Raw genomic sequence first — 243,567 nt, forward strand, 5'->3', positions numbered from 1 at the left:
CTGTTTCTTAGAACACTCTTAAAGAGAAAAACATCACTCTTTAGAGCATCTCTCGGTTTCACTGCTGATTTATGGACTAATTATACGAATGAAATGTGTGATGAAATATCTTATAGCAAGATAGGTGCAATTAAAAAAAAACCTGAAGAATATAAGTCAGAATGAGGTTATATGTAACCAAACCAGGTTATGTTTTGCAAGGGGTAAACCATCCTATGTACAGGCGGTGGAAAATTTTAAACTCTTGACAGGACATTTTCTGTGGCCATTCCAAAAATAGAAAAAGGCAGCTGGGAAGAAGACCCACAGGTTTTAATGAGGCTTATCAGCCACTAAAAACACTCCTGGAATCCCAGGATTGAGTGCTCCCCACCTGTTGAACAAGAAAAGAGAACATGTGAGCATTTGGTTACAAATCCTAGTGCATGAACAGAAGGTCCACATAATATTATCAGGGGGCAAAAGCAGCTGGAACTGTGCGACAGAAAAACTGACAGAAAGAAATGAGAGTGATGGTGAAGAGGTAGCTGGTTTTGGAAATATAAGTGATTGCATATGTCAAGCATGAATTGAAAAATTTGTGCAAAGCAAACATATAAACTGATGTAACATATGTCGACAATTATTTTACATATATAAGTGGTTCTGGTATAACTATTACATATGTATTTTATATAACTAATATATGTATTTATATAGTGTACACTATATAAATAGCTCTTGTATAAACTCTAATAACCTCTGTTATTCACAGACATTGTCTTGTTTAATTCTCATGAAAACCTGAGCTGTATTAGCATCATAGGGATGAGGAAAGGTGAAGTGGCTTGCTCTCAGTCACAGGTTGGAGGGTGGTAGAGCTGGCACTGGAAACTCACCTTCTGAATCCAGAACATATTCCTCTTCTACTACACAGTGTGGTTGCTCAAAGCGGTTAGATGTGGGAATTCCCTGGAGGTCCAGTGGTTAGGACTCAGCACTTCCACTGCAGGGGGTACGGGTTCGATCCCTGGTGGGGGAACTAACATCTGTGGTGCAGCCAGAAAAAAAAAAAAAAAGTATTTAGGTGCTCTTTCGAAAGAACACTGGGATGTGGATTTCTGAATAAAAAGAATATGAGTGACTAAGTGAGAAATAGTTGGATTTTGCTGAATTCAGGATCCCTCTCTTCCCCCAAGCTCTCTAGTCACCATTTTTTTTTTTTTAACTGAAGTATAGTTCTAGTCACCTTTTAACCTGCACACACCAGTGATAAAGGAAGTGTATATCTCTGGATGTTCATATGCAGCTCTCTGCCCTTGACCTCTGGTCAATAACTTTAACCCCGAGTTCAGGCCAAAATGAAGAAGCAATTTATTAGTTCTCCATTTTGAAATGTAGTTAGAGTTTACATGCAGTTAATATTATAAAACTTTGCATTTGTCCTGTGAACAGTTTACTTTTAGCACAAATATTTGCTATTAGTCGAATATAAACAATTTATATTTGTGATTCTTGTCAGAAGTAGTAATATCAATTATGCACTGAAAATTTTGTGTTCGTGAGGCAGACTATCAAAGATTTATAGGCGCTTGGATATTAGGACAAAGGGGAAAAGTGAGTAACATTCTTGAGAAAGGACAAAAACCAAAAACCACCCCGTCTCCCATAATATGTTCCCATAGAGATTATAGAATTTTCAGGGACAATTCTGAGTTGAGTGGGAATAGAAAGCATAGAATAATTCCTAGACCTCTCCTGTTCAGCCTCACCCTATTAAAAATAATGTATGACACACACACACACACACACACACACGAAATAACCATTAGGACATTGGATATTAACTGACATAATTTCATGATGGTTCTGTATTAGATGTCGAAAATGGGTTTTGCTAAACAACCTTAACCTAAGGTGGATACTCTGGAATCTGGGAGAATTTATTTTTAAATCACCTCTTAAATTCCTCCCACAAAAAGCAACCATGACCTTCAACAAAAGCATTTTCATTGACTTGTTTACAGAAGATAATATCAGTTTTAAAAATACATTTAATACAAACTTACACCAATAAATGTCTTTTGGTATCTGGAAAGCTGACCTAGTGATATTAACAGAAACGTAGATTAGATTCCTGAAATAAATTTTTGGTTCCATCAGCGACTCCTTGTGCATGCTTAAGCAAGTTATTTAATCTCTTAGTATCTTAGTTTCTCCACCTATAAAATGAGGGTAATAATATTTGCTATTAGATAATGTCAGCAAAGCATTTGGAGAAGTCAGATGAAAGGTGCCAGAAGTATTTTGTTGTCTGAGGCATGATCTCATACTGTCTGAAAAAATGGACTTTACCAGGGTTGCTGATTATTCCAGCGCCTTATTTCCAAACTTTTCTTGTTCAATTGCCTTTTGGCCTTATTCATTTCTATTTATACTCTTTATGTATTTTAACTTCCTTGTTCTGTTTGTGTTGTTTTGAGGAGAGTTGATGCTTTGAGGAAACCATGATTTAATTTGTCTTATGTTTGGTTTGTTCATTTATTTAAACTCATATGCTTCTGTTTAAGATTTGAAACAAATGAAAAGTCACTTAAACAACCTTCTAATTATAGGAGACAGCTATAGCTATGAGAGTGATATTAGCCTTACCTATCTATCCCTCTTATTTGCATTATTTATATTTTATTTCATTATAAAAGTTAATTTTTAGCATGCACAGATGCATATTCCTCCCTGCACACTCTGTGAAAGATTTAAGGCAGATGTTGAGACTGCTGTAAATTTTGATGTTTGTGTCCCTTTTCTAGAGGAATGAGATAACATGCTATAAGGGCAAAAGATTAGTTACTTAGAACTAAATCTGAGCTAAACCTACAGTCCAATCAGCTAACACACACTGATCTCAAGACAAATGTTAAGGGTAGAAGGGCTACTTCAGTAATAACCCACATGACTCAAAGAGCAGAGCTGCTGATTCAATAACAGTGAAAACTTAGAGGTGAAGTCAGAAGTAGGAGGTTGGCTACATTTCCTGAACATGAAAGTACTTCATTCCCTGTGTCTGTCAACCTGCTTATCCAAGGCTAATAAAAATATGTCAGAGAAGCAAACCTTTGGTCTTTGGAACCTACCAGTTAACAACAGAAAATCTAATCCTTTGGGACTATTTCCAAAGGGAAAGATTTTACTGGAATTTGCTCACTAAGGATGTTGTATTTCAAGTGGCAAGTATTACATCACTCAAACCCAGCTTGAGTCATCTGTTGAACAATGGACAGATTATTGGCTACAAGAGATAAAGACTCTTTCAGAGGCAACATCAAATACTTTGGGCTTTACAGTATTTTCAGATATTATAACCTTTGTCAATTTTATAGTCAGCATTGACAGAGATTTAACTCAACCTACCTCTAGTTCAACCTACATTCAAATTTTGGAAATCAGAACCACAGTAGGCCTTTGTTGTTAGAAAGATATTCTTCCTAATAGAGTTTCAAATGTTTTTACCAGGTTTTATCTCTATAGAGAAGCATAAATTTCATCAGATAATGAAGTGATCTTATAGGTCGTGCACTATGTTTCCTTAACTTACATCCATCATATGTTATGGTTTATAAGATATGGTTTAATATCATTTTCACTTCTTAAGAAGTAGATATTATTATAGGATAGAATGTAGCATGATGGTTAAAAATGTAGGATCTGGATCAGACGATCTGTGTTCAAATTCTATCTCCACCGGTTACTAATAGTATAGCTTTGTATCTTTGTTTCCTTATCTATAACAGTCAGATAGTAGCAGTATTTACTTCAAAGGATTATGAAAATTAAATGAGATACTACTATATGTACGGTGCCTATCATAAGTATGTGCTTGGCACATATTTAGTGCTCAATAAACATTAGTTATTCATTCCATTTATATACTACACTAAGCTTAGAGTGTGACACAGGTGGGGGTCTCTGAGAAGCAGACTATGAAACAAAGCTTAGTGTGCTGGATGTTTACTAGGGAATGCACTGGGTATGAGCACCTGTGGAAGGGAGGAGAAGGAAGCAGGATGTCACACTATGATACAGGTGCTGTAGCCTCAGCCAACCTCATGCGGAAGCTCTGGAGTACAAATGGCCTGTCCAAATTGCATTGTGTTGGGCTGAGAAGGCTGAGCCTCTATATTCCGTCAATCAGCCATTGGATGTACACCCCCTACCCCCGTGGCATGACGTTGGGTAAAGTGACTCTCTGCAGCTGAAGCAATCCATGAAGTGGCTGATGGTGAAGGCTGTCCATTAACCGTATTCCCAGCAGCTGGCACAACAAATTCTTCCTCTAAGAGGGTCTAAGTGGCACATCTCTGTGTTTAACACAAGGTGGTCTGTGCAGCACTTGGAAAATAATCTCAACAAATTACAGTTGCTTGAATAAAAATGAGGTCTTTAAGGCTGAGCGTAGGACAGTGAAGCTACATAAGAATAAGCCATGGAAATATGAAAGAGCTATCCACATGTGATGGAAATCTTTTTTGTTCTTTATAAGTTCCCAGATTTTTGGAAAGGGTGGATTCTGGTAACTGGAAGCCCTTTGTTTAATGAACATTGTGATGGATTGGGGTTTGTGATGGAGGTGTAAACTGGGAGAAAGCCCAGGTACTCTGTAGAATAAGGGTCACTTAGGAGGCAGAAATATAAGCCAGCCACAGTTGATGCCACACAGATGGGGAGAGGAGAATCCTTGGTAAGAATTTAGATGAACAAAAGTGGCTAACATTGTACCCTTTGATGTGCTCAGCACTTTTTAAGTGCTTTGTATGTATAACTGACTTAATCCTCATAACACCACTAAGGTAGTAGTTATGTTATTTCCCCCATTTTAGAGATGAGGAAATTGAGGCGTAGAGAAGTAATTTGCCCATGTCACTCAGTGAGAAAAGTGTTGGAGCTGGGATCGTAGGGCCTGTGCTCTTATCATCCTTTCCCAACTGTTTATGTGAAATTACCAATGCTTTTGAGGCAACTGGACTCTTCCTTAGGAATTCCAAGAAGTGCTGTTTTGCATCAAGGCTGAGGGCAGGCAAAACAAAGCCTCCATGGTATACAGGGACAGCTAACACGTAGGCTATGTGTAGGTATTTCGTAAAAGATAAACTGTGAGTCAACACTGCAGGCCTCCAGTTACAAAAGCATGATGTCAATGTATGCAAATATGAGTCAACAGGTGTGTGTCTCACTCCACTCAAAATTCTTTAGACCCTGGGTGTGTTCAATATTGAATTCCACAAAGCTGAGCAAGGAGGAAAGAAAACGGCTTAAAGGAAAATCACAAATAAGAACCTACAAAGTTGGCATACAACTCGATATCAAGAAACGAACCCAATCAAAAAATCAGAAGACCTAAATAGACATTTCTCCAAAGAAGACATACAGATGGCAACAGGCACGAAAAGATGCTCAACATCACTCATTATTAGAGAAATGCAAATCAAAACTACAATGAGGTATCGCCTCACACCAGTCAGGATGGGCATCAGCAAAAATCTACAAATAATAAATGCTGGAGAGGGTGTGGAGAAAAGGGAACCCTCCTACACTGTTGGTGGGAATGTAAATTGGTGCAGCCACTATGAAGAACAATATGGAGGTTCCTTAAAAAACTAAAAATAGAGCTACAGTATGATCCAGCAATCCCACCACTCCTGGGCGTATATCCGGAAAAGACAAAAACTCTAATCTGAAAAGATACATACACCCCAATGTTCATAACAGCACTATTTACAATAGCTAAGACATGGAAACAACCCAAACGTCCATCAGCAGATGAATGGATAAAAAAGATGTGGTATATATACACATATACTATATATATATATCCTATATATAATTATATATATATATCCTATATATAGGATATATATCCTATCCTATATATATAATATTTATATAATATAAATATTATATATACTATACTATATATAATAGTAATATAATATACTATATATAATATATATAGTATAAGGTATATATATATCCTATATATAATAATAGGAGATTAGCCATAAAAAAGTATCAAATATCCTTTCATGCAACATGCATGGACCTAGAGATTATCATACTAAGTGAAGTAAGTCAGACAGAAAAAGACAAATATCATGTGATATCATTTATATGTGGAATCTAAAAAATAATCTAAAACCTTATTTACACAACAGAAACAGATTCACAGACAGAGAAAACAAACTTAGGGTTACCAAGGGGGAAAGGAGGGGAGGAGGGATAAATTAGGAGTATGGGATATACACCATTATATATGAAAGAGACAAAAAACAAGGAACAAAAAACTGTAAAGCACAGGGAACTATATTCAATATCTTGTAATAACTTATAGTGGAAGAGAATCTGAAAAGGAATATATATATACCTATACATCTATATATATCTGAATCACTTCACTGTACACCTGAAATGAACACAATATTGTAAATCAACTATAGTTCAATTGAAAAAAAGATTCTACAATGTTGGAAAAATACTCCAACCTGTACAGAGCCTGAATAGATTGGGGAGAAACATCATATATGGGGTTCTAGAGACTCTCTACATAGTGGTAAGAATAGATGTTTTAAACACAGCCTGGGTTCAAATCTCTGCTTCACCACTTTTTACTTGGGTATTCTTGGGTGTCATTTTATCTTTCTGTGCTTCAGTTTCCTGTCTATAATGTTGGGATAATATTACCACCTCACAGGATTATTGTGAGAATTAAATCAGTTAATACATGTAAAGAAGTTGAAACAGTGTTTGGGGCATTAATAAGCACTCAATAAATAGTAACAAAAACTAGAAAATGGTGAGGGACAACTTAATACATATTCAAAGGTCTCGATATAGATCTTTTCCATCTTCATGGTATACAAAGTAGGAGGAAGTCCATTTAAACTACGAAACTGAGAGTAGATTAAAAAAATTGCTCATCAAAAAATGCACATAACTACTATGAGTAAATATTCTCTTATGGGCTATATAGAACGGAGCAGTTTCTCTTCTTGAGTTTAGTCTAAGAATGGTGCTCTCTAAAAGTGGGAAGAAAGGGATTTCCCTGGTGGTCCAGTGGTTAGGACTTCGCCTTCCAAAGCAGGAGGTGCGGTTCCGATCCCTGGCTGGGGAGCTAGGATCCCAATGCCTTGTGGCCAAAAAACCAGGACATAAAACAGAAGCAAGGGACTTCCCTGGTGATGCAGTGGTTAAGAATCTGCCTGCCAATGCAGGGGACATGGGTTTGAGCCCTCGTCTGGGAAGATCCTACGTGTCATGGAGCAACTAAGCCCGTGCACCACAACTACTGAGCCTGCGCTCTAGAGCCCGCGTGCCACAACTACTGAAGCCCACGCGCCTAGAGCCTGTGCTCCGCAACAAGAGAAGCCACAGCAATGAGAAGCCCACGCACCGCAACAAAGAGTAGCCCCCGCTCGCCGCGACTAGAGAAAACCTGCTCGCAGCAATGAAGACCCAACGCAACAACAAAAAAAGACACAAGGGGAAGTTGCTGAGGCATAGCAAGCCAGAAGTAGAGAGGCAGAGGGAATGGCTGTGAGGTCTCCGTCCAGAGCAGTCCTCACAGTTCCCATACTTTCCTGTCTTGGAGTCTCAGATGTATATTCTTACAATACCCACCTCACCCTTCCTTTCCTCTTTTGCTGATTAGACAGGGTTTTTATTTACAATCAAATAATTCCTGACTAAATATGTGAGTCTCTACTTCAAACTGCTAAAAGTCAACAGAAAGACATTCAGAGATAAGAATTTAGTTTACCACTGTGTGCTTAGTATTTGGGGAGAGAAGATAGATGAGCTAAATAGATTGAGGAGGTATTTTTAGTAGTACAGCGCTTTGAAGAGTCCTCTATGAGGTATTTTCTCTATAACATTACATTCGATTACCAGACCTTGTCATTTCTACGTCTCAAATATTTTTCTTATCCATCTTCTCTCCACATCCATAGCCATCTCTTATCTGGACTGTAATTACCCTCAGGCAACATGAAAAGATGTAAGGAAACTTCCTAGCTCTTTTAAGAAAACTCAAATTCCTAATCTTACTGTGGAAAGACCTTAAGGCCTCCCAGTTTTCTTTCTTAACATTCACCTTCCCCTCGGGGACCTCTCACTAATGATCCTTGCTTCCATCAGAAAAGGGCCAGGTTTCCCTTCTGAGACTGGTCCCCTTCCTCTTTCCTGAAATTATTCATAGCCCTACTGAATCCAGGTTGAAATAGTTTATATAAAAAAGATTTAGAAAAAAAAGGCTCAGTAATAACAGAAAAAAAGCAAAATACTGAGAAAGATGCGACTTACCTATTTTTGCTAACCACACAGGGCTTGCAATTTTTATTTAACAAATATTTGAGCACTTTATGTGATTACCACTGTACGTAGATTGATCACACTCTCCTGCTCTCAAGAGGCATATGGTGATCCAGCAATCCCACTCCTGGGCATATACTCAGACAAAACTCTAGTTTGAAAAGACACATGCACCCCTATGTTCATAGTAGCACTATTTACAGTGGAATATTACTCAGCCATAAAAAAGAACAAAATAATGTCATTTGTAGCAACATGGATGGACCTAGGATTATCATACTAAGTGAAGTAAGTCAGAAATACAAATATCATATGATATCACTTATATGTGGAATCTAAAATGTGACACAAATGAACCTATCTATGAAACAGAAACATACAAAGATAACAGACTTGTGGTTGCCAAGGTGGGGGGGGAGGGGAGGGATGGAGTGGGAGTTTGGGATTAGCAGATGCAAACTATTTTATGTAGGATGGGTAAACAACAAGGCCTTACTGTACAGCACAGGGAACTATATTTAATAGCTTGTAATAAACCAAAATGGAAAATAACATGAAAAAGAATATATATAACTGAATCACTTTGCTGTACAGCAGAAATTAACACAACACTGTAAATCAACTATACTAATAAAATTTTTTTTAAAAAAGAGGCATATGGTTGTGGGAGTGTGCTAAGTGCTGTGACAGGGGTAATACAGGATGAACAAGCGTGTAAAGAAGAGGCACCTGCACCAGTATTTCAGGGTAGGGAATTAGGTTAGGTTCAGTAAAGTTCTGTCTGAAAAAAAATAAAGCATTCAGAACAAATAAGAATTAGCAGAGCGTGAGGCTGGGAAAAGGGAGAAGGCAAGATATGAAAAATATTCCAGAGGAGTCCAAGAGTGTGCAAAAGACAAGATTTTAATTTGTAAATTGCAAGAGGTTTCTCCCTGTTCATACTCAGGTGATGGGCTATATTTCCCCTACCATCCAGAAGAACCTGCAAGCCCACCAGGACTTCTCTGAATCCAGGCCAAAGATAGGTTTCAGGCAGGACTTTCCTCTTTTTCCAAGTCAATGGTCGTCAATGGAAGACTTAGTTTGGTTTCCCAGACCCAGGACTCACACCTTCATCCCAGGTGGCTAATGCCAGTAGAATCTTCATACCATAAGATTTGACTCTGTGGCCTTGATAAGGACAATGTAGAAGAATAGTCCACTGTTTTTTTTGCAATCGATGAGAAATGCTTCCTCATATTGACAACACAAAGGCCGCTTTCAGAAGACCTAAGGTCACTGGCAAATTGGGCTTTATATCTTTAGTGTAGGTATTAACTATGCAAACCTTTTCTAAGTTTCACTTCTCTTCGTAGAATGAAAATCAGGTTTATTTCCTATCATTGAGGACTGGAGGTTTAGAAAACCTCCTTAAGAGTAATATAAGTAAGTCATTAAGAGAAGGGAAGCAGATTAAGTTTTTAGAAATTTGTAAGGTCAGTTTTGCACTGTGGTTTTCCCTGGGCCAATGTTGTCACCCAAAGTCACAATGTGCCTAATTCCTGGAGGCCCAAGTTCCTATTTTCAAGCCGATGATTTATTAAATTTTCCCCTCCAAACGGATTATGGTAACATGAACAAAACAAAATGTTTTAGGCATCAATGATATAAAATACAGATGTCCGTGAGCATGCACTTTCAATGGGGGCAAAACACTCTTATTCTTCAGGTATATAAAGCATAAAAATATGCAGTCCATAAACAGATGTAGAGCATATATGCAGTATTAAAATTTCATGGGAGTAGATGATTAGAAAACAAAAATCTAAAAAGGTTCTTCAGAGAGGTGAGAATGAAAAATTTGAGAAACATGGTGTGGATTCTTTTGCCAAGTGGGGAATACCTAAACTAATTCCATTTTAGTGATAATTCAAAATCCCTGGATGAAACAGAAAATCACACTGATTATATTTCCTACCAGTGTACTTGTGAGTGGCTGCAATTCTTTGTTTGGCCTTTGTTTCTCCTAGCAGAAGTCACTAAAATTGGTCAAGTGTAAAGAAAACTCTAGGAATAATTTCTTTTAAAGGTATATGAATCATTAAGTTTATGACACACAAGAGTACAAACCAAGAAAGTAAATTTATTTAAATTACTAAAATAGCTTTTAAAGTCATTTACAGATCAGCTGCTACAATTATTTTTCCTGATATAAGTAATATTAATTACTTTAAAGTTATTTTGGTCAATGAAACATTTAAAAAAACATGTTTCTCCATATAATATATATAGGTATAAAATAAGTCTTTTCAAAAACTCTTGTTTTAGAATCCTCTATAAATCAGAATATTTGACTTCTGACAGTCAGGAACAAATTACAATAAGGGGTATAAATTTATGAATACTGGTAGTCCTAGTGGGAAGAAACGAGACTGTACTCTACCACCAGTCATGGGATCCTTAAAAGGTAAATGATGAAGCCACTGACAGGCTCTAGTATTCTAAAAACAATATTTTCATTTAAAGGTTTGTAGACAATAAAAAAATAAAGTGGATCCAGAATTTTAAGCTTCTAAGAAAACCAAAGCAGTTGACGGATGAGAAAGCTGTTAGTGATGCTAAGTTAAAACTGAAATTCTATAGTAGTACAGTAATGTACAGTAGTACATTTTAACATTCTTCATATATGGTAAACTTCACTTTCTTTTTCGCTTGAGGCACTCTTAGTAGAATTTATCACGTGCATTGTAAATCTTTATTCTTGTTACAAGAGTGTCATTAAAGGACTCAGAATGCAACAAGTAGACATGCAGAAAATCAAATCCTTCTTCAACAGCCCAGGAGAGCTGGTTAACAAATGGTTTACCAATTCCTGAAATTGTATTTCTTAACAAAACTTTCAGGACATGACCAAAATAAATGGCCCTGAACTTACCCATTCTTAAGAGCCAAGTGAACAAATATACTAAACCTCGTCATATACATGCTTCAAAATCTCTGGGAGGAACAAAAATTTCTTAAAGGAAAAAAAAGGACATGTGAGAAACAAGTCCCAACAGAATTCACTGAGAATGCAGTTCATATAACTATGTTTGACTAACCCTAAGCCTCAGTGGCTTTCTTTTTGGCCACGTGGGGCGGCTTGCAGGATCTTAGTTCCCTGACCAGGGATCAAACCTGGGCCCTCGGCATTGAAAGTGTGGAGTCCTAACCACTGGACCGCCAGGGAATTCCCTCAGTGGCTTATTTTAACATTTCACCTTGAAGACTTTTTCCCCCCTTTCTCTCCCCGTTCCACAACTTTTCCCATGTCTCCTTCTCCTTGCCCTCCAAAATCAAAGGAAAAAACCAAAAACCAAAAATCCCAAACACACACTCGGATGGTCTTTCATTATTTTTGTTCCTATAAGCAGAAGCTGACTACAGAATTCACATCTAAACGATGTAGAAGAGGACAAAAGGGAAAACCCACAGTTATGTTCAGGGAGCTGTCTTACTAATAACTCGACGAACTGTGAAAAAAATCTAAGTTAAAAAATTGGGTGGATTCACAGGAAGGAGCCTAATCCCTCCCACTGGTCATACCATAGCAATAATGATTCAACCCAGAATCTAAGCAGATCCTCTATGGGACTGCATATAATTTACAGTCCTCAGATATCATTAACACAGATCTCAATGGAAACAAGGAAACAGTTCTCTCAAAAAACAGATAATTAGGTTGAATAAACGATTTAGATATTCCACGTTTACTTAAGAACTTAACCTCCTTTAAAAAGAAACCAGTTCTTTCAAAAAGAGCTCTGGATCCTGTCTATGGTTAGAAAGTTTGAAAAATTCTCAGAACTTGAGACATGATTTTCTCTTCTGTCTCCTCTTATAAGCAGATGCCCCTTTTCAGGTCATTTTCTGGTTGTACTGGCAGGACTAAGTGAGAAATACGGCTCCAGAGCCCACTCAATTTGTCTGGGTCCATATGTTTGTAGGAGTTGGGTGTATCAGAGTTGGTGAACTTGAGTTTGAGGAAATCCCTCACTTTTTCTTCAATTTCCTTTAGGCCTAGACTGGTTCCAAGTGTCTCCTCCTCTAACAAGACAGTTAGGACTAAGGCTACATCTTTGAAGGCTGCATTTTCATGATCACAATACTTATAGAAGATCAAAGTAGAGCCTGCAGGCAGTGACTCAAAGCGGTGGACCACAGCTGCATTCTGGCCATTTCGGAATCCGTTGCTCAGTTCCTCATCTACCTCTTGTTTGACAACATCACTGTCTTGAGTTGCTTTGCCCGTCCCATCAATCCGGATTGCAGGAACACTTTGGAAGGAAGAATAGGCATCGGCAATTTGTTCACTCAGACACTTGAGTGCTTCTTCAGCATCTCGGGCAGCAGTGAGCAGCAAGATAGCAGGCTGAGGCCGAGGGTGGGAGCTATTAAGATGTTTTTCCAGGAATGTTAGGCTCCTTTTCCACAGCTTCTCATCTTGACCTTGGTACTTATTCATAAGTTGTTTCATCTGGTTCTGGAACTCTTGAACAGCAGTGGTTTCTGCTTCAGGAGTACGAGTGTACAAAAAACACCCAATGAGAAGACCAGCTATCAGAACAAGGGGCCACCACCACTTCACCTTGACAAAAGATGCACTTTGGGGTTGTCCAGTCACTTCTGCTCAGGAAAAAAAGAAATGATAGACACAAATATTATTTTCTTAGATTCAAGAGCAAGTGACTTTTAAAGCCAATATTAATCTTTATAAACATTAGATAAGAGAGGAAGGAATTTAAAGAAGGGAGCTGATAATTTACTTTCTTAAAGAAATAATTTAGCACATGTGTTTTAAGTTACTTGTATGAGTATGCACATGTCTCTTCAATGTCAAAATGATAAAGAGACTTAGAGGAAAAAGTAGAATTTAAGTATATGTAATGGCATGTGCAAGTCAGAAAGAATACAATTTATAAAGCAAAACTATTATTACTACTGCTAATATTTGGGAGGTAAACAATATTAAAAGACACTTTACAAAATAGTTTTAAATTTAGAAACTAACATGGATTATTATCCAAGGTGGAATGTTTATGTATATAAAGGAATAAAGAAAAGGATGCATTATAAGTGAAATCTTCCATATAATAGCTAGCTGTCCCTTTAATTGCACTGATGCCTATCTTTTGCTGTATGCAAGTTAACACTGGTAAAACTTAGTTTGCAACTCATTCCTAATTATTACTGGCAATGATGATATGAATTTACATTTACCTAGTGCTTTTCAGTTTAAGCACTTTCTCATATACCACATCATTTAATAATTTAATATGACAGCAACAGTATTTTTACACTTCCTATTTATTGACTGCTTTAGACTAATAATTGTACCATGGACCCTCTAGAGCAACAGTTCTCAAAGTGTGACTGGTTGGGGTATCTCAAGATCTCTTCAAGGGGGTCCTTGAGGTTAAAACTATTCTCCCGACACTAAGACCTTATTTGCCTTTTTCCACCATATTGACATCTGCACTGATGGTGTAAAAAGCCATGGTAGGAAAAATAACTGATACTTTAGATGAATCACAGGGCAGTAGCACCAAACTAGGACTGTCTTTGTATTCTTCATGGCCATGTATTCCAGGTTATCAGTTTCACTTAAGGACATCCTTCATGAGGCATTTAAAAGAATTTATCTTATTAGAACTCAACCTTGAGTAGAAATCTTAACACTCTATGTGAAGAAATGGGACATATATATAAAGCACTTCTGCTACATAGAACAGTATATGGCTGTCTCAAAGAAAAGAACTTTGTGCAACTGAGTTGTGAGCTGAAATAGTGCTTTTTTCATAGAATTTTTACTTGAAAAGACAAGTGACAAACTAGTTAGTCAGACTTTCATATTTGGGACACTTTTTCTGGAAAACAAACAATGTGAGCCTGTTGTTTTCAAGAAAACAACTGACTGGGACTTCCCTGGTGGCTCAGCGGTTAAGAATCCGCCTGCCAATGCAGGGGACGCGGGTTCAATCCCTGGTCTGGGAAGATCCCACACGCCACGGAGCAACTAAGCCCGTGTGCCACAACTACTGAGCCTGCGCTCTAGAGCCCGTGAGCCACAACTACTGAAGCCTGAGCACCCAGAGCCCATTCTCTGCAACAAAGAGAAGCCACCGCAATGAGAAGCCTGTGCACTGCAATGAAGAGTAGCTCCCGCTCACCACAACTAGAGAAAGCCTGTGCGCAGCAAAGAAGACCCAATGCAGCCAAAAATAAATTAATAAATAAATTAAAAAAAACCCAAAATCGCCAATATATTGTAACAGTTTGAATACAGAAGCAGAATGAAACTCCAGCTCCATTTTATTAAGCCAGGCATTAGAGATCAGAGAAAATACAAAGCAATCTACCACTCTCCTTACTAAATTATTTAAAAATAACTAACAAACATTAAAATTTTTTTTTACAATTTTAATCTCTAGGTAAATATGGACAGATATAACTCATATATATATTTTTAAGTCTCTTTTTAAAAAAGGTCTCTGGGGTTCTTATTAATTTTGCTAGTGGAAAGTGGTATTGAGACCAAAGAATCTGAGAATCACTGTTACTTTCTTAGTACTCTTTCAAGATAATAAAAAGGCTTAGAGAACTAAAGAAACTTGCCCCAAGGCTATACAGAAGGTAAGTGGTCCAAACTAATTCAAATTCAGGTCTGTGAACTCTAAAAAACTATGGTATTCCCATTATGTCATGCTATGTGCATCTTTCTTTTGACAACAAGGTTCACTTGGTTAACAGTATTAGTTGCTTTACTTGTTAACTTTCACTTTTGGTCTTATGGATAATAAAGTAAAGGGGAAAGCCAGATGTTTTTTCACACAGTTTGTCCTTAAAGACTTTTACTGCTGGTAAAATATATACTTTTTCTTTTGAAGTACTTAAAATATCATTCTTCAAATAGCATGAAGTTCTTTGGTGTCAAAAAAATTAAAAAATCATTATGTTCACCAATTTTAGAGACTCGTTTAATGAAAGCTGAATAGACAAACTTACGTTGGCTGGAGGCTGATGGAGATTGGTTTCCAAGCTCTGATTTCTGAACACCGTCATCTAATGATAGAAGTAATAAAGACTATCAATTTATGTTTCATAATTTCAGTATTTCCAACAGAAAAAGAGAATACAAATTTCACCAAGAGAAAATAAGGCAGAGATCTGTCAGAAACAGAAGAAAAAGCAGAAGATTCAAGTGTCTATTAGATTGACAGCTGCTTGAGACACAAGATTGGTTTCTTTCATAATTAATGTAATGGTCGAGTACAAAGCATACTCTTAACACATTAGTTTTGTGAGAAAGCCTTGAAGAACTTGACCCAAATTATTTAATGGGAGTGGTGAAACTTCTGGGACAAAGTTAAGAGGACAAAGAAAATAAGCACAACTATAATAAAAGGAAACAAATAATACCATCTGAAAAACTGCTATATATCGAACCCATGCCTGGTGATGATGCTGTAAAGAGGGAAAGAAGGACAAAATATGATTATGGATTACTGAGCTCTCTGGATAAGGGGTTTTAAGGTAAAACTCAATCTTAATCTTCACTAATTTCTACCTCAATCTGATTCAAATACGTCCTCTGGTGCTTCTGACCATTTCAAATATCAGTAATATTTTAGAAATTACACTGAAAAACTTTTCACCATTTCTGGTAATAGACAAGTAATTGTTTTAGCTTTGTGGTTAAACAACAGATTTCAAAAATAATTTTCCCACAACTCCATCAAATCTCTATTTCCATCATACTTTAGAAAACAAATGAAAAGCTCTTTCCTTTTCCTCTCCGTCCTCCTTGGCATAGCCATCTAAGAGAGAGGAAATGGAACGACAGGGTTCAGGAAGCGAAGAGGCTGAGTTACTCATCTGTATGATCTACATTACCAATACTGTCATCTAGCACTTGCCTGGAGTTTTATAACTTTATGTGTATAAGTGATCTTCCTAGTATTTATCAACAGTTTTCATTTGAGAAACACTGGACTAAACTGGAGGAATAAAATTAGCATTGCTGATTTATTTATTTTATATATATTTTTACAGAAATAGCCTTATTTCTGGTCATATGACAAAAAACCTCAAATGAAACAAAATGACATCAACCTTAACTCTAAAGGCATATTGTTTTGCAATTACTAGGTTAGTCTAGGAAATGGCATCATTTAGAAGCTTCAAAGTTAGGTAACCAAAGTTAAAACTGTCTTACTAAAAAAAAAAAATTTCCATCAGATAATGTTTATCTTAAATACCTCATTCCATGGTTGCAAAGATCAAATGATATAATATATGAAAATGCTGTGAAGTGCATGATGATATTAATAATGGAGAATAGCTAAATAACAGTTATTATGAAACATATGTAACATTCATATAACTCATAAGAACATAAAATTAAGAAAACAAAATTAACACAAACAAAATTAAGAAAAACTCCCATTTACAATAGCATCAGAAGAATAAAATATTTAGGAATAAGAGTAACCAAGGAGGTAAAAGCATTATACACTGAAACCTCTAAAACACTGATGAAAGGAATTAAAGCAGACACAAGTAAATGGAAAGACATCCCATGGTCATGGAATGGAGAATTAATATTCTTAAAATGTCCATACTACCGAAAGCAATCTACAGGTTCAGTGCAATCTGCATCAAAATTCCAATGGCATTTTTTACAGAAACAGAAAACAATCCTAAAATTCATATGGAACCACAAAAGACCCCAAATTTGAAAGGACAAAACAACTTTGAGTAAGAAGAACAAAACTGGAGGCATCACACTTTCTGATTTCAAAATATATCACAAAGCTAGAATAATCAAAACATTATGATACTGCCATAAATACAGACATATAGACCAATGGAAGAGAATAGAAAGTCAGAAATAAACCCATGAAGATATAGTCAACTGATCCTCAACAAGGGTGTCAAGACTACACAATAGCAAAAGGATAGTCTCTTCAGTAAATGGTACTGGGGAAACTGGATATCCACATACAAAGAATGAAATTGGACCCTTACACCACACACAAAAATCGACTCAAAATGGATGAAAGACTTAAATTAGGAATTGAAACAATAAAACTCCCAGAAGAAACATGGGGAAAAAGCTTCTTGAAGTTGGCCTTGACAATGATTTCTTGGATATAACAACAAAAGCATGGACAACAAAAGTAAAAATAGACCATGGGATTACATCAAACTTAAAAAGCACATGACTTATGTGATCAAAATCACAATGAGAAATCACCTCACATTATCAAATGTATTGTGGCTATTATCGAAAAAACAAAAGTGCAAGGTATGTGGAGAGGATGTGGAGGAAAGAGAATCCCTGTACACTGTTGGTGGGAATATAAATTGGTGCAGTCACTATGGAAAAGAATTATGGAGGTTCCCCAAAAGGTTAAAAATGGACTACCATATGATCCGGCAATCCCACTTTTGGATATATATCCAAAGGAACAGAAATTACGACCTTGGAGAGATATCTGCACACCCATGTTCATTGCAGTAATATTCACAATAGCCGAAACAGGGAAGCAAACTAAATGTCCATTGACAAATTAATGGATAAAGAAAATGTGATGTATTTATACATATACATGTATTCACACACATACACACACAATGGAATTATTATTCAGCTTTAAAAAAGAAGGAAATCTTGCCACTCTGGACAACATGGAGAACATTATCCTAATGAAATAAGTCAGATACAGATATGCAAATGCTTCATACTATCATTTATGTGAGGAACCTAGTCAAATTCATAGAAACAGGTGGTTTCCAGGGCCTGGGGGAGGGGGAAATCAGGAGATATCAGTCAAAGGGTACACAGTTTCAGTTAAATGAGATGAAAAAATCCTAGAAATCTACTGTAGAGCATAGTACCTATATTTATTGTCCTATATATTAAAAATTTGCTACGAGGGTAGATCTTAAGTGTTCTTATCACACACATAATAATAAATAAAGAGGGTGGGAGAAAACTTTTGGAGGTGATGGATACGTTCACGGCATAGACTATGGTGATGGTTTCACAGGTATATACTTATCTCCAAACTCATCAAGTTGTATACAGTAAATACGTAAGCTGTATACATTAAATGCATGTCAATCACAGATGAATTGATAAAGAAGATGTGGTATATATATAATCAATGGAATATTAACCATAAAAGTGGATGAAATAATGCCATTTGCAGCAACACAGATGGACCTAGAGATTATCATACTAAGCGAAGTAAGTCAGAGAAAGACAAATACCATATGACATCACTCATATGTGGATTCTAAAATATGACATAAATGAACATATCTATGAAACAGAAACAGACTCACAGACACAGAGAACACACTTGTGGTTGCCAAGAAGGTGGGGGTAGGGGAGGAATGGACTGGGAGTTTGGGATTAGCAGATGCAAACTATTATATATAGGATGGATAAACAACAAGGTCCTATTGTATAGTACAGGGAACTATATTCAATATGCTGTGACAACCCATAATGGAAAAGAATATGAAAAGTAATATATATATGAATAACTGAATCGCTTTGCCATACAGCAGAAATTAACACAACATTGTAAGTCAACTATACTTTAACAAAATATTTTAAAAACCAAAATGAATGTATGTCAATCATACTTCAATAGTTTAACCTACAGTTAAAGAGTATGTGAAACAATTTAGAAAATAAATCCATCAAGATAATGTTTATCTTGAATACTTTAATCCATGGTTGCAAAGATCAAATGAGACAATACATAAAATGTTAAGTGCTCTTCTATGATGATTTTAATGATATAGAATAGATAAGTAACAGTTATTATATACCATATGAAACATTTATATAATTTGAAGAACTCAAACTTAGTAGGGTATATATACTGCTGAGGCAACACACTAAAAGGTAAACTTTATCCTCATTAAAAATATTTTTAGAGACAGTAATAAAAATTCCGTTAAAAAAGATCTTTTTAAAAAGATAAAGCTCAGAGTTTTTCTAGTATGAAGAGTATGGTAACAATCAATCACTCTATAAAGTCAAAAGCAGAGGGCATGAATCTTTCATAGTTATTACTACTGATTATTACACAATATATTGTTAACAATAAATAAGCATTAATTATTTATGTGGTACATTTAGACTTAAAAAATTGTGTTCACATATATAATAAGCTCATTAGAATAACCTAGTTATAGGCACTATTGTCCCAACTTTAAAGTTAAGAAAATTGAGGTTCACAAAGTTTAAGAGACTTTACCAAGATGACTCAATTAGTAGAAGATCTGGGACTGGAACCCAATAGCTCTAACTCCAAACTCTCCTCTTTTCTCTACACCACTTTTAGAGACAGGTTCCAAAGCATGTATATTAATGAAGCACAGACTCAGAGGCCTGACTGTTTTATCATCTGGGACACAGCAAAAGTATAGACAGTGGTTCTATCTTTCCCCAAAGATCTGGATACCTGCAGAAACCTGAACTGGGACCTGTCTACCCAGAGAACTGGTACTAACATAGGGTGATAATGATCTGAAATCCAGGTTCTAGAACACCTAAATCTAAAAATGAATTTTTTTTTCTCACTGAAGCAGGCAGAAGTGTATAGTTAAGACAATAAGATATGAAACTTGGAATGCCAAGGAAAAGTTTTTTTCAAATGATGTTAGATTGAAGAGAAATCTATAAGGCTGTTTGGAAATCACTGCAATCTTCTACTCTGACTGAAAATTCTTTCTTCCTGCAATCGTCTACTCTGATTGAAAATTCTTTCTTCTTATCTTAAAGTCCTTCTGTGGTCAAAAATCTAAAAAATTTTGTTACCTGAACCCGAATGTGCAAATTTCTGCTATATAGTTTCTCTTTAACTCTGGAAGTTCTGTATATATGGTAGATGTCTATCAACCAGTATACAACTATTTAAGCCATAACAAATATACGAACTTAAGACAAAATAGGAATACAGAGAAAATACTATAAATAAGCTATCAATTTAGCAACCATAAAGATCTATTTCTACATTCCAGCTAGACCTTCAATATAATGATTTTCCCTTCTGCATTGCATTTGTACAGTGTCTTAACAGAGGACAATGCAAACATTTTTTGACAACAATATGTACTACACTTCACTTTTCTGGAAGTAATTTATCTGCTATTAGTTACCCAGAATATATAGTTAAGAACTAATAACATCATAAAACTCTGAGCTTTTCATAGTATATACACTTAAACTCGTGCAGTTTTGCTTCCAAGAGTAATTCTTAGATCTTCAGAATGTTTTAATTTTTGATATTGGCTATAACCATAATCTTAAAAAGCTGAATTAATATTTGGTTTCCTAACTATAATAGGTCAAGAAGAACAAATTTTAAGAGGAAATGGTCTTCTAATAGCAAGTATATACAGCAATAAGAAATGACAGCCAGGGAATTCCCTGGCGGTCCAGTGGTTAGGACTCTGCGCGCTCACTGCTGAGGGCCCTGGTTCGATCCCTGGCTGGGGAACTAAGATCCCACAAGCTGCGAAGCATGGCCAAAAAAAAATAACAGCCAACAATAAGGCGAGGGCAAATGTTATTTCAGTTTTAGACAGCTGAAGAACTCACTTACGTGTACGGTAATACTTCACTGCTGGGGAAAAAATGAATTGCAACCATTACTACTTTACTGATAGAAAAACAAAGCCACAGAGGTTATCTTGTCCAATTACAGTTAGTTATTTTGTGAGCAAGAGCTATATGATGGGGATTTTTATATTATCTAAATAAAAGTAAGGGACACCTGATGACCTCAAGACCTACTGTGGCTACAGGAATAAGGAAGGGATAGAGGTTAAAGGTCACTTAAGGCATGGCATGGATTTTTTTATACAGTCAAGGTTTAATGTGGACACACTGCTATAGAAATTATGATAGACACTGAATTCAAAGTATGTTTTATCGCACCTATTTATTTCTTCAATATTTCTTAAATTCTATGACATTTAATCCATCCTAAACCCAAACATGAAAATACAATTTGAGGATTTCAGCATTTATAACTTAAAATAATGGGTATGCAAAGCTGCTCTAAGTGGTTATTTATATAACGGTAAACAACTGTTAAAAATAAAAACAGGCACTATCAAAAGATTAGAATTTCATTTTCATGTGCAGATTGTACTGCTGCTAGACAGAACTGACAATTTGTCAAGTACAGACCTATCATCCACTGGTTTTCTCACACCATGATTCTATATTCTACACCCAGTCCATCTCCTGCCAGTCCAAGTAGATGGAAATAACTAAACTAGCAATCATAAATGTCCTTTATTAATGAGATCACAAGCAACCTAAATGCTTATCTGATGAACTAAACAGTTTAATATGTTAAATAGTCAAAAAAACAGCAAATAAACTTAAAATTACTTCAATAACAGGTAGCAATTTTAAAATTTCTTCAATAACAGGTAGAGATTTATCAACTTACTTTGCATCCTAGTCCTTATTCTTGTGGTTTTTTCAACCCATTCCTGAGGATTTTTTTGATATCCCGAGCCTGAGACAGATATATATATCAAGATATCGTTTCACATACTTTGAAAATGTATACTATACCTCAGTGTTATAAGGTAAATTTATCAGAAAGGCAAAACAAATTTGGCGAGGGAAACAACCAAAGCAATAGGTTCAAAAGTAAAAGATAATGTCAAAGGATCACATCAGTGCGGATGAGTTACTTCCCACAGCAAAAAAGGCAGCAAATAAATACATAATCCCCTAATAGACAAAACTATGTACAAGTCCTTTGCTATGGTCTATGACTGCATTTATTAACACTTGAACTTCATTAACACTTTGGTGTTAATTAAGAAGAAAAAGGTTAACCATTTACTTTTGTAAATAAATTATTTTCAGTAAAGTAGTCCTAAACACATTTCTACATCACAGAGTACCAATATTACATATAGTATCAATCTGTGGTGGATTAAAAGGCAAAGAGGGTAAAATGACTTTGAATTCTATTCAAATTTTTGTTGGCTAGTAAGACTGGGTTGATTGATAAAAGAATAGACAACCAACCACTTACTTAGCACTAATGGTTGCTTATCAAAAGCTGTGAAGTCGGGACCTGAAACAGAAAACAGAGATAAGGTCATAGAAAATAAAGAATGGAAATAAAAACAATGAAGATGTTGCATAAACATTTTACTTGTTTACTACTGACACCAAAAACAAAAACAATCAAAACTTTCTTTCATCAGTCCCAAACATATACAATATATATGTATTTTCCCTTTTCTAAACTTCAAAATGTTCAGGAATTAGATAATAAGAAGCCAGCTTTAAGAGCAACGCCATCAAAATAAAAGCTAAATGTACTGAATGCTTACCAGGTACCAAGTATAATTTTATCAACTCTCACACTTTATGTGGTAGATACTATTATTCCTATTTTACAAATAAGTAAACTGAAATTGATAATTTTCTCCAAGATTACATATGTAAAAGGTAGTAGGACTGAGATATAAACCCAGGCAGTTCATATATAACGGTATATACTATATAAGCAAATTTGTGAACACTGCAAAGCAGTTATGCAGTGCAAGATGCTACTTCATGTTTTGGGATGGTATTTAAGGACAACTATAAAATGATACAATGGGATAATTAGAAAATGTTATTACAAACAATTATAACATGGTAAATTTGCAAATCTGCCCTGAAGAAACAAGTTACTTCTAGCTACTGATACAAGTACCAGTATAAATTTATGTTCGACTTATTTTCTGACTAAAAATGCAGTATGTGCTGGCTGTAACAGAAATACACCATTCTAGAAATGCATAACCTAAAAATTCATTAATATCTATTAAGTGCCTATTACATGCAAAACATTGTAGGAAAACCGTGGTGAATAAGACAGATAGATGTATATTCCAGATTTGTTTTCAGTCTACACTAACAAAGAACTTTTTAAAAAACTAGACACACTTTTTTGTATTGTCTTTCACTGACTCTGTGAAGTAACTTTTTAAAAACACCTTTGCTTTAGGGCTGCATCTTAGAATCAGTGATATGACACAGTTTAACTGGATGGTTTTCTTTCTCAGTAATACATAAAAGCAATGGCATTTTAGATTCAAGGAAATATATACCTAATTGTATACAAACAACTCATTTTCCATAACTGAAAAGTATACCATTGCATAAGTATAGCATAATTAATATAGGGACACACATTTCAGAGCTTCCAAAGATCAAAGATTTAGAATAACAAAGGGCAAACATATAAGATAATCCAGAGAGTAATTTTCCATAAATGACTGATTTCTGTTTCACCTGCTTTTGTTTGTCTCAGTTTTAATTCCAAACCCAGAACCTACTAAAAACTAAAAAAAAAAAATATATATATATATATACACACATGTATAAAGTGGAATTCTATGAACACAGTGATTAGAAAACAGATTTCCAAAGACTTTTTCTTTAAAAATAGTCTCATATTTTTAAAATGGTATTGTGGAAGGAAAAAAAAGTTCTTGAAGATTTTACATTCCAGGATATTTCTGGTTGACTAATAATTAATTTGAATTCTGGGACTTGATTTAAAAATGGAAAAAGAAAAAACAGTGTAATTTCTGCTTAACCTAAGAGATACATATCCATTGTAGATAATCTGCAAACTATAGAAAAAAAGTAAACGAAAAATGTCAACAATTCTACCATCCTGAACAAACACTGTTAGCATTTTAGCATACTACTTCCCATTCTTTTCATGTGTGTTACATTTTCTCAGTATTTTATTATGAAAATTTTCAAAGCTGTAAGCTGGGCTGTAAGACTTTTATATACACACCAACTAACTTACCATTAACTTTTTACTTTACCTGATTTACCACTTATTTATTCATCCTTCCAAACTTTCGCAACACAGTTTAAATCATACCATATAAGTAGGTTCAAACTACTACAATCAACAAATTTATATTGCAAATGAGGACATTCAACAAATCAAAGAAGGCAGTAGTTTTTTTTTTTTTTTTTTTAACCCGGTACGCGGGCCTCTCACTGTTGTGGCCTCTCCCGTTGCGGAGCACAGGCTCCGGACACGCAGGCTCAGTGGCCATGGCTCACAGGCCCAGCCGCTCCGCGGCATATGGGATCTTCCCAGATCGGGGCACAAACCCGTGTCCCCTGCATCGGCAGGCAGACTCTCAACCTCTGCGCCACCAGGGAAGCCCTGTTTTTTTTTTAAATTCAAAATCAAGGTTGGGTACAGAGGTGATTAACTCAAGAAGCAAATTCAAGATGCAAGATGAGGGTTTTTTTAGCATTCACTATACCTCTTTTTCAACATTTTACATTAAACTGCAAAAGAAGATCTTCAAAAATAAGAATAGCATTTGACCACACCCACAGGTAGACTTTTAAGAGTAAAAATCATGGTTTTACTTACTTTGTGATGACTGCCAAAATGATTCTGGATATTGACTTGATGATCTGGTGGTTTGGTCTAAAAACAAAAAAGAAATATAGTATACTATAAAGCATATTTAACTTTCTAAGTGCACATTTAACCAGAGAATGATGAATAATCAAAAGAGCAAGAATATTCAGATAAACCCCAGGGAATTCAACACTTGAATGTATAATTTATTTTAAAAAATAGTTTCTAAAGGGTCAAGTTATGTCTAAAAAATTAATTATCTGTCTTTTCTTTTTAAAGAGAAAAAAGATATAGGGCATGGCATGAGATAGATAGATAATAAAGATAATAAAGATAATGAAACCTTTGAGCTGGGGAAAATCTTGAAAGTTTACAATAATGGATCTTCTGGAAATCATTACTATCCATTTTGTCTTAAATTCCTCTTGCAAGTGGTCGATATGTTATGTATTTTAGCCTTCCCTTCTTAAAAATCTTAATTTTTTTTCATTTAAAAGTGGAATTTATAACAAAGTATGTCTAAAAGCAGTCAGACTGCTATCTTGGAGGCAAAAGCATTTGACACAACCAGGTGGTGGTTAAGTATTTTTGTTGGTGTACTCCTCTAACTAAAAAAATTTTGAGCATCTATCTTCAAAATATATTTTTAATATTATATACAAGCATTACTAAAATAATATATTAACTAATGTGTTGTATATATTATAAAACAAACTAAAATAGACATTTTAAATGGATGAAATAAAAGATGTATATAACTAAATTCTAATATTTTCCTCCTGCACTCCAGTGGACCTTCTAGTACCTCTTTGGTAATAACTGGCCCAGAAGACAATCTAGAAAGATCAGTATTCTTCTGAATATGCCTCACATCTTTGTTCTTTAGCTAGAGTTTTCTTCTGTATGGGGTATGCATGCTTCAATAAGAATTTATTTGAATTCAAAAGGGATCACAGAGCCTGGGGTTTATGTAGCATCAAAGAGCCACACTGGTAGCAATGGCATCAAGCTACTGGCTATATGATTCATGACTTAATTAGTCTCTAATTTTTAGAGCTGTATGTATGCATATATGAAAACTAACAACACTCAGTTTGAGTGTTTACTATGTGCTAGGTACTCTCTAAGTAATTAAATCTCACAACAACCCAGATGAGGGAACTGAGGAACAGAGAAGTTAAGCAACTGCCTGAGGGCACAAACCTAGGAGTGGAAGAGTGAAATCCAGTGAAACTCCAGAGCCCAAGATCTTAACCACTAGGCTACAGTGTTGCATATCTCCTTTGGGATTTCTGTATCAAGAAAGAATGGTGAGGGACTTCCCTGGTGGTCCAGTGGTTAAGACTCTGAGCTCCCAATGCAGGGGGCCCGGGCTCGATCCCTGGTCAGGGAACTAGATCCCGCATGCTGCAACTGAAGATCCCACATGCGGCAATAAAGATCCTGTGTACTGCAACTAAGACCTGGCATAACCAAATAAATAAATAAATATTTTAAAAAACACAAAGAAAGAATGGGGAAAAATAAGGAAGGGTGGGAAATATGTAGAATAAATGCCCATAAACCAGCTTCTGAGCTTATTTTTAAAATGGAATGATTTAGGAAAACATAGGAATTACAGAAATTCTCAAAAGGTGGTGAGGGGTAAGTAGAGACTTACTCTATAATGGAACTAAAATATAAAATTATTTATTATTTCCACTGTTTACAAATTTAATCAGCACCCTCATAAGTCTCAAGTTGGTATTTTTTTCTCTTCAGTCAGTTCTTTCCTTGAATAAACTTAAACATCAATTCACAGGAACAATCAGAAATTGTTATTGCTAACTGGATGTGAATTTGAACAATTCAGAGATAACAGGAGTAATCTAAGTTTATTAGAACTTCCTAAAAGCTAACTAATACTCCTGATAGTGTAGTGAGTCAATGCCAGTGTGATCAGTTTCTCTATAAACATTTTTTTTTAATTTTTAATTTAATTTTTAATTATTTATTTTTGGTTGTATTGGGTCTTTGTTGCTGCACGTGGGCTTTCTCTAGTTGTGGCGAGCGGGGGCTACTCTGTGTTGTGGTGCACAGGTTTCTCACTGCAGTGGCTTCTCTTGTTGCAGAGCATGGGCTCTAGGTGCGCGGGCTTCAGTAGTTGTGGCATGTGGGCTCAGTAGTTGTGGCTCGCGGACTTAGCTGCTCTGCGGCATGTGGGATCTTCCCGGAGCAGGGCTCAAACCAGTGTCCCCTGCATTGGCAGGCAGATTCTTAACCACTGTGCCACCAGGGAAGTCCCTCTATTAAATTTTTTAAAAAATCACAAATAACTCTTCTTTTGAGCACAAAAATATCTTATGTTCCATAAACAACAAAGCAAGATAAAAGTGATTTGTTTTAATGTAATGTTACATTACATGTAATGTAATGTAATGATTTGTTTTAATGTAATGTAGATATTACATTACTAATCAGATGTATACATGGAATCAGTAATTTTTTTTTTTTTTTTTTTTTGCGGTACGCGGGCCTCTCACCGCTGTGGCCTCTCCCGTCGCGGAGCACAGGCTCCGGACCCGCAGGCTCAGCGACCATGGCTCACAGGTGCAGCCGCTCCGCGGCATGTGGGATCTTCCCGGACCGGGGCACGAACCCGCGTCCCCTGCATTGGCAGGCGGACTCTCAACCACTGCGCCACCAGGGAAGCCCGGAATCAGTAATTTTAAAAAATGTTTAAAAGCACACAACTTTTTAAAAAGTAGTTTTAATAAACACTTTAAAAAAGCAAATTCACAGAATACCTTTATACTTTAACTAAAAATACAGCTCCTAAGATAAGAGTCATATGCACATAAAGCAATGTTACCTCCAGACTCAACAGAATCCCCGGATCTGACCTTAACAACCGTAACATCACTGTCAGAACTGTCTTGATCATTTTCCTCCGTTTCCCCTAAAAAGAAAGAAAAATATACCAGTATAGTCTTTATTCTAAGGCTCTAAAGATCTGGATTAAAAAATAAAAACAAGTAATTCAACATTAAAATGAAGCCTTTTAAATAATCGGATATAGAATTGCTATTTATTATGCTTACTATCCTGAGTCACAAAGGTCTAAATAAGCTAAAATTGAGCTCATTTATTTTATTTTCTCTGAGGTAAATAATTATATCCGAAACGAATATTCAATAAGATTATATTCTGAGGCTTTAATGTAGAGTTGACAAGTAAACAAATGAACATTAAATAGAAGAAAAGTTTTAACTTATGGGGAGGAAAAGTACATATAGTTAGTGTATAAATTCAGACAAGATTAGTATATGCATGCATATGTGTTTGCATATATGTGTGTGTGTTTGCAAACAGGGTGTGTGGATACATACACCCGTACACAAACATTTCAGTATGCAGGTGACTAATCTCAGATTATGGTGAACTTAAAAATGGACTAAATTTTACCGTACTATTCAAACATAGACTGGTTATGAGAATTTGAAAACTGATTATTTGAATACCATAATCAAAGGCCAGCACATGCCAGAAACAGAAAATATTAGCTTTGCTTAAATTAACTCAAACAGACAAAAGATGCTTAAAATGCACAGGAAGGGGGCTTCCCTGGTGGCGCAGTGGTTGAGAGTCCGCCTGCCAATGCAGGGAACACGGGTTCGTGCCCCGGTCCGGGAAGATCCCACATGTCGAGGAACGGCTGGGCCTGTGAGCCATGAGTCGCTGAGCCTGCGGGTCCGGAGCCTGTGCTCCGCAACGGGAGAGGCCACAACAGTGAGAGGCCCTCGTACCAAAAAAAAAAAAAAAAAAAAAAAAAATGCACAGAAAGGCTACCATTCTATCCTATTTTACCTTCCATTTAACAGTTCAGATAATCATGAATTTTTTTTTCCAAAAAGACACTATTTTCTGCTCTCTCTCTTAAGTACTTAGCAAAATTGCTTCTAATCTTAACAAAAAGATTTAGAATACATTGCATGATATTTTAAGAGAAAATACCTTCTTCTGAGAAATTGATCTTCTGTTGGACACTGGTGGCTTCTAGAAGAGAGAAGCATACATGCTGTATGTAACATCATAAGCCAAAGCTCAGGAATAAATAAGAGCATTTAATTTAGGGAAGTGAACATTACATCACACCAATTAAACTTTTTTTGTTAAATTATAAAAAAAAGAATCAATTAATTCCCTTTACATTATTTCAGGAATAAGTCTGCTACAAACTAGAATCAGAAAGAGTTTACTGTTCCTTCACCCAGAGGTCTGTTTGTATTATAAAATGTAACCTTTGTTTGCAGAAAACATGAAACTCCATGTTGATAAATACAGTCCCTATAGGTTTACTGTATTCTTATTCTCATATCTGCTAGATTCCCTATACTCTTTTGAAAAGCCAACCACACCAGTAGAGTTGAAAAACCAGTTCTTTAATGAATCAGTGCATCCAAAGAGGATGTAAGAAAGGTAAAGAAACTCTCCTAGTTCCAGCAGGTCCACATACACCACTATTTCTAAGAGCCAGAGAATCTGGACAAAGATAAACGAGCAAAATGTGTCAAACAAATGCAGTATTTTTACATCGGCTATTCTGACTTTTATTTTTGTATTTTTGGCTGTGCCCCGCAGTTTATGGTACCTTAGTTCCCCGACCAGGGATTGAACCCAGACCCTTGGCAGTGGAAGCGCAGAGTCCTAACCACTGGACCGCCAGGGAATTCTGTGATTTTTTTTTTTTTTAATAAAGGAAGATATACCCAAATGCAAGCATTGCACAATTGGGCTAAAATACTGCTGAATGATCATATGAGAAGTAGTATGTTCCACAAAGCTGAAAACTTGTGTTTGCTTTCAGATTTTCTTCTATTGATTTTAACCCCCATTTGCTTTACAAAAGAAAAAAAAAACTGTACTGTAGAAAGCAACTACCAAAACATTATATGGTGAATTTGGAAATACTTTTTAAAAATCCGTTTAATTAGATGGTATAATACTAGTCAAACTACTCTTAATAGTGGCAAGTGCAAATCAGTATTTGCCAACATTTCTGCTATAAAACTAATTAACCCTGAGAAAATTGCTAGTAATACTATGCTACTCTTTCCTTAGAAAGACTGTCTTTTCAGTTTATCTTTTTCCTCCAAGCAGAAAAATGGAAAGTCAAACTTGTCTTAGTGCTATTCCCTTAAAATTTGTTAATATTTCCATTCACATAAAAAGGTATTGTTCCCTTTTTGAAGTTTTGTTTTCTAAGTGCATAACTATTACAGTATTTCTTTTTTGGACAGCTGTTTTGCTTTATTCATTTATACAACTATTCACATAGCATGCAAAAAAAATTTTTTCTTAAGAGTCAATGGTCATGTCTTAGTTATTATTTTAATAATAGTAAGTCCTTAATATTTTCATGTTGCTAGTTAGTTTTCAAAAAACTTCATGTCTGTTTTCTGATTCCCATAATGTCATAAGGGAATACTATCACAGAGGTAAGGCTCAAAGATACTAAGTGACTTGTCTAAGGGTGTCAGGACTAACAAGTGACAAAAAAGGACTTGAATACAGACTCTTCTGATTCCTAGTCTACTACCCTTCTACCACTGCATCAATTTTGTTCATAATGGCACATAGTAAGCACTCAGTAATTTGTTTAAATTTATTTTTAAATTCATTTTTAAAATTCATTTTTAAAAGCAGTTTAAGATTCATGAAACTGAGGGGGAGAGAGATTTCCCATATGCTCCCTGTGCCCAGACATGCATAGTCTTCCCCATTACCAACATTCCTATCAGAGTGATACATTTGTCACAACTGATGAACCTATACAGACACATCGTAATCACCCAAAGACCATAATTTACATAACAGCTCAATCTTGATGTTGTACCTTCTATGGGTTTAGACAAATGTATAATGACATGTATCCACTATTATGATATCAGAGTATTTTCACTGTCCTAGAAATCTTCTGTGCTCTACCTATATTCATTGCTCCCCCATCTCCCACCCCCACCCCAAACCCTTGGCAATCACTGATCTTTTTATTGTCTCACGAGTTTTGCCTTTTCCAGGATATCATATAATTGGAATCATACAGTATGTAGCCTCTTCAGATTGGCTTCTTTCACTTAGTAAGATTCACTTAAGGTTCCTCCATGTCTCTTCATGGCTTGATAGCTCTTAACACAATAATATCCCATTGTCTGGATGTTTATTTATCCACTCACCCATGGAAGGACATCTTGGTTGTTTCCAAGTTTTGGCAATTATGAATAAAGCTGCCATATGTGTGTGTAGGTTTGTGTGTGGACATAAGTTTTCAACCCTTTTGGGTAAATATCAAGGAATGTGATTGCTGGACTGTATGGTAAGAGTATGTTTAGTTTTGTAAGAAACTGTAAAACAAACTTCAAAGTGGTTGGACCATCTTACGTTCCCAACAGCAATGAATAGGATTTCCTGTTGCTTCACATCCACATAAGCATTTGGTGTTGTTAGTGTAGGTATGTAGTGGTATCTCGTTTTCAATTGCATTTCCCTGATGACATAAAATGTAGAGCAACTTTTCAAACGTTTATTTGCCACCTGTATATCTTCTTTGGTGAGGTGTCTATTACGGACTTCAACCCATTTTTAAATCAAGTTGTTTTCTTATTGTTGAGTTTTAAGAGTTCTTTGTATATTTTGGATAATAGTCCTTTCTCAAATAAGTCATTTGCAAATATTTGCTCACAATCTGTGGCTTGCCTTCTCATTCCCTTGACATTGTCTTTTGCTGAGCAGAAGTTATAATTCTAACAAAGTTCGGCTTATCAGTTATTTCTTTCATGGATAATGCCTTTGGTTTATACCTAAAAAGGCATCACCATACCCAAGGTCATCTAGATTTTTCTCCTATGTAATCTTCTAGGAGTTTTATAGTTTTGTGTTTACATTTAGGTCTATGATCTATTTTGAGTTAATTTTTGTGAAAGGTGTTAAGGTCTGTGTTCAGATTCTTTTTTTTTTTTTTGCATGTGAATGTCCAGTTGTCCCAGTACCATTTGTTGAAAAGACTCTCTGTTCCATTGCACTGCCTTTGCTCCTTTGTCAAAGATCAGTTGACTATATGTGGGTCTACTTACGGGCTCTTTACTCTGTTCCAATGATCTACTTGTCTATTCTTTTTTTTTTTATTATTATTTTTTATTTTTTTTGTGGTACGCAGGCCTCTCACTGCTGTGGCCTCTCCCGTTGCGGAGCACAGGCTCCGGACGCGCAGGCTCAGCGGCCATGGCTCACGGGCTCAGCCGCTCCACGGCATGTGGGATCTTCCTGGACCGGGGAACGAACCCGCGTCCCCTGCATCGGCAGGCGGACTCTCAACCACTGCGCCACCAGGGAAGCCCCTTGTCTATTCTTTTGACAATTGAGACAATACATTGTCTCAATTACTGTAGCTTTAGGTTTAGTTTAGCCTGAGGCTGAGTACTGTCCTACTTTATTCTTCCAATATTGAGTTAGCTATTCCGGGTCTTTTGTTTCTCCATACAAACTTTAGGACTAATTTGTTGATATCTATGAATTAACTTGCTGGGATTTTGACTGGTGTTGCACTGAATCTACAGATTAAGTTGGGAAGAAATGACACCTTGACAATATTGAATCCTCCTATCCATAAACATGGAATATCTCCCCATTTATTTAGCAGTTCTTTGATTTCATTCATCAAAGTTTCGTAGTTTTTTTCATATAGACCTTGTACATGTTTTGTTAGATTTATATCTAAGTATTACATGTTGGGGTATGCTAATGGTAATTATATTGTGCTTTTATTTTCAAGTATCTCTTGTTCACTACTGGTATATAAGACAGCGCTTGACTTTTGTATATTAACCTTGTATCCTACAACTTTGCATAACTGCATAAGTTCCAGAAGGTTTTTTTGTCCATTCTCTTGGATTTTCTACGTAGACAATCATGTCATCTGTGAATAAAGACAGTTTTATTTCTTCCTTCCCAATCTGTATACCTTTTATTTCCTTTGTCTTATTGCATTAGCTAGACCTTCCAGCACAATATTGAAAACTGGTGAGCAAGGACATCCTTGCCTTGTACCTGATGTTAGTACAAAAGCTTCCAGTTTCTTACCATTATTACACGTTAGCTGTAGTTTCTGTAGACAGTCTTTATCAAGCTGACAAAGTTTATCTCTATTCCTAACTGAGGATTTTTATAATGAATGGGTGTTGGACTCTATCAAATGTTGTTTTCTGCATCTATTGATATGATCATATGATTTTTCCTTAGTCTGTTGATGTGTTGGATTATATGAATTGATTTTCAAATGTTAAACCAGCCTTGCACACCTGAGATAAATCCTATTTGGTTGTAGTGTATTAATTCTTTTCGTACTTTTAAAATTTTGATTTACTAACATTTTGTTGAAGGTTTTTGCATCTGTGTTCATGAGAAATATTTTTTAAACATCTTTAAAAAAATTTAAGTAACATTGATCTGTAAGTTTCATGTGTACAGCATTTTATTTCTACTTCTATATACCCTACAATGTGCTCACAACCACGGACTTATTTTTTGGGACTTCCCTGGTGGCACAGTGGTTAAGAACCCGCCTGCCAATGCAGGGGACACGGGTTCGATCCCTGCTCCGGGAAGATCCCACATGCAGTGGAGCAACTAAGCCCGTGTGCCACAACTACTGAGCCTGTGCTCTAGAGCCCGTGAGCCACAACTACTGAGCCTGTGTGCCACAAGTACTGAAGCCCATGCACCACAATGAAGAGTAGCCCCCACTTGCTGCAACTAGAGAAAGCTCGTGCGCAGCAACGAAGACCCAATGCAGCCAAACATAGATAATAAACAAATAAATTTATTTAAAAAACCCTTATTTTCCATCCATCACGCAGTTGATCCCCTCTACCCATTTTCCCTTCCCCACCGTCCCTTTCCCTCAGATAACCACTACTTTGTTCTATCTACATGTTTGTTTTTGTTTGGTATGTTCACTTATTTTTAAATGTTTATTAGTTTTTTTACATTCCCCATATGAATGAAATCATATGTATGTCTTCCTCTGTCTGACTTAGCTCACTTAGCATAATGCCCTCAAGGTCCATCCACACTGTCACAAATAGCAAAATTTCATCTTTTTTTATGGCTGGGTAGTATTCCATTTTATACATATACCACATCTTTATCCATTCAACTGTTCATGGGCACTTGGGTTGTTTCTGTACCTTGGCTACTGTAAATAATGCTTGTGATGATTATGGGGGAGGGTGGTGCTGCAGATATCTCTTCAGATTAGTATCTTCAAATTCCTTGGATAAATGCCGAGAAGTAGGATAGCTGGATCATATGGTAGTTCTATTCTTAACTTTCTGAGGAATCTCTAAATAGTCTTCCATAGTGACTGTACCAACTTACATTCCTAACAACAATGTATGAGGGTGTCCCTTTTCTCCATATCCTTGCCAACACTTGTTATTTCTTGCCTTTTTGAGAATTCTAACAGGTGTGAGGTGATATCTCACTGTGGTTTTGATTTGCATTTCCCTAATAATCAGTGATGTTGAACATTTTTTTCATGTGCCAGTTAGCCATCTGTATGTCTTCTTAGGAAAACTGTCTATACAGCTCCTATGCACATTTTTTTTTTTTTTTTTGGCGGTATGTGGGCCTCTCACTGTTGTGGTCTCTCCCGTTGCGGAGCACAGGCTCCAGATGCACAGGCTCACCGGCCATGGCTCACAGGCCCAGCTCTCCGCGGCATGTGGGATCTTCCCGGACCGGGGCACGAACCCGTGTCCCCTGCATCGGTAGGTGGACCCTCAACCACTGCGCCACCAGAGAAGCCCCTATGCCCAATTTTTAATCAGGTTGTTTGGGGTTTTTTGTTTTTGACTTGTATGAGTTCTTCATATATTTTGGATATTAACCCCATATTTGATATGTCATTTGCAAATACTCTCTCCCATTCAGTAGGTTGTCTTTTCATTCTATTGATGGTTTCCTTTGCTACAGAAGCTTTTTAGCTTGATATAATCTCACTTGTTAAATTTTGCTTGTGTTTCCCCTGCATGAGGAGATGTATCTAGGAAGATATTGCAAAGACTGATGTCACAGAGTATATTGTCTCTGCTTCTTCTAGAAGTGTACGCTTTCATCTTATATTCAAATATTTAGTCCATTTTGAGTTAGTTTTTGTGTATGGTTTGGTCTAGTTTCATTTTTCTGCATTTGGCTGTCTAGTTTTCCCAATACCATTAATTGAAGAGACTATCCTTTTCCCATTTTATGTTCATTGCTCCTTTGTCATAAATTAATATCCATATGTGTGTGGGCTTATTTCTGGGTTCTCAACTGTGTTCCATTGATCTATGTATGTTTTCCTGCCATAGCAACCATGCTGTTTCTATGTCTTTGTAGTATAGTTTGGAATCAGGGAGTGTGATACCTCCAGCTTTGTTCTTTTTTCTCAGGACTGCTTTGTCTACTTGGGGACTTTTGTGGTTCTACATAAGTTTTAAAATTTTTTGTTCTTTTCTGTGAAAAATGTTTTTGGGATTTTGATAGGGATTGCACTGAATCTGTAGTTTGCTTTAGGTAATAAGTACATTTTGACAATGTTAATTCTTCCAATCCATGAGCACAGAATATCTTGCCATTTATTTGTGTCTTCTTCAATTCAACAGTGTCTTGTATTTTTCAATGTACATGTCTTTTACCTCCATGATTAAATTTACTTCCACGTATATTATTATTTTTATTGTAATCGTAAGTGACATTGCTGGCTTTCTTTCTTTTTAACATTCTTACTGGAGTATAATTGCTTTACAATGGTGTGTTAGTTTCTGCTTTATGACAAAGTGAATCAGCTATACATATATCTCCATATCTACTACTTCTTGCGTCTCCCTCCCACCCTCCCTATCCCACCCACCTAGGTAGTCACAAAGCACTGAGCTGATCTCCCCATGCTATGCACATTGTTTCCTTAGTCACTCTGCAGCATGTGGGATGCTCTTGGACCACGGCTCAAACCCGTGTCCCCTGCATTGGCAGGCAGATTCTTAACCACTGCATCACCAGAGAAATCCCCAGATTTTTATATATTGATTTGATATCCTGCAACTTTACTGTATTCATTTATTATTTCTACTTCTTCCTTTCCAATTTGGATGCATTTCATTTCTTTTTTCTTATCTAATTGCTCTGGCTAGGACTTCCAATACTATATTGAATAGGAGTGGTAAGAGTGCACATCCTTGTTTTATTCCTGATCTTAGAGGGATAGCTTTCAATTTTTCACCATGGAGTATCATGTTGTCGTGGGTTTATCATATATGGCTTTTATTATGTTGAGGTGTGTCCCTACTATTCCAAATTTAGAATTTTTATCATAAATCAGTATTGAATCTTGTTAAATGCTTTCTCTGCATCTACTGAGATGATCTTATGGCTTTTGTCCTTCATTTTATTAAGGTGGTGTATCACAATGATTGATTTTATAATGTTGAACCATCCTTGAATGAAATAACTCCCACTTGATCATGGTGTAGGATCTTTTCAATATATTGTTGAATTCAGTTTGCTAATATTTTGTTCAGGATTTTTGCATTTATGTTCATAAGAAATACTAGACTGTAATTTTTTGTTGTTGTTATCATCCTCTGGTTTTGGTATCATGGTGACATTGGCCTCTTAACACATTATTGACCAGGGGATTTCTGCAGAAACTAACTCCTGTGGCATCTCTGGTCAATAATGTGTTACAGTGAGATAGGAAGTATTCCTTTCTTTTCAGTTTTATGGAACAGTTTGAGAAGGATAGGTATTAAATCTTCATCGAATGTTTGGTAGAATTCACCTGTGAAGCCATGTGGCCCTGGACTTTTGTTTTTTGGGAGTTGTCTTATTACTGTTTCAATCTCTGTACAAGTGATCAGTCTATTCAGATTTTCTATTTCTTCCTGATTCAGTCTTGGAAGGTTGTATGATTCTAAGATATTGTCCATTTCTTCTAGACTGTGCAATTTGTTGGTGTATAGCTGTTAAAAATACTCTCTTATAATCCTTTGTATTTCTGTGGTATCGTTTTTTTTCCCTCTCTTGCTTCTAATTTTATTTATCAGAGCCTTGTTGCTTTTCTCCTTAGTGAATCTAGCTAACAGTTTGTCAATTTTGTTTATCTTTCCAAAGAACTACCTCTTATTTTCATTGATCTTTTCTACTGTCTTTTTAGTTTCTTATTTATTTCTGCTCTGATCTTTACTTTTTCCTTAATAATACTAACTTTGGGGTTCGTTTGTTCTACTTTTTCTACTTTCTTTAGGTGTAAGGTAAGATTGTTTAAGATTTTTCCTTTTTCTTGAGGTAGACCTTATTGATACAAACTTCCCTCCTTGTAAAGCAACCATACTCCAATAAAAATTAATTAAAAAAAAGAAGACATGGATGTACTCTGTAATGACCCATATGGGAAAAGAAACTTAAAAAAAAAAGTGGATATGTGTATAACAGATTCAATTTGCTGTAAACCTGAATCTAAAACAACACTGTAAATCAACTATACTCCAATAAAAATAATTTAAAAAAAAGAAAAAAAATGACAGGACGAGGGGAAGATGGCAGAAGAGTAAGACGCGGAGATCACCTTCCTCCCCACAGATACACCAGAAATACATCTACATGTGGAACAACTCCTACAGAACACCTACTGAACGCTGGCAGAAGACCTCAGACCTCCCAAAAGGCAAGAAACTCCCCACGTACCTGGGTAGGGCAAAAGAAAAAACAGAGACAAAAGAATAGGGACGGGACCAGCACCAGTGGGAGGGAGCTGTGAAGGAGGAAACGTTTCCACACACTAGGAAGCCCCTTCGTGGGCGGAGACTGCGGGAGGCGGAGGGGGAAGCTTCGGAGCCGCGGAGGAGAGCACAGCAACAGGGGTGCGGAGGGCAAAGCGGAGAGATTCCCACACAGAGGATCGGTGGCGACCGGCACTCACCAGTCGAGAGGCTTGCCTGCTCACCCGGGGCGGGCGGGGCTGGGAGCTGAGGCTCGGGCTTCGGTCGGAGCGCAGGGAGAGGACTGGGGTTGGCGGCGTGAACACAGCCTTAAGGGGCTAGTGCACCACGGCTAGCCGGGAGGGAGTCCGGCGAAAAGTCTGGACCTGCCGAAGAGGCAAGAGACTTCTTCCCTCTTTGTTTCCTGGTGCACGAGGAGAGGGGATTAAGAGCGCCGCTTAAAGGAGCTCCAGAGACGGGCACGAGCCGCGGCTAAAAGCGCGGACCCCAGAGACGGGCATGAGACGCCAAGGCTGCTGCAGCTGCCACCAAGATGCCTGTGTGCGAGCACAGGTCACTATCCCCAGCCCGCTTCCGGGGAGCCTGTGCAGCCTGCCAGTGCCAGGGTCCCGGGATCCAGGGAGAACTCCCCGGGAGAATGCACGGCGTGCCTCTGGCTGGTGCAACGTCACGCTGGCCTCTGCCGCCGCAGGCTCGTCCCGCACTCCGTAACCCTCCCTCCCACCGGCCTGACTAAGCCAGAGTCCCCGAAGCAGCTGCTCCTTTAACCCTGTCCTGTCTAAGCGAAAAACAGACGCACTCCCGCAACCTACACGCAGAGGCGGGGCCAAATCCAAAGCTGAGACCTGGGAGCTGTGAGAACAAAGAAGAGAAAGGGAAATCTCTCCCATCGGCCTCAGAAGCATCGGATTAAAGCTCCACAATCAACTTGATGTACCCTGCATCTGTGGAATACCTGAGTAGACAACGAATCATCCCAAATTGAGGAGGTAGACTTGAGAGCAAGATTTATGCTTTTTTCCCCTTTTCCGCTTTTTGTGAGTGTGTATGTGTATGCTTCTGTGTGAGATTTTGTCTGTATAGCTTTGCTTCCACCATTTGTCCTAGGGTTCTATCCGTCCATTTTTTTTCTTAATAATTATTTTATATTTTAATAACTATTTTTTATCTTACTTTATTTTATCTTTTTTCCTTTCTTTCTTTCTTTCTTCCTTTCCCTCCTTCCCTCACTTCTTTCTTTCCTTTCTTTCTTTTCCTCCCTTTTATTCTGAGCTGTGTGGATGAAAGGCTCTTGGTGCTGCAGCCAGGAGTCAGTGCTGTGCCTCTGAGGTGGGAGAGTTAACCTCAGGACACTGGTCCACAAGAGACCTCCCAGCTCCACATAATATCAAACGGTGAAAATCTCCCAGAGATCTCCATCTCAACACCAGCACCCAGCTTCACTCAATGACCAGCAAGCTACAGTGCTGGACACCCTATGCCAAACAACTAGCAAGACAGGAAAAAAATCCCACCCATAAGCAGAGAGGCTGCCTAAAATCATAATAAGTCCACAGACACCCCAAAACACACCAGCAGATGTGGACCTGCCCACCAGAAAGACAAGATCCAGCCTCATCCACAAGAACACAGGCACTACTCCCCTCCACCAGGAAGCCTACACAACCCAATGAACCAACTTTCGCCACTGGGGACAGACACCAAAAACAACGGGAACTACGAACCTGCAGCCTGCAAGAAGGAGACCCAAAACACAGTAAGATAAGCAAAATGAGAAGACAGAAAAACACACAGCAGATGAAGGAGCAAGGTAAAAACCCACCAGACCTAACAAATGTAGAGGAAATAGGCAGTCTACCTGAAAAAGAATTCAGAATAATGATAGTAAAGATGATCCAAAATCTTGGAAATAGAATAGAAAAAATGCAAGAAACATTTAACAAGGACGTAGAAGAACTAAAGATGAAACAAGAAACGATGAACAACACAATAAATGAAATTAAAAATACTCTAGAAGGGATCAATAGCAGAATAACTGAGGCAGAAGAACGGATAAGTGACCTGGAAGATAAAATAGTGGAAATAACTACTGCAGAGCAGAATAAGGAAAAAAGAATGAAAATAACTGAGGACAGTCTCAGAGACCTCTGGGACAACATTAAACGCACCAACATTCGAATTATAGGGGTTCCAGAAGAAGAAGAGAAAAAGAAAGGGACTGAGAAGATATTTGAAGAGATTATAGTTGAAAACTTCCCTAATATGGGAAAGGAAATAGTTAATCAAGTCCAGGAAGCACAGAGAGTCCCATACAGGATAAATCCAAGGAGAAACATGCCAAGACACATATTAATCAAACTGTCAAAAATTAAATACAAAGAAAACATATTAAAAGCAGCAAGGGAAAAACAACAAAAAACACACAAGGGAATCCCCATAAGGTTAACAGCTGATCTTTCAGCAGAAACTCTGCAAGCCAGAAGGGAGTGGCAGGACATATTTAAAGTGATGAAGGAGAAAAACCTGCAACCAAGATTACTCTACCCAGCAAGGAACTCACTCAGATTTGATGGAGAAATTAAAACCTTTACAGACAAGCAAAAGCTGAGAGAGTTCAGCACCACCAAACCAGCTTTACAAAAAATGCTAAAGGAACTTCTCCAGGCAAGAAACACAAGAGAAGGAAAAGATCTACAATAACGAACCAAAAAAAATTAAGAAAATGGGAATAGGAACATACATATCGATAATTACCTTAAATGTAAATGGACTAAATGCTCCCACCAAAAGACACAGATTGGCTGAATGGATACAAAAACAAGACCCATATATGCTGTCTACAAGAGACCCACTTCAGACCTAGAGACACATACAGACTGAAAGTAAGGGGATGGAAAAAGATATTCCATGCAAATGGAAACCAAAAGAAAGCTGGAGTAGCAATTCTCATATCAGACAAAATAGACTTTAAAATAAAGACTATTAGAAGAGACAAAAAGGACACTACATAATGATCAAGGGATCAGTCCAAGAAGAAGATGTAACAATTGTAAATATTTATGCACCCAACATAGGAGCACCTCAATACATAAGGCAAATACTAACAGCCATAAAAGGGGAAATCGACATTAACACATTCATAGTAGGGGACTTTAACACCCCACTTTCACCAATGGACAGATCATCCAAAATGAAAATAAATAAGGAAACACAAGCTTTAAATGATACATTAAACAAGATGGACTTAACATATATTTATAGGACTTTCCATCCAAAAACAACAGAATACACATTTTTCTCAAGTGCTCATGGAACATTCTCCAGGATAGATCATATCTTGGGTCACAAATCAAGCCTTGGTAAATTTAAGAAAATTGAAATTGTATCAAGTATCTTTTGCAACCACAACGCTATGAGACTAGATACCAATTACAGGAAAAGATCTGTAAAAAATACAAACACATGGAGGCTAAACAATACACTACTTAATAACGAAGTGATGACTGAAGAAATCAAAGAGGAAATCAAAAAATACCTAGAAACAAATGACAATGGAGACACGACGACCGAAAACCTATGGGATGCAGCAAAAGCAGTTCTAAGAGGGAAGTTTATAGCAATACAATCCTACGTCAAGAAACAAGAAACATCTCAAATAACCTAACCTTACACCTAAAGCAATTACAGAAAGAACAAAAAAAACCCAAAGTTAGCAGAAGGAAAGAACGCATAAAGATCAGATCAGAAATAAATGAAAAAGAAATGAAGAAAACAATAGCAAAGATCAATAAAACTAAAAGCTGGTTCTTTGAGAAGATAAACAAAATTGATAAACCATTAGCCAACTTATCAAGAAAAAAAGGGAGAACACTCATATCTTTTCATTTCATTAGAAATGAAAAAGGAGAAGTAACAACTGACACTCCAGAAATACAAAAGATCATGAGAGATTACTACAAGCAACTCTATGCCAATAAAATGGACAACCTGGAAGAAATGGACAAATTCTTAGAAATGTGCAACCTGCCAAGACTAAATCAGGAAGAAATAGAAAATATGAACAGACCAATCACAAGCACTGAAATTGAAACTGATTAACAATCTTCCAACAAACAAAAGCCCAGGACCAGATGGCTTCACAGGCAAATTCTACCAAACATTTAGAGAAGAGCTAACATCTATCCTTCTCAAACTCTTCCAAAATATAGCAGATGGAGGAACACTCCCAAACTCATTCTACGAGGCCACCATCACCTTGATACCAAAACCAGATAAGGATGTCACAAAGAAAGAAAACTACAGGCCAATATCACTGATGAACATAGATGCAAAAATCCTCAACAAAATACTAGCAAACAGAATCCAACAGCACATTAAAAGGATCATACACCATGATCAAGTGGGGTTTATCCCAGGAAAGCAAGGATTCTTCAATATATGCAAATCAATCAACGTGATACACCATATTAACAAATTAAAGGAGAAAAACCATATGATCATCTCAATAGATGCAGAGAAAGCTTTCGACAAAATTCAAAACCCATTTATGATAAAAATCCTCCACAAAGTAGGCATAGAGGGAACTTTCCTCAACATAATAAAGGCCATATATGACAAACCCACAGCCAACATCGTCCTCAATGGTGAAAAACTGAAAGCATTTCCACTAAGATCAGGAACAAGACAAGGTTGCCCACTCTCACCAGTCTTATTCAACATAGTTTTGGAAGTTTTAGCCACAGCAATCAGAGAAGAAAAGGAAATAAAAGGAATCCAAATTGGAAAAGAAGAAGTAAAGCTGTCACTGTTTGCAGATGACATGATAGTATACACAGAGAATCCTAAAGATGCTACTAGAAAACTACGAGAGCTAATCAATGAATTTGGTAAAGTAGCAGGATACAAAATTAATGCAGAGAAATCTCTGGCATTCCTATACACTAATGGTGAAAAATCTGAAAGTGAAATCAAGAAACCACTCCCATTTACCATTGCAACAAAAAGAATAAAATATCTTGGAATAAACCTACCTAAGGAGACAAAAGACCTGTATCCAGAAAACTATAAGACACTGATGAAAGAAATTAAAGATGATACAAACAGATGGAGAGATATACCATGTTCTTGGATTGGAAGAATCAACATTGTGAAAATGACCCTACTAACCAAAGCAATCTACAGATTCAATGCAATCCCTATCAAACTACCACTGGCATTTTTCACAGAACTAGAACAAAAAATTTCACAGTTTGTATGGAAACACAAAGGACCCCGAATAGCCAAAGCAATCTTGAGAACGAAAAACGAAGCTGGAGGAATCAGGCTCCCTGACTTCATACTATACTACAGAGCTACAGTAATCAAGACAGTATGGTACTGGCACAAAAACGGAAAGATAGATCAATGGAACAGGATAGAAAGCCCGGAGATAAACCCACACACATATGGTCACCTTATCTTTGATAAAGGAGGCAGGAATGTACAGTGGAACAAGGACAGCCTCTTCAATAAGTGGTGGTGGGAAAACTGGACAGGTACATGTAAAAGTATGAGATTACATCACTCCCTTTCACCATACACAAAAATAAGCTCAAAATGGATTAAAGACCTAAATGTAAGGCCAGAAACTATCAAACTCTTAGAAGAAAACATAGGCAGAACACTCTATGACATAAATTACAGCAAGGTCCTTTTTGACCCACCTCCTAGAGAAATGGAAATAAAAACAAAAATAAACAAATGGGACCTAATGAAACTTCAAAGCTTTTGCACAGCAAAGGAAATCATAAACAAGACCAAAAGACAACCCCCAGAATGGGAGAAAATATTTGCAAATGAAGCAACTGACAAAGGATTAATCTCTAAAATTTATAAGCAGCTCACATAGCTCAATAACAAAAAAACAAACAACCCAATCCCAAAATGGGCAGAAGATCTAAATAGACATTTCTGCAAAGAAGATATACAGACTGCCAACAAACACATGAAAGAACGCTCAACATCATTAATCATTAGAGAAATGCAAATCAAAACTACAATGAGATATCATCTCACACCAGTCAGAATGGCCATCATCAAAAAATCTAGAAACAATAAATGCTGGAGAGGGTGTGGAGAAAAGCGAACACTCTTGCACTGCTGGTGGGAATGTGAATTGGTACAGCCACTATGGAGAACAGTATGGAGGTTCCTTAAAAAACTACAAATAGAACTACCATATGACCCAGCAATCCCACTACTGGGCATATACCCTGAGAAAACCAGAATTCAAAAAGAGTCATGTACCAAAATGTTCATTGCAGCTCTGTTTACAATAGCCCGGAGATGGAAACAACCTAAGTGCCCATCATCGGATGAATGGATAAAGAAGATGTGGCACATATATACAATAGAATATTACTCAGCCATAAAAAGAAACGAATTTGAGCTATTTGTAATGACGTGGATGGACGAAGAGTCTGTCATACAGAGTGAAGTAAGTCAGAAAGAGAAAGACAAATACCATATGTTAACACATATATATGGAATTTAAGGAAAGAAAATGACATGAAGAACCTAGGGGTAAGACAGGAATAAAGATACAGATCTACTAGAGAATGGACTTGATGATATGGGGAGGGGGAAGGGTAAGCTGTGAGAAAGAAAGAGAGTGGCATGGACATATATACACTACGAAACGTAAAATAGATAGCTAGTGGGAAGCGGCCGCATAGCACAGGGAGATCAGCTCGGTGCTTTGTGACCACCTAGAGGGGTGGGATATGAAGGGTGGGGGGGAGGGAGACGCAGGAGAGAACAGATGTGGAAGCATATGTATGTGTGTGGCTGATTCACTTTGTTGTGAAGCGGAGAGGGACAAGCCATTGTGAAGCAATTGTACTCCAATAAAGATGTAAAGAAAAAAAACAAAAAAAATCTTCCCTCTTTTATTCCATCCCATAGATTTTGGTATATTGTATTTTCATTTACGTTTGTTTTCAAGTAATTTTTTATTTCTCCTTCAATTTCATTGATCCAATAGTTTTTCAGTTTCCATATATTTGTAATTTTTCTAGTTTTCTTCTTGTAAGTTGATTTCTAGTTTCATTCCATTGTGGTAAGAGAAGATGGCATATGACTTCAATCTTCTTAAATTTACGGAAACTTGTTTTGTGTCTAACATATCGTCTATCCTTGAGAAAGTTCCACGTTCCCTCGAGAAGAATGTATATTCTGCTGTGTTTGGATGGAACGTTCTTTAAAAATCTATCAAGTCCATCTGGTCTAATGTTTCATTTAAGGCCAGTGTTTCCTTGTTGACTTCCTGTCTGAATGATCTGTCTGTTATGTTATCACTGTTACGTCTTCTTGATAAATTGTCTCCTTTATTATTACATACTGTTCATTTTTGTCTGTTGTTACCTTTTTTGGCTTGGAGTCTACTTTTTCTGATATGAGTATGGCTATACCAGCTTTCTTTTGGCTGCTAGTTGCTTGATGTAACATCTTCCATCCTTTTACTTTTAGCCTATGTTTGTCTTTAGAGCTATGTCTTCTAGAGGAAACATATAGTTGTTTTTCAATCCATCCAGCCACTCTGTGTCTTTTGATTGGTGAGTGCAATTCATTTATATTTAGGGTGATTATTGATAGATAAGGACATAGTACTGCCATCATATCTTTTTTTTTCTAGTTGATCTATACCTTGTTTCTCCTAGTGCTTCTGTCTGGCATTTTTTTTTTTCTTCTTTTTAGATATGGACCATTTTTTTCAAGTCTTTACTGAATTTGTTACAATATTGCTTCTGTTTCATGTTTTGGTTTTTTGGCCATGAGGCACGTGGATCTTAGCTCCCCAATCAGGGATTGGACCCGCACCCCCTGCATTGGAAGGTGAAGTCTTAACCACTGGACCACCAGGGAAGTCCCCTGTCTGCCATTTTGGTTTGGTGGTTTTCTAAGATATTTTTCTCAGGCTCTTCTCGTTATGTTGTGTGTCTCTGCTCTATGTTAATGTTTGTGTTTACCCTGAGGTTTGTATAAAACACCTTAGTTAAAATAGTCCTTTTTCTACTGATATCTTCATTTACCTATACAAGTTCTGTCCTTTTCCCCTTTTATGTTTTTGTTGTCTTAAGTTATTCCTTTTTATATTGTGAGTTTGTTATCAAGGTGAGATAGTTATATTATTCTGCTTTTTTTCTCCCTTTAACCTTTATGTGATGATAGAGGGTTTAAAAAATCTGACAGACCGTTGCAATTTTCTAGTTCTATTTATCACCTTGCTCAAAGTTTTGTATATTTTGGCCACTTTGTTTCTGGTTGAAGAGCTCCTTTCAATAGAGCTTGCAAGGCAGGTTTAGTGTTGATGAACTCCTTCAGCTTTTGTCTGGGAAAGTCTTTTTCTCCTTTATATGTGAATGTTAACTTTGCTGGATAGAGTATTCTTGTGTGACAGTTCTTATCTTTCAGTATTTTGAGAATGTCATTCTACTCCTGGCCTGTAGGGTTTCTGCTGAGAAATCCACTGATAGCCTAATGGGGGGTTCCTTTGTATGTAGGTCACCATTATTTTTTCCCTGGCTGCCTTTAGAATACTGTTATTGAATTTTGAGAATTTTAATATTATGTCTTGGAGGAGGTCTTTTTGCATAGAGGTAATTAGGTGTTCTCTTAGCTTCATGGGTTTGTATATGCAGCTCCTTCCCTAGGTTTGGGAAATTCTCAGCTATTATTATTATTACTATTTTTTTTCGGTACGCGAGCCTCTCACTGCTGTGGCCTCTCCTGTTGCAGAGCACAGGCTCCGGACACACAGGCTCAGCGGCCATGGCTCACGGGCCCCACCGCTCCGTGGCATGTGGGATTTTCCCAGACCGGGACACTAACCCGTGTCCCCTGCATCGGCAGGCAGACTCTCAACCACTGCGCAACCAGGGAAGCCCAGCTATTATTTCTTTAAATAACCTCTCTGCTCCCTTCTCCTTCTGGGATACCCATTATCCTAACGTTGCCCTTCCTAAAAGAGTTGGACTTCTCTCATAGGATTTCCTCGTTTTTAAAACACCTTATTTCTCTTTCGTCTTCTACTTGTATCATTTCTAGATTTCTATTTAGAGGTCACTTCCCACCATCGGGGGAAGGGGAGAGGACAGAGGGGGCAGAGGGAGCTGGAGTCATGCAGGCAACTCTACCTTGTCTGTTGTAAGGTTTGCAGGCTCTGCCACTGTGAATAGGAGGTGGAGGGGGCTGTGGATGTGGGCACCTCAGCAGCTGTTGTGATGGGGTCCTAGGCCCCACTGCTGCTACCCACCAGTTACTTGTGGCCATGGGTGCTGGTGCAGTCAGTTGGCTCAAGTCATGCATGTAGCCTTTCTTGCAGTTACTGCGTTCTCTGAAGCTGTGGGCTCTGCTGTCCCATTAAGGGACTCAAATTGCAGGCCCCATCTCTACTGTTCCCTCAGTTCCACTTCCACTAAGTGTTAAAATTCACCCAGCTTTAGATGTACAGCTGTGTGGAATTCTCCAGCATCCTGTTGTTTTGGGCAGAGGCACCTTTGTTAAGTTGTGGATGTTTCACTGGTTGTACAGTGAAGGGGACAGGCAAAGGTAGATGCTTCACTCTGCTGTATTTCTGACATTGGTCTATAGTTTTTTCTCAGGATGTTTTCGTCTGGTTTAGGTATTAGCATAATGCTGGCCTCACAGAATGAGTTAGGAAGTAATTCCTCTGCTTCTATACTCCAAGAGATTGTAGAGAATTGGTATAATTTCTTCCTTAAATGTTTGACAGAATTCACTAGGAAACTCATCTGGGCCTGGTGCTTTCTGTTTTGGAAGGTTATTATTTATTGATTCAATTAACTTAAGAGATATAGATCTATTTGGATCACCTATTTCTTCTTGAGTGAGTTTTAGCAGATTATGTCTTTTGAGGAGTCAGTTCATTTCATCTAGGTTATCAAATCTGTGGCATAGAGTTGTTCATAATATTCCTGTGTTATTCTTTTAATTTCCATGGGATCTGTAGTGTCCCCTCTTTTATTCCTGACATCAGTAATTTGTGTCCCACTTTTTTTCCTCCCTTTTTTTTTTTCTTCTTTCCTTTTCTTTTTTTCTTAGTTAGCTCGGGTAGAGGCTTCACCTCTGAAGGATAGTTTTGCAAGGTACAGTATTCCAGGTTGGTGGGTTTTTTTCTTTGAACACTTTAAATCTTTCACTCCAATCTCTTCTTGCTTGCATGATTTCTGAGGAGATGTTAGACGTAATTCTGACCTTTATTCCTTTACAGGTCATGTGCTGTCTTCCTCTGACTTCTTTTGGGATTTTTTTCTTTATTTTTGACATTCTGTGGTTTAAAAAGGATATGCCTAAGTGTATTTTTATTTTTTGGCATTAATCCTGCTTGGTGTTTGTCAGCTTCCTGGATCTGAATTTAGTGTTTGACATTAATTTGGGAAATTCTCAGTCATTATTATTTCAAGCATTTCTTCTGTTCCTTTCTTCTCCTTCTATTATTCACATTATGCATGCATTATTACACCTTTTGTAGCTGTCACACAGTCTAGGATATTCTGTATTCCTCAGTCATTGTTCTCTTTGATTTTTGGTTTCAAGGATTCTATTTTTTTTAATTGAGATATAACTGATACTTAACATTGTGTTATGGGTAAGGTGTACAATGTGTTGATTTGATACATTTATATAGTGCAATATGATTGTCATCATAGCACTTACTAACACATCATGTCACATAATTATAATTTCTTTGAGGAGTCTGTTGATATATCCTGTAGAGATTCTTTCCTTAGCCGTGTCCAGTCCAATAAGCCCACCAAAAGCATTCTTCATTTCTGTTACAGTGCTTTTTTTTTTTTTTAACGTGCCAATTTTTATTTTATTTTATTTTATTATTTATTTATTTATTTATTTTTTGCGGTACGCGGGCCTCTCACTGTTGTGGCCTCTCCGGTGCGGAGCACAGGCTCCGGATGCGCAGGCTCAGCGGCCATGGCTCACGGGCCCAGCCACTCCGCGGCATGTGGGATCCTCCCGGACCAGGGCATGAACCCGCGTCCCCCGCATCGGCAGGCGGACTCCCAACCACTGCGCCACCAGGGAAGCCCTACAGTGCTTTTTTATCTGTAGCATTTCTTTTTGATTCTTTCTTAGGATTTCTATCTCTCGGCTGACACTGTTTTTCTGTTCTTGCATGCTGTCTACTTTATCCATTAGAGCCCTTAGCATATTAGTCATAGTTGTTTTAAATTCCTGGTCTGATAATTCTAACATCCCTGCCACGTCTGGTTGATGTTGCTGTATCTTTTCAAATTGTGTTTTTTGCATTTTGGCATGTTTCGTAATTTTTTTCTTGATAGCTGGACATGCTGTACTGGGTAAAAAGAACTGCTGTAAATAGATCTTTAGTAAGGTGGTGGTCAGGTATTGGGGAAGGGTAAGTATTCTATAGCTCTAGGTCTCTGTTTTTGGTTAAGCTTATGCCTCTGGACCGTGAACTTCAAAACAGTTCCTCACCTTTTTTCCCTTCCCTTTTAGGTGTGACAGGATGTTCAGAGTGGGCTGGCATTGCGTATTTCCCTTCCTTCAGGTCAGTCGGGCTTTAATAATAATAGAGTAGGTTAGGTTCCAGTTAACTAGATTTCCTTGAGGGCTTGCCTTGTTAAGAAGAACAGAATGCCCTTGCATATTTCAAAATGTTTCCTTTCTCCCTTTACCTTGCATAAGTACGAGGGGATTTTTTGCTGATATTCATTATGGGAGCCTGGCTGAGCTTCTGGAGGTAAATTTCACAATACAGTAGGGGCCCACCTTTGACTGGGTCCTCCTGGAATTTTTAACTCTTCAGACTTGTCCACACTGAGCCTCCAACAATTCACCAACTGCAGCTCAGATTTTCCTACCCAGCACTACCTCCTGCAGAGGCTTCTGCTTGTGAATCTTGGCTCCAGTAAGCCATGACTTCCTATGTTTGTCTGTTTCTCCAATCTTGGGGTCAGTGGTTTTACCTGTGTCATCTCCTCTGTTATGGATCTAAGAGTTGTTGATTTTTCAGTTGTCAGTTTTTGACTTGTTATTAGGCTGAAGTGGTGACTTCCAAGCTCCTTACACGTGGAACCAAAAAGTCTTCCGCAATAATTTTATTTATTTATTTATTTATTTATGGCTGCATGGGGTTTTCGTTGCTGCGTGCAGTCTTTCTCTAGTTGCAGCGACTGGGGGCTACTCTTCATTGCAGTGCGCAGGCTTCTCATCGTGGTGGCTTCTCTTGCGGAGCATGGGCTGTAGGTGCGCGAGCTTCAGTAGTTGTAGCAAACGGGCTCAGTAGTTACGGCACATGGGCTTAGTTGCTCGGCAGCATGTGGGATCTTCCCGGACCAGGGCTTGAACCCATGTCCCCTGCACTGGCAAGCAGAGTTTTAACAACTGCACCACCACCAGGGAAGTCCCTTCCTCAATAATTTTTTGAATAAATGAATGAATGATGGGAAAAGGCTGAGATGTGAATTCCTCCTAAAATGAGAGGTTCCAACAACACCTAAGTGTAAGTCATGTAATACAGCAGCTGGGCTAAAGTTACAATTATATTAGGGCATTACGTTTTATATAGTTTAAAATTTATTTGGTGTAGCAAACTTTCTTTAAGGCTGAACTGATTTTTGAGTCTGCGTTAATGGAAAGAAAAGTATGTTGAAGGTTTATATTCATTCACCCAACTATCAGAAAAAATAAATTATACAGTAATCCTTCCCTTTTTCATCCTGATACAATTTATTTCCATAATACTTTTGAAGTTCCAGGTCAATTTGTCTAGAGCCAATTAACTAATAATCAGTCCATATACCAGGTTGCCTAAAATTCAATCTCCTTTTTTTCTGTTTATGTTAGTGTTCTAATTAGCATGGGGGAGGATTTAAGAATTATTTTTTAACCAGCTTATAAAACAGAGTTCCCCATTTACTTTTAATACTTCTAATATGTTATTATCATATTTGAAGTATTTAATTTATTTTTGAACTCTTTAAAGACTTTTAATCTGTGTCTAAAAATCCTTTCTTTAGAATTCCATGTTCCTAACAGTAAATATTTATCAGCACTATACAAGACATAAACAATAACTTGTCAAGTTAGGCTATCTTGATAACATCACTAAGAACAAAAAACGGTATTATTTTGTGCCTTACAATCCAGTAATATTTTATGAATTAGACAGCTTAAATAATAATAACTCTTGTACATTTGACAAGTAATCATCACTGTAATAGGCTTTCGTCTTGACTGTATATACATTTTTAAACATGTTTCTCACTCTAGAAAATGAAACTCTAGAAACCCAAGTCTACCGATTTAGAATGTCATTCTGCAAATTATTTAACATAAAATATCTCAAAGAGCCACAGTTAATGTGAGTGTTGCCTCTAATGTAAAGGAGTTTCTCATATTGCCTGAACTCTAAAGGTAAAAAAGTGACATTCTATTACAAAACAATTACAAGTATTGGCGATATTTGTAATTCTCCTTCCCCATTTTGCCTGCTATTCATCCTTCAAAATTCAATTCAAATGCCATCTCCATAAAACCTTCCTGACCTCTTCCAGAGTAGGGAGCTTCTCTAGGCTACCATATATATATATATACCACTATTTTAATACTTAAAACAATTTTCATTTTTTTAACCCAAGCTGCAGAGAATGTACAGATAAATATTCAAATACAATCTCAAATACAATCTCATAGTGAATCAGCAGTATCTATGACTACATAGCTTTTAATTTCATTTCCCTCTTTTGTCATTCAGTTTCGTTTATTTTAAACTTCTTGGCTGCTACATGTGGAAGGTTAGAGCATTTAAAAAAATTTTTTTTAAAAAAGGTATTACTCTTCCCTACACTCATGCAGAAACTTTAAGAAATTAAAAACCCATTTGGAGCAATAATACCCTTAATCAAAAAAGTTATTAAATTATAAAAGCTGTGGCTTTTAGACAAATGGCAATAATTAAATGTGCTATTAAGGAGGTGTCACTTTTCTAACAACTTCAACCAATTAGGAAAAGGTACTTTCAGAAGTCCCAGGTCTTTATGTCTGCTGTAAACGTAGACCACTTACAACCACTTTCTCTGGTGGGTGGAGCATCCACTAACTGTATCACTTTCTGTTCACTTTCTTTTTCCTGGTCATCGTTTTTAAGAAAAACACAAAGTCCCAGGTATATTTCTACTATAGACTTTCCTATTCCTAGAGACTTATGGAATGTGTTCGTGTGAGTAGTGAAGGGTACTCAAGGAAATATAAACTTCACTTGTGTTGTGTGGGACAAAGACATGAAGATTCAGAAGTGACACTATCATGCCTTCTCAAAGAGAAGACTAGATAGAATACAGGAAAGTCACTGTGTCTCCTGTCTTTTGTGTTGTCAGGAAAACCTAGTGTGGAATGTTGCAATAAATCTATGTCCAGACAAGTATGGAACTCTCTGAATTTACTTAGAACAAACAAATGCTAATTTGGGTGATATGCTGTGTTTATTTCTGCCACTGATAAAATCAGGGGTTGGCAAACTTTCTCCATCAAGGGCCAAATAGTAAATATTTTAGGTTTCTCTAGCCACATATGGTCTCTGTCATACATACACACACACACACACACACACGTGTGTGTGAGTATAAAACGTAAAAATCTTTTCTTAGCTCACAGGCTGTACAAAAACAAGATTGCAGGTCAGATTTTACTCAGAGGCTGTAGTTGGTGGACCCCTGCTATAGATACCTTCAAGAAAGGTACCTTTTAAGACTATTCAGTGCCAATCATGTTTTGGAGAACAGAGTGGGGCTGCAAGAAAAAGAGAATAAAGAATAGTTTGGAAGTATCACTAGTGCTCAAGCTCCATGAATAGCCATTTTATATACTCCAAGATGTACTAGCATTACTACTAAAAAAAAAAAAAAAAAAAAGAGGGTGTCATTCCCTATACTGATCTCACAGAAATTCCCTTTAAGCTGGAAAGCACTTTTTTAAAGTTAGTTTTTATTATAAAGTACTTGTAGAAATGATTTCTAAATCTAGCATACAAAGAACATAAAAGTGCTAGATTATTTCAGCTCCAAGTTCTCTTCTAATTAAGATTCTGTGACTTAAAAAATTTTTTTTCTAAGTTTTTAAATAGAGCATTTGAGAAACTGGTGGGTGAAAGTACACATGATAAGTTGCGTACTACAAGGATCATTTTCAGTACCCAGACACTATAAGTGCTGAAGTCTCTAAAAAAAATTAGCCTGAGCTTAAGTGAAAGAAATTTAAAACAAGCTGCAACTATTTATAAAGAAAAATGAAGCTTCCCTCCTTTTGACTCATCTCCAAATTTAGAAAAGAATTGTAACCTAAGTCCAACCACAATCAATGTAAATTCACTTAAAGCCGCAGATCTTGGTAGCTCATGTCTTACACCAAGGCAAACACTGAAAAGAATATAAACCACTTCAACAAACATGGCAAAGAACACTGAACTTACCTTGAAAAAGTTCAAATTCACTTTCTAAATCAAGGAAAAACCTTAATTGGTAAATTGATATCCTTTTCTCCCAATAGTGTGAACTTGACTGCTAGTAAAAACTAAAATATATGTTCTTATATTTTCTTACATGAATTTAAACAATAATATAACAAAAGACATAATTTTAGAGAGAATAAAAACCCAGGTGATTAAGAAAGTTTATGGTCATAAGGACACTGCCCCTCAAGCTGAGATAATGAACAAAGTAATATTCTCAAGCCAGTGGCCAAATGAATGTACTCCTGTATTCTACTGATAATTAGACACCTCAAAGAGAACCTACAAGAATTAGAGATAAACAAACCTAATTCACTCATTTTAGTATTTCCATTTGTTTTATATGACGAATCTGCAAGAGAGATAGCAAGAAAATGATTAGAGCTGAAAAGGAAATGCATCATATGGTTCTTTACCACAGGTTCATCATCAAAACCTTAACAGATTTTTATCATTTATAACACTTAAAAGGACAGCCATCTATCAAAAAAAAAAAAATCAACCGAATTCTTTTTTAAAGGGAATGATTCAGGAGTAGAAACCTCATGTGAAGATAAATATGCTTCCTTTTTAGTTCCCATGATAAAGCACCCTTATGGGTCTGTAAACTCTAAAAATTAAGTAGAAGTAGACCTCTTGGAATGACATTACTAGTTTTCTTTCACAGTCATGAAATCAATTTAAGGGCAATACTCTTTTAAGGTTTTAGTCAAAAAGAAACGTAATTAAGGCAGGGAAAATTTATAGCCCTGAGCCACAAAGCCTCAGTCTTGAATTTTTTATTAGCATTATACTGGGAAGAATAAAAAGTCCCTGACCCTAATTTAAAACCATTTTGCTAACAAAAAGAATCATAGCAACATATAAGAAACAACCTCTTAAAAAGAATGAGGAAGTCCTTTATACACTTGTATAGAAAGATGTCTCAATATATTTTAAGTAAAAATAAATAAACAATAAGACAGTACAGAAAGGAGTATTTATTGGGCTAAAATTTGGGTTAAAAAAAGAGAGGAAAATATCATTTATACATGAATTTCCCTATATCTCCATAAAATACCTCTGGAAAAATACCTAAGAAACTGACAACATTAGTTGCCTCTGATGAGGAAACTGGGTAGGCAAAGGTCAGAAGGGGCAGGGAGACTTTTCATTGTATATTTATAGAAACTTTTGAATTTTGAACCATATGAATACATGTAGTACTCTATTTAAAAATATAAGAAAGTTGAACCAACAGACAAAACAGTCTCTTACCAGATCTTGAGCTTCTTAGAGGGGGTCTACACAGGCCGATTACAGGATCTTTACTCACCACTAATACAGGAAGAGAAAACATTAAAAATATATATAAAATGTCAAACATATTAGATTTATTATACAATCATCTATTTAGTCAGCCAAGTTTTTTCTGAGCTTTCCATTTTGCTAAGTATGGGAATACAATAGTGAACTAGAGAAAAGTTTCCTGCTATAAAAAATTTATGGACTTGATGGAAAATTTTGCAGTTTTTCTCACCAGACCATATTTGTATAACAAGAAAGGAATATCAAATAACACTCTTCTAAATTTCTCAATTAAGAACCAAAATCTGTACCATAGCACCAACTCAATTATCTACTCCATTTGTGGCATACCCTAATTGTGGATTATTTATGTCATATTTTAATTTGAGGGTTAACTTCCTGAGACTTAATACACTCCCTCCAATTATTTAACCTTGTGTGTGTTCAGGAAATGCAAACTCCAATTTTTAAAACAATGTTAATGTTAGCCAGGTTTCAGACTGTCTATGGTTCAATGGCATAGGGTTAATGAGGAAGCCAATCCCATTAAATAAAATATTAATGTTAGCCTAGAAATCCAAGGTGTGTTTCCTCAAACAGCCTCACACAACATAAAATAAAATGCAATCTACATCTAAATTTGGGTTATATTATGCTTTGTTTCATTTGTTTCTATAAAAAAGCAGTATGTTTGGCTCTGTATGAGAAGTGCAAAAACCACATTCCGAACCAGCTATCCCTGACCCCTGCCATTACACTGGCTGCCCATGTTTGTTTTCACAAAACTGACTTAATCCAATTTCCCTTTACAGTATCAAGAAGAGAAATCTCGAAGGGACACCCATTCATTTGTTCTAAAAATACTTACTGAGCATGATTTTGTACATCTTCAAGACAGAGATGTAGAGAAACAATTAAATTGACTTTGTGTAGCTCAAAAACACAGAACTAAGATCAAGAGAAAGTTACAGCAAAGTAGCTTTTAGTTCAATAGTAAAACGAAAAACAACCAAATTAAGTGTTGTCTCCAAAACAGAATGGAGAGTGAGGGAGTGATTTCCACATCATTGCAGATGATCAACAATGCACAGATACATGTTAGCAGAGGGACACCTACACTGATAGAAACTCTGAGTAGATGACTTCCCTAAATCTTCCAGTTCTAAGATTATTATCAGTTGTTAGAATTTCACATATCAGGTATTTAGAACTTACATAAGCAGCTTTAAAAAGAAATCTTGTACATGTCTGTTACTCTTATTATTACAACTACCTTCCTCTTTTTCTCCTCTGTATTCCCATCCTTTTCAGGTTTAATTAAAACCTAAAACTTAACTTACTCTATAGACATCAATTACTATTTCAGTCCCCATCTTTTCATTTGAGCTTTTCTTGTATGCTCTACCATATATATAGCCCTATGTAAGATACTTGAAGGAGACAGAGTAGCCCAGAGAGGTATTAGAGAATAAAATAACAAGTACCCTTCTTTAGTAGCAATCTCCTTCCTTTGTCTGCTGCTTTTGCTCACCACTGCACCCCCAGGCTCTAGAAAGGGGACTGGTATAAAGTAGGTGCTCAATAATATCTGGAGAATGGATGAATGCTGTAACTACAGGAGCCAAAGAATCAAATGTTGATGACAAAATAGAAGGTATTAAAAATATTTAACCATAATTATTTAGCCAGAAACCATAACTGTTAAAAATATTTAACTTTAGGAAAAGTAAATGAAATTTTCCTACTGTATTTTTAGATTATGAAATTAGTTTCATGAAAGGAATGAACCTGGCCATAGAAGAAGTTATATAGATATTGTGGACTGAACTGACTGAACAACCTAATGGCTATTTCAATGTGAAAATAATGCAATTCTGAAACTTCAAACATTAAGCAGAGTTTAAACCATATCCCTATTCTAAACTAATACAATCAACATTTTTTCACAACTTCAAAAACAGGATGACAAATGATGTAGTTGTCTTTATTAGGTTGTTTTAGAAAGTGGCCCCTTGCTTTAGGTCATTAGTTTCAAGGACATTTTTGGATAAAGTTCTCTCAGACCACACCACTGGCCCTATATACAATTATGGCACAACTCTGAATACCAAAGTTAAACTGAAAGTCTATGATTCTACAAGAAGGAAGGGACTATCTTTTTTCTTTTTTAATTGATGTATAGTCAATTTACAATGTTGTATTAAGTTTCTGGTGTATAGCAAAGTGATTCAGTTATATATATATATTCTTTTTCATATACTTTTCCATTACGGTTTCTTATAGGATACTGAATATAGTTCCCTGTGCTATACAGTAGGACTTTGTTGTTTATCTATTTTATATATAATAGTTTGTATCTGCCAATCCCAAACTCCTAATTTATCCTTCCTCCACCCCGCTTACCACTTTGGTAACCATAAATTTGTTTTCTAAGTCTGTGAATCTGTTTCTTTTTTGTAAATAAGTTCATTTGTATCATATTTTAGATTCCACATATAAGTGATATAATATTTGTCTTTCTCTGTCTGACTTCACTTAGTATGATAATCTCTAGGTCCTTCCATGTTGCTGCAAATGGCATTATTTCATTCTTTTTAATGGCTGAGTAGTATTCCATTGTGTGTTGTGTGTGTACACATATACATATACACATACCACTTCTTTATCCATTCAGCTGTTGATGGACATTTAGGTTGCTTCCATGTCTTAGCTACTGTAAACAGTGCTGCTATAAACATACGGGTGCATGTATCTTTTCGAATTAGAGTTTTCTCTGGATATGTGCCCAGGAGTGGGATTGCAGGATCATACGGCAACTCTATTTTTAGTTTTTTTAAGGAACCTCCAAACTGTTTTCCATAGTGACTGCACCAATTTACATTCCCTCAAACAAGGAAGGGCCTACCTTAAACTTGCACTTAAAGCAGTTTTCCATCAAAGTTGACTCCTGTTTAAATAATTCCTTTGCTAGAAAGACTTTATAATCATTCATTTAATGACTTCCCTAAACTCTTTCTCCTTTTATTAAGAGGAATGATACAGGAGCATGCCAAGTGCTAGATGCAGTATAATTTTTAAAAGCACCTTTTAGAGTAAGAGAACCCCGACTATCTCAAGTCTCCCAAAGATGCACATATCCTTATTTCTAGTTATATTGTAGCACAGTATGATATCGATATATTCCAGGTAATCTATGCATGAGTTCCATCGATCTATCATCTATACTGGGAAATGTTTTGTCTTTTCCGTTACCAACTATAGCATAAGCTTCTTGAGAAAAAAGAAATGCTTAAGCAAAATTTTATGAACTTCATATCTCCTGTAAAGTGCTGTGAGGAAAAAAACCCCACCTTATATCTGTATGTTTTACTGGGTACAAACTGACTTGGCAAGTACTATATCATTTTTGCAGTGGCCTTGTGAGTTAGGCTGGGTAAGTCATACAGATAAAGGCCTGAGGTTCAAGGTGAGTAGCTAATTCAACCAAGGTCCGGTGCTCTTTCCACAACATTATGCAGCCATGTACCTCAACAGCAGTCCTTAAATACAGGCCTAATGTGAACTCCAAAAGACTGTACGAGACATTGTATTTTATAATCGTTTTATAATGGTCTATAGGCTGGTGCTCAACAGTCTTCATTACATCAGTTTACTTAACTCCATAATTTTTATAAATTTACCGTAGATTTTAAAAATGAGAGGTTTTTGTTCCTCCCGGTATAAGGGACATGAATTAAATCTCCAGTAAATAAAATTTCAAGAATATGGTTTTTCCACATGGCCTAGAAGGACTTCCCTGGTGGCAGAGTGGTCAAGAATCTGCCTGGGGCTTCCCTGGTGGCGCAGTGGTTGAGAGTCTGCCTGCCGATGCAGGGGATACGGGTTCGTGCCCCGGTCTGGGAGGATCCCATGTGCTGCGGAGCGGCTGGGCCCGTGAGCCATGGCCGCTGAGCCTGCGTGTCCGAAGCCTGTGCTCCGCAACGGGAGAGGCCACAACAGTGAGAGGCCCGCGTACCGCAAAAAAAAAGAAAAGAATCTGCCTGCCAATGCAGGGGACACGGGTTCGAGCCCTGGTCCTGGAAGATCTCACATGCCACAGAGCAACTAAGCCCATGTGCCACAACTACTGAGCCTGTGCTCCAGAGCCCGCAAGCCACAACTACTGAGCCTGAGTGCCACAACTACTGAAGTCTGTGTGCCTAGAGCCCGTGCTCCGCAACAAGAGAAGCCACCACAATAAGAAGCCCATGCACTGCAACGAAGGGTAGCCCCTGCTCACCACAACTAGAGAAAGCCCACGCACAGTAATTAAGATCCAACGCAGCCAAAAATAAATAAACAAATCTTAAAAAAACAATGGCCTGGAAAATCTGTTTATAGCACCTATCACTCAAAGCATTTTCCTAAGGTAGTTTATAATCTTAATATAGTACCATAGGCTGTTCAAGGAATTAAGCATAAAGGGTGTGTTATTTGGAACTGAACTTGAACCAGATATTTATTCATTCTAAACTGAGAACAGAACAGTTTAAATTATAAGGAATAATCTTATTAGAAGCAATGGGTAAGGAAAGAAGTCAGGATTTGCGTTTAAAAATAAAAAGCCAGAGATGATCAGTTTCAATAGCTACAATCATTTATTGCTGTGGACTTTCCTAATATCAAAAAAAGCAAACTGAAAATAAATGGAACTAAAAACCAAAGGATGTTACGCGTTAATGACAACTTAATCCTTTCCCTTGCTTTTCAAAATAGTTTAAACAGGTTTTAAAACGTTAAGTAGACTATCAAATGTACCCTATTGTCATGTTACATTGATACTAAGATGCAAATATTTTTACACTTTAACATCTCTGAAAGTGGGATGTATCATAAAATCTAAGGCATATTACAGTTTAATTGGCAGCATTTCTTCCTCTTAGGTGGTACATAAAACAATGACAGTATATCTTACAACTGATGAGATCTTAGATTTGATGAAATATATTATCAAACTGAGATCGACCATATTGTGTCATGATTTTACAATGCAGACCATTTAATCCATTTTATTTTATTTATTTATTTTTGGCTGCATTGGGTCTTCATTGCTGCATGCGGGCTTTCTCTAGTTGTGCCGAGCTGGGCTACTCGCTGTTGCGGTGCGCGGGCTTCTCACTGCGGTGGCTTCTCTTGTTGTGGAGCACCAGCTCTAGGTGCGCGGGCTTCAGTAGCTGTGGCTCGCGGTCTCTAGAGCGCAGGCTCAGTAGTTGTGGCGCACGGGCTTAGTTGTTCCACGGCATGTGGGATCTTCCCGGACCAGGGCTCGAACCTGTGTCCCTGCGTTGGCAGGAGGATTCTTAACCACTGCGCCACCAGGGAAGCCCTTAATCCGTTTCAAATGGAAAGTAGTGTGACATATTCATTCATTCAACACTTAACAAGCTTTACTGAGTAGTAATTATTACACGGGACAGTGACAGTGAGGTACTTGGGGCAAATGAAAGGGCTTTGGAGAAGACAAACCTGGGTCTGAATTTGGCTCAGTTACAAGCAAGTAATCTTAGAGAAAAGTTAGCTACTCTGAGCTCCAGTTTTCTCACCAAAAAATGGGTACATCTATCCTGCATAGTTATGTGAATGAATTAACATACACCAAGTATATGGTATTTAGTAGGTACTCAGGTATGTGCCCTGTCTTTTCTTGACACGTCCTACTATTGCTTAATTCAATAAACAACCTATACAGAAGATTCACTGAAACCCTGAATGAGGTATGATCTGCGACCCTTGATAGACCAGGCTATCATCTATACATAAAAAAAGCAGCCACGTAAGGAAAACAATAAACTCACTCTTCTTACCTGGAGTCTGTGTCCTCCTGATAGTATTCTTTGAGACGGTTGGGCTTAAAACAGTTTGTGAAGGTGGTTCATCCTCTAAAGAAAAGATATGACAATTTTAGAATTCAGAATATGTGAACTGAGTAGAGATTATGTATATTAACAGCAATATATAAACAGAAATGCAAGTAATTCATCCCTTCAGAAATGTGTTATTAGGTTTACCAAAACTTAGGAATTTAACTAGCCAGAACTACTCTTTAAGACAATATAAAAATAAACTATTCACCAATGATGCTTTACAACAAAATTACATTACTTTAGAAAATTTAAAAGATGGGCTAAAGCAGAAGAATGAAAAACGTGTAGATCCTTATAGATTTACTAAAATAGAAGTATATCCTTTATGTGTTAAAAAAAATTAGCTTATACAACTGCACCAGCCTGTGTGGGAGAGTCAATACAATTTAACATACATATTTTTTGCCTTCTAAAGCAGTCTTCCAGATATTGGAGATACAGAATGAACATAAGCACGGAAGTATAACGTGGTCCTTCAAATACATAAATATATATGTAGGGTCTTTGTCTTCAGAAGTTGACAATCTTAAAAGAGAGATAAAACTAACATATATATGGGTTAAACTGTCTTGAATTGCTACTCCCAATACTAATTTACATTATCTTTAACATAGTTTCCAAAATCAACACATCTTCCAATGTGGCAGCACTTCGTGTTAGCTCGTAAATGTGCAGCCTATTACTCTGCTCTAAACTGAAAATCCACCTCCTCTTCATCATATCCATCAAAGGTCTATCACTAACTATGTAATTCCATTATGATTCAAATCCCCCGATTTTACCTCATAGGTGCCCTACGGGGAGCCAACATGAAACTTCATCTGTGACTCAGTGTTAGATAGGGGAGAGGGGGCAGGGTGGGAGAGGATGGATTAAGGGAGCCGATTCATCTGTGACTTTCCTAAAACTATACAATCACCTTGTCAGTATCCTTGCGGCCCATTCAGACGACAACTAATTAAAAGTCTTGCTTTGTTTGGCTACTACTTAACCATTGACGGTCCCCAACATGCGAATTTTCGCCAGAGACCACCACACTCTAGAAAGAGCGATCAGCTCAAGTTTATCAGGCACTGGGAAGCTTCAAGTTCAGGATAACTGCCTTACCCTATTTCGGTGTAAGTATTTGGGTGGGCCCTCAAATCAATTCATCAACTACACTTGTCCTCAAAACGGCCACTCACAAAATTCCCCTCCCTCTCTCCCCACCTGGGTAGTGATGGAAAAAGACTGGAAGGTTAGATGAGAACCAAAATTTTCAGCTAGGGACTTCTGGCCTCTGAGAGTTAAAAGAGGAAATGGAAGTGGCTTTGGTAGAAACATCCGCAGGACAAAGAGAACCGATACGAAACCCAGCCCGGAGTGATTCAGTGTCCCGCCTGCCGCCTAACTCGCCGTCCCAACGTGCAAGCCTGCAGAAAAGAGGCAATCCTGACACCCCTAAATTGATGCCTAAGGATGCACGCGGCTCCACGGCTCTGCTCAAGTAGCTCCGCACGACTGCCTTCCCTTCCAGTGCCCCCGCCCCTGCCGCTTTCCCGCCAGCGGTCGGGGCGGACCGGGCGTCGGGTCGCACGCCCATCCGGGCGGAGGAGCCCCGAGGGGGTGAGGTCCAGAAAAGCACACGCCCGGCCGAGGCGCACACGCCCTCTGCGCGCGCACGCTCGCGGCACTCCCTTCCTGGCTCGGGGCTGAGACTGTTAACCTCTGTCGGCCTCACCTTCGGATGAATGGGAGTCCCGTAATCCTCTCCTGGTCGTAACCGGAGACGGCTGCAGCGGAGGCGGCTCTGAGTGCTGCTGCTGCTGGAGGCGAGTAGCCCTTCGCGTCTTCATCTCGGCTTCCTGGAGTCGCGGCTGCCTCCGCTGCCGAGACCGAAGGTAATAGGAGCGTTCTCTCACTTCCTCTTTCGCCGAATCGGGCCGGAACTCTTCTAGCGGAATTTGTCTTCCCACCGGGGCCTTTTCTTTGGCCGCCCGGGGCTCGAAGTCGCCGTACACTTCGGGCGGCTCTTCTGAGAACCTCACTTCCCACCGGCCGTGGCGCGACGGCGTAGGAGATCTATACGCAGGCGCGTCGCTGCCGCCGCCATTTTGAGGGGCGAGCCGGGGCCTCGCCTCCCGTAGCGGAGCCCTGGGCGTGACGTACAGCCCCCATCCTTCCCTCCCCGGCTCCGCCCGCCACCCCTCGCCTGCCATAGTTGTTGACGTAGCTTGAGTCGATCGAGAAGGTGTTTTGGAGGGCCTGTAGAGTCTCCCGCCGTTGGTGGCGATGGTTTTTCGGGTGTTCGGCAGTGGTGTCGACGGTCAGGGAGGCAGTTGAGAGTCGCTGGGGCTGCCGCCTGCGTCGTCGCTGCTGTGCTGCAAACCCGCCTCTGGGCCCATCGTGTGTTCTGAGGGCTGTGAGAGAGGCAGTGCCTGTGCTGGGTCAGCTGCCGCGGGTCACTCCCGCCTCCTGGCTGAAGGCACCAAAGAGGAGGAGAAGAGGGAGGAGGACGTCGCTGTCCTTGGCCTTCAGGGAGGGAAGGAGGGGACGACGGAGAAGAGACCACTGGTTGGGCAGAGTGCCGGTACTCAGCCCGCTGCTCCTGGCAACTGTTGCCGGCACGCAGGAGACGTCCGGCTCGTCCCCCAGTACCGAGAACCTGGGAAAGGCGGAGTGGAGGGGAAGTTTCGGTCCTCACCCCCAGGCTGTTGCGCAGTTTTCCCGCAGCCTCTGATCGACTGCTGCCTCCGCCGTACCTTTCCGAGTGTTTCTTAGCAGGGGTTGATAAGAAAGATACTTTTGCAGGTGTCATCTTGGAGAAAATTTTAGTTTCAAGGTCCTTGGGAAGGCATTTAACCACTTTTTAAGTTTTAAGTCCCTCGTTGAGTGTACGAAATCGGATCTACAGGCATACTGGGGTGGATTAACATTTGCAAAATGTGCGCATAGCAAGCAGTCTTATTCCTGGTTTCGTATAAAAGCTCTAGTCCAGCAGCACTGTTCAGAAAGCTTGCTAGTGCTGTGTTATGGACAGTGAAAAATGAACAAATACTTTAATTAATGACGGCACTGTAATTTTCACTTGTGATCCATTATTTTTACTTTGATTCTGGGCATGACTTGATACACTGCATTTGATATAGGGTTTTCCTGCGTTTAGTTTACTGAATAAGAAAGCATGATAAAAGCCTATGTTCCACCTCTGTGTATCGTATTTGCAGATGTGGATAATCTGCAAATATCTAACCGAATTTAGACACACTGAAGGAATGTTAATTTAGTATAAAGTCTGAACAATTATTGAAAAAAGATTAATCTTGCCTTCAAATATACACACACTTCTTGGACGGCTTTCTATAATTGATTTTAGTGACTAGATTTAAAAAGTTGCAATTTGGATAGCAATTATAATGAACGAGTCTGAAAATTTTGAAGGTATTTGTTTATTCTTTCATGTATTTAAAATCACTTTAGAATGTTTTTGAGCAACTCATTTGTCCAAGCTGGGCACAGATTTCAATTTAATTAAATCTTAAGGTGTTCAATGTTTTCACTAATTGTCCAAAAATTTGGCCACAGACAAGAGGAATTACATGCTTTAGAGAATCACCTAGGTTTTTGCCTGTGAGGAGATTCATTTAGTTGAGCTTTTGTTTTTACTGTATACAATATAGACAAAGAAACTGAAGGAATAGCAACATGGGAGATGCTACTTTTTAAAAAAATCTTTTGTCTTAAGGGAAAATGAAAAGCATGTTCTCCCTCTTCAGCCTGAGTTAGATAGTATATTTGCAAGATTCGTGGGACTTAGTCTTTTCTGACAAAATGCTGAGAAGTGTTGATACTTGGTTAATACCTGGCTTTTATTTAACTAATGCTTTATGAGGTACCTACTATATTACTCATTATTAACATATAATAGTAAAAGTTCTGTAATGAAATTATTAAAGAATATAAAACTTTATAGTATTAATGTACAAAGTTCATATTATGAACAGTAATGCATATATTAAGAGCCTCTTTAAAACAGTTACCAGGACAGGTGACTATATGGAAACTTGGTTACAGATTGTAAAACTTAGTTTGGGGGGACATATTAAGAAAGAGAGGACAGGAGGTTCTATATATTATTGAATATTCAGTACATGTGTTATTTTGTAATTAAAAATGCTTGTAAGAGTTTAGGAATGGTTTTCAAAGAAACAGATCATGAGACGCTTGAAGTAAAATCAGAGGAACGGCAACTTTAATTTAGCATTAACACATATATTTGCTTAGGATTTTCCCTCTTTATCTAGGTAATAAGGATACATAATCCTAGCCCTGCCATACGTGCCTCCCACGCCTTAGCAACTTTACAAATACCAACTTTCATCACTAACTGAGAGGTAAAGGTAAACCCTTGTCAAACCAGATATTCTGCTGTAGCTGTTTTCCAAACTACAAGGGTGGCCGAAAAGAGGTGAGACAGAGACAGACTCATAGCTAATATTATAAGGGAATTGCTGGGCTGCCAATACCAAGAGAGGAAGCATGAGCTCCAGATGTTAAACAATTACTTTGGGAGTTTGAGATATGTAGAGGAATTCAGTGAATCAAAACAGAACAAGAGAAGAAATGATTACAACAAAGAATGTACTCATCAATTTAATTCATATATTTATTAAACACAGAATAGATGCTTAATAAATATATGAATTAAATTAATGAGTGTTCTTTACCCTGAGGGAATTTGCCATATACTAGGGAAGACAGATATACAAAAAATTATAATTCAGGTTAAATGACTGGCAATTTAAGGACCTAGGTATTAGGCCTAAGTCTAGAAATCTAATGTTCTTGACAATGGATTTCTAAATAAAGCATTTTTTTTTTTTTTTTTTTTTTTTTTTTTTGCGGTACGCGGGCCTCTCACTGTTGTGGCCTCTCCCGTTGCGGAGCACAGGCTCCGGACGCGCAGGCTCAGCGGCCATGGCTCACGGGCCCAGCCGCTCCGTGGCATGTGGGATCCTCCTGGACCGGGGCACAAACCCGTGTCCCCTGCATCGGCAGGCGGACTCTCAACCACTGCGCCACCAGGGAAACCCCAATAAGATAATTTTTGTACATGAGTTTTTTGTTTAGGGTAAGCAGAAATCCTGTTGTTTACTGAGAAAGCATTTATCAATTAATTGTACATAATATCCACACTTTTGATCAGAGAAATAACTTTGGGATTATATCTTAGTAGAAGGAGGAAACATTGTTATTTTTAATAAGGAAAAGATTGAAATATTAAATAAGAGGAAGTAAAGACAGTAGCTAGCTGCATTTATTCCCCATCCTCACAAGTGATAGAAAAAATACTTTAAAGACGGTTAATACAAATGAAAATGTCTAGAAATGAAGTGATTAGAATATAAGTCTTCCACTTATTCTTTGTTGAATTAGAAATTGCAGTCAATTAAACAGCGTCTAAGAATGTTCCCAAATCCCGTGTCTTCTGCCAAAAAAAGGATGGTTGAGAGGTGAAGACACCAAAAAATCAGTTACATGAAGAATCAGTAATCCAGTAAATTATTGAGCTAGTGCTATGTACTAGGCAAACCCTGTTCTAGGTGCTGGGGATACAGCAGTAAAAGAAGAGACCAGGGCTTCCCTGGTGGCGCAGCGGTTGGGAGTCCACCTGCCGATGCAGGGGACACGGGTTCGTGCCCTGGTCCAGGAGGATCCCACATGCCGCAGAGCGGCTAGGCCCATAAGCCATGGCCGCTGAGCCAGCATATCCGGAGCCTGTGCTCCGCAACGAGAGAGGCCACGACAGTGAGAGGCCCACATAACGCAAAAAAAAAAAAAAAAAAAAAAAGAAGAGACCAGAAGGCAACCCTCCCTGCCTTCTAGGCTTTTATATTCTATGGGAGTCAGATAAAAATCAAAGTAAGTACAATAGTGTGTTGGTCAGGAGTGTTATGGGGAAAAATCAGGAAAGGGGAAGTGAGATTTATGTGAGTAGATTTCTTCTATGTTGTATTGAATTGGTGCAGGTCAGGAACAGGACTTTTAGACTTACTTGACTTTGCCCTTAACCAATTATGTGTTCTTGCGTAAATTGCTTGCCATCTCTCAATTTTCATTTTTATAAAATTAATAGATTAAGATAATAGCTATTTTTTATTCATCATTTACTAATGTCGTTTAGTAGACACTGTTATGTAGATTAGCTCATTTACTCACAACCACCTTATGAGGTACTATGTATGTAGCGTTGTCTGCATTTGACAAGAGCAAACTCGGGCTTAGATTAAGCAACTCCTTTGAGGACATGCACCTCGTAATGGTAGAGGCCGGCTTCTAAGTCAAGTCTGACTGGTGCTTGCCAGTATCATTGGCTAGTACCTCTCACTGTGTTGGTTCCATTAGTTCCTCGAGCCTATGAACTTTAGGTCTTTATGAGGGTTTAGGGTCCTCCAGGGTCTTGCAGGGATGCCTGCCTCCGGGTCTGGTAGCAGCCTGAGAACGCGGGGAGGCTTGCGGTTCTGCCGCTGCACTCACCGCACCTCCAGCCTCCAGCTCGGCCGCTGGCCGCCTGCGGGGAGGAGGGGCCGGCACCTACCAGTCCCAGCATTCCGCGGGCGCCTACCCTCCCCGCGGAGGTCGCGGTCACGTGGGCAGGGACGGGACGACGTTCTGTTCCGCCGCGTCGGAGGGGTGCAGCTCAGCGTTGTGGAGCAGAAAGAACACTCTAAGGGCTCTCCTGACATTGACAGTCGACGATTTAAAACCCCGCTAGAATTTGTAAGTAAAATTTGTATACAACTTTTCCATGTTTTAATATTTGATCTGATACCTTCTTTTTAAATATCTTTCAGAAACGGTCCTTCCCCACCCCCACCTCCTTACCGCAAAAACCTTAAACGGAGCAGGTTGGAGGTATATTTTTGTTTTGGAGTGAAAAAAGAGAAACAGAATCATATAAACATTAAACAGAATAAGGTGGGAATAAATGTTTGGTTTGGACTTTGAGACGAGAAGCAGAATTCCTATAAGGTTCAAATGTAAACGGGAAATCTACCAGTGCAGGTGTTGATTACTCCCTTTACCTTCATGCTTAACAGGATCCCATCATTCGTCTTTTTAATCTTTATAAGATAGTGTCCGCGTTCCCCCGCCGCCGCCCCGCCATCCCTCACTTGCCACCCCTGCCTTTTAGCCTTTATGGTGCTAAAAAGAGAGAAGTTTTAGTAAGACCCTGCAATTACCAATTAATTACATATTATATATGTAGTCCCAATTGTATTTCATACCCGAGAAAGTTTACCCCTTTTTCCTTCCTTCAAAAAAGTTTACTCTCTACTTAATCAGTAGTGCTTAATTGTTAGACTTTATACACAGTTACAGAAATCAGTTAATCTGATTCAACACACTGTTTCAATTTTACCTGTCTTTAGGTTTTAAAACATTTTATTTTGGATCTATATGAGAGATCCTTTCCTTGTCTCTGTTAAGAATTAGGGCTGTGGCTGTTATCCGTATTTATCAGTTTTGTTTTTCAAGCACAGGATTACTATATAAATGGTCAGTGGGAAATAATCTAATTTAAAAAGGAACTTACTGGTAGAGGAACTAAAAATTTTCCTGGAATCCTTTGTGTGGATTAGAACGGTTTGAAAACTGACATTTGCTGTGAAAACTTTGGGAGTCTCTCCTGAGTACTGCTTATGCTGAATGCAGAGCCCAGAACTTGATTACCAGTTTTACTCTGGTTTATCGTAACCATAAGTGACTCAGTTCAGCTCTACTTCACTTGTTTTTCTTCCTAGTGTAGAGATAATACTAGCCTGAGAGCTTCTATAAGTAACAAATAAAGTAAGAAGAATTTAGCTAATTATTTGAGGATTATTGGGTATTTAAATAACGTATAGCGTCTTGTATGTAATTTATTTTTGCGTAGGCGGTAATTTTAAACTGTATACCATGGAAATCCACATTTCTCTGAAGTGCCACTTGAATTTCCTGAAGGAAAGTTTGCTGAGAGAAGCCTTGTCTGCTTTATGCTGTTTTTCATTTTTCATTTAGAATTTTAATTGTGTTAAAATTTCATTAATAGTCTATATTTTATAATGACTACTGTGTCCCACAAGAGATAAGTCAATATAGTGATTATACTTTATCGTAAGTTTTGCACAGCAAATCAAGCATTTGTGAATAAAGAAAGATGTCTCCAACATTGGTTATGAGCATAGACTTCGGAGTCAGAGCTGAGTTTGAATTCCTGTTCTGTCAATTTGTGGCTTGGGCAGGTTGCTTTATCTCTCTGAGCCCATTACCTCATCTTTAAAGTGGAGAGTCATAGGGTTATTTGGAATATTAAATGGGTTTAAGGACTCAATAAGTGGAAACAGTTATTACTAATTGGACTACTTTCTTCTTTACTAATGTTAAAGGAAGTGGCACATGGTTTTGATAATCAAAATAGAAAGGAAGAAAATTCACCAATTATTCCACTACCTGGACAAATCAAATTGTTTTTATTTTTATATACTCTTCTTTAGCTCTTGATCATGGGTGTACATAATGTAAATATAATAACATTTTTGCCAAAAGGCAAATTTAAAACATTAATTTGTAAACTTCTGAGGGTTTTGTTTTAATTATATAAATAGAGCTCTCTGGTTCTGCCTTTATTTTGATCTACTAGTGAAGAAACAGCAGAACTTTCCTTTAGCACAGTGTCCACTTGCTTTCCCCATTCCGAAAAATAAAACGTCTAGTTGCACTTTTACTTAACAGTTCAAATAATAATAAACACATCCTGAGACTTCTTTTGTGCCCCCATAGCGGTAAGTGCTGCACATTATCACTTTAACCCTCATAATGCTTCTTTCATCTGGGTAGTTATTCCATTTTGTGGTTAAGAAAACCAGGGAAATAGAGCAGAGTTCACCAAGTCAGGTGCTGGAGCAGTCATTCAGGCCTAGGCAGTCTGACTTTAGAGGACTGTGCTGGGAGGATTTCATATTTATAGATTCACTATATGGATGTTGAGTCATATATGTAGGCAGGAGATGGTCCTGCAGGCTGACTTAAACTTCTTTGTATAAGAGTAACAATATTTGTACTTTATAACTACCATGACCACCACATGTAAAAAAAATTTTGTAGGAAAACAAGAGTAGGGAAGTGTTCAGTGCCTTAACAGATGAGGCATTCACCTATAGTTTTATTAGTTGTGGCAGTAAAAATATAATTTATGCACAAGTTATTAAGAGTAAATTTTCCCTTTTTTTATTAGGGATAGATATAGTAAACATAGGGTTTATAGTGATGGAAAGCTAACTCTTCTTCATTAAAGCAGTGTTTCATGTTTCTTAAATTTTATAGTGAGCATCAGAATCATCTGGTGAGCCTGTTAAAACAAATTCCTGCACCAGACCCTCAAAGATTCTAGTCTGGTAGGTCTGGGGTGGGTCCCAAGAGTTTGCATTTCTAATAGGTTCCCAGGTGATGCTAATGATTTCCAGCTAATGAGTTTAGTAAGGAAACAAATAATAGTGGGGGTTGTCCAAATTGTTGACCCGATGGTGAAACCCCAGTAGCAATGAGCACCCAGCTCTTGTTTTTAAACACTATCCTCTGATAAAAGGAACTAGGATTTTTTTTTTTTTTTTTTTTTTTGAGCCGTACTTGATTCCAGGTCTGAGTCAGGGAAAATACAAGGTGAGCCTGGAACATCTTGTGGTGCTTGAAATTAAGTAAATGCTCAAAAAGGTTTGGGAGCTTGTTGAAAGGACACAGGAGGAACTTGAAGGAGCTTGATGGCCAAAGTTGGAACAACCTGAGTAATAAAATGAGTAATGGTACTACTGGATTTTAACCCATAGAATAAAGTAAAGTAAGTGGCCATGAGTCCATACTGACATAGTTGATAAATAAATAGAATTCAAGAAGGGACAGCTCTTTCTTAGAGAAGAATTCCAATGAGTAAACATGGTAAAAAGGAAACAAAATCACTATTAGACAAACAGCCGCGTAGTAATTATTGCAGATAAAATCTACCTATAATACTGGTAGGTGAAATTTTGAGGAAAATCAGGGTATTTGCATAGTCTCAAAATATCTCCCCAATATAATTATTAGCTACAAAGGAAAAATAGTAACTTGACAGTGGAGATACTGTGTTAACCAACTGATTGAGGTTAACATCACCAGTAATAAGACATACAGACATCATGACCCCAGTGATATGATGCACTTAGAAGGACTCAACATTATTTCTGTGGTATTATTCTTGCCAAAAATGCATAAACTCTTTATCTTTCTACTCACAAATTGAGGGACATTCTACAAAGTAACTGGCTAGTACTTTTCAAAAGTGTAAAGGTCACAAAGACCAGGGAAAGTCACAGATAATTAGAGACAGAAACTGTCACGGATTGGAGACTCAGGAGAATTGACAACTAAATGCAGTGGTGGATCCCAGATTGGACTATGGAACAGAAAAGGGACATTAGTGGAGAAACTGGTACAATTCGAGCAGTCTGTAGTTTAGTTAATTGACTTGTACCAATGTTAATTTCTTGGTTTTGTAACTGTATTTTATGAGTTGTTGACTTTAGGAGAAACTGGGTAAAGGGTATAAGGAACTCTCTGCACTATTTTTGCAACTTTTCTACAAGTTTAAAATTCGTTCAAAATAAAACATTTAATAACAATGTGCTGGCTTCCTGTAGATACTAAAGATGATTAGAGGAGTTGAGCTAAAACTGGGAATTAGTTATGCCACCCACTGTTGGAAATCGTAGCAAACTCTTTGATCTTTGTGTGTTGCTTTTTGCCTCTGCGTGGGTCAGCCTAAATGTGAAATGCAAATCGAGGGAGTAAGAAGGGTAAGAAGGAAAGGAAATTTTTTCTCTATCCTCAGAAAAAATTTATATCTGAACTGCTCCAGACATCCAGTCCCTATATAAGAAACAGTTCCCTAAGAAAGTAAGTGGAGTGCTTTTTGTTTCTAGTTTTTAGTACTTTCTCAACCTCCCCTTCAAAAATATGGAATAAGTACTATTTAGTGAAAACACTGGGAAATGAGTGGGAAATCTTGAAAATAATAATCCTGGCATATTATGACAATGGATATGGTGCAGAGGCGTGGGCAAGACTTAGATACTTAGTTTTCAACACAGACACAAATAGCTGATACAAGTATATAAATACCTAACCTTAGCACTAGGTCTCACTGTTGAAAACTGCATATTAACTTTAAAGGTTTGGCTGCTGGTGTTTTAAATTGAAACTGTAGATAGAATTTGAACCATGGACTTTTGTCCATTGGGGCAAAGTAGATTGAAGTGCACCAGTAAAATTTTAAACCAGTTGTTCCCCTTTATGGAATGCCAGCAATGCACACACACACCTGTTATGTTTGTCAGTTCCTTTTTTTTTTTGTTATTTTTATTTTTGGCTTCGCCGCAAGGCTTGTGGGATCTTAGTTCCCCAAGCAGGGATTGAACCCAGGTCCTCGACAGTGAGAGCTCGGAGTCCTAACCACTGGACTGCCAGGGAGTTCCCTGTTTCTCAACTCCTGGGTGACTCAAGATCATATTTTTTGTTTGGCTTATCTATTTTCGTAAGAGGGAACAGTGTGTGTGCTCAACAGTGTTGAAGATTGTGCCTTCTCTCTGTGATCTCAAGACTGCCAAATTAAAAGTAGTTCCTCACAAAACAGGCTGAAACCTTTTTTCAGGAGCATGTATTTTCATAATATATTTTAAGCAAAGAATTATTTTAGATTATGTGAATTTAAAAAGAAGAGTGATTCTTTTTTTTCATACTCCTTAATCTCCCAACATCTAAATTCAGAACTAGTTAATGAAATATGAAGCTCTTGAGATTTCACTTCGTGTGTGAAACTTATCAGAGAAGCTGTCTCATACAAAAAATAGTTTTGATTATTGAGTAGTGTTAGAATAAATTATTCCATGGGAGAAAATATTTAAAATGGAAATGCAAGAAAATTTAGAGCATTTATATTTTTTCTATGTGTCTGTTCTTTTGATTTTATATATCATATGAGGACTTGGCTGAGGCTGAAGTTTAAGTGATATATTTGCCTGGAGCAGTCATCCCAGTCCTGACTCAATCTGAAACTTATATTATCCTATCACTAAAAAGAACAAGAGGGACTTCCCTGCTGATGCAGTGGATAGGACTCCAAGCTCCCAATGCAGGGGGCCCAGGTTCGATCCCTGGTCAGGGAACCAGATACCACATGCATGCCACAACTAAGGAGCCCAGCTGTCACAACTAAGACCCATTGCAACCAAATAAATAAATATTCTAAATAAATAAATAAAAAGAACAAGAGAATTTTTGTTTATCAGAGGCAGATTTGAGCTAGCTTACTAACATCAATTCAGGAAATAGCGAAGAATGATACAGACTCAATATTTAGAGATGCTAATTATTTAATATGTATTAAGCTGCCATCATTAATAGTGTAAATTTCACTGGTTTGAATAGAACTGCATTTTCTATTTTGATGTTAAAGTGCTTATTTTCTAAATTTTCCTCTAATAAATCTACAGGATGAAACTTAAATATACTTTAGTTCTCATACACAAAAAGTCTGATCTGGGAAGTCCCTGTTGGTGCAGTGCTAAGGACTTGCCACTTTCACTGCCAAGGCCCAGGGTCAATTTCTGGTCGGGGAACTAAGATCCCACAAGCCACGCAACGCAGCCCAAAAAAAAAAAAAAAATCTGATAGAAAATATTTGTGAAAAAAAATTCAGAAAGTTCCAAAAAGCAAAACTTGAACTTGCTGTGCTCTGGCAGCTATTTACATAGCATTTACATTACATTAGGTATTATAAGTAATCTTGAGATGATTTAAAGTATACAGCAGGATGTGCATGGGTTATATGCAGATACTACGCCATTTTATGTAAGGGACTTGAGTGTCCCTCTGGTCCTTGCATTTTGGTATCTGTGGGTGGTCCTGGAATGAATCCCCCACTGATACTGAAAGATGACTGTATAGCATTTATGTGGTAGGGAAGCCCTTTAAATTTGTTTTTTGCCCACTGTTGTTGGCTGCAAGGTTCGCTTGAAGATAAGGACATTCCAACTTCTGTGGGCCTTCCTGAATTTCCTGTGATCTCTACAGGCAGTCTTTTTATATCTATCGAAAAGCTCTTAGCCTTTACCTAAAGCATTGGTTCCAATCTGGATTCCCTCGACATCTGGAAGCTCTGTAAGATTTTTCTCTCTGTATGTATAGTATTTGGCATTGGGCCTAGTACGTGGCAGTTTCCTCAGTAACTTAAACAATAATCAGTTGAGTAATGGTGGTTCCCAAGGTATTTTTTGCATTTCTACCAGCCTGGTGGTAATCATACATTTACCTCAGATCAACCACTTTTTTTTTTTTTTTTCCCCCAGATCAACCACTTTCGACTTAAGCTAATGGAGTTGAGGAAGGAAACAAATCCAGAGTAGCCGAAATCTCTCTGACTTTATGTTATAGGCATTTTGAATATTATCTGTAATTTAAAATATTGAAAATTTCTAAATCAGGGCTATTAACACTAGTTTTTTTCTTGTTTTTATTAGAAGTTCTGATTGGCAGACCTACATGTCTAATTAATAAAATGAGAAAACGAAGTTATTACAAGAATGGTAGTTGTTCAGGGATCCTTCCATATTGAGATCTGGGGAGGGGGGTGCCAGGAATAAAAATTGCCTTTGATGGTAAAATGATTAGGAACCATTCATGCCCAATGGTTCTGAACCATTCCTTTGGGAATCTAAAAGTGTGTACAGTTGACCTTTGAACAACACAGTTTGAATTGTGTGGGTCCACTTACATGCAGATTTTTTTCAACAATAAATATTTCAGTACTACACGGTCTGTGGTTGATTGAATCCGAGGATGCAGAACGATGGCTACAGAGGAACTGCATATACGAAGGGCTGACTGTAAGTTACATGCAGATTTTTGATTACTTGAAGGTTGGTACCCCTAACCCCCACGTTGTTCAAGGATCAGCTGTACTCTCTTTCCAGAAAAAAATGCACATGTGTACATAAAAAATTTTATATGTAATTTCAGGGGATTTAGGACTCCCTGAAATGTATCCTGGATTTTTTTGTGTGAAAGTGGAAAATTATGGGAGAGAGTTTCTCCCACCCCCACTTTAATATAATACACACAATTGAAGAGTATCCTGTAACTTTGCAAATAGCTTATGAAAGGGTTTTCTAAAACTCAACAGTCACTGCTTCAGAAAGGCAGTGTCTTATAGTGGTTAAGAGTACAGGCTCTGGAACCAATCTTCTTGAATTCAAATACTGATTTCTCTACAAAGACCTGTGTGGCTCTGGGCAAGTTGCTCAGCCTCTCTGTTTCTTTAACTATAGAGTGGATTATTGTAAGAATTACATGAGTTAATAGATGTAAAATGTATTACATGTATTAGAACAGATAGTGACGCTCAATAAGTATTAGCTATTATTATTAAGTATTATTATCTTGGGGACTTCCCTGGTGGTCCAGTGGTTAAGACTGCAATTCCACTGTAGGGGGCGCAGGTTCAATCCTTGATTGGGAACTAAGATCCCCATATGCTCCATGCGTGGCCAAAAAAAAAAAAAAAGTATTATTTCAGAGATGGAGTTTTTCTGTTGAATATCTGGCCAAGTGAAGTTCTTTTCCATTAGGTAGCCTAATGGAAAAATTAATTCCATTAATTAACATTAGGTAGGCCTCTTTTACCTTATTTCTTTTTTCTTTCCATAGAGATTTTTAAAAATTGAAGTATAGTTGATTTACAATATATTTTCTGTTACTTTATTTCCATGAAGAGATAGTTGCTTCCAATATTATGAGAAAAACAAAGATCCATGTCTTTCTGTAGGACTCCTGTTTTCCTCAGTCACCCACTTTGCCTCTGAGCAGAGTAACTGCTCCTGGTCTTCTTGTCCACAGGGTGAAAGTTGGTTTTGCCTATTAATCTCTTTTTCTAGCCCACTGCTATTTTCCACTCTTTTCTTTTTTTAATTATAAAATATTGAATAGAGATTGGGATTAACGTATACACACTACTATATATAAAATAGATAACTAATAAGAACCTACTGTATAGCACAGGGAACTAACTCTATTCAGTACTCTGTAATGATCTATTTAGGAAATGAATCTAACAAAGAGTGGATATATGTAGATGTATAACTGATCCACTTTGCTGTACACCTGAAACTAACACAACATCGTAAATCACCTGTACTCCAATAAAAATTAAAAGTTAAAGTAAAAATGAAGACAGAAGTAGAAAAAAATAAAATATTGAATAGAGATTATGTAAACTACTATGATGCATTCTTGTACCTCCAGCCATTCAAAGAAAAAATGTTTACAGTTATCTTTGAAATACTCTGTATGCCTTTCTCAACCCCATTCCCTTCCCTATCCCATCAAAGGTAATAGTTATCCTTGTACTTATCCTTTTCTTTTTAGCTTTATTGCATTTATTCCTAAGCAATATATTGAAACTTTATGTAAATGGAAACTATATAAGAGAGTGAGTATGTGTGTATTCTTCTGCTACTTGCTCTTTATATTTCAGCTCAATATTCTTGAGTTTCATCTATGTCTGTGTGGGACTATCTCAATTTTTTTAATCCATTCTACTGTCTTGGGCATTTTGGTTGTTATTTTGCTGTTATACAAAGAACTACCTTGAATATGTTTATTCATGTTTTTAAATAAACGTGTAATTTTCTCTAGGGTAGTTACCTGAGACTACTCTCAGGTAATTACTGAGTTACAGGAAGTGCACATCCTCAGCTTTACCTGATAATGCCAAATTAATTCCAAAAGTGGTTATACTAATTTATGCTCCTAGTGTTAGGGTATAAGGAGTCTCATTGTTTATTCATTCAAGAAATGTTTATTGGGTATGTACAGCAGTAAATAAAAACAAAACACCCTACTCTTGGAGTTTAGGTTTTAGTAGAGACAAATAGCTAAAATATTTAATATCAAAATGGTACATGTTTTATGGGAAAAAAAGTAAAGAAGAGAAGGGGATATTATCTTACTGCTGTCAGAGCCATATGGGGATTAGAGACTATAAGAGGATGAAGTATAACCAGGAAGCTCTGGGCTCCATGTGGTGATTGACATAAAAAGAGGTACAGGTGTGATGAGATTGGTTGGTCCTCAGGCTTTCAAGCAGATAATGGTAGTGAAGCTTGTGAGGCTGGGGGGGGGGTAGTTCGAGAATCTTGCCAGGAGTATTTTCAGGAAGGAATGAGTTAGGAGGCTGGTAATAGGTGATCTTATTCTGAGCATTTAGTGCTTTGGAGCCCTGTTTTGACTCCCCTCTTGCCCATTGTGGTTTGGAGGATGAGGGGAGGGGTGGTCTTGTCGGGAACATATGGAACACTAGATTGCTCTTGATTCAGGAATACTTGGAGCTCTAGTCTTGCTTAACTCTTGAAGATAGAGAAATGAAGGTTGGGGGAAGGCCATGCTTCATTCTGAGCATTTGGAGCTTAGGGAATGGAGCTTTAGCCAACAGAGATGTGGAGTTTGAGGGGAGGGTAGTCTTGCCTAGAGTATATAGAGCCCACATTGTCAAACTTGTTAATTTTTGCCGGTCTGGTGGATGTGAAATACAGTATCTTGTTGTGGTTTTAATTGAATTTCCCCTTTTCTTTCTAAAAACCCAAAATTCTATACCTTTTCAATGTCAGACTTAGTCATATAACTTTACTACTAACTTCTGTGATAAACCCCACAATCATGTGGGTTTTATTCATCATCTATTTGTTTCATGTACTAGACATCCAAGATTTCCCAGTTCAACAACTGAAACTTTTACTGTAGTGGCTCTTGACAGTAGACCCTCAGGGAAATCTGTTATACTCTATGTTGTCACCACAAAGGTCAGGAACCCTACTTTCTGTTCACTCTGCCTGAGGAGCTGAGTTGGTAATCTTCATGCATACTGTCACCTAACCTCAAAAAACACATCAGTGTATCTACACTGATTCTATCCCACCCCATCCGGGGCTCCCATCAGACTATTGACCCCAGGTTGCAGCACTGGCAGAGGCTGCTCTTCAGTTGTCTTTTAAAGTTGCCGTTTTAAAATCTGAGAATCACAGCTGCTATTGATAGTCTGTAAGGAAAATGCTTTGGCTGATCACAGCTAAGGGTTATAACTCCCTCTGCTTTTCAGGTTATATCTTTTTTTTTTTTTTTCGCGGTACATGGGCCTCTCATCGTTGTGACCTCTCCTGTTGTGGAGCACAGGCTCCGGATGCGCAGGCTCAGTGGCCATGGCTCACGGGCCCAGCTGCTCCGCGGCATGTGGGATCTTCGCGGACCGGGGCACAAACCCGTGTCCCCTGCATCGGCAGGCGGACTCTCAACCACTGCGCCACCAGGGAAGCCCCAGGCTATATCTTTATACAGTTTTAACACTCACATCTTCCCCAGTGTCCCTTAGTGCTCTCACAGGATCAGGCCTCAGAATTCACAAAAGAACACTGGAGAAAGGCAGACTATATATTGTGCTCTGGTGATCTGTGGCACTTCCTAGGTGCCTGTCTAGTTGTTCCATGCATCCTGCTCTACCCTACCTTGTTTACTTGTTACATTCAGTGTCATGAAGGAGTACAAAGATGATGAAAGCATCTGTAAATTCCAACTGATTTACTATATATTTTCCAAGAATAGCTCAGGACCGTGCCTTAATTGCCTTCTTAAACTTAAAATGCATATGAGCCTATAAAGGCAGATGTGGACAATGAGACGTGTCCCTTGTGTTTTCTTTTTCAGCCTTCAAAAGGATTTCATCCAACTTCCTATGGTTAGTTATTAAGAATATTATCTAATAATTTTGTAAGCTTTTCCCTGCATGGATTGAAGTCTGTTTTAGAAGGCTGTCACCATTGTTAATGTTATCCCACCCATTATGGGAGAACTATATATACGGCACCCATTTCACAGAAGAGAGACAAGAAATCTCAAAGTTTTACCACATTAACCATGATTATACAGACCTTATTATTCCCAAAGTTCCAAAGGAGTAGGAAAAAGAAATATATAGTCCTAAAATAAAGCTAATACAAACCTTAAATGAACCAAAATCCTCCCTGTTGCCCAATCAAGCATAAGAATAACTCCCAACAGATAAATTGGTTTGAACCCATATGAAGTTGTTATGGGGAAACCCATGAGACAATTCTCATCCAAATGCATGTTTCTAATAATATTGTGAGCAACTCAAAGCCCACATGAGTCGTCTGAAGTTTTATTATTTACAGGTATGTGAAGCATTCCCAGACCCTTCAACCAACTCAACAGCAGCTACTTCCCTGTGACTGGGTCCTGATTAAGGTCCTCCCAAGAAAGACTTCATTGGATCCACGCTCAAGAGGACTCTGCCAGGTTTTCCTGACCCCTCTACATCGCTATAAAGTGCCAAGGCCTTAAGACTTGGGTACGTGTATTACAACGGCAAGAGTGCCAGCGCCCACCAAAGACCCATTGGACCTGTCAGCTCCTCTGTTTCACCAAGCAGACATAATAACTTACCAGCAAAGCAGAGTAAGCCAGATGCCTCTGCATGATACCACCAGCTGATAACACACAAGAAAAAATAATTAACTTAGACTAGAACCCTATCTTTTCTTGAGAAGCTGGAATTTAAAGGAGCTATTCTGAGATCTGTGCTGTTAGTAAGTGACTGATAACATAGACTGGATCAGTCCCTGAGTTCAGAGACTGGGTTGCAAGTGAGTGAAAAATAGACAACGAAATCTTGAAGAATTGCACAGAGGTGCAAGCCACATTTTACCCTCTCCAAGTAATGGTGGTTGGACTGAGAAAGTGCTAAACCAAACCTGTAATAGGACTGGTTGTTTGGGTGTCTCTCTTTATCATTGTTGCCTCTTACAGTTACATTGCTTTCTGTGTTGTCTCTCTAGGTCCCAATGTTCTCAGATAATTCACATTGCCCTGACTGTGGACAGCAGTGGTTCCCTAGTTTAGAACTAGGCCACTGGTTGTACCAAACTGAACTGGTTGAGAATGAATGTTACCAAGTATTCTTAGACCGTATTAACAGAGCTGATTATTGCCCTGAGTGTTATCCTGATAATCCTGCTAATAGAAGCCTTGTTCTTCCTTGGTCTTTCCCACTTGAGTGGGCTCCCCAAAATCTTACCAGGTGGACCTTTGAAAAAGCTTGCCACCCATTTCTTCTGGGTCCTCCACTGGTTAGAAAAAGGATACATGACTCTAGAGTTGCTGGTTTTAACCCTGCATTACAGTTAATCCTGACCAGAACAGATAAAACCTTGAACAAAAAACTTGGCCAAAGCAAATAACTTCTGAAACAGTCAAAATCATGGAGACTCTAGAGGGTTTTGTACTAGTAGCCCAAGGAAGATGGAAAAATGACTCCTTTCTATATCTGATCCAGACTGTCACTACTCTGGGAAACTGCTTAAATTGTTGTTGGATCTGCTTCCAGGGTCTGTGCATCTCTTCTTCAGCATGAATTTAATCAGTATTCCAAGCCAGATTGTTCATCTAGAACCTGACTAATCCATATCTCCTATGTTTTGAAATTAGCTTACTCCTAAAAATCTCCACAGCCTAATTATTGACGTTATTATGACATGGTAGTCCTGGAGGAGAAGCCCCATACTGTGTGTACTTTCATTATATTCTAGTGAAAACTTTTCTGGGAAAGCATCCTTGTAGCTGAATTCTAGATTATTCCAGTAAAACAACTAAACATTTTAATAATAAACTATATTGTTCTAAATTCCACCTCTTAAATATTAATCAGTGATAATTATATATATATATATATAAAATTTATTCATATATAACCATTTATTCATCATTGGCTCTATTTAGCTCATCCTCAGTGTGGCTATGACGTTATCCATAACTGGTCACTGTCAGAGGAATCACATTCAGTCAGGCAGCACCTATATAGGCGACAATAAAAACATGCAGAAATGCCTCTGTCTACACCTCCTTGGCTCTACATAAGCAAGGACTATCCTGTCTTTGTGATGACTGAACTTAGAATGTCCTCCCCTGGCAATGGAAAAGTACCTGTCCTAGGAGATAGGTGACGAAAGGAGTTACCCAGCTTGACTGCATATATATTATGAACAGTTTAGGGGAAGCATTTTTCTTAGAACTAAGAAGGTCTTACCTGACATTGGCCTCATTCTGGCCTTCACTTGTTCATAAGAATCATGAAACTAGAGTTCAGGTTAAGAAACTTAGAAAACATCTCAGAGGCCACTGAACAATTTAAAAATTCCACTTAAGATTCTAGATAATCCAGTGCTTGTGTAGCAACTCAACAATGTTCTCAAGGCCCCAGGTTCTTGCTATCTTTCCCCTCTGGGATCTTTAGCATATTGGCTTTTTGTCCTCATAGTTCTCACCGAGTACAATGTAGCTTGTTGCTGCTCCAGACATTTCAGTCCCAGTCAAAGCCTGGAAGTAAGGAGCAAAAAGCTTTCTCCTTTCAAGTCTGTGTCTTTTATTTGGGAAGAAGATCTTTCTCAAAAGTCCCTCACAGATTTTTTCTTACATCCTTGATTCACAAAGGAACCTGGGAAACCTGGCAGAGGGGAATGGAGTTGCACTGCCTGGGTAGGACACATTGTCTCCCCTAATAAAATCAGGGCTCTTTTAGGAAGGAAGAAGTAAGGAATGAATGGCTGTTTGTATGCAACAAATCATGCCTGCCACATGTTAAAAAGTCACTTGTTAGTCTGCTTAAAGAATGTACCCCAGAGATCTGCCCTGTATCTGCCTTATGTCTGTCATGATGGAAGTTCTCTTCTGTTCTATTGCTGAATAAACTGTGTGGACTGCTAAATTGAGTGAAGACTAATTAGTTTATCATTTACCATTGGTTAAGAACTACACTATCCTAAAGCTCTTTCTAAAAAGTGAAAATTTACTTTGAGGTATTGCTTTTGAGTGTGGTGTTATGATCAATATTATTGTCTCCTAAACTTTTTCAGACACATACCAAAAAGCACTACATGTGTGCAATTTTAAATATCGGCAAAATAGAGAAAGGGTCTTTGTTTTAACCAATCTCATTCTTAAATAGTGAGGACATATTAAATGGATTTATACAATTGGTTTTCAAATCAGTGCCTGGGTGAGCTTGTCAGAAATGCAAATTTTCCGATCTTACAGAAATTTTTATTCCTTAGATTGCTTGTGGGGCCCAGGTAGCTACATTTTACAAATAGTGCCTCAGGAGATTCTTATGCAGGTACTCTATGAACTATACTTTGAGAAATACCATAGCAGCATATCCAGGGTATTTAGTTATCTGGCTTAAAAGAATAGGAAATGAGGGATTCCCTGGTGGCGCAGTGGTTGAGAGTCCACCTGCCAATGCAGGGGACACGGGTTCGTGCCCCGGTCTGGGAAGATCCCACATGCCGCGGAGCGGCTGGGCCCGTGAGCCATGGCCGCTGGGCCTGCGCGTCCGGAGCCTGTGCTCCGCAACGGGAGAGGCCACAACAGTGAGAGGCCCGCGTATCACAAAAAAAAAAAAGAATAGGAACTGAATACTCATAATACTGTAAGGTAGTGATAGTTATTGTACTTTGCCGGTGACATATAAAGAGGTTTCACATCAGAGTGAAGGTCACTGCTGATATTTCAGGTTGTAACTCAGTCATTTTTCTCAACTGTGAGGAGGGCTCTATTGTAGCCCTCCTCAAAAACAGTTCTGTGTGTTGTCATTATAAGGTATGTGAGTATATAGGCAAGAGAAAGGAATCAAAAATGCTAATTTTAATATTACATTAAGAAGGGTACTTTGCCTTCATACATGATTATCATTACATACCTGATATATGGTCAGCTCTCAGAACTAACATCATGGGGTAGAGTTCATAAAATTGAGCAAGGGAAAAAATTTAGAAAGCTTTGTAGCTTTTCAGCTTCGGTCTTTTTAAGTATGACTTTACTTGGCTTAAAATATTGCAGATTATTCTAAAATACTCTACTTCATAGTTATGAATAATGAATTTTAAAGTATAAGTGTATTCTTAAAATTCTCATGACAATTGATTCACTGTTTTGGATTATATGAGCCATAATAATCTATACTTCTGTACTGTAGGAGAGATGATAATTACTTACACGTAATGGTGGCCATTTCTAGACTTCTAGAACTACTCTCTGTTATTTTAATGCAGACCTAGGAGTGGAAGTTTAATGGAAACAGGCAACTGGAAAGTACCTACTAAAGCAGAGTCTGTCTTGAGTTGTGCGTGACTAAGTTAAGATTCATCTCTAAGTTGTAGGAGAAGGTAGCCCAGGCAGACAGGCACGCAAGAAAGAATTCCATGACATCCAAAGTGTATGTGGCAATCAGCAGAATACAGGTATCTGTAAAAGTGAGTTGAGCCATACCCCTTCTATCTCTTCAGTCTCCTCTGGCAGCCCTTGAGTCTCCATGGAAGCTTGGGAACACAGCTTGAAAACTACTTGTTATAGAGGAAAAATAATAGCTTTGGAGCCAGCTGACCTAGGTTTGTCTTCTGATTCTGGCACTATTAAATGACCTTGGGCATTTTAACCTTTCTGTATCCAGTTTCTTCATCTGTGAAATAGGTTATGTAGTAATACCTACCTCATACTGTTGTGAGGTTTAAATGTGGTAACATACGTCAATCATATGGCATGTAGTACGTCTTTAGGACTAGGAAGGGTATAAGAGAATGAGGCAGAAGTTAGAACTAGGGATGAGGGAGAGTCTTAGTTTTAGAACAGGGATTAAAGCCAATTGTTAGAACTTGATGCTGAATTGTTAAAAACTTCTTAAATCCTTCCTGGTGAAGAACAAGATTAATCTTGGGACTGAGGTCGATCCTGTAATTATGTATGTCAAATGGTCTTAGATGTAAAGATTAAGAGGCCTGGTGGGATGAATGACCCAAGGCAAATCATTGTCATATTTTTTAGGCCCATTTATAATCATAATTGTGGTAGATGTAGTTGCTACATGATTTATTATATCACTTGAGACTTTCACAACACCAAAATAAGCAATTTGAGAAGAGTTGAAGAATATGTGCAAATTTACCCAGGTCATATGTGCTAGAGTCACAATTCAAATATAGAATCAGGATGCCTTATAGTATGTTTATGATACATATATATATTTTTTACTAGTTGTGTGTTCTTGGGTAAGATTCTTAACATCTCTATATCTCAGTTTCCTTATCTGTAAAATAGAAGGAATATTAATAGTCCATACATCATAAGACTGAGGTTTCCAGGATGGAGTAGGTTGGGTGAGGTCCTACTGCTCTCCCAGCTCTGATTTTGTTCTCATGGGTAGCTTTTCTTTGTCCTATCTCTTCTCAACTGGATATGACAAAATGTATAGGAGGCTGTGGTTGAAGTGTGCCTCTGTAACATAAGTTCATTGTTTGTGGGCTCAGAGTTACCATTACAGGCCTTTCCTTTTTTTTTTTTCTTCTGAATTTTATTTTATTTATTTTTTTATACAGCATGTTCTTATTAGTTATCCATTTTATACATATTAGTGTATATATGTCAACCCAATCTCCCAATTCATCATACCACAGGCCTTTTCTTTTGATTTTTACTTTTCCTCACAGAAGCTAATATATTTTTATTTGATTACTCATTTAAAAAATATATTAACATCAATCATATAGAAAAGTGCAGGAAATAACATTCACCTATGTACCCAGGTCTAAAATACATTAACTTAGGAAAGATATCCCATGCTCTTGGATTGGAAAAATTAATATTGTTAACATGGCCATACTACCCAAAGCAATCTACAGATTTAATGCAATCCCTACCAAATTACCCATGACATTTTTCACAGAAATAGAACAAATAATCCTAAAATTTATATGGAACCATAAAAGACCCAGAATTGCCAAAGCAATCCTGAGGAAAAAGGGAAAAGTAGAAGGCATAAGCCTCCCAGACTTCAGATGATACTACAAAGCTACAGTAATCAAAATGGCATGGCATTGGCACAAAAACATATATGGATCAATGGAACAGAATAGAGAGCCCAGAAATAAACCCACACACCTATGGTCAATCTTCAACAAAGGAGGCAAGAATATACAATGGGAAAAAGACAGTCTCTTCAGCAAGTGGTGTTGGAAAAGTTGGACAGCCGCATGTAAATCAACGAAGTTAGGACACACCCTCATACCATACAGAAAAATAAACTCAAAATGGCTTAAAGCCTTAAACATAAGACATGACACCATAAAACTCCTAGAAGAGAACATAAGCAAAACATTCTGACATAAATCATACCAGTGTTTTCTTAGGTCAGTCTCCCAAGGCAATAGAAATTAAAACAAAAGTAAACAAATGGGACCTAATTAAATCTACAAGCTTTTGCACAGCAAAAGAAACCATAAACAAACCGAAAAGACAACCTACAGAATGGGAGAAAATATTTGCAAATGATGCGACTGACAAGGGCTTAATTTGCAGAATATACAAACAGCTCATACAACTCAACAACAAAAAAAAACTCAATTGAAAAATGGGCAGAAGACCTAAATAGGCATTTCTCCAAAGAAGACATGTAGATGGCCAAGAAGCACATGAAAAGCTGCTCAACATCACTAATTATTCGACAAATGCAAATCAAAACTACAATGAGGCACCACCTTACACCAGTCAGAATGGCCATCATTAAAAAGTTTACAAATTTTAACAAATGCTGGAGAGGGTGTGAAGAAAAGGGAACCCTCCTACATTGTTGGTGGGAACGTAAGTTTGTGCAGCCACTATGGAAAACAGTATGGAGGTTCATCAGAAAACCGAAAAAGAATTACCATATGGTCCAGCAATCCCACTCCAGGGCATATACCCAGACAAGACTATAATTCAAAAAGATAGGGAATTCCATGGCGGTCCAGTGGTTAGGACTCCGTGCTTTCACTGCCGAGGGCCCAGGTTCAATCCCTGGTCGGGGAACTAAGATCCTGCAAGGTGCATGGCATTGCAAAAACAAAAAGATACATGCACCCCTATGTTCATAGCAGCACTGTTCACAATAGCCACGACATGGAAACAACCTAAATGTCCATTGACAGATGAATAAAGAAGGTGTACCTATATACAACAGAATACTGCTCAGCCATAAAAAAGAATGAAATAATGCCATTTGCAGCAACATGGATGGAACTAGAGATTCTCATACTAAGTGAAGTAAGTCAGAAAAAAAAAGACAAATACCATATAATATCACTTATATGTGGAGTCTAAAATATGACACAAATGAACTTATGTACGAAACAAAGACTCACAGACATAGAGAACAGACTTGTGGTTGCCAAGGGGGAGGGAAGGTGGAGGGAGGGGTGGAGTGGAAGTTTGGGGTTAGCAGACGCAAACTATTATATACAGAATGGATAAACAACAAGGTCCTACTGTATAATACAGGGGACTATATTCAATATCCTGTGATAAACTATAATGGAAAAGAATATAAAAATGTATATATATGTATAACAAATCACTTTGCTGTACAGAAATTAACACAACTGTAAATCAACTATACTTCAATTTGAAAAAATAGATAAAATGCGCTAACATTTTGCCACATATACTTTTTTTTCTTTTTTTTAGAGGCTTTACAGGTACAGTTGAAACCGATTCTTGTTCTCATCCTATTCCTGTCCTTTCCTCCATAGAAGCAAGCATATATCCTTTCTGTTCATGTGTTTAAACAATGTACAGAGCAATAAAATAGTTGAACACTTTCAAAATTTTATTACTCAGTAACATTCATATATAAACATGTATTATGCATCAATCTGTAGAGATAACCTTACAACATTTAATTTTATGTGTTGGAGTCTGCTAAACTTGGTTGTATTACTGCAGTGCAAAGGTCATTCCATATACCAGACAATGAACACCTACCAGGCTGACAAAACATTACCACTGGTACATTGAGATGGAGCAGAAAAGGTGCATCTTAAAGACAGAGCACAGGGTAGCCACAACAGAAGAAGAGGCACTGAGGCAAATTTGTGTCCCTCTTCAGGGAGGTCTCAGGATATCGAAATAGTAGGCATCCCTCAGCCTACTATCTGTTGATTTTCTCCAGTTATGGAGAATGCAGCCTTACTACTTTAACCTGGCTCACGCCCTCATGGAGACAGTTAAAGCAAAACAATAAGTTTTGGTGCAGATTTCAGGGTCACAGAGAAGTGGAGATAACTACCAGTGATAAGGCTGTTTTCTTTAAGTGGAAAAATGAATCATAACCTCCATAAATGGGGCACTGAAAACCAACATTTCACAATTGAACTTGAAAGGGATTCACTTCATCAGTTCCTTTTTGCAAAAGATACCATCAAAGGTATTTTTTTTTTGGACATTCTTATGGAGTGGTTTTTCCTACAGCTGCAGAAAGTCTCCAACATGCCTATTTTCCATCAGCATGAGGCTCTGCCTCACTTCTATTACACAGTCCAGAGATTCCTAATGTATACATTTCCTGGTATTGATTGGACACTGTTGAAAAGATTGACCTGCCTCTGGAATAGTGGCCTCCAGATCTCCCAGATACCCCACCATGTGACTTTTTGTGAGGATGTGTCAAGAACCTCTGTGTTTGTACCACTTCTTCCTTGTAGCCTCGAGGGACTACGTTTTGGCTATGTACAACGATGTTACAAAGGGTCTGAGTGAAATGGGCTATAGGAATGATGTGTGCCTTGTGACAAGAAAGGTGTATATTGAACATTTGCAAGATTATTGAAATATCTCTCATGATTTCTTTGCAGACTGCTTATTGACCACAACCCCGTTTCCAAGTAATACGTTTTTTACAGCATTCAGTTGTTATTTGAAAAAAAGTTTTTTGAGGATATTCTACATGCAATAAAATGTACAGATTTTAAGTTTGGTGACAAACACTACCTCAATAAAAATATGAAGCACTTTCATTACTCCAGAAGGTTTTCTCATGCCCTTTTCCAGTCAGTAGTCCTTCCCCTAGGAACCTCTGATCTGTTTTCCATCACTGCAGACCATTGGCAATTCTAGAACTTCATATAAATGGAATCATTTGGCATATAATCTTGTGTGTGGCTTTTTTCGCTCATCACACTTTTTAGATTCATCCATGTTATGGTATGTATCAGTAGTTGGTTCATTTTTTTTTCATTCGTTCAATTTGTTTTAACATCTTTATTGCAGTATAATGGCTTTACAATGGTGTGTTAGTTTCTGCCTTATAACAAAGTGAATCAGTTATACATATACATATATCCCCACATCTCTTCCCTCTTGCATCTCCCTCCCTCCCACCCTCGCTATCCTACCCTTCTAGGTGGTCATAAAGTACTGAGCTGATCTCCCTGTGCTATGTGGCTGCTTCCCACTAACTATCTGTTTTACGTTTGGTAGTGTATATACGTCCATGCCACTCTCTCACTTTGTCCCAGCTTACCATTCCCTCTCCCTGTATCCTCAAGTCCATTCTCTAGTAGGTCTGTGTCTTTATTCCCGTCTTGCCCCTAGGTTCTTCATGAACATTTTTTTTTTTTTAGATTCCATATATATGTGTTAGCATATGGTATTTGTTTTTCTCTTTCTGACTTCACTCTGTATGACAGACTCTAGGTCCATCCACCTCACTACAAATAATTCAATTTTGTTTCTTTTTATGGCTGAGTAATATTCTATTGTATATATGTGCCACATCTTCTTTATCCATTCATCTGTTGATGGACACTTAGGTTGCTTCCATGTCCTGGCTATTGTAAATAGAGCTGCAATGAACATTTTGGTACATGACTCTTTTTGAATTCTGGTTTTCTCAGGGTATATGCCCAGTAGTGGGGTTGCTGTGTCATATGGTAGTTCTATTTTTAGTTTAAGGAACCTCCATACTGTTCTCCATAGTGGCTGTATCAACTTACATTCCCACCAACAGGGCAAGAGGGTTCCCTTTTCTCCACACCCTCTCCAGCATTTATTGTTTGTAGATGTTTTGATGATGGCCATTCTGACTGGTGTGAGATGAAATCTCATTGTAGTTTTGATTTGCATTTCTCTAATGATTAATGATGTTGAGCATCCTTTCATGTGTTTGTTGGCAATCTGTATATTGAGAAATGTCTATTTCTTTGGAGAAATGTCTATTTAGATCTTCTGCCCATTTTTGGATTCGGTTGTTTGTTTTTTTGATATTGAGCTGCGTGAGCTGCTTGTAAATTTTGGAAATTAATCCTTTGTCAGTTGCTTCATTTGCAAATATTTTCTTGCATTCTGAGGGTTGTCTTTTGGTCTTGTTTATGGTTTCCTTTGCTGTGCAAAAGCTTTGAAGTTTCATTAGGTGCCATTTGTTTATTTTTGTTTTTATTTCCATTTCTCTAGGAGGTGGGTCAAAAAGGATCTTGTGTGATTTATGTCAGAGTGTTCTGCCTGTGTTTTCCTCTAAGAGTTTGATAGTGTCTGGCCTTACATATAAGTCTTTAATCCATTTTGAGTTTAGTTTTGTGTATGGTGTTAGGGAGTGTTCTAATTTCATTCTTTTACATGTAGCTGTCCAGTTTTCCCAGCACCACTTATTGAAGAGGCTGTCTTTTCTCCACTGTATATTCTTGCCTCCTTTATCAAAGATAAGGTGACCATATGTGCATGGGTTTATCTCTGGGCTTTCTATCCTGTTCCATTGATCTATCTTTCTGTTTTTGTGCCAGTACCATACTGTCTTGATTACTGTAGCTTTGTAGTATAGTCTGAAGTCAGGGAGCCTGATTCCTCCAGCTCCGTTTTTCTTTCTCAAGATTGCTTTGGGTATTCGGGGTCTTCTGTGTTTCCATACAAATTGTGAAATTTTTTGTTCTAGTTCTGTGAAAAATGCCAGTGGTCGTTTGATAGGGATTGCATTGAATCTGTAGATTGCTTTGGGTAGTAGGGTCATTTTCACAGTGTTGATTCTTCCAATCCAAGAACATGGTATATCTCTCCATCTGTTTGTATCATCTTTAATTTCTTTCATCAGTGTCTTATAAGTTTCTGCATACAGGTCTTCTGTCTCCTTGGGTAGGTATATTCCTAGATATTTTATTCTTTTTGTTGCAGTGGTAAATGGGAGTGTTTTCTTGATTTCACTTTCAGATTTTTCATCATTAGTATATAGGAATGCCAGAGCTTTCTGTGTATTTTGTATCCTGCTACTTTACCAAATTCATTGATTAGCTCTAGTAGTTTTCTGGTAGCATCTTTAGGATTCTCTATGTATAGTATGTCATCTGCAAACAGTGACAGTTTTACTTCTTTTCCAATTTGGATTCCTTTTATTTCTTTTTATTCTCTGATTGCTGTGGCTAAAACTTCCAAAACTATGTTGAATAATAGTGGTGAGAGTGGGCAACCTTGTCTTGTTCTTGATCTTAGTGGAAATGGTTTCAGTTTTTCACCATTGAGGATGATGTTGGCTGTGGGTTTGTATCATATATGGCCTTTATTATGTTGAGGAAAGTTCTCTCTATGCCTACTTTCTGGAGGGATTTTATCATAAATGGGTGTTGAATTTTGTTGAAAGCTTTCTCTGCATCGATTGAGATGATCATATTGTTTTTCTCCTTCAATTTGTTAACATGGTGTATCACATTGATTGATTTGTGTATATTGAAGAATCCTTGCATTCCTGGGATAAACCCCACCTGATCATGGTGTATGATCCTTTTAATGTGCTGTTGGATTCTGTTTGCTAGTATTTTGTTGAGGATTTTTGCATCTATGTTCATCAGTGATATTGGCCTGTAGTTTTCTTTCTTTGTGACATCTTTGTCTGGTTTTGGTATCTGATGGTGGCCTCATAGAATGAGTTTGGGAGTGTTCCTCCCTCTGCTATATTTTGGAAGAGTTTGAGAAGGATAGATTGTTAGCTCTTCTCTAAATGTTTGATAGAATTCTCCTATGAAGCCATCTGGTCCTGGGCTTTTGTTTGTTAGAAGATTTTTAATCACAGTTTCAATTTCAGTGCTTGTGATTGGTCTGTTCATATTTTCTATTTCTTTCTGGTTCAGTCTCAGAAGGTTGTGCATTTCTAAGAAATTGTCCATTTTTTCCAGGTTGTCCATTTTATTAGCATATAGTTACTTGTTCAGTTATTTTTGAATCACTCTATATATTATTGTGTTTATTAAATTTTATATAAATGCTTTAATATTGTATCTTTATAAATTTTTGATATCTAACTCATTAATTTATATACAATATTATGTTTTAAGAATATACTACAATGGGCTTCCCTGGTGGCGCAGTGGTTGAGAGTCCATCTGCCGATGCAGGGGACACAGGTTCGTGCCCCGGTCTGGGAAGATCCCACATGCCGCGGAGCGGCTGGGCCTGTGAGCCATGGCCGCTGAGCCTGCGCATCCAGAGCCTGTGCTCTGCAACGGGAGAGGTCACAACAGTGAGAGGCCCGCGTACCACAAAAAAAAAAAAAAAAAAAAAAGAATATACTACAATTTAAAAATTCCACTTCCTTATTTATGGACATTTAAGATTTTCTCATTTTTCCTCATTTTAAACAATGCTGCTACAAACATCATTGGGCACTTGAGGAAAAGTTTCTCTAAGGTATATGTCTAAAAGAATTGCCGATTTATAGAATGTGTGTGTGTCTTAACTAGGTATTGCCATATTGCTCTCCAAAGCTATAACAGTTTACTTCATTGCCAGTAAAGATCTCTGTTATCTCCAAATCCTCACCAACATTTGGTATTGCCTGATTTAAAAATTTTTGCCAATCTGGTGGTTGTGAAATGGTATCTCATCATTAATTCATTTTGCATTTCCTTGACTAAGTTTCTTACCAATTCAGTAGACTTTTAGATGTCCTCTTTATTTAACTGCTTGTTCATCTCTTTTGCCCACTGCTTTTAAAATAGCATTATTTGTCTCTTACTGATTTGCAGTAGTCTTTATGTATTCTAGATATTAATCTCTTAATGATTATATGTGTCGCTGATATCTTTATAGTCAGTGAATTTATCTTTTAACCATGATTTTGATGATTTGTCTAGAGATTAACATTTTTAACGTCATCACATTTGTCAAAGTTCCCCTTATGGTTTGTATATTTTATATCTTGATCAAGAAAACCTTGAGATTATAAAGGTATTCCATGCTTTCATCCAAAAATTTCAAAGTTTTGCTCTTTACATTTAGGTCTCTTATCTGCAATTGATTTTTGTGGAGGTAGAAATCTAATTTTTTTCCCATTTGAAAAGTCATTTGTCCCAAAACTATTTATTCACTAATCCATTCTTTTTCTTTTGTCACTCAATTTCCTTTATTTATGTATGCATATATTTCTTGTCTCTCTATTCTGTGTAATCTGTCTCTTACACCAATGCCCTATTGTTTTTAACATCTTGATATATCTGGTAAAAATATCCCCCCTTCTTCAAAATTCTTTTTTCTTTCTTCAGAATTATCTTGACTCTTCTCAATCCTTTACTGCTCTTTGTGAATTTTAGGGTCAACTTGTTCATTCCATAAGAAACATATAACAATAAAAAAATTGTCTCAAGATTTTGTTTCAAATTGCAATGAATTTATAGATTAATTTGGAAAGAAGTGGCATTAAATGGCTTTGAGTCTTACCGTCTATATGTATTTCTCTATTTAGGTCCTTTTTATGTCCTTCAGTAAAGTTTTATACTTTTCTCCCTAAAAGTTCTTTTCTTAAAACAGTTTATTGAGGTATAATTTACATACCATAAACTTCACCCTACTCTAAAATTCTTGCATATGTGTTGTTAGATTTATTACTAGGTACCTTTTAGTTTTTATCATGAGGTACCTTACAGTTATTGTGAATAGCATCTTCGCTTTCTAAAATTTTTGTAACCGGACTTTATTTTTAAAGGATTGGGGACTTTTTATTTTCTATCACAAAATAGGATAGGAGGTAACCCTCATTGCAACATATGATGGTAATGAAAAGGAGATGTATAAGCCCAGTCCCAGGAGTCTGAAGCAGATAAAAGGGTGACAAGGAACCCTCCAAATCTGAGACTTGTTTCTAAGTGTTCACACCAGCAGAAAGGAGGCCTGTTTTTAACCCCTCCCTTCACATTCAGTTTATAGTTGACACCACTCTATTCGTACATTCAAGCATTCATTCACTTATTCATATTCTTTTCAATTAAAATATGGGGTTCTTGCTGTATACTAAGATCTGTGCTAGGCATTTGGGATTAAATTTTTTAACTTGTAAAATTAGATTTTATAAAAGAGTGTTGTGAGAAGGACACAAAAAAGGCTAGTTGACTAACCTCAACTAGGCTATCCCAAAAATGTAGCACTTTACAAAGCTCTTTCACACATATTTTATATTTAGTCATCATAGCAATCCTTAATCATTTTTATAGATAGTGAAGGTTAAGTAACTTTGAGTGGTATGGTTTTTGACAAAAAAATAAGATTTAACTATAAAATGACATGATTAAGTTTTTATTGCTTATAAATTGCCTCTGATTTTTATTCCTTTTATATACAGCTCATAATCATTTATTTTTTTGTGTTTCTTTACAGAAACATTTAATTAAAGGCTATAGAGTAAACATAATGACTTAAGATCATAATCATTTATATTTAGTCTTCTTTGAGCACTGTATAGAAGGGCATTGTATAAAGAGATACCTGTCTCCATATTTTACAAAAGAATACTGTGTGAAAACCACTAAGAAGGCAGTGACTAAACACAAAATGTGTATTTCCTCTTCCTAACACCAAGACAGCCATCTTAGTTTGTAGGTAGCTCGTGTGCATTGTTACTTGTTAATGATAAGTGAAAGCTTCTGATAGGCAAACTCTGAGAAATATATATGGGACAGAAATTGAAGACATAAAGGAAATCTGCAGTGATTAACTCAACAGTGACTTAAATTTTTACTCTTAGAATTACTTTTCATTTCAATTTTTAGTCTTAGAATTACTTTTCATTTAAGTTTCAAAGATGTTCTCTTCAAGATTCTGGTCACTTGGTCTTACTTTTTACATCCTTCCAGACACATTGGAATGTATTAGAAGGCTATGGCATCTATACAAGGTTAATAATCTGAAGCTTTTCTTCAGTTTGTAGTCTAGGATTTGGAATATGATCCTCATGAAAGCCAGAAAACACTTTCTCTTCACTAGAAAAGTTTCAGAGAGGAAATATTACTCAAACTAAACAGATTTAGTAAATAAAGCTGAAATTGGCATTTCTCCCATGTATGAATAAAAAAGTCATTTAATTTTTTTCATTTTATTTTAGTCCCTGTATATATGCCTTGTTTCCTGGGTCCACGGGAAGCATGAGCCTGTTGGGACTTGGGACAAGAAGAAAACAAGACATCTGCACAAGGAAAACCAGACACTAACAAAAAGTATCCCAAAGTCTGAAGAGATAAAACGCAAATATGACCGACAGAGCACTTAGGGATCCTCCAGAGGGTAAGACTAGTTTGTACAACACTAGGTTTGTGCTGTAGGAAACTAGGGCTGTGCTAGAGAGAAAGTCTCTGGTGACTAAAACTGAAGTTTGGAAGTAAAAAAGAAATTAACGTAATTGCTTAATTTGTTATGATTCCTATTCTTTGATATTTACTGAATTTTACCATAATACCAGACCCTAATTATGAAAAAGAGTTATATTTTAGAGACTCCCATAGTAGGAAGCTATAGTATTGGAAAAATTACAATGCATCTTAAAAAAAGATGGTAGACAGATCTTTAGAGTTAAATTTTTAAAAATCAAGTAAGCTATATGCTATATATTTGGAGGGGGATCTTTCAATTATAAGGAAAGATGAAATTTAAATTCTTCATCCTACTTATGTGTATGTGTCTATATATATATATGATATAAAATAGGCAAAATATGAAGTAGGTTTTTCAGAAGAGAAGGGTATATTTAAATATTTTATTAAGGATATTTTTAAATATATTAAAGTAGAACAGTATAATGAAGTCCCATGTACTCAAAATCTAACTTCAACTTTTACCTACATAATAGTACTCTTGCTGCCTGCCTTGGAATAGTTAAATGCAAACCCAAGACATTATATCATTTTATTTGTCAATACTTTAGTTTACATCTCTTAAAGATAGATTTAAAAAATAAAAAAAAGAACCAAAATAGCATTAGCACACCTAAAAAATAAATTAATAGTTATTCCATGCTGTCATCATATATACAGCCAGTATTCACATTTCCCCCATTGTCTCATACTTTTTTTTTTCTTCACTGTTGGGTTTTTAAATTCTTTTTTCTTTACATTTGGGCCACATACTGCATTTGATTGATACATCTTTTTGGTTGCTCTTTTTTTTTTTAAGCTTTATTATGGAAAATTTCAAACATATAAAAGTAGAGAGAGGAAATGAATCTCATGTACCCATCAAACAGCTTCATCTGCTGTCAACATATGGCTAATGTGGTTTCATTTATACTCCCTTACTTCTCCTTACCCCCATATCATTGAGTTGAAGCAAATTCTAGGTGTCACATAATTTTAGCCATAAATACTTGAAACTTATCTCTAAATAAGGATTTCTTTGTTAAAACACTATCACAATACCTTTATCATAAATAGAAGATGAACAATAATTCCTGAGTCTCATCAAATATCTGGTGTTCAAAGTTTTCTGATTATATCATAAATATTTCTTTAACAACTGGTTTGCAGGACAGTGAATCTAAACAGTGTGGTCCACACATTGTTGATGTATTCAAGTACCTCTTAATCAATAGGTTACTCCTTTTTTTTTCTTGCCATTTATTTTTATTTCCTGCTGTTATTAAATAAACAAAGTCTTTTGTCCCTTAGAATTTCCCTCATTATGGGTTTTGCTGATTACATTCCTGAGGCATAATTTAATGTATCCCTCTATCCCTGTGTTTCTTGGAAACTGGTAGTTAGCTCTAGAAGCTTGATCAGATTCAGATTCAGTTTGGCAAGAATACTTCATAAGTGGTATGGTGTACTTCCTATTGCATTGAATTCGAGAGGTTATAGTAATGTCTGGTTTTCCTTCTTTTTGTGGTGTTAAGATTGATCAGTGGGTTCAGCAGTTGTCAGTCTCACTCATCTCGTTCATAAAATTCCTCATTATCCTTTTGCATAATGGTTTTAGTTGCTGTTGATGATTATTGCCTAGGTCTGTTATTTCATTAGGGAAGAGGATGTATTTAATACTACCAAAAATTGGTTTGTCATTCAAAATAGTTTTACATTCATATTATTTGTTAGATTAACATGATAGTGAATTTGTTTAATCAGTCACCTTTAGTGAAAATCAAGAGAAGTAATGTTTAGGAAGAGTGCCTCATAAGCCATAAAAATCTATATAAATATTTTTATTAATCAGGGACCTTGTTAAAATACAAAAATATAGGGAAATTTTTTAAATAAAAATTACAAATTTTTATCTCAATAGACCCTCAAAAGGATTTGGAAAATGATCCATCAATAAATTGTCAGGCACAGGAGACTACAGTGACAGCAAGTCCCACTGAAGAAGCTCAGACCCCAAACCCTGCCTCTGGTCTTAACAAAGACCACCAAGAGGTAGAATCAGTTGGTCCAGGAAGTACAGATACAGATGATCAATCAGAAAGTCCAGATGAAACAGATGATAGGAAATATCCAAAGGATACAGAAGGTGAGAACAGCCAGAGTTTCCAGGGTGGAGAACAAGGGCATCCGCTCCCTTCAGAAAGTCTGGGTGAAGACCTCTTGGATCCAGAACCCAACTGTTCTCCAAGTGACAAAGTGGGAAGAACAGACGCACACTTAGTGAGCAGCTCTGCAGCCCTCCCTGAGCATGTGAGCGACAGACCCGGAGCTTTGCAGGAGCCACCTGTCCTTGACCCTCAGGATACCCAGAGTCCTGGGCATTCCAGTGCAGGGCTGGAGAGCCAGGACACACTGAGGAAGCGACTGCCGGCACCAGGTGAGAGAACCCCTGAGCTTGTCCTGTTTTGTACTGTTCTTTTCAGAGAACTTCTCTTTCCTTCATAGGATTAAGGCCTTTGCACCTTGCCCAAAGTCACATAAAGAGATATAACTGACTTGAGATTAGAATGAGGTTTCTCATATCCTAAACTAGCTCATTCCACTACATTAAGTTGCTTCCCACACATAAGCTGTGTTTTTTAACAGTTTTTATTTATTTGCTGTCTGTATTAATCCAGTATGATTTTTTTAAAGGCATGACTTTTAAAAAATTTACCTCTGGCTTTTTCCTTATTTCTAATGAGCATATCTTCACTTTCACTTTTTAAAATCTTTTACTTTGGGGGAAACTAAATGCTACATAAATCAAGAGATAGGTATATTTAAAAACCAACATCAGTGGTATAGGACCCTTAACTCGGTCATCTTTCAGTTTTATAGGACTTTAAGCAGATTAATTTTTCTATACCTGATTTTCCCCACTTGTATATTAAGGAGACCAGCATCGTATCATTCCTTACAAAGATAATAGTTGGAATGTGCAAAGTCCTTACACGGGAACTCAAGAGATGAGGATTCTAGTTGTGGCCCTACCACTTCCTAACTTGGGTGAACTTAGGCAAATCTCTCAACTTCCTGGTACTTCAGTTTCCTATTTGCAGACTGAAGAAGTAGGACAAGATGCTATCCAGCTGGTCTCTTCCAGCTTTTTTTACCTTCTGTGATTTTATGGATTTGGACTGTGTGGATTTGTATTTTATAAGTACTCTGAAAGCTCAGTCTGAAATGCCTATTTGCCAGAGCAAAGAAATATAAGCCATTCTGTTCATCAGGGACTTGACTAAGGGCTACAATTCCATGTTTCACCATAAGTCAATGTCTGATCTCAAATATATGTTTCATTAGTTAATATTAGAATAGTCTGTAACTTCAGGGAAGGCAAGGGCTAGGTCTCTCTCATTTATTGTGTTTCTGTGGCACTTGGCACAGAGAAGTGACTTTATGAATATTTGTTAAGTGAATGAATGGATATGATTTGTATGGACCATTATCTGCCATCAGAATTTCACCGGTATGCAGGGTCACTGAGTAGAGGAAGAAAATACTGTTTTAAAAATGCAGTTTATGTGTGGGAAGCAACATAATATAATGGAATGAGCTAATCTAGGAAATGAGGAACCTCATTCTAATCTCAGCTTGGCCATGTCTCTTTATGTGACCTTGGGCAAAGCCCTTAACATCCCTGGACCTTTTGTCACAATAGGTAAAGTAGGGGGCTACAGTAGGTGATCATTAAAGATCCTTTCAGTCCTTAAATTCTGTGACATGATATTTTAAAAACCCGTGTTTTGGTGTGATATAACTAAATGAACTATCGTTTATAGGTGAGGATGACTCTACTTCTTTATGTTAATAGAGTATGTTATTTGAGTTATTTCTCCAGTAAGGGTTATGGGCAGTAGTCAGCTTTCATTGTTATATGAGGTACTTGGCTGGGGTCAAGCACACATCTAGACTCTAGAGTGACTTAGCTCAGAGTCTACAAAATACCGCGCTCCTTTTCACCCACACATTTTATGATTGGTGTCTCACCCCACACCTACATTTTTATATAGTTCATAACTTTTCTTAACCTTGTATTCCTTGCTTTGTATACCTCGTTCACTGTTTCAAGCTTGCTTTTGTAAGCTATTTTGCAAAGGTAAGCTATTACTGTACAGTAATCTCTCCTGTCTCTAAACTTAATGTCTCTGTTATTAGTATATTAGGGGGTCTTCAGGAGCCTTTTGAGATGTGAACACTGGAATTAGAGCATCATTGCCCTGTGATGTTGAGTCTTGTGTACATTATTTCTTAAATCCCTTCTTAAATCACATGTTAGATACGTTTGGCTGCAATATTAGGATGCTTGTTTCTTTGTCCTTGATGTAAGAGCCAGTGAAGGATTGTGGGTGTAGCAACACTATCCTGAAGTGAATTTCACAGCATTTCATTTTATTCTAAGTAGAACAAAGGTAATGGTGAGCCACAGGAAGTTAGCTTTGTATAAAACAAAATTTTATAAAGTATGGAAATCCTGTCAGGTAATTCTTTGCTTCGGTAAGAGGTATAAAGGTATACACACTCTCATTAGTGTACTGTCTAAAAATAATGTTCCTTTTTTTTTTTTTTTCCCCAGAGGTTGAGAGACATCAACAAGAAACACAAAAATTGGAAGGAAACAAGGAGAATGTACAGGATACCATAAGGAAGATTAATAAAAAGGATTTTCGGAGCTATGGTAAGAACAAAACTAGTCTTACTGTAGTGATTCACATTCAGAAATTCTCAGAGAAGTACCTAGAAAACTAGCAGATTTAAATAGTTTTAACATTGTTTTAATATTTTTTTTTAATGTTTGATAGTAATATTAGAATAGAGCAATAGAGTTCTGGGGATTTTTCCCTTAGGGGTGGCAGCCAATATTTTGCCATCCTTAACAAAATGGGAATTCCCATCTGAGGAAGGGCTTTTCATAAACAAGAAACTAAAACTGTTCTTTTTTTAATTGAAGTAAAGTTGATTACAGTATTGTGTTAGTTTCAGGTGGACAGCAAAGTGATTCAGTTATATATGTATTTTTTTTCAGATTATTTTCCATTATAGGCTATTATAAGATATATGAATAGGGCTTCCCTGGTGGCGCAGTGGTTAAGAGTCCGCCTGCCCATGCAGGGGACACGGGTTCGTGCCCCGGTCCGGGAAGATCCTGGAAGATCCCACATGCCACAGGGCGGCTGGGCCCGTGAGCCATGGCTGCTGAGCCTGCGCGTCCGGAGCCTGTGCTCCGCAACGGGAGAGTCCACAACAGTGAGAGGCCCGCGTACCGAAAAAAAAAAAAAAAAAAAGAATATAGTTCCCTGTTAAAGCTGTCTTTTCAATGAAAAAGAAAGTATTAACTTCTCAAATGGCATTTTTACATTTTGACTGTTTAGGAAAAAATGGCCTATCTACAGGTAGGTAGTAGATACTTTTGAGATGGTAGAAGAATATACTGATAGTTCATTTCTAAATCACATCAGTAGCTATAGCAAAAAACATATAAACTTAGCTTTTACCTTTTAACAAAGATGTTGTTACCTTCAAATTTCTTCTTAAGAAATTAAAGAAAAAGTATTTCCAGTAGATTTCAACAGCTGAAAGTTTAAAGGACTTAGGCAAAAGAAACTCACCACAGGCCAGTAAAATCTGACAGCGTATCTGCCTTTTTTCAGTTTACCACAGGCTTTACTTCTGACTCACATTCTAATTTTGTCTTTTATTTTCTGTTTCTCTGATAGGCTCCATCTTTCTTGGCTTCCTGGTTCTGATTCTTGTTTTGCTAAGTTCTGTTAGTAGCTATTATTCCTGTCCGGCCCAGCAAGTGCCCAAAAATCCAGCTTTGGAGGCCTTCTTGGTTCATTTCAGCCATTTGAAGGATAAATTTCCAGGCCAGAGTTCCTTTCTGTGGCAGAGAGGACGTAAGTTTCTCCAGAAGCACCTCAATGCTTCACACCCCACTGAGCCAGCCACCATCATATTTACAGCAGCTCAAGAGGGAAGAGAGACCCTGAAGTGCCTCAGCCACCACGTTGCGGATGCCTACACATCTGCCCAGAAAGTCTCTGCCATTCAGATTGATGGAGCTGGAAAAACCTTTCAGGACAGTGATAAGGTCAAGGAGTCAGTTGACAAGAAGCTGAGCTCTGGATTTGAGAAGGGCCAGAAGGCTGCTGTGGTCCACCGCTTTGAATCCCTTCCTGCAGGCTCCACCTTGATCTTCTACAAGTATTGTGACCATGAGAACGCTGCCTTTAAAGATGTGGCCCTGGTCCTGACCATCCTACTGGAGGAGGAAACATTAGAAGCAAGTGTCAGCCCAAGGGAAACTGAAGAGAAAGTGCGAGATTTACTTTGGGCGAGGTTTACCAACTCTAACACTCCCAGCTCCTTCCGCCACATGGATTCAGACAAACTGAGTGGACTGTGGAGCCGTATTTCCCACCTGGTGCTGCCTGTCCAGCCAGTGAGGAGCATAGAAGAACAGGGCTGCTTTCTATAAGCTAAGCACAGAGTTGGTTATGTTCAGCATGGGTTTATTAAAAAGTCAGTTTAAAAGCCTTCCATTTATATGGAAGGAGGTTGACGAATGTGAGGAAATAGCCTGGAAAGCACAAATGAGCTTATTTGAGAAAAGAAATTTTCATTTTTTACTTTTTGTAAAATCTTTCTAATCTAAGCTTGACAAAGCTAAAAGTTGACCTGACTTTTTTTCCTTGCCTTTCAAGCAAATCAGGTATATATAACTGAGGAATGTTCTTCAATCCAAAAGTAGAGCAACAGAATCATTACATGGGAAGATAATCTTCTCAGTAACTACAGAGTGATTTTTGTTTTCTTGAGGCTCTAAGGAGCCTTTTGGATAGTATTTGGACTCAGATTAAAGCAATTACAATTATAAAACTGAAAATTAAAAAAAAATTTCTATCACATGTTAAATATTTTTAAAATTCATTTTAATAACCTAGTTGTGGGATTACATCTTATGCTTTTTTGCACTTTTGAATAGTATGAAAAAGGAAATAAGAATTCAAATACTTATTTACCTAAATACTATATGTAAGGCACTGTGTTTTTGTTCCGTTAATGAGCTCTGAGGGAAAAGCAGCTGTGCTCAAGAAGTGTTCTTAAAAATTGAAAACAATGGAGGAATTGTTTATAATCACTGCAAATGAAGAAATTCCAATTGGCTGTGTCTTCGCTTCAATTTTCTTGAATGATTTACAGCAGTGGTTTTCAGGCTGTCTACTGGCACCCCTCCCCTTTGTATCAAAGAAGTTCTTCTTTTTCCCATTTTATATATTGGGCTCCCCCCCCCCGTAAGATTTAATTGGATTTAATTGGAATAAAGAGTTCCACTAATAATGAAGTTTGAAAATCACTAATTAAGTGAAAAAGCATCTTGGAAGATAGGAAAAAAATGAAAATATTAAAACTCATGAGTAGGTTGAAAATAAAATACAGGTTTATCAAGAGACATGCTATTTATGAAGAATGAAGACTTACAGATGAATAGCAGAATGTATAAACTACTATTTACTAGCATATTTCTATGCTTTTGGTTAATCTCTGTTATCATTTCTGTCTCCCCTGAATGGAATTTTATAATTGTCTACAATGAGAGTTTGAGTGCTTTAAGCAGAACAGATTTTAATAACCAGTTGAATCATAGATTTTTATATAGGTACATTAGCATAACTTTACCATACTGTTTACTTATTATACAGTGATGGAACGTTTATCTAATGCAGTTCATTTCTTGGCCAGCTAGTTAGAAGTATGATTAGGTTAACAATTAGAAAAATGCAAGAGATGCTATACTTAGTGAGAGGAAGTGGAAATGGTAGATAGATTCTAAGAGGTTTTAACAGCTAGTATTAATTGTTGGACCATGTTCTGTGATTGTAAGAAAGCTTGAGAAAGATGTTTATGGAGACAGTGATTGTTGATTTGCATCTCAACCCCGAAGGCAGAACTTTAGTAAAATGATCTTGACCTAATGAAGGATTTGTCCCATTACATGGCATACCTAGGAACTATCACCATGAACCTGGAATATTTCAGTTAGGTTTTGGCCTCTGAAGTCATGTGACTAAATTATGGAAGGATTTTCGGAAACAGTAAGAAGATACAGGGGTCTTTGTTGATGCCTAAACAGAGAGCATAAAGACATGGGGGGAAGAATCTATTTGAAAGTGTTTGTCACAGGAAAAACAGATATGTTCTAACCAAGACCTGACATTGTGCTCAATTGAACGTAAAGCCATACCTAAAGGAACTGTTTTCATTTGGGACTTTGTGAAGGACTCTTCCGCTAGATTTGAGGAGAGACCTTCCTGAACAAAAAGTTAAAGCATAGTGAATATAATATCAATCCAATTTAAAATCAGTGGAAATTGAAGAAAAATCTATATGCCATATTCAATATTTTTTGATATTTCTGGATCTCAGATGCTAGCATTACATCACACAAAACCATTGGTGCCTTGTAGAACTGGTGCCTGCTGACCTGTGCTACCTCAGATTTATAAAGAACCAGTATGAAGTGTGCACATCTAATCTGTCAGTGACTCAGATCACAGCTGAGACAAAGATGGTTTCGTCATTCAGTTGAATATGGTTTTTCATCATTTCCTTTCAGTATAATTTAGAAAATATTTCCAAATGTCACAATTTTTTTTTTTACTGTTCAGCCTTTGTTAAAAAAACATGTCTCCTTCCATGTATAAGTGCAATCAACTGAAACTGTTGTCAGTTTTCTGTCCACTATTTCAAAAATCATTTTTAAAAGAAGCAGTATATTAGCTCTGTGTCCTCATGAATAAAATGATTATTCTTAAAGCATAAAACTTTATATTTTTTAAATGTACAAATAAAATCTATTATCTAATGTACCGTTAGGTTAATTTCTATTCAATTGTACCTATTTTTTTTACATTTTTCAAGTTTCTAAATTTTCTTTTGTGTGTCTAGTAGTTCATCTTTCATTACTATAATAGATAGTTTGCTTGTTTGACTTAGAACAATGACTTGTGGGCATTTGATACGATATATGATACCCAAACATCACCATTTAATTATTATCATAGAACAACTCTAATTATGTTATATATTAATATAAATCACTTCTTGAGTGATACCAGAGTTCTAGAACCAACTGGTAGAATTATAAACTGTCTCTCGACTTGAGTTTTTTCCCCTGTGGGGTAAATTTTAGGTTTCCCAGTTAGCTCCCAAGCAATGCTGTTGTTTCTACTTCTAATTTTTAAATCAATAAAGTAACTTAAATATATTTCATTTGAAAGCTGCCAAGCTTATGTGGTAAGGTTCAGCAGGCCTGTGACCCACCATCCTCCAGGTAATGACACAGTTGAACAGTGTTAGCAGCTGAGGTGGTTTTGACCCTTTCACAGTTTTTGTTTGTTTTCTACAGGAAACATAAGGAGCATTGATGATAAAATATAACAAATTCAGCATGTAAAAGTGATACTAATTCAGCAAGATGATCTTCTCTGGGACTATATTTGCATACATCTGACCAGTTTCTATGCAGCATAGTCAGGTGTCTAGTACTTCAAAAAGTAATGTTAAGCAGAAGATATAATCATTATAGCTGATTATCATTTATTGGGAATAAAGCTTATATCCATACACAGTTTATTTGTAGAGAAGTACTTTCAAATAGGAACATGATACCTTTTTTCTTTTATCATCTGAAAATAAAATCTAACAATTATAAAAATAAACCAAGACATCTTTGTAAAGCCCTCAATATGTCATTTTATAAAAGCGGTTTTAGTCTGCTTTTCATGTTGAATGTATGGTTAAATATTAATCTTTAATATTTTGTCCACCAATCTGAGCATAATATATTTCATTTTGAAATTTGTTGAAAAGTTAGTGGTTCTGTTTTCTCTTGTTTTTGTTTTTTTCAAAAATTAAAGTACCTTTAACACTATCACTTGTTCAATGGGAATGTTGATGTTTGTCTTTATATATGTATTGTGAATATTAATGATTATGAATCACTATCATAATCCATAGAAATATGATGAAATGATTATTCTAAAATATTTCTAAGGGTATCTATGAGATTATGAAATACTGAGGCTTATGAGTCACATGGGAAATACTTGCTATGAATAATATATTTGCAAAGAAGGTGTTACCAATTCTAGAGAGAACTAAAGATATCTGTGTAAAACAGTTTTTCCAGATGACTTTAAAATATGCCTTATTCCTATTATGTTAAGTTTTAGGTATTAGGTTGTAAAGTAGCTGATGATGTGGGCCTAAATTTGCCTCATTCAGACTGAGACTGGGCTACTGAAACTCACTTCCAACTAATACACGGCCCTATCAGTTCTGTATATGGCAGTGCTTCTCGATCTGTTTTTAAAAATATACAAACTAGTTAAGAGCACTAGCCTTATCCAAAGGGCCTGAGAACACCACCAGTATCCCCTAATCTGTAAATAATTGGTAAAGATATAAATAATTCAGTTTTCAATGCCTTTCCTTCCAGGATTATATGCTGTGTTTACTTCAGCTTGTTTTGATGTCTTTAAAAATCCATAGATTGGTTCCTATACTGGGAAATGATCTCCCACTTTTCCTCATTGAGGCTTCATAAACTAACTTTGCCCTTGGCTAAGAGCAGTTACCTGAACCAAAAAGAATATTTTTGGACTTGGGAAGCAGTGGGCTCAGTAGGTAGGGTAGAGCTGGCAAGAAGATGTGAAGGCCCGCGGCAGTTCCAGCCTTCCTTCTCCCTGTGCCCGCACTAGCCTCAGCCTTCTCAGCCCAAAGCTCCAGGCAGCTGCTTCTGGTTGAGCGGATTACAGGAGATTTAAATCTGTTTGCCATCCCTGTCATAAAAGAAACGGCACATTAACTTTCAAACAACTGCAATTTGCTTTTTTTTTTTTTAACCTAACAAAAAGAAACGGGCTTTGCCAGTATTAATGTCAAAATTCTTGGCATCCCCCTTCTTCCTTATGTAACCATGATTGTGTTTGCATTTGTTTCTTATAGATGTTGAAGAAAGTGCCTTATTCAAATTAGTTGTGTGGTTTTACGAAAAATACATCTCCTTGATTTTTCTCCATTGACTCATTCTTGATTATAGTTCCCCAAGTAGCAAGTTTATAGAAATGGGCATATGGTCATTAATGATGGGGAAGGACACTGCCCTCCTTTGGTAACAAGTTCAAGAGCTAAAGAATCCTGTGAGTGTCAGGAGGCACCAGGCCATCAGTTGCAGGCCTCATTTAGCATTCTTCCTTTGCTCTTTCTACTTAACGAGGTTTTCTTCAGTAGGAGAGAGGGAGGGCTTGTAAGTAGAGCTCTGGGAATTGCTCCTAACCTAGGTGTGCTGATTGGGAATGTGTTAATCTTAAGAGTGGACATTTTTCAGTTGTGTGTCGGGGGTGGGAGAGGACAGTGTGTTAAGAATTTCTGCGGTAAAATGTTGTCAAACCAGAGTTAGAGCGCAGAAGCACCTGAATATCCATCTCAGCCCCTCACCCACCCTTCTCCCAGCTTTCTGTCCCCACTGTTTGTACCCCACTAAAAACAACAGACCTATCGACATTTTATTGAACAATTTTCCACCAAATCTGAATTCAGTTTTGAAAATCTGATTTATTCCTGCAGTTTAGAAAAATAGGAACTCTTGGGAGTCAGCATGTCTTAAGTAAGAGCTTTCAGTGGAATGGGCTAAAGTCAAAGGACAAGATGAGCCTGAAGGCAAAGAACATAGGGTTTTCAGCAACGTGATTTTTTAATTCATAAACTCACAACTAGAGGATGTTAAGATACTTCTCCAAATACGTAGGAACAGACTTAAGCCTCAATACTGTGAAAACTGCTTAATAAGGAAGAGAGGTGCTATGAGTTATTTAGTTACTGTAGGAATTGTAATTTTAAATAGTGTACGATAAAAATGATGTCAAGTCTGAAGTTGCAGTCTGGGTCATGGAACGTTTGATGCAGAAGCTGACAATGGTTCTTTGCTTGACCAAACTTTAGTCAGCCTCCTGAATATTTTTCTAGGCCTATCTGTGTACTTCTTTGGAAAACACAGTTTTAGCAAGAATCCTGCTAAGTCAATTTAACTAGAACCCCACACCCTCAATATCCTACCTGGCTCCTCATCTTCCAGCATCCCCTAGGTGATGTCTGATCACTCTGGCCTGATAGGTCAGTTTAGCCAGAACCCCCGTTTCCTTGGTGTTTCCTCTTAGTTGTTTTCCATCCCTGCTCCTTGGTTATAAATTCCTCCTTGCCCAAGCTGTATTTGGAGTTGAACCCAATCTCTCCCCACTGTGACATCCCACTGCAGTGGTCCCTATACCTATAATGAGGGTCCTGAATCAAGTCTGCCTTACCATTTTTAACATGCGTCATTGGATATTTTTTTCTTTAACAAAGTAGCTTCATCAAGCTAAACTAGGGAATGATCTTAGCTACTGAGTGAAGTCCTTAGCTACTTAAGGAGATCCTGTTTCATATATGGGCAGGGCACACTTTACTGAAGAATCCACCCACATGATACATGAATTTAGGGCCTCCGGAGGCCCTAATCCACACAAACAGTACAAATGAGACACAAATCGTCTTTTTTGACCTGTAGCCTGACACTTTTTAGGATCCCTGATTTTCTAATATACAAACCAGTACTTAAGATGAACCGTCAACTCTGTAATGCCTTTTATTATTATATTACCTAAGATGCCATTTTAACATCTTTTTGTAACTCCAAACATGTAACAATAATAGAATAAATTCAAGGGAAATTGAAAGACACAGAGCCATCAATCATCACTAATCATTAGAGAAATGCAAATCAAAACTACAATGAGGTACCACCTCACACCAGTCAGAATGGCCGTCATTAAAAGTCGACAACAGGGCTTCCCTGGTGGCGCAGTGGTTGAGAGTCCGCCTGCCAATGCAGGGGACACGGGTTCGTGCCCCGGTCCGGGAGGATTCAACATGCCGCGGAGCGGCTGGGCCCGTGAGCCATGGCCGCTGGGCCTGCGCGTCCGGATCCTGTGCTCTGCAGTGGGAGGGGCCACAACGGTGAGACGCCCGCGTACCACAAAAAAAAAAAAAAAAGTCGACAACAAATGCTGGAGAGGGTGTGGAAAAAGGGAACCTTCTATACTGTTGGTGGGAATCTAAGTTGGTGCAGCCACTATGGAAAACAGTACGGAGGGTCCTCAGAAAACTAAAAATAGAATTACCATATGATCTTACAATCCCACTCCTGGGCATATACCCAGACAAAATTCTAATTTGAAAAGATACATGCACCCCTATGATCATAGCAGCACTATTCACAATAGCTAAGGCATGGAAACAACCTAAATGTCCATTGACAGATGAATGGATAAAGAAGATGTGGTATGTATATACAATGGAGTATTACTCAACCATAAAAAAGAATGAAATAATGCCATCTGCAGTAACATGGATGGACCTAGAGATTATCATACTAAGTGAAGAAAGTCAGAAAGACAAATACCATATGATATCACTTACATGTGGAATCTAAAATATGACACAAATGAACCTATCTACAAAACAGAAACAGACTCACAGGCATAGAGAACAGACTTGTGGTGGCCAAGGGGGTGAGGCAGGGAACGATTGGGAGTTTGGGATTAGCAGATGCAAACTATTATATATAGGATGGATAAACAACAAGGTCCTATTGTATAGCACAGGGGACTATATTTAATATCCTGTGATAGACCATAATGGAAAAGAATATGAAGAAGAATGTATATACGTATAACTGAATCAATTTGCTGTATAGCAGAAATTAACACATTGTAAATCAACTATACTTCAATAAAGTTAAAAAAAAAAAATAACACAAAGCCAAGAGATGCACCTTTAAGGATCAGAGACGGTACAAACAAAGTGCCGAGTGGGGCTAAAGCCATAGGCCTCCTGGGCCTGCATCCAGTCAGGCAGAGGCTCTGGTGTGCCCCATGTGAGGCACACCAGTTTGGTTATATAAGCAAGATGGCTGCTAGGCAAGCCCTGCAAAGTTAGTATTGTTATCCACAAAAAGTCAGTAATTCTTTGGTTTCAAGCAGCTTTTTAAAAAAACATCTTGTTTGAATGCCTCCTGTAAGTATGCTACAAGTTAGTTTCATAATTTCTTATATGCCATGTAGTTTGGCTGGAGAAAGATAATTTGAATATGCCCCACTGTCTTTGTGATTATAGCCAGTAATTTCATCACACGATGTGGGGCTATAATTACTTGTCAGACACATTACTGAACAGTGCAAACGTATGCTTCTGGTTACTAAATCACCATGTTGGTCTATTGTCAATGATATTGCACAACATTTTATCAATTTTTCATCCATTTGTTTATGAGTTTCACTGAGAAAGTAAGCTGTATGTAGAATATTCTCCAGGTAAAATCTAGATGAATGGCTTTTAGAAGAATGTCAGTACGCTTACAGGAAACTAACGAAGAAGTAACAAAAAAACTTTAGCGACTGCATTTGATTTGAAAATTTAAGTATACAGCAGCAGCCAGAATAAACAGGAGCCAGAGCTGGTGCCATTTTTTACATTATACTCTTGGTAGGTATAGGAAGAAAAATGATTCTCCCCCTTGTTTTAATTAAAAAATATCACCCCAAATAATCACTACAAGTGAACTCGAGGTAATAGTCTTTCTTCCTATAGAGTTGTCTTTAAACTTAATGCCTGAATTAGCAAATTTAAACAAAGAAGGAAAGTACCTTTGACAAGCGCCATCAGTTCAATGGTTATTATTTAGTGGTGAAAGTCTGGGGCATGATTACCAAGTGGTTAGCTATTCCAATTACAAAAGAAACAGCATAGATAAGGTGTATATTTCTTCAATCAGATTTTCACCATATTGCTTTCTGAGTGATCAGGAATTCTCAGAAATTTCTCAGAAAGCAAGAAAAGCAGAAGCACAGATGAATTCATCATCAGTCCAGCATGCTGTCAAAACCATTAGTGTTCTTTTCATATGACTAAATGTCCCTTTGTTTTATTAAATAATAATGAATATTATTTAATAAGGGTTGTTAGCATTTATATTGTACTTTTCTTCATACACTCTGTTCTTTATTATATCTGATTCATAAGTGTTCTTATACATAATTTTGGAATTATTTCCTCCCCATGATAGTTTGAGGTGGCAAAGTTGACTTTTTTTTTTTTTTTTTTTTTTTTTTTGCGGTACGCGTGCGGAGCACAGGCTCCGGACGCGCAGGCTCAGCGGCCATGGCTCACGGGCCCAGCCGCTCTGCGGCATGTGGGATCTTCCCGGACCGGGGCACGAACCCATGTCCCCTGCCTCGGCAGGCGGACTCTCAACCACTGCGCCACCAGGGGAGCCCTGACATCTTATTTTTAATGCATCTGTACAAGATTTGAAAAATTCCTAATAAGACTAAAAACGAAAGACTCATGACCTAAATGGAAATAAATACCTGTTACTGAGTCCAAGCTTGTACTGCTCACCGCACGACAGGCCAGTAAGTCGAGAGACGAGTTGATGGGGCAAAGAATAGCAACTTTATGCCGAAAGCCAGCAGGCCAAGAAGATGGTGAACCCGTGTCACAAAGGACCATCCTGCCTGAGTTAGAATTCAGGCTTCTTTTATACTAAAAGGGGAGGGAGCAGAGTCAAGCATTTCCTGGTTCCCATCAGCCTCTGGGAGGATGTGATAATTTCTTTCCTCCTGCAGTCATTCACAGGTGGGCCTGGTCAGGATGATTCCTGCGAAGCATTTTAGCTTAATGCTCATTACCTGGGAGGCAGGGTTCCCAGAGATGGGCCATTATGTATAATTTAAGCTTATAGGCAACATTCCTTTAGTGATTAACCTGTAATAGAATACGAAGGTTCTTCCCTATTACATACTTAAAAATTAAATACAGTGTTTAAAGATTATTTTGTTAACTAATAGCACCCCAAATAATCATAGGAAGATTAAAATTATGATATCTAATCTCTTATCTGCTTTGAATTATTTATTTTTCCAGGTTTATTGAGGTATAATTGGCAAATAAACTAATATATTTCAGGTGTACAACATGATGATTTGATATACGTATATTGTGAAATGATCACCACAGTCGTTAACATATTCATCAACTTACATAGTTACCCTTTTTTGTGGTGAGAACATAAGATTTACTCTCTTAGCAAATTTCAAGTATACAATACAGTATTAGCTGCAGTCACCATGCTGTACCTTAGATTTCCAGCACCTACAGCTGAAAGTTTTGACCAACATCTCCTTATTATTATTTACATTTTAATAAGTGGTGTTTATCTCAAAAAGAATGTAATGTTATTCTCCTAAATGTATCTTTCTTGATATTCATATCAACTGTCAATTTATTTCCCTATTAAGTGTTTTCAAGTTCATATTTTTTACATAAAATTAACAACTTTCACAAACGTAACTGATTCAGTATTTTACTCTTACAATGATAACTGTTTATTAAATTAAATGATAGATTTTTCAAACCTATCACATATGGTGATTTTAACTTTGAGTTACATTATAGACTTCGTTTACATATTTGAAAGTGAATATTCACATTTAACAAAAAGTCAGAGTGACCTACTTCACTGAATTACTGTAGCTGCTCAAACATCATTTACTGAGAATCTATCTTTCCCCCACTGATCTGAAGTGCCACTTTGTCACAAACTTAGTTCCCATATGTGTTTGTGCCTGTTTCTGAATTTTCTTTTCTGATCCATTGAGCTGGTCATTAGGCATAAACACCACAGTTTTAATTATTGGAGCTTTAATACTGGTGGTGGTTCATTTATTTATTTTTACGAAGTTCCTACCATTATTACTTATTTTTTCAAATGAACTTTAAAATCGCCTTGTCTAAAAAAGATTAGAGTTTTTCATGGGGATTGTATTACAATTTTTAATGATCTGGTGGGAAACTGGCATCTTCCTGACATTTACTCTGCATATCCAAGAAGCAAATAAACTGCTTAGTTTGGGTTGTCTTGTTTTTTTGATTACACCGTAGCTAGAAGAGGCTAGAAAATGTGCTTCTCAAATCTAAAAACCTACCGTACGCTGAAGTCCTTAGCTTTTGCGCTATAAAAGCATCAATTTTATTCACACTCAAATATAAGAGTGATCCCTCCGTCCCTCCCCACCCAACCCCCAATAGTGGGAGAGTTTATTCATCTTTGGAATCACTCAGTTCACTGAGGATCTTCACAGAAAACAATACTGCCTGTGCTGTTCGCTAACTACCATGGTTCTCTGTGAAAGGAAGCCCCTCTCCCATGGAATTGTGATTATTTTGCAAATAATGATGAATAACCGAAGTTCTATGAGAATATTTGTTCCTGGCCTAAGGCTGTAAATGCCCTCTTACCAAGGCTATTGGTGGTCTTTAAGTCTTCTCCTAGTACCCCCCCGCCATCCTGTAATGCTCTTTCTCCTCCCCTGACTTTGCTTTCTGTAATCTTAGGCATGAGGCTACCTTCAGTTCAGTGAATATTTCCCAAGTGCCCACCGTGTGCCGAGAACTGAACAGAACATTGGCTATCTCAATGACTTAGGAAAAATCAAAACTTTCACCTGGGGCTTCCCTGGTGGCGCAGTGGTTGTGGGTTCGCCTGCCGATGTGGGGGACATGGGTTCATGCCCCGGTCCGGGGAGATCCTGCATGCCGCGGAGTGGCTGGGCCCGTGAGTCATGGCCGGGCCCGTGAGTCATGGCCGCTGAGCCTGCGCGTCCGGAGCCTGTGCTCCGCAACGGGAAAATACTTTCACCTGGTTTGGGAGAATATTTTCTTCCACCCCCAAAGTTGGTAATCTTGAATAGGATCTTGCCTCTTCTATCTGTGGGAAGTATGACCAAGAATTTATATTTGGCAGAATGTCCTTCTTGCTGACAGTCACATACCCATAAACAACATGCTGTCCAAAGTCTGAAAGAAGGAGATTGATATTTGGGGGCTTAATAGCATCGTGGTTTCAAGAGGCTACAGGAGGGGTCACCAGCCCTGCATTAGAGATGATCGACCCCACCAGAGCCTGCAAATCACTCATTGCAGCAGACTGTCTTCCCAGTTGTGTTTTGGGGCTGGTTATTCCCTGACAGGGTTTCATCTGACAGCACCCAAACACAAAACACAGAAAGAAAATGCAAGTGTTCCTCTGAGGGGGTGACCCTATCAGGCCCAGTGGGAAGGTGACAGCTGCCCTTCAGAAAGGTCTTGAAGAGATATGATCTAACGGGGAGAGAAAACTGGGTGCAGAGCATGCACAGGTATGGTCCAGACAGCACTCAGTCCCCATAATTTGCCCCTCCCTACATCCTGGTTCCCTACATCCTGGTTCCCTACATCCTGGTGGGCAGCATCGAGCCTAAGTTTACAGCACACAGAACACTAAATAAAGACTAGTGGGGTGGCTTGTTCAAGTCCATGGATGGCCTTTTGCAGAGGAAGGATTTAAACTTCTAGATTTATGTTGTTTAGTGTTTTAAATAACTCTCCATACACCAACCCCACCTGGTAGCATCAGCTGTCAGGAATTTTCATAGTCATGTAGCAAAAACACACTATATTAAAAAGCAAAAATAGACAGTTTTTTGAGTTCACAGATATACTTGGGAAAAATGAGTAAATGACTTTTGCTTACCATTTTCACTCTGTTTTCTAATTCCCAGTGGTCTTGGGATCCCATGTTTTGTCTAAAGTTTAGAGCAGATGTCTATGGGAGGAGTAGAAATGCCCCTGTGGGAAAAAACACAACTAGGCATTGTAATTTAAAATTTGCTCTAGTTTGGGCTTCCCTGGTGGCGCAGTGGTTGAGAGTCCGCCTGCCGATGCAGGGGACACAGGTTCGTGCCCCGGTCCGGGAAGATCCCACATGCCGCAGAGCAGCTGGGCCCGTGAGCCATGGCTGCTGAGCCTGAGCGTCCGGAGCCTGTGCTCCACAACGGGAGAGGCCACAGCAGTGAGAGGCCCGCGTACCGCAAAAAAAAAAATTTGCTCTAGTTTAACATTCTTAAAATATTGAAAAGTGAGGTGAACGCTGGTTCCATTCATCAGGTGACGCTGCGGATAATCTGTGGGGGAAGGGAGGCTTGCTGAGCCGTGCCTGCCTGGTTTGATCATCCCCATCACGACTGCCCTGCCGAGGTCTACCAAATTCCACACTCCCCTCCTCCTCAAAGCTGCCGAGGGCTGGTTGTGACCTGGCCACCACCATTGCTGAGGCGATGAAATGACAGGGTTTGGCTCTGTCAGCCACGTGGGGAACAGACACAAACGCATGCATGACCAAGCCCTGTTCCATTTGGCCCAGAAGCTGTAAACATACTTTCTTGTAGAACCACAAAGCTGTAGCAAGTCCTGGATCCTCCATGTCCTTCTTGCCCTTCCTGGAAACACTCCTGGCTTTCCTAGTTTGGTACTTGTGGCTCCAGTGTCTAAGAAGCTGACACTCAAGGGGGAGTTATGACTCCCTTTTTATTTGTAAGTACCTCCCACCTAGATATTTTCTGTAGCTCAGTCCTTTTCTTCCCATTGGTAGAGAAGCAGCAGGGGCTTAAGTTTTCTGAGAATGAGAAGACAAATTCAAGCTCTTGCCCTTCAACATTTACCTGTGATTGACTCAATCATAGTTGCCAAGCACCGTCGGGTCATGCTCTGCCAGGGCTGGCTTTGCTCTGTAACGATCACCTTAGACTCCAAAGTTGTCTGGTTATCCCTCAAAACAGGACACTTTTTTCCCCTGTCAGATGGTTTCTAACGGCTGATGGAAGAAATTTTCTCATATTGAGGGATGTGGAAGTCATTCCAGCTTGTACGCGATTTGGCTTGAACTTTATGCCAACTAGGACAGTCTGTCTGTGGCCCATCACACATACATTGTACATCTGCCCTAACCATTAAAGAAGAGGGTGCACTGTGCAGAAGTAAAGAATGTCCGTTTTGAAGATAAAGATAAATGCCTCCCTTCCTGGGACATCAATGCTAGTACTCCTTTGATGATAAGGCTCCCTTCCCAGGCGCCAAGGCCATACTGACTCACTGTGTATTTGCTAATCTGTCTTTTTTGGAAAACTTGAAGGAATGTACCCCTGTCATGTTTGTTGTTCTTCGTCCTGATAAGATATAAAACTGTGCTGAAAACCATGCTTTCTGGAGGAATTCCTCAGAGCTACTGAGAGGCTGTCTCCAGGGCTCTAGTTCTCAGTTTGGCTTGAGTAAAACTCCCCTCTATTTTTAGATTGGTTATCGATTACTTGCGTTGACAGTGCATTGAGGTGGGGTTGACTATGTGACCTCTGACTGTCTTCTGGCCCTAGGACTCTGTGATCCTGACAGCTGAGATCGACTCTTAGAGTCTATCTTCTTTCTTCTTGTGTCTCTTTAATTCACCACATTATGTACCTTCACCTCCTCAAGGCCTTTAACCTAGCACATCCTCTGCATGTCTGTACCTGTCTCTGCTTGAATTTCAGTCTCTCTTCGTTGTCTACAAATTGCCTTGATCAATGGTTTCTTGTCTCAGTGACCTGAGACCCATCTGCAATGGATTGAATGCTTGTGTCTCCCCAAGATTTATGTATTGACATCCTACCCCACAATGTGATGGTATTAGAAGGTGGGGTCTTTGGGGGGGCAGTGATTAGGTCATGAGGGTGGAGCCCTCATGAATAGGATAGCGCCCTTATAAAAGAGGCCCCAGAGAGCTCTCTCGTCCCTTCCACCATATGAGGACACAGTGAGAAGATGGCCATCTATGAACTGGGAAGTGGGCCCTCACCAGACGTCATATTTGAAAATACCTAGATCTTGACTTCCCAGCCTCCAGAACTGTGAGAAATAAATGTTTGTTGCTTAAGGCACCTATCTATGGTCATTTGTCAGCCTGAGCTGACTTAGCAACTTCGCTCTTTCTAACATGAGGACAATGTCTGGCAGGAAAGAAGTGCTGAGGCTGGTATCAACTTCCTAAAGTAATGGTGCCACATCTGGCAGCCGCTGAACACTGCCCCTTCCTGTCTTTGACCATGCCAGTCTGAGGATAATCAGCTCCATCTTCTACCCTTTGAGTCTCCAGTCTCTGTTTTAGTCCAGGGCAAGTGAATACCTGGAGGGTTTAGTATTTTACCTGTGAAATATGTGTTAATTTTCCACCCTGGAGTATAAACCTCTTGAGGGCAGGGGTGGTACTTTTCAGTTATATTTCTCCAGCTCCTAGCACAATGTTTGTTACCTAGTGTTGCATCCCCAGCAAATGCTAGTTGAATGAACAGTTTTGCCTATGTTAGTCCTTCTCTCTCATGGCTGTTTTCCACAATTTGTGCCCTTTGGCCTTCCTGCCTAGCTCAGCTTGGGAGCACTTTGGTTCACCCTTAGAACTGGGCACATGGCTCAAAGCTGTGGACACGGCTGCAGAGGGAACCACTTGGGTCACCAAGGGAATGATGGTTTCTGGCCCCTGAACTTCATTTATAACTTTCTGCAACACATCAGTTCCTGAAAGTTACAAACGAGTCAGGTTTCTGACAACCAGGTTGTTTTGTCTTTACTGAAACGTTCTGACATCATTTGATTGGACTTTGAGAACCAATAGGCTCCTTACACTTTGGCTTTGAGTTTCATTGCCTAGAAGCTTCTAAAAAAAGGGGGCGTAAAATACCAAAATGAAATGATTGGAATAGCTGTATAGTCTAAATCCCTCATTTTACAGATGGGGAAACTGAGGGACTAAGTGACCATCTAAGGCCACGTGGTTATTAGTGCAAAACTGAGACCAGAGTCTAGATCCTGAGCCCTTGGATACTGCCTTCTCTACTGGAGAAAGCTAGCAAGTGAACTGGAGAAGCACAGTATTAAAAGAACCTACTGTGACGACAAAAACATAGCATGGCGGGGCGGTGAGGGTAAAAAAGTAGCTTTAGAATGTGTTTGAACTTAAGTTGTTACCAAATTTAAAGAAGTAAAACTTGCAGTTATAAGATTAAAAGTCCTGGAGATGTAATGTACAGCATGGTGACTATAGTTAACAGTACTGTATTAAAAAATATATAGATTGTATATGGGATAGTTGCTAAGAGAATAGATCTTAAAAGTCTCATCAAAAAACAACTGCAAATGTGTACCTATATGTGCTAATGGCCTTTAAACTTATTGTGGTGATCATCTTGCATTATATACAGATATTAAATTATGTTGCACACCTAAAATTAATACAATGTCATATGTCAACTGTATTTCAAATAAATAAATAAATCAGTCCACTGCTGAACCAATGCCACTGAATCATACACCTCGAAATGGTTAAAATTGTAAATTTTTGTTACAGATATTTCACCACAACAAAAAATATTCAAAAAAGAATTATCTGATAGGAACCTATGCTGGCTGACACTGTTTCTCCCTCTAGCCTTCTGCCTGCTGGCCTTGTGGGGAGAAGACTGCTTCCTACTTGCAGCACAGAAGCCTCTTTGCCTGTGGAGGGTCCCCAGGCAGAAGCTGTGACCCAGCCCCAGGGCCGGGAGGATCCAAATGCAGCAGCATCTCAGGAGACTCAGCCTCTCTTCAGTTAGGCTTCTGAGCACGGGCCTCAGCAGGCTTCCCCCCAAGGGCTCTGCTCACAGCTGGGTACGTACCTGCACGTGACTGCCGGGAAGGTACTCACTTATTCTCACAGTTTGGTATAATTTAACAGACAAAAAAACTTTTCAAAATGTAGAGTTACAAAGTCAAAATAATATAACCAGGCATACACTGAAAAGCTTTGTTTCTACCTTCATCTTATTGATTCCCCACTCCCTCCCAATAGGAAGCCATTTGTATTTGTTTTTTATGTATCCTTCCGATGTCCAACCTTTTATATTACCACTTTTTGACCTCATTGGAAATTCTCAATTCTTAAATTTTCTTTTTTGGGTTCCTGCTCATTTGTTGTCACCAGCTCAGGGCTCCTCCTCAGATGGGGGTACCGGGGCCACATATGGTGGGAAGGAGGCAAGAGGAGGGTGAGGGTCTGGTGAGACCCTCGGTGTCTATGCAGGGGCCTGGGCTTTGGGGTCTTCTGACCATGCTGGATTCCTTTGGTTGGGCCCTATATGTTTGGAGAAAGAATTCAGAGGATGTTGTGAGGAGGGTCAGGCCTCTGCTATAACTTCAGGATGTTTGATTAGACCCGGAACACAGATCTTCTCAGGGAATGATCTTTTGATAGAAACAAGGATGGAATTCCCAATGGGTAGAAAGAAAACCTCTGGCCCAAGGCAAAACGCAGCCCAGGAGGATATGCAGATATTGGGATGGGTTGGCGCGGATGTGGGACCTGGCTCGTACCTGCAGGCAGGCCAGCACACGAGCCCTGTGTGCCTCCAAGGCCTCAGGCGCCCATGGCCGGCGCTGGATGAGCTGTGTCATCTTCTGTTGAGACTTGGAGGGGAAGGTGATCTCAGATGCCCAATGTGATCCAGCCACCCGGCTTCTGGATGTTCACCCCTGTGAAGACTGGAACTGTCCTGCCCACTGGGTGGAGCAGGCCTGGGAGCCAGTGAGCTCGGGGAGAAGGCTGCCTCATCTACCTGCCAACTCCTGGCTGTGGCTGTGGTTCCTTGCTGGGGGTAGTGGTGGTGATGGTAGTGTGTGTGTAGGAAGGAGGTGAGGGGGATGACAGGATGGAGAAGAAGTTGGGAGCCAAGTACTTCCCTGGAGGCCTGGGCAGATTGTCCCCAAGAGACCAGCCACCCTTGGAAAAGGACATCCTGGGGAAGCAGGCTCACCTTGGACTGTGGGGGGCAGTTTGCTTGAGAAAGGGGGACTTCCGCCTTGATTAGGGCAGGGTGAATGTTCCTCTCCTAAGCTTCAGGAAGAGTTCACGGCTGCCCAACAAATGGGTTAAAAGGCAGAAAATATTATGCTTAAGAATATTCATGAAAAGTCTGTTATTCTTGAATGTATTTGAATTTGTTTGCTGGACAGTGCTTTCACAGACTGGGAGAACGCTGAGATTTTTCAGAGCCTGTGTGTGGTTGCTTTTGATGATCTTGCCTTTTAGAGATCAGAAGGGGGAGGTGCCATTCTCTACCTCCTTCCACCCTCACCCAGGACCCTGCCCTGCTCAGGAGTCCTGCCTGAGGAAGAGTTCGAGAGAACCCCCCCTGGGGGTTGAGTTGTGGCCTCCTCAGCTACACTGTTATTGTGGGGAACAGTAGGTTGTCTGGAGATGGCCTCTCCGTTTGGTTGGGCCCTATGTTCGAGAAGAGTTCAGAAGACTTTGTGAAGAGGTTCAGGCCTCTGTTTAACCTTGAGTTGTGTAATTAGATCCAGAACAAAACTCAGGATCAAAGTGTCAACATTATACTTACAGGTTCTCTTTCCTCCCATCTAAAAAGCACTGGGAGAGGCAGGTCCAGTTCTCCTCTGGTTTCCTAACTCTGTGAAGATGCAGATGGTGTCCTACAGAAGCACATTCCCATTCCTCCCAGCCAGACACTGGGACTCCCTCCCTCCTGCTCTTTCTCCCGCTCTCACCTCCCCACTAACACCTGGGAGCAGAGCAGCCAGATGTCTAGCAAGTTCTGAGTGAGGCTCAGCAGGGCCACGGATGGACAATCTGGGGAGTCCAGGTTCAAGAGGAGGAGCTGGATGTCCTCTGGAGCCCTTCTGACCTGACTTTCAAACCCAAGCCTTGAACTTGGAAACCAGTGAAATACGCACAGCGCCAAGCTGAGAGCTGAGCCGTTGTACGTATGAATATTCTCTCCCTCGTTCGTACAATTTACTGGGGCAAATGTGAGGCCAAAATTCAGTCCTAGGTTGATAGGACCCTTGGTCTCTCAAAGAGTCACAAGCAGTTATGAGGGAGTTTCCAAATGAAGGGAGAGGCAGTAATGGGCAGAGAGGTGGTCCTGGCAGCGTCTGGAACAGGCAGGGAGAAGTGGCGAGGGAGGAGAGGCTCTGGAAGGCTTGGGGGAGAGATGAAAAAGAGCCCCCAGGAGGCTTCCACCCTGATGCCTGAGCAATCCCAGCTGCCTCCACAGCTCAGACTTGAGTCCCCACCAAATCCTACTAACGACAATGGCTACCGTGTGCGCCAGGCTCACGTAATTTTCACAGCAATGGAATAAGGTAGGCATCGTGAGCCCAATTGTACAGATGAGGAAACTGAGACACAGAGAGGTCCAAAAAGTTCCCTAAAGTCACACGGTAAGTGGTGGAACCAGAGTTCAAAGTGAAGTCTAACACAAAACTCCACCCTCAGACCACCAGGACTAGATTGCGGGGATGTTAGGTCACAGGGAAAGAGGAGGCTTTGTGACCCAGCAGCTCTTCCTTCCCTGATTCCTGTGGTGCTCAGCACACCAGCTGTGGTGGGGGACGAGGGGCTGGACGGTGCTGTGTGCTGGGCACCCTGAGACACCCAGAGGCCTCCTCCGACTTTAGAGCGGGGACCTTGACCCGAATTACAGGTAGGACCCCAGGGGCCTGGACAGTGAGGGTGGAGTGGAGGCAGGCTGCTCCCCAGGGCTCCGCACCATTGACTGAGCTCCTTCCGCCTCAGGGACAGCCGTGGCTACCCTTCAATCCCCTTTCCCAACAAATGACACATCCTTCCTGGATGAAAGCGCCAACGGAGGCAAGGAAAGGGATGGGGGTGTCGGGTAGAGGACACGGTGTCGGGGTGGACATGGCAGAGGGAAGCAGGAAGGGAGAGGAAGCTGGTAGATCTCAGTGTTGAAAAAGGACATGCTGGGCGATGAGAAGGGGCTTTCACTCTTAAATCCATGCCCAGCTGCCCCTTCCCCAGGTAAAGAACGGAGGACCCTGTGGGATTTCTATGTCCAATTCCTCCTTTATTTTGACATTCACTTAGCTGTGACTCCAAGTTATCAAAGACGCAGGACAAGAAATCTGTAGCAGGAGCAGTGAAGTGGGGGTGGAGCGAAAAGGCGGAGAGAGCAGGGTGTCCCCTGCCTCTCCTCTTCCTGTTTAGGGTGCAGTTTGAAAAGTGTCCACATAGTGTCCCAGAGCACAGACTCGGCAGCTAAAAAGTACAGTGCGGTTGAGTGGGGTGAGCTTCCTCTTCCACAGGCAAGGCCCTTGTGGCTGCAGAGAGGCGGGCAGGCAACCTTGAGCCTGTGCCCTGAGCAACGTGCGGCTGTGTGGCGAGGGCCGCGGCCACCATCTCTCCAATGCCCCAAACTCAGATTTTGATATGTGGGTTGATTTAGGCTGGGAAAGCTCTAGGAGGAGACAGGATTGCACGAGATGCTTTTCACTCAGGGACCCCAACAGATCAGGGCCAAGAAGCAGGTGAGAGTTGACTGGGTCTTGATTTCTCCCAAGGCGGGTGGGACTGGAACTTCTGGGTGAGGAGGGGCAGCCCCTGCTGTGGTTGTGTGACCGTGGAATCCCAGGGCGGCAAGCAAGGCACTGGGGCTGGTCGTCAGGAAGCGGCGAGGATGCCCAGGCCCAGCAGCTAGTGTCAAGGGGGCGTGCTTAGCCCAGTAAGGGCTGGCAGTGGGATGGGCATGAAAAGCTGCCGTCCTCAGCTGGTCCCTCCCGGCTCTGAAACACAGCTCATTACCCCACCTAGAGCTGTCTCCTGGTAGCAGAGAAATGTTATCATTTGAGGTCACTCAGTGGGACGGTCAAACATGTCTGCTTTCCACTGATGATTAAAATGGTTTTGCCTGCGAACCCTGTGTTTTACTGTGGTCTTTCATGCATTAACACAAATCTCTGCACACAGGATCAGGCAGTTGGCAAGTGCATCCAGCCCCTGCCAGGACTGTGGCAAGAAGAGTGGTCTGGCTGGCTTCATGGAGCATTAAAGGGTCCTCAGAGTCCACCTGCGCAAGTCTCATTTCCCTGGAGGAAATGGAATCTCAGAGGAGATAAGAGACTGGTCCTAGAGCTCCTCTGATTCTCAACCCTGTGATCCTCGATTACAGGTTGAGATGCAAGGTGACAAGTGCCCAGAGCGATGCAAAAGGTGCGGCGAATTCTCTTCCCCTTCCCCAGCTTCACCCTCCCTGTCGCAAATGCAAAAATCAAGATTTCAGCAGAGGGGCCAGCTCCCTCCCTGCCCCACGCTCTGCAGCATTCGGTGACGCAAGAGAGTCTGGGGGTTCCTAATGCCCTTAGGAAGTGGGGGGACAGCCACCCCTCACTGCAGAGGCAACTGGGAAACTCATCAGATGCATTCACTCAAGCAGCATAAGGCCACAGCTGAGTTACAACTGGGAGTTGGACTGGGGCTAGAGTGACACAGCAATAAACAGGCCCCTGTCCTGTGACTGGGGGGTGGGTCAGCGGAGGGAGGGCAGCCAGCATGGAACCTGATTGCTAAGTCAAATCCCTCCCATCCTCAGAGCGAGGGCTGCCATCCGTGGTGAAACGAAGGGGTCCTGCTCTGTGGCCTCGTGGCTGATGCCCAGGGAGAACACCAGGTCTCTGGAGGGGCTTCCGTGGCTTCCACGCAGCAGCATTATCCCAGGGGAGACTCCGCAGGCTCTTCCTGTACCAGCCAGCTGGCTGCCGTGGGGATTGGCCGCCACCTTGATCGCCTTTCGCTCCTGCTGTCTGGAGTCAGATTTTTCTTTCTAGTTGGTACATCAGAGACCCTTCCGCCCTGCAGCTCCTGCAGGTGGCAAAGTCCTGGTGTGCACTGTTGGTGACAGGCCCGTGTGCACACACCTGGGAATGCACACGTCCTCGCAGGGCTGCATCCACGCACAGTGCTCAGCGTGGCGGACCAGGGCCCCGAGACCATCAGCAGGCTTTCCTTTGCTAAGCTACTCAAACTTTAGTAACAAAACTTGCAAAAGGTTCTCCAGCCAGGGCAGCTGGTTCCCGAGGCAGAGAAAGAGGATTTGTGGGGAGACATCCATTTTGGGTGCATTTCTCACAAATAACCTTATGCCACAGCCTTTAAAGTCCAGTCGACGTGTTCTGTGAAAACAGAGGCAGATGCAGATGTGATGTGTTTCAGGAAGCAATACCCGTGTTGGAACAGCTACAGGGAGTGCAGTCTCTAGAACAGGCGAAGTACAAAACTAGATTGTGAACTAGCTCTTGGATTCATTTCAGCAAGCAGGTCCGGAAGAGTCCCTTTAACCCCTTCCTCTCCCTTCTCGAGTTCTGCCAATGCCTCAGCTCTGGCCTCTCCCTTTGCCCTACACACCCCCCTTTCTCCTTCCATCCCCCAAGGACTCCGGAGACCCCCAGAGCCTTTGCTCAGCTTTCCTCTGTCCAGCAAAGCCAGGGGACTGAGGGAAGTGAGAGGGTGGTGGCAGTGCTGGCACTGGCCACAGGACAGTCCCAACAGAGAAACTGTCTAAGCTGCCAACGTGACCTGTCAGGCCGCCACCTGTGGACCGCGGGGCCAGGCCCTGCCCTGGTTCTTAATGCCCTCAATAGCCTGAATCCGGGTGAGCCCTCCACTGTGGGAAAAGGAAAGCCAGGAAAACTGAGACCGTCCCTGTGGGCCGTGCTGGGGGGTGTCGTCCGCTGTCCCCATTGCTCCTGCTGGGGCAGCAAGCGCTGGTGCGTGGCGGGGGTGGAAGGGGTTACACGTCTGTGCTAATAGCCCTTGGATTGGTGAAGGCCTCACGGCCAGAGCCTGGCCACGTCACCGGGTAACTCTGGGGCGCTGCCAGTTGGAGGCATGGGGGTCCCCCCTCCTTGTAGTATGTGGGAGCAAAGGAGAGCCTCTCGCCTCCGCCCCCGTTGGGCAGCATGTCAGCCGTCCGTATGTAAAAGGGAGAGCTGTATAGGGAGCAGGCTGTGCAGTGGCTGGCCGCCACCCCGCACGGCTGGCCGCAGGGCTCTCTGGTGGGAGGCGCCAGGCCGCCTCGGCCGTCCAGGGCCTGGGAGCTGCAGGCATTGCAGGTGGGGCCTCTGCGGTGTGCGGGCAGGTCGTGATCCTCCTCCTCCTCCTCGCGTGCATCCTCGGCTCTGCTCCTCTTGCAGCAGTAATACTGAGGGGAGAGTGGGGAGGGCTGCCTGAGGGCTGAATGCCCCCCTCTGGCTGCGCACAGGTGCCCACGGCCCTGCTCCGCTGAGGACCCCGCGCCAGGCGCTTGGTTGGCCCCGGAGAGAAAACTCAACACCAGAGGCCCACGGTCCACAGCGATGTCCTCCCAGCCCTGCAAGACCAGTTCCTTCCCTCTTCCTCCCCCTACTTCCTAGTGCATTGACTGCAGGCGGAGGCTGAGAGAGCGGGGAGGCAGAGAGGGAGGGACATACAGATCCTACTAAGCACAGGCTGGGGTGCGGGGAGCTGCTTTCAGAGTCTCCCCACATGGTGCCCTTCCCAGCACTCCAGAAATCTCAGACGCGCGGGAGACACAACACAGTGACCCGGTATTTTCCCAGCTCACTCTCTTGGGTGCCGAAGTGTGCAGGGCGTGAGGGGAACATAGCTCCCTTCTGACAGCCCCCCAACTCCCAGCCCCCTTGACTTACGCCTCCCACATTCCACGGCTTTGGGCTTTGTCACGCCCGCAGTGGGCCTCCAGGTTCTGCCCCCATGTTGGGGACGTGGTTTGCTGGTGGCCTCTGGCCACAGGCCCAGGGGACTGACCTGGAGCCTACAGTAGCACAGGACGGCGATGATGCAGAGGAGAATGACCGTAGCTAGGATTCCGCCAGTGATCACAACCGTTCCCGCTGTCATCCGCCCGACGCCCCATCAAACTCTGCAAAGACGTGTGCGGAAAGGTGAGGGGCAGCTGCCCTCCTGGGCGTGGGGCCAGGAGCCCTCCTGGAACTTTCTCAGCTGAAGGCATGGGGGACCCGCGAGCAGGGAGGGCCCTGGGCACTGGAACACCAGGGGCTTCCTGAAGACAGAGGGTAGCTGTGGCCTGGGCCAGCCTAACCTGGGGGGCTTATAGCTGCGGAAGGGAAGAGAGGAGGCAAAGAGCTAACTGAAGGTGTGATTCTGCTCCCTGTTTCCATCCAGTTTCAAAGGTTCTTGCTGTCTTTCTGCTTTAATTCTCTTCTCCCTCTCCTCTCCCCTCTCCCCTCTGTTCACATCAGGCTTAACCCTCACCCCTTCCCCTACCCCACGGGGCCGAGACACAGAGAATAATAACTTCTGTTCCCTGAGGCCTTAGTCTGTGTGAGGCACTGTGTTAAGTGCTCCCCTGGTTATCTCAGTTAACCCTCAAAATAACCTTTTGAAAAAAAAATAACCTTTTGAAAAAAAAATAACCTTTTGAGATAGTTCTTGATTATCCTTATCTCACTCACGATGAACTGGGGCTTTGACTGATGTGGCTAAGAGTCCACCCAGCCTGGTTCACCCCGGTGGCCATGCTCTTAACCACTGCCCTCTGGGGCACAAGAGCTGACGGTCCCCGAGCCCTTGACCCAGGTGGAGGGGACAGGGTCTGAACCTCAGAAGTTCCACCCTGGCTCCAACTCATTTGAGGGGCGTATCTCCTCTCTTTCCAATTCTTGGGGGAAAACAAGGGCAAGGCGAGCTCAGGGGGAGCTGGCAGGCACATTCTGGCCCCTGGAAGGTTGGGGCGAGGCTGGCCAGACGGGTCCTGCTAATGAGGGCTAACAGGTGGAGGTGCGCTCCGGACGTGAGGCTGTCTGAGGGCCGAATCCCCTTTCAGGCCACTGAACGGGGATTCCTGACCCCCCAAGGCACACGGGGACCAAGGTGGGCTGTGTCAACGGAGCAGGAACGTGTGAGGAGACTTGGCATCTTGAGGACAGAATGACTGTAAGCACTTACGTTCATAAAGGGAACGGTGACCTGCAAGACAATGAAAGGGACGGAGATGTTGTTAGAAGAGTGTTAGCCTGAAAAAGGCCCCAAGGGTTAGATTAATCCCTGAGCTCCACCTCACCTCACCCTGCTCTCTCACCATGGGCTCTATCATCAACAGGCCTAGAGGTCCCAAATCTGCAGCTCCAGCTGTGTCTCCAACTGCTTAGTGGGCAGACTTGTCCCTCAGATGCCCACACTGGCACCTCGAACCCAATTATGACAGGCTGTCATCGCCGTCTCTCCAAGTGGGCTCCCCGCCTCCAACCCCTCTGTTAGTGGTTCCACCAGGGCTGCCACAAAGGGTTTTGCAGGCTGTTGGTTACTCGAAGGGTAAGTAAGGGCTGGAACACCAGCTGCTCAGGAAGCCGGGCGCCCTGCTGTGCTCACCTGGGGAAGGGGCACCTGTCTTCACCCAGACACCATCTGTTCCTCACCATTGTGCTCCTGGAGCCCTGTGTGCACCTGGCTCCGCTTCTAAATCACTCAAAGTGCTCACAGGGCGGTCTGTGGACCACAGCCTGGCAGCACCTGGAAGCTGGTTAGAAATGTAGCCTCTCAGGCCCCACCACAGGCCTAATGAGTCAGAACCTGCGTTTTAACAAGGTCCCGGGTGATTATTTGCATATTAGAGTTTGACAAAGCTGTGGCGTGTTCCCCTAGATGCCCAGACTTTCAAATCCTCAAATTCTTCTTTGGTTTCTTCCAGTCTTCTGTTCTTCACACCAATTATGACTCTGCACCGCATACCTGCCCTGGTGCAAAGGTTTCCTAACAGATCTCGCCGGTTTTGTCTCTGAGCACCCTTCACATCACCCACAGTTAGCCCTTCGTCATGCCCCTGCACCCCTCTTCCTCTGGAGACTTTTAGACTGAGCTTCAGAGGCCTTGCCCTCTCCCACTTCCCTGCATGCTCACCACCAATTATCTTTTCTTCCTCACCGCCCACTGTCCCCCCTGCATGAATCCTCTGCCCATCAGGTAGTCTCAGTTCTTAAGAAGCTTATAGCCAAGTGATGAAAAGACACTTAATATACCTTATGAACCAGAGATGCACAGACCAGGGGCTGTGGGAACACAGAGGAGGGGGCAGCTAACCACTCGGGGAAAAGTTCCATGGAACATGTTATATTTGAGCTGACTCCTAAAGGCTGAATGGGGGCTTGTCCAGTAGACCAGGTGGAGAGGACGGAATGCACGGTCCAGGAGTGTGAAAGAACACAGAGGCTCCGGGAACTGTAAGGAATCCGGGAAGGCTGGGGGTAGGGATGAAGCTGGAGAGGCTGTAAGGCAGGCAAGGAATTAGGATTTAACTCTCTTGAAGACAGTGGGGGTTCCTGAAGGGTTTCGGTAGGGGACAGCATGCTCTCACTGTCTCCATCTATTTAAATTCTGCCCATCCTTCAAGGCTCTAAGAAGCCTTCCCTGACTGCCTCATGGTGATGCACTCTCTCCTGCTGGAATTCTACTGTAATGCCTTTCCATGTGCCACTTTTCAAATCCTGTCTTGGTACGATGTTTGTCAACTTTCATGTGGGAACATCTTGACTCCTGTGCTAAATTATGAGTCCTCTGGGATCAGGAGTTGCATCTTATACTGTAGCCTATCCTCCTGCAGCATTATACACAGTGCCTGGCACACAGCGGGTACTTAAAAGTTTGGTAATCATCTCACCATACAGCATTTCTTTCACAGGCCTGGCAGTAATGACTCTGATCTGCCACCAGAGGGCAGCAAGTTGTATCTCTCCGCTCACATCTGATACGCAGACCAGAGCATCCTTGTTCAAGACCAATTTGACTTTGCCCAAATGCACAGTGAGCCATGCTTCAGGGTTCACTGGGGTATTCGCTGGGGGCGGGCAGGTGAACCTCAGCCTTGGGAGGACTTACACACCATCACAGCCACACCACTCCACCCTCCCCTGCTTCCCCTGCATGCTCACCCCTGAGGGCTGCTCAGGAGACAGAGAGGCCTAGTGACCTGAAGTTGGAGGAGGCAGCCGTGGTCCACTCTACTGAAAGTTTTGGCCTAGTCCCCTGGGATGTGTCCAGGCTGTTTTAGAGAACGGGGAATTATGAAGCCATACAAGAACAGAGCCCTCCCTTCTTTGCCCTCCATGCCTGGCCTCCCTCTTTCAGTACCATGAAGACTGCACAGCAGAAGTGGCCTGGAAATGGGGAGCACTGCAGTGCAGGCAGAGCTACAGGGCTGAAGGCCCATTCAGGGCCCAACTGTGCCGCTTAGCGGACATCCCATCTTGGAAACTGACCTTCTTTCTCGTGGTAAAAGAGCGATTACCAAAAAACTCAGGAAAAAGATTCATGTATGTGAGGGCCCCTTGTAACCTCTAAGATGTCCTTCAAACACGGTTATTTGTGGGGAGAAGGAAGGCCCAGACATTCTGTGATCACTTAAGTCTGGCCTGACAGTCAGAAACCAAGAAGGCACATGTGAAGTGCATGTGGTCAACTAGCCAGGTCCCAGCCAGCTTCCCAGAGGGCCCAGTCCTGTTGGTGCAACTTAGCATTTAAATTCCCACACCCAGTGGCTCTCTATGATTTCAGGGGTGCTTATTTTCTCTTTGCAACTAGATGCATATGATCACAATAACTCCCTGAATCTAAACAGCATTCACTGTACAGTTTACAACGTGTTTCCATTTCTGTCCCCATTTATGACGGGCAGGTTCTAAGATGGCCCCAAATGAGCCTCTCCCCTGGCAGTCATGCCTTGTGTACTCCCCTCCCCTTGAGGAGGGGTGCCACCTGTGACCTGCCTCTAACTAACAGAATACAGCAAAGGGGATGGGATGTCACTCTGTGAGTAGATTCTCAAAGATTCTGACTCCCCTCTTGTGAGCCAGCTCTCGCCCTGGCTGGTTTTGATGCAGCAAGTTGGATTCTGGCGAGGCCCATGTTGTAGCAAGGAACTGAGGATGGCCTCTGGCCCTCAGTCCAATGGACAGCAGGGTGTTAAAGCTATCAATCCAATGGCCCAAAAGGAACCGAACGGCCACTTAAGTGAGAGTGGAAGTGAATCCCTCCCCAGTTGAGCTTTCAGATTACACTGTAATCCCAGTGGACACCTTGAATGCAGCCTCATGACCAACCCTGAAACGGTGAACCAGCTGGCGATGCTTGGATTCCTAACTCACAGAAACTGTGAGATAATCGATGTGTGTTCTTGCAAGCTGCTAAATTGTGGTAGTTTGTTATACAGCGCAAGATAACTAACACACCTCCTTTGAACCATACAAAAACCCCACTCACAGGAGGGAAAGCCAGACCTTTATACGATTTGCCTAAAGTCATACAATAGCAAGTGTCTGAGTCAGGACCCAAGGGCCAGTGCTGTGGAGTTTCTGTCGCACCAGTTGCCTGATTAATTTCCTCAGGCCTTGAGAACAAGGTCCCTATGTTCCCTCGCAGGGTCTAGGAGCTCTGGACAGAATGGATTCAGTAGTGACCAACTCAGGGGCTGAGGACAGCCAACAAGGACAAACCTGTTGCCAACTGCAGACCCCCGGGGCCCGCCCTCTGTGACCAGGACTTTCTGGAGCTCCCTCTCCACCAACACCTCTCTCTACCCAGCATCCGGGCACCTTCTCCTGTGCCTCACACTTACGTGAAACAGCTGGAGCAGCGACAGCCCAGTCACGCAGGCTGTGCCTGAGCAGACAGCAGCTGGGGGCACGTCATGGCCAAGGGTGTCAGTCCCTGACAGAGAAGAGAGGGGAAGGTCAGTGAGAGCTGGAAAGGGAGGCTGAGAGGACAGACGGGCACACGCTGGCACCTGGTTGTGACCCCAGGACATCCCCAAGGGGGCTTGTTTCCTGACCTCCATGGCTGCCTTGGTCTGAGGTCCCTGAGCCTAAGAACCTGAGGTCAGACCTCTAAGGCCACATCGTATCCCGTCCTTGTTTCCCTCCCTCAGTGTCGCTGTCCGGAACCCTTGCCCAATGCACCATCAGGACAAGAGCCTCTCCCTGCTCTGGGAAGCAAGGCTCAATGGGGGAAGGGAGTCCAGCTGCCTCTTTCATACTCCACTGGAGAATGCCGACCTGTTCCCTGGCGGATGTGTCCTTGGTGGCTGCATGGCCGATCCCCCTCTCTCTGGCCCCACACACCTCTTTCCCATCTCCTTCCCCATTGTTTCCTGGGCCTGTCCGTATTCCCAGTGCCCAGAGCTGATCACTCCTTTCTCTTACTCCAATATCCCGACTTCCTCAGGCCAACCCACCAACCAGAGAGTTGGATGGGTAAGTTCACGCAGATGTGCTGATGGAGGAGGGGGAGGTGAGACCCTATTGAGGAACCCAGTGTAGTCTAATTACTGGGGGGTCCCTTCAAGCCAAAATTCTTTACCCACTCAACATGGAGCATCTAGGCCTTACACTGGGAATGGGGTGAGGGTGGGGTGGAGGGGGGAAGGACACCCCCTGGTGGTGACGCTGGGCCCCTGCTCACTGTCCTGAGAAGGACGTGCCCCACTGGGTGTATTTGTACTGGGGAGGGAACTCAACCATTAACGGGATGCACTGAGCCACCTTCCACAAGGACAGGGCCAACCACTTCCAGGTTCTCTGCCTCAGCCAGAAGCTGGAGGTCAAAGGACAGACATTTTCATGCCTCAAGGACTGGCACCACAACTACTGAGCCTGTGCTCTACAGCCCATGAGCCACAACTACTGAGCCCATGACCCACAACTACTGAAGCCTGTGTGCCTAGAGCCCGTGCTCTGCAACAAAGAAGCCACCGCAATGAGAAGCCCACACACTGCAACGAAGAGTAGCCCCCGCTCGCCGCAACTAGAGAAAGCCCACATGCAGCAACGAAGACCCAATGCAGCCAAAAATAAATAAATTTTTAAAAAAGCAATGGGGCTGGCACAAGTTTTAATCTAGGGGCAGGGGCAGATTTCTCTCACTAAATACATTTTAAAGTAAAGGGATACTTGGATCATACATCATGATCAAGTGGGATTTATCCCAGGGATGCAAGGATTCTTCAATATATGTAAATCAATCAATGTGATACACCACATGAACAAATTGAAGAATAAAAACCATATGATCATCTCAATAGATTCAGAAAAAGCTTTCGACAAAATTCAACACCGATTTATGATAAAAACTCTCCAGAAAGTGGGCATAGAGGGAACATATCTCAACATAATAAAGGCCATATATGACAAACCCACAGCAAACATCATTCTCAATGGTGAAAAACTGAAAGCATTTCCTCTAAGATCAGGAACAAGACAAGGATGTCCACCCTCGCCACTTTTATTCAACATAGTTTTGGAAGCCCTAGCCATGGCAATCAGAGAAGAAAAAGAAATAAAAGGAATCCTAATTGGAAAAGAAGAAGTAAAACTGTCACTGATTGCAAATGACATGATACTATACATAGAAAATTCTAAAAATGCTAGCAGAAAACTACTAGAGCTCATCAATGAATTCGGTAAAGTTGCAGGATACAAAATTAATACACAGAAATCTCTTGCATTCCTATACACTAACAACAAAAGATCAGAAAGAGAAATTAAGGAAACAATCCCATTTACCATTGCCTTAAAAAGAATAAAATACCTAGGAATAAACCTACCTAAGGAGACAAAAGACCTGTACTCAAAACTGTAGGATACTGATGAAAGAAATAAAAGATGACAAAAACACATGGAGAGATATACCATGTCCTTGGATTGGAAGAACCAATATTGTGAAAATGACTACACTACCCAAAGCAATCTACAGATTGAATGCAATCCCTATCAAATTACCAATAGCATTTTTCACAGAATTAGAACAAAAAATTTTACAATTTGTATGGAAACATGAAAGACCCCAAACAGCCAAAGCAATCTTGAGGAAGAAAAATGGAGCTGGAGGAATCAGGCGCCCTGACTTCAGACTATACTACAAAGCTACAGTAATCAAAACAGTATGGTACTTGCACAAAAACAGAAATATAGATCAATGGAACAGGATAGAAAGTCCAGAGATAAACCCATGCACCTATGGTCACCTAATCTATGACAAAGGAGTCAAGACTATACAGTGGAGAAAAAACAGTCTCTTCAATAAGTGGTGCTGGGAAAACTGGACAGCTACATGTAAAAGAATGAAATTAGAACACTCCCTAACACCATACACAAAAATAAACTCAAAACGGATTAAAGATCTAAATGTAAGGCTGGCTACTATAAAACTCTTAGAGGAAAACATAGGCAGAACACTCTTTGACATAAAGTGCAGCAAGATCTTTTTTGATCCACCTCCTACAGTAATGAAAATAAAAACAAAAATAAACAAATGGGACCTAATTAAAAGCTTTTGCACAGCAAAGCAAAACATAAACAAAATGAAAAGACAACCCACAGAATGGGAGAAAATATTTGCAAATGAATTGACCAACAAGGGATTAATCTCCAAAATATACAAACAGCTCATGCAGCTCAATATATATTTTAAAAAACCCAATAAAAAAATGGGTGGAAGATCTAAATAGACATTTCTCCAAAGAAGACATACAGATGGCCAAAAAGCACATGATAAGATGCTCAACATCACTAATTATTAGAGAAATGCAAATCAAAACTACAATGAGGTATCACCTCACACCGGTCAGAATAGCCATCATCAAAAAATTTACAAACAATAAATGCTGGAGATGGTGCTGAGAAAAGGAAACCCTCCTACACTGTTGGTAGAATGTAAATTGGTACAGCCACTATGGAGAACAGTATGAGGTTCCTTAAAACATTAAAAACAGAACTACCATATGACCCAGCAATCCCACTCCTGGGCATATACCTGGAGAAAACCATAATTCAAAAAGATACATGCACCCCAATATTCACTGCACCACTATTTACAATAGCCATGTCATGGAAGCAACCTAAATGTCCATCAACAGAGGAATGGATAAAGAAGATATGGTACATACGTACAATGGAATATTACTCAGCCATAAAAAAGAACAAAATAATGCCATTTGCAGCAACATGGATGGACCTAGAGATTATCATATTGAGTGAAGTCACTCAGACATAGAAAGACAAATATCATATGATATCACTTATATGTGGAATCTTAAAAAAATGGTACAAATGAACTTATTTATAAAACAGAAGTAGAGTCACAAATGTAGAAAACAAACTTATGGTCACCAGGGGATAAGGGGGGGCGGATAAATTGGGAGATTTGGGATTGACATATACACATTACTATATATAAAATAGGTAACTAATAAGGACCTACTGTATAGCACAGGGAACTTTACTCCATACTCTGTAATGACCTATATGGGAAAAGGATCTAAAAAAGAGTGGATAGGACTTCCCTGGTGGCACAGTGGTTAAGAATCCGCCTGCCAATACAGCGGACACAGGTTTGAGCCCTGGTCCGGGAAGATCCCACATGCTGTGGAGCAACTGAGCCCGTGTGCCACAACTACTGAACCTGCGCTCTACAGCCTGTGTGCCACAACTACTGAAGCCTGCATGCCTAGAGCTCATGCTCTACAACAAGAGAAGCCACTGCAATGAGAAGCCCGCGCACCGCAATGAAGAGCAGCCCCCGCTCGCCGCAACTAGAGAAAGCCCGCACCCAGCAACACAACCCAGCGCAGCCAAAATAAATAAATAAATTAATTAATTTTTTTAAAAAAAGAGTGGATATGTGTATGTATAACTTTGCTGTACAGTAGAAGCTAACACAACATTGTAAATCAACTATATGTCAATAAAAATTTTTTAAAAATAAAGTGATAGACCTTCAGTGAGATTCTGATCAATAAAAGTGAGGGAAAACACAACTACAGACTAGGAGAAATGAAAATGGATACTACCACATATGCTGCAAACATAAGGAAACTAAAGGGTATTAAAAACAACCTTATGCCAATAATCTAAAAATACAGATGAAATGAATGCATTCATGGAATAATGTAACCTACTAACACCTCCTCAAGAAGTAAATTACTTGAAACATAATGTGAAGAATCAAATCATCGAAAATTGACTTTCAAAAAAAAAGAAGAAAAAGAGAAAAGAAAACACCTAGGCCCAGAGGGCTTCACCAGAAACACCTACCAAACATTTAATAAAGAAATCATTCTATCTCACACAGAGCATTCCAATAACAGAAAAAGAAGAAACATTCTAAGTCATCTTATTACCATTTTTCACTAGCAAAAAAACAGTAAGAAAATGTAATTTTAAAGACATATAAAATGATGATAAAATTATTAGGTCCTAGGTATATACATAACACAAGCTATACAGAGACTTTATGTAGAAATCTATAAAATTTTATTTTTATAAAGACTTTTTTTTTAACATCTTTATTGGGGTATAACTGCTTTACAATGGTGTGCTAGTTTCTGCTTTATAACAAAGTGAATCAGTTATACATACACATATGTTCCCATCTCTTCCCTCTTGCATCTCCCTCCCTCCCACGCTCCCTATCCCACCCCTCCAGGTGGTCACAAAGCACCGAGCCTATAAAGACTTTTAAAGGTTACTAAATAAATGGAGGGGTATACTAAAAAAAATTAAAATTAAAAAATAAAGGGATACTAGAAGGAAAAAAAATCAAAGTTGCTTTTTGAGCATAAACCATGCAATATGCTTGTTTAACAAACCAGTTACTTACACAAAAATGGTCCATGGAAATAGAAGGACTCTAAGAGATCTGGCCCAATATCTTTACTTTTCTAGATGAAGAAACCAAGTTCAGAGAGGACAAGTGACTTGCTTAACCACACACAGCAAGATAGAGATGGAGCTGGAGAGGTGCTGGGAGCAAAGCCTCCTGGCCCCAGTCCAGGGCCCTGCCATTAGGATGCTGTCTCTCCTCCTAGAACATCCGCACTTGTCTCCCCAGGAGCTAAGGTGTCCCCTGAAATAGGGTTTCTCAAATTGGCTTGATGGTAACAATCACCTGAGCCACATGTTAAAGCAGAGACTCCAGACCTACTGAAGCAGCATCTCCAGGGGAGGGGCCCAGAATCTGTGTCTTTAACAGGTTTGAGTCTTACTATCTGGCCCTTTTGGGAAATGATGCAGGAATGAAGGTCTTTGGGAGGATTTCAGGCTGGAGGCAGCAGGGGAGGTGGCTGGAGGCAGCAGGGGAGGCGGGTGACCTTGCAGAGTTTGTGGCATCATCTGCTGCCCATAACAAGGCTGGCTCTGGATTCTGTGTCCTCGGGCCAAGCAGGCCAGAAGGAGGAGGAAGGGAGTGCAAGGAGAACCAAAAGTACATGGTGTCTCTGGGTGGGTTGGAGCCAATAAAGAGGTCAGGATGCGGAACCTTAAGGCCATTCTTCTAGGGGAAGAATGGGGCTGGGGGAGCATTAAAAGCCACCCTGGTAGAATGTGCTGGAAATGGGTTTCCCATTCCCCATAAGACCAGGGGTCTATGTTCTCTCTGAAGGGCCCCTGCCCTCAGTGACTTCAGCGCCCAGAGGCAGGGTCACCTCCCTCACTGCCTGGACCAACAGTGGCAGAACGCCTGCTGTAGCTGGCCCTAGCACATGTAATTAACGATTGGCTGCCCCCTGCACCCTGCTTGGCCCCCTTAGGAGCACAAGTTAATTGAGTGGGGCCTAAGCACCAGCTGATCTCAATTTCTTCCGATGCAATTAAGCCTTCTCCAGTCATTTATTAACTCATGAAATTGACACAGCAGGTTAGCAGCCCCGGAGAAGAGGAACAGTTTTTTTCCTTGCTCCCTGTCTCCTCGGACATCAATGCTTAGGCATGGCTGGCAGAGGGAATCGGAGGAAGGGGCTATTTTCACTCTGACTGTACTTATGGCCATCACCAAGCCCTGACCCCGCGGATGAGGGTGGGAAGAGTTGGTGGTCAGATCGGTTCCTTTGCTCCAGATGAGGTACTACAGCAGCAAAGAGAGGCCTGTGCTGTTTGAGAAGGGGCCTCTCTAAGAGATGCAAGGAACCTCTGCAAATCATCAAGGGAAAAAAAGAGACCCTCAATATAATAATGGGTAATAGACAGGTGGTTTATAAAAAAAGTAATCCAAAAGGCTAACAAGAAAATGAAGAGATGCCCAAACTCATTAGTAATCTGGGAAACGCAAATTGAAACCACAGTGAGCTATCACTCTACACTGGTAGACTGGCAAAAATTAGGATGCTGGATAATGTCACGTGTTGGAGCAGATGTGGGAATTTAAGGGCACTGCTGGTGGAGTGTAGTTACGACAACTGTTGAGGGAGAGACCTGGCACTACTTGGTCACGTTAAGTTCAGACCCCATGAAGCAGCAACTCTGCTCCTGGGTCTGTATCCCCCAAATTTCTCAATATATCCATAAGGGGCCATGTGTGGAGACGTTCATCACTGTGTTTTATGGTGGCAGGGAATTGGAAGCAGGCTCAGTGATCATCACTAGAGAGTGGAGGGGTAAAGTCAGGTAGAGGCACACCTCAGAGGATAATGCAACTGCTGAAAGCAATGGACCAAGTGGACCATAGTAACACAGAGCAACAAGGATAAACCTTAGCAGAAGGCTAAGTGAAAAAAAAAACCCAGAATTAGATGTATAAAGATGTATAATACTGCTTATATAAATTTAAAATACAGGCACACAGACCAACAATTTACATTTTCAAGAACACATACAAAAACAACAAAGACAAAAACCCCCCAAGTTCACAGATACAGAGAACAGGTTGGTGGTTGCCAGAGGTAGGGGTGGGGGTGGGAGTGGAGGTGGGAGAAATGGGCGAAGGGGGTCAAAAGATGCAAACTTCCAGTTATAAAATAAGTAAGTCATGGAGAAGTAATGTACAGCATGGCGACTGTAGTTAACAATACTCTATTGTACATTTGGAAGTTGCTGCGAGAGTAGATCTGAAAAGTTATCATCACAAGAAAAACATTTTTTGGCAACTATGTGTAGTGACGGATGATAACTAGACTTATTGTGATGATCATTTTGCAATGTATACAAATACGGAATCACTATGTGGTATACCTGAAATTAATACACTGTTATATGTCAATTATACCTCAATAAACAAAACAAAACCGAAAACACATACCCCAAAATGTATACACATTAAATATGCTAGAATGGCTGACTGTGGAAGGAGGAAAATGAGAACAGGAATAAGAATAAAAGAGAAAAAAATAAATAATAGAGGAGAGGGGCCTTGCCAAGACCAATGATGAAAAATAATGTGGACTATCTGAGAAGTAACACTGAGGAGTATAATTAACTTAACCTTCTATGTCTGAGGTCCAACTCAAAAAAGAAAGAAGGGGTCTCTCACCACCCCCAGGAGGCCTTCCATGATTGACTCAATGCTGCACATTTCTATTCGACCTTCCTATTTGTTCTCAGGTAACTGTATTGTTGACACACTGGTGTCGAGTGGCTGTATTTTGCTTCCTTCTTAAATTCCAGACCATTTGAGGGCACAGACTTGGAATCTTGTGTCTTCATAAAGCTCCGTTCCCAATGCCTGGTGTTCTGCACATTCTAGACAGTGGGATGGCAGGTCAAATGGGAAGCTGCTCTGCATGCAGAGTGCTGTCCCAACACACAGCCTTCCATTCTGGTCTCACCTGCTGCAGGTAGTGGAAAGAGCACAAGGCTAAGAGTCCCAAGATTTTGGTTTAAATTCTGTTTTCTACGCTCATTGCTTGGGCGATTTTGGACAATGAATGATCTCCTTGAGGTTCATCTACAAAACGAAGGTAAATGATTTATCTTCCCTTACGGGGTGAGGATTATGGGAAAGGGTGTGGTTATTTAAAATGCTGCAGCCTTATAAGGAGGGTGGGTGTTGTTCCAAGGACTCAGAGTTCCTGAAGTCCTCTGTGCTGCTAACAGGAGAGATGGCCCTTTGTGCTCATTCATCCCTTGATGAATTGGCTATGCCAAGTTTGGGGAGCAGACCCTGGTAAGAGCTGGACCACTCGGTGTAAGAGAGTGAGAAGAATTTATTGGGGTGTAGGGTGGCAGGAAGAGCAGGGAGGGCAGCGTGAGGAAGAGAGAGGAGCCAGAAAGAATGGCCCAGACCCAGGGACCCTGCTGAGCCTCTTGGCCAGATAAAACCCCAGCAGTTAGTTTGAGAGAAAGCCTTTTAAGATTTGGGAGGTCTCTAAGTTTTTTGTATTGTCTTCGCAAACTGTTGGTAACTCACAAATGTGAGGGATATTTTTCTTGTTTGTGGCAATCCAGTGAAGGCACTGAGCTCAGACCTGGGTGCATATCCGTGGAACGCAGATGACACAGGAACTAATTCGGTGTGCGCAGTTTAGAGCCAGAGGTCACCGTGAGAACGATGGCCCTTGGGACAGATTCTGGCTTCCTATGAGCCCTGGAACAGGGGTTAGAGCAAGTCCGATCTAGATCCTTAGAACACATGATCCCAGCTGATATATGAGTTATGCCTGAGGTATTGCATGTGAAAATAGATGGTCATTCCTCTTTTGTTCTAGCCTAGACCTAGCTCTCAGATTAAATGTGTCCCTAAGGCCCCTGATCATGACCGTGACTAGCGTTCTGGCTGGGACCTTGTTGTCTCAGCATGATACTCGTGGAAACTGTGCTATTCCCCTCACTTATTCTTTATCTGCTATTTACTGAGCACTAAGTAAGTGCCTGGCGTTGAGCTCTGCTCCAGAGACACAAAGATGAACAGGCAGAGCGCGCTCAAGGAGCTCACAGGTTGGGAGACTAGTAAACAGTAGTGGGCACAGTCTGTCCTCAGGTCCCAGGACCCCCAGATGGAAGGCCTGGGGGTGACTCTGCAGTTCCTATCAGCCTAACACAGTGCGTGAGGCTGCAAACTCCCTGGGGCAGGAAGAGCTGCTCATCCAGTGCTCGGGGTTATCAGCGAGTATCTGCTGCAGAGAAACAGCAAAGAGGAGACAGCCCTGCTCCTCAAAGCCCAGCGTCACCCCAGAGGTGCTGCCTGTGTCCTTGATGCCTCTGTCAGAGGTGAGGCTGAGCTCACCTCCTCCCTGACGAGGGTGTCCCAAAGATGGGCTGCCCTGTGTGGTCCCCCAATAAAAACCATGCCGATCGTGGAAGAACAGTGGGTGCATGTGTGTAGGAGCCCTCAAACCTTCAGAGCCTAAGAACCTGGCTATGGGCCCCTCAGGCTGGGGAGGGGGTGTGACTTTGATCTAAAACCCAGTAAGCACACTGCTTTGTGTCTGCCAGCGAATCCCCAGCCCTAGAATGTAGTAGATGCTCAATACATGCTTGTCAAACAAAGAGACTAGTGAATAGACACATGCCAGGTTTGTGGGACGTCTTCCTCGCCACTCCCCCCGCTCACCCCCACTGCCCACTGCCCACCACCCACCGCCCCTGCCACAGAGCATCTCACGGCACCTCCAAGCCCCACCTGCCCCACCTCTCAGCCTTCCCTGAGCTCTCTGCCTGCCAACTCCCACTGTGCTAATAGTCTAGAGGGCACGGAGGAACTTAATTATGTGTCATTTTAGATGGGTGTGGGCTATTTTGTGCAGATGACACTTGTCCCTGCAGCTCTTGGGGTCAGGGTTCCTGATCATGGATCTGTTCTCTCTGCTTCGGAAAGACGGGTGCAGAAGCCAGTAAAAGTATCAAGGGCTTTGTTCACCTTGGACTTGGCTCTCTTTCCGTTTCTGCCTTTCAAAACAACGTTCATTACTGCTGATAGTTTTCTTATGTTCATCTTGTTTGATGTTCAGGCATGGCAGTTTTTTGATTTCTCTTATTTCACAGAAAGCAAAAAGTTCAGAAAGGCCAAGTGGCTTGGCCAAGGTCACACAGCTATTTTGGGAAGAGCTGGGACACCCTGCCCACACCATTCTTCCATGACTAGCATAGTTCTAGCTCTGCAGGGAACATGTGCCCTGTGCCATGGGTCCCATCTCTGTCCCACCCCAGTTCTGACTCCACGTTCTATTTCCTGACCTGATCATTTGCAGGAGGCTCAGGGGCACCATGGCCTGTGTGTTGGGAAGGGGTTCACTTTTCCTTTCCACAAGATGCATTGCTCTGCACCACACGCTTGGATTTCTCTCCATTTGATCTCTACTGTTGTTTGGATGGTGTTCCGAGATCCCCAGGCAGCAGGCCTCCAGCCTGATGACTACTGAACGGGCTTGTTAGGAAAGGCAGAAGCATCTATGGGGTTTGTTTCTTCTTGCTGGCAAGATGTCAGGAGACTGGAAGAGATACAAATAAGAGAACCCAGGCCACTGAAGGGACAGAGAGTTTGATTTCTGAGGCCAGATGGAGATAAGGAAGGGCAAGGCATTAGGCTAATGAGTGGGCCAGAGGGAGCTAGCCTGTGAGGGACTGGTCACAGGACCCTAGAGTCATCTAACTCAGAGTAGCAGGAAGGGGGAGGCTTGCTCAATGTGCTCCAAGGGGACAGGATTTGAAGTAATGGGATAAAAGGAGACCAAGGAAAATTTAGACCAAATCTAAGGCAAATCTCACAGGACACAAACAAATGTAGCAGCAAGATTGGAAAACTGTCAACCCATGTGGTACAGCGAGGTGTGGGAAGCACTACTGAGCTGCCTCCTCTCCTGTCCTCCAGCCCAGAGACCTGGTCCATTCATCCTGCCAGTCGGGTCTGATGGAACCAGGCTGAGGGCAGGATGAGGGTGTGACGAGGCAGCTACAGGGTTTGGGGGCCTTAACAATCGCACCAGGATTTATTCAGGATCCTTAGTCACTTCAATGAAAACATTCTAAAATGGGCAAGAGGGCCCTGAGGAGGACTCTCAAAAGTCCATTTGCAGGTGATGAAGTGATGCAGGCAGCAGACCTTTTGCTACTTGTGCAGGTGGGCGCGGGACTCCACGAAAACCACGGGAGAGCTCCTGGCAGAACCCCATGGGCTTAGTGAGCAGAATGGGAAATTCACATCCAAATATGCCTCCTATTCTTTTTTTTTTTTTTTTTTTTTACGGTGTGCGGGCCTCCCACTGTTGTGGCCTCTCCCGTTGCGGAGCACAGGCTCCAGATGCGCAGGCTCAGCGTCCATGGCGCATGGGCCAAGCCGCTCCGTGGCATGTGGGATCTTCCCGGACCGGGGCACGAACCCATGTCCCCTGCATCGGCAGGCGGACTCTCAACCACTGCGCCACCAGGGAAGCCCATGCCTCCTATTCTTAATAGTTGACACACACACACACACTCAAGTCAACTGCATCCCACAATATATATGGTTCCTATTCCACATTCTGGGTTTGCTAATTCTCAACTAATCCCTTGGGTGTCTTCGTGAAGTTCCAAGTTAAACTTTTCTAAAAACTGACCTACTTGACTTATCAACATATTGTCGTCCAGAGGGAGCAAAACTAAGCAAACAGTAGTTATATCTCCATGAATCGTAATTCTCTCTGCATTACATGCTCTAATTTCTCTGGCCATGGGAGGGGCCTGTGATGGCTCTTCCAGCGGAATCTCTCACTTTGCACCCTGTAGATGCGGTGGGGAGGCTTGTGCTGATTCTAAATTGAGCTTCCAACTGCCCCACAGAAGTGAAGATGGAGACAGGAGTCCCATTTCATCCACTGGCCCCTGAGGGCTGAAGTGGGTGAAAATTGCATGTGGCCAGATTACCCATCAGGGAAGCCTCCACTATTAGGCTGATCCAGATGAGCCATGCTTTCTCAAAAAACAGGTTAAAAGAGCAACTTTACACTTTTTGGTGCAATAGGAAAACATATTGTGTAATAGGGAAACATATAATGTTTATATCCTCTGCTTTCTGCTAAACTCTGCCTACCAGCTCATGTCCTGGACTGGGGAGAATAAAAGATAAGTCGGGAGATACCATGCTGTTTGAACTGATATGACCTGACCTGAATACACTTAGACAATGAAAGGAGAAAAGGAGAAGTTCAAGAGCTGGCATGAAAGGTACTTGAAAAACATTCTGGAGAGACTGCAGGGAGGAGTAGACTCGAGGTGGCTGCTGTGTGCGTGAGATATTGAGAGAGATGGAAATGGGAAAGAGACTTTTTAAGTTTTTTTGTATATTATGAATGAAATTTATCCCATTGGGACTTCCCCAAAATCTTCAATAAAGGTTTAAATTGCTTTCCACATATGTTTTGCATATTGGATGTGAGTTTCTTTAAATAAGACACCTTGAAGAGACAGCCCACAGGCAACTTTTCCTGTTCTTTCAAGGGTTATCATCATAAAAGAGGATGACTTGTCCAAAGAAAAATGATCGGTAGGAACTACCAGTAATTCTCAGAGATGGGAGGATGCCAATTTAGGTAAAGTTGAAAAGAGACAGAGAGATTAGCATTTATGAACTTCCTAAACAGAAAGACACAAAGAAGATAGGGATTTGGTAGGAAACATAAACGATAAACAGTTTCTCAAAATGTTCCTAGTAAGTAGCCCCTCTGTGACCAGCCAACGTAAGCCCCAGCCTAGGCCAAGGCACAGCCTGCACCTGGGTCTCTGACCCAGGGGGATCAGGAGGATTTTTTTTTTTTTTTTTTTTGCGGTACACGGGCCTCTCACTGTTGTGGCCTCTCCCGTTGCGGAGCACAGGCTCCGGACGTGCAGGCTCAGTGGCCATGGCTCACGGGCCCAGCCGCTCCGCGGTATGTGGGATCTTCCCGGACCGGGGCACGAACCCGTGTCCTTTGCATCGGCAGGCGGACTCTCAACCACTGCACCACCAGGGAAGCCCCCATATAAATTTTAAGATTGTTCTATTTCTGTGAAAAACGCTGCTGGAATTTTGATAGGGATTGCACTGAATCTGTAGATTACTTTGGGTAGTATGGACATATTAACAATATTAATTCTTCCATTCTATGAGCATGAAATATCTTTCCATTTATTTGTGTCTTCAATTTTTTCATTAATGTCTTGTAGTTTTTAATATACAGGTCTTTCACCTCCTTGGTTAAATTTATTTCTAAGTATTTTATTCTTTTTGAAGCAATTATAAATGAGATTGTTTTCTTCATTTCTCTTTCGGATAGTTTGTTATTGGTGTACAGAAGCACAACAGATTTTTGTGTATTGATTTTGCCTCCTACAACTTTACTGAATTCATTTATTAGTTCTAACAGTTTTTTTTTATTGATGGGATCTTTAGGGTTTTCTATATATAATATCATGTCATCTGCAGATAATGAGAGCTTTACTTCTTCCCTTCCAATTTGGATGCCTTATATTTCTTTTTCTTACCAAATTGCTCTGCCTAGGACTTCCAATACTATGTTGAATAAAAGTGGCAAGAGTGGGCATTCTTATCTTATTCCTGATCTTAGAGGAAAGGATTTCAACTTTACACCGTTGAGTATGATGTTAGCTGTGGGCTTGCCATATATGGCCTTTTATTATGTTCAGGTATGTGCCCTCTGTACTTGCTTTGTTGAGAGTTTTAAATCATAAATGGATGGTGAAGACTGTCAAATGTTCTGCACCTATTGAGATCGTGATCATATGATTTTTATCCTTAATTTTGTTAATGTGGTATATCACATTGACTGATTTGCAGATGTTGGAACTATCCTTGCATCTCTGAAATCCCATTTGATCATGGTGTTTAATCCTTTTAATGTAATTTTTTTTTTTTTTTTTTTTTTTTTTTGCGGTACGCGGGCCTCTCACTGTTGTGGCCTCTCCCGTTGCGGAGCACAGGCTCCAGACGCGCAGGCTCAGCGGCCATGGCTCACGGGCCCAGCCGCTCCGTGGCATGTGGGATCTTCCCAGACCGGGGCATGAACCCGTGTCCCCTGCATCGGCAGGCGGACTCTCAACCACTGCGCCACCAGGGAAGCCCCCCTTTTAATGTACTTTAATTAAATCCTTTAAATGTTGAATTCAGTCTGTCAATATTTTGTTGAGGACATCTATATTCATTAGGGATAGGGCCTGTAATTTTTTTTCTCATGGCATTCTTGTCTGGTTTGGGTATACGGGTAATGATGGCCTCATAAAATGAGTATGGGAGAGTTCCTTCCTCTTCTTTTTTTTTTTTGGAAGAGTTTGAAGAGGATTGGTACCAATTCTTCTTTGACTGGAAGAATTCACCAATGAAGCTGTCTGGTCTGGGCTTTTGTTTGTTTGGAGGTTTTTGATTACTGGTTCAATCTTCTTACTAGCAATTAGTCTGTTCAGATATTCTATTTCATCATGATTCAGTCTTGGTAGGTTGTATGTTTCTAGGAATTTATCCATTTCTTCTAGGTCATCCAATTTGTTGGCATATAATTTCACAGTGGTCTCTTATGATCCTTTGTATTTCTGTGGTATCAGTTGTAACATCTCCTCTTTCATTTCTGATTTTATTTATTTGAGTCCTCTCTTTTTTTCTTTGTGAATCTAGCTAAAGGTTTGTCAATTTTCTTGATTTCTTTCAAAGAACCAACTCTCAGTTTCATTGATCTTTTCTATTATCTCTTTAGTCACTGTTTCATTTATTTCTGCTCTAATCTTTGTTATTTCCCCCTTCTACTAACTTTAGGCTTTATTTGTTCTTTTTTTTAGGTCCTTGAGGTGTAAGCCTTCATTATTTGAGACTTTTCTTGTTTCTTAAGGTAGGCATTTATTGCTATAAACTTCCCTCTTAGAACTGCTTTTGCTGCATCCCACAAATTTGGGTATGTTACATTTACATTTTCATTTGTGTCAAGGTAATTTTTTAATTTATCTTTTGGTTTCTTCTTTGACCCGTCGGTTGTTCAGTAGCATGCTGTCTAAATGCCATATATTTATGAGTTTTCCAGTTTTACTTCTGTAATTAATCTCTCATTTCATACCATTGTGGTAGGAAAATATGCTTGATATGATTTTAATCATCTTAAATTTATTAAGACTTGTTTTGTAGTCTAACATGACCTATCTTGGAAAATGTTCCATCTGCACTTGAGAAGAATGTGTATTCTATTGCTTTTGGGTGGAATGTTCTGTAAATATCTGTTAAGTCTCAACTGTTCTAACATGTTGTTTAAAGCTGATGTTTTCGTATTGATTTTCTGTCTGGATGATCTATCCATTGATGTAAGTCAGGGTATTAAAGTCCCCGACTCCTATTGTATTGCTGTCTATTTCTCCCTTTAGGTCAGTTAATACCTGCTTTATTGTTGTTGTTCAGTTTTTCCTATGTTGGGTGTATAAATATTTACAAATGTTATACCAACCTGTTGGATTGACCCTACATCATTATGTCTGTCATAAATGCCCTTCTTTGTCTCTTATTATAGTCTTGTTTTAAAGTCTATTTTGTCTGATATAAGTATAGCTACTGCAGCTTTCTTTGGTTTCCCAGTTGCATGGAATATCTTTTTCCATTCCTTCACTTTAAGTCTGTGTGTGTCCTCACATCTAAAGTGAGGTAGCATATAAATGAGTCTTGTTTTTAAAAAAATATTCAGCCATTCCATGTCTTTTGAGTGGAGAATTTAGTCCATTTACATTTAAAGTAATTATTGATAAATATGTACTTGTTGCCATTTTGTTAATTGTCTTCTGGCTGGTTTTATAGTTTCTTTCTGTTTCTACTCGCTTTTACCTCACTATGAGAATTTCTTAAAGCATGCGACAGAAACACTGAGTATGCTAGTTTAAAATCCAGATTCCTGGTAACCCCTAGACCTAGTAAACCAGACTCTCTGTGGGTGAGGTCTGGTTATCTGATTTTAAGTAGGGTGATTGTTCAATTTATGGCCCAAACTGGAACACTTCTGAGTAAAAGGGGGCACTATTAATAACTATGCTGGGACAACTGGCATAAACCAGGATAGTCACCCTCATTTCAAGTATTTCCTTTTACAGTGAAGTGTGAGAACCACTGCCCAAGGCTCTAATTCTTTCATGATGGAAACCAGGTATCTTCCCTCCTTTAATTCCCTAGTAGGCCACAGCAAGGACAAGGCCCTGAACTGACAGGCTGAGCAGGCAGCTACAGTACTACCATTGGGGTAGGCAGAAGCAGAAGATGGCTGAGAGTGTGAGCAAGGACAGCTAGTGTCCTAGGTAGATCTTGTCCCACAATGGCCTCCTGCTACCTTGAGAGATGCTGGCTGTGGCCACCGTGAATGAAACGGACAGGACTGGTGCCAGTGTACCCCTCCAGCTATCCTTCAAGGACCAGGCTCTTTTCACCCAGAGATGGGGCTTTAAAGGGGACTTCATTTACACAAATAATGCCCCATATTCAACAGTGAGAATGAACACCATGTTAAGTCAGACAGCCTGGGGCCAACAAGAGCCACCTAGCTTGTGGTGGGGCTCTGTCATCTGCCCGATGCCCAGTGTGATATTTAAGACAGCAGCAGGGCCTCCAGCTCCTGTGGTTGGGCTGTTGTTTCCTTCCAGGGGAACTTTCCTTCTGTTCATTTTGCTTTTCCTTTTAATTTACAATCATGGAAAAGCACCCAGTTCCATCAAAGCCAATTCTGAGACCTTTGAGCCTAAGAGAGTTTTAAAATGACACCTGACCTAGTCTCTGACCTATTCCACCAAGATCCCTTGAGATTTAATAAGACACCATCTAGAATTGAGGTTTTCATTGTCTCCTAAGAGCATTAAGCCAGCAGTCCACAGAATCTCTGCATGAGCGTGTACACGTTCTTTTCCTCTTTTCTATATGCCTTATACTCTCTTCACACACATACTTTTTCTATGTCCATGAGACAAGCCCATACACCACTATGTGAATAGATGATGAACGTCCTGATTTGTAGTGTAGCTTACAGACTCCTGGAATTTTGGAAAGTATAAATGGCTTTAAAATAAGGTTTTAATTATTCTATAGCTAATAAACTGGTTATGGTGATTACGTGATATATATAGACCTTTAAGTATTCCCTGCCATTGGAGCATATAGGGAATGGACCATGTTCACAGCCAATCAAGTGAACAATGGTTGAAGAAACTGGGCTTGTTGAGCTTGTATAGAGAAGATGTTGGAGAAAAGATGGGAGGAGAGGCTATGATAACTTTTGTCAAATATCTGAAGACCTGTCTCTTAAAAGAAAGACTTATTTTTGTGCTCTATTTCTGCTCCATTAAATGATGTGACTCCATGCTTTCTTTTTCATAATATTCCCCCCCCCCCACTGCCTCCACCTCTTTCAAGCGCAACTTCCTCCATGAAACCTTGCCGAGACAGAGCCAATTGTCCCCTCCATCAGGCTGCCAGCATTTATCACACTGTATTCTTTTTTAAAAAATTATTATTATCTCTTTGTCTCATTCACTAGAGTGTAGGGCCCTTGAGGGCAGGAGCTGGGGCACACTTTCCTATTTCAGCACCTAATACAGAGTAGACCTTTCATGCATGTTTACAGAATGAAAAACTGAAAAATGACTGTTTGGGTAGGAGCTTTTTAATATAAGAGCTCTGTGAGGTGATGGAGTCATCATCAACTCCATTTCGTTGATGAGGTAAATGAGGCTCAGAGAGAAAAGGTGACTCATCTAAGGTCACACAACTAGTAAGTGGTGTTGCAGACTGCTTCTCTGGTCTTCTAGGTCGAATGCCAATTTCTTACCCATGAGAAAAAGTGTAAGAGCACCTAGGCAACAATAACAAGCAAGCCACTATTTATTGGCACTAACTATGTCCTTCCTCACTGGGACTGGACCTTCTATTAAGATATCAAGGCTGGATACTGTCCTCATAGAAACAAAGAACAGATTGATGGTTGCCAGTGGCAGGGGGTTGGGGGGTGGGAGAAATGGGGGAAGGTGGTTAAAAGGTACATACTTCCAGTTACAAAATAAATAAGTTGTGGGGATGTAACATACAGCATGGTGACTACCAGTTAATAATACTGTATTGCATATTCAAAAGTTGCTAAGAGAGAGTGGATCTTTTTTTTTTTAATTGGGGTATAGTTGCTTTACAATGTTGTGTTAGTTTCTGCTGTACAACGAAGTGAATCAGCTATATGTATACATATATCCCCTCCCTCTTGGACTTCCCTCCCACCTTCCCCCATCCCACCCATCTAGGCCACCACAGAGCACCGAGCTGAGCCCCCTGAGCTGTACAGCAGGTTCCCACTAGCTATGTGTGGTAACGGATGTTAACCAGACTTACTGTGGTGATCATTTCGCAATGTATACAAACATGGAATCATTATGTTGTACACCTGAAACTAATATAATGTTATATGTCAATTTTACCTTAAAAAAAGGAATGAATAGTGTCAATCATAGATATTTATTAACCATGACAATCCTTTGAAGTGGGAATTATTATTTCCATTTCACAAATGAAGGAACTGAACGTGAGAGAGATTAAGAAACTTGCCCAAAGCACACATCTAGTAAGTGGCAGAGTCAGGACTTGGATCCTGGTCTATGTGACACCAAAGCTCATTGACCTCAGCACCCTATTACTTGGCAGAGTAAGCCTTCAGTTAGTACTACTAAATGTTATTTCCGGAACAGGAAGATGGACTTTCACTCAAAAGAAAGGAGCACTTTTTAGAAGTGAGAAACTGCTGAGACAGAGTAGTCTAGTGACTCAGGGGGCAGTGAGACCAACGCCAATCATAACTGGAGGTGTTTAAGCATTTAATGGGATCCCAAGCTTGGCTGGGTGATTGAAGCAGATGACTTTTATGGTTTCTTTTATCCAAGTTCTTCCTCCTAACATCTGTGGGGCCCAGGGCAAGATGACAAATGGAGGCCACAGACCATATGTCTAAATATCTCAAAGTTAAAAATCAAGCTAGCACCTGTAAGATAAAAAGTGTTCTACCTTCCTGCCTTGATAAATATACTTGGACACCTGGACATCCAGTTTCAATTTTAGAATGCCAAGACTACTTGGAGCTCCATGCTGAAATGAGGCAGCATGGGGACAGCTGGCCCAGTTGTTAGCCTGCAGCTCACCCCCCTCCTCTTTCCACTCCAGACTTGATCCTGTACCCATGAGGGACCTCATGTGCACAGAGTGTGGACACTCCAGCCTAAAAGTCCAGGCTCCATTCACTGTCCCCAAAGAATTGCCTCTTGGCCACCCTGCACAGATGTATGCGTACCCATGGAAGGACAGACAAGGGAGAAGAGGTCTGAACAGGTCCTGGAAGCAGCTCAGGGCTGTTTGGACAGGGAAAAGGAATGGTTTAAAAGAGAAGGCACAGACACGTCCTTTTGACCCCACAGACTTGTCCTCACAGAGCAGGGGCGTGGCCAAGGAGATCCAGGGCAGAGGCCTCTCTTGCCTGGGTCTAAGGGCTACTTCCAATATGAGAGTCCCATGATGTTAAGTTCCTTGGGTCTTTCCTTTCTTTTGGATGTTTATATTATCTGAGTTTAAGAGCAAAATCCTCTGTCTGGGACAAAGACATCTACGGTGGATAATTCTGAGCTAGGCATTAGGGAAGCTTTGCTAGGCTGTCAGACTTTGGGTGCAGAGGCCTAAAAGGGAATATTGCTGGAGAAACCCAGATAAAATAACTGGTGGAAATGAATTCATTTCCTTTTGTTTTTGCTCTTTTCTCCCTCCCTGGCTGCCCATACAAAGTCCTTTACTTAAAAGAATGTTTTGGGCTTTGGGGAATTTTCCTCCTCTATCCCACGACTTTCTTCCACTGATCTCTTCTCTCTCCTTATTCTTTTTTTCTTTTTTTTATTATTGAAGTATAGTTGATTTACAATGCTGTGCCAATCTCTGCTGTACAGCAAAGTGACTCAGTTATACACATATATAGATTCTTTTCCATTATGGTTTATCACAGGATATTGAATATAGTTCCCTGTGATATACATTAGGACCTTGTTGTTTATCCATTCTAAATCTAATAGTTTGCATCTACCAACCCCAAACTCCCAGTACATCCCTCCCCCTCCTCCTCTCCCCTTTGGCAACCACAAGTCTGTTCTCCATGTCCACGAGTCTGTTTCTGTTTTGTAGAAAGGTTCATTTGTGCAATATTTTAGATTCCACATGTAAGTGATATCATACGGTATTTGTCTTTCTCTTTCTGACTTACTTCACTTAGTATGATAATCTCTAGCTCCATCCTCTCCTTATTCTCTGATGTTCCAAAGGCCACTATCTTCCCAAGTCTGTCCAGAATCTGAACTGAAGTTGCCTTCTCCCCTCACACCCCCCACCCCCAGTCTACAGTACACCTTTTCTTTAGCAAATATCTTAAACAGAAATCCCAATTTCCATGAGAACTGACTGCCATCTACCCAGGTCAGTGGAAGGGTGAACTTGGTCTCTTAGGGGTGACAGCAGCTACAGAGGCCAGGTTTGCCTAGCTCACCAAACCAACTCTCCCTTTATCCCAGCTTATATCTGCAGGTGGGTTGAAAGTGCTGTTCAGTGCTGGGTTAAGAATGTGGATTCTAGAGGCTGTGAGCCAGACTTGGGTTGAAATACTGGTCCATAGCTTACGAGCTTTGTAATCTTAAGCAAATCATGTAATCACTTTGGGTCTCAATTTTCTACCTCTAAAATCTCTAAAATGGGGATGATAATTTTAGCTATGTTACAGGGCCAATAGGAGGACTTAATGAAAAGATTCACAAAAAGCTCTTAATTTTGCAGTGGCTAGGACATTACAGCGTCTCAAAAAAAATGTCAGCTGTTATTAATAATACTTCCTACCTCTGTTGTTGTTATTCCTTCCATCCCAAAGGCTTGGAGCCTTGGTACTATCTCTGACATCCTTTACTTGTCTCCTGCATTTAATCTGTCTCTTCCTTTCTATGCCTACTGCCACCATCTGCGTTGAGGATCACATTTCAAATAGTTTGTCCCCATTTGCAGCAACATGGATGGACCTACAGATTATCATACTAAGCAAAGTAAGTCAGAAAGAGAAAGACAAATACCATATGATATCACTTATACGTGGAATCTAAAATACTCCACAAAGGAACATATCTATGAAATATAAACAGACTCACAGACATAGAGAACAGACTTGTGGTTGCCAAGGGGGAGGGAACGGGGGAGGGAAGGATTGGGAGTTTGGGATTAGCAGATGCAAAGTATTATATATAGGATGGATAAACAACAAGGTGTCACTGTATAGCACAGGGAACTATATTCAATATCCTGTGATAAACCATAATGGAAAAGAATATGAAAAAGAATATATATATGTGTAACTGAGTCACTTTGCTGAACAGTAGAAATTAACACATTGTAAATCAACTATACTTCAATAAATTTTTTTAAAAAATAAAGAAATCAAATAGTTTGTCCCTTTCCTACTAATCTCTTCTTTCCAACTTTTTTGTGTGCTGCTACATTCACCTTCCTAAATCATTTTTTTGGTCATGTTCCTTCCCTCCTCTAAAACATTCTGGGACTCACCATTGCCCACTGCATAAACACAAACTTGGCTCTTCAGCCCTGCAAAATGTAATCCTCGTCCTCCTTTTCACCACCATCTGAAATGAGTCTTCAGTTCAAACCAGATTGGTCTATTTGTGAATCCTGCCAGTCAGATATCTTGGGTTGAAATCCAGTATGTGCCATTTATTAGTTGTGTGACCCTGGACAGGGCTCTTAATTGCTTTCAAGTCTGTGTTCTCATCCTGCAGAATGGGGGTGGTAATACTACTTTATTAGAGAATGACTTTACCTTCCTCCTAGGGCAGTTGTGTGGACCAACTAAGATAATGTGACAGCACTTTGCAAGCTTAAATCACTCTGCAAATATTAAATTTTTAGTCCTTGCAGGTCTGGTCCAGGATACTCTTTGTCCTTCTCTTTTAAGAGACACCTCAAAGCAAACTTCCTCCTGGCTAGATGATCAAAGCCAGGACTTAACAACATTTTAAAATGAGTAAAAGAAGGAGAAAGAAAAAAGAGGATGGTAGAAGAAGAGGAGACAGAAGAATTTGATCTCTTCTAGGAATGCACTGGAAGATTCTGAGATGAAATAACCAGAAATTTTCACTTATTTTAAATTGATTTGATGACTGACCAGAACCATCTTTGGGCTCACAGAAGGGGATCTGGTAACAGATGTGTCCACATGGAGACCATACTGTCTGCATGAGCATGGGGCTGGAGGTAGGAGGCTGATATGTACTAACTAAGGAGACTGTTTTAGGGAACATGGGAGGCCAACAAGGTCTGAAGCCTGAACATAGTGTCCAGAGAGGGACAGTTCTCTGTGCCAGGTGAGCACACAGCCTGCTAAGTGAGGCAGGCTGGAGGGTTAGGCCTTGCATGGGAAAGCGCTCACAGAGCCAGAGTGCCTTGTTCACAGACTTCTTGAGCCCTTTCACTTTTTGTGACATCTCTCCTCCCAAAAGCTGCAGCTCTGCAACTCAGTGTTCTTGCACAATGCCATACCCTGCACATGACATGCATCATTTCATTGCAATCTTATAAGATCCCTGGGATATAGGTCTTATTTCTCCCATTCTAGAGGTTGTGAAACTGAGGCTCAGAAATTTAAATTACCTGTCCAAACCCATGCAACTGGTAAGAGGCAGGACCAAGATCGGCACCTAAATTTGCCCCAAAGCATCACACACCACGAGTTTATCTGGACTCAGCCCATTAGAGATCTTGCAAGCTTTGGCCAGTACAAGACAGTCATAGGGTCAGTGTAAGAGCAGGTCTTGGCCAGAGCAGGCTTTGCCTGTGAGGCTGAGGTTGAGGAAGCCCCCGGGAAGAGGTAAATGGACTCTGGATGGTTAACAAGAGCAGTCTGCGAATAAAATGGTCTTATTTAAAACCAGAGGAATATCATTTCGATTTCCCAGATATATGAACAGGTGAGTCAGTGGTGGGAAAGAGAGAGGATTATTTACTGTCAAAATTATCCCCTTTTTGTTTCCCTTGGCTGAAGAAGAATTCTGTTTTGCCTGGACTGTTAGAGGCTGGAGGACCAGAGAAACAGATGCAGAGTGTCAGAGACTGAAGGTCAAGCCTGCCACTGATTGCACACTGAGAGAAGCGATCAGGTGGTGTTTGGTAAAATTACTTTCACTCAGAAAATCCTGAGAAACATATCACTCATGTTTGCATAACATTTTACAGCTTACAAAGCCTATATATTGACTTGTCTCCTAGAATATCCAAGCTGGAGGACACATGGGCCAGTAGTTCCCAAGCTGGCACTAGCGTCATCTGGGGAGCTGTGTTACCATGCAGGTCCCCAGATTCCACCCAGACCAAGGGAATCAGAATTCTGCAGGTGGAAGCTGTATGGTTAAATGCTCCCACGGGGCTTCCCATGGGGAGCTGGGTTTGAGCCCTGCTGCTCTCAGCCAGGCCAGTGTCCACTGCCGCCCATCACTCTCACCTGGGCCCTGCAGTGGGCTCCTTGCTGGGCTCCTGTCCCCAGTAATTCCCCTCCCACTCCCTTCTCCACTCTGCCACCAGACCGAGTTCCCTAACACACATCTGATCCCTCCCCTGCCTCCCTCAGGCTACAGCCTGGAGCTTTGGGGGAGCTATAGAGTGGTGTGCCTAGACCCCACTCTCACCTCCACCCGACTCCTGCAAAGCTCCTCTGGGAGGTGTTTCCTGATTTCGCCCCAGGCCTGTAGCAGGTGCTGTGTGTCTTCTATTAGCACTGCTCTCAGGGATTACAGACACATTTAACTGCACAATAATTTGGGGGAGGGAGCCCACGGTGCAGGGGGCTGTGCCTTTTCATTTCCAAATCCTGCATGCCTGGTTAGGGACCGGCACAGGGTAGGGGCTCTGTAAACACCAGCTGAATGAATGAATGCATACATGCACGCAAGTACCTCGAGCTGCCGTTTATGTTCACTTTAGATCAAGTATGTTTCAAGAATGGATATGTTTATGAGCTCTCCTTGCTCAAAGACCTAATCGCACAGCTAAATAGCTTGACGTATTTACTACAAATTAAGAGAAGCCTTGGACTAAAGAGATTGCTTAGGAACTGGAAGACTCTCCTTTGGGTTTTATACCACTTGTTCCATGACCACTTAATGTTTCTGATATAATCTCATTTCAAACATTATTAATAATATTGCTTTGTAAGTCAAAGGATGTCAAGGTTTGCCTAATGGACTTTAATCCTACCACAGCCCTGATGGTTAAGGAGATCTCGCTCCCTTTTCCTGGCAGCAGGCCTGATGTGGCCGGGGTGCAGGCAGAACTGGCAGGGAACGGGGTGCCAGCGACAGCTCAGGCACCCTGCTTTCCCAGCCAGCACGTTCCACAGCCGGACCTTCAAGAAGGAGTTCCTGGGTCCTGAAACTCACACAAGTACGTAAGGATGAGGACAGTACTCCTGGGCTGAGAAATGCCAGGGGCCAGATATGTTATAGGTCACCCTGGAAATGCTTAGTATTTGGGGTCTGAAGTCTAGATTTAAATCCTGGTTTTCCTTCCAACCCCGGGAAAATCACTCAATCTTTCTGAATCTTGATATTTTCATTTGTAAATGGGGATAATATTTGTATCTTCCTTCCTGGGTTGTCTTGAGGATTAAATGACACAATTATGTCAAAGGGCTTAGCAGGTGGTTATGTGCTGCACACACATGTGGCTGAAGAGACTGAGCCCCAAGACCCCTCTTTGTTGCTGAACTGAAGGCTCTGGTAGGGAAGCAGAAAAGCCAGGCCCTGGGCCTGAGCCCACAGTCTAGGTAAGGTTCCCATCCAAATTTGTGCTTCACTTTACATGTGACTCTCAGGCCTGCAGCCCAGGTTGGTGGCTGGCCCTGAAGTGTCCTTCTTCTTTGGGATGATCAGGACGGGGGCCGTTGTGCTGGCTCTGGATCTGTCCTGGGGGAACCTGGGGCCCCAGTGCCGTCACTGCCACCCTCCTGAGGGTGAGGACCTCAGAAGGCCTAGCCAAGGGTGGGAGGAAGGGGCATCCACTCCAGGTCAAGTTCCTGGTGGCTCTGGGAGCCTCTGTGATGTGCTAGTTGATGCTAAGTGGCTTTTAGATTAAAACCATATGAGCTCTTTTTGTCAACCCAACAAGGTGGTCAAGATTTTAAAAAATATATAACAAGGGTCAGTTTTTGGCAAGGGTGTGGGCAAATGGTCACAAGCATACACTGGTGAACCGGAAATAGGTTCAACCTTTCTAGAAGGCAACTTGGCAACATGTACCAGTCTTAAAAATAAAGGGGTCCAGCAATTCCACTTCGCATATTTACCCAAAAGAAGTAATTATGGCTATATGCAAACTCTAAGTCAGTAATGTTCACTGCAGCATTATATGTGAGAGACAATCTAGAAGCAATCTAAATGCTTAACAGCAGAAGAAGGTTAAATACATTCTGGTACATAGAGAATACTATGGAAAAATAACATTAACATAAATATTGCTGAGTAAGCAGGCTCCAAACAGTATCACTAAATGATACTCTTTAAGCATGTTTTTGTAAAGAAAAACAAATATGGATATATATATATATATATATATATATATATATATATATATATAGCCTAGGGAGAAAAAAGCCTGGAATAATATATCCTAAAATGTTAGATTTGTTTTAAGGGGTGGAATTATGGGTTCTTATTTCCCCATTATGCTTTGCAGTGTTTTCTAAGTTTTTACCTTGAACTCATATATCTTTTATGCATTGCGAAGAAATGATTGTTATGAAGAAAAACAAAATAAAACATGGAGTCCGGCTGGGGTGCCTAAGGCCTACGGTCCCACCAGAGTTCAGAATTCGCAGGTACACTATAAACAGCAGGCTGCAGAATGAAAACCCAGGGAATGCCTTTCTGATCCTGGGCTGGGTGTGCTCTCCGTTTATCAAAGGAAAGCCTCAGCTGGAAGACGTGGGTGTGGAGAAGAGAATGGGCTTCAGATAGACTTCCATTCACAGTTTAGAAACGCCTGTATTTATAGCCTGTTTAGTGACCATTCGAGTCCACCACAATGTATGGTTTTTCAATTGGTTTTCTTGAAACAAGCTGTAGTAACTTACATCCCAGGCAAGGGAGGAGCAAATCTGGTCAGAGGCGGGGGTGAGGGCTGGGGGTGAGTGGAGGGGGATGTGGACGGGGGGGACAGCAGGAGAGGGTGAATCTGTTCTCTTCCCAGCCTCCCTGACACACTGAATTACAGCATCTTGAATTGATCTGGTGAATCACAGCAGGGAGATGTTCGAGGAGCTGGGCTCTAAATGAATAATCCCTTCATGTTCTATATTTATTTGTGCTCCCGCAGTGACGTCCATGGCCAATTTCTAAGGTTGGGCAGCCTTTTTTTTTCCACATTTGAGACCACCTGCCTGGTAGCCAAGCAACAGAAGAGTCCAGCTTGCTTGGCAGAATTGAAAGGACAGGAATGGGGAGGATTCAAGTCACTTAAGTCAGTGAAATACAATAATCACAGGAAAGGTGACTGGAAGGAAGGTCCTAAACCCCTAGCATCTAGCTCTCATACACTGTGAGTATCTCAATTCTGGGCTATCTTCTATATCAAAGCAATGCAGTATCTTTTTTCTTTCTCTGCATATAACAGGAATTCAGCAAATGTTAGCCTACTTTTCTTTCCAAGCTTCATATGTGCAGGGTTTTTGCCTTCACAAGATGATAAGCCCCTCAAGGGATGATGCCATGTCATGTTTTCTCTGGTTTGGGTATGTAGATATTTGGGGCAATGCTGGACACAGAACAGGAAGGGAACTGCGGAAGGTTACAGCAGAGGGATAGCCTCGATGTGCCAGGCACTGCGGTAACTGCAAATTTAGCTCATCCTCACCACAAATTCTATAATGCGAAATTGTCTTTATTTTCAGACAAGCATTTCAGAGAGATTAAAGTAACTTTTAGCCCAGGTCACTCCACTGGGAAGCGAGCTGGGCTGTGAACTTAGCAGTGTGGCTTGGATCCCACACTCACCTCTTCCACCACTGCTCTCAAAGAGGAGGCACTGGCCCAAGAGGAGGACAGGGACAAGTAAGTGTAGTTGTGGCCAGGTCATTCTTGGAGAGGACAGGAGGTTCTGGAAGGCCCAAGGTTCTGGTAGGTATAGAGCGGGCTTGTCTTCAATTATGACCAACTCTGCCCAACCCTGATCTGCCCCAGCCTTCCAGGAATCCTCCAGCCTGGTCACTGCAGACCACAGCCAACCTCCAGCTCCTACATAGATGGACGGGCCTTAGTAAGCCCAGAGGAGGAAGGAAGCTCACTTGCACATCTCTCCTTAGGGACTTTTATTCCAAATGTGTCCTTGAGGGTGAAAATGGCCAATGTTTGAGCAAATTCTGGAGTCGGGAGGTATAATCAGAGGGATGTTCCTTACAGCCACCTAGCCTAGCCCATCAGGAAGTACAATTAGGTTTTTTATATGCTCGATTGTAAAAAATCTGGAAAGTATAAAAAAGTACAAAGCATGTGGCAGTCCCTCACAGTGGTTGAGGGTTCATATAGACTTACGATCAGATTCTAGATTTGCTACTTATATTAATACTTAATACCTATGTGACCTTGGGCAAGTTTTAAAACCTTTCTGTGCCCTGCTTTTCTCATATATAAAATAGGATTATCTCTTCCTATTTCTTCTATTATTTCAATGGAATGTTGGGGGATAGGAAAGATAGACTTAGGGAGGCCTGAATTGCAACCCTCCACTGCCTCTGATAGACTAGGTGGCCTCAGGCAAGTTCCTAAACTTCTCTAGGAAACAGTTTCCTCCTCTGCAAAAGGAAGGTGTGGATTCAGGATCTTTAAGGATCTGAATGGTGCTCATGTTCCTTGTTCTCAAAACAGGAGGCTGCCTGACGGGGCGGCCTAGAACTGGAGGTTCTGGAAGGGGGAGGAGATGGCAGCAGCTGCAGGTCCCTGGGAAGGCAGATGGGCACAAGACACTGTCCTGAACCCTGCCGATGGCCTTTGAGAATCCAGTTCCCCACAAGCAGAGCGCTCCCAGGCAGCCCTATCGGTACCAGAAGAGGCTCCACCCCACACCTGGCTGCAAAGCTTCCTCGCCAAATGAGGAGGCATGGAAAGGCAGCCCCCTGACCACATGGCCAGGCCTTACTTGTGTGTCCCTGCTGACTCACCCTTCAGGTCCCCATTGTCCCTGCCCCGTCTCTGCTCCAGCATCCCTCACACCAGCGCCCGTCTCATCCCCTCTCCACTGGCTAATTCAATGAGTGCGGGTCTGTTAAATTAAGCCCACTGCTGCCCCTGCCAGAATCCTCTAACAACCCTAATTGGAAAAATGCCTCAGCCTCTGCCCATCAAAGCTGATTATATCTGCGAGCAGAGGGGCCTGGTCCTTGTCCGTGATGCCCGCTCGACCCAGAACCGTGAGATCATCCCGCCAGGTTCCCTGGGGCTGTCTGCGGCTGGCAGCAGTCAGCCCAGGAGAGGCGCCTTCTCCACATCAAGGATCAGCAGCTGGCCTCCCAAGCTTTGCCTCTGATGGCATAAACAGATTTGTGCTCATCACAGGGAACTGGAAGCAACTTGCTCTCAAAGCAAGAAGTCATCTTTCTCTAACCTGCGTTCACTTTTCCCCTCCATGATCCCAGTGGAATCTCTCGAACCAGAGGTGAAGATTTATTCCAAGAAAAGGTACGCTTGCCTCAGGGACCGCAGTCCAACCATGTTAATCCCCAGGTGCCTGCTCATTTGAACCCCCTTCTCAGGGGTCAGAGCAGTCAGCCAACTAACAGAGAGCTCTAGAGCCCACATGCCTTCACAAGATGATAAGCCCCTCAAGGGACAACTACTGAAGCCCGTGCGCCTAGAGCCTGTGCTCTGCAACAAGAGAAGCCACCGCAATGAGAAGCCTGCGCACCCCAACAAAGAGTAGGCCCTGCTCACCGCAACTAGAGAAAACCCGTGCAGCAGCAAAGACCCAACACAGCCAAAAATAAATTTAAAAAAACACTTTTTGAGATAAAATTCCCATGAACAAAACTCAAATTTTAACCATTTTAAACTATACAATTCAGCAGTGTTTTAGCATAGTCACAATGTTGTGCAACCATCACTACTTTCTAATTCTAGAACGTTTTCGTCACCCCAAAAAGAAACCCCATACCATTCTCTTCTCTTCCCCAGGCCCTGGAAAACCACCAATCTACTTTCTGTATCAGTTAAATCACTGGATTTAAGAGCCATCCCTACACACCTGCTTCTCCCCTCCCCATCTCTACATTGTTTCATAACTGGGTACCAGGAGACCTTTGCATGAGACACATCAGGTGCTTTTACTCCTGAGATCTCAAAACACTTAAATGCTGCAGGTTCCTGGGTTCCTGCCACACATTGTGATTGACAGGTGCCCTCTGTTCCCGCACTACTGCACTCCTGTTTCTTTGGTTTAAGCCTGGGAATATAATTCTAGTCCAGCTGATATAAGTAGTTAGCGTTAGAAGTTTAACCAATGTCAAGAACCTTATTTTAGCATTTAGAATAAGGCATTTTAAGCAAACACGAGAAACCACCAAGATAATTCATGCCAACTGTTTGGGGGGCAAGTACCTGGACAGGAATCATGCAACCTTTAGCCAACATGAGAATCCCCTGGACAGCTTGTTAAAATGCATTGCCGGCCCCAGCCCCCGAGTGTCTGATTCAGCAAGCCTGGGGTGGGGCTTGAGACCGTGCATTTCTAATTAGTTCCCAGGTGATGCTGATGCTGCTGGTGCAGGAGCACACTTGGAGAACCACTGACACAGTACATGCACGGTTACCATCCCTGTATTGACTAATGGCCATAGCAAAGAAGAAGAGTCACCCACCTCATGCATTTGGCTTATTTAGATGTCACTCCTTCAAGCTAATTAAGTTGACATCTTGTCTTGAATATAGTCGTTGGTAAATAACATTGCTTGTATCTTCATAAGTGTGTTTTATGGTCAAAGTTTTCCATTTCACACTAGGCATCCAAGATCAGCAACTCCTTAATGTGCTTGCAAAGGGCATGATCAAATAGTACATAATTGCCTTTCTGAACACAAGCGTGACTGTGAATTTACAGATTATATTCTCCTACTAGTTACGGTCACCTTTGAGATGTCTACCCATAACATAAATATACATTCACGTAGTCCTGGGCCCTTTTGTTCCATCATCTACAGGGTTCTCCTTTGAACATGTGTGTCATGGCTTGTATCATAATATCCATATGAACCTGCTTGGCCCCAGCCCCTCACGTGTTTTGCTTCAGAGATGGAGCCAACATGAGACTTTGGGTCATGGCCAGGCATTCTTAGGGGCATGTACTCTTTGTAAAAACAACCATATCTCTTCTGAGAAGAAACAGTAATATTCATAACAGTGACTACACACACACTCACACACACACACACACACACACACACACACACACACACGGCTCTTTATACTTTATATAGTATGTTCACATCATCTACTATAAAGCTCAAGCAACACTATGACACAAGGAATGGCATTATTATTCTATTTAACACACAAATAAACTGCAACTCAGTTTACTGAGGTGATTTTCCTGAGATCCCCAGCCAGAGGTGAAGTCAGCCCTCTAACCAAGGCCATGGCCACATATTACCACTTTATCATTCACATGGATTCCTAGAGTTAAAAACCCCACCTGTCATTATGAAGGCCTTGGGACCTCCACTTGAAAACAACATAAATTTGTTTATCTACAGGTGAAGAGCAAAAACCAATGGGAGCAGATAAGCAGGAAATGTGAATGCCTATTAGTATTCAGTTTTTAGTCTCAAATGCCCGGAATGAATGACCATGTTCCCTGGAACATTTCAGTCTATTCATTTAGCTGAAACATCATCTCTTCACTGCCTGGGCTTCTTCTCTGAGACCCACTAACCAAGTCCCACTGGGGCTTTTAAGGCCTTTGGGAGGAAGCAGCTCTCTGTGTCAGCTAAGAGCCACCACAGTCCTCAACCTCACTAATTCTCATTAAAGTAGCAGGGGAGCAGGGACACTGATGGGCCAGGGGGGCACTTGGGCTCTCCAGGGGCTGCTTGACCACAAAGGAAAAGCGTGATCCTGACTGCTCCAGCCCATGTTCAACCCTTTTCTCTCTCTCTCTCTCTCTCTGCCTAGGCTAACTCCCACTTCAAAAAAGGCTCAAGTTCACCCACGTCTTTCTACCAATGTCCTGGTTACCAATGTCCTGGTTCAGAGCCTTATGACCCCTCGCAGATTACTGCCCATATAAAATATTAAATGTTTATTTTGCTATAACTTTTATTGACTCCATTTCTAATCATATAAACATGAGTAAAGACAAAAAGTATAAGGAAAATAAAAACCACCCAGATTCTTAATATCTAGGATAATCACTGTTAATATTTTCTATCATTTTCAACACATGAGTGTATATTGAGAGCACTGTTTTCTTTTTTAAATTTTATTTATTTATTTTTATACAGCAGGTTCTTATTAGTTATCTGTTTTATACACATTAGTGTATATATGTCAATCCCAATCTCCCAATTCATCCCACCACCCCCGCCCCCTGCTGCGTTCCCCCCTTGGTGTCCATACGTTTGTTCTCTACACCTGTGTCTCTATTTATGCCCTGCAAACTGGTTCATCTATACCATTTTTCTAGATTCCACATATATGTGTTAACATACAATATTTGTTTTCTTTCTTTATGATTTACTTCACTCTGTATGACAGTCTCGAGGTCCATCCCCGTCTCTACAAATGACCCAATTTCGTTCCTTTTTATGGCTGAGTGTGAGTTACTTTCTAAAATACAACTATATCGTTCTCCTGCCTAAATATTTTGAAGGCTCCTCCTGCTTCTAAGATAAAACCTAAACATTCCCTGAATTCCTGGGTCTATCTAATCTCTCCTTATGAACCTCCTTCCTAAACCCTGTGATCCTAGCCTGCAGCCTGAGTCACGCAGCCATCAGACATGTGTCTGACGGGCTGGTTCATTATTCCCCATAGCGTTTGAAAGGACAGTGTTACAGGTGGGGTGGGTGGTACCTGGCTCCACTACAAGCCTCTTGGCACTTACTACCACACACACACACACACACACACACACACACACACACGCACACGCACACCCCTTATACATGTATGTTAACTGCACACCCCATGCAGGCCTTTGAGTTTATAGCCTGTGTGTCTAGCTACACTAATCTATGTACCTCCCCCCACATCTGCCTATAAGTCTTTGCTCAAGTGACTCCTGCTGTCTGAAATGCTATTATTCTTCCTACCACCACTTGTCCGAAAACTCAGAATAAATATTCATTTTTTCAGATCCCATGGTCAGAAAAGTCTCTTTCTCCCCTTGCTCCTGGGGCATGCACTCCACTTCTATGTACTTATCACGGTCATTAATGCCCACACTGTCTTGCCCTCTAGAATCCCTAGTGGCCTGAGATCATCCTTATGTTGTCTTTTATTCCATAAAGTGCTGCTCACAAGCAGGTGCACAGGGGTGGTTGAACTGAAACTGATGATATAAGGCCTTGGGCCCACCAACCTTCACCTGATTTGTCCCAGGGGACGTCTCCTCCTTGGAGTCAGGGCCAGCAGGGTGTGAGGGGGCTGCTCTGGCCACCTCATGATCTAACCTAGGCCACCTGGGGTTCTAATGATGGGAGGACATTTATACTCATGACTACCAAGACGAAAAAAATGATTCCTTACATCTTACCTTAACCCAAAAAGGACTGGTGCTTCAGAAATGCATACCATCCAGTAGAATAAAAATTGAATAAAGACAGCAAGGAGGGTAGCATAACAATGCCCAGCCAGTCATAAAGCTGATACACAGAATTGCTGGGTATGTGTGGGCTGCAAATTTAACTCTAAGCTTCTGAGCAACCAAAGCAAAAAGGGAAATAGGGTCAGTTAAAACAAATCAGAGTTTAGGAGGAGTTCAGCTTTTGTTTCCACTAAGCCTTAAGAGGAGTTTCTTCCAAGGACCCTCTTAAAGGGGAGGACGAGATCTATAGGGGAAACTTGTTACTACATCATTACATATATAAAAAAGCAGCTTCTTACTCTATCTCCCAGGGTAGTCTAAGGGCCTAACACCCAGGGACAACTCTCTGAAAGGGGGTGTACCTGAAGGTGGCAGCGTTTAAATCTGCAGCTCTCTGACAGGGCAGCTTGATCTGGGGCTTAGGGTTTTTGGAGCAGCGGTTCTGACAGCTGCTGCCCAGAGCCTAGGAGGTTTGGGGAGCCTCCTCGGGTCTTGGGCAGTGGATGAGGGGGGTGGTGTTGTATGAAGGCTGATCTCACAGGGCTTCTGACCTCCTCACCTGCCTCACCCAGAGCATCTCTGCTTTTCTGTTTTATTAGAGTTGGGGTCAGCTGTTTGACAAAAGGATTTTCCAGCAAAAAACTGAGGCTTAAAAACCCGTCACGAGTAACATTTCTCTTCACTGAGCTTTTGATAAGCAATTGCCAGCAGAATTTAAATTCATTTTTAAATTTTGGGGTAAAAACGTAGAGGGTTTCCTTTACTAGGTACATACCCAGAAGAAATAAAAGCAGGTACTCAAACAAATACAAGTGCACATGTGTTCATAGCAGCACTACTCACGACGGCCAAAAAGTGGAAACAGCCCAAATGTTCATCAACAGATGAATGGATAAAAAACCGCGGTATATACATAACATGGAATATTATTCAGCCATAAAAAGGAATGACATTCTGATACATGCTACAATATGGGTGAACCTCAAAAACACTGTCAAGTGAACGAAGCCCGACACAAAAGTTCACATAGTGCGTGATTCCATTTAGATCAAATTTCCAAACTAGGCAGATCCATAGAGGCGGGGTGCAGACCGGGGAGAAACTGCTTAGCGGGTTATTGGGTATTACTTGCTTGACGGAAATGTGGAAGTAGATAGAAGTGGCGATTGCACAATACTGTGAATGTACTAGATGCCACTGAATTTTGTACTGCAAAATGGTTATTTTATGTTATGTGAATTTCACTCCAGTAAATTAAACAGAAAAACTTGAAGGGCAGATCATCAGCATTGCCAATTAAAGGCCATTTCACAACCTGACAATTGACTGAGCAGAGGGCAGGGCTGACATCCTTGTGGAAATGAGAGAGCTTCACCAAGGCCAACACTCACCTCCTTATGGGGCAGAGCTGAGGTGATAGTGAATGTGAGGGTGGTAAAGTTGCAGGTTCCTTCTCTTCCACGTTGAGTCCTGCCTCAGGTTTATACTGCTTTTATCTCTTCAGCACCCGGCCCACAATGAGTACTCCTAAAATGCAGACTGCTTAACTAGACCACAAATAAGTAGGCTTTTGTTTTGAATCCGTGACTCACCTATTCCACTCACCCTCAAATGTAACTATTTCCCTAATGTCTCCCCACCCCATCAATTCATTCAGCCTCATCTGCTTTTGAATTTATAGCAAAGAATTAATGAAAATAAATCTTTCCTGCCAAGGACACCATGGGGTGTATCTTGTAGGTAGAATTAGGCTTTACCTCAATGGAGTTACTTCACAAAGTCAGACTCATCTTTCTCCCATTCTTCCCTGCTGGATTAAAGGTCAGCCTCTGCTGTTTCTCTGAGGGGCCTCAAACTATTCCCTGGGTGTCATGTCCTCACCCGTAAGGCAACATACTCTTTTATATTTTTATCCATCCATCCATTCAATTAATATTTATTGAATATTGAATGTCTATCATATGCCAGGCACCGGGCCAAGCTATTGCGGAGGCTACAGCTGTGAATAAGAGAGGAGGGCTCCATACAGACGGAACGACAGACACTGGCCACAGTGACAAGTGCTGGGGCTTGGACAGGGAAACGCAGTGGGGGTTAGGGAGTGTCTTTCAGTGGAACAGACGGGTCTGGGGGATCAGGGAAGTTCTCCCTGAGCCTGAGGGCTTCACTAAGCTGAGACAAAGGATTAGATCAGGAGGAGCCAGCATAGAGAGGGGCTTCCCAGGGCCTGGGAGTGGAAGCAGGCTGTCCTGCTGCCCTGGCCATGACTTCTGCCTGGAATGAGCACAGGTCAGGACATCTGTCCTCACAGGGAACTGGATGTTGCCTGTACCAGCTTGGCCTACAAGCCACAGCTTAGTACTTTCTCACAGGCTTTTCTACTTCCCTGTTCCACCTGGCCCTTACCTACAGCTCCCTCACCACTCCTCCCTCCAAAGCGCCCTCCCTTTACATTACTGAGTAGTATTCTCAGCTTTGAGGGGTATATGGAGCTTTCTGAGAGTCTGATGTAAGCCATGGACACTCTTTCTAAAGGAAAAAGCACATACTCACAGAATTCTGCCTACCAGTTCAGGGAATTCATGGGACAGCCAAAGCCCATCCCTGAACCCCCTGGGGAGTCCGTGGCTCAGGGTTGGGAAGCCCTGACCTACAGCCCAGTAGGCCTCTCCATAGCGGGCAGCCTCTGCCACATACTGTGCTTGCCCCTCAGGTGCGAGGACAGCTCCGCCAGGCAGGCCTCCAGGTTCTCATTCCGGGCCCCTTAATGCTGGCTCTGCCTGACTCCATCCTTCCTCCTCGTTCTCCCAGGTCTGTGCCTACATCCCTTTATTCTTTCTTCAGATGTCTGTCCCTTCTCTCTCTTCAGCATCTTTCTGCCACCAAGGCACCATTTTTCCATGGTGTGGCTCCATTCCAGGTCCTGTACCCTCCTCCTTCACTCCCTCCTCAGCACCTTCTTTGCCCCTTTTGGAGCAGCTCAGAAAGCTGTTGGGAGAAGCCTCTGGGCAGGATTCTGGTTGAGCAGAAGCTCCTAACAAGCAGCTTAATTCCTTCCCGTGGGGGCACAGTCAAGTTCAGCAAAGCTGCCCAGAGGTGAGAAAGCAGCTGGTGCTGGGTAATGCCTTCAGGAAATAGCATCAGAACAGGGAGAAAGATGACAGGATGGAATTCTTTAAAAGTCATTTCAAAATATGCTTCAGTTCTTCCTGCTCTCACTATAGTCACTACAGCAACATATGGATCTAAAAAAAAAAGTCCCTCTTTGCTCACTGCCCCTTTTGATTGGAAAACAGCCATTTTCATTCTCTTTTAGGTTGGCAACACACCTAGGAATCTTGGTACTTTCTCAGAATGGAAGCTCCTGAAGGGGAGAAAAATATTTGTTTCATTGGCTCTATTCAGGACCTTGTAAGTGAAAAGATAAATGCTTCATAAATGCCCTTGGAGCCTGCCTTCTAGAGGTTTATGCTTTAACACAAACAACACAGACATGGTGACGGAGTTCAGGACATGTCACCCCCAAATATGCCACTTTGCAAAGCTACAGTCATCAAAACAGTATGGTACTGGCCCCAAAACAGACACATAGATCAACGGAACAGAATAGAGAACTCAGAAATAAATCCAAGCACTTACAGTCAATGAAACTATGACAAAGGAGGCAAGAATATACAAGGGAGAAAAGACAGTCTCTTCAATAGTGGTGCTGGGAAAAATGGACAGCTACATGTAAAAGAATGAAATTAGGACATTTCCTCACACCATATACAAAAATAAACTCAAAATGGATTAAAAACTTAAATGCAAGGTCAGAAACCATAAAACTCCTAAAAGAAAACATAGGTGGAACACTCTTTGACATAAATTGTAGCAGTATTATTTCGGCTTGGTCTCCTCAGGCAAAGGAAACAAAAGCAAAAATAAACAAATGGGACTTAATTAAACTTAAAAGCTTTTGCACAGCAAAAGAAACCATCAGCAAAATGAGAAGACAAGCTACTGAATGGGAGAAAATGTTTGCAAATGATATGTCCAATGAAGGTTTAATATCCAAAATATATAAACAGCTCATACAATTCAATATGAAAAAAAAACCCAAACCAAACAACCTGGCTATATTATAGGCAGAAGACCCAAACAGACAATTTTCCAAAGAAGACATACAGATGGCCAATAGGCACATGAAAAGATGCTCAACATCACATCACTAATCATTAGGGAAATGGAAATCAAAACCCAATGAGTTACCACCTCACACCTGTCCTGTCAGAATGGCTACTGTCAAAAAGACCACAAATAACAAATGCTGGCGAGGATGCAGAGAAAACAGAACCCAAGTACACTGTTGGTGGGAATGTAAACTATGGAAAACATTATGAAGGTTCCTCAAAAAACTAAAAATAGAACTAACATGTGATCCAGCAATTCCACCCCTGGGCATATATCTGAAGAAGAAAAAAAAACACTAATTTGAAAAGGTACATGCAACCCAATGTTCATAGCAGCATTATTTACAACAGCCAAGATATGGAAGCAACCTAAGTGTCCATCAAGAGATAAATCGATAGAGATGTGGTGTATATATACAATGGAATATTAGCCATAAAAAAGAATGAAATTTTGCCATTTGCAACAATATAGATGAACCTGGAGGGTATTATGCTTACTGAAATAAGACAAAGACAAATACTGTATGTTTTCACTTATATGTGGAATCTAAAAAATAAAACAAAGGAATAAATATAACAAAAAAGAAAGAGACTCACAGACATCAAGAACAAACTAGTGGTTATCAGAGGGGAGAGGGAAGGAGGGAAGGGCAAGGTAGGGATAGGGAATTAACAGGTAGAAACTACCATGCATAAAATAAATAAGCTACAAGGATATGTTGTACATCACAGGAACCATAGCCAATATTTTATAATAACTTTAAATGGAATACAATCTATAAAAATATTGAATCACTATGTTGTAAACCTGAAACTGATATATTGTAAATCAACTATAATTTTTTAAAATGCCATTTAAAAAAATGCCACTTTGGCATATTGATTATTTTGAGTTGAAGGCACTTGAAAAGCAGTAAATGCATGGAGAGACTTTCTCTTAACTCCCCTTATCTGCCTAAGGACAGTTCCTCCAAAAGGAACTCAATGGTCATAAATCCCCAGAGAGTTTCTTCACAGAGACTGACTCCTATCACAAGAGAGGATACTAGAAGTCAATACCACATGCAGACAAACTTTGTCACAAACTGTCATATCTTCCATCTATTCTCCTAAGGGCCCATTCATCCTTCCTAAAAGTCATTTACTCTCCCCTAAGTTCCTACATTCCCTCTCCCCTTCCCCTGTTAAGACCATATACAAGCTCTTAAATCTCATGACCTTTTTTTCTTCTAATTTATTTATTTATTTATTTTTGGCTGTGTTGGGTCTTTGTTGCTGCATGCAGGCCTTCTCTAGTTGCAGTGAGCAGGGGCTGCTCTTCATTGCGGTGCGTGGGCTTCTCATTGCGGTGGCTTCTCTTTGTTGCGGAGCACAGGCTCTAGGCACGTGGGCTCAGTAGTTGAGACTCACGGGCTCTAGAGCACAGGCTCAGTAGCTGTGGCACACGGGCTTAGTTGCTCCATGGCATGTGGGATTTTCCCGGACCAGGGCTCGAACCCGTGTCCCCTGCATTGGCAGGCAGATTCTTAACCACTGCACCACCAGGGAAGTCCCTCACTGCTTTTTTGGATAGTCATCTTTTTTCCCCTGGGATGCCCCCATACACATAATATTAAAAATTAATAAATTTGTATGTGTTTTATCCTGTTAATCTGAATATTGTCAATTTATTTCATAGACCCAGATATTGAACCTAGGACTGTACAGGGAGTTTTCCCTCCCCTACAGTGATAAGGTATGGGTTGCTTGGGAGGTTCCTTACTGCTAGATTATAAAGGTCTTGATTATGCTAACAAGCTTGCACTGATTACAACGGGAGAATGGGTGAGGTTTATGGCAGAAATTGCTAGTTGTTTATAACATCTCCCCTTTCTCATCAGAAACAGAACCTCAATTTTTTTTGTTTCTTCAATTTTTAATTTTGAGATAATTGTGATTTATATACAGTTTACAATAAATAATAAAGAGATATCCCATATGCCCTTCACCTAGTTTCCACCAATGATCACTGCAAAACTATAGTGAAGCATCACTCCAGGAAATTGACACTGATACAGATTTCACCAGCTTTATATGAACACATGCATGTCTGCACATGTATATTTAGCGCTATACAATTTTATCACACGTATAGATTCATGTGACCACCACCACAGTCAGGACACAGAACTGCTCCATCACAAGGACGGGCTCTTGTGGCCCTTTGATAGCCAGAGTCAAATCCCTTCCTCCCCATTCTCCAACCCCTGGCAACCATTAACCTGTTATCCACTTCTATAATCCTGCCATTTTGAGAATTTATATAAATTGAATCATACCGTATGTAACTTTTTGAGAGAACCTCAAATTTTACCTGGGCATTTTGCCGCCCAGAACAAAAACTGTATTTCCCAGCTTCTTTTGTATCCAATACGGCCATGTGACCAAATTCTGACCAACTGGATTTAAGTGGAAGTGTTACTTGGGTCTTTTGAGGTGGCTGCTTAAAGGGACTCATCTGGAAGAGTCCATCTTTTGGCTCTTTTGCTTAACCTCTTGGTCTGTATTAGGATGTGAGATACTGTGGTATTTATAATAAGAAATACATAATTGTCCCATTCCTGGCACAGAGCTCCTAAAACCCTTGGGATTTCCTAAGTGATGAGAGCATAAATGTGTCTTTGGTTCTGTTAATTGGGTGGCTTTTGGAAAACCCCTAAGTAACCAAACCAAAAACCCCCAGGATGGGGGCTGGTTGCCAGGGGTACCAACCCTGTGATTAGAGGATTGGAACTTTCAGTCCCACCCTCCAACTTTCTGGGAAGGGAGAGAGGCCGAAGATGGACTTCAGTCGTCAATGGCCAATGATTTAATCAATCGTGCCTATGAAATGAAGCCTCCATAAAAACCCAAAAAGAGAGAGTTAGGAGTGCTTCTGGGTTGATGAACATGTGGCGATTGGGGGAGTGTGGCGCACTTGGAGAGGGCATGGAAGCTCTATGCCCTTTCCCCATACACTACCTTAGGCATCTCTTACATCTGGCTTTCCTGAGTTATATTCTTTTATGATAAACTGGTGATCTAGTACGCAAAACATTTCTCTGAGCTCTGTGAGCCACTGTAGCAAATTAATCGAACCCAAGGAAGGGGGTCATTGGAACCTCTAACCTAGAGCCAATCAGTCAGAAGTACAGGTGACAACCTGGACTTGCTATTGGCATCTGAAGAATGGGGGTGGTGGCAGTCTTGTGAGACTAAGCCCTTACCCTGTGGGATCTGATGCTATCTCTGGACAGACAGTGTCAGAATTGGGTCGAATTGTAGGACACCTAGCTGGTGTCTGAGAATTGCTTGGTGTGGCAAAAAAAAAAAAAAAAAAAAAAAAAAACCAAAACAAACAAGCCCTAAATGTTGGAATTGGAGCAAAAATGATAGATGTGATAGCTAGAGCTCTAGTAGCCATCTTGGACCACTACAGCCATGCTCCAGGAGTTGAAATAGAAAGCTAGGTTCTTGGTGATACCATGGAGCTGCTATATCCCTGCACTATCTATGGCCTGACATTTTTTAAGTGAGAGAGATATAAATTTCTATCTTGTTTAAGCCACTTTTTAAAGTTATATCCAGCTGAACTGAGTCCTAACTAAACAAAATGTTTAGGTTCTTCAGCAGAGGAGAAATTTGCTTATTGCTATGTTTTAGGTCAGTGGTTCTCCAACTTTTGTATACATAAGAATCACCCCACACAGATTTCTGGGCCCCACTCAGAGAGTTTCTGAACCAGTAGAAACTGGACTGAAGCCTGAGAGTATGCGATGCTGAAGCTGCTGGTCCAGGGACCGCACCTTGAGAACGACTTCTTCAAATGCATGGACTTGGCAGCAGAGTGTACAATGGACTGGAGGCATAAAGGCCAGAATAAAAGGATCTAGGGGAGAAGGAAAGAGGGCAAACAGTTTCTGCCAGTGGCAGTGAGACCTAAACTAAGGGTGGGGTAGGAAAAACTCAAAGGAGATAGATGTGAGAACCTTGGGGAGAGCATAAGTGACAGATCTAGAGGCTGAGTGGATGTGGCCAGAGGAAGGTGCCAAAGGTGGCTGTGGGTTTTGAGCCTGGAGGAGCAGAGAATGACAGTACTGCTGACAGAAAGAGAAAGTCCAGAAGAGTTGCCATTTAGAGGAGAGCAGTTTGAGTTTAGCCTTTTTCAGCAAAGTTGAAATGCAAAACAAGAGCAGGAGAGATGCTTGGCCTGGATACTGTGTCCACTTAGAGGGGTCTTTCGGAGCAGCTGGGTAGCTGGTGTAGGCAGAGGTCAGAATCTCAACAAAACTTATATTCAGAGGTTGGTAAGATGGGGATGTGCCAGCAGATGAGTCAGAAAGTGTGGACAAGGACAGAAGCCAAGGCAGGCTTGTGCTGTGCCAGGGAACCTGAAGAGAGTGCCCGAGAGAAGAGGATGTCATTGGCATCCAAGGCCGCAGAGAGGTCACAGAGACCACTTAGGATTTGAGACTAAATGGGCACGGGTGGCTTTGGTGACAGTGGTGGGGCAATGTGGGGTGAGGAGCTGTGATGACAGAGGTGGCGAGATGCCTCTGGTGAGAAGAGGGAGCAGAGAGCCAGGATGTTCACTTATGGGGGTCAGAAGGGTGGGGGGGATTTTATAAGAGATGGATGTCCAAGCACAGGTGTAGACAGAAGGAAAGAACACAGGGAAGAGGGGGACAGATTAGATACTAGAAAAAAGGGGGCAATGATGGCACAAGGTCCTGAATGAGGAAGGGGAAGATGGGGTTGGAAGTACAGGTCAGAGGGACACTTCAGAGACAAGATGAGAGAAGGAGGGAAAGACAGAAACTTTGCAAAGGGGAGATTAACAGTGAGAGTAGCTCTCGTAGAAGCAGCACAGAAAGGCCAGGAGATTAGAGTGAAGGCTGATGGATTCTGAGCATCTAAGGGGCAGGAGAGGACCCCACTGCTGGGTAAGGCTCTGTGGGTGCAGAGGTGGCAGGGCTGCAAGCACAGGAGATACATCTGGGCAGGAACGTCCACTAGCTGGGAACGCCCAGCTCCCCTGATGAAAGGGGGCATGGCCAGAGGGTGTTGTGCTGGTCCTGCATGGTGGTGGGGTGGAAGTGAGGGGAGTGACAAGTTCAGTAGAATGAATGTCAGAAAAGGGTGAGATCACACCATGAGCAAGCAGGTTCCTACAGCAGAGAGCGGCACAATGGACTCAGCAGCAATCGGAAAACTTCTTTCAGTGACCAGGGAATATTTGTGGGTTGATTGACAGATCAGGGGGTATCTGGGGACTGAGATACTGTAAACCTGCTTGTTGGAATATACATTTTTATATTTTCCCTTTCTTTCAAACCAAATTTACTCTGTCAATTCAAAAAATATTTACAGAACACCTCCGAATGGGTGTAAGTGCTGTGATGGGAGAATCACGTGATGAGCTCAGAGCAGGAACACCAAGTGACTGGGTCAAGGAACACTTCTAGGAGGCAGTGAGGTTTTGCTGACACCTGTGGGATGAGAAAGAGTTACCCAGAGAAGGGGGTGGGGAGGGAGAGTATCTCAGGCAGAAAGAACAGTTTGTGCAAAGACCTGGAAATGAGAACGTGCATGGTGTTTTGAGGAACTGAAAGAATTTCAGGGAGGCTGGGGCACTGGGAACGACGGGGTGGGAATGAGAAATGAGACTGGAGAGGCAATTAGAGTCAGGTTCCCAAGGACTCTGTAAGGCACTGACAGAGTTTGGACTTCATCACAAGGGCAGTAGGAAGATCTTCTGGGTTTTAGTTAAGCAGGGATGAGTGAAAAGATCAGAAGAATGGATGGAAAGGAGTAGAAGAGAGTAAGAGTGGTGATAAGGACAGCAATTAGGAGGTGTTAGAATAACAGAGCTAAGGATGACAGTGGGGTGGACTAGGGTAGCGGCCACGGCTATGGGTTAAAGTGAGAGATACAAGATATTTAGAAGCCGAATTCAATCACAGATAGTGTTGCTTGGATGTGGGTGGTTAGAAAATGGGATGAATTGGGGATGGGCAGATGAATGAATATGTAAACAAATGAACAACAAACTGACATATTTGCTTCGCACTGTGGCCAAATATTTGAAAGCTGGGAAGCTGGTGACTGCTGACAGGAGGGTCTGGTGGAGAAGCTCCCCAGGTTCAGGATGAAAGAACTGAGCCCAGAGCCTGTGATGCTCCAGTAGAGAAATCCGAGCCCTTCATGCCACTGACCCTCTGCCAAAGGGCTACACACCTATTTGCTGGTGTCATCCCCACAACCTGCAGGGGTTTTTTTGTTTGTTTGCTTGTTTTTACACTATTTGCCCATTGGTGGCAGTATTTTATTCTCTACAATATACCATTGATAACTGTCAAAAGTGCTCCAATTTCAGCAAGAATTTAAGTTCCTGGAAAGTGGGCATGTGTCACCCCAACTAAATGTAAGATTAAGAAAATTTTTTTAAAGAATAAAATCTTGGGCTTCCCTGGTGGCGCAGTGGTTGAAAGTCCGCCTGCCGATGCAGGGGACACGGGTTCGTGACCCGGTCCGGGAAGATCCCACATGCGGGAGCTGCTGGGCCCGTGAGCCATGGCCACTGAGCCTGCACGTCCAGAGCCTGTGCTCTGCAACGGGAGGGGCCACAACAGTGAGAGGCCCACGTACCGCAAAAAAAAAAAAAGACTAAAATCTTTTTACTAGATAAAACTTTAAACATACATATACAAAAGTAGAGAGAATGGTATAATGATTCCCCAGCCTGTTCCATCCATACCTTCTGCTGATTATTTTGCAGCACACCCGAAGGCACCACACATTTAATTTATAAACATTTTGGTACGTATTTCTAAAAGTGGTTCTTTTTAAAACATATAACACAATACCATTAGCACCCCTAAACAAATGAATAATAATTGCCTAATATCATAAAAATCCAGTGTCCATACACATAGGGCATCTGGCCACACCAAAGCCGAAGCTGGATGTTCTCATAGGCTCATAGTCATCAGGACTTGCCTGGATGCCATCATTTGCCTCTGAAGCCTGCAAAAATCCTGGAGGGCCTATCCCAATAACTTCAGGTTGAACTAGATCTCCCCAAATGCTGATGCCGGAACCCAGGAGACAACAATAAAATCCTAAAAAAACTGACATCTGATTGGCTGTGTGGTCTTAGACAAGTCATTTAGTTTAAGTGGGTGACCAGTTGCAAAATAAGGGGTTAAAAACCTGAGGAAGAAGCTCAAATGTCTATCAACAGACGAACAGATAGAGAAAGTATGGTGGATACACCCAATGGAATATTTTGTAGCCTTAGAAAGGAAATCATTCACATACCACAACATGGATGAACCTCAAGGAAATTATGCTAAGAGAATTAAGCCAGTCACAAAAGGGCAAATACTGCATGATTCCACTCTTATGAAGTATCCAAAGGCGTCAAAATCATAGAAAGTAGAAAGGTGGTCGTCAAGGGCTGGGGGTAGGGAGAAGGAGAATTAGTGTTTAGTGGGTATAGAATTTGAGTCTTGCAAGATGAAAAAGCTCTACAGAGATCTGTTGCACAACAATGTGAATATACTCAACACTACTGAACTGTACACTTAAAACCGGCTAAGACGGTAAAGTTTATGTTATGTTTTTTACCACAATAAAAAACAAACAAAAAAAACAACTTCCGAGGTCCATTCCGCTTGCAGGAAATGGAGGCGCGTAATACAGTTCTAGGATGCTGTTAGTGTGATCTGTGTTGGGAGGCGCCTCAGAACACCACTACCTCAGAGAGCCACTCAGGGAAATGGGGTGGGAGGGAAGCTGTATTCGGAACCTTCTCAACTTCCGCCAAATCCATCGGGAGGCAGGCTGCCGGTAGGAGGCGCCAGGGGGCTGGGCAGGTCCTGTATGGCTGGAGTTGGGGGCTGGGGTTCAGCAAAGTAAGAGAAACAAAAGAAAGTGGAAGCCTTTATCACGGGCTGGGTTGTCCTCGGGGAACATTATGGGAATAAAGGAGAAAGCCCAGCTGGCCGGGAGCAGCCATGCGGGGGGATCTGAAGTGACAGATACAAATGTGTAGTACACTCGGCAGACGTGTGGGAGATTAAACGTGCGCGGATGCTGAGAGCGGCTGTGCAGGGAAGGGAGCTGGGAAGACTGAGTCCCCCAGTCTCTTCCAGGGTCTGCAGAGTGCTTTTAGCGCTCATTATCATAAGGCCATTTTTCAAATTAGCACAAGTCTGGCCTCAGGGAATCCAGGAAGCAGCAGGCAGAATTGGTCTTCCAGCTCCTTTTCTTTGACCTCTCTTGCAAAGTTTCCTCCCGCGTCTGTACAGGCCAGAGAGCAGAGAACAGATTCACTGCACTAGACGGTGATATTATCTTGGTGCCTGACAGGGTCTTGGAGGGAAGACGGATGGCAAGAGAACTCCTGTTCAAGGTTTTGGAAGAGAAGTAAAGACTCCTCAGATGTGTGGAGTCTGCTCTTTATGCTTATTTTGGTACTCAGATTGTTTGGGAGAATTGGGTCCATAGATCCAGAGCAGAGGTATAAGATCTGGACTCATGTTCTGAGGTGGCTGAGGAAGTGTTAGACGCCTCCCTCCGGCAAGGTCACTTAGGGAGTATGGGGTGGGACACCAGAGTCCTAGGTTTGGGGGCTCCTGTCTCTTCAGGCCAGTAGCTCTGAACCTTTCTGCAGCCCTACTCACCATGTGTGATTCCTGGGCACTGGTGGGGCACTGCACCCCTCTGTGTACCATTCAACAGAGCAAAGCCATGGACAGAAGTGAGCTAGGAGGTCGGATTAAAGCAATAGTCTTGAACCAGCCCTGAGGCTGAAAATAAGCAAAAATTCCTACCCCAGCCCCCAGGACTAATTCTCTAATCTCAGGAACTTGTTGGGCATGAATTTCACAGGCTTTTGCTCAGACCCACACAGGCTGACATACGATGTGGCCTTGGTCTTACAGTGTGGGCCTTGGACCAGCAACATCGCCTGGGACCTTGTTAGAAATACAGAATCTTGGGACTTCCCTGGCAGTCCGGTGGTTAAGACTTCACCTTCCAATGCAGGGGGTGTGGGTTCGATCCCTGGTCAGGGAGCTAAGATCCCACATGCCTCGTGGCCAAAAAACCAAAACATAAAACAGAAGCAATATTGTAACAAATTCAACAAAGACTTTAAAAATGGTCCACATCAAAATAATCTTTAAAAAAAAAAAAACAGAATCTTGTGCCTCACCCACACCTGCTGAATCACAATTCACATTTAACAAGCTTTAACAAGATCCCTAGGTGATTTGTGTGCACGTTCACGTCTGAGAGGTACCACACTTAGCCATCACACCCCACTCCCCTGCCACCAAGTGAAGTGGAGTAGCATCCACACAGGGGCCGATCAGACTAACCTCCACCAGCTGCAGTTGTCACCACTGTGGGGAGACACAGAAAGGGGGAAGGTAGACACAGAATGGGTTCACTATAATGTGTGAAGTGCATTTAATAACAGATGAAATCTAAGAAGGCATCCCATCAATTCTGAGATCCTGCGATCTTTGTAATTTATTAACAAAATAATAACTATAGCTAACAGTCACTTTGAAAAGTGCTTTACAAGTACTGATTTACATGATTTCACATAGCAACGTCTTGAGATACAGATTATCATTATCCCCATTTTACAGATGAGGCAACTGAGGCACAGAGAGGTCAAGTGACTTGCCCCAGGTCTGGCAGGGACGCCTGCCAGAGCCAGGATGTGCACCCTGGCCATGTGCCCAGAGCCCATACTTTAGCTACCATGTGAGACCACCTCCAGAAAAAACTTGGGGAAACCATCTCACTCCACAGGAGTTTCTTTTGAAGCAGTGACATACCTTTAGAGTGACCAACCATCTGGGTTTGCCTGGGACTGAGAGGGTTCCCTGGATGCGAGACTTTCAGTGCTAAAACTGGGAGTCTTGGGCAAGTTGGTTGCCGTACCGATACCTGATACCTCACCTCCCACAGAAGAGTAACAGAAGAGAAATAGAAGGAAAGGAAATTAAATGTAATAGGAAATACTTGAGATTATAGAATTCGAGCTGTTAGAGCACTGAATCAGAGTGTGTGTAACCTGTTTCTAGTTGAGGAACCCGAAATCCTGTCCACAGGAATTTAAACAAGGCTCGTTCTCCATCTGTGGCTCAGTTTCGCTACTCCTCCCTACTCCACACATGAGTATACGCTGTCTTCCCCATCCCTTCTGCCCAGATGTTATGAGAACAAACAGGAGTCTGTTACTGGTGCATTCAACAGCATCAATGTCCTGAGAAAAAGAAGGCAGATAAAAATACCAGCTAGTACTTTCCTTGTCAAGGTCACCCCACACCCACATGGGGGTCTCCATCAGCTCTATTTTCTGCAGTACTGCCAGCCAGTTCTGTGAATCTTGTTTCTTTTGAGCCCCTGGGAAACTCATTTGATTGGTTCAGGTTTCTATTTAGCCTGAGAGCCATTTATGATTTCCCGAATAAAATACAAAGAAAGAGCTCACTCAGTGTGTATGTGTGTGTGTGATCTTTTAGAAATAACTTTGAAAAGCTGTTCCCCAATCCAAATTGGATGGGGCTGGTGAGGAAGCACCAGGGAAAAAGTGTGCAGGAAGATCAAGGAGAGGAATGCAGACCCCTCCACACACCTGGCTGAGGCCTCTGGGAAAGGACCTCTTCTTCTCATACAAGGGAAAGCATTTGTTCTGCAGCCATTGCACAAGTCCAAGCATTAGGATTTCTCTGCCACTTTCAGGGGGTATGGGGGATGTCTGGTCTTCAGCTTCCACATCTGTAAAGTGGGACTTGCCACAGCCTACCACCAGAGACCATGTGTCTCCTCCCAGGATGAGATGCAGTTCTCCAAGTGTCCTATGCCCTTTCTCAGAAGTTAACTTCTTCAGGTCTTCCTTGATTAACCTCATTAGGCTTGTGATTAAAGAAGTACACATTCTTAAAGCAGAAAGAGAATAGGAAAAAGTAGAGTCCATCCAAACTGCCCTCATTTTTTCATAAGAAGAAACTAGTCAGTCCAGTGTTCTGCAGCCCCTTCACTCAGAGACTTTTCATCATTGCTTCAGTGGCATTGCTCTGTGATCTAAAGTTGGTGTACACTCTCTTTTCAAGGAAGCTATGAACCCCTAGAAGACAAGGACCATCACGTCACCTGAAGTATTTCTCTTCTAGGCTCCCACAGTGGTCTGGACACAATGGCCTTCATTCCTGTTGCTGGCTGACTAAGGCAGAGCTGGAAAAAGGAATATGTGAACCTCTTCTATGCAGAGCAAGGAAGATGACTCAGGAGATAACAGATGTGAACCAACGCTTCCTTCATTTTCTACTTGCTGACCCAATAACCAATCTCCTGCATTCCTAAAGTTGACAGCACACACGGAGAAAAACAGCTCTTCATTTGAGCCAACAGAAAGCTGTCAGTCTCATACAACCTTCAAAAATAAAATGAAATAAAGCATTTCTCTCACAAGTAGCCCAGGAAGCAGCACTGTTTAGGTCTCCTTGCTACTTTGTGTCCCAGGACCACGAGAATAGAGCAATGCAGGCAAACTGGTAGGACCTGGTAGGACCTTGGTAACCAGTTTGCAAAGGAGAACAGGAGACATCTAAGCTTTGTGCATGGGAACTCTACCAAGCTAACACCTCTCCTTCCCAGACTGTGATAGAACTGATTGACCCACATACCCCGCATGATCCCAATTCTCTCCAGCACTCGAAAAATGACTCTCCTGATGTTTACTCCCATTACAGGCACACACTTGTAAGTCTTTGGTAGGGAACAATCCTGGCCACATCCATTTGTAGAACTGTCTATGAGACACATTTATAATGTGATTATTTCTCTGTGCCTTTGTATGATTGTAAGACCTTTTTGGGGGGGGGCTGTGTTGGGTCTTCGTTGAGGTGCGCAGGCTTCTCACTGCGGTGGCTTCTCTTGTCACAGAGCATGGGCTCTAGGTACGCGGGCTTCAGTAGTTGTGACGCGCAGGCTCTAGATCACAGGCTCAGTAGCTGTGGCGCACGGGCTTACTAAGCTCCGCAGCATGTGGGATCTTCCCGGACCAGGGCTTGAACCCGTGTCCCCTGCATTGACAGGCAGATTCTTAACCACTGCGCCACCAGGGGAGCCCTATAAAACCTTTTAAAAATCATTCTTGGGCTTCCCTGGTGGCGCAGTGGTTGGGAGTCCGTCTGCCGATGCAGGGGACACGGGTTCGTGCCCCGTTCCGGGAAGATCCCACGTGCCGCAGAGCGGCTGGGCCCGTGAGCCATGGCCACTGAGCCTGCGCGTCCAGAGCCTGTGCTCCGCAGCGGGAGAGGCCACAGCAGGGAGAGGCCCGCGTACCGTAAAAAAAAAAAAAAATCATTCTTTCTTTGTTCATCCATCCATCCATCCAACCAGTCATTCAACAAGAGCATTTGGCATCTACTCCATGCTGAGTAACTTCTAGGCCAAAATCAATAGGGCATTTTCCAAGCCTTAAAATTCCCTTCCTTTAGGCCACATCCATTAGTAGGGAGGGGTATGTGTGGGGAGGTATGTTTCGTTGAAGAGATAGCTGTGTTAAAACCTAAGCTCTTATTAACTAATTCTTCATCCTCTCTGAGTCTCAGTTTCAACAGCTCTAAAATGGGAGTAATTCCTCACAGAACTGTTGCAAAGTTTAAAGGGAGAGAAGTGTATACAGAACTACACTCGATGCCTGCCACGATAAAGGCATTCAATAATTGTTAGCTTAAAGAAAGTGACCCAAGAATCCAGTCTGCTCCTCAACATGCTATTCTCCTAACACCTCACCAGCCCTAGTCAAAATCTTGCAAGTTCGTTTTGCTTCCTAGGACCGTGTTCTTGTTGTTTTAATTCTCTGGTGAGCCGGCCTTGTCTTTCTTCTGACTGGATGGGCTGTACCATTTTGAGAATGTGATCTGTATCAAAGTCAGCTGTGAAGCTCCTGGAACTGGTGGGAGGATGGATACATAAAGTCCTGTTAATAAATAAACACACAGACATCAAGGCTACCGGCTGTCGTAGTAACAAGACTTTATGCTTTCCTGGCTCCTGTCATCTTCAGGACTGAAAGAACTTAATGAATTAGTCTTGCTTGCAGTCCTCCTGGAGAAAAATACTGCTGTGTCTACAATGAGCAGTCAGGGTAGCCAGCCAGAGGTCAGTCACTCTTGGGAACTTTGCCAGCCAGATCTCTAGAGCAGCTTTGTTCGTTGTTTGTTTCTCATCATGAAAGTAATAATTGTGTATTAGAAAATTTTTTAAATACATAAGTCAAAAGATAAAAATTAAAATCACCTGTAACTGTTCACTTGGAGATAAGCCCAGTTAACGTTTTATTATACTCTCGTACACATACACACATATACACACATGCTTATTACTGGATTACACTATGTACATGCCACTTTATAATTTAGCTACAGATCATGTAAACTTTTCATGTAAAGTGTGTTTCTACATCATTTTAAGTGGCTGCTAGTTTACTAAAGAAATCCCTGATCAGTAAACATTTCCGTCGATACTAGTTATTTTTAACTGTGAGGACAATCTTGTGCTTTCTCTTTCTGGTTTTTTTTGGGGGGAGTTAGGGAGCCGCATGAGAGAGGGTACGTGGCATGGAAGAGAGTGGCGGGTTTGTAAAGGTAAATGTCACTTGGTGTGGCAGGAGCTGAGTGCGATGAGGACAACTGTGAGCCATTGTGGGGAACTCCGTGGGACATACAAGATGAGGGGAACCCTGAGAGGTCTTAAGTAGTTCTAGACCTTAGAGAGAACCCTCTGGTAGCAAGAGGGGGAGCTGGAGACCCCACACCTCTCATCTGCTCCTGTTTTCCCCTTGCTGTCAGTTGCCCCTTGAGACCCAAAGGTTGCATTTGCCATCATGGTCTGGCCCTTGCCGACCCCTGCAGCCTCCTCTCTCATCTGCCCCTGCCCTGGTTTTTATGCTTCTGCCCTGCCATGCTCTTTGCATCCTCTGGGTCTTGGCTGGGTTGTGCTAGGCCTGGCATGCCCGTTCTCCTCCATTTCACTTGGTTAACTTATTTTTTATAAATCAGTTTAAGTGCCACCTCCTCCAGTCCTCCCCTGACTCTTCTCCCCGCAGGCTGGGTTAGCTTCCCCTCTACAGACTTCCACAACACTTCATGCTTACAGAGTCATGGCACCTCCACACTCTGGCATCATATTGTATTTGTTCCCCTACTAGACTTTGAGCTGCCTGGGTCAGTGTCTTACTCACTGAGCATGCAGTGGGCACTCAATAAATGCTACTGAATAAAGTAAAGGTAGTCCCCAAACCAGCACTGCCAACCCTTGGATATGACCAAAATGTGTGAGGCATCAGGAACAAGCAAGGCAAATCCCAAACCCATCCACATCTCTCCATCTCCACTGCCCTGACCCAGGCTACCCTCAATCTCTTGCCTGGACCACTGTAATCATTTCCCAACTGGCTGCCACTCAGCAGACAGATGACCTTCTTCAAACATCAACCTATGCATATTGCTTGCCTACTTAAAACGCTGTACAAGTATTTGGATTACTCTTAGAATACCACGGTTTACAAGGCCCCGCATAATCTAGCCCCTCTCTACCTCTCCACACTCATCTTGCACCACTTTTCCCTTTGGTCCCTAGGCCCCAGTAAAGAAGTCTCTTTTTCTGTCCTCAAACAGCAAAAGCCCTTTGTTCAGCCCCTCATTCCTCATGTGACTGGCTCCTTCTCTTCCCCTGGGCCTCTGCTTAAGTGTTACTTCATCAATGAGGCCTTGCTTCATAATCAAACCTAAAGTAAGTCTCCTTTCACTCTATCATGGTATCTGCTCATTTTTTTTCAGAGCATCTTTATACTTGGTCCTTGTATTTTTATCTTTGTGATCAATTGTTTGATAATACTTTTTATCCTTTCAATGGGGAAGGGGCGGTATTTTGCCCTCAAGGGGACATTTGGCAATGGCTGGACATATTTTTGGTTGTCACGATGGGGGGCGGGGGGACGGGGAGAGGTTGCTACGAGCCATCTAGTAGGTAGAGGCCAGGGATGCTGCTAAACAACCTACAATGCACAGGACAGCCCCACAACAAAGGATTATCAGGCCTAAGTTTGTCAAGTGATGAGACTGAGAAACATTGGTCTAGACTATGGGTTTCACAAAGGCAGGGGCCTTGCCTGCCTTGTTTACTGTTGTATCTCCAGCACCTGGCCTGGTATCTGATACACAGTAAGCCTCAGGATGGAAAAATAACTGGTAGGGCCCATCATGACCAGTCAGTACTGATGTCCACCACAGCACTGGGGCTATGAAGAGGAGGCCCCCACTGTGCCAGGCATTAATTACCCTTTTGGTTGCTGGACAATGGGGAAATCTGGGAGTCTTAAGCGAGGGGCTAGAGCAGCCCCAGGGGTAGGAGACTCAAAGAACTCCAGAAAGTGACCATTTACCATCCAACAGGAAAGTATATAAAAATTGTAATAACCTGCATGGCCCTACCAATACATAACTGCTAAAAGTCAGATGGATGGGTGGACAAAAGGCCAGGAACACCAATGAAGTAGCTAGTGAGCTGAAGAAAGGAAAGGGACTAGAGGAACTATTTATAGCATCTACATAGTCATACATTCCTGTACCCTTCACACTTACTCAAGCTCACCCAGTAAGAGGAGGCATGCAGACTGGTGGAAGCATGAGCAGACAGGAAGACGGGGTGGAGAGAAGGGGTGATAGGGTTAGGGGAAACATTAGCTTTCATTTTTTCTGTTGTTTTTCTCCTAAACCATTAAAAGCCTGTTTTGGAGAAACAGCAGCCTTTTGTCCTCAAATATTGTACGTAGTAAAATACCTTCTTTTAGATTCTGAAAGATCCAGAAGATACAGTTACCATTTGTCTGCCAGTAGGGAATCATTTGGGAAGATGATCTGGATTGAGGAAAGCTCTGGCAACCAGATAAGCATTTTCTCCCAAGGCAGAGCTGCATGTTCTCTGATTCAGACTTTGTTAATAGAGACAGAAGAAGAAAAAAAAAAAAGCTACAAGAAGAGTTCTCGCCCAACCTATCTTTCCCCATATGACCTTTCAATTAACAAGGCGTCAAGAATCCAATAACAATACCAACATCTATGAGCCCGTATCACTTGGTGTTCGGAGACGCTCTCATAGCATGTTACTGAACATCTCACTGGTTTCATCACTTCCTCTGTCTGAGGGGAGATTCTGCGCAGTGGCTGGGCTAAACAGCTCTGTTAGCAGAGCCTGGAGGCTGGAAAGGATGCTGGCTTTTAGGAGTCATGTACCCTGAGATAGTCTCATCACCCGTAGGACTTGTGCTTGTGGATTTCCTGCCACCGCCCTGAATTTAACATGCTCAAAAGACCCTTAGCATTCTCCTCCCCATTTTCCCTTGAACAACTCCAATTTCTGTCAACGTGATCATCATTGTTCAGTTGTCTGGGCTTAATAACCGGAAGCCTTTACTCCATAGTACTTCCATTCCCCTTAGGGATTGTTCTAAACCTTCACCCTCCTTCTCATGCTCCCACCAGACCCCCATTCTCTTCACTCTCAGCACACAACCCTGTCTCCATCATGGAGGGTACTGACTCCATCAAGGGTGAACTACTTGCTCTGCTTTTCCCCGTCCCTAGCCTAACACAAAATCTTACCCAGGCCGACCCCAACCCTCATCCTCTTTCCTGACTCTACAAAGACTGAAAGACTCCTCCTGTTGGTCAGCCCAGCCTCCTACTGTGATCTAGATCCCACCTCCTCCCTCTCCTCCCAGTCCAGGCTCCACTGAATACCCTCTCTGACTGGACTTTCCCCTTTTCTCCTCTTGGCTTTATCCCCTCAGCCCATGGGCCTGATCAAGTTTCTTCCACTCTTAAAAACAACCCATTGCTTCTTCTCATATCCCCCTGTAGTTACTGTCCCAACAATCTTGCTTCTTCCCAACAAAGCTACTAGGAATAAAAATCTACACTTGCTGTCTCCACATCCTCATAATATTCATCCAGCTACTGCTGCCTGTCTCTGCCGGTCTGCAGCAAAACTTCTCAAATATTTGTTTCTCTACTTTCGCACAACTTCCTTCTGAACTCCCTGGTTCCCAACTCCCACCCCTACTCTGAAATTGCTCTGACATAGGTCATCAATGACCCCATTTGCCCCTCCCAAGCAATCTACTGTTGGCTACTCACTGCTACTTGAAAGTACTCCTACTCCTCACTCTTTAGCCCTTAACTTTTCTCCTCTTCAACCATCATGATCCTACCTCTCCTGGTTCAACTCACACCATCCAGACTATTCCTTCTTTGACTGTCTCCTCTAGACCAGCAGTCCCCAACCTTTTTAGCACCAGGGACCAGTTTCAGGAAGACAATTTTTCCACGGGGGTGGGGGGGCGGGAGGGATGGTGTGGGCGGTAATGCGGGCGATGGGGAGCGATGGGGAGCGATGGGGAGCCTCAGATGAAGCTTCACCCGCTCGCCTGCTGCTCACCTCCTGCTGCACGGCCCCGTTCCTAGCAGGCCACAGACTGCTACCGGTCCGAGGCCCGGGGGTTGGGGACCTCTCTCTAGACCATTCCCCTCATAAACATGAGTCTTTCCCAAGGTTCCCTCCTTACTCCACCATGCCTGCCTCAGGCACTCACCTGTTTACAGATGATTCCCAGAGCTATGTATCTGGGCTGAATACTCCTTGAGTTTCAGACTTGCACCACCAAGTGGCTCCTAGACACTGTATACTTAGTTATCCTGCAGTAATCTCCGATTCGAATGTTCCAAAACAGGCCTTATTATTTTACCTGCTCTTCTCTGCAACGTGCTTTCCCTCCTCTTAATTAGTGGTACCACCGTCCACCCAGTCCCCATGCCCAGTAACTTGGAGTCATCCCAGTCTCTCCCCTCACATCTGATCAATTACCAAATCTTGCCCATTCTTCTCATGACTGTTTCTAGAATATGTGCTTTCTCCATCCTTTTACTACCATTGTCTTCATCTGGCTCCTCATTAACTCTTTTTTCCTTTTGTTAAGACATTTAGTCTTAATGCACGCTCAGAACTTTCCATTGCATCAACATAGAAAAATGAGTCCCACATCCACCTAAATAAGCCTACAAACTCTCCATTTCCAAATCAGAGGTCTTCACCTCCCCTCCAAGTATCTCTTCTATTGTACTTCCTGTCTCTCCAAACGGCACCACCACTTCCCACGCCACCTCCTCCCATCCAAAAAATCTGAAGGTCTTTTCAGATTCCTTACGCTCTCTCTTCCACCCCCCTGAACTCTTGACTAGATAGTAGGAATACACGTACCTCCTTTCCTGACTGTCTGTACCCAACACCTACCCCTTAAACTGGACAAGGCCTCTTACTATTGCCTCTTACTATTCCAGGTGTACTGGTCCAGCTTTTCTAATTAGACAATGCGATCCTTGAGGGCATGGACCATGTCTGGTAGTTTTCTGAATCCTCCAGTGTGCCCAGAACAGCACTGGGTACAGAGTGGATGACCAACAGAGAAGTGAGTCGGCAATGAGACACATCTGCCAAGAGAAGACAGGTGCTGAACAGCCAGTGCCCTGAGATGACGGCTGCTGTGTGCCCAACTCCTTTGCCATAGTGAGAGGACAAGACCTCAGCAAAGAAGCTGGAAATGGTTCTTTGACGGACTGGGAAAAGGACTCCACCAAGGACAACGTCATGGCTTGTGGAGTTATCATGACGACTCAGCTGAATCTTGAATCTGTGGGTACCCATCTGTCATGTTGTAGGGTGTCCTCAAGCAGTACTCAGTGGCCTGAGATCTTGGAAATATGTGCTGTTTTATGGTGGCTGCCTCACCTTGGACATAAGCAACAGTTAAAGTTTTTCATGAGTCTATTCTGCTTTCCAGAAGTCGAGTCTAGAGTGTTTTATTTCCATTATCTAGCAAAAATCCTTAGTCCTTTGAGGTCCACGCTATTTGAGTATTCTTCACTCTACCCCTTGCCCCACAACTGTTGCTCCCTTGCTCACTGAGGATTTAGCAATTGTCTCCCCATCACCTAAGCTTCTGCCATCATCCCAGAAAGTTTCAACATGTACAAAGATGACCTCTCTAACAGCCTAGCCTCAAACTTCCACGACTTCCTTAACACCAATGGCTTTTAATTTCATTTTACTCATCTACTACCATGGCCATGCTTCGACCCACATCACTGAAACTGTGCTCTGGTCAACCCTCACTTAGACTACCACCACTGTCTTCTGACCCAACACTCTGCCTCTATTCAAGAATCTGCAGTGGCTCCATATCTCCTACAGGGTCGAGTCAGGGTCCTTAGCCAGGGAGGCAGCATGCCACCCTCTGCCCAGTCTCTCATTTCTTCTCCATAATCTAACATTTCCTATTCTGACATTACTGATTATATGCAGTTTCCAGTTCCTCCTGCCATTTCTTGAGCCTCCTAGGCCTCCCTCTGACTGCAAGATCCAGGAGACTTCCCTCCTTGTCTGCAAAGACTTTCATCTTCACGTTCCAGCTCAAACACTACCTGCTCCGGAAAGCCTTCCCTGCCTTGTCTGGGCACAGCCAGGAGCTCTTTCTCCCATGCACCTAGCATGGGATACAGTCATTACAACATTTATCTGATCAGATTAATACCACGAGAGTAGGAACCATTCCTATTCATCTCTGTATCTCAGCCCCGGATGCAGGCCTGGTGCTAAGTTGGCTTCAACTAACATTATGAAAGGAATGAAGAAATGAGTTCCTCTGTATATGAATGAGGTCAGAGGAGATTGGGCTCTCGAATTAATTGAACCTCTTCTCTTTTCACCCTGGCCCAGTGCCCTGCCCGTATGATTAAATCCCCTAATAGAATCTGCCCTGGCTAAGCACCATGTACAAATCCCTCAGCATTAAGTAGTAGAAAAGCTTCCAAGCGCTTGGAGAAAAAAGAGATTGGTGCTTCAGAGATGGGACATGAGACAAGTGGCAGATGGAGAGGTGTCCATCTACTTCTTCGCTACTGACTTCCGGGGAGTATTGATGACTATTTCATACTAAAACCAATTATGTGTTCAACAGCTAGCCACCGACGGTGAGGATAAAAGTTAAAAGAGGAGCCTGCATTTGTTGATCACTTTCTACGTGCCAGGCATAACTCTTTAGAGTAGGCATCATGGGTACTATTCTCATCTTACAGGTAAGAAAACGGGCTCATTGTCACACACCTAATAAGTGCTTCAGTATCATCTTTCTCTAGCTTCTTCACTCTCTCTCTTCACTGTCCTCACCATGCCCATTCTAAGATAATGCCCTTCCTCCTGTCTCCCCTCTATTCACCCTTCCTTTTCTTCATCAATGGCAACACCCTCATCTTGCCACCACCGCTTACAAGCATCACTTACAAGCATACTGACATCCGCCCTAACCCTACCCTCCTCCTCTCCAGTTAGCCCCACGAGTGGTCCCTCTCCACCCTAAGGCCAGTCCCTCCACCTGCACGTTTGATGCTGTCCTCCCATCTTCTTAGGAATCTCACATTGTGAATTATCCTTCCTTTAACCTATAACTTCTCCATTCAACTGGATCCTTTCCATTGGCATTTAAATGTGCTCAGCTGTCTCCCATTAAAACAATTAAACCACCCTATCTCTCTATCACAGCCAAACCTCTGGAAAGATTTATACATGCAGTGTCCATTTCCTCACTTTCCACTTTCTCCTCCACCGACTACAATCTGACTTTTGCCTATCACATCGCTGAAGCTTTTGCTTAAATCACTTGTGATCTCCATGTTGTGAAAGCCAATGGACTTTTATTGGTCCTTGTTTTCACTGACCTCTCAGCAGCACCTATGCTCTCTCTTCTCTTCTTCAGGAAACCCTCTGCTCTTGGCTTTCATGAAGTTTTCGCCTTCTGGTTTTTCTCTTATCTCCCTGGATCATCCTTCTCTGGTTACTTTTCATCCTCCTCTACTTGAAGTTAGTGCCAGGCCTTCTCTTCTAAGCCCATCCTTGCTCCATAGGCAGCCTCATCCATGTCATGGCTTCAATTACCCCTAGATGTTGATGACTTACAGTGGTATATTTCCTGCCCAGACTTCTCAAAACTCCTGCCTATATATCCACCTGCCCTCCTGATCTCCCCATTCAGATGGCTCAAAGGCTCCTCAAGTACAACATGGCTGAGGTTGAACTCGTGATGTTTGCCCTAAAGTCTTTTTTTTTTTTTGCAGTACGCGGCCCTCTCACTGCTGTGGCCTCTCCCGTTGCGGAACACAGGCTCCGGACGCGCAGGCTCAGTGGCCATGGCTCACGGGCCCAACCGCTCCGCGGCATGTGGGATCCTCCCAGACCGGGGCACAAACCCGTGTCCCCTGCATCGGCAGGCGGACCCCCAACCACTGCGCCACCAGGGAAGCCCCTGCCCTAAAGTCTTGTTCTCCCTCACTATTTCCTGCCTCAGGGAATGGTACCACCATCCACCACACAAAGCTGGAAGCCTAGGACTTATCCTCAATACTTCCTTCTCAACTCTCACATCCAAGCCATCACATCCTGTCCATTTTATCCTCTAAACCTCTCAAATCTGCCTACTTCTTTCCATCCCCACTATACACGTCCAAGCCTAAACAACTGTCATCTTTCACCTGGACTCACCTGAAGTATCAAGTGAGTCTCCTAACAGGTCTCCCTGGATATACTCTTGACCACCTCAAATAGACTGTCCACACTATATGACCAGAGTGATCTCTTTGAAATGGAAAATTTGACTATGTCACTCTCCTGCTTAATACTTTAGTGGCTACCCACTGCTTCAGAATCAACATCAGATCCTTACTGTGGCTGATAAGACTCTGCACGTTCTAACTCCTTTCTACCTCTCCTGCTCATCTCGTGTGTTTCTCCCTCTCACTCTCTGCACCCCAGTCCACTGCGAGGCCTTTGGCATCTCAAAATGCCATGCTCCCTGTAGCCAGGGACTTTCCCCATTCCTGGAATATCCTCTTCCAGCTCCCCAAGTCCCCTCACCTCCTTAGCTCCTGCTCACTCTTCAGGTTTCAGCTCAATCATCACTCCCTCAGGATGACTTCCCAGGTCCTCCCTGGATGGCCCCAGACCTCCCATTAAACCCTCTTATAATGTACCATGTTCTCCACTTTAGAGCTTTTTTTCACAGTGTCACTTTACATTTCCCTTGCGACAAATTTGTTTCCCGCAAGCGACTTCAAGCTCCATGAAGGCTGCGGCTTTGACTGTTTTGGTTTTTGTCCCCCTCAGCATTGTATCCCCTGTGATACTCAATAAGTACTTGTTGACATGTTGAAAATGCGATCGTCACTTTTCAACCCGACTCTAACTAGCTTCTGGTCTCGTTACTTCTCTGAAATTGCCCTTGTTGAAGTCAAAAACCTTCAACCTGCCAAAACTGTACTCCTGTGGAGTCCTGATGTTCTACCAGCTGGACTGAGGGTTTCCTGCACTAAAATAGACACCTGGCAGTCTTTCCCCAATTCTTAGGGGAAAAAAATGAGCTGACAGATCATTCTCAATGTAAAGATTTTGTTTCAGAAAGTTTTCTTAATATGTGACACCTACTCTTCTATGTCTGTGGTAGAATCTGGCATAGGATGCTCTCTGATTTAGTTCAAAATTATAATTCATCCATTTTAATATATAAATATATCATGGTGTTCTCCAAAGAACACCATGATTCCCATGGGTTTCATGACATGAACAAGTGTTTGAGACTTACTGGCCAAATCCAAAGAAAATTTTTTAGTTTTCTGATTTGTTCTCTTGGTGGTATCTCATACAATTTATCATATTGGTTATTCATAGCAACTGGCATTTTTAAAAAATTATTTTTAATATTATTTATTTATTTTACTTTTTTTTTGCTGAGTTGGGTCTTCATTGCTGCACGCGGGCTTTCTCTAGTTGCAGCAAGCAGGGGCTCTAGGTGTGTGGGCTTCAGTAGTTGCGGCACACGGGCTCAGCAGTTGTGGCTCGTGGGCTCTAGAGCGCAGGCTCAGTAGCTGTGGCACATGGGCTTAGTTGCTCCAAGGCATGTGGGATCTTCCCAGACCAGGGCTCGAACCTGTGTCCCCTGAATTGGCAGGCGGATTCTTAACCACTGCGCCACCAAGTAACTCCCTAGCAACCAGCATTTATTGAGAAAATATTACGTTTTCCCATTGCCCTTTGTCCCTATTTTTACTATAGCATTTATCACTTTCTCCTGTGATCTCTTTCATGTACTGCAAGTTCCTGGAGGGTACAGGGACTGTGGCTTTTCCTTCTCTCCCTCTCCCTCTCCCTAGTGAGCCCAGCATGTGGCCCAGGCACATGGATCACATTTGTTGAATGCAGGAATAAATGCTTGAGTGAATAAAAGACCGAATAAAATAGGAAGACAGAACTTAAATCCTCAGCCTCAGTGCTCTTCCTCCTATTCTCTGCTGCCTCCCAACTGGAAAACTCAGTGACACAGTGGTTTGATACAACAGAAACGTAGATTTTACATATGAAAATACCATCCACTGTTATTTTTAAAAGTAAAATGAATCCGATATAAACCTATTATAACTTTACAGGTCTAGTCCTTGTGAGCTTCACTTCTAATATCTAATCCATCATTAAGCCCTGTTGATTTTACCACAAAAAAAAAAATCATAGTGACTGCCTACTTAATGGGGAGAGAAAGTTTTATTCTGCAGCTAAAAATGCTATGTATTATGTCTGTAGCTGAAGTTGGGTAAATCATGACATTTTACTGATACAAGTATATCTTTAAACACTCCATATTCTATCGTAACCCTGTGCCTTTGCCCAAGCTGTTCTCTTAGCCACCTCTGCCCTTTCTCCTGAGCTTGTCTGTCAAAGTCGTACTTAACCTTCAAGGCTCAGTTCAAAAATCACCTCCTCCAAAAATACCTTCATGATCTACCAGAATTACTGGGGCCAGCCTGATTCACTTTAGCCCCTCTGCATGTGACAGCACGTTGCCTGTACCTCTACTTGGCATTTACTTCTTTAGTCTGCAGAATCCTGCTGACGTTATGACTGTTCCTCTCCCACACCGCCTTGCAGGCAACTCCAACCCAGGGACCAGGCCTTGCTCATCTTTCTGTCTTTCCAGTGCCTTGAACAATAGGCATTTTCTGAATTGAAGTGTGTTAGGCTGATCATCCACTACTAGTATATATGTAAATACCATTTGTGTGTGTGTCATAAGGTGACTTTTTAAAAAACAGCTGTGGTATCTGGCTTTCCCCCTTCTGGCTAGGTTCTGACAGCCTTAGCTGAGAGCCCAGTCCAGCTTCTCGCTCTCACCCCTATTGGCAACAGAGCATATAGAAGGAGCAGCTGCCTGTGTGCTCCAGAATCTATTTGGAGAAAAATTCAAGCTGTTTTTTTTTGAAGTGGAATGGGAGTCAGAGGTGAGTCCTAGCCAGTGAGCTGCATGGGAGAAGAAAGGTTTGCAGTGAGCAAGGCTCTCAGTTCTCAGGATGTTTTGTTTCAAACAGCAGACAGACTCCCAGCACAGCCCTGGCGTTCAGGGGCCACCCTGCTCATCTTCCCCCTTGGCGGCAGACATCGGGCCTCCCGAGCACATCCTCACAGCCCTCCACACCACTGGCGTCTGGACCAAAGCAGAGACAACCCCTCCTCCCTCTGTCCCTGGGGAACATCACACTTGCAGTCCACTCAACCCAGCCCTAATGCACACACAGAGACAGAAGCAAGAGAGATGGAAATCCAAGCCAAAAGCGCTGACTGCTTTGTCCCTGAACCATGCCTTATACAAACCTATCCAGCCTGCAAAGATTCCAGCTCAGCCACATGCTGTTATAACCCAAACTGAGTATGCGAGCACCTCTGTGATGCTGCTGTGGCTGTGTTGCTGGTTACTGTGCAGAGATTGGAAAAGTCATTGAAAGGAGAGCATAAAGGTGTCGTTGCTTGCTGGCAAAGAGCCTGGGTTCTCACATGTACCTGATCAAGTGGTTAAATGAGATAATGTAGGCAAGTGCTTAGCAGAGTAATGGGAACAGAGTAAGCTCTCAGTGAAGGCTTCCTACCTAACAGTGCTGGAGGACCCCTTCTCGTGTGATTAGAAGCAAGTCTTTCTTCCACTGCTTCTGCTATTCAACAGCTGCCCTACATGAAGCAGGGAAGGCAGTGCCTAATACCTGTCCCCACACCCTTCGTGCATCTGGTGGCTTCCAAGCTGCATGGGGGGAAAAAAACTGAACTGGGCATCTGTGCAGATGGGAAGCAGCCAAAGGGGCATCTAGAGACATACTGATTGATGCAGGTGACAACTGCATCAATAACCTACCTTCCTTCCTTCTCTGGGGCAATACAGCCCAAGAGACCCCAGAGCAATTTTCAAACCTTTTCTTTCAAGCGTATCTCCCTTCCTCTCCTTTCTGAGGACCAAATGCAACGCCAGAAATAGACCTTCCTCTGCTCTCTCTGATGTCCAGCCAGTGCTCCTCCTGCGCCCTCACCTAGCGCTGTCCAGGTACTGATACTTTATTCTGTATAGGGAAACAGCAGGGCGGTAAAAATAAGGATAGTTTCTATTTCTTCATGTTGTTTTCAAGATTAGAGGTTCATATCTTGCCTACCCAGCTCAGAGAGGCTAAAGACACCTCTCTCCCCAGCTTTCCAAGAAAACTTGCACAGTTAAATTTAAAGGAATTTTAGATGGCTCAGAGCCTATGAGCCCTGTGTGGTCTCACAGCCCTTTGGCTTTTATCCCAAAGGGAACCTCTCAAGCAACCTGAGGGGCAGTATTGCCCCACACTGTTCACTGTTCAGCTGGAGAAGAGCTTAAGGGAATATGTCAGACACAGGGCAAGGAAAGAGGGTTTTTTAAAAATAGTTAATGGGGGATAGCTTCAAGATGGCGGAGGAGTTAAGACATGGGAGATCACCTTCCTCCCCACAAATACATCAAAAATACATGTACATGTGGAACAGCTCCTATAGAACACCTACTAACGCTGGCAGAAGACCTCAGACCTCCCCAAAGGCAAGAAACTCCCCACGTACCTGGGTAGGGCAAAAGAAAAAAGGAAAAACAGAGACTAAAGAATAGGGACGGGACCTGCCCCAGTGGGAGGGAGCTGTGAAGGAGGAAAAGCTTCCACACTCTAGGAAGCCCCTTCACTGGCAGAGACTGGGGGTGGGGAGCTTTGGAGCCACAGAGGAGAGTGCAGCAACAGGGGTGCAGAGGGCAAAGCGGAGAGATTCCCGCACAGAGGATCGGTGCCAACCGGCACTCACCAGCCCGAGAGGCTTGTCTGCTCACCCGCCGGGGCCGGCGGGGCTGGGAGCTGAGGCTCGGGCTTCGGTCAGAGCCAGAGCGCTGGGAGAGGACTGGGGTTGGCGGCATGAACACAGCCTGAACGGGGCTAGTGCGCCACAGCTAGCCAGGAGGGAGTCTGGGAAAAAGTCTGGACCTGCCTAAGAGGCAAGATACCATTGTTTCGGGGTGCATGAGGAGAGGGGATTCAGAGCACCACCTAAATGAGCTCCAGAGATGGGCGTGAGCCGCAGCTATCAGCTTGGACCACAGAGACGGGCAAGAGACGCTAAGGCTGCTGCTGCAGCCACCAAGAAGCCTGTGTGCAAGCACAGGTCACTATCCACACCTCCCCTCCCGGGAGCCTGTGCAGCCCGCCACTGCCAGGGTCCCGTAATCCAGGGACAAGTTCCCAGGGAGAACACACGCCGCGCCTCAGGCTGGTGCAACGTCACGCCAGCCTCTGCCGCTGCAGGCTCACCCCGCATTCCGTACCCCTCCCTACCCCCAGCCTGAGTGAGCCAGAGCCCCCTGATCAGCTGCTACTTTAAGCCCATTCTGTCTGGGCAGGGAACAGATGCCCTCAGGCGACCTACATGCAGAGGCGGGGGCCAAATCCAAAGCTGAACCCCAGGAGCTGTGCGAATAAAGAAGAGAAAGGGAAACCTCTCCATGCAGCCTCAGGAGCAGTGGATTAAATCTCCACAATCAAACTGATGTACCCTGCATCTGTGGAATACCTGAATAGCCAACAAATCATCACAAAATTGAGGAGGTGGACTTTGGGATCAACTGTAGACTTGGGGTTTGCTTTCTGCATCTAACTTGCTTCTGGTTTTATGTTTATCTTAGTTTAGTATTTAGAGCTTATTATCATTGGTAGATTTGTTTATTGACTTGGTTGCTCTCGTCCTTTTTCTTTAATATATATATAATTTTCCCTTTTTCTCCTTTTGTAAGTGTGTATGTGTATGCTTCTTTGTGTGATTTTGTCTGTATAGCTTTGCTTTTACAATTTGTCCTAGGGTTCTGTCTGTCCATTTTTTTTTAATACAGTTTTTAGCGCTTGTTATCATTGGTGGATTTGTTCTTTGGTTTGGTTGCTCTTTATTTTTTTAATTACTTTTTTATTTTTAATAATATTTTTTTAATTTTTTTATTTCAATAACTTTATTTTATTTTTCTTTCTTTCTTTCTTTTTTCTCCCTTTTCTTCTGAGCTGGGTGACTGACAGAGTCTTGGTGCTCCAGCCGGGTGTCAGGCCTGAGCCTCTGAGGTGGGAAAGCCAAGTTCAGGACATTAGACTACCAGAGACCTCCCGGCCCCACGTAATATCAAACAGTGAAAGCTCTCTCAGAGATCTCCATCTCAACACTAGGACCCAACTCCACTCAACGACCAGCAAGCTACAGTGCTGGACACCCTATGCCAAACAACTAGCAGAACAGGAACACAACCCCACCCATTAGCAGAGAGGCTGCCTAAAATCATAATAAGGTCACAGACACCCCAAAACACACCACTGGACGTGGTCCTGCCCACCAGAAAGACATGATCCAGCCTCATCCACCAGAACACAGGCACCAGTCCCCTCCACCAGGAAGCCTACACAACCCACTGAACCAACCTTACCCACTGGGGGCAGACACCAAAAACAACGGGAACTACGAACCTGCAGCCTGCAGAAAGGAGACCCCAAACACAGTAAGTTACGAAAAATGAGAAGACAGAGAAATACACAGCAGATGAAGGAGCAAGGTAAAAACCCACCAGACCAAACAAATGAAGAGGAAATAGGCAGTCTACCTGAAAAAGAATTCAGAGTAATGATAGTAAACATGATCGGACGGAGAAATTAAAACATTTACAGACAAGCAAAAGCTGAGAGAATTCAGCACCACCAAACCAGCTTTACAACAAATCCTAAAGGAACTTCTCTAGGCAGGAAACACAAGAGAAGGAAAAGACCTACAATAACAAACCCAAAACAATTAAGAAAATGGTAACAGGAAAACACATATCAATAACTACCTTAACTGTAAATGGATTAAATGCTCCAACCAAAAGACACAGACTGGCTGAATGGATACAAAAACAAGACCTGTATATATGCTGTCTACAAGAGACCCACTTCAGACTTAGGGACACGTACAGACTGAAAGTGAGGGGATGGAAAAAGATATTCCATGCAATTGGAAATCAAAAGAAAGCTGGAGTAGCAATTCTCACAGCAGACAGAATAGACTTTAAAATAAAGACTATTACAAGAGACAAAGAAGGACACTACATAATGATCAAGGGATCAGTCTAAGAAGAAGACATAACAATTGTAAATATTTATGCACCCAACACAGGAGCACCTCAAAACATAAGGCAAATGCTAACAGCCATAAAAGGGGAAGTCGACAGTAACATAATCATAGTAGGGGACTTTAACACCCCACTTTCACCAATGGACAGATCATCCAAAGCGAAATAAATAAGGAAACAAAAGCTTTAAATGATACATTAAACAAGATGGACTTAACTGATATTTATAGGACAGTCCATCCAAAAACAACAGAAAACACTTTCTTCTCAAGTGCTCATGTAACATTCTTCAGGATAAATCATATCTTGGGTCACAAATCAAGCCTTGGTAAATTTAAGAAAACTTAAATTGTATCAAGCATCTTTTCCAACAGCAACGCTATGAGACTAGATATCAATTACAGGAAAAAAATCTGTAAAAAATATAAACATATGGAGGCTAAACAATACACTACTAAATAACCAAGAGATCACTGAAGAAATCAAAGAGGAAATCAAAAAATACCTAGAAACAAATGACAACGAAAACACGACGACCCAAAGACTATGGGATGCAGCAAAAGCATTTCTAAGAGGGAAGTTTATAGCAATACAATCCTACCTCAAGAAACAAGAAACATCTCAAATAAACAACCTAACCTTACACTCAGAGCAATTAGAGAAAAAAGAACAAAAAAAACCTAAAGTTAGCAGAAGGAAAGAAATCATAAAGGTCAGATCAGAAATAAATAAAAAAGAAATGAAGAAAACCATAGCTAAGATCAATAAAACTAAAAGCTGGTTCTTTGAAAAGATAAACAAAATTGATACACCATTAGCCAGACTCATCAAGAAAAAAAGGGAGAAGGCTCAAATCAACCAAATTAGAAATGAAAAAGAAGTAGCAACTGACACTGCAGAAATACAAAAGATCATGAGAGATTACTACAAGCAACTATATGCCAATAAAATGGACAACCTGGAAGACATGGACAATTTCTTAGAAAAGCACAACCTCCGGAGACTGAACCAGGAAGAAATAGAAAATATAAACAGACCAATCACAAGCACTGAAATTGAAACTGTGATTAAAAGTCTCCCAACAAGCAAAAGCCCAGGACCAGATGGCTTCACAGGTGAATTCTATCAAACATTTAGAGCAGAGCTAACATCTATCCTTCTCAAACTCTTCCAAAATATAGCAGAGGGAGGAACACTCCCAAAGTCATTCTACAAGGCCACCATCACCCTGATACCAAAACCAGACAAAAACGTCACAAAAAAAGAAAACTACAGGCCAATATCACTGATGAACACAGATGCAAAAATCCTCAACAAAATACTAGCAAACAGAATCCAACAGCACATTAAAAGGATCATACACCATGATCAAGTGGGGTTTATTCCAGGAATGCAAGGATTCTTCAATATATGCAAGTCAATGTGATACACCATATTAACAAATTGAAGGAGAAAAACCATATGATGATCTCAATAGATGCAGAAAAAGCTTTCGACAAAATTCAACACCTATTTATGATAAAAACTCTCCAGAAAGTAGCCATAGGGGGACTTACAGTCCCCTCTTAAACAGTCATGTACCACAATGTTCATTGCAGCTCTATTTACAAAAGCCAGGACATGAAAGCAACCTAAGTGTCCACCGACAGATGAATGGATAAAGATGTGGCACATAATGGAATATTACTCTGTCATACAGAGTGAAGTAAGTCAGAAAGAGAAAAACAAATACTGTATGCTAACATATATATATGGAATCTAAAAAAAAAAAAAAAGGTTCTGAAGAACCTAGGGGCAGGACAGGAATAAAGACGCAGACGTAAAGAATGGACTTGACAACACAGGGAGGGGGAAGGGTAAGCTGGGACGAAGTGAGAGACTGGCATGAACATGTATACACTACCAAATGTAAAATAGATAGCTAGTGGGAAGCAGCCGTATAGCACAGGGAGATCAGCTCGGTGCTCTGTGTCCACCTAAGGATGGGATAGGGAGGGTGGGAGGGAGATGCAAGAGGGAGGAGATATGGGGACATATGTATATGTATAGCTGATTCACTGTTATACAGCAGAAACTAACACACCATTGTAAAGCAATTATATTCCAATAAAGATGTTACAAAATGTACAAAAGAGTTTACAGGTCCGCTCTCCCTGGAGGCAACAGGTATTATTAGGTTTTGTGTATATGGTTATGCAAATGCAAGCAAATATCTTGGACCGCTCATTCTTCCTCCTCTTTTATAGCATGAAGAGTAGCATATTATAAACACCCTATGTATGTTTTCCACTCAGCCCTATATCTTGAAAACTGTCATATATCAGTTATATAGTGAGCTTCCTAAATCTTTTTTTATGGATGAACAGAACAGTATTCAACTATCTGGAAGTACCACAAGTCCCCCTTTGATGAGCATGTAGGTTGTTCTTTCATAGTTCAAACAATGCTATAATATACACGTCTTTGTGGCCACATGCAAGAACAATGGCAAATCGGATTCCTAAAAATGAAATCACTGAGTCAGATGGCATGGGCATTTCTAATTTTGATATACTTTTCTAAAATGCTCTCCAAAGGAGTTGTACCAGTTTACTCTCCAACCAGCAATATACGAAACTGCCTATTTTTCCAGAATCTCATCAACAGTTTATCTATCTTTTTGATGTTTGCTAACTGAAAGGTAAATAAATATGTCACTGCAGCTTACACTTTACATATTAAAGAAATTAATCCATTGTGTATGAATTAAATGCCTGAGTCCTACTGGGAAAAAAAAGCATCCAGTTTTACTAGGCCAGCACTTTCTCTGAAATCTAATGGGGTCACAAACATCTCTCGGACCTACAAATAACAGTCTTTATTCACAATGTTCTAGATTTTCAGCTACCACATGTGCATCTATTCTTAGTGGGAGAAGTGTTGCACTGTGGAAGGAGCAGAGACTTTGGAATTAGACAGACCTGGGTTCCAGGCACAGCTGCGCTACTGACTAGCTTTATGATCTTAGCAAATTACTTAGCCTTTCCCAAACTCAGTCTCCTCACATGAAATATGGGGATCATAATACTGATTTTGCAAAGCTTTATCTCTGGTACATAGAAGGTACTTAACAAATAGTAGCAGCTTTCATTAGTGTTAATAATCATCAGGCCAGATTCTAAACCTCAGGGCACTTTTCACAATTGACAGGACCTGGAACAGCCCAGCCAGGGCCGAATGGCTCTTTTGTTAAGTGGCCACCCAGAGGATTCCCAACTCCTGGAAGTCACCACACCCTCCTTCCAAAGTTAGCAGGAAAGCTCACTAAAATCCCACCCAAGGCCTCTGGGTGAGGGGTGGGCTGTTTCTGTGCCAGCCTCCACTGCTGCCAGATGATGTTTGTATTCAGCCTAAGGGCACTCTGGTCTAAGTAGAGCTCATTTCCAATTTCAGATGGGCAAGTCAGAGGCAAAACAGACATCCTTGGGCAAAACATGAAGGACTTGCTCTCATCGGCACCAGAGCCCATCTTTCCTTTCCCAAGCACTATTTTTGATGATGTCACTAAATTTAGATTTCTAGTTTTGGCAGGAATGCCAGTGGTGCTAGGGCTTCTATCTAGGTATGTAATACTCCCTCCTCCCAAAGAACTTGAGGCTTTTCCCATTTACACATGGTCCTGTCTCATTTCATCCCCCAGGATGGCAGAAATTGTGATAGTGAGGGAGGGCACTGCTGCTGATCGAATGCCCTGGCTGAACCTCAGGAAGCCACATTTCAGTTCCTCCCTGAGTGCCAACACGACCCCCATCTCTATATTCTATATGTGGGTTTGGATCCTCTCAGGCACGGGAGCTGGAACCTCCTGGCAGAGGTCTGAGAAATTATAATTGCTTTCAGAGAATGTTCCTTTGCTCTTTCTTCCCCTTAGTCCACCTCTGTCAGTTTGAAGGAAACGGGCAAGATCTGAACATAATTTCAAGTACTTCATTAGTACAGAAAGAAAGTGGCCTTTCCCCCCCAAGACTCCAGATCCCAGCCAATCGCAGGCAAAGTGAACATGCAGGATCTGAAGTCCCCCATCGTTAGTCTTTCACAAGGTACAAAACGTGGGTCTACCTCAGACACGGGCGGGCCGGGCAGGGCACAGATACCAGACTGCGTAGACGTCGACCCCTGCCAGTTACACGTCTGCCTCCTCAGAGTCCGACCCCTAGCCCTGCCGGTGAGAACCACCCTCCCCGCAACCGGGGTCCTCCAGCCAGGCCGCAAGCGTGACCTGGGGCTAGGGGAGGGTCCGCAGCTGGGCAGACTGGAAAGAACGAGAGAAAGTGCCTCAACTGACTGCGGGGCCCCAGCCTGCGGGCTGGCTACATCCCCGCCACATCAAACTAGTTAGAGCGAACTTCCAGAGCCCCACAGTTTCACCGGAGAAAAGCAATGCCCACGCGAGACACAAGAACACGGGTGGTGTAAATAGCCATGGGGCACTGACAGAGAAGACAGCTCTCCACCCCTGCCCTCCTTCGCTGCCTTCGGAGGCGCAGAGCAGCGAGGAAGCCCCCCTGCAGGCGGTCTCCCGGGCGCCGCGCTGGGCACTCCACCCGCCCATCCCAGCCAGACTCCGAGTGAAGGGGATTCGAGCAGCAGAATGCGGGTTTCACCCCGACACTGCTTTCCGCTCACCTCCCGATCTCTCTACCCCGGCCAAACCCTCCTCCGGGCCGCTGAGCGGAGCTTCGATGTGCCCGGCGCCTCGAGACAAGCCCGCCGCGCCCGCGCGTCAGCGCACGGCCCTGGGGGATGGGGTGCGGGACGCCCGCCCCGGGGTCTCAGGAGGAAGCGGACAGCGGCCCAGGTGAGAGTCCGGTTTCTCTGTCCCTGAGGCAGACGGTCAGCCCCCGGCGGTCCTGGACCTGAGAGGCCGACCCGGCGCCGCAAACGCACCTCCGCCCGCCTTATTTTGTAAAACTTCAGGAAAACCACCAGCACACCCGGCCCAGATTGCAAGGCTGGCCCGGGAGCGCCCGCGCGCTCGGATCCACCCTGCCGCACAGTCCGACCGCTCCCACCCACCCCGGGTCAGCAGCCCCTGCCCGGCGCCCCGCTCACTCACTCGCGCCCGGCCAGCGCTCGCAGCCCGCCGTGTCGCGGGCCCAGGCAGCCGCATGGTCCCCGGGAGCTCGCGGGCGCCGAGGCGCAGCAGCCGCGTCCGTGTGGGGTCCCGCCGGGCGGAAGGCGCCGGGGAGCAGGTCGGCAAGTGGGGCTGAGGCGGCGGCAGCAGCAGCAGCAGCGGTGCGGCCGGGGGCAGGGACCCGGCAAGGCCCGCCCCGGGGCGGGGACGGCGCGACCCGCGGCCTGGCCTTCAGGCCCAAGACGTCCACCCCCACCCCCTCGGAGCGAACGGCTCGGGGGCCGAGCAGAAGAGGCGAGCGCGGACACTGAGCCAGCCGGGCACGGCCACGGCCAAGATAGGGGTAGGCAGAGGGCGGCGGCCCCGGGGAGTGCTTACCCGGTTGCAGAGGCGCCCTCGAAAGTACACGCTGGCCCGACACATCCCCGTCCCAGCGCGGAGGCAGGCGCCCCGCGAGGTCCTCGGCCCGCCCCTCCCCTCCCCTCCTCTCCTCTCCCTCCCCTCCTCTCCCCTCCCCCTCCCCCTAGGAACCTCGGCGCGGAGCAGCGCCTTACACATTACCTCAGCTGAGCGGCTCAGCTCCGGCGGCGACTCCCGCGTTCGGTTCCCACGGGGTCTGCGCGCGTCCTTCCGGGCGCCCCTGGTTGGGGAGGCCCACGTGAGGCTCCTCCGCCCTCCCCGACGCTCAGAGGACTGGCTTTGCACCGAGCCGAGAAGCTCATCGCCCCTCCAGGTGCCGGGGCTGGGGGCAGGTGCCGAGCGTCCTGATTGGCGCTGGCCCCAGTCCTGGGAGAATCCCCTGCTAGAGAGGCTGCCTGCTCCAGGGAGAAGGGAAGGGATAAAACAGCGCAGGCTGTTGCCTTCCAAAGAGGCTTCCGTTAGCTCCACTGCCTTTTTGCCTAAGAAATGTAAACTTGGAGTCGAGCGCCCTAGGAACGCTCGCGCGGGGGACTTGGCTTGCTACATACGGACTGGGTCCAGCACGGACGCTCCCAGGAAAATGAGAGTCTTAAGGACCAGGGTGTGTCGCTATCCACTGGACGTTGCCTTGAGAGCAGCCTGAAAGGCTCATCTGTTTTCCTGTTTCCGGCCCGCAGTGGTCCCTGGAAGTCCAGTGACACCTGATGTTCCCGCCGTCGAAGGGTACCCGGTCCTCGTGGCGGGGCAGGGAGTCAGTGTAAGATCAGAGTTGTGATGGCAAGATCTGGCAGGAAAAAGCAGGAAAGAAGAAGCAATGCTCTTCCCCACCCCACAACACAAGAAGAAAACGTTAACGGTGCTCTAGGTTTCTTGTTAAATCATCCTCTTGTAAAGTCTTTTAAAAGTTTTTAAAGTTGCTTATGTGCTGTACCCCAAACAATAGTTCTGACATCAGTAGTTCAGAAGATCTGCTCGAAAAACTTGACAGGATGAGGTGGAAACTCATCTTTTTGTCACTTTCTAGCACTTGCAAACTTTTGGAACTTTTACCTGTTTTGGCCTGTTTACCTTTCTCCTGACCCTGCTCTCCAGTCTTGGTTGGACTGACGACTGGGGAGGAGGGAGGGATGGAGTCACCCAGGTTAATGCTCAAGGAGGGAGGGTTCTCCTCCACATCAAATGTTTTCCTCTTCATACCCCGGACAGTCTGGAGGATTCAAAGCAAAGGTGAATGAAGTATCTATTTGAAAAACAAACAAACAACAACAAAAAAAAAACCCCTGAAAAAACATAGTCCCTCAGCTCAGGTCCTAGTTGTAAAGGAAGGGAGTAAGAAATATAGTACTTGGAGCAAACTTTATTATTCCTAAAGCACTTAAAAAAAACACAACCATCCATAGGCACACCTAATCATGCCAGCAGGTTTGCCATTCCCTCAAGACTCCACTTTTTTTCCCTCTCTCTCTTCACAAGTTTTAAATTTTGACCTCAGATTTTCTTGTGCTGCCTTTTCTCACACAAAACCTCACACCTACAGTCTTCCCTCCTCATTTCTTCTTGAAGACAAGGCAGTGAAATATGAAGAGATGCGTTGTTATAAACAATTATACACAGAGAAAATGAAGACAACATACAGCCTTAGAAATCATGATTTACTAAACCTTGTAATAACCACCCAGCTCATTGCCATCAACCCAGATCCCATTCCCTTTCATAAGTACTTCCCCCTAAAGCAACAACTATCCTAACTTTATGGTAATTATTTCCTTATACATCTTTATAGTTTTATCATCTTGTTATACATCTCTAAACGCTATAGTTTTTGAACTTTCTATAAATGGAGTAGTGTAGCATGAATATTTTGTTGTGTATCTGGCCTCTTCTTTCACTTGGTTATGTTTATGAGGTCATCTATTTTTGTTGCATGTAGTTGTAGTTGGGGTCATTAAAAATAATACTTCTAACAACATTCTTGTATATACATATATTTCCTGATGTGCAAGGGCAAGCTCTTCTGTAGTGTATATACCTTGGAGGGGAATTGCTAAGCTATAGGGTATACTTATATTTAACTTTATCAGATATTGCCAGATAATTCTCCAAAGTGGTCATAAAGTTTACACTCCCACCAGAGATGTATGATAGTTCCACTTGTTCCACATCCTTTTCAAAACATAATATTGTTAGACTTCTTAATTTTTGTCAATCTGATGGCTGTGGAATGGTATCAAAATTGTGATCTTCTTTTTATATCCCTAATGACTAATGAGGCTGTGCACTTTTACCTGTGTTTATAGGCTAATCGAATTTTCTGTTTTGTGACATGCCTCTTCAGAACTTTATCTGAATCACAAGAATCCCTCAGGTTTCCCTTTTATAGCCACACCTGCTTCCCCTTGGCACCCCTTCCCATCCCTAACCCCTGGAAACCACTTGTCTGTTTATCATGTCTACAATTGTGTAATTTCAAAAATGTTATACAAATGAAATCATACAGTGTATAACCTTTTGGATTTTTTTCCTACTCAGCATAATTCTTTAGAGATTCATCCAGGTTTATTTATTGGGTGGTATGGATGTACAGGTTTTTGTGTAAATGTTAAGTTTTCATGTTGCTGACATAAATACCCAGGAGAGCAATCACTAGATTGTGTGGTAGTTGCATGCTTATTTTATTTTATTTTATTTTTTTACATCTTTATTGGAGATAAGTGCTTTACAATGGTGTGTTAGTTTCTGCTTTATAACAAAGTGAATCAGTTATACATATGTTCCCATATCTTTTCCCTCTTGTGTCTCCCTCCCTCCCACCCTCCCTATCTCACCCCTCCAGGCGGTCATGCTTAGTTTTTTAAGAGACTGCCAACTTGTTTTGCAGAGTAGCTGTACCATTTTTCCATTCCACTAGCAATGTATAAGTGATCCCATTTCTCCACGTCCTTGCCAACATTTGGTATTGTCGCTGTTTTTAAGATTTTAGCCATTTTGATAGATCTGTAATGATAGCTCATGGTGGTTTTAATTTACATTCCCCTAGTGGCTAATGATGTCGAACATCTTTTCACATACTTATATGCCATCTATATTTCCATCTATATGTTCTCTTTGGTGAAATATCTATTTATATCGTTTGGCCATTTTCTAAATGGATTGTTTGTTTTTTTACTGTTGAGTTTTGAGAGTTCTTTATATCTTCTAGTTCCTAGTCCTTTCGTGCATGTGTGGTTTGAAAATATTTTCCCCAGTCTGTAGCTTGTCTTTTCATCCTCTTTACATGAATACTTCTTCTTTTCTTCCTTTGCAGAGGAAGTTTTAAATTTTGATAAGGTCTGATTTTTCAGTTTTTCCTATTATGGGTCTTGATTACTGTAGCTATATAATAAATCTTGAAATTGGGCAGGCTGATTGTGCCCACATTATTCTTCCTATTCAAAATCGTTTTAGATCTTCTAGTTCCTTTGACTTTCCATTTAAACTTTAGAATAATCTTCTTTATATCTACAAAGAACCTTGCTGATATTTTGATAAGAATTAGGGAGAGAGCATTCAGTCTTTTCATCATTAAGTATAAATTAGCTGTAGTTATCAACTTGACAAATTTGCCTTCTGTTCCTATTTTTGTGAAAGTTTTTGTTATAAATTGGTGTTGAACTTGGTCAAATACTTTTATATTGGTTTATATAACCATGTGATTTTTCTTTTTAGCCTATTAATGTGGTGACTTACATTGATTGATTTTTAAAATTTGAACCAGCCTTGTGTCCCTGGAATAAAACCCACTTGGTTATGGTATATAATTCTCCTTATGTGTTGCTAAATTCTATTTGCTAATATTTTCTTAAGCACACTTGTGTCTATATTCATGAGAGGTATTGGTCTGTAGTTTTCTTTCTTTATACTGTCTTTGTCTGATTTTGGTATCAGGGTAATACTGGCTTCATAAAATGAATTGGGAAGTGTTTCCTCCTATTCTGTTTTCTGGAAGCGGTGATGTAGGTTTGATGTTGAGTCTTCTTCAAATGCTTGTAGAATTCTCTGGTGAAACTATCTGAGGCTGGAGATTTCTTTTTTGGAAGTTTTTAAATTACAGATTTAATTTCCTTATAGGGCTGTTAAAATTGTCTACTTCAGATTGGATGAGATGTGGTACTTTGCATTTTTCAAAGAACTGACATTTCATCAAAGTTGTCAAATTTATGTGTGTAGAGTTGTTCATTGTGTTCCCTTGGTATCTTTTTGATGTCTGCAGGGTCTGTAGTATATTCCCTGTTTCATTCTTGAAACACTGGTAATTTGTGTTATCTCGTTTTTTCTTTGTCAGTCTTACTAAAGGTTTGTTGATTTTATTGATTCTTTCAAAGAAACAGCTCTTCATTTACTGATTTTCTCTATTGTTTTTCTGTTTTCAGTTTTACTTAGTTCTAATCTTGTCTCCCTTCTTCTTCCTTTAGGTTTATTTTGCTCTTTTTTCTTAGGTTCTTGAGGTGGAAACTTAGATTATTGATTGGAGACTTTCTTCTTTTCTAATACATGCATTTAGTGAAATGAATTTCTTCTCAGCACAGCTTTCACAGGGTCCCACAAATTTTGATATGTTGTATTTTCAGTTTCATTTGATTCAATATTTTTTTTTTAACTTCCCTTAAGACTTCCTTTTTGATCAAATGGTTATTTAGCAGTGTGTTGTTTGGTTTACACATGTTTGGAGATTTCCTGTTATCTTTCTGTTATTGATTTCTACTTTGATTCCATTGTGGTCAGCCTTCTTCTCTCCACTTTTTCTGTCCTGGCTAGAACCTCTAGTGAAATTTTTAATAGCAGTGTTCTTGTTCTTGATCTTAAGGGGGAAAGCATTCAGTCTTTCACCATTAAGTATGTTAGCTGTGGGTTTTTCCATAAATGTCCTTTCTCAGGTTGAAGAAGGTACATTTTAATCCTCGTTTGTTGAGTGTTTTTTATTTTAAAAAAGGGTGTTGGATTTTATCAAATGTTTTCTACATCTATTGACGTGATCAAGTGGTTTCAGCTTTCATTCTGTTCAAATGGTGTATTATATTCATTGATTTTTTGGATTTAAAACAACCTTGCATTCCTAGGCTAAATCTCACTTGGTCCTGGTGTATGATCCATTTTGTATGTTGCTGGATTTGATTTGCTAATATTTTGTTGCAGAGTTTTGCATCTATATTCATAAGGGATATTTGTCTGTAGTTTTCTTTTCTTGTAATGTCTTTGTCGGATTTTGGTATCAGGGTAATATTGATCTCATAGAATGAATTGAGAAGTGTTCCCTCCTCTCCCAGTATTTTGGTAGAGTTTGTGAAGGATTACTGTTAATTCATCTTTAAACAATATGATTCATCAGTGAGGCTATCTGAGTCTAGGCTTTTCTTTGTGAGTAGTTTTCTACTTACTAATTAAAGCACTTTATTTGTTATAGGTGTATTCAGATTTTTCTGTTTCTTCTGGAGTCAGTTTCAGCAGTTAGCGTCTTTCAAGGAATTTGTCCATTTTTTTCAAGGTTATCTAATTTGTTGTCATACAATTGTTCATAGTACTCCTTTATAATCCTTTTTATTTCTGTAATGTCAGTAGTGATTAGCTTTTATTCTTGAGCTTAGTAAGTTGAGTTTTCTCTTTTTTCTTGATCAGTCTAGCTAAAGGTTTGTCAATTTTGTTGATCTTTTTCAAGACACAGTTTTTGGTTTCGTTGATCCTCTATTGTTTTTCTATTTTACATCACACTTACTTCCACCCTAATCTCTATTATTTCCTTCTTCTTGCTTTGAATTTAGTTTGCTCTTTCTAGTTTCTTAAGGTAGAAGTTTAAGTAAATTGACTTGAGATCTTTCTTTTTTTTTTCTTTCTTCTTTTTTAATATAGCTGTTTATAGGTATACATTTCTCCCTAAGCACTGTTTTCACTACATTCCATAAGTTTTGGTGTGTTGTGTTTTCATTTTCATTCATCTCAACTTTTTAATTTTCCATTTGATTTCTTCCTTGACCCATTGGTAATCTGGGAGTATGTTGTTTAATTTGTGCATATTTGTGAATTTCCCAAATTTATTTGTTATTATTATCTAATTTTATTCCATTCTGGTAAGAGAACATAGTTTCTATGATGTCAAATCTTTAGAATGTATTGAGACTTATTTTATGGCCTAACATATGGTCTATCCTAGAGAACATTTCATGTGCACCAGAGAAGAATGCTGTTGTTGGGTGAAGCATCCTATAGGTGTATGTTATATCCAGCTCTTTTATAGTTCGTTCAAGTCTTCCATATCCTTGTTGATCTTCAGTTTAGAGAATATAATGCTTAATGAAATAAGTCAGACAGAGGAAGACAAATACTATATAATATCACTTATATGTGGAATCTAAAAAATAATACAAATGAATGTATATACAAAACAGAAATAGACTCACAGATACAGAACAAACTTGGGGTTACCAAAAGGGAGAGAAAAGAGGGGAGAGACAAATTAGGGGTATGGGATTAACAGATACAAACTACTATATGTAAAATAGATAAGCAACAAGAACATACTGTATAACATAGGGAATTATACCCATTATCTTACAATAACCTATAATGGAATATAATCTGAAAAAATACTGCATCAGTATGCTGTACACCTAAAACTAACACAATATATAAATCAACTATTCTACCAATTTAAATAAAACTTGAAAAAAAGAAACCCAGGATGAAGGATCATGTGGAGAAAAAGCATCACTTTTGCCATATACTATTCATGAGAAATGAGTCACTAAATCCAGCCCACACCCAAGTACAAGTGCACTTCCATTCACCCTACCCTAGAGTGTAACTCCTTTAGGATCTCAACCCAAAGCAGAGGGTGGTTTAGCAGCATCCCTACCTTTGGTGAACAATGGGCTCCAACTTTTGACCTCTAACCAGGATTATCAAATGCCCCCCAGTGTCCCAAATGTAAGGTTCATCTCTTTGGATTTCTATCCTCTCTTGGGGCTTTAATGCTAGTAATTCCTTATTAACTTGTTAGCTCTTTGATGCTTTTAAGATTTTAAACATGTTTTATCCAACCTTTTAGTTATCCTCAACTTACCCTTCAGGAGTATGGGTCTGTCACTATCAGAAGCAGAAGATCTCCAGTTGCATGTGTGAAGGTATTGTTTTTGTTTTAATCTAGGAGGACTTATTTTTGGGTAAAAATTCCGCCATTTGGCTAGAGATCTATAAGACTACATCAAGGAAAAAAGCAATTACCTATATCCCTTGCTCTCTTAGATGCATTCTAGTAAAGTAAGTTGTAACGTCAATAATATTTTTCTATTGACTTTCGTTATGAAATAAAAGGACGCAGGACCTCCCTGGTGCTCCAGGGCAGGGGACACAGGTTAGATCCCTGGTCGGGGAACTAAGATCCCACCTACTGTGTGGTGCGGCCAAATTAAAAAAATAATAATAGGGCTTCCCTGGTGGCGCGGTGGTCGGGAGTCCGCCTGCAGATGCAGGGGATGCGGGTTCGTGCCCCGGTCCGGGAAGATCCCACATGCCGTGGAGCGGCTGGGCCCGTGAGCCATGGCCGCTGAGCCTGCGCGTCCGGAGCCTGTGCTCCGCAACGGGAGAGGCCACAGCAGTGAGAGGCCCGCGTACCGCAAATAAATAAATAAATAAATAAATAAATAAATAAATAAATAAATAAATAAATAAAATAATAATAGGGCTTCCCTGGTGGCGCAGTGGTGGTGCAGGGGACACGGGTCCAAACCCTGGGCTGGGAGGATCCCACATGCCATGGAGCAACTAGGCCCGTGAGCCACAACTACTGAGCCTGCGCGTCTGGAGCCTGTGCTCCGCAACAAGGGAGGCCGTGATAGTGAGAGGCCCGCGCGCCGCGATGAAGAGTGGCCCCCGCTTTCCACAACTAGAGAAAGCCGTCGCACAGAAACAAAGACCCAACACAGCAAAAATAAATAAATAAACTAAAGGATTTCATTTCTTTAAAAAAAAAAAAAAAAGAGTCTACCTGCCAATGCAGGGGACACAGGTTCGTGCCCTGGTCCGGAAAGATCCCACATGCCGCGGAGCAACTAAGCCCGTGCGCCACAGCTACTGAGCCTGCGCTCTAGAGCCCGCGGGCCACAACTACTGAGACCGCCTGCCACAACTACTGAAGCCCGCGTGCCTAGAGCCTGTGCTCCGCAACAAGAGAAGCCGCCGCAATGAGAAGCCTGCGCACCGCAACTAAGAGTAGCCCCCGCTCGCTGCAACTAGAGAAAGCCCGCGCGCAGCAGTGAAGACCCAACGCAGCCAAAAATAAATAAATTTATTTTAAAAAATAATAATAAAATAAAAGGACCCTTTAGACAGGGACTACATCACCTCAACCTAGTCTCTTTGGCCAGTGGAAACATTTCTTCCTCCCTTAGCTGAGAAGGCTGTTCCTGTCTTTCCAATGCTGTCTTGGTGTTGTCAGTATAATTGGGTAAATAAAAATTATTTTTATCTAAAGACAGGTTTTGCTGGTGGAAGCTTCAAAAAGGAGTGTTAGTTAGTTTAATTTCTTCCATATGACCAACTCTGCCGTCTGACATTCAAGCCACATTTTAAATCAGAGCTAGGATTTAAGTTTTTCTTTTTAAAGATGTCAAATACTATTTAATCAGTGATTAAGACCACAGATGTCTCTAGAAAGGGGTTAGATTATAAAACCCAGCTCAGTGGTTTTCTCTTATACAGGTCTAGAATCCCTTATCCACAATTTGAAATTCAAAAACCTCTGAACATCAGTATAGAAAAGATCTCATTTGAGAAAGAACCTGAGCCGATCTGACCTGATTTGGTGGCAAATCTCAAGCAACAGTGAGGCTATTTAAAATCTTTATTTATCTCAGTTGGTACCAGTATTTATTAATTCTGCAAAAACACTGATGTATTTGAATGCCACTCCAGTCTCTGTAAGGGTTATGTTATGTTAATAGACAGGATATGCACCAAATTTCCTTTCTAAATTTAGGGGGGAAATTGATTTTCAAAAACTGTTCTCCATGAGGCAAGGGGAAGACTTTGTTGCTCCTGGGATGTAAAGAACAAGGAGGAAGAGAGGAGGACAGTGGACACAGGCACATGTCACCGCTTCCTGTGAACTTCGTCCCCCAAATCTTCAGCAAAGTTTCTAAACTGACAATATGCATTTCTGTGAGTGAAATTTGTGGGTGTGTAGGAACAAGTGAAGGAGGTTGGCTTTGTGCCTGTTGCAGTGCAGGTCAGGAAGGAAGAGCATGTGTGAATATACATGAGACAGAGAGAAATGTGAGAAAATGAGTTCTGAAAACTCCCAGAAATAATGCGGGTGTGGTCTTCTCTCACAAGTCCCTGGAAATGAGACTCTGGTAAGGTGTAATGAATTATCCAACAAAAAGGGGTGTGCTACCTCTGTGAAGGTCTGAATTTTATCTTGCATTTAAATTTATTCAACTTTGCATTTTCTTCTGTCTCCCTTTCTTGGTCTCCCCAACACAAGTGAAGCATCTATCCTCTCTTAAGATAAAGTCTTTTATTTTATAGTTGCTTCTTGGGAATCAGGAATTTTAAAAAATATTTATTTATTTATTTGGCTGTGCCAGGTCTTAGTTGTGCCACACAGGATCTTTGTTGCGGCATGCGGGATCTTTAGTTGCAGCAGGCAGGATCTTTAGTTGTGGCATGTGGGTTCTTAGTTGCAGCTTGCGGGATCTAGTTCCCTGACCAGGGATCGAACCCAGGCCACCTGCATTGGGACTATGGAGTCTTAACCACTGGACCACCAGGGAAGACCAGGAATCACGAGTTACTGGCTTGAATTTTAAATAATCAGGCTGCAAAAACAAATAGTATAGTCAATAGTCAAACGATTAACAGCATGAAACTTTTAATCAAACAAACTGAGTCTGGATCTTTTCACAGCCACAGTAACCTTGGGAAAGTTATTTAATCTTTCTTAACCTTAGTTCCTCAGCTGCAAAATGGGAGATAAATACTCTCTACCTCTTAAGGCTACACATACGGAGATTGCCTAGCCCAGTGCTTATGCAGAGTTAGTGTACAATAAAGACAGCTTTAAAAAATAGAGAGTTGCTAGGGTCCCTGACTCGTCTCTGTGTGCTTCATGTTCATATCACTATCGAGCAACCCTTTTTACTTTCACACTCTAGGAAGCCTCTCTGAGCAGGTTTGTGTTCACATCCTCTCCTCTGGCTCCTCTCACCTGCCCTGGTGGCCAGGACAGGCCCATGCACAAGACTAAGCAACCACTTTACAGCCAGTGTAGCTGCTTTTAGAGTTGAATGTGGTCAGTCTCTTTTCTTGGGTGGGTGGGGGGCTGGTGGTGGTGGTACAAATATAACTCACTAAAACAATGTGCTGAAATGTATTATAATCATAGTAAAGTACTTTCTCACCACTGAGTTAAGGTAACTGGTACAGCAAACTGAGGGTAAAAAAAGTGTGTGGCTGTATGGGAATACAGTACTAACGCCCATACCCTGAAAGCTCCACCCAGCACCAAAGAGCTTTAGGGCATCTATGTTTCCATATGAAGCAAAGTTGACATCCAATTTCCATTTGGCATGGGCCACCAGAATATATTGAAGGATGAATCCGTTTCTGAATAAAAATTCACAAAAGAGCTATGGGATAATTCAGTAAATAAGTAAAGAGCAATTTCTTATTCAGACTTGTAACCTATTTAAGTGGTTCCTGCAGTTGCTTAAATCAAAGGAGAGTGATTTAAAGAAATAGAGGGACTTCCCTGGTGTTGCAGTGGTTAAGAATCCACCTGCCAGTGCAGGGGACAGAGGTTTGAGACCTGGAAGATCCCACATGCCACAGAGCAACTAAGCCCATGTGCCACAACTACTGAGCCTGTGCTCTAGAGCCCGTGAGCCACAACTACTGAGCCTGTGTGCCACAACTACTGAAGCCCGCACGCCTAGGGCCTGTGCTCCCCAATAACAGAAGCCACTGCTATGAGAAGCCCATGCACCGCAACGAAGAGGAGCCCCTGCTCGCCACAACTAGAGAAAGCCTGCACACGGCAATGAAGATGCAACACAGCCAAAATTAAAAAATAAGAAGAAGAAAGAAAGAAAGAAAAATAGAATTCGTTTGCCTTGGTCTGTTTTTAGCCACCTAAAACATAGGCAGGATATTAACTTATCTTTCTCAACACAATTATATATTTGGCAATTAATTCACATGGTTGAGAACCTCTCCAGGCCCATGTGAACTGGGATTATTAGCCTATCTTCACATGGAGATAGAATATATAAGTGATTTACTCAAGTTATGCAAAAGATCTGAATAGACCTAGGAACATCGCTGGCACTATAGTCTTTCTTTGCCATCAAGGATGTAGCATTTGTCTTGTTCCTAGAGGAAAAGTTTTCAGCTTCTCATCATTAAGTATGATGTTAGCTGTGGGCTTGTCATATATGGACTTTATTATGTTGAGATACATTCCTTCTATACCCAATTTGCTGAAAGTTTTTATCATGAAAGGCTGTTGACTTTGTCAAATGATCTCTATTGAGATGATCATACAATTTTTAATCTTTCATTTTATTAATGTGGTATATCACATTTATTGATTTGCATATGTTGAACCATCCTTGCATCTTGGGGATAAATCCAACTTAATCATGACATATGATGCTTTTAATGTGCTATTGAATTCTGCTTACTAGTATTTTGTTGAGTATTTTGCATGTATGTTCATCAGGGACGCTGGTCTGTAATTTTCTTCTTTTGTAGTATCCTTGTCTGGCTTTGGTATCAGGGTAATGCTGGCCTCAGTAACAAGATAAGGATGCCCACTCTTGCCACTTTCATTCAGCATAGTACTGGAAGTCCTAACCAGAGCAATTAGAAAATAAAAAGAGACAAAGGCATCTAAATTGGAAAGGAAGGAGTAAAATTGTCTCAATTTGTAGATGATATAACTGTATATATATATAAAACCCTAGAGTCCACCAAAAAACCGTAGAATTCATTTAAAAAATTTAGTAAAATTGCAGGCTATAAAATCAGCATACAAAAATCAGTTGTACTGCTATTCATTAACAACAAATTATCATAAAGAGAAATTAAGAAAACAATCCCATCTATAATAGCATGAGAAACAATAAAATAATTAGAAATAAATTTAACTAAGGAGGTGAAACATCTGTATGCAGAAAACTATAAGACATTGATAAAATAAATTGAAGAAGACACAAATAAATGGAAAGATATCCCATGTTTATGGATTGGAAGAATGAGAATTGTTAAAATGTCCATACTAACTACCCAAGGTGATCTACAGATTCAATACAATACCTATAAAAATCCCAGTGGCATTTTTCACAGAAATAGAACAAGCAATCCTAAAATGTGTATAGAAGCACCAAAGACCCTGAACAGTCAAAGCAAGCTTGAGAAAGAAGAACAAAATCAGAGGCATCACTCTCCCAGATTTCAAACTATATTACAAATCAGTAGTAATCAAAACAGTATGGTATTGGCATAAAAACAGACACATAGATCAATGGAACAGAATAGAGCACCCAGAAATAACACATGCAAGTATGGTTAACTAATCGTTGACAAGGGCTCCAAGAACACACAATATGGGGAAGGAAAGGATAGTTCCTTTAATAAATGGTGTTGAGAAAACTGGATATCCACGTGTAAAAGAATGAAACTGGATCCCTATCTTACACTGCTCACACACACACAAAAATAACTTGAAATGGATTAAAGACTTAAATGTAAGACCTGAAACTGTAAAACTCCTAGAAGAAAACACATAGGGAAAAAGCTCCTTGACATTGGCCGTGGCAATGATTTTTTGGATATGTCATCAAAAGCATAAGCAACAAGTGCAAACATAAGTAGAACTACATAAAACTAAAAAGTTTCTGCCTGACAAAGGAAACAATAAACATAATGAAAAGGCAACCTATGGGATGGTAGAATATATTTACAAGCCATATATTTGTTAAGGGGGTTAATATATAAAATATATAAGGAACTTATACAACTCAATAGCAAAAACAAAAACAAAATAATGATTAAAAATGGGCAAAGGACTTGAAAAGACACTTTTCCAATGACGACATACAAATGGACAACAGGTAACATTAAAAGGTGTTCAACTTCACTAATCATCAGAAAAATGCAAATCAAAACCACAGATAGCACCTTACGCCTGTTAGGACAGTTTTTATCGAAAAGACAAGAGGTAACAAGTGTTGGTAAGGATGTGAAGAAAAGGGAATTCTTGTATACTATTGCTGGGGATGTAAATTGGTACAGCCATTATCAAAAACAGTGTAAAATTTCCTCAAAAAATTAAAAATAGAACACAGTAGGATCCAGCAATCCCACTTCCGGACACATAGCCGAAGGAAACAAAATCAGTATCTCTAAGGTATTTACACGCCCATGTTCACTGCAGCATTAGTCACAATATCCAAGATATGGAAACAACCTAAGTGTCCATCGACAGATGAATGGATAAAGAAGGTGTGAGATATATATATATGAATAATATGAATATAAATATGACTCAGCCATGAGAAAGAAGGAAATTCTGCCATTGTGACAACATGGATGGGCCTTGAGGGCATTGTGCTAAGTGAAGTAAGTCAGAGAGAGAGACAAATGCTGCATCATATCACTTATATGTGGAATCTACAAAAGCTGAACTCACAGAAACAGAGAGTAGAACGGTGGTTAACAGGGGCTGGGGTGTGGGGGAAATGGGGAGACGCTGGTCAAAGAGCACAAGCCTTCAGTTGTAAGATGAATAAGTTCTGAGGAACTAACGTACAGCACAGTGAAGACAGTTAATAATACTGTATTGTATACTTAGAATTTGCTGTGAGGGTGGACCTTAAATGTTCTTATTACACACACACACAAAGGTAACTATGGGAGGTGATGGATGTGTTAATTAACTTGATTTGTGGTCATCATTTCACAAAGTATACGTATATTAAACTATCACTTTAAAATTTTACAATTTTATTTGTCAATTATAGCTCAGTAAAGCTGGAAAAAAAGAAAAAATGGAGGACAGCAACATCACAACAACAAAAAGAGGAGGCAATATTTGCCCTCTAAAAAGACTTTATATAGCATATCCAGGCACAAGGGAAAAGAATGGTGTTCTCCTAATTAGCAAGCTGCTTGAAGACACAGGGGAATCATGATGAGGTCATTCTAAACACCGCAGTTTGGGCAATGCTGAGTCTGGCCAGAATGGCCTAAGTCCAGAGCATTATTTATTCAGGCCACGATGAGCACCACAAGTCAATATTTTCTTCTTATATCAGAAGTTATCATTAAAAATCTACCATATAAATTGTTTTCTCATATGTCACGTCTCATAGAGCAAACTGTCCTATTTCCTGTGGAAATTTCTTTGAGACCACTCTCCTACTATTATCATTGCTGTCCAAAGGAGAGCCCTAAATCTTTGTATTTAGCTCAGTATTGGTCTCCCAGGCTCTCACATCAGAAGTGATTTGCTATTGTCATCTGGACATTTGCTGCTACTTCAGTCTCTCCTTTGCTACTTCACATCCAAACTCACATTTATAGTTTTTCATGGCATATCACCTCATAAATCTATATTCCTCTTTCTTCTGAGGCCATTCTGTCTGAACTTACCTTAACCCTCCAATGCTGAATATATTTGTCTCACTGATTATACTAGAAAAATTTTTGCTTCAACCTAATGAAGGATACATAACCATTTCAAAAAACAAGTGTGTTGGGGCTTCCCTGGTGGCGCAGTGGTTGAGAGTCCGCCTGCCGATGCAGGGGACACGGGTTCGCGCCCCGGCCCGGGAAGATCCCACATGCTGCGGAGCAGCTAGGCCCGTGAGCCATGGCTGCTGAGCCTGCGCGTCCGGAGCCTGTGCTCCGCAACGGGAGAAGCCACAACAGTGAGAGGCCCGCGTACCACAAAAAACAAACAAACAAACAAACAAAAACACGAGTGTGTTGGACTTGTATCACTAAAACTAATTGTAGGCATTAATATACAACCTTTTCTTTTGCAAATTCAAATTTTGCAAATTTTAATTCCAAGTTAAGTTTTAACAAATAAATTAAAATTCCAAATTAAATGCCTGGCTCAGCAAATAAATTTCTATGTAAACTTTTGAGCTTTCCTCAAAAGAAGAGGCAGTTATTTCAATAATCAGCTGTGGAAACAAGATAGGGATAAACACTCATAATCTTTACATTTATTTTCCCTACTAACAATGATCTTGAGCTTTATATTCCATCTATTTTTTTCATATATTTTCTGAGTGCAAATCAGTGCTTTTTTACACTAAGGGCTCACAAAAAATATACAGATTCTGGTTTGAGATCCAGCATAATAACCTGCATAGACGGGCTCTTAATATTTTCTGCTGATGTCAACAAAGGTGTTAATTTCAGCTTGAAAAACAAACATCCCCATGGATTCTTTCTATGGCACTGGTTCCTATTTTATATCAAATGCAAAGAAAGGGAAACCAGGGGACCTTTTCCTTCCCAGAAACTTGCTGCCAGTGGTCTGAGGCAAGAGTCCAAGTATTGCTTTGACCCACTAAAATCACATCAGAGGCCAGATGTGAAGGCTGTCTGGCTGTACCATCTGTCACCCCGTGATTACCAGGATTGTTTTGCCTACTTTGGAGGAAAAGGAGGCCCTGCTCCTCCAGCACTGCTCCATGTTCCTAGAAAGAGAAAATCCATTCCTTTTCAAAAGTATACGAGGGTTACAGAAGCTTAGCCTTGATTCTCTACTACTGTTTTTGTTTTTGTTTTTTTGCGGTATGCGGGCCTCTCACTGTTGTGGCCTCTCCCATTGTAGAGCACAGGCTCCGAACGCGCAGGCTCAGCGGCCATGGCTCACGGTCCCAGCCGCTCCGCGGCTTGTGGTATCTTCCCGGACCGGGGCACGAACCCGTGTCGCCTGCATCGGCAGGCGGACTCTCAACCACTGCGCCACCAGGGAAGCCCTCTACTACTGTTTTAAAATCACTTTATGGAAGCCAGCACATGGCATCTTGATGGCTTCCCTAATGGCAGTCAGTGCTTATAACTGGGAGGATAAATGCCCCCGTGTGATATGAAAGGTGATTGGGCTATAAGGATGGTAGGGGCTCCTTGCAAATACCCAGCCTGTCTTTCTTCTTGATTACCATTCTCAAACACTGTCCTCATTTCAGCCAGGGCTGATGGGAGGCCAGGCCCCAAAGGTAGGAGGCTGATGCTCAAATCTCCTAATGGAGCTTGACAGCAGCAGGATTAAAAGCACAAGTGCAGCACCCAGAAAACAGCACAGGAAAGCGTATGCATCCTTTCTATGCCCATGCTCCTGCTATGGGCTCTTTCTTTTAGAGAGCTGAACCATAAGATAAATCTTTTCATAGAAACAGAGGTTTAAAAAAAATAGTGATGAAAGGGCTTTGGAAAGTGGGAAAAGAGGACAGAAGTAAACTTTGCTGGGAGATTTCTAGGGGCCAGGATCTAGGCTTGTCTATAGAACAAATTCCTTTTGGGAAGCAGAGAGATCTGTGTACGAAAGACAAAATGACAGTTGCAGTAATACTATTATGCTAGGTAGATTCATTTGTAAAACCAACTATTGACTTATTCTCCCAGGGCAAGTAAGAGCCTTCTCAGACTGGCCCAGCCTTGTGACTTTTCCTCTCCTGGCATCCTTGGCACTGTACCTCCTGGGTCTACATTTCCACTTTGGCATTGAATTGTTGCTTTGCCTTGTTATTGAACTATTTCACCTGAGTATCCCTTGCCTCCCCAGTGAAACGCTAAGATCCTCGAGGGTAAAGTAATGCATTAGAACTAATTCAAAAGTATTTACAGAGTGTCTACACTATATACTCAGCTGAAGGGAATTCAAAGAAATTTAAGGGGCTCACAGTTATAGCTGGAAAAATAAGACACACAGAACAACTATATGTCAATGCAAGGCAATGACTGAAGTCACAAATACATGGGGTTATATAATGAATATCCATCAAATTGCTTTCAAAAAGGAGACAACACTAAAGAGACATCAAGGGAGCGATTTAAGAAGCTACAACTCCAAGAGGAGAAGCTTCAGGATGGTGCCTTTCAGCTGGCAGAAGGAGAAACAGAAGGGTCCATTCTGACCTTATCCCCTTGAAGATAAGAAGGAATGTTCTTCTCTTTCCAGAACAATAGCTATCCAGCTAGCTACAAATACATTCGTTTACTGAGAATCTGGGATTAACTGATGCTTTAACAGGATTGACATGCTGCACATATGCCCAGGTTTTGAAACGAATATGGAGCTACTGCTTGGGACATGCGCTGGTGCCTTAAGGAAAAGGACTAGAGTGACTTAGGATAGACACCATTAGCGCTCTTCCCCTTCTGCTAGGGTAGTTTACCTTGGTTGTAAGTTGTCCAAGTTGCTTTGTCTTTCTATCCGTATGGCCATTTACGTGATCACAGACAGTGACAACTGGGAAATACGTCTATGTGGCAGACATTTCTCAAAAAATAAAGACCAAAAGCAAACAAATCACAAACCCGCCACCACCCAACAACTGTCATAGGAAAATATGCAAATGCCAGAAAACCTGTCTAGAGACAATGAATGTGGGTGCTCTCACATCTGTACTATGATTGAGCTGAAGGTGGGACCCAGCAGCAGAGAGGAAAAGGAGAAAAATCACTTCCTGCCTGGAATCTGGTATTTGGCAGCCCCTTCAAAGCACTCTTTCAGGCTGAAATGACTTGTCATCTGACCTCACCCGGCCAGCACCAAATGCACTCTGACAAGCCACTTAAGCACAAAGCCTTTCCTTTTACAATTCCTGGAACAGTAACTTTTGTCTATAGTCGCCAGAGATACAATCATTCACAACTGAGTCACTGTACATTCCCAGGACTCAAGACAATCAGAGATTGAAAATAGTTTTAGAAGAAAATGTGCTTTGAAGAGACATAGAAAGGACTAGGGATAGGAAAGATAATATTAAAAGTAGCTATGTGCTCACTCTGTGCCAGGTGTTGGTTTCAGCCCTTTATATGTGCTGTTTCATTTCATTTGTGCAACAACATGCCAGCTACTGTCCCATTTCTCTGCCCACTCACAGCAAGTCTCTGGAGTGAGTTAATATTGTCCCCACTGTCTCACTTCTCATTCATTCTTCCACCCATCGTAATCAAGCTCCTATCCCTACCCTCCACTGTCAAGGTCACCAACCATCTTCATGCTGGGAAACCCGGTAGATACACTACATGTAGCTCCACACTCAGCCTTTTGGCAACATTTGGCAAAGCCGACCAAGCTCTCTTTGAGAGCCTCAAAGGCTGGTCTTTCTCAGGCTATTTTATGTTTCTCATAGGGTTTATCAGGACCCAAAGCTATTTTGTGTCTCTCCATACTAGAATGTAAGCTCATTGAGAACAGGGACTCTGTTTCGTTCGCTGCTCTATCCCCAGGACCTAAAACGATGCCTGGCACCATTGCCCTTGGGATAAGATACTGGAGGATTAAGGGAAATGGATGGGAGACTTTTTTCTGTAGACCCTTCTGAATCTTTTCAAAGACTCAAGTTAGGGCTTCCCTGGTGGCGCAGTGGTTAAGAATCCACCTGCCAAAGCAGGGGACACAGGTTCAATCCTTGGTCTGGGAAGATCCCATATGCCACGGAGCAACTAAGCCCATGCGCCACAACTATTGAGCCTGCGCTCTAGAGCCCGTGAGCCACAACTACTGAGCCCATGTGCCACAACTACTGAAGTCCACACGCCTAGAACCTGTGCTCCACAACAAGAGAAGCCACCTCAGTGAGAAGCCTGAGCACCCCAACGAAGAGTAGCCCCTGCTCACCGCAACTAGAGAAAGCCCGTGCGCAGCATCAAAGACCCAACACAGTCAAAGATAAACAAATAAAATAAATAAATTTATATTAAAAAAACCAACAACAAAGACTCAAGTTAAAGAAGTTAAAGAATCTTGAAACATCATTCATTTCTCTCCCCTACCTTTCTGGGGCCATACCAAAGTGCCCTGAATGTTGTTTTAGAGGAAGAGGAATGGAGACCTACGGGAAGTGATTTTTATAGGTCACCTTGATAGTTTTGGTTTTCTTGCCATCTCACTCAAACCCAGATGTATTAGCAGTTGTTTTATTAGACATTGTCAGTAGCCATTTATGAATCTGAGAAAACATTATACTTGGGAAGACGGGCATTTTTCATCACCCTTATAGTCCTAGGCAAGTGTGCAGTGGGATTCCTTGATATTGATTGTCCTTGGAAACTGGGAGCCAGTTCAGGCTTTATTAAACCTGGCCCTGGTTTCTGGCCACAGATGCAAACTTCTCATCTATAATTAAGCAGCTGATAACTTTACAGGAAAGAAAGGTGATTTGTGAGCCCAAGATAGATTCAAGATGGTACATGCCCCTCTCTCTGCCAAAATGTCAGACATGGCCTCTGTAGGTCTGGACCAAATAGTGGAAGTCACCACTGAGGTAAGGGGATTGTAAATCATGGAAACAGATTGAAGCACTCCACGGGGTTCTTTTCATGAGTCACTCTTCTTTCTCTGGGACCCACTGTGTTTGGGACAACCCTACAGAGTTCGTGTTTTAATACTTGCCAAGACTGAGGTTGTGAGCAACAGATTTACATACATAATGCCATTCAGTGATGAAGGAGATTTCTAATCTTCACTAGAATTCATATTTACTTTTAGACTAACCAATATTAATCCTTATCTAAATTCTTTTTATTCCCAAAATACTCCAAGTATTATTACAAAAGCTACTATTCCAAATTTCAAAGTTACTATTAGAGAAAGCTATTCATTCCTAAGGCTTTAGGGGCTCAGACATAAGTAGATATAAAGAAGGGAAGAGACTTCCCTGGTGGCGTAGTGGTTGAGAATCTGCCTGCCAATGTGGCGGACAGGGGTTCGAGCCCTGGTCTGGGGAGATTCCACATGCCGCAGAGCAACTAGGCCCGTGACCCACAACTACTGAGCCTGTGCTCTAGAGCCTGCGAGCCACAACTACTGAGCCCGTGTGCCACAACTACTGAAGGCCATGTGCCTAGAGCCCATGCTCTGCAACAAGAGAAGCCATCGCAATGAGAAGCTCACTCACCGCAATGAAGAGTAGCCCCCCGCTCTCCACAACTACAGACAGCCCGCATGCAGCAACGAAGACCCAATGCAGCCAAAAATAAATAATAAATAAATAAATTCATTTTAAAAAAAGGGAAAATAAATTACATTTATTGAGTACCTCTTACATACCTAACACAGCTGAGATATTGGCATGAATTTGGGAAAATAAGTGTAAGTGACCAATATGCTTTGTAAATACTCTTCATGAAACATGAGTTATGGACAGCAACTGCTCTTAGAGTAGAGAAACCTTGGTATAGAACCAGAATGACTTAGAATGAGAGGAATCTGGATTTCTTGATTCTAATTTCTCATGCTGTCCTCTAATAACTGGGCAGTCCTCAACACCTAAATCAGGAATATATAAAATCGTAGGTTTGGTCTTATCCACACTTTAAGAGACAGGATGGGAACTGGGGCATGGAAACACTCTTAATTCCACTGCAGACCCACTAAATCAGAAACTTAAAAGTGGGCCTATTGTCTGTATGTTCTAAAAGCTCCACAAGTGATTCTGACCCATGTCTCTGATTAAGATCCCATACAGCACTGTGTCCTGAGCCTCCTTTGTCGTCTGTGAAGTCAACAGCCCCGCTTGATCAGATATAGGCTTTTGCTCCAATCAAAAGACTTTTTTTAATTAACTTTTTTTTAAACTGAGACATAATTCACATGCCATAAAATTCACCCCTTTAAAGTGCACAATTCAGTGGCTTATTCATAAAGCTAAGAAACCATTTCCATTATCTAATTTCAGAATATTTTCATCACTCCAAAAAGAAACTCCATACCCATTAACAGTTATTCCCTATTCTCCCCTCCCCCCTAGCCATTGGCAATCACTAATCTACTTTCTCTCTCTATGGATTTGCCTATTCTAGAAATTTCATATAACTAGAATCATACAATATTTGGCCTTTTGTGTCTGGCTTCTTTCACTCACCGTAGTGTTTTCAAGGTTGATCTATGTTGTAGCATGAATCATTACTCTATCCTTTTACGGCTCAGTAATATTCCATTGTATGGATATACCACATTTTGTTTATGCATTCATCCATTTGTTGTCATGAGTCATTGGGTTGTTTCCACTTCTTTCACTATCATGAATAATGCTTCTATGAACATTTATGTCCAAGTTTTTGTAAGGACATCACTTTTCATTACTCTTGGGCAAACAGCTAGGAGTAGAACTGTCAGGTCATATGGTAATTCTGTATTTAGCCAGACTGTTTTTCAAAGCAGCTGCTTGAAATGTATGAGGGTTCCAATTTCTCCACATCCCCATAACACTTATTATTTTCTGTCTTTTTTATTATAGCCATGGTGTGATTGTGAAGTATTACTTTGTGGTTTCGCTTTGCATTTCCCTAATTGCTAATGATGTTTAGCACCTTTTAGTGTGTTTATTGGCCATTTGTTTACCTTCTTTGGAGAAATATCTATTAAGATCCTTTGCCCATTTTAATTGGGCTGGTTGCCTTTTTGTTACTGAGTTGTAAGATTTCTTTATATATTCTAGACACAAGTCCCTTATATATTTGCAAAAACTCTCTCCCATTCTTTGGGCTATATTTTCATTTTCCTGATGTATCCTCTGAAGTACAAAATTATTTTGATGAAATCCAATTTGTCTGTTTTTTCTTTCGTTGCCTGTGTTTTTGGTGTCATATCCAAGAAATCATTGCTAATCCAAGGTCACTGAGATTTATGCCTGTATTTTCTTAGGTCTTTGATCCATTTTGAGTTAATTTTGTATATAATGTGCTGTAGGGGTCCAAGTTCATTCTTTCCAGAGCATATGCACAGCCTCAAACAGCTTTCTGGAATCTCAGGAATACGTACATCAGAGCTTTTCAAAGTTCTAGGTATATCTCATGCCCTACTTTTCTTTTAAGACTTTTGGTTCAGCTACTGTCCCAACTATTATCTACTGCCTCAGGCATTCATGATGTAAAATAATTGTCTCTGATTGTTTTCAATAAATATCCCCAGGGAATAAGTTGTTTGCACTGGTTGAACTCTGCCTCAAGTCAAATAAAGATATACTTGTTAGTGGAGTCTTCCAGGGAACTGCTAGACAGGTCAAAAAATAAAAGTTCTCTGGTAATGGGACTGTGAAGAAGCTCCAGTCCTACTGCGCCCCTACAGTAGCTGCCACGCTGCTGATTTTCACTGTGATTGTTGGTTTCAAGACCACCATGATGCTGGGGAAAGAGGGAATGGAAATAGGGCAAGTTAAAATGCCACAATGCGTGCTCTTCTCACCAAGTTTTTCTTGAACTTTCCTCGGATTGCTGCAAGCCTTTGGTTAATTTCCAGAGTTCTGAACAAGATGATTCTCACAATGTTGCCAACGTTTTCTTTGCTTTTATGAAAGAGAGAATTTTTGGAGATCTTTACTCCACCAATTTCCCAGTTGGCTTTAGGTCCTGGACTCCAGCTGTCTCCTTCTCGTTCTTAAATGACCACTTGGGATCCTAGTCCCCTCTAAGAGATCAACTTATCTATCTTTCCACTACATGCCAAAGAAATACCAACTTTAGCAAAAGAAAATGATGCATTTTTTTAAGAAAAGGAGCTTTGATTAGTTATAAGTGATTCATTGGAATGGTAAAAATGAAAAATTTCTGTTTCCAAAAGTCTTGAAGGGAGATAACTGTAGTTCAAGGTTTCTGCCACATGACCAGGTCCTCTCAGGGTGCTCTTCTTAGGAACATGGGGAAAGTTTCATAGACTTTGAGTTCTTAAATGTATGTACAGCAAAAGATACAGCTGGAGACGCCAAATGTGAAACAATATTATTCCCTGAACAGATTCAAGACACACAGATAAAATTCCTGCTTGGAATGTTATTGTTCTCTCTTCGCTTTCATACAAATAGATGTGGAGACAAGACATGGGAAAGAGTTATACTTTCTCTCTTTTTTTTTTTTTTTGCCGTTCGCTGGCTGCTCACTGTTGTGGCCTCTCCCGTTGCGGAGCACAGGCTCCGGACGCGCAGGCTCAGCGGCCATGGCTCACGGGCCCAGCCACTCCGCGGCATGTGGGATCTTTCCGGAACGGGGCACGAACCCATGTCCCCTGCATCGGCAGGCGGACTCTCAACCACTGCGCCACCAGTGAAGCCCCAAGAATTATACTTTCTGATAAGATCTTTGGACAGTTTCCTTTTCAAGGGGAGGTAATCTGATCCTCCCTATCCCCTATGTCCTCCTTTAGGCCTTCACTACTTCTACATGAATTATGGACTATTGCAATAACCTCTTAACGAGTGACCCTGTTTTCAATCTTGCCTCCTTCAGTCTATGCTTCATATTTGCTATCAAAGTGATCTTTACAAAGTGCATTTGAAATCCTTCAATGACTCCTTATTGCCCTCAGAAATCTCCACTCCTTTGTATGGCCTGCAAGGCCCATTTTCATTTGGCTTCTGTCTATTTGGGGCAGCTTTATTTCTTCATTACCTTATCTGCTCAGTGATCCAGTCGTACTGATCTACTTGGAGTTCCTCAGATACACTCTTCCCTTGCTCCCCACATCTCTATACCTCTGCACATGTGGTCTCTTTGCTTGGTGCATACTCACTCTCCACCTTATTTATCTATACACTTGTCTCTCAGTTTATATGCAATTAATTAAGTGAAGAAGAAATGAACTTCTTTAAAAATAACCATGAACTTATTTAAAACTTACTCAGTTTAAATTCATGTCAGAAGTTTTGGATCTTGTCATGGCCAAGCTCAGAAGAAAGTGTCCTAATCACAGTACTGCACTACTTCCAGCAGGCTATAAGCTTGTTTCCTAGCAGGTATACACTTTCTTAATTTCTACATGGTACTATATGGTTCTGGTGTTCTCAAATTAATCTCTGTAAATGTATATGTGTTTTAAAGCACAAGGAAAAACCCCCACAAATTAACATTTCCATAGGCCCCTAGATGAAGCAGTGAAAAAAGGTCCCTGTTAGTTCACATAGGTGACAGATCAATAGTTGAGATTGCTGCCTAGATGAAAGTGCTGAGGCTAGATCATTACTGAATATCCCTATTTTTCTTATGATGGAAAAACAGAGGAGAACATAGCTAATAAGGGTTGGGTAATACCACTAAATTCAAAACCTTTATTTAATAAACACTTTGCATACCATATATGCTTTTATAATGAGCTATTAGTTTCTGGTCATACTTATCTATCAAAGGGTAATTCCCAAAATGTTACAAGCCTGATTTTTAAACAAAAAATAGTGAGCTCATTTCAAAGTTTTATTAACTCTAGTGATGAAACCAGCAGGATGGCAACGTTGTTTTTAAAGGCAATGTGAAAACTTGGGATTTCTATAATTAATGAAGAAAAGAAAAAAGAATGGTGAAATAAATTTGCTAAGTTAGTTTCAATTTGGGTAATGTCCTACAGGACAATAAACTACAAACCTCAGACTTATCTTCTTTAAATTGGCAAAAAAGAGAATCACTTTATAAATTTTACAGACTTGTAAAATGTTTGGGCCATGATCAGTTGGGCAAATAAAGTTAGGTAGGCTCTTTAGAAAATGCCCTTAGCTTGACATAAAAGGTCATAAGATCATCTTTTAGCTTCTTTAGAGGTTCTGGGTATTTTCCTTAAACTTATTTTTTAAACTCCCCATCTCTCCCGCAACTGGAATATGTCTCCCATACTTCCTTTCTTCCTTTTGTGCTTTTGAAATACCTTTCCAGTGGTTTTTAAATATCTTCTATGCACTAAAACCGGAGACAGGTAATATGAAATTCAAAACCTAGCATAGGCGAAAACTTCAGAGAAGTCTTGCCTGCAACGTATCCTGCTCTCCAGCCCTAGGCTGGGTCAGGCCTTCTCTGCTGCCGAGGCTCCCTAAACACACTCCACAGAGCATTTATCAAGCCTACAGTGGCTGCTCATCGGCAAGTTCCCGCCATCCTGCCCATCCTCTCACCAAACTGTGGAATCAATCCTTACAGACAGGAACGACATCTGTCTTCAGCATCTAGCACAATGCCTGACACATGGTAGGTCCCTGGCAAGTATTTGTTGATTGAATGAAGAAGCTGGGCTTTAGCCATCCAGGACCAGTGGGCTAGACATTTATTCACACTTGGCTTTAGTGTTTCCTCTTAGAGCATATTCCTCAGTTTAAAATGGGTCCTTTGAGTTGGGGGAAGTGGAGACTTAGTTATCTTGGAGGAAATCTTTAACGGCCATCTTTCATTTTGTATGTGACTGGATCACACATTTCTGGACAAAGTGATGAAGAAATTTAACATCTTTTCATAGTTAAAATAATACCACTTCATGTTGCCACAGGTGAGGAATTAGAAACAAGGGAAACTGGCGTCTGTCTGGAGAAGGGGAGGGTTGCTTAGGAAATAAAAGTGGTCTCAGTTATGATGAGCGTCAATGGAATGGTTTCTTCTTGGCATAGTTGCAGAACTTAAGTTAATTCTTGTATTACTTTGAGGTATAGCAGCTAAGAAGGGCCTATTTGGTCCTGGACATTTAAAGCCTCATTTTCTTGATTCATTCACTGCTTCTCCAAAAGACAAGCGCTCCAAGAAAGGTCATCGAAATGCTAACAGTCATTAGCTATTCCTTTTGACTTGGTTTTATCACATTCCCCTCCTAGATGGCTAAGTTCCCTGGGAAGAAGATTGGGGTTCGGGATAAAGTTGTAAATGGATCCCATCAGATCCTAGTTTTTGCAGCAGCGGAAATTTTATTAACCTTTAACATGAAAGTAATGGTGCTGAACATTCAGCCTGAATGTTCCTAATGGTTGTGGACAGTCTGCTGGGCCTGCCCTGAGCGTTTTGTTCTTGGGACATGATCTACTAAAATGATTGAAAATAGTGCTCTTACTCTGGTGCTCAAGGTGTAATCTTTTTCAAGTAAGATTATTTAATTAATTTTAAAAATTATTTTTGCAATTTGAATCTTATTTATTCCAAGATTCCCACCTCATCAAGGTGATAGGAAGGATAAATGCCCAGTGCCAAAACAAGTTTAAGATACTTCCTCCTAAAAAAAAAAAATAAAGATACTTCCTCCTAGGACAATACCAAGAAAAAGAAAAACATGATGTTAAGCCAAAGGTAAAGGACTGATGGGGAAATCTTCAAGTTGTTGAAGCAAATATGCAGAGAGCATAGACTCTCTCCCTTTATATGTGCAATTGTTAAAAAAAAAAAGAGGGAAGATTTAGTCAGGGGACTAGATTTCACTATAAGACACTAATAGTTACTAAGAGTGATGGGTAAAGTTTTAAACTGGATAGCCCAATCCTGCCTCTAAAAAGTGAAACAAGGGTCATGCTGCCTAACAGGGCCTGCATGTGCTGTGATGGGGGAGGGCAGGGCAGGGCCCCTCATGGGGGGCAGCAAACAAAGGTCAGAGAGAGAAGAGTTGAAAATGAAAATCTAAGAATGCTGAGGATCAGTATGGCTCCTCCCCAGTTTGGCTGGGCCAGTTCTGCCTTACAAGATCTGGCAGGTGTAGGATTTCCCTCTAGAGCCCTGGGCTGTCATCTAAGGTGTCCTGAGTTCCAGCTAGCATCTGGTCAGTTTTCACAAAAAGAAAGAACAAGTTCTTGCTACTGGCATTTAGTTGATCCCAAGGCCTCTTTTTTTTTTTTTAACCCTCTCTCTGCCTGGTCAGTTGCACTAGGGAACTGTCTTCTTTTAGTAAAGGATGAGCTCTTTTGGTAAATTTAGTACCATGGAAACAGGAAGTTTTACAGCCTGTGTCAAATAGGCCATAGTAACTTTTCATTGAATTAGAAAATGACAGCCCTCTCACTGAGTGACCAGTACAAGCTGAAGGTTCACCCGGAATGAAGGGGGAGAGAGAGAAGAGAAAATCTTCCTCCCCCAAAGCTACTTCTTGCTCCATCTTCTAGTTTATGCATTTTAGCCATATTCCTACTACATTTCTGCAAACCGCTGTAGAGTTTTCTAGTTAGCAACTGCATACTGAGATGGTGATTTCTCTAATCAGTAATTCAGGAACATAACAGTGCAGAAATAAGGTGGGTTGCAAATTTACACAAAGTTATTGAGTAAACGTTGTTATTCTAGTTGTTAACGATTATTTTTCCTACTGGGACATTCTAGGAGGAAATGATTTTCAGCGGCAAGTCTGCTTCTCGGGGCCCATGTGTGCACTCTCTCATCCTCCCTCTCCCGCTCCAACTTCCTGTTGGCGTCATTCGAGACTGACGCCAACAGGCTTCCTGTGCTTGCTTTAATTTATCTCTGCCCAGTGCATCGGGGTCACAGTGAGGTTAGAGCAGATGTTCTTCTCACTGCTGCTGCTTAATATTCACTTTGCTTTTTCTCTGGGGATTACCAGAGTAGGAAAAAACCTGGGGGGAGATGATTGGATATAGAGGGTGTTTGGAAGCTGTGGTGCTTTCTTTGGAAAGGGGGCAAATGTGGTCAGTCAGGCCCAATTCCCAGTTTTGTTTTATCAGACAAGCAGGAACCTCAACCCCACTATAAGGTCCTTCTAGGTAGGAAGTATCTTGTTTATTCTCATACCCTTGGAGTTTAGCATGGGGCCTGGCATATAGAAAATAAACAACTTTTTGTTAAATAGGGTGCTGAGGGACTTGGTGATTGCCTGGGCAGAGAGACATGGACAGTCCCCGTGCCTTGACCCAGAATGTCCCAGGACAGAAGGACCATCACAGCTGGGATATACGTGCAATCCCCGCCTCAGCCAATAACCTCCTCTCCAAACCACACACTCTCCGGTTCTTCAAATATTTTTCATAAGACAAGTTGAAACAGAGGGGATATAACGCAATGGAAAGGAGCGTAGTCTTTTGAAATCATTCATTCATTCAACAAATATTTATCAGGTACCTATGTGCTATTGTTTTAGCCCCTTGGGATATAATAGTGAACAAAATAGGTAAAAATACCTGCTTGTGGAGTTCATATTCTGGTTGCTGGAGACAGACAATACACAATAAGAAGTTACATCATACGTTAGATGTTAGGTGCTATGGAAGAAAGCAGGAGGCACTGGGAGTGCGGGGTCAAGTAGTAATTTTCAAAATGACCTCTTTGAGAAGATGCAGATACTAGAGGGAGAAGAGCCAAGGCAAAGCCAATAGTGGGAGCTGCCTGTTTTACTCGAGGAAAGCGAGGTCAGTGTGGGAGGAATGGAGTGAGCAAGGGGGAGGTTGTGGGGATGGGGGCAGAAGGTAATGGGGGGCACACGTCAGCTAGGGCCTTGCGGGTAGGGTTGGCAGAGTTAGCAAATAAAAATATGTATTCCAGTTACATTTGAATTTCAGATAAACAATGAATATTTTTAAGTATAACTATGTCCCAAATATTGCATGAGACATACTTACACTAAAAAATGATTTGCTGCTTATCTGAAATCCAAGGTTCACTGGGCATCCTGCATTTTATCTGGCAATGCCACTGAGGGCCACTGTAAGGACTCTGAGTAGAACTGGGAGCCCTTGGAGGGTCTCAAGCAGAGGAGAGATTCCTTCCAACTTATGGTTTGAAAGTTTCTCTCTGACTGCTTTGCGGAGAACAGAGTGAAAGAGCAACGCAGGACGCAGGGAAGCCAGATGAGGCTGCTGAAGTAACCTGGGCTACACACCGTGATTCAGACCAGGTGGTAGGAGCAGGCGTGGTGGGGAAGGGGTCGGATGCCAGATACATTTTGAAGGTAAAGCCAGTAGGACTCCCCCGCTGATTGGGTGCAGGATGTGAGAGAAAGAGGAGAGTTGGTGATAACTCCCAGGGTTTTGGCCTGTGTAGTTAGATGGAGGGAGTTGCAATCACGTGGCTTACAGAAGACTCTGTACAAGGCATGGTTTTGGTTGCAGACAGGGCAAAGACCATGAGTTCCATTTTGGACCTGCTAAGTTTCAGATGTTTGGGTATCTGAGTGTAGAGGTCAAGCGGGCATTTGAGTATATAGTTCAGGAGAGAGGTCTGGGCTGGAGATAAATATGTGGGAACATATAGATGATAATTAAAAGCCATGGGACTGGAGGAACTCACCAAGAAAGTGAAGGCTGGTGTCCTCCAGCATTAAGAGGTCAGGGGGAAGTAGGAGGAGCCAGGAAAGGAGATGCCAAGCATTAACCAACAAGTAGGAGGGAACCCTAGAGAACGTGGCATTCTGAAGGAGAGAAAGGGCGTCAAATGCTACCGATGGGTCAGGCAAGATGAGGACTGAGGGCTGACTCCTAGCATCAGCAATGTGGAGGTTACCGGTGACCTCTACAGGAGCACTTTCGATACAGTGGTGTGGGTGGAAGTGGAGGGGGTTTAAGAGGGAATAGAAGAAGCATGGTTTGAGACAATGTAGACAACTCTTTGGAGGAGTCAGACATTTAGTTCCTGCCACTTACTAGATGTGACTTTGGGTAACTTAATTTTCTGAGCCTCAAGTTTCTCCTCTTGTAAAACAGGAATAGTAATAGGGATGCTGTGAAAATTAAATAAAAGATGTAGAAGGTATGGCATATAATAAGTACTTAGTAAGTTAATATTAACATTCTTATGACACAATATTAATTTCTGTCAGTGTGGGCAAGATACTTAACCTTTCTGTGCCTCAATTTTCTTATCTGTAAAACAGGAGTACTAGTACCTACTCCACAGTGGTGCTGAAATGAGGTGATCTGTATAAAGCGGATAATCTGTAACAAGCAGCTTGTGGCACCTTACATAAACTCGATAAAGCTCTTATTATTCAAGCAATACTCTTGGGAATGATGGTCTACCTCTTCTGTAAATGCGGTGTTGCCCAGAAGTGAACAGGGTGCTGAACTTATATACGATCCTTGTGCTAATGTGACCCAAACTCATTAGCTTTTGATGGCAGCTGTCTCTGCTGCTTTGTGATGTGTACAGCCCTATGAAGTGACGGTTATTAGAACTGATTCAAGATCTTGTTGTGAGTCAAACCCATTCTCTGCACCATAGAAGTTGCTTGTCTTCACCAGAGAGTGAACTCACAAGAGTTAACAGTTGATTTCCATTTCCTCTATAGTCTTTTAACACAGGCTGCAAGATTCCTGAAGGCATTCTTAATCATTCTTGACGATCCAAGGAAGCCACGGACCTTCCCCCAAGAAAACACAAACACACACAATTTAATGCCCTGGGATAAGAAAATCCCTTTAAAGACTCAAAATGTGCTTAAATTGTAAGAATTTTGCATTTTTTTTTTTTACAACAGAAGTTTATAAAAGAGGGTAAAAACACATCTGCTTGGAAAGTCCAAAATAAAGATGGAAAGGTGACTTTTTTTTTCCTTAGAACTTTTTCAATGGAGCAAGGTAGCATTAGTAGTTGTAGCTTCCAAATATGGTTATGTTGGTGTTTCCCCTCCACCTTCACGTAATAAAGATGGACATAGAGTGTTAAAGTCTAAGTTCTGTAAAGAGAGAGCTCTGTGACAGCTTCTTGTAGGGTCAAATTAGAAGAAATTTTAAAGTGTGGTAAGAGCATCCTATGAGAATTACTCCAAGACCCTTACTTCCCAAAGAAGTCACTTACGTCACTTTGTTTTTTTCAAGTAAAAAGAAAGGTTGGATGAAGTGAGCTCCAGAATCCATCCATTTCCACCACTGAAACTCTACAGTGCTGTGAAACAAAGTATTTCAAGGAAAAGATTTTTAGCACCAGGTTTGGCAACGGAATTCCTGTCCTAGAGCGCCACCTAGCAGTGGGGAGACAGCAAAACCCAATCTCGGAAGAACCACGTACTTCAATTAATTTAGAACACAACAGATTTTTTAAAATGCAGCTTTGTTGAAATATTCCTTTCACCAAATGTACTCTGAGAGGTAATTCAGGTAGAGAAAGTCTGGGTTTATAATCCCCAAGTTAAAACTCCCACGAGGTTTTCACACACTACTTCCACTCTTGCTTTCTGACCCGTTTTAGCAGCTGCTCGTCAAAGCTCAGCTGTGTCTGGTCTTGAAGAAAAGTCCAGGAAGTATCACCAACAAACTCTTAGCTAACGCCCTTTGTGACACCAGTTCACCCCCAACACTCCTACAGACTCCTTCCAAAGACAGCAGGAAATTCAATTTCCTTAATGTTTCATATCAAGTTTCCAGTTGTACCCGTTTATCTTGTTGAATCAACTGGTTAACAAAGAATAAAAGAAAAGAGTTACTGCTGACTTCATGGTTGGTCATGTGCTTCCCACACTCGTCACGCTGCCGTAACACTTGGTCCTTTTTGAGAGAGGAGAGAAAAGCCACCACAACTCAGGCATATAACACCACCCACCTTAATTTTTTTTTAACATCTTTATTGGAGTATAATTGCTTTATATTGTTGTGTTAGTTGCTGCTGTATAACAAAGTGAATCAGCTCTACGTATACATATATCCCCATATCCCCTCCCTCTTGCGTCTCCCTCCCACCCTCCCTATCCCACTCCTCTAGGTGGTCACAAAGCACGGAGCTGTTCTCCCTGTGCTATGCAGCTGCTTCCCACCAGCTATTTGGTAGTGTATATATGTCCATGCCACTCTCTCACTTCGTCTCAGCTTATCCTTCCCCCTCTCCGCATCCTCAAGTGCATTCTCTACATCTGCATCTTTATTCCTGTCCTGCCCCTAGGTTCTTCAGAACCTTTTTCTTTTTTAGATTCCACATGTATGTGTTAGCATACGGTATTTGTTTTTCTCTTTCTGACTTACTTCACTCTGTATCACAGACTCTATGTCCATCCACCTCACTACAAATAACTCAATTTGGTTTCTTTTTATGGCTGAGTAATATTCCATTGTATATATGTGCCACATCTTCTTCATCCATTCATCTGATGATGGACACTTAGGTTGCTTCCTTGTCCTGGCAATTGTAAATAATGATGCAATGAACATTGGGGTGCATGTGTCTTTTTGAATTACGGTTTTCTTAGGGTATATGCCCAGTAGTGGGATTGCTGGGTCATATGGTAATTCTATTTTTAGTTTTTTAAGGAACCTCCATACTGTTCTCCATACTGGCTGTATCAATTTACATTCCTACCAACAGTGCAAGAGGGTTCCCTTTTCTCCACACCCTCTCCAGCATTTATTGTTTCTAGATTTTTTGATGATGGCCATTCTGACTGGTGTGAGGTGATACCTCATTGTAGTTTTGACTTGCATTTCTCTAATGATTAGTGATGTTGAGCATTCTTTCATGTGTTTGTTGGCAGTCTGTATACCTTCTTTGGAGAAATGTCTATTTAGGTCTTCTGGCCCCTTTTGGTTTGGGTTGTTTGTTTTTTTGATATTGAGCTGCATGAGCTGCTTGTATATTTTGGAGATTAATCCTTTGGCAGTTGCTTCGTTTGCAAATATTTTCTCCCATTCTGAGGGTTGTCTTTTCAACTTGCTTATAGTTTCCTTTGCTGTGCAAAAGCTTTGAAGTTTCATTAGGTCCCATTGCTTATTTTTTTTATTTCCATTTCTTTTACCCATAGGAGGTGGGTCAAAAAGGATCTTGCTGTGATTTATGGTATAGAGTGTCTGCCTATGTTTTCCTCTGAGATTTTATAGTGTCTGGTCTTACATTTAGGTCTTTAATCATTTTGAGTTTATTGTTGTGTATGGTGTTAGGAAGTGTTCTAATTTCATTCTTTTACATATAGCTGTCCAGTATTCCCAGCACCGCTTATTGAAGAGGCTGTCTTTTCTCCATTGTATATTCTTGCCGCCTTTATCAAAGATAAGTTGACCATATGTGTGTGGGTTTATCTCTGGGCTTTCTATCCTGTTCCATTGATCTATCTTTCTGTTTTTGTGCCAGTACCATACTGTATTGATTACTGTAGCTTTGTAGCATAGACTGAAGTCAGGGAGCCTGATTCCTCCAGCTCTGTTTTTCGTTCTCAAGATTGCTTTGGCTATTCGGGGTCTTTTGCATTTCCATACAAACTGTGAAATTTTTTTGTTCTAGTTCTGTGAAAAATGTCATTGGTAGTTTGATGGGGATTGCATTGAATCTGTAGATTGCTTTCGCTAGTATAGTCCTTTTCACAATGTTGATTCTTCCAATCCAAGAACATGGTATATCTCTCCATCTGTTTGTATCATCTTTAATTTCTTTCATCAGTGTCTTATAATTTTCTGCATACAGGTCTTTTGTCTCCTTAGGTAGGTTTATTCCTAGATATTTTATGCTTTTTGTTGCAGTGGTAAATGGGAGTGCTTCCTTAATTTCTCTTTCAGATTTTTCGTCATTAGTGTATAGGAACGCAAGAGATTTCTGTGCATTAATTTTGTATCCTGCTACTTTACCAAATTCATTGATTAGTTCTAGTAGTTTTCTGGTGGCATCTTTAGGACTCTCTATGTATAGTATCATGACATCTGTAAACAGTGACAGTTTTACTTCTTTTCCAATTTGGATTCTTTTTATTTCTTTTTATTCTCTAATTGCTGTGGCTAAAACTTCCAAAATTATGTTGAATAAGAGTGATGAGTGGGCAACCTTGTCTTGTTCCTGATCTTAGTGGAAATGCTTTCAGTTTTTCACCATTGAGAACGATGTTGGCTGTGGGTTTGTCATATATGGCCTTTATTATGCTGAGGTAAGTTCCCTCTATGCCTACTTTCTGGAGAGTTTTTATCATAAATGGGTGTTGAATTTTTTCAAAAGCTTTTTCTGCATCTATTAAGATGATCATATGGTTTTTCTCCTTCAGTTTGTTAATATGGTGTATCACATTGATTGATTTGCATATATTGAAGAATCCTTGCATTCCTGAGATAAACCCCATTTGATCATGGTGTATGATCCTTTTAATGTGCTGTTGGATTCTGTTTGCTAATATTTTGTTGCGGATTTTTGCATCTATGTTCATCAGTGATACTGGCCTGTAATTTTCTTTCTTTTTGTAACATCTTTGTCTGGTTTTGGTATCAGGGTGATGGTGGCCTTGTAGAAGGAGTTTGAGAGTGTTCCTCCCTCTGCTATATTTTGGAAGAGTCTGAGAAGGATAGGTGTTAGCTCTTCTCTAAATGTTTGATAGAATTCACCTGTAAATCCATCTGGTCCTTGGCTTTTGTTTGTTGGAAGATTTTTAATCACAGTTTCAATTTCAGTGCTTCTGATTGGTCTGTTTATATTTTCTATTTCTTCCTGGTCCAGTCTCGGAAGGTTGTGCTTTTCTAAGAAATTGTCCATTTCTTCCAGGTTGTCCATTTTATTGGCCTATAGTTGCTTGTAGTAATCTCTCATGATCCTTTGTATCTGCAGTGTCAGTTGTCACTTCTCCTTTTTCATTTCTAATTCTGTTGATTTGAGTCTTCTCTCTTTTTTTCTTGATGAGTCTGGCTAATGGTGTATCAATTTTGTTTATCTTTTCAAAGAACCAGCTTTTAGTTTTACTGATCTTCACTATCGTTTCCATTATTTCTTTTTATTTCTGATCTGATCTTTGTGATTTCTTTCCTTCTGCTAACTTTGAGGGTTTTTTGTTCTTCTTTCTCTAATTGCTTTAGGTTGTTTTGAGATTTTTCTTGTTTCTTGAGGTAGGTTTGTATTGCTATAAACGTCCCTCTTAGAACTGCTTTTGCTGCATCCCATACGTTTTGGGTCATCGTGTTTTCATTGTCATCTGTTTCTAGGTATTTTTTGATTTCCTATTTGATTTCTTCAGTGATCTCTTGGTTATTTAGTAGTGTACTGTTTAGCCTCCATGTGTTTGTATTTTTTACAGATTTTTTTCCTGTAACTGATATCTAGTCTCATAGCATTGTAGTCAGAAAAGATACTGGATATGATTGAAATTTTCTTAAATTTACCAAGGCTTGATTTGTGACCCAAGATATGATCTATCCTGGAGAATGTTCCATGAGCACTTGAGAAGAAAGTTTATTCTGTTGTTTTTGGATGGAATGTCCTATAAATATCAATTAAGTCCATCTTGTTTAATGTATCATTTAAAGCTTGTGTTTCCTTATTTATTTTCATTTTGGTTGATCTGTCCATTGGTGAAAGTGGGGTGTTAAAGTCCCCTATTATGATTGTGTTACTGTTTGTTTCCCCTTTTATAGCTGTTAGCATTTGCTTTATGTATTGAGGTGCTCCTATGTCGGGTGCATAAGTATTTACAATTGCTATATCTTCTTCTTGGATTGATCCCTTGATCATTATGTAGTGTCCTTCTTTGTTTCTTGTAATAGTCTTTATTTTAAAGTCTATTTTTTCTGACATGAGAATTGCTACTCCAGTTTTCTTTTGATTTCCATTTGCATGAAATATCTTTTTCCATCCCCTCACTTTCAGTCCGTATGTGTCCCTAGGTCTGAAGTGGGTCTCTTATAGACAGCATATACACGGGTCTTGTTTTTGTATCCATTCAGCCAGTCTATGTGTTTTGGTTGGAGCATTAATCCATTTACGTTTAAGGTAGTTATCAATATGTATGTTCCTATTACCATTTTCTTAATTGTTTTGGGTTTGTTATTGTAGGTCTTTTCCTTCTCTTGTGTTTCCTGCTAGAGAAGTTCCTTTAGGATTTGTTGTAAAGCTGGTTTGGTGGTTCTGAATTCTCTTAGCTTTTGCTTTTCTGTAAAGGTTTTAATTTCTCCATTGAATCTGAATGAGATCCTTGCTGGGTAGAGTAATCTTGGTTGAAGGTTTTTCCCTTTCATCACTTTAAGTATGTCCTGCCAGTCCCTTCTGGCTTGCAGAGTTTCTGCTGAAAGATCAGCTGTTAACCTTATGGGGATTCCCTTGTATGCTATTTGTTGCTTTCCCTTGCTGCTTTTAATATTTTTTCTTTGTATTTAATTTTTGATAGTTTGATTAATATGTGTCTTGGCGTGTTTCTCCTTGGATTTATCCTGTATGGGACTCTCTGCACTTCCTGGACTTGATTGACTACTTCCTTTCCCATATTAAGGAAGTTTTCCTTTCCCATATTAAGAGATTTTCCCATATAATCTCTTCAAATATTTTCTCAGTCCCTTTCTTTTTCTCTTCTTCTTCTGGGACCCCTATAATTCGAATGTTGGTAAGTTTAATGTTGTCCCAGAGGTCTCTGAGACTGTCCTCAATTCTCTTCATTCTTTTTTTTTATCCTGCTCTGTGGTAGTTATTTCCACTATTTTATCTTCCAGGTCACTTATACGTTCTTCTGCCTCAGTTATTCTGCTACTGATTCCTTCTAGAGAATTTTTAATTTCATTCATTGTGTTGTTCATCATTGTTTGGTTGCTCTTTAGTTCTTCAAGGTCCTTTTTAAACGTTTCTTGTATTTTCTCCATTGTATTTCCATGATTTTGGATCATTTTTACTATCATTACTCTGAGTTCTTTTTCAGGTAGACTGCCTATTACCTCTTCATTTGTTTGGTCAGGTGGGTTTTTACCTTGCTCCTTCATCTGCTGCATATTTCTTTGTCTTCTCATTTTGCTTAACTTACTGTGTTTGGGGTCTCCTTTTCAGAGGCTGCAGGTTTGTAGTTCCCGTTGTTTTTTGGTGTCTGCCCCCAGCGGGTAAGGTTGGTTCAGTGGGTTGTGTAGGCTTCCTGGTGGAGGGGACTAGTACCTGTGTTCTGGTGGATGAGGCTGGACCTTGTCTTTCTGGTGGGCAGGACCGCATCTGGTGGTGTGTTTGGGGGTGTCTGTGAATTTAGTATGATTTTGGGCAGCCTCTCTGCTAATGGGTGGGGTTGTGCTCCTGTCTTGCTATTTGTCATGGGGTGTCCAGCACTGTAGCTTGCTGGTCATTGAGTGGAGCTGGGTCTTAGCATTGAGACGGAGATCTCTGAGAGAGCTTTCACTGACTGGTATTATGTGAGGCCAGGAGGTCTCTGGTGCTCTAATGTCCTGAACTCAGCTCTCCCACCTCAGATGCTCAGGCCTTACATCCGGCCGGAACACCAAGACCCTGTCAGCCACATGGCTAGAGTGCCTTCAGAGTTGGAGAAGCTGGCCTGCAGTAGCCGTTCTTCTGTGCTGAACATTAGAATCACGTGCTTCTTCCTTGTTTTGCTCCAAAGGCAGTGCTCCACAGAGAAAAACAGTAGCCTTGAAAATAGTCACAGCTCTGAGATGGGTTTTTTTTTCCTTTGTGCTTAGTCGGATTTCACTTGCTCACAGCGGGCTACGTGCAGAGGCCTTGCACCTGGCTCTTCCGACTGGAGTTCCTAGTGTGGAATGGCTGCCGCCAGCACCTCAGCTCAGGCAGGCGTGTGCAGAAGTTGGGTGAAGGACACTTCATCCAAGATGGCATCTGGGGGCCGTGTCCCACATTAAATCTTTACAATATTTAGTGGGAAAATGCCACCATGCGAGATCAAAGAACCTGGGATTTAGATATCAGATGACCAAAATAAGATCATTTTCGGGGACATAGGGAGTTGCTAATCTACGGGGTTAAAACCTCAGTAACACAGCTAAGTTCTAGGGATCTGCTGTACAACATGGTACCTATAGTTAACAATGTGGTATTGTCCACTTGAAAAATCTGTTTAGAGGGTAGCCCTCCTGTTAAGTGTTCTTACTACAATTAAAATTTTAAATTCAGTTGCAGTAGTCAATCAGCACCCTATTTTTTTTTTTTTTTTTTTGGCAGTATGCGGGCCTCTTACTGCTGTGGCCTCTCCCGTTGCGGAGCACAGGCTCTGGACACGCAGGCTCAGCGGCCATGGCTCACAGGCCCAGCCGCTCCGCGGCATGTGGGATCCTCCCGGACCGGGGCACGAACCCGCGTCCCCTGCATCGGCAGGCGGACTCTCAACCACCGCGCCACCAGGGAAGCCCAAGCACCCTATTTATTTAAAATAAAAATGATTTTCTAACACAATGGTTCTCAACTCCTCATTCCCAGGCCAGTGTTTCCGAGGGATAAAACGCTCCAGTCTGTCACAGTGGCTCACGTATCTGTGTGTGGGAGGGAAAGTGGGGGGTGGGGATGGTGGGCTCTGTCAGATGAGGCAAAGGACGAGGAGATGGGCAGGCAGGACCGCGCAGCAGGAGTAGTTTGAACAAGTTGAACAGCAGCCTCCTCTAACCCCTCCCTGAAGAACCATCACTGTAAACTTGAAAGCTTATGGTGTGAAAGGTCAGGGCACGGTGTGTAGTTTTTCTTGTAGTTGGGATTATCCTCCTGCACAGTAGTTCTCGGCCCTTTCTGCTCATTGGAACACCTGAGACCAATAAAACCAGAACCTTTGGAGGATGATGTGGTCCAAGCTGGGGACGTTTTTGAAAACTCCTCCAGGTGATTAAAACACAGGGCCAGGATGGCAAACTGCTGCCCTTCCTGTGGGCTCTGTAATGTCGGTAACGGTCAGTCACGAGCATTTTATATTTCAGTGTGAATCTTTAATTTAACCTTTGTCATCTAACAAGTTTAAAGCTGGTGGCAGTTTCCCTGCTCGTTTCTTTAGGTGCAAATCACTACACTGAATTCAAAACAGGAAAACCTCACAATATTAATCTTCCAAGTCAATATATTCTTAAAAAGTATTAATGGCATAAAAGTCATCAAAAACTAAAAAGGAGGTTCTTGGTAAGAAGAGTAGATTCTCTGGTGTCTTTCATTTTGCTCTTGCCCCTGGAGGCCATTATTTGGCACCATACATAGCACTGTCACAAGCCTGCCCCCTCCTCTCCCTCTCTCTCATTACACAACTCAATTTAGCCGCAACTAAGAGGTCACCAGAAAGTCCACAAAAGCAGTTTATGTCCAAATTAATATATTAACCCTAAAGAACACTCTTAAATCAATTTCTTTTGTTTGAACACTGAACTGGAGTCTGTGGTGCTGAAAGAATTTTCTGGAAAATAAGATGGGAAGTCAGAGGTGAGGCTCCAAGAATAAAGAACGATAAACTAAAAGGAGCCAATTTGGTAAATCAAATTTTTCTGAGAGACGGCTAAGAGGCTGGTTGCTGAGAAGCTGCAAATGTTGAACTTAAATTTTTTTTTATTTTATTTTGGCACTTTCTTTCACAAGCCAAACCAGGAAAATAACCGAATACGGTTTGTGCAGAAGAGTGACCTGGACAAAATATCTCTGGTCCTTCTACTACTCAGTTGTCTGATCTGTCTTATCTGCTCTTTATTCAATTCGAAATGCAAAGTTAAAATGGGCTGTTTGCTCATATTTGATTAGACTCTTCCCAGTAATGCGTTCTGTTTAATAGATATTCAGAACATAACCTTGTAGAAAATAGATCAAGATTTCAATTGACCTTAATTATATCTTATTCTCTGTCCTGTTTATTCATTCACTCAATAAAATGTACTGAACATCTACCACCTGACAGAAAAGACATGAAGGTGGCTTGGCCTAAGGTGGTGGCAGTAGCTCCACAGAGAAATAGAAGGACTGGTGAGATATTTAGGGGTAGAATTTGACAGCCCTTTATGATGGGCTGGATGTGGGATGAAGGGCAGGGAGCAGTCAAGAATGATTCTACTCCTAGGTTTATATCTGAGGTAACTAAGGGATGGTGGCAGGGACACCAGGGATGGAAGTGGTGGGCAGGGAGGAGGGCAATTTTCCTGTTCAAGAATGTGTAGGGTGGGTTTGAGTCACAGACTCCTAAAAAACAAGGAACAATTTTGTACGAACATGCACTTTCTGGGGAGACAGTCCTCAGTGTTTGACATTTATTTAAAATAAAGTTAATGACCCCATAAATGGTTAGGGATCACTGATGCATACCATATAGAACTTGGAAATTCTTAAACATTACATTCAGGTCAAACAGATGGTTCTGCCAAGTTGTTCAAGCAAATGGTCTTTTTTTTTTTTTTAATGTAAATCTTCTCATGTGCCACAATCACATTCTTGGTAATGACAGGGAATATTTTTTTTAAAAATTTTTTAATTTTTTGGCTGTGTTGGGTCTTCACTACTGCACACAGGCTTTCTCTAGTTGCAGCAAGTGGGGGCTACTCTTTGTTGTGGTGAGGGGATTCTCATTGTGATAGCTTCTCTGTTGTGGAGCACGGGCTCTACAGTGCAGGCTCAGTAGCTGTGGCGCACGGGCTTAGCTGCTCCACGGCATGTGGGATCTTCCCGAACCAGGGATCGAACCTGTGTCCCCTGCACTGGCAGGTGGATTCTTAACCACTGCACCACCAGGGAAGTCCAAGCAAATGGTCTTTAATAAGACTATGTCTCAAGAGTATTCTATGCTTATGATCTGGTACAAGAACAAGGTAGCATCAGTGAGTGTTAATTTCATTCAACTTAGCCAAGACACTTGATAAAAATTCTGCAGAACTCTAGAATTTATATCAAAAACTAATTTCCACAATAAGTTGAATGACTTTGTAAAGCTGAAAAGATTCTAAGCAAAGCCAGTACAGAATGCTGGCTTATTGATAATTACATGTTTGCTAGAACTGATTTGGCTTTTTTTGTAAAACTCACCATTTTTCTCTTAACGCAAGTTTTGAGGCAACTTTGCTGAGCCTCATCAATCTGGGTAAAGTCAACTGTTGGGTCAATTCCATGTAGAAACCAAATAAAGACCAAAAAGTTTTGGTGGAGTTATATTTCTGAATCCAAACAGTTTAACAAAGAAAAATCTGCATCAACTGCAGGAAAAGTTGTTGAAAAACACAGTCTACCTGATCATAAACAGTTGTTCCACTGCCTAAAATGTGAGATGTAAGAAGGATGCTATCACTTAACTATAGCCAAATGTTCTACCCCTCTCCTCTCAATTTGATTAAGGTGGTGGCAGCAGCTCTACAGAGAAATAGGTGGACTAATGAGACATTTAGGAGGTAGAATTTGACAGGCCTCTGCCCCACTCCAGATGAATACAGGAATGTTATTACTTTTAAAATTCAGAAAAGAAAGGATAAACTTGTGGCTCTGGCCCATATCATGTATGTCTACTTAAGTTTCATCCTTCTAAGCAAAAGGAAAGACCAGTATCTGTTAAGGAGGAAGGTATTGTGAGGAGGAAATATGGAACATCCTATGGGGATATATTTTGCCTAATAGTATTCTAAATGGTTCATACACAGTCTTATTTAATTGACAGGTAGTGTCATATACGTGGTATGAGAAGAGATTTTTCACCAGAACATATGAGTAACAACACTGTAGTAACAGGATGCTTTTGTCAAGGAGTCATTTATTGTAGTAAGAAATGAACTGAGCTCAGTCTTTGGTTTCTACCTGTGGTCCTGTGGAATGACAGATTAAGGAAGAGTTTGTACCAAACATTACTTAAATGGAGTTGAGAACCACCTGGAAATACTCTGCTCGAGGCAGAAGAGCTACTGCAGCAGACTCTGAATGTGGAACCAGGAAATCAAGGAAGTGACTGAAAGAGCACTGAATTACAGTCACAGCAAGACGGGCCTAGGTTTGGAATTCATGTGTGGAATAGTCTCAAAAGAATATTTAAGAAACTGGAAGATGGTTTAGAAGGGTTTGATCTGTTGCTATGAAGGAGAGAAAGAAAACAAGTCTTTGAAATGTGGCTGCCAGGTACTTAAGAAAAGGCTCCAGTGTGAATGAATCTCCAATTTCACGGAATAAAAGTATTTACAATACAGCAAAGGTTTACAAAGGCCGAAGTACTTGAAGAATAAAGAGGTCATGCCAAAAATGAAGACATATATTTTGGTCAAGAAGAATGTCAAATATTTGTTTTCACAACTACACAAGAGATTTTGTATTTTACTCAACTAAGCTCTTTGGGTCACATATTTAAGTGACATTTTCGTTCCTGCAGAATTATCACAACAAAAACTATAAAAAAAAAAACCTAGACATTTTTGACAAAACAAATTCCAACTTCATAAATACTTAAACAAATCAAACAAAATGCTGTTACAAACTCCAAAGATTAGGCTAATCGTAATTCTTTGAGCCCAATAACTTCCCATTAGTTCCATAACCTAAGTTTAGAAGGCAGAAATAGAGTAATATTTTGGTTTCCTCATCAAATTATTTATCTAAATTGCACCAAGAAGCAATAATCAAGTAAACATTGTTTCCTATATAACCATTTTTCCATAAACTAAAAAACATTTTAAAAATTTAACAGAAATATAAAACAAACTTTACACCAGACAGAAAGATAAAAGCATTTCCTGATATCTATGCTTATAATCAAGAAAATTTAGCTATGAATAAATTCTCTACTCAGTTTTGGGGTATGTCAAACACTCAATTTCATGTGAAAAGTGGCACACGATGATACTTCTAAAGTTAGAGAAGTCCTTGCCTGAGAAGTTAAAACAATTTCTGTCTACGTGGTTAAGAATGGCAGAGTTTGGGGCTTCCGGGAAGATGGCGAAAGAGTAAGACGCGGAGATCACCTTCCTCCCCACAGATACACCAGAAATACATCTACACGTGGAACAACTCCTACAGAACACCTACTGAACGCTGGCAGAAGCCCTCAGACCTCCCCAAAGCAAGAAACTCCCCACGTACCTGGGTAGGGCAAAAAAATAAAGAGACAAAAGGATAGGGACGGGACCTACACCAGTGGGAGGGAGCTGTGAAGGAGGAAAGGTTTTCTCACACTAGGAAGGCCCTTCGCGGGCAGAGACTGCGGGTGGCGGAGGGGGGAGCTTCGAAGCCGCGGAGGAGAGCACAGCAACAGGGTGTGGAGGGCAAAGCGGAGAGATTCCCGCACAGAGGATCAGGGCCGACCGGCACTCACCTGCCCGAGAGGCTTGTCTGCTCACCTGCCGGGGCGGGCGGGGCTGGGAGTTGAGGCTTGGGCTTCAGTCGGAGCACCGACTGGCGTTGGCGGCGTGAACACAGCCTGCAGGGGGTTAGTATGCCACGGCTAGCCGGAAGGGAGTCCGGGAAAGAGTCTGGAGCTGCCGAAGAGGCAAGAGACTTTTTCTTCCCTCTTTGTTTCCTGGTGCGGGAGGAGAGGGGATTAAGAGCGCTGCTTAAAGGAGCTCCAGAGACGGGCGCGAGCCGCAGCTAAAAGCGCGGACCCCAGAGACGGGCATGAGACGCTAAAGGCTCCTGCTGCCGCCAACAAGAAGCCTGTGTGCGAGCACAGGTCACTATCCACACCCCGCTTCCGGGGAGCCTGTGCAGCCCGCCACTGCCACGGCCCCGGGATCCAGGGACAATGGTCCCGGGATCCAGGGACAACTCCCCCGGGAGAACGCACGGCGCGCTTCAGGCTGGTGCAACGTCACGCCGGCGGCTGCCGCCACAGGCTCGCCCCACACTCCGTGCCCCTCCCTCTCCCCGGCCTGAGTGAGCCAGAGCTCCCGAATCAGCGGCTCCTTTAACCCCGTCCTGTCTGAGCGAAGAACAGACGCCCTCCAGCGACCTACATGCAGAGGCGGGGCCAAATCCAAAGCTGAGCCCCTGGGAGCTGTGAGAACAAAGAAGAGACAGGCAAATCTCTCCCAGCAGCCTCAGGAGCAGCGGATTAAAGCTCCACAATCAACTTGATGTACCCTGCATCTGTGGAATACATGAATACACAACGAATTATCCCAAATTGAGGAGGTGGACGTTGAGAGCAAGATTTATGATTTTTTCCCCGTTTCCTCTTTTTGTGAGTGTGTATATGTATGCTTCTGTGTGAGATTTTGTCTGTATAGCTTTTCTTCCACCATTTGTCCTAGGGGTCTATCCGTCCGTTTTTTTTTCTCTTAATAATTATTTTTTATTTTAGTAA

The 243,567-nt window shown here is 41.3% G+C and overlaps 4 protein-coding genes across 17 annotated transcripts; 2 read left to right on the forward strand and 2 right to left on the reverse strand.

The window, feature by feature from the left end:
* Positions 1-9,131: 9,131 nt before the first annotated feature.
* Positions 9,132-62,983, reverse strand: TOR1AIP1 (torsin 1A interacting protein 1). 7 transcript variants are annotated; one of them, XM_079914238.1, is made up of 13 exons: positions 62,058-62,982; positions 60,278-60,352; positions 54,405-54,464; positions 53,455-53,499; positions 28,797-28,838; positions 27,655-27,741; positions 24,813-24,869; positions 22,443-22,484; positions 21,843-21,911; positions 20,985-21,005; positions 15,778-15,822; positions 15,364-15,420; positions 9,132-12,984 (listed from the first exon to the last, which is right to left on the reverse strand). In XM_079914238.1, exons 1-13 carry the CDS (start codon positions 62,533-62,535, stop codon positions 12,197-12,199), a joined length of 1,866 nt encoding a protein of 621 aa, XP_079770364.1. In that variant the 5' UTR covers positions 62,536-62,982; the 3' UTR covers positions 9,132-12,196. The 7 variants fall into 7 exon arrangements, with proteins under 7 accessions (XP_079770364.1, XP_079770368.1, XP_079770365.1 ...); XM_079914242.1 differs by lacking the exon at positions 27,655-27,741 and having other exon boundaries at positions 62,058-62,983; XM_079914239.1 differs by lacking the exon at positions 20,985-21,005 and having other exon boundaries at positions 62,058-62,981.
* LOC307182790 (torsin-1A-interacting protein 2-like) lies at positions 62,083-102,827 on the forward strand. 5 transcript variants are annotated; one of them, XM_079914308.1, is made up of 6 exons: positions 67,006-67,096; positions 74,195-74,274; positions 93,672-93,850; positions 95,837-96,352; positions 98,534-98,635; positions 99,675-102,827. In XM_079914308.1, the coding sequence occupies exons 3-6, from the start codon at positions 93,817-93,819 to the stop codon at positions 100,433-100,435; spliced, it is 1,413 nt and encodes a 470-aa protein (XP_079770434.1). In that variant the 5' UTR covers positions 67,006-67,096; positions 74,195-74,274; positions 93,672-93,816; the 3' UTR covers positions 100,436-102,827. The 5 variants fall into 5 exon arrangements, with proteins under 5 accessions (XP_079770431.1, XP_079770432.1, XP_079770434.1 ...); XM_079914307.1 differs by having other exon boundaries at positions 67,031-67,096; positions 67,171-74,274; XM_079914305.1 differs by lacking the exons at positions 67,006-67,096; positions 74,195-74,274 and adding an exon at positions 62,083-62,217.
* On the forward strand, positions 78,800-81,908 carry LOC307182812 (torsin-1A-interacting protein 2). The gene has a single exon (XM_079914353.1). It carries the CDS (start codon positions 79,300-79,302, stop codon positions 79,693-79,695), a length of 396 nt encoding a protein of 131 aa, XP_079770479.1. The 5' UTR covers positions 78,800-79,299; the 3' UTR covers positions 79,696-81,908.
* Positions 102,828-122,341: 19,514 nt separating the features above from the next.
* On the reverse strand, positions 122,342-243,257 carry FAM163A (family with sequence similarity 163 member A). Of its 4 annotated transcripts, XM_079924272.1 has the most exons (7): positions 200,796-200,981; positions 200,276-200,511; positions 199,869-200,122; positions 128,382-128,473; positions 124,721-124,741; positions 123,560-123,674; positions 122,342-122,954 (listed from the first exon to the last, which is right to left on the reverse strand). In XM_079924272.1, exons 6-7 carry the CDS (start codon positions 123,650-123,652, stop codon positions 122,544-122,546), a joined length of 504 nt encoding a protein of 167 aa, XP_079780398.1. In that variant the 5' UTR covers positions 123,653-123,674; positions 124,721-124,741; positions 128,382-128,473; positions 199,869-200,122; positions 200,276-200,511; positions 200,796-200,981; the 3' UTR covers positions 122,342-122,543. The 4 variants fall into 4 exon arrangements, with proteins under 4 accessions (XP_079780398.1, XP_079780397.1, XP_079780399.1 ...); XM_079924271.1 differs by having other exon boundaries at positions 199,869-200,511; XM_079924273.1 differs by lacking the exons at positions 199,869-200,122; positions 200,276-200,511; positions 200,796-200,981 and adding an exon at positions 242,581-243,257.
* Positions 243,258-243,567: the final 310 nt, after the last annotated feature.

The sequence above is a fragment of the Stenella coeruleoalba genome, assembly GCF_951394435.1.
Source record: "Stenella coeruleoalba genome assembly, chromosome: 1".
Lineage (NCBI taxonomy): Eukaryota > Metazoa > Chordata > Mammalia > Artiodactyla > Delphinidae > Stenella > Stenella coeruleoalba.

Coding starts and splice junctions, on each gene's coding strand:
- TOR1AIP1 (XM_079914238.1), bottom strand. CDS start 62,535: ATGGCAGGCGAGGGGTGGCGGGCGGAGCCGGGGAGGGAAGGATGGGGG. Junction 22,485..24,812: donor ATTTTGGCAGTCATCACAAA/GTAAGTAAAACC, acceptor TTTCTGTTTCAG/GTCCCGACTTCACAGCTTTT. Junction 21,912..22,442: donor TAAGCAACCATTAGTGCTAA/GTAAGTGGTTGG, acceptor TATCTGTCTCAG/GCTCGGGATATCAAAAAAAT.
- LOC307182790 (XM_079914305.1), top strand. CDS start 93,817: ATGACCGACAGAGCACTTAGGGATCCTCCAGAGG. Junction 96,353..98,533: donor GAAGCGACTGCCGGCACCAG/GTGAGAGAACCC, acceptor TTTTTTCCCCAG/AGGTTGAGAGACATCAACAA. Junction 98,636..99,674: donor AAAGGATTTTCGGAGCTATG/GTAAGAACAAAA, acceptor TTTCTCTGATAG/GCTCCATCTTTCTTGGCTTC.
- FAM163A (XM_079924273.1), bottom strand. CDS start 123,652: ATGACAGCGGGAACGGTTGTGATCACTGGCGGAATCCTAGCTACGGTC. Junction 122,955..123,559: donor TGTGCTACTGTAGGCTCCAG/GTCAGTCCCCTG, acceptor CTCTCCCCTCAG/TATTACTGCTGCAAGAGGAG.
- LOC307182812 (XM_079914353.1), top strand. CDS start 79,300: ATGTTCTCAGATAATTCACATTGCCCTGACTGTGGACAGCAGTGGTTC.